The following is a 288358-nucleotide window of genomic DNA, read 5'->3' on the forward strand; positions in this document are numbered from 1 at the left end:
TCACCCCAACTTCTTCCTAGTCGGCTTTTCCCACGTTTTCACAGCAGTTTTATCAAGAACATACTTGCTCTTCGTTGAGTGAAGCGGGCCAAAGAGCCGAGGAGGAGAGGAGAAAAGTTGAATCGGTAAAGTACTTGATAGGACTCGCAACGGAGGCAGGTATCTAACCTATTCTAATGTGTGCGCGCGCTATGAGTCTAGAATACGTAAACACTTTTTAATAAAACATGAATTCTTCCCCCGCGATTTTTTGGCCAAGTCAAGTGTGTTCAGAGGTTTCCATGGTCCATTGCGAATAAAGCTAGATTTAAATAAAAAAGACACTAAAAAAGATATTGTCGGACCTGACATTTTATTCTTTTCCAAAACAAGATATGAGTCTGATACATAGGCTGTGATACATACAATACCAGTCAAAAAAGTTTGAACAGTAAGAATGATCCAACCGAAAGATCCAAAGATCAGCATTTATCTGAAATAAAAAGCTTTTGTAACATTATACATATACTATTCAAAAGCTTGGAATCAGTATAATTTTTATTTTATTTATTTATTTTGGGGGGATGGGGGGGTATAAATAAATAAAATAAAAATTAGCAAGGATGCTTTAAACTGATCAAAAGTTACGGTAAAGACATTTATAATGTTACAAAAAAAATCTGATAAATGCTGTTCTTCTGAACTTTCTATCCATCAAAGAAACCTGAAAAATTCTACTCAGCTGTTTTCACCATAATAATAATAATAAATGTTTTTTTGAGCAGCAAATCAGAATATTTGAATGATTTCTGAAGGATCATGTGACTGGAGTAATGAAAAAAAAATTATGCTAAAAATTCAGCTTTGAAATCGCATGAATAAATTGATTTTTTAAATATGTTATGATGATGGGAGAGCTGTTTTAAATTATAAAAATATTTCACAATATTACTGATTTTGCTGTATTTTGGATCAAATAAATGCAGGCTTGGTGAACAGAAGAGAATTAAAAAAAAAAAAAAAAAATAAAAGTCTTCCTGTTCAAAAACTTTTGACTGGTATGTGTGTATATATATATATATTATCTGTATATATATATATATATATATATGCATATATATATATATATATATATATATATATATATATATATATATATATATATATATATATATATATATGCATATATATATATATGTATATATATATATATATATATATATATGCATATATATACTGTATATATATTATATATATATATATATATATATATATATATATATATATATACACACACACACACACACACACACACATATATATATAGTGGTGGGCCGACCTGGACCAAAAAAATGCCAGGGCCAATTTTTTTGTCCCAGTCCAGGCCTGCATTTATCCCACGCCGAATTGAGGCAGTAATTAAAGCAAAAGGAGCCCCTTCCAAGTACTGAGTACATGTACAGTAAATGAACATACTTTCCAGAAGGCCAACAATTCACTAAAATATATATATATATATATATATATATATATATATATATATATATATATATATATATATATATATATATATATATATATATATATATTATTGGTCTTATGAAGTATTCTAATTTGTTGAGATATGTTGGGTTTTTGTTAAATGTGAGCCAAAATCATCACAATTAAAAGAACCAAAGACTTAAACTACTTCAGTCTGTGTGCATTGAATTTAATACACAAGTTTCACAGTTTGAGTTGAATTACTGAAATAAATGAACTTTTCCACGACATTCTAATTTATTGAGATGCACCTGTAATATGTCTCAAAACACACTTCATGAAACCATTTAATTGTTTTAATGGTTAAAAGTTTATCGTTTGTACTCTTTGTAATAGTATTTAGAGTGGAAATCATTAGAATTTCTGTGATGGTTTCTTTTATTTTTGTCAGCAGGGTCACCATGGGTTTTGTGATGTTATTTGCCATAAATGCAATACATTGATTGCTGTAATATTGTGAGATAGTAATAGCGACTGTTTGTAGTTGTGGTAGGCCTATTTGGGAGAAATTCCAGGGCCATTCTTTACTCCCAGTCCATCAATGCCACCATCTTATATACCCGTATGTACGGAGAGAGGCTTCCCATGCAAATTGTACTCACCAATAGTCATTGGCCATTTTCTTGTAATACTCCAGGTGTTTGGGGCTCCCAAGTGAGGTGTCGACATAACATCTCAGTTCCCTCCTTCAAACGAGGGTTACATAATGTAAGCAAGACAAGCCTCATGGAATCATAGATTTCAACCTTTACTTTTAACAGCGGAGCATTTCAAGAATTTGTTACATCACGCCTGGTTTGGTCACAATGCAACTTTTCTTCCTTTCATAATACATATTTACATTTATCTCTACATTATTGCAGAAGCTGTTACTGCACTGTGATTAGACTTTACATTAATACATCTGCACCACATTTTTCAGTCCAGCATTACTGTCCAGAGTATAGGTGACAGTATAACACCAGCCTCTCAACCTGAAGTCCTGCCCAAATTGGAGGGGTCAGAGGTCACACTGTGCGTTTCTGCACAGATGGAGAACTGCACAAGCAGCTTTGGGACACTGGGATCGATGGTGGGGGCACTGCAGGGGGAGCAGGAGACGGAGGAACGTCCACACGACCAACAGAACGATAAAACTTCTCTGCTTCCTGGCGCAGTGTCACACAGCTGATCTGCACTGTCCAATGAACAAAATAATGCGCACAATATATTTCTAGGGATTTTGTATGAAGGTGTATGAGTGTGCAGTGTGCTATGTGGCCCTTCGTTATATATTTCAAATATACTTTGTTTTATATTTCCCCTTAAAAACTGTATTTGTATTTTTTCAGTGGTTTAATACAAAAATTAAATAAATAAATACTAAATCAATAAGGAAATTACATTGGTCATATATATTTTAATATATGTTTATCTAAATGTATTGTTAAGATATTTTAGGCATTTACTAATAGCCATATTTGAAGCTACCTGTTTTCAAAACAAATTAGATTTTCTTGCTCCTGGAGAACATTTTTTAAAACGTTTTGAAACAGCAAGGTTTTAATCTGGAGAAAAAAATCTGTGTGGTTTCACCGTTACAATTTGCCATGATATTTCATCTCCTCCTGTCAAAATAATGCTGCTTATTATGAAAGCTCACATAATTTATTAAATGTTTAGGTGAGAGACAGCTATTTGCTTTTCTTTCAATATTTTATTTGTAAGGTGAGGACAGTTATCAAGTATGTTCAAAGTTACCTGTCTCAACTCTGTGTTATTAATGTTTCTGTTATATTTCAGTTATTGATTTCATTTAGCCACTGTTCAGTTTTCTTGTTTTCTTTCTTTCTTTCTTTGTAACCTTGCTATTTTGTTATACTGAGTTTTTCCATTTCACAGAATTTCATAGACTGTTTTGTTTTGTTTTCATGGATACTGTGTTCTTGGTCACAATTTTTTTTATATGTATGTCTTTTTTTTTTTATGACAATCAATTTTAAAGTGAGTTACACTGGTTTTAAATACTACAAATAAACAGGTGTCAGCCCCTGAACCCCCCGTATTGGTCTATGACTGAGTTCTGCAGTGTTTTACAACAGAGCAAAATGTCCTAATCAGAGCCTAGGTATCAGCTTTCTACTGCAGCTGGAAATCACTGTAGGTGAAATGCAATAACCTAAAGCCGTGATTTCCCCTTAATTTCAGCCTATAGTATTTGACGGCCCTCAGCCAGATCCTCAAAGAACACTGAGCAAATCATCTTCATTAGCAGAAGTGGCAGATAATGAGAGAGAAATCCAGCGCACATGATGAATGATTAAGGATGGAAAAGCCCTTATTCAGAGACTTTAAATGACAAAGGCCTGCGCCCAGAGCTATTGTGTTCCAGTTAAATGAAGGTTGCGGGTAATTACTTTGGCTGAGGGACAAGCCACTCAAGGTACAATATATAACACACACATAAACACACACACACACACACACACACACACACACACACACACAAGGCCCAAAGCAAAAGCAATGCCAAGACAGCAAAGAAAATAAAATCTAAATTCATTTTATATGAATTATTTATTTATTACTCACACATTTTGCTATGAGGTCAACTCATGAAACGTTATCTCAACTGTATAAGGAATGACTGTATGTCTATCGCTTAATAAAAAAAAAAAAAAAAAATGTATCCCACTTTTAGACTTTAATTTTACAATTTTTAATCAGCCAAGTGCAACCAACATCAGACTTCGTTTCACATTTAAGAGTCTGACCACTGGGAGGAGACATTATACCATATTTCGCACACACAAACACACTGGGAATAGTACATTCCTATCATTCACACCTTTCAGAATGCGCAGAATATACTGCACATAAATACTATATCCCACAACGCAATGCAGTTTTGACCATCCACATCCAGTGTGGAAAAATAAACCAGAATATAAGCTGTGATGCATATTTTAGAAAAAAAAAAAAAAAAAATCTAAATAACTATATGCAGTTAATGGTCTCTTTAATTTATCTATCTATTTATTTATTTACAGTATATGGCAATATGCTGTTAAGTATTCTGTTCTGAACACAGACCAAAACTTCTCAAAAAATAAATAAATAAAAGCAAATTCAAATGCAAGTAATTTCAAATGTTTCTTAAGCTGATCTGACTGAAAGTTCAAGGTTCAAAAAAATAAAAAAGCTTCAAATATAAATAAAGATTTTACCTCCAAAACGTATCTCATAAAAATTTAAAAATTGCAAATATAAAATTAACTGGAACTAGACATTGCAGATACGTAGCCTGCAGCTTACTGTAAATAGAACTACAATTTAAAACAATGATTTTAAAAGCTTTAACTTTAATTTGAACTTTTTACTTTAATCTACACTTGAAAAAAAAAAAACAAGCTGATAATTCAACTGTAGTTTGTAATTGTTAAGTATAAGTTTAATTACAAGTCAAATTTACACTCTGCCTAGTTGAATTTTGTATAAGTTGAAATGGTCATGACAATGAAATATGATTCTGTAAGAATTTTTTTTTTTAAATAAACAAGTGGAAAACAAAGAAGAAGAAAATGGCCTCAGACGCTAAGAGCTCATGGTTGTGACTGATGTTCTCAACCTCAACCAGATCAATCCAGTCAACACCAGACCTCGGAAAACAATGCAAATGTGCCAACAGGTGCGTTCCTCAAGCAACCATTCGGCCTCTATTTCTGTACTCTAGTGGCACAGTGTTACGTAATGTCAATCTGGATCTGCTGGATCTCGACAGCAGGAAACATTTGTTATGCTTGTGAATGGGCAAACATGTTGCTACATTAGCAGGCTTTTTTTTTTTCGCAACTGTAATAATACAAAACTTTGTTGATTAATTGAACAGCCCCACATGAAAACTTCAGCAGATGAAGCAGCCAGTTGAACCTGCTTCTTTATTGCACTTGACTCTTCACACAAAAGTGGAAGCTAGTTGCAGTGGTATTTGTCAAGTATTTCAAGCACTATACAGTTGATGAGTTTGGACTGAATCAATATTGAGGGCAAGACCTTGAAATTGAGAGTGAAATGCATTTTGGAGAAAGAAGTGCGTCTGTGACTTTATATAGCACTAGAACACACATATGTAACAAATGGGATAGCAAGGGAAGAAAACATATTGTATTGCTGCATATGTTGCTTTTGGTTATGTTGTTATGTCAGAATGGATACTATATACTGATTATTGTTAAAATATACTAATAGTATGCAGTACATATTGCTGTCTTAAAAGTAGACGTTACTTTATGATAAACTTTTCAATGATACAATAATAAATCTGTTGTTTTCACATAACCCCATCACTCATGAGTGCCTTACATTTATCATCTTAGATGAAAATAATGGCTATTTCACATTTTTAAGTCAGCTTTGTGTAAAATGTGTTAACTTCCCTTGTGAAAAAGAGCTCTAATTTAACAGCATACAGTAAGGTTTGAACTGAATGAAATGCTTTTGGACACCTAACTGCATGTTAATTGCAATTAATCAAAATGTATGGTAACACTTTACTTAAATCCTTTATGTATAATGCATTATAAAAGTAATTTTAATGCATTAATTTTGCCTTGCAGTGCAGCTTATAAGGCAGTGGATGATCTCATGAATAATTGTAGCCACAGTTAATACATTATAACACTTAATCAGTTCATTGTTACATTATGCATTATACATTAAGGCTTTAGGTATAATAGTGTATTATAGTTTATAGTAGTATTAGTGTATTACAGTTTAAATTTATATTAAATGCAATAACTTGAACTTAAGAGAGTTTTTTGACCAACTTAAGTAGGACTTCAGTACGTCTTTATACTTAGTTTACATCTATCTTTAAAATATAATGCATGTATGAATGTACGGACAAGCATTTATGGTAAACTAATCTATACTTTAACGTCATTTCTATTGAAACGTGTATGTAATATATTTGTAATTACACATTAGTCATGATGAAGTTGCATTTTACCATATTTAAAAATATATTAACTTCAAATGTAATATGAAACACCCTACAGTTAAAATTATAATCAAGTACTTTACATGTGCTTTAGTATGCTATTCAACACATCAAAATAAGTGTACAAATTTAAAAGGTTATTAAAACAAAATGATGTACAGTAAAATGTACTTAAACTTTTTGACATTATTACAAAGTGCACTTTTTAAAAGCCTACTTAAGTGTTAAGAACGTGTAAGGGCCATAAAAGAAGTCATGAAAGTAAACTCTATAGTGGTCTATTATTTCATCATTGCAACATTAAGTACAAAATTTGAAGTACACTACAAGTGCACATTCAGTAGAATTAGCACACTTCCTACCAATGAGATGGTTAAGTAAAACATATTTGTTGTCTACAGATAAAACCAGCACAAGATGGGATTCATCAGATGCTCCCCGCTCTTATTTACTGACGTCAGAGGCAACAGCATTAACACTTATTACACAGCTCCACAATTAACCTCTGCATCACATTACAGTGAACGAGGGGCTTGGAAGTCAAGCTGACAAGCATCTCAAGCTCCCTCCCTCGGCAGCCTCATGTCACCCACACTCACTTGTCTGGAGGTGTGGAAGCTGGCAGAATCATTATTGGAAATGACTGGGCTCACATTCCAGCAGATAATGTGCTGGTCACGGGGGCAGACCTGCCACCTCTCAGATGGAAGAGAGAGCCTCTTCTCTCCCCTGCATGCTCACGTATGATCCACAGCCCACACCGAGCAGCTGCATCGCCTGTTATGAGCTAAAGTTATGAAGATGTGCGAGCCCTGGTGGAAAGTTGAAGAATGCTGCATGGAATATTCAGCTTTGGCTTGCATATATATAGTTTGGCTATTGAATGTAAATCCCATTTGTAGAACTTCACATTGGTAAACATTTGAATGTAATATACATTCAGGCATTGCAGTGCTGTTTGGTTGCCAAAGCCCTACTCAGACCAGTGCAATAAATCAGGCATATGTCTAGGTATATGAAGCAGTGTCACCATGGAAACCGCTCAGAGAATGTGCTGTTTAGTACCTCTGTCCAAATAATGCTTTGGAAGCAATTGAATGTTTAGTAAATATAAGTTCATCTGTCCATGTGTGCCTTTGATCCACTGGAGAAGTTATTTCAAATTATACTTCAGCCATTTATCTTTGGTTGGTCAATAGGCCATAACTTCATAACCGTTTAATTGTTCTGCCTACAGAAAAATGATAAGCACTGCTCTACTTTTTAAGAACATAAGGAAAGCAGTCTTAGAGTGCATACACTGAAAAGAAGAGAAAAAAAATCCAGTTTCAACCTTTAGTTGGTTTTATAAAAAAATTATACATTTATATAAACTTTTATTACATCAAAACTTGTCATGACTTACTTATCATATTATTTATAGTGTAGGAATATACCATTATAAAAAATAAAATAAAATAAAATAAAATGCAAAATAAAAATAAATAAATAAATAAAATAAATAAAATAAATAAATAATAAAATAAAATAATAAAATAAAATATAAAAAAAAAATAAAATAAAATAAAATAAAATAAAATAAAATAAAATAAATAAAATAAAATAAAATAAAATAAAATAAAATAAAATAAAATAAAATAAAATAATGCTATTCAAACCTGCCCTGAACCCTTAATTATGTTCAGTGCTCTAAACTAATGTAGTCCAATGTCAAGCCAATTAAATCTTATTTTGTCCTAAGGGGTCAAAGATGACAAATATAATGTAATATAACACATTTAATTTAGGCCTGATAAAAATTTAAAAGCATCAAAGGAGAGATAATTTTCCATATTTTATTATATGATTCCAGTATATCTGGTATTCGAAACCAGACAGAAAAATTGAGATCTGTCAGAAAAACAACCTCTGATCAGATTTCATATTTAGTCCATGGCCCATAATTTTGTGCTTTATATCCATGGTTTTCGCAGGTATCTGGGGGTTGTGGCTGCCTAGGGGCCCGACACATTCCACCCCAAAAAAGGCACTGCCATGGGGCAGATAAAGCCAGCAGCTCCAGCGTGAGTTGACAACACAACAAGCAAATATGCAGATCACTTCTTACAACTCTGGCTGGTGTTAATGAGATTCGGTGGCTTTCCAGGTCTGAATGGCACAGCCAGTGCTTTTGGGTATTTGGTTGGCTTTCAAAGGTAGTCATACTTCATACATTCACTGAATAACAATGGCGCTGTGACTGATTAGGGTTTCACCAGCATGTTGCTCTATGAAATCCTTCAAATCTGTTCATTAAAAAAAAGAATTAAATATAAGACTAATTACGCATGGCTATTATGTAGCTGCTGGTTATGGACTTGGCAAAAGAGTAACGAGTGACACAGAAAAAAAAGAACAGTCTCAGACCAGCTGAATTTCTCCCAACTGTCCCTGAGATACAATCATCCAAAAAACAACCTTGTAAAATGTCAATGTATCTTTTACCCTGGCTAGAACTGCTTAATTTTTTCTTTTACTCTTGTTGTTTGGCCACCAGTAGCCTCCAGGGAACCCAAGCCCTACAGACAGTCATTGATATCTGTCAGTAAGTTAGCAAAGTAGCAAAGACAGTTTAATGAAGCTGAAAGGGCGGCTAATGGAGGCACACTGGGATAGAATCTGTGTCTGGAAGGGCTAATGTGACACATATTAATAATTAAAAAAGGAACTGAAGCTGTATTATTAAGTCTGTACTTCATTCATTTGAATGAAGTGCAAGACAGTGGGAGAAATTACTCATTTCTACTATTTTTCCCCCCTCTTTTACTGAAGACATAATTTTATCTAAATGTATCCCATATTTAAATAAAGGTCATTACAGCTGTTGTTCTGGTTTTGCTTTAGGATTTTGGACATTAAAGCAACACTATATAAATTTTGGTGCTCTAGGAGTTAATAAACATTTCTGCATGCATCCCGCGGAAGAACATTCTAGAGCTACTTCTCCAAGTTTATGTCTGTGGGGATTCACGTAGGTATGTATTACTCCGCAGCGGTGAAGACCAGAACAGGCTACAATAGTCGAAAAATAATCACTTATTATAAATGTACCAAAGTGATTTGGAATAAGATAAAAAGGTGGTTTGGTAGATGAATTTATGATGTACTCGTTCATTATATACATTTTCCAAATTTTGAACACAGAAAAAGTTACACGGTGTTGCTTTAAGGGGTGACCCAACATAATTAAAATAAATAAATAAATATAAAAAAATAAAATTAAATTTAATTTAATTTAATTTAATTTAATTTTATTTTATTAAATTAAATTAAATTAAATTAAATTAAATTAAATTAAATTAAATTAAATTGTTTACTAACATTAGCATGATCTGCCCATCAATTTCCAAAATCAATCAATTTGCCCATGTATGCCCATTAATTTGTCTTAAAATTAAATTAAATTAAATAATTATAAAATTCAATTATTTTTAATTAAATTAAACATTGCCCATCAATTTACACAATTTTTAAAAATGACATATAGGAAAACTGACAATTTTTGTTTTATTCTCATAAATGTTTCTAAGAGGTAAAACAAATAACCAAACTAAACTAAACCAAACTGTATTGTTATGTGAAAGAATCATGTGATTTTACTATCTCTATAATCTATGGTGAAATTTTCCAAAACACACTCAGACACTATTACCCATTAAAGGCCAATAAGTAACGCGCTTGTTCCAGCTTCAGGGCAGAATATTTCCCACATTACTGTGGTAGTCTGTGTGAAAATGGAAACAGTTGATTCCCACTGGAATTCATTATAGTAAGCTAAAGCAAGGTAAGAGAGAGATATAGGATGTATGCCTTACCCATTCGTTTGTTGTGTTTGCTAAAGCACAGGTTCTCAACCTTTTGCAACTCATGGCCCACCAATGACTTTAAAAACATGCCGAGGACCACCTTTTGCAAATATGATATATAGATCAGTGTGATGAACACAGAATAACAGAAAATTCAAAAAGTACAATGATGTACTCTGCTGTTATTTATGCCCCTGTAGCATCCTAGGTCAAGTCAGCTATATAGACTATGAAAACTGTCCTTGTATAAAAAAGACTTGACAGGTTTACTCAGTAATCATTTATTCCTGTAACAATGACAGGCAAGTCAGACCAATGACTGGGTCATACACACAAGGGGAACACTCTTTTAACAAATTAATTAACAATACTTCCCCACATCCAGGCTAACATGCCTGTAACATCAGGAAATACACACAAGAGGGGAACATTCTCTCAAATTATTAGCAGAAATGTTCAACAAAGTTCATTCACTGCAATTTACATACTGTAAGTGTAATTTATCGAATACAATTGGCAATATGAATGTGTTTAAAACAATCTTGCATACTAAACAAACTTGAAGCATTACGTAAATGTTACATGTATTATGTGTGTGTGTGTATATTTTTTTTTTTTTTTTTTTTTTTTTTTTTTACAATTCATCTGGAGAAAAAACTGGACAAGTTACTTATACTCCTTGACCCACCCTGAGCAGTATTTCCAATCAAGAGCTTTTTCAGTGAAGTACTCATTAAGTACTTTTTTTTCGTTGGAAGTTCTTTGCAAAATAGCAGATTTTCACAAAGATTACTGTCCATGCAGTATCGGACAAAAACTAACATTAACGCGGAGTTGCTTATGTCCGTCGACTCGTCCAGCTGTATGGCAAAATAAGGGCTTGCCTTTATTCGTTCCACGAGTTGGCACTCAATGTCATCGCTCATATCAACAATTCGCCTAGCCACGGTGTCATCGGAAAGTGGTATTGACTGAATTTTGGTTGCAGCTGCATCACCCAGTAACTCTCGACACATATCCACAGCACTTGGCTAAAATAAGTTCCTCAGCGATAGTAAAGGCTTTCTTACTGCGAGCAACACGAGCGGCAACCATATAGCTAGCTTTCAGTGTGACTTTTGATTGAGTTGATAACGATGTTATGACTTTTGTTGAGCCTGAAGCCCATCTTTTTTCCTTAAAAAATATTTTTGGCTTCTCAACACAGCCCGGGTGTTTTGAGTTCAAATGTCTCTGCAGCTTTGATGGTTTTTAGCGCCTCATTTGACAAAATTTCTCCACATTCAAACACACATTCATTACAGTACACTGCCCTTCGGATTAGTCCCTCATGTAGTTTCGCTGCCCTTATAAAACCAAATTTAACATTTCAAAGCGTCACACTTTCTCCCACCACACACTTTTCAGAAAGCCTTTGCTTGCACAGTAACTGTCTCCCACATCTGCTGAACGAACGTTCAATCTGACGTTGTGACGTGATTGGTGTTGCGACATTAAAACATAAATTAGGCTTTTAGATAATGCATCTTGACTTGACTTGAGTGTGTTTTTTGATCAAATAAATTCATAAGAACAATTAGATAATTAGAAAATAACAAGATTTGTCAATTAAAAAAAATAATAAAAATTTATTTGTGCGTAGGGTCTACCACTGCCTATACGGCCCACCAGATGGCGCTTCGAGGCCCACTAGTGGGCCGCGGCCCACCGGGTTGAGAATCACTGTGCCCATTCGTTTGTTGTGTTTCCATTCGTTTGTTGTTTTTGCTAAGGAATTGAATTAAGCACTCAACCTGTTCCTGTACCATTTGTGGATTCTGCTTCAAATCATGTGACTTGAAGAGAGGTGTGTTATCACTAACTGTATACTGAATGAAAGACCGGAGTGATAAATAACGCTTCCAAAAGAATATTTTCACAGAAGAACCATTTGGAGTTCCAAAAAAAGAACATTTTGGTATACAGTTCTTAAAAGAACCTTTAGTGTGAACATCAAAGAACCTTTTTCCACTACACTCTTTTGTGGAATGGAAAGAATCCATGAATGTTAAAGGTTCTTCGTGGAACCACAGATGCCAAAAAATACCTTTATTTTTTAAGAGTGTGGGACCAGAAAATGTCATAGAGACATGTGGTGAACTCTTCTGATTTGGCATAGTAAGCAAAAACCTGGCAACCCCAAGAATACCGTATTTCCCGACAACCATTGAAAACATCCTTGGAACTGTAAAGCAACACTTAAAACACAGAATACCTGTCTGAACAGATAATGGGAAGGGTGACAAGATATTTCCTTCTTGTTTTGACTTGATAACGTTGTCAAGCAAAACTTTGGTCCTATTTGCATGGAAAGCTAAATATAGCAGAGGGCAAGGCTAAATTTATCCAATTAGGTCCAAGCTTGGTCTTATCTTTACTAAAATAGCAGCGTAGCTGATGGTGTAGTGTGGAGTGCTGTCAGTCATCTGGAATGCTGTGGGATGGACAAACTGTGATGTCATTTAGGGGAAGTGGGAGAAATGCTGGGAAGGAGGCAACAATCCAGGTAAAACGGACGATTGTTAGGTGTTAATGAACTTGAAAGTGAATGGACTGAAAATCCAAGTTCCTTCCAAACATAAAGACTCGGAGTAGATTCACAGAACTTGAAATACATTTCCATACATTTCAATGATTACTGTCCATTATATAGTGACAACAAAAATATGGCGAAGAAGAATATTTAATCATTGCATTAGCTAAACACCAAAGCAAGTGGAATTTATATTACAGAAATGATGGTCAAAGTGAAGACAATGGGTATTTTTAGATACCTTGAGGCTGTCAAATGTTAGTGGAACATGTCGTTAGTTAATGTGAGGAACTACACCGGGGGTTGCTCTGTGTGGGACGCCTGTGAACTTGAGGAGAACTGATTGTGTTTGCATATTATGCAGTTTTAATCAAACTGACCCCTTTGCCATATGACTTAATTTTATTACAAGAAATGGCATGATTGCTGAGTGTTCATTTACGGTAATACACTTGCTTTGTTGCCACTAGGTCCCATGATAAAACTCAAGAGTGCCGTTCCAGTGAGATTGAGGATGCTGCTGACAGGCTGAATGTCCAACAGACCGTCCTGTGTTTTATCATCTGTGAGATGTGTGACTACAAAGAGTGTCAGAGATCTTAACTCTATGATCCCTTCACATGGTCACATTGCTTGGATAAGAGATTGTTCAAACCTAACTAAGAATATTAAATATTAATTACTGAAGAAATTCCCAAAGGTAAAAAAAAAAAAAAAAAAAAAAAGATTTAAAAGTCATCTTTATTTATATAGCGCTTTAAACAAAAAAGATTGCGTCAAAGCAACTGAACAACAATAATTAGGAAAACAGTGTCAATAATGCAAAATTTTATTGTGTGTGTGTGTGTGTGTGAGAGAGAGAGAGAGAGAGAGAGAGAGAGAGAGTGCACGTGTTTTTTTTTTTTTTTTTTTCAAAATGAAAATTTTGTCATTAATCACTTACCCCCATGTCGTTCTAAACCCTATCTATCTATCTATCTATCTATCTATCTATCTATCTATCTATCTATCTATCTATCTATCTATCTATCTATCTATCTATCTATCTATCTATCTATCTATCTATCTATCTATCTATCTATCAGAATGGGGTATTTCTGTTTTATTACCCCCAGGGTTCAAAACCTATGTCAGATCACCATGACATAAGTGCTCACATCATTCATGTTCTTAGCATGTTGCAAATTAATAATAGCTAGATTTAATGTTAGGAGTTTGCTGAAATCAATAACCCTATGAAAAATAGTAATGCTCCGAGCTAACGCCACTAAAAATACTTCACAGGAGAAACAACTACAGTCTTTGTCTGAAAAAAAAAAAGTCCTCTTTTACTTGTTTTGGTCCTTTAGCTAAACTGCTTTTGTGAAGAGTGATGTCAAACATGCAGCCTGTGAGCAGCTAAAGCCTCTAAACATTTCCACTTGAGACTCATGGCAAAATCAAGGGAGGGAGAGGTAGAAACTTTAAGATGAATGCATCTCAAGGCCACTGGCTATACTTGAACATCACGAGAGGCCTGGCTCAAACCAATAGAGGCCCGAGGGTGGTTTCCACCCAGCATGAGGAGGACAGGTGGCCAGGGCTTGACTGATGATCTCTTGCTAGCTTTCCACTGGAGCACAGTATAAAGGCAAACAGGGACTGATTAGCATTTTAGCAGCCATCGGCATCTAGCGCAGCTATTAGGAAAACAGGTCGGAGGCCATCTGGAAGATATCCTTCCCTCTGCAAGCCTAATGACATGTGGCTATAAAATTGTTAAAGACTAATTGTGATGTTGAAATGGCTTATATAGGAATTAGACGTTTTTAAAAGGATGACAAAATAAAGTAATTCTAAATACTGAATTATTACGATTTTGCTGATCATTTTCTTTGTAACACAGTTGTTATACATTATGAATATGATCTCTTTAGCAAATAAATGACATTTGGAACAGACTGCAGTGCAGCCTGTCATTAAAATCTTAATTAGCCCCATTGGCTTCTCATCAGGGAAAGAGCAGTGCTCAGTGAACTGTGCTCGAAGTTAAGAGCTGCCCGAATGAAATATGAGAGAATGTAATAAACGCAGCCGGCAGACAATGTGAAAGTAATGAGGGACAACGATGGGTTAAAGCTGAAGTGTGTCATTTCTGAGCCACTGGCGTCGCCAAAGCAAATGTGAAAACAATGCTTGTTTCAAACAGGTTTCCTAAATGATTTGCCGTTGGTCGCATGGTCTCACCACAAACTCTCACTATTGGCTGAGACAATGTTGCAGTGCCAGTCCCAGGATCAAAGACAGTGTTTTGATAGAGTCATGGTGCTGTTTACACTTTTTGAGAAAATTAGAAAGCATTTTCTCATTGAAAAATTAATAAGATTTGTGTTGTACATTTTTGTGGTTGGTCGTATCACTGTGTTTCAAACATTTGAGGAAATTTTTGAGTATTTTCTTATTGATAAATTTGTTGTGTTTTTGCATCACCTTGAGAACAAGCGAGGGATCTCTTTTGAGAAGACTTTCCCAGACTGTGAGTTAACCATGAAATCCAGCAAACTGAACTGACAGACAATGGCTTTACCTCCTAAGGAAACTCAGGCAGGCTTCCAAGGCATCAAGGGGTCACCTCTAATGATCTAGAACAAATTCAACTACAATTATTATTTCTCTGTAGAAATCAAACAATTTGGGGGAAAAGTAAACATTGCAGGACTGCGTGATGTCATATGTACCCCAAAACCTTCATATACTGCCTGCGAAAGCAGTGTTTTTCAGAGTTAATGAAACAGTCTCTTCTTAAGTCAAATGAGGTTCTAGCTAGCCAGAGGGATGGTTTGTTTCATGCCTCATTTTAAGACCAAGAAAACAGACAGAAACTCACCTTCCTTCAGAGGTGCATAGACCAAAAAAAACTATCCCAAAAAGTAAAATACTAGAGAAAAAAGGCTGCACACTTTATCAAAAATAACAGACAAAAGTTTACTTTAAAAAAAAAGGCAACAAGGCACACGTTTCAGTCACATGTTGACTTTTTCAATGCTGAGTGATTGAACAGAAATATTGTGAATGAAAATATCCAAAAACTTGGCAGCTTCTGTCCAGATAAAGCATTCTATTTCTTAATCTTAAGGTAGCCTGCTTTGGCAATGTGTGTAAGCCTTGAACTAAATGCACAAAGTGTTGTAAAAAATGCTGTACACTGATTTGGACAGAGCTTTATGTAAGAAACACTGAATGAGACAAGTGTAAGTGCGCACTGAGGCTATGGACTGTACCTCCACGACAAAACACGAGATGATGTTCTGCGCACTTGGAATCTAATGTTCTGACAATTAGAAGGAGCCTCCTGCACGTCACCATTGTTGTGGTCGATCCTGATGAAAATGAAGAGCCCTCCCCGTAGGGTTTGCTGGATTTTCTTGGCGAAATAAAAGCGCGCACCTGGACACGGTGCTTGGGTACGAGCGAAGAGTCAAGGCAGCCGCGCACAGCCACCACCTCCAGACAACTTCAGCAACGATGATCGCCAACAACATCTCTATTTTCTGCGTGTCTTCACTTCTACTTTTAAACTTGGTCGGTGCCAAACCAGTCACCAGTTTACAGGTGAGTCTTTCTGTCTTAGCTCACTCTGAAACGTTTATTAAACTCTGACTAATCATACATGTATGCATATTTTTATCGCAGAGTCTTAAGCAGTTGTTAGATGAAGAAGTGAACACGCCGTTTGTGGAGTCGGGGGAGTCGGTGATGGAGCAGAAAGATGCGAGATCCGAGAAGAGCGCGCTGGATGAGCAAATGTGGGATTCAGATGCGCGCAACTCAGCGCTGGATGGAAAAGATAGCGCCATCGAGCGTCTTCTACGCGACTTACTGTCCACTTCCAAGCGCTCCTGGAGTCGATTCAAGAAAGGCGGGCTGAGGAGCTGCTTTGGGGTCAGACTCGAAAGAATCGGGTCTTTTAGCGGACTCGGGTGTTAAGTGGAGGTATGTTAGGAGATGTTGGCAAGATAGAAACGTGGAACATTGCTCAACGCGTATTACAAAATAAAATTAGTCATGTCTTAAGTACTTCATGTCATGTCACTTCTTGCAGGTTGGGACTTTGAAATACTTGACACACTTTGGGAGGCACTTCTTCGATTAAAAAAATAAAATAAAAATGAAGAAGAAGAAGTGTTGACTGAAAGTTTACCGTAGATTTATGTTCGGGTGATGCTGTATGTGTTGGTCATTATGTATTTAAGATTTAGACATGTTAATAGTTTGTATTCGAAGAATGCTTTGTACTGTTGCATCTATTTATTTATTTATGTATTTATTTATGTCCTCTATAAATCCAATCGTGTTATAGATCATGTATATTGCTGCAAAATAAATATTTTGCATAACGTGTGTGTCAATGTGGTCTAAAACTGAAGTGAGTAAATTTGACAATGAACTTACAAGGTAAATGAATGCATATGCTAATGATGCATATGTTAATATTTTAGGGTTTTTTCCCCCGTTAAAATAGACATAAAGAAATACATTCAGGCAAAAATCTAAAAATTATTTGAAAAGATTTTTAAAAAAGTTTTGCTCCTTTCAAAAGTAAATAGTTACATTAGATATTTTAGTATTAACTTTTACCTTGAACCAATGATCCAAAGTGCAAAGATGGCCATAAGGGTCTATTTCTACCTGAGCTAACATAATGTAAGTATATTTTTGACGAATGAAACTTTTATTCAGATTTCCATGAAAAAAAATGGCCAAGCATTTTACAGTGTATGCTGGAGCTATAGTCCAATAGCCTATAGTTTGTCTGTATAGGCTCTAACAGGTTCTCACTCCCATCTCGTGACACATGGACTCTTTCAGGACCCATTGGCGTCAGTTTTTGCGCACTGGGTGTCACTTTAGCGTCATGTGTAGGGAACCCCACTGCACTCATCTGTTTGCTCTGTGCGTCATGTCCAGACGTATTTAATTCTTTAAATGGGTTTGTAAAAGTAGAAATTATTGAAAAGTTTTTCACAAGTTGGGAGTGAGATCGTGTACAGAACAACCTGAAAAGCAACAGACGATTTGAGCACAAAAACCATTCAATGAGGCATCAAGAGAAGAGAACTCAGGCATTGTGTTCTTAAGAGGCTAAACGGGACCATTTTGGATTCCCCAAAGAACTTTTCAGTGAGCAGTTCTTAAAATAACTGTTTTAGTCTTAGTGTGAAGAATATTTTAATTATCTCAATAACCTTTTTTCACTATAATGAACCTTTTGTGCAATGGAAATGTTACATGGATGTTAAAGGTTGTTTATGAGACCACCGATGCCAATAAAGAAACCTTATTTTTTAAGAGTGAGGCCTGCATCTAATCATTTTCTATAACTAAATCATTACCCTACGTTTATACAAATAGAACATACATCGCACCCATAGTGTCTTAATAAACATGAATTGCTTTCCTCCCCTTTCCTACTTTCATATGCTTTACCGATGTCTCAATTATCAATTAGATCTTTCTAGACAGTACGTCAGCAACAGCTGGTCCAAATGTGCACAAATTTATTTAAATTTAAAAAGTCAACACGATCTCATGAAACTATTTTACAAACTGGCGATTTCGTATAAAAATCGTAAGATTTGTACAAATATGCACGAAGCTCCGTCTGTAAACCTGAGTGAAATCGTATGAATTATCGGTAACACTTCTCATTATCGGACCAATTCTCACTATTAACTAGTTCCTTATTAGCATGCATATTACTAGCATAACTATTGGCTGTTTATTAGTGCTTATATGAAGCACATTCTGCTTGATATTCTACATCCCTAATCATACCTAAACTTAAAAACTACCTTACTATTAATAAGCAGCGAATTAGGAGTTTATTGAGGCAAAAGTAATAGTTATAGCAAGACTTGGATATTAAAATAAAGTGTGACTAAATCTTGAGACCTTTGATTAATGTTCACAGTAAATACTTATTAATGTATTTTAATATATTTTCAGCCTATAAACCACTCACTCTAACATTATGCAGTGTTTGTTAGTGACATTATTCTTAAATTATTATTAAATTATTATTCATTTAGATAAAGCCTACTGTAACTTGCCTTAAAGTGCCATGTAAAACACTTGATGTGAATGATTTCAGGGAACAGGGGTATAATGAAATCATGAAGGTGTTCCCGTCACTGTCTGGCCCATTTGGACTCATGTATAAGCTTTAAAGGACTGATTTCCGACAGCAGCCTTTATCAGACTGAGGTGTCGGAATGCACCGCCATTCTTCACATTACTGGCATGTCAAACTTTAAAGTATAAAAGAGCTCGAGGCTCCGCTGAGAGAGTAGGCCTATACAGACAACGACAAACGAGACAGAAGAGCAGCAAAAACATCAGGAAACATGAAATCGATTGACATTTCTCTAGTCGGCCTTCTCTTGCTCTTCAGCGTTCAGCTCATGCGCGCGTTCCCGCTGCAAAACACAGCCTTAACCACCGAGGACAGGGATGTCTTAAAGGTAAGACGAACATCTCATGAAAATGCGTATAAATAGTACGCGTTGACTTTGGCGTGCATATGATACGCATTTACCTCACAACGCTAATCCTACCCATTGCGTATCATATGCAATTTGATCAATTTCTGCGTATAAACAGTACGCCAAATCGAAACATAAACTCGTGCTATTGATACGCACTTTCATGAGATCGGGTTGGAATGAGACAGGAAAACTTGCTTATAATGCTCACCCAACAGGGCAAACTAATGAGCCACATGCGGCCCTTTCAGCTCCTTCTACAGCGACTGGAGGAGTCCATTCCCGCTTCTTCTCAAGAGCAAACAGTGATGAAAGTGAAAGAAGAGGAGGATAATCCTGAAGAAACCCGCGTTGAACCTCAACCCAAGACTGACATGAGGGACTATCTGTCTGCTCGGGACTTGAGGACAGTCCGGCAGGACTCCAAGAGATATTCCGGGTGTTTCGGGCGCAAACTGGACAGAATCGGCTCCATGTCGTCCCTGGGCTGCAACACCGCCGGACGCTCAGGTAACTACTTCATTTATGTGTCGCACGGTTAAAATGGACTTTGAATAAAAAAATAAAGAACTTTCTGGACAACAATTTATAATACTTTGTTCTCTCGACCCGTTAATTTACAGATATAATATTAACATACATGTTTATGGTTCACTAACTTACACATTCTCTTTTTTTCTCTTTTTTTCAGGTTCTAAGAAGTGGTGAAGTCTTAATGTTTAGGAGCTTCTACACTGCAACAAATGCTAACTTTTAGTGCTGGTGTTACTTTAAAGAGTTATGTCTACTTGATCTGACCTTATTATGACTTCTGTTGGTGTAACCTAATGTATTCAGGTTGATGTAGTCATATTAAATTATATTTCTGACATCAACAAAAAACAAGATGTTACTATCAAAGCACATTTTTAGGTTACCTTTTTTTTTTTTACATTTATTATCTATGACTCGAGAAATTGTTCTTAACCATGCATATTTATTTAGATATTTATTAAATTGTTTAAATAGTCATATATTTATATGCATATTTAATTTAATTGTCATTCAGATCAGTTTTAATAAATGTTTACACATGCCTTTGTTTCAGAAATCTTTTTCTCATTTTTTTTTTTTTTTTTTTTTTTTTTTTATTTACCTGAACGTGTGCACCATGAGTTTTCACTGAATACATAATAAGCTGTTTTAAATTATAATGTGATGAGGTTATATTGAACTCTGGAATATTGAAGTATAGTTTAGGACGAAGAATAAAGTTCTTGCACTGTTTGCCAGACAACAACAACCACACTGTTGCATTGATCAAACTGTCCCTTGGAGATCCTTGGTGCCTCCTCAGGGCATAATTTTCAGTTGAACCTGTTTCAGCACCATGGAGAGCAGCAGTGGTTCACATTACTCAAGGGAACTCAAGGTCACTATCCCGAGTTAGATACAACATTTCAGTAACATTCAGTATAATTTAGGCCTATGTTATCACAAGGTTTGGTGGTGACATTTAGAACAAAATGCTTTTTAATGAATAGGGGAAACCAGAGGTAGTTAATTAGCTCCAAACTAAAATTGACAAGTTGTCACATGTTTGCCACATGTTTTATATATAAATTATAATAAAATAGTAAACATTATAAATAAAATAGTTTTATTATTATTATTATTATTATTTTTATTATTTTTATTTTTTTTGGCCAAAACAGTTTAATATTTTCCTTTTATATTATTACTGCTGTCAAACAATTAATCGTGATTAATCGCATCCAAAATAAAAGTTATAGTTTACATAGTATATGTGTGTTTAATGTGTATATTTATTATGTATATGTAAATACAAACACATGCATGTATATATTTAAGAAAAATGTGTTATGTTTATATATTAAATATATTTATATATATTATAAAATATAATCATTTAAATAAATTTGTATGCATGTACATATTTCCAAAATATTTACTGTATGCGCGTGTATTTATATATACATAATAAATAAACACAGTACACATAAATATATTATGTAAACAAAAACTTTTATTTTGGATGTGATTAATCGTGATTAATCGCTTGACAGCAGTAATTATTATTATTTTAGTATAATTGAGACATTAGACAGATATTGTAGTTTTTATTAATACTTAGTACTACTTCTACTACTACTAATAATAATAGGGTGGATAGCGTAATGTGGGGCAATTTTTGCCATTTTGAATTGTGTCTTATATTTCCATATGAAGCCAAAACGATAAATCAAAAACTTTTATCATTATAAAATCCCCAAGATGTTCCCGTATTATATCAGAAGAAATGTTTCAGATATTTTACTTAAAGGGGAAATTGCACATATATCATATGTATATATGGCTCCTTGTGCCAAAAGAATTTGTGTATTTTCTGCTAAATGCATAAATGTAATGTAAATGTGTATTTTCTAATGTGGGACAGCTCATGCTCAAATCTGGGACACTATTTTTGCGTTAGAAATAGTAAAATTTTTACCAAGCAAACTTTACATTCAACACTCCTGGTTAAATGTGCATAACTATGTTTGCTTAATTCATTTAGTAGGCCTACAGTGTGTTTGCTGTCTTCATCAGTTTATCTTAAAAACTAGTAGCCTAGATGTTCACATGTGGATTGTTAAATACAACTATATAACAGAAATTAAACTAAAATAATTTATTACAAAAAAGTCCGATTTCTGGCAGCAACAAAAATAATAACCATGTAATGAAGTTAAAAATGTAAAATTGGACTTAATAATAATAGCAAAATAATTTCATAAACAATTAAAAAAGATTTAAACTTTAGAACATGGAATGTCTTTAAAACTGTTAAACTTAAAAAATAAATAAATAAACTTCTGTACTCTGCACATGGTAAGAATATGGAATATGTATTTTCAAAAGCATGTGCTAAGCAAATTGTGATGATAAAAACACTTCATAACAAAAATTAGTAGACCTTGTTGCCTCGGATCTATCATGGTCCAGAAACCCATTGCCTTCTAGTCTCTAATTTTTTAATCTGGATATTAAAACAAATAATATTTGTGCATTATAAGCCCAAATATTTAACAAAAATACATGTATGGCATTTAACTTTCTTAATGCACATTTTATCAATTGAATAACAGCATATTTGACTGTCCCACATTAGTCAAAACATACTGTCCCACTTCTGAAACATACTTTTCTAAAGTGGGATGACAAAGATTATTTCAAATAGAAATATTCTTAGCACATTTAAAAAATATCATTGCACATTTTGATGAACAACAATAATAATAATAAAGTTTAGTTAAAGTTTAGTAAATTTTCGGTCTGTACTTGTCATTTTTATTCATTTTTTTATTTTGTTTTCTATATATATATTTTTTTTATTACCTTTTCAGTTCTTTTATTTACTAAAGTTTTAGTTATTTTAGCACATTAAGTTAAACTAGAAGAAAATGAGAAATTCTGGTTTGGGCACTAGCTAAAATAAATAAATTCTTTAAGCAGAAATAAAAATAAAAAATCACACACCCACCCACCCACACAAACATAGTTAAGTATAATATCCCTGATATTATAACAAGTTTTTTAACTTTTAACAAGTTTCATTCTCCCCTACCAGCTACATCATATTCTGCAACCAAACATTAACCACATTGTTTTAGATTTAGCCATTTGACAGACAAATAACTACACTTAACTCATTTTCTTCACCAAAGAAACATAATTTTAAGATTTTCGATTGGTATTAAAATGTCTATTAACGAGTTTACAGAAATGAGTTCAGTTATCATTAACATGCACATGGGTAAAGGTTCTGGTTTGTTACCTTTATTATTTTTCCATAAAGTCATCATTCCCGGCCTATATATAGACCATCATCTGTTTTAACCCCTTATGGTATAGTTAGTTGTAGTTTGTATCAGTTGTGAGGTGATGCTGCAACCATGTGCGCCACTCGTGCAGCGGATGCCTGAGGTCACTGTTTGTGTCCGAGTTACAGACCCAGCGCCGCACATCACTGCCCCAAACAGACTCTTAAAAGGAAATCTGCTCCAGGAGCGTTATCACAGACGAGGTGTCGGAATGCACTTCACACAGTTTACTGAGGATGAGCTCCTGACAGTCAACTGTCCCTATATAAGAGCCAAGCAGGCAGACGGCCAGCTCAGAAAGAAAGAGCACGCAGCCAGAGATGATCAGAGGACTAATTCTCACAGGACTGCTGGTCCTGCTTTGCCACCAGATGGATGTACAAGCGCACATGTTGAGCAGACACAGTCCCGTCAGCAACATGGCCAAGCTGAAGGTATTACTTAACTTGCAGTTAAACTAGAACCTTTGGATCTGTTTACTCTAGTCACTATGATAAAAAGTGGTAACTTGCACGCCTTTTCTAACTCATTTAACGCAGAAAAGTACGTTTTTTTTGGTATTAATGGATGTATGTAGGTTGGTTGACTGAACGTTAAAGAGACGGTCTACCCATAAATGCAAATTTAAGTTGTTCCAAACCTATACAAGCTTCTATCTTCTGCTGAACACAAAAGGAGATATTTCGAAGAATGTGGGTAGCCAAACACTTGCTGGCACCCATTGACTTCCATAGTAATTTTATTTTTATTTTTTTCTCCATATAGGGACCAGAAACTTTATGGTTACCCACATTCTTCAAAATGCATTTTTATTTTCAACAGAAGAAAGAAAATCATTCAGGTTTGGAACAACTTGATGGCGAGCAAATGCTAAAAGAATTTCCATTTTTGGGTGAACTTTCCCTTTAAATAATATTTTTAGACTTGAATAAAACCATTTGTTTTAGATGTTACTGTTTTTGGTCATTTTTCACAGTGCTAGTTTCATCGAGGCCTTAAACTGAATGAGCTTTAATGTGATCCAAACAGAAAAAAAAAACAAAAAAAAACAAAAAAAAAAAAACATTAATATCATCTTGAGCATTCAAAGACTACTACAAGCATAGTACGTTAGAGTTCAATATTAGAAAACATTTCAGCAGAATGGCTAGGTTGACTCTGTTCTGCTCTCCAGAGCTTGCTGCAGCAGTTTGAGGAGGCCCTGGCCACAGAAGAGGCTCCTGAGAGCGCCGTCGATTATGAGGACAGCAACACGGAGCTGGAGCAGAGCCCGGCTTCTGCGTCCTGGGACAGAGACAGAGAGGAGGAAGCAGCTCCGGCGGATGGATTTGAGACACAGAGAAGGCGCCTCATAGATCTCCTCATGTCAACCCGGAGCAAAAGCCTGTCTGGTTGTTTTGGGGGACGACTGGATCGCATAGGGTCCTCCAGCACCCTTGGGTGCAACTCTAAAAAAGGTTAGCTATGATGAGTGATACAGTGACATTGAGATTGCAATATAAATTATTTTACATGTGGGCAGTTATCCATTAACTTTTGGGTTAATATTTACGTGCATTTAAGAGAGGGAAAAATCTCAGCTAAATCTAAGCTAAGGTCCTGTAACTTTCACCACTTTTTCCTCCCATTTTTAATTACCTTCGTCTTTAAGAAGTAATTTAACATAGTCCTGTGTGTCAAATGAACTTAAAAGTGAAAAATCTCATGTTAACTGGGAGGGGAAAAAAAATGAAAAAAATGTAGAAAATGTAAAAGATACTGGTGATTTTCTGTCAGGATATTATCTACAAAAGTCTCATTAGTTAATGCAAGAACTAACCTTGACTAACAATGAGTGATGCATTTATTACAGTATTTATTCATCTTTTTTTAAGTTAGTTAATAAAAATACAACTGTTCATTGTTAGTTCATGTTGGCTTAGGTTCATTAGATTATATTAACAGACACAACTTTTGATTTTAATAATAAAAAATTAACATTGATATCATGTTAACGGAATCTTATTTTAAAGTGCTGCCTATAAAACACAATACAATCTGTAATATGTGGGGGAAAAAACACCTGTGAAAAATAAGAAAATGTCTTTATGTTAACATTAACAGCACACTGGGCTTTCATATGTTATAATATAATAATATTGGGCCTTTTATAGTATAAATATCAGTGTATGAGTTCATAAAAACTGCATGTATTGTCATTACAGTCAACACAGAAAATAAATTTCCAGATTAGAAAATGAAGATGAAATTAAAATGCTACAAAATGCATGTTAAACTGTGTGGATATTTTTGTTCAAGTCTTGAAACATGGAAACGAATGTAACCAGCAAGACTTTGTCTATATTTTGCAATGCCTGTTGTGCTTTATGTTATCTGATGGTTCATATTTGTTTGATATTTATTATGTACAAGTATTTGAGTGCTAATAAGTCTGTTGAAATACATGGCAAAAATCACGTGCATGAATAATGCTTTACATATTCTGCATTCATTTAAGAGGTTCATGAGATTGCAGCACTCCTGTCTGTTGTGCAATTCTGCTTTTAATGTAGAATAACAGACCCTGATAAACATGAATTGCTATTTGTTTGTGCTGTTATTCCTCTTGTCACATTTCTACAGCTGAAACTGTACTTAGAAATAAAATGTAAAATACCAGTTTGTTTCAAGAACAGTATGAACAGATTTTAAGGGATTTAGATTTTCTCATAAGCTCACCATTGAGCCCTTATTCCCATTCACGAGGAATCTACTCATTTACCACCCACACCATCTCTCCTAATGGCCATTATCAGACTCATTACAGGACACATCAGCACTGAGTCCAACAGCTGCAGGTGCTTATCAACACCTTAAAAAAGTCAGCCTTAATCCTATTACACAAGCTCAGCGGGCTGGCTCCTGATTGCATGAATAATGCCTCCGCTCAGACCGCTGCTCTCATTAGAAACTTCAGCTCTCTGCTCCGTGACTGTTAGAGACTGATGTCTTGGGTCTGGTGTGAATCCAGTGAGAATTAGACGAGCAGCCTGCAAGCGTGTCAGAGCTGAAGGTGAGGACTGCTGTTAGTCTGAGGCTTCATTCACACTGCACTGAGAGATGAAGTGGCAGGTTTGATGTATGACCACAGGCAAAACGCCCTCCAGGTGGCAGACAGTCGTTCTTAGACTTTCTTACACTCTCACTGGGTACATCTGTCATATATACTGTATATATATGTGTGTGTATTTAGCTCATCATGGTTTAAACATTTTTTTATAGTGTAAGACTGAAGGTTTGGATCTGGTATACAATAAAAAGTTTAAAGTAGCAAAATAAATGACAACTTTTTTTGAATATGTATTTGCATTTGGAATCTAGAGAAAGCAGCTGCTGTAATATAAGACCAAATGGAGTGAAATTTGCACTTATGAACTAGTGTTACACCACAGAGCTTGTTATCAAGAGTCTTGTCGAGAAAGGCCTGTGTCAGTGAGTGACAGTCAATGAATCTGATGGGAGACCTGTAATAGTCTATGAACATATTGACTTTCTCATTTACTATGATGTGCAAAACCACAGATGAACTGAAATGAAAATAATAATAATAATAAATTGACAGCGTCTTAATTTGCCATTGAGGAATGCCACGATTAGCTCTCAACATTTTACGAGCCTTGTTTCCTCGTGGAAATCGGATCTGTGCTGGTCCATGTCCGACACATCAGCCTACATTAGGAGGTCTGTATGCATGTGTCAGAGCGAGTTTACCTCCACGCACTCGGACGTGAAGAGCTTAATGAATCAGCCTCAGAGCTCTGCTGTGAATATGACTGACTGAGCAGCAGGTGCACACACTCTTTATTCATCATACATGACTCAGTACTCCTGTACGACCAGATCTCTCTTAATAGTGCATAAATATGTATGTATTTGGCGTACTATTTTTACGCACTTTTACGAGATCGTGGATTGGTGATCAAATAAAATAGTAGAATGATTTCTGGGATCATGTGACATTGAAGACTGTAGTAATGCTGAAAAGTCAACGTTTGCATTACAGGAATAAACTGACATTTTACACACACACACAAAAAATAAAAAATAAAAAATAAAAATCACATAAAACCAAGGCATTTAAGGAGGAGTTTAAAAAAAAAAAAACACTGTTATTGGTACATACACTGTTATTGGCATTGATTTTGGGTATTGTGTTTGATGTAAATATGTTGTGATTTTTTTCCCTCTCTTATTTGACCAGTTAGGTCTGACTAATTGTTTGGATTATAAAGTACTTGTTTTTTGTTGTTGTTGTTGTTTTTTACACCCTGATGAAGGCCTGTTAGCCACATGTTTGTGTGCACCGATACGTTTTTAACATTATAGCCATGAGCAAATAAAATGTTTTATTTTTTTACTGCATTAAATTAATCAGCTGAAAAACCATAATGAGAGAGTCTGATATCACAATGGAATACTGAGATCACAGAAGATTTTCACATAACATTTGCATATCGTTTATGAAGCTTTTATAACAAGCGGATAGTGTTTAGTCGGCCCTCCAAACCTGCAGCACATTTTTAGTCAAGAAACTCAACAGTGTGTTCTAAAACATACATTAAAAAAAACACATCAAATAAAACTGTGATAGTTCCACATTACAATAAAAAAAACTGCAGTAGATAAACATTTTAAAGCATAAATTAAAACATTTTTGCAGCATATGTGACAAAATATCCTTCATCTTAAATAAATCAAATAAAAAAAAGAAAATTACAGTAAACAAAAATATGTCAGGAATGTATAGTATACAAATGTGCCATCATTTCTTCTAATACTATTCAGTCTGCTCTTATAAGTCCCTTGAAATCTAACCACAGTCAAATTATGATATACTAATATCATGACTGTATGTTACGTTATGAAAACAAGCACATGTATTACAGAAATCCCTGTTATTCAGTGACGTGGTGGTTTGATTAGCTCATTATTACAAACACACCCTGAGAACTTTCTTCCCTGACAAAACAACGTCAAGAATGGCAGGTCATTTCAATGGAATGGGAAAAAAATATATATTATTAATGCCACAATTACAATTAAAAAATTCTTCACTTGGAATAAATGCCAAAACAATGGAATTGAATAACTTTACATTGCATTTCGAAATCGAGTAAATGTGTCACTAGAAAAAGACATTACTGAAATAATGGCATGACTATATGAGATGAAAAGCCATATACATCTGATTGTTGAGTCCTAGAAAGGGTCTATTAATATTTCTTCAATGCCACAGGCTTAATTATTTTCTTTTTCTTAATTGCATGGAAGATCTTATAAAAATAGGTCACTTCTATGCAAGTCTGTTTCTGCCACTGAATAAAGTCACAATTATCTTATTTTTTTTAATTATAGTTTTTTCTCTTGCAATTGAGAGTTTACATCTTGTAATTTCTGACTTCTTTCCTCAGAATTATGATATAAACTCGCAATCGCATGTTATAAAGTCTGAATTGCAAGATATAAACTTGTAAAATAAAAAATAAAAAAAATGCAGAATTGCGAGGAAAACCCAGAATTGTGAGATGAAAAGTCGCAATTACATTTTGTATTTTTGTTTAGTGGCGTAAACAGGCTTCCATATATTTCACCCCAAATCAAATCAAAGAAAAGAAAAAATATTCTGTTTGTTTTTGTTTAATAAATGAAACCTAATTTAACAAAACATTTTATTGCCTTTTAGCATAAACTCCAAAAAATCTAATTACAGTTACGCCCCATAATACAAATGATATATATTGGTGACTTTCTTTACATTGATTACTCTGAGGTAATTATTTTTAAACATTCAAAATTAAATTATTTGTATTACAGTAATGCACTGATTTGATTTAAATCGGCATTAATTATGGCAATACAATTTTCATTTATTTTTGGCAGCACAGTGATTTGGAGGAAATGTTTAACTTAGTCAAAATGATGACATGCACACAATCTTAATGGTCCTAAAAATGCACTTTCTTCAAGCAAAAATAAACAACAATATTTCTTCCTTTTGATTTTAGGGTGATGGCCCAGGCATGTTCTTGACAGTTTTGATGACATTTACCCTTTCAACCAGGGACTGTGGTCAGTGGTTTGCATTAGTCTTTGTGCAAAAGCAAACGTTCAGAAATACACAGAAATGGTAAGCACTATTAAAACATTCAGAACTCAGAGAGACTAAATGAAAAGTGCTACAGTGATGTCAGTAAAGCACATGAACAGGACCTCACCTGCATTAGTGCTAGCATGAGGCGTGTGTGTGTGTGTGTGTGTGTGGGGACGGGTCAGGTACCGAACTCTAGCGGTCCACGCAGATACTAGGAATGGCTTTAGGGTGCGAGCTGAAGCAGGGGTTCAGGCTCTTCTCACCTCGAGGACAACATTACTCAAGCTCGGCTGCTTGATTGCAGACGGAGTCTTAGATTGTGATGTAATGCTGTTGGAGTTTAGCAACTAAAAATTCATGGGTAAGATTGTGTCTGGTGATAATTCCCACGATCTGAGAGAGAGACACAGATGACAAAACAACACTTTATGAAACAATTCTTGCACAACCTGCAGTGGATGTGATGGATGGATGCATGTGATGGACGGATGGATGTGATGAATGCATGTGATGGACGCATGTGATGGATGGATGCATGTGATGGATGTGATGGATGTGATTGATGGATGGATGTGATGGATGCATGTGATGGATGCATGTGATGGATGTGATGGATGTGATTGATGGATGGATGTGATGGATGCATGTGATGGATGCATGTGATGGATGCATGTGATGGATGGATGGACGGATGTGATGGACGGATGTGATGCATGTGATGGATGTGATGGATGGATAGATGTGATGGATGCATGTGATGGATGGATGCATGTGATGGACGTGATGGACGGATGTGATGCATGTGATGGATGTGATGCATGTGATGAATGCATGTGATGGATACATGTGATGGATGGATGCATGTGATGGATGTGATGAATGCATGTGATGGATGCATGTGATGGATGGAAGCATGTGATGGATGTATGTGATGCATGTGATGGATGGATGGATGGATGGATGGACGGATGTGTTGGATGGGTGGATGGATGAGAAGGATGGATGGATGTGATTGTAGATGTGATGGATGGATGGATGGATGGATGGATGCATGTGATGGATGCATGTGATGGATGGATGCATGTGAATCGATGCATGTGATGGATGGATGCATGTGATGGATGGACAGATGTGATGGATGCATGTGATGGATGGATGGATGCATGTGATGGATGGATGCATGTGATGGATGTGATGGATGGATGGATGTGATGGACGGATGGACGGATGTGATGCATGTGATGGATGTGATGAATGCATGTGATGGATGCATGTGATGGATGGATGCATGTGATGGATGCATGTGATGCATGTGATGGATGGATGGACAGATGTGTTGGATGGGTGGATGGATGAGAAGGATGGATGGATGTGATGATGCATGTGATGGATGGATGGATGTGATGGATCGACAGATGTGATGGATGGATGCATGTGAATCGATGCATGTGATGGATGGATGCATGTGATGGATGGATGCATGTGATGGAAGGATGCATGTGATGGATGCATGTGATGGATGGATGGATGTGATGAATGCATGTGATGGATGCATGTGATGCATGTGATGGATGGATGGATGGACGGATGTGTTGGATGGGTGGATGGATGAGAAGGATGGATGGATGTGATGATGCATGTGATGGATGGATGCATGTGATGGATGGATGCATGTGATGGATGGATGCATGTGATGGATGCATGTGATGGATGGATGCATGTGATGGATGGATGCATGTGATGGACGGATGCATGTGATGGACGGATGGACGCATGTGATGGATGTGATGGATGGATGGATGTGATGTGATGGATGGATGGATGTGATGGATAGATGTGATGGATGGATGGATGTGATGGATGGATGTGATGATGCATGTGATGGATGGATGCATGTGATGGATGCATGTGATGGATGGATGCATGTGATGGATGCATGTGATGGATGGACAGATGTGATGGATGGATGCATGTGAATCGATGCATGTGATGGATGGATGTATGTGATGGATGGATGGATGCATGTGAAGGATGGATGTGATGGATGTATGGGTCAATTACAAATCCTGCCAATGCATATGCCTCAATCTTCAAACATGGATTTTTGTATCATGAATGGTTTGTTTCAGTTAAGAATGTAGTGCTAAAAAATGAATTGCAATTTTGTAAAATGTCAGTTAATATTTTAACATTAAATTGCTTGCATAAACAAAGCAGGGTTACTTTAGTATCACTGAGATACAATTCAAGTTTTTATTAATATTCTGAATTATTTTATTTAATTTTTTTCCATTTTATTTCAAGTTTTTTATTTTTTTTATTTAATGCATCCCAGTTTTTATATATTGTTTTATTGTGTTGTTGGAGGAAAAGTTTTTATTATTATTATTATTATTATTATTATTACTTTTACTTTTATTTTAGGTAAAGTTTATTTTAAGTAACTTTTTTTTCTTTTTTATTTCAAGGTTTTAGTTTTAAGTTTTAGTTAACTGCAATAAAACTGTACATTAGAAAAAGCATTTACATTTTACAAATGCATTTTGAAATACAAAAATCAAATCATTAATTGAAATCAAATCAGATTTCATTGTAAATAAGAATCAGATCATTCTGAATTTGCAAAAACTGTTCCCAAAATTAACTGAAAACCTAACTGCTTCCTTGTCTACCCAAAAAAATCACAGCCCTAAGTAATAAGAGATGACAGAATTGTTATTTTTGGGTGACCTTTTCCTTAAAAATATAAATGAAGAAAGAAAAATTTGAAGACACAGAAAGTTGTTTCTGTATTTCTTTGTCAGTGTGCTTCTAACATGTTTAGATGTTTGTGTTTTAGACATACCTCTCCCACCGCATTGACCACAGGTAAGTGTCGAAGTCCCATGGTCCTGAACAGATTGAATACTTGGGAGACGCGTGTATTTGGAGAGACTGTATATGGACAGGGGTTCATGTAAGGAGTCACATCCTGTTTAAGAAAAAAAAAAAAAAAAGAAGACAAACGAGTCTAATTATGTCTGAGAGAGACCGCTAGACAAACTGTCATCACTGCAAGGCTCACTTTACAACAAGAGCACTTACACACTTACAATTATCACCAATTAACAGCCATTACACACCAACAACACACATCCCAGATAAATGGATACAGAGCACTAGTTTATGAACTGCTGTGAGCAGTCTGATAGGTCAGAGGACTTTACCACAATCATGCGTGGATTGAGAAGGGCCAGATCGAGATCGTGGATGTCAGGGAATCGTGGGTAATCCTCAGTCATCTCTGAATGAGAGAGCCGTGGCTGTGAGGCGCTCTACAGAGGCAGAGGAGAGAGAGGACGCTCTCAAATGGCTCAAATGCACTCTAATTACCGCCAAACAGACCCCTCGTGAAAAAAATACTATAGCAGAATGTACTGACAAGCATTCATGGTAAATAAAATTGCTACTGAAACGTACAGTACAGGTCAAAAGTTTGGAAACATTACTATTTTTAATGTTTTTGAAAGAAGCCTCTTCTGCTCATCAAGCCTGCATTTATTTGATCAAAAATACAGAAAAAAACAGTAATATTGTGAAATATTGAACTTAAAATAATAGTTTTCTATTTGAATATACTTTTAAAAAAATAATTTATTCCTGTGATGCAAAGCTGAATTTTCAGCATCATTACTCCAGCCTTCAGTGTCACATGTAACATCCAGTCTATCACATGATCATTTAGAAATCATTCTAATATTCTGATTTATTATGAGTGTTGGAAACAGTTCTGCTGTCTAATATATTTGATGAATAAAAGGTTAAAAAGAACTGCATTTATTCAAAATAAAAAGAAAAATCTAATAATATATATTCTAATAATATATTTTCTTTACTATCACTTTTTATCAATTTAACACATTCTTGCTGAATGAAAGTATTGATTTTATTAAAAAAAAAAAAGAAAAAAAATTACTGACCCCAAATTACTGACCAGTAGTGTATATTGTTATTACAAAATATTTATATTTTAAAAACATAGCTTCTTTTTTTTTTTTTTTTTTTTTACTTTTTATTCAAAGTATCCTAAAAAAAGTATCACATGTTCTGAAAAAATATTAAGCAGCAGAACTGTTTCCAACTTTGATAATGAATCATCATATTAGAATGATTTCTAAAGGATCATGTGATAATGATCCTAAAAATTCAGCTTTGCATCACAGAAATAAATGATAATTTAAAGTATAATAAATTTAAAAACAATTATTTTAAATTGTAATAATATATCACAATATTAATTTTTTTTTCTGTATTTTTGATCAAATAAATGCAGGCTTGATGAGCAGAAGAAACGTCTTTCAAAAACATTAAAAATAGTAATGTTTCCAAACTTTTGACCTGTACTGTATATGCCATGTCATTTTTAATAGGATTAAGTGATATAGTGCAAAATGAAAATATATTAATTGTAATATTGAACAACAGGAGATTACATTTTAATAAAATACTCTGAAACACATAAAACAAGACACAGTTTTTAATAAAGCAAACTGAATCAGTGTAATGTTATATTCACTTTCAAGTAATAGTGAGAAAGTATAGGGCATAACCATAAGAGAAAAGAATAACAGAGTAAGATTAGGAAAATCGAGGTGGGAAATAAAGAAAAGAGAAAGAAGGAAGAGGTCTGACTGTCACTGACCGACTGGTTTTCGGCGTAGCAGACGCCGCGGATCAGCAGGTTGACGAGCTGCGAGCGCAGGATGAGCCCGTGAAAGGTGAGCGGCCGAAACCTCTCCTCCATGGTCCACTCCTCACTGGGAGACTGGTCCGGGTACAGGTTTGGGTACGGCACGTGTCTGCCAACATCAACAACAGATAGCAGACACTCATTTAAAAATAATAAAAATCAGCGTGTTAACATATGCTCTAGATTTACAATATTCGGTTAACTGGTCTGTGTGGAGGAAACTTCATTTTTATCTTAATTATTATTATCAGCTTTATTTGCTTCACTCTACCAAGGATGCTTTATTAACATGCTTAAGTTTTCGATGAGTTGAGAGATAACAGGAATCTATTTGATGTGTGTGTGCGTGCAAGACAACTGTGAAAGGTTATTTTGAACCTGGCTTCTTAGAGAATAATTTGTATCAAATATTTAGGTATGCATCTAGGGGACATAGTTAGGTACCATAAATGGACACATCTGTTGAATATGCAGCATGATTGGATGAGATAGAAGCATCTGGATTTGATTAGGGTATAAGTGCTGAGTCAACGTATCTCTATTTGTCACGCTCTGCAGCCAACCTGTATGACTGTTGACCATTTCTTGCAAGAAAATAAATCTTTAAAAGACTTTGTCTCATGGCCAGGACGGTCTGCCTTGGATTATATATATGTGACCCTGGAGCACAAAACTAGTCTTAAGTAGCACCAGTATATTTGTAGCAAAAATTTTAATTTTAAAATATGTCTATTATTCAAATCTACTGATTGTTCTTTAATGTCAAAAATCATTAGAATATTAAGTAAATGTTTCATCACGTTCCATGAAAATATTTTGTAAATTTCCTACCGTAAATATATCAAAACTTAATTTAGATTTTATTTGCACCCTCAGATTCCAGATTTTCAAATAGTTTTAATCTCTGCCAAATATTGTCCTATTATTCTAATAAACCATACATCAATGGAAAGCTTATTTATTCATCTTTTAGATTTCTAAAAATTGGCCCTCATGACTGTGGTCCTGGGTCACATATGAAAATCTTAAAGGAGCTAAAAGCCTATAAATTTCGAAAGTGTGTCACTCAGCACTGTTTTTGTTGTAAGATACTTTGAATAAAATGATAAGTGGACTTCCAGGAGCTATAAATGCTACAGAAGTACGGAATATGGAGTAAAGATTTGTGTGATAATATACACTACACACAAATCCATCTTGTGTGATATCAGACGGTCGATGCTTTTCAGCGGGACCAGGGAGCTAACGGCTGACCTCCTCTCCAGCATCTGCTGAAGGATGTCCTGCCCTTCCTCCGCCGGCTCCACAGCAGTCTGCTCGTCACACACGTTGCGCAGCTCACTTGACGGGTATGATTTCATGGACTGACACCTCCGCCTCTGCTCGCCGGCACGCGTCAACACGCTGCTTTTCTGAAGGAGAGGAAAAACTTTTATTTTTTTCACTACACAGAAACAAAAAGACATACTATAAAGTTCAAACAAACATAAATGAACACACGGAGGGTTTAATAAATCTATTTGTCATTTAATCTGTGATTTTCTAGTCATTTTAAAGACAACATGAAACTAAATATTCACACTAAAATAATGTAATCAACCAATTGGATTTTGAAAGAGGTAGAGAAAGTTATTACGTATTAATGAAAATTTATTATATATTCTCTTTTTTTGCACAGTAACTCCAGTGACATTTATTAAGTCCACTTCTGAAGTCAAACTCAGGGCCATTATTAAAACTGTCAGTCAAATCACGCAAATTTCAGAAAGAGGGAGGAACAAGGAAAACAAACTTTCTAGCAAAGCTCTAATGGTGATTTTGTGCTTTTGCAATCATTGTCATCAAAACTGTAGCCATACTTTACACCAGGAAACACTGTTAAAAGCACTGTTATACTGACAACAATAAAATTAAATAGATACTTTTGATAGACGAACAAAGGATTTTGAACAAGTTACAAGCTTTTGCAAGTAATACATTGTTTGGTGCTGTTTGTACAATTCGTTTAATGTGAAAAACTGCATTAGTTCAAGTTAAAACAGCCACCCTCTAATTTTCCATAATAATCTGATCTCTAATTATGGCTCAGTTCCTTACTTTAGCGTAGTCCTTTTTATCATCCACCATACACACACACACACACACACACACACACACACAAACACACAAAAGTTTGATCACGCAGGAGTGATATTACACCTCTCCTTAAAGTATATGATCTGAGTATCAAATAAAGCTAATAAAATTATTTCTGCACTCCCGAGTGAGATGTTTAAAAACAGAAAGGCATCTGCACCATCTTGTGGTCAAACCGCTGTAGTTCAATACTGCTACAACTGGTGACATGCTGTACCTTAAATTTGATATTGTTGCTTATCAGGATGTTGCCCTTCATAAACTCCTTCTCATTATCTCTGTTCTCGGTGACGACGGGGAAAGCGTGATAGACTGTGGTCCTCAGGATGCTGACCAGAGACTGGATACGGGTGTGAGGATACACGTACGTCAGGTTGGGCTCCATGATGTCACTGGCCGTTAATCTGACAGAGAGATCAAGAGAAATGAGTGGTAAAAAAATACAAGAACTACAGTATTAAAGTATGGATATCATTGCATTATATATCAAAATATTTTTTGTTTTTCAAAGAACTTGCATTAGATGACAAATAATGCTATGAAACGGAGACATTTTAAGTATAACTTAATATTCAAACACCTGTGGGCCACAAACTGTGGCACATATAATCAAATGGTCTCACTTGTCCATCTCGACCTCTGTTTCCCACTCCAGCAGCGGGACTCCCTTCAGGTGAATATGAATATCATATATTCCCTTATTAAAGAAATCTCCTGTCCACTTGGCCACCTGACAAACAACACAATGCCAGTAAGTAGTGTACATTGAAATTTTATTTTTTTACATCATTAAATTATAATTATGCTATATTAGGAGGACATTCATAAAGGATGTAGTCTGATCTAATTAAAATTAGTGCTGGACAATGATTAATCGCACCCAAAATAAAAGTTTTTGTTTATATAATATGTGTATGTGTGTGTACTGTGTATATTTATTATGTATATATAAAGACACACACATGCAGTATATATTTAGACAATATTTACACAAATATACATACATATATACATACATATATATAGTGCTGTCAAACGATTAATCGGAACCAAAATAAGTTTGTTTACATAACATGTGTACTGTGTATATTCATTATGCATAAATACACATGCATACACCTATATATTTTGAAAAAAAAAGACATGTATATATTTAGATTCATATAATTTATTTTATATATAAATATATTTTGTATACAAACGTAACATTTTTTTTAAATATATACATTCATGTGTGTGTATTTCTATATACATAATAAATATACACAGTACACACTCATAGAATATGTACACATTTTTTTTTTTTTTTTGGATGCGATTAATCGTGATTATTCGTTGCCCAGCACTAATTAAAATAATTGTAGTCATTATTGCACAAGCATCCTCCTGTAGATGATGATTTCCCATACAAAAAAACAAACAGATATCAGAACTTGATTTGTGAATTTGTTTTCCTACCATCAGTGTTATCATAATGGGAAGGCCGTATGTGATCTCATTGGTGGATTCAATTAAGATGACTGTCAGGCTGATGGTCATTCTGACCACACCTCCTAGAAAGGCAGCTGCTCCAATCAAGGCAAAGGTCCCCGAATATATTTGCATGTGGAAGTTACTGCAATTGCACACATGAAAAACAACAGAAGTGTAGGCTAAAATGATGATGCATAAGACACAGTAAATATGTGTGTCCTGTTTCAACGGATGCCCTTGGTACTTCTTAAGGGATTGTAAACAGGAATAAATCTTACATCTTGAGGACATTGGCCACTAGGCGCCCAAGTGAAGCTCCACAGAGAAGAGACGGGACGAACAGACCACTGGGGACCGACACACCGTATGTCCAACAGCTCAGAACAAAATACAGCACAAAGAACAGCGAGAGGGTGATGGGACTGAAGGTAGCTGTCGACAAAACCAGACAAACGAGGGAGAAAGAGACAGAAAAAGATTAGAAAATAAAGAGATACAGTGATATGCACTTCTACAGAGAACAACACCATAGAGGTACAGGCATGCGGTTTAATCAAACTTTATTTTAACTGTAGGGCACTGCGGTTGATCTTTAATTAAGTGTGTGTTTTACCTAAATTTTTAATATTTTGTTTGTTTTCTTTTTAAGTTGAACTACATTGTTGTTCAAAAGTTTGGGATCAGTACGGTTTTTACAGGGGTTTTTTTAGTCTCTTATGCTCATCAAGAATGATTTCTGAATGATCATGTGACACTGAAGACTGGAGCAATGATGCTGAAAATTCAGCTTTGCATCACAGGAATAAATTATATTTTACAATACATAAAAATAGAAAACCGTTATTTTAAACTCCACAATTATTTCACAATATAACCATTTTTTTTGATCAAATGAATGCAGCCTTGATGAGAGAGAGACTTCTTGAGAGCTTTCTTTAAGACATTCAAAATCTTACAGATCCCAAACTTTTGAACAGCAGAGTACATCTGAAGTTCAAAGAAAATCCACTGTTAAACAAAATAATGCATGCATGATGTTTCCAGACTCATGTGATCTCAATACTGACCACATGATTTCTGGAACAATCAAGAGGCTCTAACACAGACTAAAGTGGAGAAAATGACAATTTCGGTTTTTGGGGTAAATGTATGGAGAACCTAAGTTGCAGCAGAAAAGAGAGCAGTACAATCAACAAAAGCAAAATAAGCCGTCATGTGTGAATCAGCACAAACAGTCATTATTTTACCGTTCTGGTGGAAGAGCTGGTGGATTGCCACCTCTTGAGGGTTGAAGAACAGGGTTGCCATGTCATTATAAGTGTTGTTGTAGCAGAAGAAGCGTCGTATAGTTGAGTTCACCTCCTCATTTACAGACCCCTACACAACAATTCATTACTGCACTTATGAACTCTGACTGTCTGATGCAAAAGTAAAGTTTTCTCGGGATAGCAAGTTCTTATTTTATGAGAATAAGCTGCAGTGCGGTCCAGGATTCATCTCTTATATACCTATACAGCAAACTATTTACATACGTGTATATCCTATATATCAGCTTGCTACTGTTATTTCATCTCAGCAAGTTATATTTACTTACAATGATGTCTTCATCTGTACTTAACGTTTGTGAAACTTAAATCAGTATCACTGCTACCCAATGACAGGTAACCCACCTTTAAATGACATATAAAAGAAACTGACTATGATCGAATCAAATGGTCTTTTTCCTATAACGGAGCTGTTCTTGGCCATATTGCGCTACGAAGAGGACCAGACTGAACTGCTGTAGTCTCACACAGTCAAACTCCTGACTATCAGCACACACAAATCATACACAGCATAGAGAGAAACAGAGAAATACAGAGGTAAAGGAAAGAAGTTAAACGCGAGAAAGGAAGCTGGTCTGAGACTGACCTGTGTTGATGTGTTGTTACTGGTGGAGACTAAATCTCGACACTCCCCCAGAGCCACGGACGCCACGAAGATCACGAGTGTGGTCACCATACACACCAGCAGACTCTCCAGCACCCTGCCAGTCAAACAAACACAGCGTCAGACAGCTACTCTCCTCTTATCGGAGCAGTTCGAGTTGTTTTGAGTAGTGTTAATCCATAACTGAGCTCTCTCTCAGGTACCTGATGAATCTTGCTTTGGGGTGAACGTTTCTCATGCGGTATTTTGCGAGGCGTTTGTTGATGCAGTTGAAGAGAGCGCCGAGCAAACCTCCTGCCACCCCCATCAACACAAAAAACGCCAAATCTACTGCCGTCCACAAGTGACACGTCTTATCTCCGTCTACACACTGCAGAAAGCAAAGAAAAAGAAGTTAACACCACACACCTGACTGATTTGTTTTTCCCAGTAATTCCTGGATTACTCACAAAATCCATTCACAAGTGACCGAAGTCAAGTTCACATCAAGATCATGTTCATTTACCCCAGTACAGTAGTTTTCATTCATTTTTATTATCAGTGTAATGTTTATCACATTAATAACTTTATATTACTGCTTTAACTAATTATTTTTAAAAAGTTGGATTACCTATAATAAAAATAATGATGAATAAAATGCATTTTGGCCTAGTTGACATCAGAAGAGAAAATATATATATATATAAAATTTCATACAATTTGATTAACAATTAAGATTTTTTTTTTTTTTAAGAATATCATGCATTGATAATGAATCATTCACAATTAGAGTAGACAATATAGTATTTAAATATTTAAGTGTAGAAGAGAACTAATGCTAGCACTTTCTTTTCCAACTTTATTCTATTTTTTATTTTATTAAAAAAAAAAATCCATGTATACTGTGTTTGACTAACTAGGGCTTGTCAGCACTTGCATATTGTTGTCCTTCCACTGGTTTAATTGCTTCTATTTTCATCATTTGTAAGTTGCTCTGGATAAAAGCATCTGCTAAAAGTAAACGATTAAATGAAAAATGAAGAGGTCATGAAATGAAATGATGTAAAAGAGGACAGAACATTTACATATCAATGCAACGTGAATGCATATTATAAAGGGCTTTGATGTACTGTATTTCTGTAGCTTTTTTACCTTAAACTCTCCAAAGTTGAGCAGGCCAGGCAGCTGGAATGATCCCCATTTATTGAAGTTGATCCCAGAACGAAAGAAGTTGAGTGTAAAAGTGGCAGACATGGAGCAGAACAACTTTAAGACAGAAGAGAGACAGAGAGAGAGAGAGAAAATTATAGACTGAACTTTCGGCAGCACAGACTAAAATTACATGAGCAAAACCCTACATAATATATCCACATACCACTTTCCATGTGAGGGCCTGGTTCCAGAAGGACGACCCCTCCTCCAGACTGAAGAGGGTGCCCCCTATGGGTGCCCCGAAGGCAGCCGCAACTCCAGCCGCTGCACCCGCCGACACGAAATCCCTCTTGTCCCTGAACACAGAAACAAAATAAACAAAATCCCAACTGACCATGTTTAGTTTATTAAATATAGCACCTCTAAGACTGATAACATGAGCTGTTCTGGCAGCACTGTGTCATGTATATGCCATAGCGGTGCACAAAGTGTTTGAGTCTCAGCTCAAGGTTCAGGCTTATTTGTGCATTAATGATGTCATCAGTGACTAGTCGACGCCGACTCGACTTTCATAACATAAATATCAATCTACAGAATACTACACATTACGAAAGTAAAACAGGTTTGACAGCCACTTGATGCTTAACATTTGTTTTGTGCGGTGTAATGAAAGATTCAGGGCTGGCAGCGCTCACCTGTCACTGCGGAAATAGGGAAAGTGAAAGCGGATCTTCTTGAAGGTGATGCTCTGAAACTAACCAGAGAGACAAGCATGCATTCATAAGTGTATGACCGTGACAAGAAAGAAAGCATGAATGAATCGCCCGGTTACATCCAGAACACAAAATCACCGGAAGTATTCTCACCCTCAACGATTTTGAATAGAAGAACGATTAAAGATTGGTCAAAGCTGTGCTTAGTTTATTAGTCGGTTCAAGCTGGATACATGAGAGCATGTGGAGGAGTACCTGAGGAAGTCCTGCTCCTATTATCGCTCCACTGTGAATCATGGGTCCCTCTTTACCCACAAACAGTCCTGAAACACAAACAATACTGAATCAGCATGAGACAACGTCAGAAAGACACACCACGGTCATCTGGCTGCATGGCTCTTATCAACGTTACCGAAATAAGGCCAGTTTACACATATTTGTCTTCAACATCTGAATCGAAAAGCGGCAATCATCTAATACAGCACAGAGCCAGATTTGATTATCATCTGTGTCTGTGCTGATATGGACTGTTTTCCTCATCCTTACCTGCAGCAACAGCGAACAGGACTCCTGTGACCTTACATATGAAGGTCCGCAGCCGCACAATGCCAGGAATCTTCACTCCGTTCAGGTAACTTTTAATTTCTGGGATACCAGACCCAGCTGCAACGGGCTATTACACAGAAGAAACAGATTATATACCACACACACACACAAACCACTGTACAATGAATAATTTGGCTTTGTTTTTTTAAAGTATAACATTCATTTTTGATTCTGTGTTAAATTATGTCATAAATACACTACCGGTCAAAAGTTTGGGTTCAGGAAGACTAGTAATGTTTTTTAAAGAAGTCTCATCTTATGCTCATCAAGGCAGCATTTATTTGTTCAAAAATGCAGAAAAAAAAAAAAAAAAAAAAAACGTAATCTTGCAAAATTTTATTACAATATAAAATAAAGGTTTCTATTTTAATATCCTTTAAAATATAATTTATTTCTGTGATGCAAAGCTGAGTTTCCATCAGCCATGACTCCAGTATAAAGTGTCACATGATCCTTCAGAAATCATTCTAATATGCTGATTTATTATTAGAATTATCAACAGTTGTGCTGCCAAATATTTCTTTGGGAAACTGCGATACTTTTTTCAGGATTCTTGATGAATAAAAGGTTAAAAAGGACAGCATTTATTCAAAATTTAAATCTTTTCTAACAATATAAATCTTTGCTATCACTTGCTGAATAAAAGTTTTAATTTCTTCCAAAAAATATATATCTATATATAGAAACAATAAAAATGTACTGACCCCAAACTTTTGAACTGTAGTGTATATTGTTAGAAAAAGATTTCTATTTTAAATAACTGCTCTTCTTTTTTAACTTTTTATTAATCGAAGAATCTTGAAAAAAAAGTATCTCAGGTTCCAAAAAAAAAATAAATAAATTATTATATATATATATATATATATATATATATATATATATATATATATATATTATATATATATATATATATATATATATATATATATATATATATATATTAAGCAGCACAACAGTTTCAAGACTGATGATAATTCAGTATATTAGAATGATTTCTGAAGATCATGTGACACTAAAGACTGGAGTAATGATACTGAAAATACAGCTTTGCATCACAGGAATAAATTAGATTTTAATGTATATTATGATAATATTATGATTCACAATATTACATGTTTTCCTGTATTTTTGATCAAATAAATGCAGCCTTGATGAGCAGAAGAACTCCTGTAAAAAACTTTTGACCGGTAATGTACATACACATATATATTTTACATATACTGGCAGTGTGGCATAATAATCAAGATTTCTTGATGTTTTTCTTCACAATTTAAATTTAAAAATAACTGCTTGAATATATATTAAGATGTAATGTATTTCTGTGATCAAAGCTGTATTTCCAGCATCATTACGCCACTCTTCAGTGTCACATGATCTTCAGACATCACTCTAATATGTTGATTTGCTGCTTGAGAAACATTTTTATATTATTAAAATGTAATATTATTACTGTATTTGTATTAAATATATGCTGCATTGGTGTGCATAAGAGACCAAAAAAAAAAGCTTATTTTTGAAAATAATAAAATATTTTTGAACATGTTAGCCTGAGATGTTCTTACCTCGATGAGCACCAGAACGCTGGAGATGAATACGAACATCATATTGAGAGCCAGCAGCTCCAGTAAAGAGAGAGCTAGACAGCCATTCTCACTGCATTCCTCCACAGCTGAAGCACACGTCAGGGACTCCACTCAGCAAATAGTGCACAACTACACAAACCATAACACAACGCAGAACTCAGCAGAAAGGATACATTGTCCAACCAAGCTGAACTTCATCTGAGTGAAGAGCCGCACGAAGAAATCAACAAACAGGCCAGTCTGAAAAGAAAAAAAAAGAAATTAAATAATTTGTGTATAAATCATTAAACCACAGAAACTGTAGGGAGGTGAAACTCATAAACAAATAACCAGTATTTTACCTTAAAAAAATTTAAATATAAATAAAAAATACTGATGTTCCTAAAAAGGCTTAATTTTCTATAATGATATTTACATCATTTAATATAATTATTTAATTATTTTTTTTTTTTTTGGGGGGGGGGGGGTGAAATATGTTTGAATTGTAAATATATTTAAAAACAAAATTAAAATATATCTGAAGGCATATGCATGTACTAAATAAAATCAAAGAACACCAATGTTAATGGGTCAAAGACGAAAAAGTGTTTAAGCATAAAAAAAAAAAAAGTGTAATACTGCATTTTTCCCCCAAAAAATGCAAAAAGTTCTGTTTTATTTGATTGCAATTCTGTTTTTGTTTTTCTGAGCAAAAAATAAATATCATACATTTTCCCCTGATTTACAGAAGACACCCAGTAAAATATCATTCAGTGTAACAATCTTGTCAGGCATATTTAGAACAAAAATCAATTTATCACATATTAAAAGACTAATTACTTTCACCCCAAATACTAATGAGTTGTAATTTTACATTTTTAACATTTGCCACTATCCTAGGTTTGCCCATTTGTCAGTAAGAATTTTTTACTAATTTAAAACACAATAAAATTTAGTATGCTCCATTATTCTTTTAGATATTTTAATAATGTACACGTCAGGATAAGCATGTTGTTTGAATTTTTGCATAAATATTGTGTTACACTGAATGACAATGTAACATTACTTCAACCAAATTTTGACATTTTATTCTCCAAAAACTTATTTGAAACCTTAAAATTTTAGACATTTTACTTACACTGAGAATTGATATATGTGACTTCGATCTTGCATCTGAAGACACTGTTCATGTTTTCTCATATTGTTCTTTTATTGTATCCCAGTGACATTTGATTTCAGCCAAATCAAGTAGTGAGCTATCTCTATCGTTTTCTATAGCTCTCATTCTCCAGTCGGGTATAAACCACCCCAAAACTTACCAGTCCTGTTGATACTCCAATCGCAAAAACCAAAATCCACTTTATCGCTTCATACTTTCTGGCTTTCTTTAAGAGAAATGAGATAACACACTTGGTAAACAGGGACTTGACAACATATGAATATAATAAATCAAGACATTACACATTTACCTTATTATCCAACCCCTCCAAAACATCCAGGAACGGCTCGTTAATGCACCGGTCATAATCCAAACTCTGAAATGCCAAACACAAATAAAAGACATATCCGTCAGAGACAAACAATCGTGCTGCTTTTATTGGAAGCACAATCTGTGGTGTCCGTTATTCACTAACCTCATAGTCTTTTCTCGGCAATATTTCGTCCTCGTCTTCTCTGGTTTCACCAAGTATTGTCTAACAAGCAAAAGGAAGCGATAAAATCGGGTTAACATGTTCAGAAAAAAGTGAGGCCCTAATCTAATGGTCTCTTTAGGTTTCTCAGGCTGGGACCTCAGTCCTGGATCGACTCTAAACAATGGAAAGACTGTTTCTGAGCACATTTCACTGTATTATACCTAGAATCATGACTGATGCAAAATATTTGTCTGCAATATTAGCATTACTTCACAGCCATACAGAACACATTAACAGTATTAAATCAGGTTGAGCATAATTTTAAGGATTACAGCTCGTGTCTCTCATAACCGGGTGAGCTCTAGACAATGATTTAGTGATATAACGCCCACATTGTCCAAAGCTGCTTCACTGGCCAAAGATGACCAACAGTGTCGCCTAGATAGGGAGCACACTAGATTCAGAAACTGTTACAGTGTCATGTTCATTGAAAATGCACATGAATTCAGTGGTTTGTTGAGTTGTACTGCTCTCAGCACGCTTGGTTTGATCGCTAAACTCGTTGTTAATGTACACTAGATTCACATCAGGCTGTTTGGGTGGAGAGCAGCAGATGAAGCAGAGTTTACAGCTTCAGAATGAACTCACGTTTCATTCAACAGGGCGTTTTGCGTTAGGAAACAGATAAGACGAATAAAATAGTTTATACCAGCTCCTCTGGTGTTCTCGTTTCGCCTTCATTGCAGCAGCACTGACAACACAAACAGCCTCCACAGCACGCCATCTTCAGCAACACGCCTGATCACATGACCATCACGCAGGCCAGCTGGGGTATTCAAGCGCGCACCAGCTGCGCAGCTTTAACGCAGACGCGCTGGATTCAAACCATAGACAAACGCGCACCAGCTGCGCAGTTCTAACGCAAAATGTGTATGCACCAGTAGGCTATGCAACCACAAAGAAGCCCATATCAAGGGAATATTTCTGTAGTCTTTATATGGGGGAGAAAGAAATCTGCTTCAGTAAATCAATAAAACATAAAACGTCTAAACTCTGAAATACTAAAGACATAATTATGACATAATATGACATAAATGTACACAGTAGACACTAAATCATAATTAGTTGGTATGCTAACTCATCTTATTTTTATCTCGACTTTATCTCATTATTTTGACATTTTGTCATAATTTGTCCGAACTATGACTTTTATTTCATGAGTGGGTATCTCATACTGTTTTATTATTATGTATTTACAATGAGCCATTGTGGGGGATGGGGGTGGGTTTGTGTTGGGGGTGCTTAGAGTCCCCAGATATGTGCATTTCAAATATATCATGTGAGATTAAACTAAAGGCGGCAAATGAAAGAGAACAGCTTGGATAAATCACTTTTCTTTTCTTTTCTTTTCTTTTCTTTTCTTTTCTTTTCTTTTCTTTTCTTTTCTTTTCTTTTCTTTTCTTTTCTTTTCTTTTCTTTTCTGTGTGGACGTGCGCGTATCAGCGCGTGTAGCTCATTAATTATTTATAACTGCATGTGTTGTGTTTAGATCACACACGAGACAGACGCTGCATCCAATGGGAAGGTCCTTTGGTCGAGATGGGGCGTGGCCCGCGTGAAGTGGGCGTGGTCTCTCTCCACTAGACTCTTTATTGTCTTCCATTCTGGCCGCACACACTGTTCAGCAGAGCTCAGGTACAGCTCCGTCCTGGGACTGCACTCTCCTGTTATAACTCCTGGAGGATTGGGAAGAGGTTGAAGGTAATGGAGGAAAGGCGTTTTTATGTTATTACAGGTTCGGCGTGACTGTCTCGGTTTTGCTTAGGCTAACGTTAATTAAAGGGACCGGTGCAGTCGCGTGGAACAAGCTATGAACAAAATCAGCAGATGCACAAATCAAAGCGAGTTATCATGTCATATAAACTTGTTTCACTGTTTGTTGCTTGCATTGATTTTCTTTAATTGATTTAAAAGCAACGTTCATTTGAATGAACGTGTCTTCTTTATGTGAAGTAACGTTAGGCACTGTATAAACTCTTCAGCCTTAATGCATTCAGCAAATATGATCGTCGTGATAATAAAAAACATTATTTTATTCATAAAGCGCTTTTTAGGGTTCTGTAAGACACTTTACAACATTTTCATTCCAAACCTGTAAGACCTTTGTTCATATTCAAAACACAAATTAAGATATTTCTGATGAAAGCCAAGAGCTTTCTGACCTCCTGTATAGACAGCAACGCAACTGAAATGTTCCCAGGCCCAGAAACGTAGCAAGGGCATCGTTAAAATAGTCCATGTGACATCACTGGTTCAGCCGTATTTTTATGAAGCTATGAGAATTCTTTTTGTGTGCAAAGAAAACAAAAATAACAACTTTATTCAACAATTCTTCTCCTCATCACCCCATCTGCTGCCATTGTGGAGAGTATCATGACGCATGTGCATAAGTAATTGACATAATTTTAATTCTATCCCTAAATTTTAAAACTATCCCTTTGATGTAATTTGTTTACAAAAGATTAAAAGAAAACTGCCCCTAGTTTCCTATACAGAGTAGTCTGGTAACATTAAAAAAGTCAGTCTAGCTTCATGTGTTCATATTGCCTAATATTTTGTGGGGTGATTTTCAACCCTGGGCACAGGAAACATGGTGAACCAAAGAGCAGACATAGGCTGGCAGTCCTCTAAGAGCGACTCCAGCGGGGTCAGTAACAGCGGAGAGAGCTCCAAAGAGAGCTCCAGGTGCTCGACCCCGGTACTGGACGCCGACCGCACCGACCGGCTGCGGGACAAGATGAAGCGGCGGATTGAGTCTGGGGACCGCTGGTTCTCCCTCGAGTTCTTCCCACCTCGCACAGCGCCTGGAGCCGTCAATCTTATCTCTAGGTAGGAAACCAAAAATTGCTTTAGTGTTTTTGTAATTTGGTGAAGCTCACATAAAGCACGTCTGGGTCATAGTTCATATTATGCTGTATTATATAGAGAGATGTATTGCTAAATCTTTAATCACAAGCATCAATGCTAAAATGCAAAAAAAGATGGTGTCATGATTATAAAACATGGATGGTTGGAGCACCAAGATGAAGAGCAGCATCAGACTGATTTGAATATTATCAAACCACGATGGGGCCATTACAGAGAGTGAGAAACTGATCCTCCAACATTTCTAAAGAATCTGGCACATGTTCTGGAGACTATTTAAAGGCAGAGTAGGTGATTTGATTCAAAGGCATTTTTTGTTATGCTGGTTGAATGTCTCTTCACATCCCGATAGCAATCACTAACTTAATGGGTCTAAATGTATTTATAGGTATTTATTTCGTCTGTGGAAGGTGTAGGAGCATAAAATGTTCATCCAATCATATCCCTCGGTCTGAGTATTACGATAGGCTGTCCTACCTGCCAGTCACTGTATCTATTTGCATACCTCTGCATGCCGTGTTCACGCGGACACGATACATCATCAGCGCGTTCATTATGCTATTGCAGAATGAGCAAGAATGGAAGGTGCTATTATTGTTATATTATGTGCTTTTTGACTGTAATGTTTTCTCACTGGTGAATGAGACATGAGGTAATCTGACATCGTTGACGCCGTCTCTCATCGTGTCGCAGGTTAGTCTCTGGTCTGCCGGTGCGCGGTCATGGGTTTTGGAGAGTGATTTCCAAGGAGGATGGGATCTTATGCTTTCAAAGCTAGCTTGTTATTGCTAGCCTCTCCAAAATCACCTACCCTACCTTTAAAAGTTGTATGAATCCTTTCTAAGAAGGTTGGAAGCTGAATTAAAGGCAAATGGAAGTACAGTGCATCTGGAAATTATTCATAGCGCTTCACTTTTTCCACGTTTTGTTATGTTACAGCCTTATTCCAAAATGGATTAAATTCATTATTTTCCTCTACAAACAATACCCCATAATGACAATGTGAAAGAAGTTTGTTTGATATCTTTGCAAATTTATTAAAAATAAAAAGTGAAAAAAAAAATCACATGTACATAAGTATTCACAGCCTTTCCATGACACTCAAAATTGAGCTCAGGTGCATCATGTTTCCACTGATCATCCTTGAGATGGTTCTACAACTTGTTTGCAGTTCACTTGTGGTAAATTCAGTTAACTGGACATGATTTGGAAAGGCACACACCTGTCTATATAAGGTCCCACAGTTAACAGTGCATATCAGAGCACAAACCAAGCCATGAAGTCCAAGGAATTGTCTGTAGACCTGTGAGACAGTATTGTATCGAGGCACAGATCGGGGAAAGCGTACAGAACAATTTCTGCAGCATTGAAGGGTCACAGAAGCATGTAGTCTCTGTTACCCTTAACGGAAGAAGTTTGGAACAACCAGGACTCTTCCTAGAGCTGGCCTCCTGGCCAAACTGAGCAACTGATGGAGAAGGGCTTTGGATAGAGTGGTGACCAAGAAGCTGATGGTCACTTTAGTTGAGCTCCATGATCATATGTGGAGATAGGAGAAACCTACAGAAGGGGCAGCTGTGGCCTATTGGTTAGAGAAATGGACTTGTAACCAGAAGGTCACAGGTTTGAGTCTCGGTGCTAGCAGGAGTTGTAGGTGGGTGGAGAATGAATGAACAGCGCTCTCTTCCACCCTCAATACCCATGGCTGAAGTGCCCTTGAGCAAGCACTGAACCCCCAGTTGCTCCCCGGGAGCTGGATATACAGCTGCTCCAGGTGTGTGTTCACGGTGTGTTCACTTCTCACTGCTGTGTGTGTGCACTTGGATGGGTTAAATGCAGAGCACCAATTCTGAGTATGGGTTACCATACTTGGCAAATGTCACAACTTTACTTACTTTACTTTATAAGGACAAACATCACTCCAACACTCCACCGATCTGGGCTTTATGGCAGTGTGGCCAGACTCAGTCCTCTCTCTTTAGTGAAGACACATGAAAACACACTTGGTATTTGCAAGAAACAAGACTCTCTGGTCTGATGAATCTCAATTCCAAGCATCATGTTTGAAGTAAACCAGATCTGCTCATCACCTGCAGAGAAGCATCCCAAAAGTAAAGTGTGTTGGTAGCAGCTTCATGCTATGGGGCTGTTTTTCAGCGGCAGGGTCTTAGGGACATATCAGAGTAGAAGAAAAGCTCAATGCACCAAAATATTGAGAAAGCCTTAATGAAAACCTAGTCCAGAGCATTGAGAGGCTCAGACTGGGCAGAAGGTTCACCTTCTAACAGGACAATGACCCTAAACACACAGCAAGAGTGGCTTATAGACAACTCTGTGAATGTCCTTGAGTGGCCCAGACACAGGCTGAGCTTGAACGCAATCTAATATTTCTGGAGAAACCTGAAAATGTGCATCTGCCACCATCCAACCTGACAGAGCTTGAGGTGAAGAGGCGAGGAGAAGAATGGCAGATAGTTGATAACGGCTGATGATCAAAGTTTGCAGCATCATACCCAAAAATATTTGAGGCTGTAATTAATTAGTGCTTCAACAAACTTCTTTCACGTTGTCATTATGGGGTATTGTTTGTAGAATTTTGAGAAAAATAATGAATTGAATCCATTTTGGAATAAGTCTGTAACATAACAAAATGTGGAAAAGGTGAAGCACTGTGAATAATTTCCGGATGCACTGTAAAATACCTTAAACAAGTAACATTGCCTATTTCTCAGGTGTTCACGTTATTTTGTCCAACCTCTGTATATTCATTTTGCCTTGTGATACATTTGAAAATTAGGTGAATTCTCATTACTGCTGTGCAAAAATGAACAGTATTTGTTTTTTGAATGAATGGACTTTTTGTTCTTTGTGTGTTAGATTTGACCGGATGGGTTCTGGAGGTCCTCTCTTCATCGACGTCACTTGGCATCCGGCTGGAGATCCGGGCTCCGATAAAGAAACGTCCTCCATGATGATAGCAAGCACAGCGGTCAATTACTGCGGCCTGGAGAGCGTCCTGCACTTGACATGCTGCAATCAGACAAAGGAGAAAATAACAGCCCATTTAAATAAAGCCAAGCGGCTCGGCCTGAAGAATATCATGGCCTTGAGAGGAGGTATGAACAGTGACTGATCTGAAATCTGTTACTTTGGTCCAAACCACACATTTTCCAAAAACAAATAAGCTCCATTTCAAACCCTTGTAAGGCAGCATCCTAATAGTCAAGGTTCCTCATAAGTGCTGACTTTAAACACTTGTGAATGGCAGCTAGAGTTTTACTGTAATACATGTACAATAGTCTGTTTTTAAATAGATTGAATTTCAAACTACATTTGAACTGTTGATACTTTTGATACTAAATAAAATATAAAAAAATCCATCCGCTATCATCGTGCGTCATGAGCGAATCTAATTGTCCTTTTTTCTGCAGATCCTATTGGGAAAGATTGGGTGGAGGAAGATGGTGGTTTTAACTATGCTACAGATCTGGTCAAGCACATTCGCTGTGAATTCGATGACTACTTTGATATCTGTGTTGCAGGTGAGCATTAAAAAGACAAGTAGTTAATGGTGTTTGCTAAATTGCTGTTTCCTGCTGGATGATAAAGTTGAAAAAAAAAAAAACATAGACTTGCATTAAAGTAGAATCTGTTTGTTCATGGTAATCTTTGCATGCAAATCTTAAGTTCACCAGTTCAAACCCATCACACATGTAATGATAGGTTACCCCACGGGCCACCCAGAGGCGGAGAGCTACGAAGATGACCTCAGGCACCTGAAGGAGAAGGTTGATGCTGGTGCGCACTTCATCATCACCCAGCTCTTCTTCAGGGCAGAAACCTTCCTCAAATTTGTCAAAGACTGTCGGGCTATTGGCATCACCTGCCCAATTCTCCCGGGAATCTTCCCTATTCAGGTACATGAACACACACACACACACAGCTCCCTGAAAAACTATGCACAAGTGCACCGAGGGCAAAAGCTGCTTTAAACGCAAAGGATGCTCACACAAAATGTTGATTTTTAATATAGTTAATAGAAGTTAATTGATAAAGAAAATCTATTTATGACATTATTTTTGACAGCATCCTCATTTTACACAAGTACTTAAAACTTTTAACAGCACTGTAGCTTTGCAGGAAGGTTTCTTGAAGCATCTTGGAGACGTTGCCACAGTTCTTCTGGATTGAGTCTGTCTCAGTTTGCTCTGTTTCTTCATGTCACTCCAGACAGACTGATGATGATCAGATCAGATCTCTGTGTGGAGCACTGGCTGCTGTCAGACAAAAATCTCACTGGATTATTACAATTAATAGCAAAATGAATGTTTGGAAATATAAACTGATATTTCCTACTAACACACTACAGAAAAAGAGAAATAACTGCTTAAAACCATGTTTTAGCTGCTGAACACTGAATACTAGTGTTTTAATCATTTTGGCCACCACTGTACAAAAACATTTTAGAAAATATTATGGAGGAAGTTTAGATTTCAGTGAATTCTTCTGATTTCAGTGTACTGTACAGAAAACTTCATATTGATTTTCTTTCTTTTTTTTTTTTATTCTTCAAAGTTTGAATCTCCGTTGTTTGCGCAGGGATATCACTCACTCCGTCAGCTGGTCAAACTCTCCAAACTGGAAGTGCCGGAGGAGATCATGCAGGTGATTGAGCCCATTAAGGATAATGACGCTGCCATTCGCAACTACGGCATCCAGCAGGCGGTGGAGATGTGTAAGGTTCTTCTGGCCAGCGGAGAGGTCCCGGGCCTGCACTTTTACACGCTCAACAGAGAGGTGGCCACCATGGAAGTGCTCAGACAGCTGGGCTTATGGGCAGAGGATCCCCGGTGAGTGACTTCATTCTGAGAAAGCGATAAACTGCTCCTGTTCTTTCTAACAGGAAATACATTCACTACTTCCTGATGCACATTGGAGATAAATCAGCACATGCCCACATGAAAAATGAATTGTATTTTAATGCCCTTGATTAATAAAGGAATACCCTAAGAGACTGTGCATTGCATTGATTTTACCATGGCAGGACATGAGGCCTGTAACTGAGGCTTCGAGTTCAAGTTCAAAAAGTAGCACTGTACCATATATCTCAATATGGACAAATGTCTGTGAATAATAAATCACAAAAAGACTGCTATTTAAACATGAATATTTATAGGGCCATACAAAAATATTTTGATTAAGTTAAACAGATGCTTTTTAATGACAAAAAAATTTATTTAACCTTTTAAACCGAAAACAAGTACAAATGGAAAAAAATGGAATTGAATGAATGAATGAATAAATAATTGAAAAGTATTTGGGGGGAGGGAATCATATGGCTCTAATATAGTAGGATCAGCAAGTTATATATTATACGACACTAATATAAAAAAAAAAAATCTCTCTTTGTCGAATTTGAATCACAATATTTTTTTTATTTATTTTTGTCAAGTAATGTAGTTTATTAGTGTAATTGTAGATTATATTGTGGGCATGTAGGATGTAGTTTTGTTTGTGTTTATTAATAAGTTATTTTTTTTTATTTGTGTTTCATTATCCTTACTCAGCGATCTGTATTACAGTAATGTAATGCAATATTTATCAGGTTTTTTTTTTATTTATTATTTAAAATGCTGGCATTATTGTAAGGGCAATTTGGGGGAAAATGTGCTTAATTTTGCTGAAAACTGTCATATATATTTTAGTGCTGTCAAATAATTAATTGTGATTAATCACATCCAAAATAAACATCTTTATGTAATATGTATGTATAATGTGTATATATATATTTATATTTATTTTTATATATATATATATATATATATATATATATATATATATATATATATATATATATATATATATACATACACACAGTATACATTTTGAAAATATTTACATATATATCCCTGCCTCTCTCAAACGAAAGGCTAACAGAGTCACATGTCAGACACAGTGATGAAGCTCATATGTGTTTGCAGTACACAAGCCACGGACGGTTAAGACAGCTGACTCCACTGTTTGACCGTCTCTCTCTCTCTCTCTCTCTCTCACACACACACACGACGCGCAAAACTCTGCATTTGAACAGTCTATAGCAAATACATAAACTAATAACAAACATACTTACAGTAGTAGCTGAATCAGAAGCGCTAGATTGTTGTAGCAAAGTCAGTATTACCTCCTCTCCTGGGTTCATGCAACGGTCGTCCTTTAAATGCGTTGCTGTTCTGTTGTAAGTAATCTTAAAGATTCCTAAATGCTTCTATTTTCGGAAGACCAAATAAAGTCTAGATACACACAGCATCTCCCTGACATGACTGCTTCAACACTAACTGTGGTTATGTAAACCACGCCTTCTTTCTTTGCATGAACATTTGGGCGGCATTATGCAGATATTTCCACATAGTGACGTAGAGATGTGGGGGCGTGTTTGAACGAGCCGTTTCAGGGGGGTGTGGCAGAGTCTTAACTTTGATAAAGAATATCTCCCTGGATTTGAGACTTTAGTCTTTGCAACTTTACAGATCTTCTTCATGCACCAAGAGCACTCCAAAGAGAAAGAAAAAATTTAAATCGCATCATATTACCCCTTTAATAAATAGATATATTTAATATACAAATATAACATATCTTTCTTAAATATATACACGCGTGTGTGTATTTATATATACATAATAAATATACACAGTACACACATTATGTAAACAAAAACCTTTATTTTGGATGCGATTAATCGCTTGACAGCACTAATGTATGTGTGTGTATATATATATATATATATCTTCTGATTTTTGGGGTAAAATATGGCCTGGAAGTGCTTTTGACAGGCTCCATGAGTGACCTCTTTGCATTAATCTTGTTACCTTTAGGCGACCTCTGCCCTGGGCTGTCAGCGCTCATCCGAAGCGTAAGGTAGAAGACGTCAGGCCGATCTTCTGGGCTTCCCGACCCAAAAGCTACATCTACAGAACGCAAGACTGGGATGACTTTCCCAACGGAAGATGGTACATGCATTGAAATGTTTCTTTTCTGACCTTTTGTGTGCGTGGTTCAAGATGTAGAGGCCAAAAAAGTTAATTAACATGTCTGCCATCTTATCAGGGGTAACTCCTCGTCTCCAGCCTTCGGCGAGCTGACAGACTACTATCTGTTCTACCTGAAGAGTAAATCTCCCAAAGAGGCCCTCCTGCAGATGTGGGGTGAGGAACTAATGAACGAGGAGAGTGTTTATGAAGTCTTCACCAACTACATCACCAGCCAAACCAACCGCAATGGACACAAGGTAGAGTCGTACAGCCAGTTGCAATTTGTAACATTCAAAGGGACAATTCACCCAAAGATAAACATTTTGTGATCATTTATTCACCCTTAAGTTGTACCAAACCTGTATTAGTTCTTTCCTCTGTTAAACACGAGAAGATATTTTGAAGAATGTTGGTAACCAAACAGTTGCTGGTAGCCATTGACTTCCACAGTATGAGGGGAAAAGGGGACCAGAAACAGTTTGGTTACAAAACATTCTTCAGAATTTCTTGTTTTGTGCTCAACAGAGAAAAGAAACTCATACAAGTTTAGAACTTGAGGGTGAGTAAATCATAAAAAAAAAAATTGTTCAATTTTGGAAGAACTGTCCCTTTAATACAAAAAAAAGCATTTCCACATGGTTATTCTATATATAAACCACTTTTTTTTTTTTCATCATACTGCCCCATTTATGTCAACATTGGAGTAGTGACACGTACAGAACTCGGGTTTTGCATGTATGATTGCTATCCTTCTGCTTTCTTTAGGTCATGTGTCTGCCGTGGAACGACGATCCTCTGGCTCCGGAGACAAACCTGCTGAAGGATGAGTTGGAGAAGGTGAACCGCAGAGGGGTTCTGACCATCAACTCTCAACCCAACATTAACGGCAAACCCTCATCCGACCCCATTGTGGGCTGGGGCCCTGCAGGGGGATACGTCTTTCAAAAGGTCAGCACAAACATGTCCAATGGCACTGTAACTCGAAAATGAAATTACAGTAAATGACTTGTTAATTAATTATAAAACTATAACTACAAAAAATTGGATTTTAAATTTTGGGTAAATGTGTTGTTAGTTGATTATATAATTATAATAATTAAATTTAAATTATTAATAATTATTTTAAAGGTATATTAACGATACTAAATGAACTGTCACTCCTGTGACATAAAAGGAGCAAAGATGTTTGTCACTGATCAAACATGCACTGTACCAGGTTTGAATGTGCATTCGTTTCGTTTGATTCCTCACAGAAAGCCATCATGTGACTTCAGTGGACTCTGAATGGAGCAGAGAAATCATATGAATTAGTTTTATTTGAATGTGCATTCGTTTCGTTTGATTCCTCACAGAAAAAAACATGCTATTATTATGACATATTTTTTTTTACAGTAGAACTTTAGATTATTAATCATAGATTTTGAAATATTTTTTTTTGAATTTTGGTTAATTAGTTGTAATAATTTGGAAGTAAGAATATGAAATAATTAATTGAAATTCTTTAATTTAAGTAATTTTATTTTTTAAATATAACAGAAAATATACTATTATAGTTTTTGCATATTAATGATTTTTAGATTTTTATTTCTTAGTAATTTTTTTAGTTTTTGTTGTTATTGTGTTAGTGTGTGTGCTGTTGGTTTTTCTGGTTTATGTTGGTGTTTATTATCACTTATTTTCATTGGGAATTGGCTTACTTTTGGAAATTATTCCTTCAGCATCTTTATTTTTACCTTTTCAAATCGACAGGCTTACCTGGAGTTTTTCACGTCCAGCGAAAATGTTACTGCACTTCTGCAAGTGCTGAAGAAATATGAACCTCGTGTGAACTACCATATAGTCAACGTTCAGGTAAACACCATCTTAAGAGCAAGATTACGTCACGTAATCTTCAGTTTTTTTATTGACATTATGAAATAATTTATTTTTAGGGCAGGAATACTACAAATGCCCATGATATGCAGCCCAATGCTGTGACATGGGGCATATTCCCCGGCAGAGAGATCATTCAGCCCACCGTCGTGGACCCAGTCAGCTTTATGTACTGGAAGGTGATGCTTTTTCCACTTAGTAACCACCTTAAACACCCTAGCAACCACTAAGCAATGCAAACGTATTAGGTTGTGTTTAGACAGCTTGCACATCCACGTGTGACACTTCCAAAGTCCTTATTGACCTCACATTTGTACTGAAATTTGGCGTTTTCATTACTCCTTTGTCATGCGATACTTCAAAATGCGCATTAAAATAGGGGGATGGAAACATAGCTAGTGATAGTAAAAGATGAACAATACTTCAGACTTAGCTCAGTTTCTGTCTGTTCCCACAGGACGAGGCGTTCGCGCTGTGGATTGAACAGTGGGCGAAGCTGTACGAGGACGAGTCGCCATCGCGCATGATCATTCAGTACATCCACGACAACTACTTCCTCGTCAACCTGGTGGACAACGACTTCCCGCTCGACAGCTGCCTGTGGCAGGTGATCGAAGACATGTTCACGCTCCTGGACTCCCCTCCAGAAACTCAAGAGGACTGAAGTGAATCTTAGCCTCACAGAACTCGCAAAGTTTGCCTGCGCTGCTATTACGACGTCTGGACACACGCACATACTGAGTACTTTACTGTAACGACTTATTTTTCAGTTTCAGTTTTGGGTGCAATTTTCTTATATTTTTATCCTTAATTTTTAACTATTTATAGACTGTATTTCGGATATTGCATATGTTCAATATATGATCAAAGCAAGGAACTCATGTACAGTAAGCAGGTCAAACGTGTGGACACAAAATACAGTATATGGCAACTGTATTTCATTCAGACTTTATAGGTGAATCCTATAAAAACGTCACATCCTATGTCAAACAAGTCATATTTTCCTCCAAAATCAAGAAAAAAAAAAAATTGTTTAAAGGTATAGTTCACCCAGAAATTAAAATGTTCATTGTTCCAACCCATATGCCTTATCTTTATTTTTAATGTTCTCTCATTTTTGTCAAACTATTGAAATTCCATGCAACCAAAATTTTAATCTTCCAAAAGTACATGAAGACATTGTAACAAAAAAAGTGCAATGCAAGTCTTCTGCGGTATGATGAACAGATTTAATTTCTGCTTTTTTAATGTAATTTACACTGATGTATGCACATAAACAAGTAGGTAAACAGAAGCTCAAACATGCATGTTTAATGTGCTGAAACATGCATGATTAAATTGCTTGATTCATGAAGATTTTTAATGTACTTTTTGAAGTTTGAAAGGTTTGCATGCATCGACATTCAACTGATGCACAAGAATGCACAAAATGCACAAGTTTTATGGATTTGAAACAATATGAGGCGAGTTAATGCTGCCGATTCATTTTTGGGTGAACTGTCCCTTTAACGATTTTAAAACATTTCCCATTTTTCTGACAATTAAGAAAATTTTCACTCTAAATTCTCATTATCTTAATGCATCTCTGTGTTTTACTTCTGATGATTATTACGGTGTGTTATTACTGTAAAAATACATAAATACTACCGTAAGTAAATAATTTACAATTTAAATTTTTTTCATGTTACAGTAATGTGAATTGGGAGTGAAAGTGTTTATATATAATGAAAAAAAAAATCATCCTAAACCCAGAGAGGTTTGTGAGATGTCATCTTATAGTTTTCTACAGTCACGTGTGAATTGATACTTGAGGAGGAATTGGTTTATAGCGGTAATGAATTGTGATTACAGTTGTAATCAGTGGCAAAGTGGTGAAACATTTGAATATTTTTTTTTTTTTTTAAGTGGTCTGACCATTTTTGTTCTGCTGGCAATGGAAAGCTGAATAAACATGCGCTCATCCCCCTGAGCTAACATGTCCACATTCTACATCATTATTTGTTTGCTTGTGACTCACATAACATTTATATTTGGAGTTCACCTAAATCTCAAAGTCCATGCCTCTGTTGGATGTGCTGCGGTTGATAATGGTGAAGGATTGATGATGTTACGTTAAACCCGAAGGGCTGAAGTTACTTCAACAGCTGCACACATGAAACATCACACTTGTTGGAAGGAAGCCAACACTGTGGATTTGACCTCGTTTTTGCTTGAACAGTCACGTGTTTAAGCATGGTCATTAAACATGTTCATATATATGTGATTTTTTTTTTTTTTTCTCTTTAGCATTACATGTTGGTGCAGTTTGCTTTTTAAAAAGGAGTATCTTGTTTTCTCTATGTATGTGTAAGAATCCATTACATGCAGTATCTGGGTGTTTTTTTGCAATAAATATTTTCAATAAAATGTGCTCTTAAAACTTTAGAGCATTTTGAAATTAACAAATAATGATGAGTCACGAGTAATTACAATCTTTGAGAGCCTTGGGTTATTTTTAAGCTCTGATTTCCAGGCATGTAAATAATATGGAAAGTAAATGGAAAAAAAAAAAATCTATAGCAAATACTTTATTTTAAGGTGTACTTGTTACATTACACAATTAAGTACTGAGTTATATTAATTAACAACATGTACTTACAATGGGGTTAGGTTTAATTGTTTGTAATTATGCATAATTTAACTACAGTAAGTACATGTAGCATGTATAAGAAGGACACATATATATAATATCTAGAATTTGTAAAAACTTATTGGAAACTGAAAATAAAAAGTAGATTTTCATTAATCAAAACGTTTTGCACATATTTAAAAATATTTTTTGGACAAAGAATACTTAATATAAATACATATAGTATATACAAATTGCTTAGTACCTTGGTAAACTAAATGCAAAAAAAAAGAAAAAATCATTCTCCATGAGAGGAGGAGGAGGAGGAGTCAGTAACCCGACACACTCATCCTAAACTCACTATAGGGCCGTTACATAAGTGAACCCTCTGAACCGCTGGCATTTCTCAAGGAAGTTCAGGGAATTCTGTTTCTTCTGGAACTGCTGCATCTATCAGCACCTGTGCACTAATATCAGAGTGAGGCGGACTGACCAGACAGAATGTCAAAGTACTTGAAAATCTCTAGTAGAAAATGAGAACGTTAGTGAACTGTTTCATAAGTACTTAACATTAACCTGTACCCTCTGCTCACTTACAGCCCTGAATGGCTTACAGTTAAGACACAAATTAGAATGTTCTAGATTAAGGGGTCTTTGCCCTGAAAAACATTGAAGACCCCCTTTTTTCTTTATTTATACAGTTTCTTGCAGTCAATTAGTAGTCGCTAAAACTAGTTTGAACATTTTTATACAATAAAAGATATCTGAAATCATGCAACTAATTAAATCAATAGTTCACCAAAAATGAAAACTGAATCATCATCTCCTCACCCTCAAGTTGTTCCAAACCTGTATGAGATTCTTTGTTCTGCTGCACACAAAAATAAGACATTTTGAAGAATACGTTTAACCAAACAGCTGATGAACCCCATTGGCTTCCATAGTACGGGAGATAAAAAAAAATATTGTGGAAGTCAATGAGGACCATCAGCTGTTTTGGTTAGGTTTGGAAAACTTGAGGGTGAGTAAATGATGATACAATTTACATTTTTAGTGAACTATCCCTTTAAGGAGACGTGTGCTGTGACTTTTTTCCACACTATGGGCTTGGCTGACTATAAACCCCATCACACCTCATACTACTACAGCTTGGTTCTCACTGCTGTTTAGCTCTAGATAAAAGTCCATGTCTGAAACATTGATCAATACAATAAAACTGCTAAAGGGAGATGTTGCACACACACACACGCACGCACGCACGCACGCACACACACACACACACACACACACACACACACACATATCAATCACAATGGCAAGCCCTTTGGGTTCATTTAGCTCCGTTTGGCTGTAAGTGTTCATATTAGACCTGATAAACACTGTTCCAATACTGCAAACAATGTTGAAACAAAGTTGAAAAAGAAAAAAGTCAAAAAGGCCCACCTTTAAGTCATTGTGATGGGCTCCTTCCTTCATTGTAAATATAGTTTTGTTTGTTTATTTGTTTGTTTTTTCCTCGTTATGAAGAACAGAATTTGACATGACAGAATGGAATGTAGGGAACGTGTGTAACTGTGTTGAACTGTTGCTGAACACTGGATAGTGGAGAAGTGATGATTGTTTTAGAGGTGCTGTGGTGATGTGTGGAGATTGTGCAGTCGGCTCTGATCAACACTCTGCTTGTAAACAGACAGAACTGTTAGGGCTCAAAGTCTGCCGTATGGGCTCGCTGCCACCACACTCGCAACACCTGCCAATAAAAACAATTTAAATAAATAAAAAGATAAAAAATCATTATTATCAATCTGTACACAGTTGTTTGTGTGGGTTAATCTTAGGGAATGGTGCTGTGCCATGTGACCCCATGACTCATATATTTAACACAATACCGAACTTAGTCATGTTATTATGCCAAAGCTATATTTTCAAATCTTTGTTTTTCATCACCCAATTTTATATTGTGAAATTAATGCAACATTTTCAGACACCTATTAAATGTTATTTGCAATTAAATGAAAATATATTAGCTTAAATTTATCTTAAATGCAATTAATTTTTTGACGCACTTAAGTATGACATAAGTATATCTGTATATGTAATTTTGGTCACACTTTACTTTAGGGACCAATTCTCAATATTAACTAGCTATTTACTACAACTTTTGCCTCAATAAACTCCTAATTTGCAGCCTCCTAATAAACTCCTAAATAGCAACTGGTTCACAGTGAGAATTGTGTCTTAAGATAAAGTTAAATGTTACAATTACTTCTACTGTCTCATGGTTAAAGTGTACTGCCGAATGTACTAATAAGCATTTATGGAAAACTAAAATATACTTTAATGTTTAACATTATTACAAAGTGCACTTTTTTAAAGTGTACTGAAGTGTGTTCAGAAACTAAGGATGCTCTCTTTAAGTACACTTAAGTGGCCTTTAATTTCAGTAATATTATATTATCTGCAAGCATAGTTATATAGTTATATATATATGTATATATCTCACAAGGTAGCCTTTGATGACAGCTTCTGAATTATAACTATCTTGGACTTGTTCATCTGCTGAAAATTCATGCAAATGTTGTAGTAATCTAGAATATGTTCCACATTGCCTAACACTGATCAGACAGTGTGAACAATAAAGGTGAAAGTCAATGTTTATGCGTTTATTCACAGGCACACTGGTTTGATTGAGCACAGACCAGACTGCCGTGACCTACAGTTATTAGAGATAGTAAGTGCACGATGACCCTGTTTATCTTTTGTTAACATGGCATGAGATTTCAAAGAGTGCCGGACTGCCTCTGATTTATCCGAGCCAATAGTGTTCAGTTAAAGGTGGCTGAGTAATCAGTGTCCTGATGTGTCTCTTTCTCCAGGTGAGCCAGGCTCATACTGCACCAGAAACATAAGGATAAGGTTAACAAAGTCAAATTACAGTATAGTTATCAGCACCTTGCTGGGTGGTTGCTAGCATGCTCTGGCTTCTTTCTTGCAGGAGTTTTAGACCCTAGACTTTGAAAAAAATGTTCAAAAGCTGTCACTGGAGCACTACCAATATATACTCTTTAGATACCAATATGTACCTTTAAGGTTCCAATAGGAACCCTTTCGGGGTAAATAAGGTACAAAGGTATACCTTTTGATAATATGTACCTTTAAGGTAGCAATATGCACTTTTTTTAATATATATATAGATATATATATATATATATATATATATAATATATATATATATATATATATATATATATATATATATACTTTTCTGTATATATATATCAAGAAAATGCAGTGATGTTTGTCCTTTCTCCTATCTCCACATATGATCAACTAGAGTGACCATCAGCTTCTTAGTCACCACTCTATCCAAAGCCCTTCTCCATCAGTTTCTCAGTTTGGTCAGGAGGCCAGCTCTAGGAAGAGTCCTGGTTGTTCCAAACTTCTTCCATTAAGGCTAACAGAGACTACATGCTTCTGTGACCCTTCAAAGAAGCATAATTTTTTCCTGAACTCTTTCACAGATGTGTGGCTTGACACAAACCTGTTTCTGAGCTCTACAGGCAGTTATTTTGACCTCAGTGCTTGGTTTTTGCTCTGATATGCATTATTAGCTGTTAGACCTTTTATTAAGAACACTGTGTGCCGTCCCAGATCATACCCATTCAATTGAATTTGAAACAGGTTAACTTCACTTGAAGTGCTGTAACATCTACAAGCAAAATGAAAGCTCCTGAGCTAAATTTCAACTGTCCCAGATAAGGGTTGGAATACTTATGCAATGGAATAATTTAAGTTTTTTATTTTTAATAAATTAGCAAAGATGTTAAAAACATTTTTTTTTTTTTTTTTTTTTTGCTTTACCATTATGGTGTATGGAGTTTAGATTAATGTGGGGGCAAAAAAGTAATTTAAAGCAGTTTAACATAAGATTTTTTTTTTTTGGTTAACTTTTATTCTATTTCAAGTAATGGGATTTTTTATGGTTTTAACTTTAGTTAACAATAATAACCCTGCTTTATGCAATATTTACAGAAAATTCATTTTGGTTAAACTTTATTTTGATAGTCCACTTCAGACATTCTACTAACTATAAGTAACTTTGCAACTACATGTCAATTAACTCTCATTACAATATTTGTAGATTGTTCGATAAGGGTTAGTAGAATAAGATGACATGTACTTGCAAAGTTACGCATATTAATGTTAAGTAACATAATCGTAATGTTAAGTGTTACCAAAAATGACTTGCAGCTCTGTGTGGTGCAGACAGTGGTGAATAAATTAAACATGACAGCTTTAAAACATGTCAACATCTGATATACTGTACACCATAAAACAGCCAAAAATACAAGCCAGTGCTCTTCAGGCTGTGATAGATTTGATGTGTACCTCTTCTGTAGAGTGCGATTATAAAAGGCGCTGGTGGTCTGCTGGTGGCGTACACACGTAACCCACGTGGAGAAACTCACATTCAGTCTGTTCTGCTCACACTCCTGCCATTCGGCCTAAAACACATATGATACACACTTTGTTGGCATGCATATAATAAGCACATACCTCACAAAAATCATAACATCTGCTCTCCATATTTACCAGTCTGGTCCATGTAGAGAAGCAGTGTGTAAGTAGACTGGTGTCAAAATATAAACAGCTAACAATCAACAAAATAACCTTTTTTCCCCGAGTCAATCAAACTACAAAATGAAGTTTTGTTCCAGACCCATATGACTCTCTCACTTCAGCACAACATTTTTTGTTGTATGATACCAATACAATGAAAACGGATGAAAACCGAGCTGTTAAGCTTCAGAAATAACAACAACGACAACAAAACTTCACAGTGTGATGAAAGTAGGCCATATGACCCATATGCTATATTCCAGAGGTGGGAGACTTGATTCAACTTGACTTGGCTCAAGTTGCAAATTTAAGGACCCGTGACTTGATTCACTGAACAAAATAACTTGACTTTGACTTGAGATCCAGTGACTCGAGGTTTGACTTGAACTGTGTGACTCGAAAATGACTTTTTTAAAGGGGTCATAAGATGTGATTTCAAGTTTTCTCTTTGGAGTGTTACAAGCTGTTCGTGAATAGATCAGATCCCTAAAGTTGCAAAGACTAAAGTCTCAAACCCAAAGAGATATTCTTCATAAAAAATTAAGACTCGTCCTAAAACGCCTCGTTTAAACATGCCCCTACATGTCTACATCACTGTGTGGGAGGATTTGCATAACACCGCCCAAATGTTCACGCAAAGAAAGAAGGCATAACTTTGATTCGCACTGTAGTATTGCTGCCGCCGCTGCCATGTTGCGAAGACGCCGTGTGTTTCGTTGTGAAAGCGAATATACTTTGTTTGGTCTTCCAAAAGAGGACACAACTAAAAATCAGTGGTTAAGTTATATTTACAAAACTGTTCCAAATATTCAGATGTGTGCAGTGCATTTTACAGAGGACTGTTTCCTGATCCTGGGAGAGTAGAAAAATCAGTGGTTAAGTTATATTTACATTGGGCCCGGTGTGGCCTACACAAAGGCTGTTTCTATAAGTGAGTGCGGCAATCCAATAACCAGCCCAACTTTGCACGGGACAGCTTTCTACCCCACCAGCAAGTGATCCAATGAAATGAAATGACGTTGGGGACGTCATTCATTCAAGACAAGTACAGTTTTGGCCATATATTTAATTCAGCAAGAAATGCTCCGAGGAACAGCAGGAGGAAACTCCTGCAAATTTATGCCATCCTGCTGCCCTCTCCCCATCAAGTCCTCCCGATTCACACCACAAGGCGCTAAAGTAAAAGTTAGTAACGATATCGTTAGTGTCTGGCCTTCTATATGCACATTTTTCTGGAGGGAAAAATAAATATTTGAGGCAGCGTTTGATGTGGTATAGGAGGAGATAGGGGTTCAGTAGAGCTAAGAAATAAGCTACAGGAGAGTATCGTTTTCCCTGCTGTTTGTGTTTTTGTCGTCAGTCTCCGTGCCACATAGTGCAGAGAAACAATTGGTTATGGACAGTTCCCTGCCCGCCGTGTTGTAAATGCAGTGCAATATTCCGTTTCAAGTCGTGTATTGAACGTTCATAAAGACAGAATTTAGCTTAAGCCAACAATTATTATCCGCTTGCCTTCAGCACTGAGCGGATCCCCACTGGATGTCCTCCTCAAGAAAATGGCTCGGAGATTTGTAATGGGGGGGGGGGGGGGGGGTCCTTTTTATTGGTTTTGCCCACCTACAATAAAAATCATGGCGCCGCTACTGGCTGTCTTGCAGGTTTATAAAAAAGGGCTTTTTTTTTTAAGTTGGGGAATTTCAAATTTTGAAGGGAAGTTTTTGCCAGCTGTACACAAAGGCTGTTTCTATAAAGTGCGGCAATTCCAACTGAGGATTGTCGTGTCTCCGATCAATCACATGTTTATGCAGTGGCAATACACAACGCGGATAGACTGGCCAAGTCAGGATGCAAAAACAAACACCGCGCTTTTCGGACCGAGGAGAGCTCACAGTTGTAAGAAAATCGTCACATGAGGCGTTTCACACACAGGATAGCTGGCCAATAGAGGACCGCGCTTTTCGGGACCGATGAGCTGTTTGTAAAAATCGATGCGTTTCAGAATAGAGGAGAGAACAAAACAATAATGAACAGTATGTGGAAAATAATGTTTTTTTTTAACCTTAAACCACATAAACACATTTCATTACAACAAATACACAAAATAATGTTCTACTTAGCAACGTCATATGACCCCTTTAACAACTGTAAACAAATTATTTTTCAAAAGAAATTATTATAGAATCTTTTGGAAAGAAAAAAAAAACAAGTGCTGAATTGAAATATAGCTTAGTCCTGTCTTATTAATAATATGACAAGAGAGGCAAAGATGACCCTGGGTCAGTACTGTTACACTATGAGGTTTTAAATGATTCACCACAAGACTTATTATGGAATCAAATTTGGTGGAAAGTGTCATCACAAAGAATAGAGTCATAGATAGACAAGAGTCATGCATAAAAAGGTAACGCTTTACAATAAGGTTCCATTTGTTTATAATATTTAATGCATTTAATCTAACATTACAGTATTTATTTATCTTTGTCAACATTAGTTAATAAAAACCCACTTGTTTATTTTTTGTCCATGTTAGCTCAGGTCCATTAAATAACATTAACAGATACAACTTTTGATTTTAATAATGTATTGGAATAAAGTAAGATTAATAAACGCTTTAGAAGTTTCATTTTCAGCCCTTGTTAACAAATTGAACCTTATTACAAAAGGAAAGCAAGAAAAACAAATCCTAATATGAAAAGCTTATTTTTCATATATTAACTTGTTAATACATAAATAGGTTTTTAAAGATATTAAATAGCTTTCCTGGAAAATAGCTGAACGAACAGGAAAACTGGAGAAAAAAAGCAAAACGACAGACAGACAGACAGATTTGTTTTAAAATTATTGTGATGATATAATTAATTTTAGTCATATGTAGCCAACCTGTTAAATTTCACAGGTAATGAGTGTGATTACATTGAGTTTGATGACTCTGAATATATAGCCTGTGGCAGTTATTACACTAATGATTATTTTGAATGGCACAGAAAATCAAAAGATAAGGTGATTAATACGTTTGGTCGCTGTCTTTTAGATATGTGCCGCAATTTAAATATTCATTTAGTTAACGGAAGAGTTGGTAAAGATATTGATGGAGAATTCACATTTATATCAGCTGCAGGATGCAGTGTGATCGATTATTTTATTATCTCTAGTGATCTCTTTACACATGTTAAAGATTTTGAGATCTTACACGTGGATATTTCTGATCACTTCCCATTACTGTATACTATGAGGATAAATAGCGTTGAATCAAGAATAAAAATGAAGACAGATGGTAATGTAAAACCCTGGATAAGATTTAAATGGGGAATAGATAGTGAAAGGGAGTTTGTACAAAGGTTATCTTATCTATTTAATAATAATTTTATATGTGAGTTTGGGAAAGCAGTGGAAGAAAACACTGATATAGCAACTAAAATCCTGACAGATTGTCTTCATGAGGCCAGGCAAATTTTTGATTAAAAAATCTACACTTAAAAGGAACCAACCACAATGGTGGGACGAAGATTGTTCATGCCAGAAATATGCTAAATATACTGCACTAAATCTTTTTAGAAGAATAAGTAATGAGAGAAATCTGAAGAGTTATATTGTTGAGAGAAGTATATTTAAAAAATTATGTGATAGAAAGAAAAAACAGTACAATTACAATACCTTAGGTAATATGTTGCAGGGTGACATGAAAACACAACAACTGTGGAAGAAAATTAAGAGCTTTAGAGGGGCCAGCAAACAATCTAATAACATTGAACACTTTAAGTGGTTAGAATATTTTATGCAGTTGTTATCTGAGTCAAAATGTAACTTAGATGTTGATTTTGAAATCTTTGTTACAGACTGTGTAAATAATCATGATACTACAGTTTTTAATCGAGATGAAATTTTGGATAGTAATATTATGTATAATGAGGTCTTTAAAGCTATTATGTCAATGAGTAATGGAAAAGCCCCTGGACTGGATGTTATTATAATTTAAATGATAAAAGTAGCTCTACATATGCTATGTCCCATAATGCTTTCTTTATATAACAAAATATTAGAAACAGGAGATTTCCCAGAGTCCTGGTGTGAAGCTGTGATTTGTCCTCTATATAAGAATAGTGATAAAAATGATGTGGAGAACTATAGAGGAATCTCACTGCTTAAGGTACTAGGTAAAATTTTTACAAAGATCCTGAATACGAGGTTAGTGCACTATGCAGAAATGAATAATATACTCTTTGAAGAACAAGCAGGGTACAGGTCTGGTTATTCCACCATAGATAATATTTTTATTTTACAGTCAATGGTTCAGAAATATATTACAAAGCAAAAAGGAAAGATGTATTGTATATTTATTGATTTCTCTAAAGCTTTCGATAGTGTTCAACATACTCTTTTTGTATTTTTATTCTCATTAAGAATGGTATTGGTGGGAAAGTATTTAATGTATTAAAATCTATGTATTCCAAAACTTAAGTCATGTGTGAAAGGAAATGAAGGTTTAACAGAATATTTTGATTGTACCATTGGGGTGAGACAGGGTTGCACGGTGAGCCCTTTTTTGTTTGTTCTTTTTCTAAATGAATACATAACAATGCTAAAGAAAAATTGTAAAGGTATTCAGATTGAAATGATGATAGAAGTGCAAACATTGTTGTATGCTGATGATATGGCCACTGTAGCAGATACAATTGGAGGGTTACAGAGACAGATTGAACAGTTGGAAAAATTCTGTAAGTTTTATGGTATGAGAGTGAACTTGAGTAAAACAAAAATTATGGTCTTTAGAAGAGGGGGACATTTGAACAAAAATGAAAAATGGTATTTTGCTGAAGAACAGATCGAAGTAGTTAATTGTATCTTGGTATGTGGTTTACACCAAAATTGTCATGGTGGAAAACCCGTCAGCATTTAGCAAGCCAAGGCAAGAAAGCAATGTTTTCCTTGCTAAAGTTTTATCCGTAAACAAAAAATTAGCTACACGCAAGCTCTGTTTTTGTTTGATCGCATGGTTGCACCTATACTGTATTATGGTTGTGAAATATGGGGCTTCGAACCAGTTGAATGTATTGAGAATGTTCAAGTGTCTTTTTTTAATGAAAACTTCTGTGTGTCAGCACAAGTGCAAGTAATGTAGCGGTTTTGGGTGACCTGGGAAGATTTGCATTGTCGACCTCCTATATGAAAAGATGTATTATGTATTGGATAAAATTAGTGTCAATGCCTGATCATCGCTATCCAAGAAAATGCTACAATATGCTTTTAGAATTAGATAAAGTAGGCAGAAAAACTTGGGTTACGAATATTAGAGTATTATTGAATTTTTATGGCTTTTCAGCTACTTGGGAGGCTCAAAGTGTAGGTGATATAAGAACATTTACAGCTGTTCTAAATCAAAGATTGAAAGAAAAAGCACATGAGGCATGGTATGCATCAGTTTTAGAAAATAACAAACTAAACATATACTCACAATGCAAGTCTTTGTTAATACAAGAGAGCTACATTACGTCTGTGTATAATAGGCAACTGGTACGATCATTATTCTTGTTCCGATGTTCAAGCCATCAGTTAGCTATAGAAATGGGTAGATGGAGTAATACACCAGTTGCAGAAAGAATCTGTCATTATTGTAATTTAACAAATATTTCTGTGATTGAAGATGAGATGCACTTTTTGTATGTTTGTCCTTTGTATAGAGATTTACGCAATAAATATTTTAGTGAACTTGTCCTTGTAGGTGATGTCTACAGAGATGTGTCAAGGATTTGTGATTCTGAGAATGCATGGCAATTAGCACTGTATATATATCAAGGAACGAAAAAGAGACTATCTGCCATATGACATTTGTGGAACTATGGGACGAGAGGCCATATATTCCTGAAATAAATGAAACTTGAAACTTGAAACTGTTAAATTTCAGCAGAGATCTGCATGCATGTAATGTGGCTGTGCTGTGATCCTGCAGTCAGTAGAGGGCAGTGCAGTCAACACACTTCCTCCAAACTACTCTTCTTCTAATAACAGCATAGTCCTTGGAAATTACTCCCCTTAAGAGAAGACAACTGGACAATCAAATCACTCCCTAATTGTGTCAATACCACAATATTAGTAGTACTGAGGAGCTTTTAAGACTTGCGAACTGATTTAAAACCTAAAGTTCAGGTCTTAAGTGGCCTGAGTCTTGTGCCTGAGGCACATCAGAGGATCAGATGGGGATGAGCCAGTCTGTCTGTGAAGAGTGTGCACTACTCCAGAAGAACAGCTGATCTGTGAGATCTCAAAGAGAAAGGGAAGAACTGAGGCACAGGGAGAAATATAGTTACAGAGAAAAAGAGGAAGAGAAGGTCAATCTGTAGTACTATATAGAAACATATTATAATATTGTTTTATAAGAGAGACCAAGCATGCATGCATAAATAGCTCACAACAGCTCAACTTCAAACTGTTGCTTAAATGAAAGAACAGCATATTCAAAGGCTCTGATGCAATAAGGATGTAATTATATCAGCTGTTATTAATGTAACACTTCAGAGGCATGTAAAAAACAAGTCAAGATTATTTAAAAGCATTGCTAAACTGATAAAGGAAAGCTTCAGTATAGCAATCAATCAAGTTAAGACCTTCAGTAGTCTATAAAAAAATGTGTGAGAATCATTAGAGCTTCATTCTCCACTCTGAGACATTGTGTGGTTTGCCACGTACGCATATAATCTCAAATTCTCACCTCATTTACAAAAGCGTACATGGTAAAACTCACTGATATAAGATAATCATGAAGTGAATGTTTAATGAACATGAATAATAAATAAATGCTGTAGAAGAATAAAGGGGAGATGTATGGTTCACATCAGTACAAAAACTGTAGACAGCCAACAAGCCGTAACACATACTTCATAAAGATTATTAGGCTTCTTATATATTTCTGTCCAATTCAGGCCAAGAAGAGCAAATGTTTGGTTTTTGGATCAGTAAGCAGTTCAAGGTTATTAAAAAACACAAGACTGAATAATTATTTAAATGAGTGCAAATGTAACATTTAGCTGTGTGTTTTCCATTCAAATGTTAACACATGATTTCCTACCCATCATAAAAAATAGTTTTTTTTTTTTTTGAAAGTGCAATGTTGACTATTAGACAAGCTTATCCATTTAACCCATACGTTTTAATTTTATAGAAAATGTTATTCAAAATAAACAAATTATGACTTTTTATTGTAATGTTCGTCTTTATGATTATATGTTTGTAGTTTTGTTTTGAATTAGGGGCATTTTCTATATATATATATATATATGTGTGTGTGTGTGTGTGTGTGTGTGTGTGTGTAAGTAAATCTGCTAACCATCAATTCTAGAATAAAAATTAATATATATATATATATATATATATATATATATATATATATTAGTATATATAATATATATATATATATATATATATATATATATATACATATATATACAGTATTATATATATATATATATATATATATATATATATACATATATATATATATATATATATATATATATATATATATATATATATATATATATATATATATATATATATAATATATATATATATATATATATATAAAATGCCAATTTTGGGTTACAGTATTCTAAAACATTTCAGACCTCATATAACGTGAATAAAAATCAACAATTAGTTCAACCTTCTAATGTTGTTGAACACCATTTTTACTAATGCTTTTTGGGAAAATAAATAAAATAGTTGAAATCATTTGAGAAAAAAAAAGTTTTAGTACTTTATTTGCATATAACATCTAATTTGAGTGTAACAGCCTCAATGCAAACGAAGCAAAGGAAACCAAGCTGACATACTGAGAGTTGAGCTCTTTGTGAATTCTCCTGGATTCTCCAAAATGGCAAACGCAGCCTGCATTCTACCCTTCTCCTGCAGGAGGCGCACTCTCTCCAGACATCTCCTCGTGTCCTGCGTCCTGTCTGAGACATCTCTCCCCTTCCTGAAGGTTACCGCACTGCAGCCATCACTTCCAGTCTCTCACCTCAGAAGATTCCCCTCACATCAGCCGTGAATGAGCCTCCGGCGCAGAGCTGTCTGTGTAGGGGCCATTCCTGTCTGAAACAGGCTTGTTTTTTGCTTGACCTCCATCTACCTGCTAACATTCGCCTGGAATGCATCCATTGGGCTTGGGCACTCAATCATGTTATCTTTTTCTTCTGAACATAGCAGTTTCAGGAGTTCAGGGTGCATCTGTGCAGAGAGGTGTACAGGAATCAAATAATGTGGTATAAGTATATACTGCATCCTACTGGTAATCTCCAATTTGCATTCTCACTTGCTAAAAACTAGATTTTTAAACCACATTTCTGCACAAAAATCACTTTCACAATCTAAGGCTGTTCTGGAGGGTTGCTTTAGCCTTGTAATGCATTTACTAGGGTATTGTGGACAGTTTTTATTATCTCTAATATGTGATTGGTAGTGTGTTCTGGGTGTTTGCCTTTATAGCCCAAATCAAATCAGCCCAACCTCTAATGACGATACTGGTGTCTACAAATTTAAACTCGCCATGGCTGTGTTTCCCAAAAACATCATAAGACTAAATAGATCATAGAAACCATTAACGCTCAGAAAAAAAAAAAAAAAAAAAAATATATATATATATATATATATATATATATATATATATATATATATATATATATATATATATATATATATATATATATATATATATATTATACATAAATAATAACAATAATTGATCCCTTTACAGGTGCTACATCTTGACACTGGTGCGGTACCCTTCACCCCATTCCGACTGTGGACACCCATATGTTACTCCACTCTCATATGTTTGCTATGAATGGGAATTGACTACAAAAGCAAAAGCTGTTTTGAATCACTTTTATGCTTTTCTGAGGTCAAAAAGTCTTGTGTGGGGGCCCTGAAGGGGGGCCTTGGGGGCAAAAAGGTTGAGAACCGTTATCTTCAGGAAATACACTGTATTTTTCTGTATGTTTTTAAATCCTTTCCATAACTAAACTAAGATAAACTTATATATATAATTTTATATTTATGAAATTATTTCACCTCAAGAAATACAATTTGATTCATCCTTTTTTTCTAGATTAGATTTTTGTGTTTTGTGGAATTTTCAATCTAGGCTCATTGGGAAAAAGGTAAGGCTTGCTCTACTATCTTTTGCAAATCTCCAAAAACATACCTATTATTAACTATGAGGAAATTGCAAAGTGGGTTTTTCAATGTTCATTAATCATTTTATGTCTGTTAGAAACTTGTTTAAACAGTCTAGTTTTTATTTGTTCAAATACTTACGGAAATTCCTATTTGGACTGGTTGATTTTGGATTTATTTACTATGGGATTTTGGAAGTCAACATACCTGAGCTTCTGTTGCAGTCATGGCTTTACACTTCACACAAGGTGAGAATGTTGTTGATGAGACAAAGTATTGCCCATTAATACACACTTGTTGAATTCTACTTCCCGCCAGTCCCAAGAGAAACTCTTTGTGTTGTTTGCATGTGGTCAGTGTAAATCTCTGGAGGCCTGTTAAAAGCCCATTTGTTGCCATCAGGCCTCATGTCTCTGACAAAATCTTAATTTTCCCCCGATTCATTTGATGATTTGCTGTGTATAGAAATGTTGGGGATGTAACTAGAGCCCAATCTTGTATTACAGCACCGAAACGGCTCTTTTCTTGGTTGTCTTTTGATACCTCTTGGAAAGTAGCTGCTGTACCTTTCGCCTTCAGAAACAACAGGTACAGCGAGAGAGGAAACCTGAGGTGGATACAGATGCGTTGGGAGTCTGAAGCTCAACAAAAGAGACAACATGTTCATTTGTGTTAAAGTGTAGCATCGAGCTGTGCAAGTTTGCAGACTTCCACGAGGACTCGAGAAGCTCATGAAAGGTAGAGGACGAAAGCCTTTCATCTTGCGAGTGCTTCCTGTGGGCTTTCTAAGCAATGTCTGCAGAATTAAAGCAGGTCGGCTGGCTGTCTCTCTTTGAAATTGAGGATAATGAGGAATCCTCAGTAAAATGCCTCTCTGGGGTTTTCCATTGCACACACTTGCGCTCGGCGGCCGTATTACAAGATCTGAGGGCTGTAGCATCACTTGGTCTCGTATCTCTCTTGGCATTTGTTGAGCCACTTGCAGTGTCTGAAGCAGAATAAATGCTCTTGTTCCACATGGTGTGGTGGGTAAGATCAAAAGTGTAGTCTGTTTCTCTCTTGAAGATTGTTTGCTGAATGAAGGGCTCAGAAACAAACGCAAGCATGCAGGGAAGTCTGCTCAGCGGGGAGCTCTTGTATGAGGTTGTACTGTTTTTTTTGGAGCATATGGAGGCTTGTCTGTGTTTTCCTCAGGCTACAACATGTTGCTTGTTAGTCATATTTTGCCGTCTCAATACGAACCTCTTAGGTATCATTTAAAAAATAAAAAAAACAGGTCTCATTCTATCAGCTTAATAAAATATAAAGCATGCATGCAAATGCCCAATTATCCACCGCAAATGATTCAATTGAAGATATAATAATTTAAATGTCAAGTGAAAAAAAACATTTGTATTCCTACATTTAGATAATGCAGTGTCAATTATGATGATCGTTACTTTTTAACTGTGATCAGACTTAAAGGGATACTCCACCCCAAAATGAAAATTTGTCATCAGTCACTTACCCCCATTTTGTTCCAAACCCGTAAAAGCTTTGTTCATCTTCGGAACACAATTTAAGATATTTTGGATGAAAACCGGGAGGCCTGTGAGTGTCCCATAGACTGCCAAGTAAATAACAGTGTCAAGGTCCAGAAAAAGTATGAAAGTCATCGTCAGAATACTCCATCTGCCATCAGATGTGCAATCTGGGTTATATGAAGTGATGGGAACACTTTTTGTAAGCGAAGAAAACAAAAATAACGACTTTATTCAACAATTCCTTTGTCAACGGTCTCCTCTGTGTCTCTCATTATTACCGTATGCTGCATATGCTCTTCTGTATCATCCGCGCCACAAGGATGTGCTGTTTCTACGTGTATTTAGCTTTGATTTGAAAGAAAACAGCAGTGCTTTGCTTACAAAATGTGTTCCTGTTGCTTCAACATTTTCATTTTGGGGTGGAGTATCCCTTTAAGATTTTGGTAACACTTTATTTTAAGGACCGATTCTCACTATTAAGTAGCAGCTTATTAGCATGCATATCACTAGCATATTGGCTGCTTATTAGTATTACAAAGCATATATTAATGCCTTATTCCGCATGAGCATATTGTAGTTCCCTTACACTACCCCATACCCAAACTCAACAACTGCCCTATTAACTATTAAGCAGCAAATTATGTTTATGAAGGGAAAACTTAATAATGAGTATGTGTTTCCTATTCTAAAGTCTCTATGGTGTATTCACACCAAACGCGAATTCAATTATTTGTGCGAGTAGATTACATACAAAGTCAATGCAAAGACGTGAATAGAGGTGAATTTGCACCTGGTGACGTTAATGGCACGAAATGCGCGACACGTTTCCTGTCATACGCGAGATATTCGAAAATTGAGGAGCGCATTATTGTAGCTGTTTTCAGGCACCCAGAAATCTATGATACAACTTCACAGAGTTGTGCGCCTCTGTAATTAGTTTGTTGTAATTACTTGTAATTACTTTCCGGCGTTTTTTAGACTTCCTCAACAGGTACAAAGCAGCGATTGTATTTATCCTCACCATGGTTATACTCGCGGATGTTTTTCGCCTCACTTGCGTGAATAAAAACATAGCGCGAGTGACGTAAAAAACATCCCGTGAGTAATCTAGAGCGAGGGACGCGGTGGGCATCGCGTCGTGTTTGGTGTGAACACACCAAGATTTTTACCTAAAAATATGATAAAACAAAACAATACAGACTTACATTCAAGGAGACTAGAGACAATATTATAGAGATGTGTGAAGCAATACAAACACCAATTTATGTAAAAATAAAACAATCTTACTTTATTTGATTAATGTTACTATTACCATTAAATAATCTGCATAATCAACAAATTAAATTACAAAACCAATTACAGGAAGAAATTTGTATTGTCATGCGATCGTTAAACATTAACGCAAACAGAGATCAGTTCTGCCACGGTCTACTTGTAGTTTCTCAGGTAAACCAATCTGTGAGGCTGGAACTTCTCTCGACACAGCGGGCATTCGGTCTACAATAAGAGCAACAAAGAAAACGACTGATCAGACATCAGTACTGCTGAACTTTACACCACTGCATCAGGTTTTATGAAAGTCTTGCCTTGGTATTGCACCACTCAGTAATGCACTCCCAGCAGAAGAGATGACCACAGGGAGTGCTGCTGGTGTTCCTGCGCTCCTCCAAACACAAGATACAGCGCGAGGAACGAGACGACGACTGACTGGCCTGATGACTGAAAGGAAAAAACAGAGAACGCTGAATAATAGACGATAAATCCAGAGGATTATGAAACCTCCCCTCATAATGATGTCACAAGTATTGCCACAAAACTAATCCAAAAAAAAAAGAAGAAAACTTTCTCAACATATTTATACCTTTTTTCTACAAATAATTATACAATTTGTACTTTAATAACTCAAAATTTTGACAAAGTACTTGAGCTACAGGAGCACATTATATATATATATATATATATATATATATATATATATATATATATATATATATATATATATATATATATATATATATATATATATATATACATACACACACACACACACCACACACATATATATATATATATATATATATATATATATATATATATATATATATATAAGGTTATATATAAATAAAAGGTTGCAATATATTTTTGTTTATAAACCTACTTATGACACAGTAATTAAGGGTCCTCTCTCTGATTTTTTTTTTTTTTGTCCCACAAAAATGAATAAATATACATATAAATAAAAGCAGTGGCAAATTGTGTGAAAAGTGTGAATTGCACAAGATGCCATATACACTAAGTGCAAATAGTGCTATATTCTATTTACACTATGTAAAAATACCACTATTTTCTGCCATTTATACTACTTATTGCAAATAGTGGCAATTATCTGCACCTCAATATTGTAGTATGCAATAATAATGTATTGAGTGTAAATTATCATTTTTATTATAATTACTAAATGGATGCCTCATTGGGAAAATAAAGCCTACCCTAACTAGGGCTGTCAAAATGTTCTTTTCGAATGTTCGTTGAATTTACAATAAAAATCCAAATTCAAATGCAAAAACATTGCATTTGAATCTTAGATGTGCGTCAGGCTGCTTTATCAGTGGCACACAAGATGTGATGACGATGTAAATGTCATTGCATTGTAATGCTTTTCTTATCCTGTCCAGCTGAACCCACTAGATGTGGCGCTGCTACACTGTTAATTCAAAATATTGCGGAAAAAGAGAACATCGATGCAGAGATGATGCTGTTTACGTCAAAACTGAAACCAAGCCATTCACAAAGAACGCATATTTATCGCATTCTCTAGAGAGGGATATCTATCCCCGTTGCACTCGTGTCTCGCACAAGAGACCCGCGTGTTTAGAAGGCCATGTAAAATGAATCTAAGTTCAACTTTCAAAAAACATATCTTGAGACTTAATAGTGATTTGTCCCAATCCCACTGCTTCTCATGTTTTAAATGAAAAAAGTACTCTTTGTGATTGTTTTTCGGGCCTTTGCATTAAACTATACATACATACACAATGCTGTTTTGTTTTTAATTGTTTAAGCAACTAAATTAATTATATATGGTTTATAAACATTCATTTAAACATTATGCACTTTTTTCAAAGATAGTTGTATTTTACTGCTTTGAAGAAACGTGCATTAGTAATATTTTGCTCGATGTGCCCTCTTGTGGCCTCAGGAGAGAAGCCAAAAGCTTCTGCAGCCCTAACCCTAACACTACCCGATATTTTATTTTCAACTTTTGATTATTTTCTAAATTTTTATTGAAAATATATGCCTTTCCCATGTGGTAAGAGATGCAAAAAGGGAGAAGAATGAGTTCGGCACAAGGCAGATTCTAACTCGGGTCGCTCATGTCAGAATACAGTATGCACTTTATAATCTACGCCCCTAAAGCCATCGATCAGCAGCCTTCTTTTGTAATGTTGTCCAGTCCAACCACACGCTCGTGGGTGGAGTTAGTGTAAATAACTCTCTTCCACTAATTTCTCTCCCTCAATTCTTTCCGTCTCAAAAACAGTATCACGTTTTATACTTATTTTCATGACACTTTATAACAGTACAAGTTTTCTGCAAAAAAAAAGCATCAGAAAATAGTTTATAATATAATTATTGCATTTAAGAACACTGAAAATTATTTAAAAAATGATACAAAGGAGTTAAACAAATCTTATTTAATTATTTAAAATGCTTCTTAAAGAGACCTTGTCCTGTGGTGTGACAGTACAGGGTCACACCGGTGGACATTATCTGTCACACTACAGGACGTTTCAGCCTTTTGAGTCAATTAACGGAGTGTCTATTTACACTAAGTGCAAACTGGCAGAGGCTATTTACACTAACTCCACCCACAAACGTGCTATAGGGCTAGTCAACACTATAACAAACGGCTATTAGACGTCAGCTTCAGTGGCGTAGATGGATGCGTAAAGCATGTAGAGTAGTGTTTTTGATGCGATTGACTCGGGTTCGAATCCACCTTTTACCAAACTTTTTTTCCCTCCTTTTCAAATCTCATATCTCATCGTAAAGGCATTTATTTTCAATAAAAAATAAGGAAATAATCAAAAAGTTGAAAATAAAGTATCGGGTAGGGTTAGGGAAGGTGTAGGGAGGGTTTTATTGTCCTAAGTAGGTGGCATCCATTTAATAATTTGAATTAAAATTATAACCTACACTCAATACGTTGATATTGCATACTGTTTTATAATGTACTACAATACTGAGGTACAGATAATTGCCACTATTTGCAATAAGTAGTATAAATAGCAGAAAATCCTGCTATTTTAACAGTGTAAATAGAATCTATCGCTATTTGCACTTAGTGTAAATAGCCTCTGCCGTCAATGAATGAGCTTGCTATTCAGAGCTAACCTGTCATTAGTGGTTAGCAAGACACAGTTGCATATATTTCCATGATTAAGTTGTTTAACATACAGTTTTTAATTAAAAATATATATAATTTAGGGGTGTCACACCAAAGGACAAGACAACATACTTCTGTAGCGGTTCCAAAAAAGTTAAATATTTGAAACTAAAATCTTTGAAACTTCACAGGGGGCTTCAGTAACATGATCATGAATGGAGTCCTTCAACTAACTGTTTTCTCTGGAATTGGCCGAATTAAAATCAGGATTTGGTGTCACACCAGAGGACCTGGCTTTCAGAGACAAAATGTATACATTTCCTACGCTTTCAGAAATACATGGATGAAAAAAAAATTATTTGTCATTTACTAAAACAGACACTTGTACAATTATGCTGGAGGTATTTATTAACATTATTTCGCTTTTCTTTTTAGTTTATAAAAGTTGCAATTTATTGAACCATGCCTGAGACAACAGGACAATTTTGAGATTTGGCTCCAAAAAAAAAAAAAAAAATAAATCAAATAACAATGCAGCAGGTCCATGTGAGACAAACAAATGTTTAAAGATTTACAGCATTTTAAATAATGACAATATTAATTATATTCATTTTTATCTTGTGGGACTAATATATATATATATATATATATATATATATATATATACTTATATATAAATTTATACAGCTGAATGTTCAATTACGAAAAAGTTAAATTACTGGACCCACAAGAAAACTGAGAGAAATCGCAGTGGAAGGAACGAGCCTAAGGGCACTATCTTTTTCTATTAAAAAGTGTGTTTTTGGAAAGCTTTGTCAAATGTAGGCCCTGACTGTATAGAGCAGTACCTGGGGAGCAGGTTTCTGTGCTGCTTCCACTGGTGTCGAGCTCTCTGTCTCTGCCTGAGGTTGTTAAACTGCAGTGTGAGAGTGATGCCCAGCTGCAGCAGGGACAGGGCCCCCAGCAGACGGTAACTGTTACTGATCCGCGGGTCATCGCCAGACACATTTCCCACTCTCAGCTAAAGAAAACACAGTAGCTCACACAGTAATGTCATGTACACTATTGTTCAAAAGTTTGGGGTCAGTATTTTTTTTTTCCCCAGAGAAACATGCATACGTTTATTCAGCAAGGATGCATTAAATGGTTCAAAAGTGACAGTAAAGACATGTATAATATTACAAAAAATCTGTATACTTTAGTACCATGGTACTTTGCTTTCATACAATACTTTTTTTTTTTTTTTTTGTAAGGGATGTAACATAAACCCCTACTGTACTACCGTGCTTTATTAATACAACATTAAGGATTTTATTCCCACAATATTGACTTTATAATAATTACAGAACAAATACTTACATAACTAACACCTGCAGCTCTTTTGCCGATGTGGTAAAAGGCTCCGGTGATGTAAAAGACAGCCACATGTAGTCTGTTCAGCAGTGTGATCCCCTGCTGCAGGGCAAATACGAGCGGAACCAGAGCCTTCCTCTGAGACTCCGTCAGCATCCCTACTGCTCTCTGAATCCACAGCCGCACATGTGACACCGGCCCCCAGGTCCTGCTCGTCTGAGGTGCTTCTGCTTCCAGCTCATTCTCAATGCAGATCAAGACCTTGTCTAAAAGATAAGGCACAAACGTGTGGAAGAAGATGAGCGCGGTTCTGCGCATCCGCGAGGGGATTCTTCTCTTGCTGGGGTCCACCTGAATGATGCTGACATACTCCTCGCCCAGCGTCTGATAGCCTGAATGAAACGGACCACAGAACAGGGCTCTCAAATTCAGCAAACACTCATAAGAGGAACACATCAGCAGTGCTGCAATGCAAGAGAATAACTCACCAGATAAAGTGGTTAAGACATAATATGTCAGATCAGACAGTAATTCAATTTCCTTTCTCCACTGAAGCCAGCGTCTGGAACCTCAAGAAAAAAATAAAAACAGCACAAATCTTTGAACAAACAGCTCTATTAAAGATTTCCCTTTTTAAAATAAAAATACAGAATAGGATACTACTCTTGCAGTATGTAGTATGTATACTGTGTGGATTCAAAATATATAAATATTAGGGATGCACCGATGTATATTTATCGGCAGATTTTTTTTTTTTATTTTAAAGCCATCGGCATATCGGAAATAGTATGAAAAGGGCCGATACCGATGGTTTATTAATTAATGCATGGAGACAACGAGTTACAATGGCAGTGTTAGAGTTTATCTGAGGATATGTCACGAACTGCCAAGCATTAGGCCTACATTTAAGTGAAAATGAATGGCAGGTAATTTGCAGCTTTTCGTTTGAAACCAGTGTAGAACCTAGATTCACACAAGGCCACATCACGCACCTGCAGCGTTTCTGTGAACGGAGAAAACAGAATAAAACAATATAGGCTACACAGAATGGAACATATTGGCCTATACACAAAATATATTGCACTTAATTCATTAACAGATTACGACATTATCGAAATCATTAACAAAACGAAAGAAAAAAAATTGTGCTGAGTTTTGGATAATTGTAACACGCTCCTAAGTTCATGAAAAAAAAAAAAAAAAAACTTTTTCTTTATTTTACAAAAGCTTTACAGTTTTGAATGATGTTTCGCTACAAACCAGCGTTGGTATGGCCATAAATTAGAGTAACAGTTGCAGTGATCGCATCGCTGCCTCACACACACATACAACAATTTTTTGCTAATTTGACATCACCACCTGTTAGAAACATAAAAAACTACACTGCTTAATTTAAAAAGTACCCCGTAGTACCTCACTGCTGATATAGCCTGTATCTGTGAAGGACGATGGTTTACGTCGATAATGCGAGTGAAGAACAAAGCCTAAAGCTTACATAATAAATAATAGGTTAGCATCCAGATACTTTGCGAATATGCAAACATTTGGATTCACGCAGAATGAGAGAGGTAGGCTTCAGTTTAGTTTTAAAATTAATTTGTTTTGGCTTGATGCTTATATTTAGCCTAAATACAGCTTTAGAGGATTTGTTGTGGAGAGAAGGGAACTAAAATAGCATAATTGTTTTTGTAATTTTGCTTTTATTTATCATTATTTAAGCCTACATTATTTCTGAATGTAATAATAAAATGCATCGTACAGTCTGCTAATTTAGGATGGTTTTTCCTCTCAAAACGCTTATAGGAGTAGCATTTCTTTTTATCCATGCTGAAAAGTTTGTAAATATATTGAAAAAAAAAATTATGTTTTTATTGGAATTTTATTTTATTTTTTTCCTTTTGTTTAATACATTTGGTCTTTGGTAAATCTACCAGTTTTTTTTTTTTTTTTGAGTAAATTAAATGCTGTATTTTATTATTATTATTGGCAAAGAAAAAGTTTTAAAAATAACATTATTAACCGGTATGTTTTTCTACTCAAACTGGTTTCACAGAGGAACACAGGAACAGAAACATTCAAATAATATAATTTTTATAAAAATATTTTTGTTTCATTCATATATATATATTATGAATTTATTATTTTTAGAGAAAAACCTTTCTAATATTCATTTACAAATTTCCAAGTTAAGGGTTTTCATTGTGAATGTTACATATTATAATTGCTATTAGTTATAATATATATATATATATATATATATATATATATATATATATATATATATATATAATCATATTTTCAATTCATATATATATATTCAATTTTAGTAATTAGTTTAATGTAATTTTATTATATGTCACATCATATCAGTATAATTTCCCAATATATATATGTTACTCTGTCTATGTGCAAATGACACAGCTACTTAAATGTAATTTCCATGAACGGTAGCAAAACACGACGTTTAGTTGAAAATGATGGGAAAGCGTCGTTTAAAAATGAAATAATACATTTTAAAAGTACTAAATACTAAATTACGACTGTTTTGGTGCAAGACATGTTGACTGTTATAAGTAGTTTTTTAGGCAAGAATATATAGGGGAAAAAATGTAAGCAAAATATAAATGTGTAGAATATGCATTTTAAATAAGTCAAACTCCTGCTTTCACGTGTGTTTGTGGGTGATTTACCCGCGAGTGTGTGGAAGAGCTCATTGGCGTTGTTCGTCAGGTTGTTCTGGTAGAACTCATCCTTCTGACTCGAGCGCATCAGCTGCGGCTGGTTCGCCGGAACTAGAGGCATTGCTCTGCTCGGTGTATTTACTAGCAACCCATCTATCTCATGTGACAAAAACGGGGATCTGTTACGTTTATTATTCTGTTTACTGGTCTAGCTCAGTCTCCCAACTGTGCATGCTTCTAACACTTCCGTGTTTAGTCACGTGATGCTCATACGAGCCCTCCATTGGCCGGTTGGAAACAGCCGCTCTGCTGATTTGAGATCAGTTTTGCTGTTGCAGTCAGTAGCAAGTCTACACTACTTACGACTTGAGGACGCAAGCGAATAATTACATTTGGAAAATGATTTACTAACGTTCAAACGGTGAGAAAAATGTAGTTACGATCCTAAATGAAAATACTATCTAAAACTTTGGCGAGGTTGAAAACATACGTCTTCAGTAATTCCATTTAGTCAATTTTTAAATTAATTTTACTTTATTCATTTCTTTTACAATATAAATCGTGTGGTTATGTGACTGGTTCCTAATATGTAGTAGCTAACGTTACTGTTATTATTTATTTCGCCATCCTGCTTTTCAAATAATACATTACTATTAAATATGAGCAAAATTTGAACTCACTAGAGGTCAAAAACTTGATTAAACCCATCTGAAGCTTTGAACTTTTTAAAGCTGACCATACTTTCGACACGTTTGTCAGTCACGAGCGAATAGGAATAGGGCTATTAGTAAAAACTGCTGTATGCTATGCAGCAAAAACTATATGTGACCCTAGATCACAAAACCAGTCATAAGGGACTTTTTTTAATCGAGAAGCTGAATAAATAAGCGTTCCACTAATTTATGGTTTGTTTGGATTTGACAATATTTGAGCGAGATACAACTATTTGAAAATCTGCAATCTGAGGACAAATAAATAAATAAAAAAAACACCTTTAAAGTTGTCCAAATTAAGTTCTTAACAATCTATATTACTAATCAAAAATTAAATTTTGATATATTCAGGATAGGTAATTTACAAAGTATCTTCAAGGAACATGATCTTTACTTAATATCCTAATGATTTTTGGCATAAAAAAAAAAAAAAAAAAAAAAAAAATATATATATATATATATATATATATATATATAATATATATATATATATATATATATATATAATATATATATATATTTATAATTTTGACCCATACAATGTGTTGTTGGCTATTGCTACAAATATACTTGTGCAACTTAAGACTGTTTTTGTGGTCCAGGGTCACATATGCTGTAATAAATCCATAAGAGCCTTATTCCAGTGAAACGTTGTCTTGTCCGAATCAGGAGCGAAATGTATCCACAGACTGAGAACTGTTTACAAGTGAAAACAGTTCTAAACAAATATGTTGTGGATTTTGATGTTAGAGAACAACAGAAGATGTTTTCTTTTTTCACTGGAGGAAGCATAATTATGGATTATCGGCTTGTATTTTAGCCAGAAGCTAAAAAGTTACATAATGTCTTAATTATTAAATTAAATTTATGCATTTAGCAGACGCTTTTATCCAAAGCGACTTACAGTGCATTCAGGCTATCAATTTTTACCTATCATGTGTTCCCAGGGAATCGAACCCCCAACCTTGCGCTTGTTAATGCAATGCTCTACCACTTTAGCTACAAGAACACTATTATGAAAATTATGAAACAATTATAACAATAATAACAATTATGAAATTGTTTCTTACAAACATGCAGCTTTTCACTTCAAAAGACGTTAACTGATGGACTGGAGTGCTGTGGATTACTTGTGGATTATTGTGATGTTTTTATCAGCAGTTTGGACTCTCATTCTGACGGCACCCATTCACTGCAGAGCATCCGTTGGTAAACAAGTGATGCAATGCTATTTCTCCAAATCCATTCCCACAAAGAAACAAATTCATCTACTTCTTGGATGAAATTTTGTTTTAGCACAGTAAGCTCACGCAGAGCACATACATTATTTCTCATAAAAAAAATATATTTTATTATTTTATTAGGATTTTGTGTTACAATTTCCGCAGTGTGATAATATAATGAGTTGCATTGCAGTTTCACTTTGCATTGCAGCTTCAAACTGCACTGTCAGTACAAAAATATGCAAAAATGGTACCTTTAGAAGGTACAGAGAGCACTGCCCAGTTGTACCCCTAAAGCCTTTAATACAGTTGTATGAGTGATGTGGTTTTAGCTATTCACCGCCATTGTCAACAATAAATATGGCTATTGTCAATGAGCCATTACAAAATTAAACCCATTTATGAATCCATATATTTTAGTTGCATTATTCTTCTTTATCCACTTTACTCTCATTTGTTCTCTCTGTTTAGCTGTTCACAAGTCATCTCCTTTTACAAAGCTGTAAAACCTGTTTTTTTGTTACTCTAATGCACTGAGATCAACCCAAACCATTAAAATTCAAAACACACACACACACTAAACATCTTTATTCAGCCCTTTCCTAAGGCCATAATAAGGTCAGACAGCAGTTTTTGTAAATGCTTGTGGAAGGCTGTGTACTCACAGTGGCAGTCAAGGAAGCACTCCTATGTTTACACTTGAGCATAGGAAGGCTTTCTTTCTCATTCAGACGCTCATGTGACTTCTTGCAGGCAGAGGCGAGATTGTGCAGAGGGCAGCTGAGGAGACCTGAGTGCAGATGAAGCTGCAGTACAGCCATCTGAGGTAGGATGAAATGAATAATTTAATTAAGAGTCTGCTTGGTAAATACCAATGCACCATGGTTTTTTAGTAATGCATAGATGTTGTGGTAGCAGAGAACTCACTTTATAGTTTTCAGCCAGGATTTGCATCTGGAGCTCTAGTATGAAAATATTGCATTTTTCAAAATGTGGTTAACTAGTATATTAACTTTATATAGTATGCAGATGAAGTGTAACTAATTGTATTGAATACGCACTTGTTGGGTTTTTCAACTCTTTAAAGTATGTTTTTTTAAAAACTCCACTTGTAGATAATATAATATTAATTAAATAAAAAAGGCCACTTAAGTGCACTTAAAGAGAGACACTTGAATGTTTCATGTTTCTTAACACGCTAAAGTACATTTTTAACAAGTGCACTTTGTAATAATTACAATTATTGAATGACTTTAAATTACATTTTAAATCATGTTTATTTTGATGCTGACTAACATACTAAAGTGCACATGCGCTAAGTGTGTTATTCAATGTTGCATTGTTAATATATTTTAAATTTACTAAATTGTATCTTCATCATAACAGATGTGTAATTACAAATATGTTTAAATACATGAGTACACATTTCAATAGAAATTACATTAAAAAGTATATTTTAGTGCTTGTCAGTACATATGGAAATACACTTTTACCATTTTTCAAAGACAATAATATTACTGTACATATAAAGATGTACATAAGTCCTACTTAAGTAGGTCAGAAAGCATTCTAAAGTCGCAGCTTATTGCATTTAATAGAAATTTAAACTAGAATACTTTTTTATTGAATTGCAAATTAGATAAAGTTTGTGTCATTACATTCAGTTCATACTAAAGTGCATGTTTTTAAAGTATATTATAAGCATTCTTTTTATAATACAGTGACGCAAGCAATTCATGACTTAAAAGTGGTTATTTGAACTAGGATGACAATGTGATTTAATATTAATGGCGTTTGTGGAAAATATTGTATGCGATTACACATAGAAACACTTAAATGTGGATAAGTGACGCAATCGTTCCAACTTCGAACAGGATGTCTTTTGCAACTCACAGTATTGAAGCTGAAATCAATTTCAAGGGAAGTCAAGCATATGATTTAGGTCCTATGATGATAGGTGGCACAAGAAGTAGACATTCTGTTGTGGATGTAAACTCAAGTTATTTCAAGGCATAGGCACACTTTGCTCATTCAGTGGTGGGGCAATAAAATATCAAATGGTTTTATGGAAAGGACTTTGAACCCTTTTTGTGTTGATTTATGAATGCACAGGAGAAAGCGTGAAACATCAAGACACCGAAGAACAGTTGCTCCGTTGTGCACTGCCCATTTAGTTGCTTCTATTAAAGAATCCCAGAGAGCGAGATTAGTCATTAAATTCATATTACCATGGTTGCATAACAGCATTTAATCTGTTAATGTGTGTAATGGGTAACTGATTTGCCTTTAACTTATTTACCTGACGTATTTGAAACACATCTCTACACACAAAATGACGGGATTTTAAACGTTGCATCACTGTTCTGCTCTATCATTATGCCATTGTGTATGAAGACAGAGTTCAAAAACCTAAATGTAAAGGACTGAAATACTACTCAAAGCATTTCAATCTCAATTTAAACTGATTTAAACAACAAAATAACTAAAGTTCCTTTAACAATCCTAATACTTGCAGACAATACGGGCCATTTCCTATACGCTCTAGCCATATCCCGCCCACCTGTGCAAAGACTCCTCTGCCCTTACTTGTCCTATTTCGACGCAGGGAGAACTGTTGCTCCATAAAGGAACACCCACTGTGTGCAAAGAGCTTTCAAATGACAACTTCCTTTACCTTCAGTGTGGAGCTGTGTGCCTGAAGCTTTTGCCTGCAATGAAAAAAGGCATGTTCTTTGTACGAAAGTGGATCGGAGCTGTAAAACTGGTGCCTGGAGAAGTGTTTTACTCGCTCTCACATCATCTCCAGATCACACTCTGAACTACCTGCTTCTGTTCCCTCAACACCCCCGTTCACAAAGGTAACGTGAGACTTCACAATACTTTTTCTTTTTAACATTTAATGAGGACGTGAAGGAGATTTCAGTCGTCTGGCACATTTAACATGCCTGCACAGACATGAAACTGGATTAAAGATTGGGAAGTTAGTTTCAGAGTTTCACTTGGGCTTTTTTTCTCTGAGAGTTTTGTATTCTGAAACCCAACACTTCTCTTTTGGGTGCTCAGGTAGAAAGAATGAGGAGAAGAAAGACAGGATGAAGTTTTGAGGGGTTGTTGTTGTTGTCTTTCTGTGATTGGATGTGACATTGTGTGGGTTAATCTCATCAAAACATGTCCAGGTCACATTTCACCCCAAAATAGAAAAGAAATATGAAATTGTATTAAGAATTCAAGCTTACTTACGCTTTATTAAGAATTTATTTATTTATTAGGGCCTTTATTTTTTGCATTATGAAATAATTTTCATGACATGTTTTGATATGTTGACTAGCATAATAAAATGCACGTTAAACATTAATCATATTTCAGGGACAATAGAGTAATTATGTCCTACATATGTGGGTCAAAAAACACTTTAAAGTTCAGCTAACTGCATTTAATATAAATTTAAATTATAGTACTCTTTCATTTTAATTCAATTAACATGCAGTTAAGTGTCTGAAAACATTACATTCAGTTTTTTAAAGTATATTATTTTCATAATACATTTAATTTTTTTTAAAGTATGTTAAAGTATACCTCTTTTTACAAGGTTTGGTTGATTGTAAACAAGTTGACATTTCATCACATTTCCCCTCACAAATTTTCAGGAAAATAATGCATTTGTAAGTTATGCTTTAGATTTTTTTAAAATAATTTATGTTATTATTATTATTATTATTATTATTATATGAATATTCTTATTAGATTCTCGTTACTGTAATGCATATGCTTATTATATTTTTGTTGCATTTCTTTTTTCACATTACTGTACAATGAGATTTTTTATATATTTATAGAAAATTTGTTGAAGAGCTCTTTTTCATGTTTTGATATGTTGACTAACACACTAAAATGCATCTAAAATATCCCAATTTCAAAGATGATAGGAGGAATTATGAAATTAATAATAAAGATGTATTTAATGTGAGTCAAAAGATGCTTTACACTTCAGTTAATTTGATTGAATATAAATGTAAACTATAATACATTTTCATTTAATTGCAATTAACAAGCAGCTAAATGACTGAGAACATTACATTCAGTGGACACTTTTAAAGTATATTATTTCCATAATAAGTTTTTTTTTTTTAATTATGCTTAAGTATACTTCTTTTCACAATGTGTATTTTCTGATGAAAATAATGCATTTTGTTTTACTTGAGTTTTTGATCATTTCTATAAATATCACTGATTATTCTCATTGGATTCTCAGTACGGTAATGCACTGGTTTTTCTTGCATATTCATTGCAAGTAACGTAACTGTGTCCTGATTTTATTTTATTTTATTAGTTAGGTAATATAATCACAGGTGTCCTCTATATAAACATCCAAACGGTGTTCTCTGCTTACTCACAGGAGAAACCTGATTTAATCTGCATCTGTTAAACTGACCCGTGCCTCAGGCTAAACATGAATCAGACAGCCATAAATTAAAACCTAACCAGTGTATTAAGGCAGGGAACACCCTGCTATCTGTGTCATTTCAGATGTTTATGTGCAATGGTTATAATTCAAAGGAGTTGCTTTGGTTCCATTTAAAGTAGATTTTGTTTGTCAGTGTGGGCGACACAGTCATGCTCCTGTTTCCTTTGGAAATCTCAGCCCAAACACTGTGTGATGTAGGACGTCTTGCGGGTTGCAATGCGAACCGGTCGGTTGAAACTGAAATAAAAGCTCTATTGTGTCATGCTCTCTGTGTAGTGCTGAGCAACTCTGAGCGATCGGCGGTCACCGAGCTGGTATTAGCTTACACATCTGCTGTTCGCCCTGCATCATCTACACAACAGTTAAGAGAAACAAGTATGAGCCAGGGTCTTTTGGCTGTCTGATACTGGAATGTTGTGTGTGTTTGGTTCAGCCAGATTGGCCAGATCTCATGTTACATTGCGTATTGAGAGCATTGTGTTGTGTGCAGGCTTGTTCTCGGGGGATGTTCACATCAACCATGTGTCTTTGTTATTGCTTCATAAAAAATGGCTTAACGTAGCTGAAAGCAAATAATCTGCACCTTTGATCGATGGTGACACTCTTTTTGTCTTATATTAGTTGAAGGGAAGGAAATTAAGGACAAACATTTGCATACTCACACTGTGCTTCTTGTCAGCGCTGTGCACACAATGGCTTTTGTGTGTCTTTCAGTAGCAGATTTAAAGAGGTGCCGGGGTCCGAACGGACGTTTTGTGAGGCCATGCATCTTCCTTACTTCCTGTAAAACTGAGGTTCAATTGTCTGTGCCTCTGCTTTGAACCTGAAGTGAATGAGAGTCAGTCTGTTCTGATTCATACTGAAATCTCTGACCTATTTCAGTCACTGAGCTTCAGATACCTTTGATGTCACATAAATATTGAAGATACAAGTGAACCTCATGAAAAAAGTTAGATTTCACCCCAAAAGGAACAAATTTCATTGCACATTTCACCCCTAAATACAAGTATATTCATTGTGACATTGATTTTTACTGATTGATTTGATTCTTACTGTATTGCATCCATAAGGTAGATTCATATGCTGTACTTTACTGTAATATTTTGTGTTTTTAATGCAGCATAAATTACAGGTAGTACAACAAATTCTTGATATGTAATAAATTGACAGTTAATGAAATGTAACTATTATTCTTATTATTGAAGAAAAAAATCACAACCAATATCTAAAAAGGTTTACTGAAAACATAAATCAAATATACCTAGTGAAACACAAAACAGACCACAAGTAAAAACATTTCATTCTTGACTTTCTTGTTTTGAATCAATGTACCTGATAATTTTTGACATGCTGTATATGGCTTGGGATGGTTTTAATGATTCCCCTCATACTATATCACATTACTTGAAGCATGTTTATATAATGCATTTACTGTAAAGGTATTCCTAATGCATTCATAATGCCATAATATATATATTGTATTATGTTTCTAGTGAGTAATTATTGTCACAGTTATTGCATGAATAGAATACATGAAGATACTCAGGGTAGGCCCTTAAAGAGTATAATACATTCACTATAACGATTACAGTAAATTGTTGATGTGTTAATAACGCATTACTCATTTAATGTTAAGCCATGAATAGTTAAGCATTGTAGACTATTATAGCTATTTTAATGCAGTACAGTTTTCATTATGAAACAATGCATAAAACCTTAACTGCTTCAATGCTGTTGATCGGACAAGCCTTGTGAAGTGTGCTTAATTGTTTTGAATGTGCACTTCTAGTGTGCTTCAAGTCTTAAAAGAATAAAACTGTACTTGCAAATAATATATTAATAAAATAAAAGGCCACCTAAAGAGAGTATACTTTCATGATACGTTTAGAAAGTTCTCTTTGTAATGATGTCAAATTGAAAGTTTCATTTTAAAGTACATTTCAAAACTTTGTTTTAATCGTCTTTTGTCATGCAGAAGTGCACTTATTTTGATGTGTTGACTTACATGCTAAAGGGTGTTATTTGATATCACAATTAAATGCGGAGCCCCGTACATGGCATGCAGGAAAAATAGTAGGCTAAATCGTGTGCACGATATACTATTTCATTCCCTCGATTTATAAATTGTGCGCACGATTTACAAATTTGTTCCCTCAATTTGCTAAAGCGTGCACATGACTTATAAATCGAGAGAACGAATTTGTAAATTGTGTGCACAATTTAGAAAATCGAGGGAACGAAATAGTAATCGTGTGCATGTTTTAGTACATCGAGGGAACGAATTAGTAAATCATGCGCAAGATTTATTTATTTTTTCTTGCATGTCGTGCAGGGCTCCGTACATCTTAAATGTACTAAATTGTAACTTAATCATTAAGTTCCAAATCAATTTAAATGCATGACATTAAAGAATATGTTAGCTAGCATAAATTCTTATCAGTACAAGACAACAGAAGTTGAAATAAAGATAAAGACTTACTGAAAAGTGGGTCAAAAAACACTCTTAAGTTCATCTAATGGCATTTAAAAATACATTTAAACTATAATACATTTTCTTTTAATTGTGTAATTTAAATGACATGCAATTAAGAGTTTGAAAACATTAAAGTTACTTCACACTTAAGTCATTGTATCATTGTAAAGTGTTTTATTTCTGTAATAAGTACACTTTTTAAAAGCTTGCGTTCCAATGTGTGCTTCTTTTCACAACATTAAAAAGGCCTGTATTGCTTTAAGCATACATTTACAATGCATTAAATATACAGGCATCAAGTGAAGTGTTTCCAAATAGACCGCCATTGTTTTGTCTACTGAGGAATGTAGTGGATCCTAAGCCAGACAGATTTGTTTCAGCTGAGAGCGAGGGTCGTGTTTTAGAGGGAGGGGATCGTGTCATCGCCTGGTCTGTTACCTGAGGGCCAGGTGTTACATGGCTGACACGTCCAGTCCTGCATCCTCAGGTATCAACATGTCACGTCAAACACAACGAACACTCAAAGTGAACATTACAGCCATTGTTGACACGTCTCCAGCACAGCTCCCACTGAAGTCCCACTCCTGACAGAATGGAGAAAGACGTCCTGTAAGAGATCAGCGCTGATTATAATGGGAGTGTTCAGCTGTTCACTGCTCTCTAGATCTGACAGGCAGCCATGCAAAAATAAAAAAAATAAAAGATGAGACTTTAGGGGTTGCATCATTTGTTTGGAATCTCTACTGTAATATGAAAGTTTCCATTCATTCCTATGTTTATGTGATACACTTCACTGTGTGTTGCTGTGACATGTTACCATGGTAATACTATATTATATTGGACTTGGTTCCAAGAGAATACCATGTTTTTTGAAAATGCACCATGGCAACAGATTTTGTTTTGGTTTTGTCACTACGATAATATCATGATCTTTAGGATATAGTACCATGATAATATCATGTTTTTCTGGATATTGCACATGTTTTTTGGACCTGTACGATAGCATTTTCCGTGGCCATTTTTCAGGGGGTGTGTTTTAAAACTGACATTAATGAGAAAAATAGAAGTATTAGAGAGTTTAGACTCAGTTACATTTAAAATCTTTATATTTTATTTGGAAACTGGAAATAGATAGAAACAAGTGTGCATTTGTGCACAGATAGATTTATATCGAAGTACCACAGTATTGCCTTCTTTTACTGCCATTGTAGACCTGCTTTCTGTGAAGCACATCAGGAGTTTATATGGTTTAGTCCAGCCTTATTTGTCAACCTTAACCAGGAACCAGCATTATTACTTTATGCTAAACTACTTTTTACCTATTTTTAATTCCTTACCACAGATCACAGTCAGTCTTTAAAAAGTCATATAACTTTTAGTAAATGACAAATTAACTACTTTTCAATACTAATTTGAAAATATCCAATGCATTTTGCATATAATGCATTTTAATACACACACATACGCACACATTTAATAGTATATATTTAATGGAATTTCTCTTTAGATGATTTTCTGTGTTTGTGGTCAATCAATTATTTCTTAGTTTATTACATTTTTGGATGATGTCTTTAAAATGTAAAATTCTAGTATAAGTAAATTTGTGTTTGTGTGAAAGTCTTGTGCTCTGTGTTCACAGGTGTGCTTCCCTCTGCAGGTGTGGTTTTGCTGCAGGTCATTGGCACACTGATCTCGTGTCTACAGGTCAATTACTGGCTGTGGAGCTCCGTCAGACGGTTGTAGCACACCTCCAACCACAATCACTCCCAAACCCAGACGCTGAACATCTGCTGAACGTCCTGCTGTACACTAGAAACCAGAGGAGCTTTCTTTTTTATCAAGAGCATCAACAGATAACTTTGTCAGGAATCTGTAGAACCGGAGTCACACATGACTGTTTCTGGGGCTGCTGATTGCATTTGCATGTGAATTTCTTTTGAATGAAAACAAGCTAAGCAATATGGATACAGTCTCTCTGAACACCTCCCTGTTCTCTGGCAGTCAGAGCATCAGTGCGGATTCTCCCAGTTTGTCCATGAGATCTGTAAGCTTCATCAATGACACGGATTCGTCCCGCAGCAGCAGCACACTCTTACACTGGAACTTCTTCCTGGCCACCAACTACATCAGTGTGGGTGAGTCAAACTTGTTTTTATAAAGAAGAAAAAAAATTGTCTGAGGTCAATGTCACTATTAACTAGTCGCTTATTAGCATGCATATTAGCAGCACACATGTTGTTTATTCTGCATGACCATATTGTGCATCTCTTAGTCCTGCCTCATACCTAAACTTAACAACTAAACTATTAATAAGCAGTAAATTAGGAGTTTATTGAGGCAGAATTCATAGTTAATAGTGAGAACTGGTTCCCAACTATTGTATGATCAAAAAAGAGAAGTTAGCTGGACGTCTTTACAGGTTGTTTTAAACCCATTTTGTCAGAGGAACACAAAAGTAGAATCGTTTAATTCTTTACAAAGCTTATTTTATACAGCATTAGATAATAGGGACCACATCTGTCATAAAACACACAAACACACACAAGCTAAATAAATTAATCCCTTCCTTCAAATCTTGGGTCTCCATATTTATATTCATTTACACTAAATTTAATAATTCAGTAATGACATAACTTTTTTGATGAACGATTCCGATTCCTGGCTACTTTCTTCGCTCTTCCCATATAGCAATATATATATATAAATATTTTCAATATATTTTTAAATATATACAAAAAATGTGCGTAATTTTATATTTGCGTAAATATATTTTCTACCAAAAAGATAAAATATATAATATATTTTTATATATAATATATTATATAAATATAATATATATTTTAAAATACATATTTTGCTCTATATATTTCAGTAGAAGCAAATACATATGCATGTCACATATGAAGAAAAACTTTGACTAAAACTTGTCTATAACGCCTATGAACATATAACAAATTTGACAAAACGTCAGTAAGGAACATAAGTTTAAAATGCTCCAAAAAATGCAATATATATAAATATATATATATATATATATATATAATATATATATATATATATATATATATATATATATATATATATATATATATATATATATATATATATATATATATATATATATATATATATATATATATGAAATATTATAAATTTGATCTCTAGTAGGCCATCTGCATGTTGTATCTGGTCTAAATGTAGGCTACTGTAAACTGGAAATGTATACTCTTGTCCCTGAAATATATTTTGACATGAAACTTAATATATTTTCTATTTCATAAATATATTTCATTGAGGTTTATCGATTTGCAATATTTCAAATATAATTTGGTTTAAATATATATATATATGTGCGTGTGTGTGTGTGTGTGTGTTTTAATTTTTTTTTATTTTTATTATATATATATATATATATATATATATATATATATATATATATATATATATATATAAAACTTTATATATAGGGATGAATATTTGTATGAAGGAATGCTTTCAAACTCCAGGCATATTTTGGAATGAGATTTGTGTTCCATAATATCTGTAGCTAAAGTCATCAAATATTTCTAGAGACTGAACATTCAATCACAGAGCTCTGCCGCCCAGATTCTTCTCAAACATGTTGTACTCTCTTTTTTTTTTCTGCTGGTAAAAGATGTCGAACATCTCCTGAATCACCACGTGTGATCCCCTTAATGAATCACTCATTATTCACGAAGCTCTTGAAGTGTATGTTTATGATTACTGTCTGTGGTGCAGTGATCAGTTCATTAGCTGTGTCTGACTCACTGGTGTATGTGAGGTTATCTCTCAGATCAGCTAATCGCATAGTACAGAGTCTCAATCAGATAAACAGCTTCTGCTGACAATCCTCAGACTTTCAGTTTGCTGCAGGAACCAAGGATTTGTGTTTTGTGGTTTGTGTAAAGCCCCCATAGCATTAAAAAGTGATGATTGCATAAGTGAACGATGAGAAAACAGTGGAAGGGCTCTTTAGGACACAGTGTTAGCATTAGTAATGTTGCGCATAGGAAATTAGTGTTTGTTGTATACATCCATTTATTTGGGCTTAAAAAGCTGAGTTATAATATACACAGTTTATGATACAAATTGTAATAATATTCTGGGTTCAGAGTAAGCAACAGATTTTAATCATTTTCAATGTAAGTCTATGGAGAAAGATACTGCACCAGGATGAATGTTACTATTCACAGTATTTGAGTTATTTCTGGTCAAGCGTTTCATACTCTTGAGTCTTGATAAGTTCTAAACTGCCATGACACATCTCTTGTAATGCTCATTTCTGCATCACAGACATGTAAATGTTAGAAAGTTAATCACCGTGAACAGTTCTCTTGGATTTATTAAGCTTAAATGTGCTTGCTGTCTCAATTACTGCTAATTACTTTTAGATTTTGACTCACAAATGAAAACGATTTGCAGCATCATCAGGATTCCATAACACTGACAGAGTGACACATTTCACTTAAAGGTCAGTTAAAAGCTGTCATATGAAATCAGGCACACTTGATTTATTTTGACAACTTGTAAATGAATTTAACCTCATTTGTTCCAAGTGGGCAGATTGTTTAACGAATCACTGGCGGCTGTGTGAGCATTAGATATTTGTGTTCATTTAGAACTGAACTGAGAATTAGATGTCAGTTTAATTCCAGAATTGCTATTTGTGTAATATAAATGTGAACTTTAAGCAATATTAATGTATAATTATAATGTAATGTTATCTTTTGTTTTATGGGTTATGGTGGAATAATTATTTACATTAATTTACCCTGCAGAAAACAACATGAAGCATTATTAATTATGTATTTATTTATGTTTTCTTGCTAAACTTGTGTTGGAATAATGAAAATCCTCTTTAATAATGGATTTCTGTAGATTGTCATTCAGCAAATTTAGTAACACTTTAGGAACCAATTCTCACTGACTAACTAGCTGCTTATTAACATGCATTTTACAAGCATATTGGCTGTTTATTACTTATAAAGCACATATTATTTCCTTATTCTGCATTAGCACAACCCCATGCACTTACTATTATAATAACAATTAATTATGCATAATTACATGCAAGTAACCCTAACCATATAGTAAGTACATGTAGTTAATTAATATGACTCAGTAGTTAAATGTATAATTACATCGTAACTAGACAACTTCAAATAAAGTGTAACCATATACTGTCATAAGATCGTCTGAAACTTGACCAGGCTTTCTGGATAAAAGTCTTGTTACATTTATCAATGAAAACTTGCCTCTGCATGTTCTGTGTGAAGGATAATGCAAGTAACAAAGGTTTCCGTGCATTGAAGCTCCTTATCTTTGTTCAAAAGCACCTTAAATTCTTTGATCTTGGTTTAATTGTGAGTTCATGGGCGAACACATCACTTCACATCCAAACTGTGTCAAACTTTCCACTTCTGATTCCACCGGTAACTTGTCCCAACAGGCTATTGTCAGAGACAAGCACAAAAGCAAACAAAACCATAGGCCGCATTCATCATCATTATCATCTGCTGACAGAACATCTCAGACTCCCGTCGGGCGTTCATGCATTGATTACTCACCGGGCTCCATGACACTTCCTGTTAGAACATATTTTTGTCATACTTTCAGATTTTGATGCATATTGAATATCACACACCTTTGCACACAGCATATTATTAACAGTGAAAGCAAAGCTTCTTTCACGGATTTGGAAGTTGGAAGAAACAGTCTTGGTGAGATGTTTTCAGATCTCAAGATTCTGATTGGATCGTTCAGATGCCTTCTCTTATTATCCAATAGAGGGCAGAATTAGTCCTTTTGTGGTCTTACAGTAGATCTAATATTAATGACTGTGTTCAGAACAGCCCACTATCATTATCACTCTTATTATTTCTGCAGGATTAAGCATATACTATATAATGCACATTTTATGTGAATTTTGTGTATGCATATAAAATATGACCTACTGCATTTGACCAAATGTACAGCATACAACAAAGCACTGCTTAGGATACTGTTCCCCACAATGCAATGTGCTCAATCTGACCGTCCATTGCAGTGTAATGAATGAATTGAGTATAATATCAGCCACAAGTCCTTCTGGACTCTTTATTCAAACCTTAAAAATGTAAAACAAGTATTTAAATAATCCGATATGACAGGCTCGCTGAAGTACACATGCAAGTCATGCACAGTGTTGCACAATACAGTTTCACACAGTGTTTTTTAAACCTTTGTTGGACAATTGACCATTAAAATGAAAAAAAAAAAAAAAAAAAAAAAAAATGATCTTACAATGATCTCACTGAAAAAAAGAAGAAAAAAAAAGAGAAGGAAACGGTTTTCATTCAGTAATGGCTGATACATTTCACAAATACTTGCAAAGAAATGGCAAGAAACACACTGAACTAAACCTGAAATTTTGAAGTAGCAAGACTAATATTTTCTTTGAATTATTTTTTTTTCTGCATCGTTGGACTGCTGAGAAATCTCAAGTGACTCACCATTAATTTAATTAGTAGTCACATTTCATTATTCTAGCTACAATATTTTGCCTTAAATTCCAATAAAAAGTCTAAAACTAATAGTATAGTGTCTGTAGCGATCAGCAGCCAAATGCATCACTTGTTACTGAATCTTTCATTCTGATTGACAGCTACAGCTGTTCTGTGCCTTCAAGCCACATTCACATACACGAGTCCCAGCGTAAATCATTTCTATTTCAGCGGCACTGTGAAGAGATGGAAGAGCATATCCCTGGGTGTTCAATTGCAATCCACTCTGAAAATCATTAATAAACAATTACCTAAGAGCATTTGCTTTGATATTCAAATGTTGTAGAAAACAATACATACCAAAATACATCATAGCCTATCACTATCCAAGCCATTTGTGACTCTGATTTCACAGCTGAAAACATTCTAGCAGGTGTTTCACGGGAGAGGAAGGGTTTTGTCTCTGAAAAAAAAAGGCAGGTTTTACATGTTAAATAATTTGATGCTATCCCTCATTTGACATCCTTCTTCAAGAAGCAGCAGCTGTGGAACAGTTTACACACATCCCTCATGGATCGGTATAATCAGGTGCACCTTGTTATTTCTTTGCCTCTCTGGGATTCTGCCTGGGTTTGTTTTTTTTTACGAAAGACCATCTTCATATTGATGGGCTTGATTACACAGGAAACAATTTAGCTGGCTTCCATAATCAAAAAATCAGAAAAAGGCTTTGATGGTTATTTATGTAGTGTACAGCCCGAATAATCACAAAGCTGAAGTAGGCCAGTGATTTTCCCGACTCATGTGTCCTCGACGAGAACACCTCCCCTCCCCCCACAGTATTATAAAAATAAAACACTGGAACAACACCTTTTAATATCAGATAAGAATGCTCACCAAGGCTTCGATGATTTAATTAAAAATACAGTAAGAACAGTAAAATTGTGAAATATTATTACAATTTAAAATAACTGGTTTCTATTTGAATATATTGTAAAAGGTAATTTATTCCTGTGATGTAAAGCTGAATTTTCAGCATCATTACTCCAGTCTTAGTGTCACATGATCCTTCAGAAATCATTCTAATATGCTGATTTGCTGCTCGAGAAACATTTTTATTATTCAGCAGCTAACTATAGAAATATTGACAGTTTAACTAACTAACAATATTTTAATTGTTGCTTTGTTATGACAGTAGATCACTTGAAAGAGAAAATGTCTAACTTCTAATGTCTTTATGGCATTGTTAAGAATGCTTGCTTAGATTTAATTATGAATTTTTGCTCATGTTGGAACACGATAATGTGATTTTGTGTATTTTTTGAATTTTCCATTTTCATTTTCATTTTTGCTTGTGTTTTAGTAATTTTGTTGTTTGTTTTTATCTTTTTGTTTTAGATCTCTTTATGTTTTTGTCTCTATTTTTTTTTATGAAATTTCATTTCAGTTTTAGTACATCAAGTTAAACTAAAGCACATGAGAGATGTTGCTTTGGCTGAAACTAGCTGAAATAAAATTGAAGTAGTTTTATAGAAATATTTTTTGTACTTCCGTATGTATCTGGCCTTTGTCTTTGCACTGACATCAGCATTAATATAATGGAAATGAAATAATTTTACTGTCGACTGCTCACTAGAGTAATGACAGCTCATCTGACTCTGTTCAGCTCAGTTGTCCTTTAGAGAAGCTATTTCAGGATAAAGCACTGAAAACACAAATTGAATTTTCTGAAAAACACCAACTTCACAGTTTAGTTTTGCACATCTGTGGCAAAGATCTCCTCATTTATCTGTTGTTCGGATCCGCTTCACTGACTCTCTTCTCTAAACCCACCATGCTCATCATTAAATTGTTTTTGTTTGTTTCACATCTTCAGAGCATGCAGATGTTAAGCTGGACTCTGCTAGAAGATTTTTGAGCTGCATTCCTCTTAATACCACGAAAGAAAACAGCAAAGCATCAAATACAGTAATTGGGCTTATTTGCATATGGCTGAATCATTGGGAGTGTTAGGGAAGTCAACTTTTAAAGGTTCTTACGTGATATTATAAGGCTTCAAGACAATTTCATTTTCAAGTGAACTGCAACTTTTAAATCCAGTAATGCATAAATTTCATTTTAAATTACACAGTATTAAGATGATATAGGCTAATGATCAACATTATAATGTCAACAGAACATACAAATTCTATTTGCAACTTAAAAAGTTGAATTAAATCAATAAATTAGATTTGTTTTTATCTTGCAAACATGCATTTATTTAAGTTGTGGTAATGGTTCCCCTGAATTTCTTTTTAGTGTGTGTGTGTGTGTGTGCGCTAATGCAATTGTGCATGTATACACAGTTGTGTTGCTGCTGCTCAGAAGAGCTTCAGCAATGGAATAATTGTCCCGTTGCTTATCAGCGAGCGCACATGCGGTGTAAGTTATCACCACCCATGCACTTATAGTTGTGCTGAGCAAGAGAATCAACAGGCTTCAATAGCCCTCTTAAGGAAGCCATCAGGGCTAATCAGGATGATGAGAAAGGCCATCAGTGTAAATCCACAGCCATTTTCCCCCCACAAATAGCTGCGTTTTATGTGTTTATGTGCTGCACTAAAGCGCACATTAAGGCAGAAATGTACTCCTGTAAGACAGGGATATGTTGGCTTAATGGCTTACTTCTGTCATGATGTTTTAAGCAAGCACTTCAGGGAGAGTTCTCTGATGTTCAGCCTTTGATTTTCTACTCAGTCTCTGACCACTGTGAAATGCTGCTTTGCAGAACGCTTTTCTTTTTGGAAGATTTGGGCTCTGTGACTGAGAAAACCATTTAATAAAAACCAAATGAGTTGCGCATTCAATTGTCCATTGTAGCATTTTTCATAAATCTCAACAATACATTATCGATGTGAGAACTTACTGTTTACGAGCTTAATTTGACGAGCGCAAACGTTAGTAAATCTCGTTGCACAATTAATTTGAATACTCTCCTCCTATAAATTTTGCATCTGAAAGGGAAAGCCTAGAAATTCGTCACTGCGCACTTTATTAAATCCTGATGGTTGTAACGGGGCGAACAAGACGAGAGCCATGTGGATTCATATGCAAAGCTTTATTTTTAGACATGGTCAAAACAGGCAAGGGTCGGGCAATGGCAAACAGGCATTCAGAGGGCAAGACAGAAGAGTACTCAGATAAACAGCTGTAGGTCGATCGATGGCGAACATAATCCAACAGGGCAAGGCAAGAGACAATCTAGGTTAATAGCAATAGTCCAGGCAGGGGCAAACAGAGTCCGAAACAGCAAGACGAAAGGGTAATCCGAAAACACATGCAAGAATCTGAACACAGGAAAACAGGCAAGGCTAGACTATGACTAAACTAGGAAAAACAAGAACTGGCTCCGTAGAGTAGCTATCGCTTGGGTGAGTAAAAACAATACTCAGCATTGAATGGTGGTGTGAGACTGATTTTTATAGTGTGTGTTATTGGTAGCAGCTGTGTGTGATTGGTTTCAGGTGAGCTTGTGATTAGTGCAATGAAGCATGGGAAATGTAGTCCAGGGTGATGTGTAACAGTCTGTGTGATGTGAGAGTCACTATAATGGGAGGGCGACCTCTGGTGGAAGTTTATGGACAGGATTCATGACAACGGTACTATTTTGACCCCAAAAGATGGTTTGTGCTGGTACAAGCTGTTAGTAAAACTGGTCCTTAATATCTTGAGTCATTTTGCTTCTTATATAAATGCATCTTTATTCAAGAATATTTATACTTTTTTCAATGTAATAACATTATTATTATAATTATTATTACATGTAACATTTTACCTCAATACAAAATTAATATGCATATTTCTGTAATCTTTTCATGTGGCATTGCTTGATGGTAAATCAAAGCCTTTATTGCAACAGGACACCGAAGGAAAATGGTACCTTCTGTTGGAAATGATTAAAATTCTTCTCATCTTGCAAAATGCTGTAAACTTCTTAAGTATATTTTTTTTAATTACGCAATACTCCGAACACCTTCAGAAAAGTTGACAATTAGAATAAAGCTTTGTCTTTTTTTTTGAGCTTTTACCATTTTTGTGTGCAAAAAGCATCAGAAAACATACACACTAGCAGCAATTTGCAGTGAAAAGCGACCTGAAGGCGTTCATTTTCAGTATAGCTGGCAATTTTATGCAACAAGACTTACAGAGACAGTTGGAATTCATCTTTATGTGAATATGCAGGAAAATTATGAGTCTGTTAGATTTTTTTTCTCCTGATTCATCAGTGGAGTAAGAGTGCTCACTAGCACCAGCAGTACAGCAGCTGGCCGACCTGCAGCCATTTAGTCGCTGTCAGTGTGAACGGCCCTTCAGGCGCTCTGAGGACGACGCACGAGCTTTCCGTTTGAGGAAATCACGTAAATCATGCTTCTGTTCAAGAGCCCATTTAAAATACAATGCATTTTTATTCACACCAAATTGGAGTTTCTTCCCATTCACTGCTTGTAAATCCTGTTACTTTATAAATGAGATAGTTAATGTGTGTTTGTAGTTCGAGAAAAGCTCTTGGTTTCATGTGCCCAGAGTCAGCACAGGAGACGTTATGAGCTGCAGATGATGGATAACACCGCTGAGAATATGACTTATCTCTTTCTTCCCTGGGGAAAGTGATTTAGCTCCATTTTTGCTCTTTTATCCCCAATTGTTTTGAAGAGCGTGAAACTCAGAGGATGGGGGATAATGCACGGTTGAATCGAAACCTCGTGCCGGGGGATGAGATCTCACTGCAGGTCTTTCTTGTGTGGTTTAAATGCTGTAGGAGCAGGTGAACGTTCTGATGCGAGCGACATCTTTCATGACAACACCTGAACCATATGTTTCATTAGCAGAGATGCTGTAAGCAAGTGCGGAAGATGCTGAGGAAACTAGACGAACTAGACCCTTTCCCAATATTGAGTGAGCCGCATTGCTATCTATAGACCTTAGCAGTGTTGGGGGCAACACATTATAAGTAACGCGAGTTATGTAATCAGGTTACTTTTTGTAACACATTACAAGAAAGAGAGAGATAAAGACAGAGGTTCTTCCTTCAGTCTGAGGCTTTCATTTCACTTTTTGTGTGAAAGGGCTTTTACATTTGCCAAAAATATAACCGTTTTGGGTTTTTTGTTAGAAATAAATAAGCAAGCCCAGATCAGGAGACAAAAAGTAACTCAAAAGTAACGTAATGCATTACTGGCCACAAGTAAAGCAATATTGTAATGCAAAAAGTAACTTTCCCCAACATTGGACATTAGGCAAAGCAGTGCCATATTTAAGCACCATCTAACCTGACTGAGATCTGTTGCCTACATGGACCTTTTGAAGCAGTAACACAGTGTGCCAGCGGACAGGGATACAGCTGTAAAACAGAAACACCTATTAGTGACCAACACAGAGCACAGAGACTCTGCAGCCTTATTTTAATTGACCAAATTTAAGTGAATGCCCCTTAAGGCAGCATGCTGGAAAACATCCAGGCCCACACTGAACCTGCTCCCGCAGAAACCCAATTTAAAGAGTTAGCATTCTCAAAGCTCTACAAAGCCCCTGTCCCTGGTGTGTTCACTTTGTAAATATTTTAGTTAGTTTAATAATGCTTTTGGCTACCAATACTCTCTGCTCAGCATAGAAAAAGTCTGAACATTCTGTCTGGTCATGATTTGTGATGTGCTTTTTACTACTCCTGTAGTTATATTGCAGAAAAAAATATATGCATCTTTTTATTGAGCCTTGATGGAGCAGTACATTTTGTGGGAAAGGAATCATAAAATTATTTGTTTTGTTTAACTCCTTTCCCTCCAGCATTTTTTTCCCCATCACTGCCAACATTTTTGAACATTTTTACAAAACTTTCATAGCCCCCAGAATATTCATTTTGAATATTTGAACATGCAATATGACAGAAGAAAGAACAGAGACTCTCAAGTTCAAGTTTTATTCTAGCTTCATGCACTTTTTAAAAATATATATATATTTTTTTTTATCAGCACTCAAGTGTGCATGTTCCATAAAAATGTCAATCAGAGAAAATCAGCTTTTAGTCTTTTACACCACATAAGACTCATATGCATGGGGCAAAAGGCATTCAGTACTTATACAAATATTTTAGCTAAAGTAATATGTTTTTTATAATATCTGAGTCAAGTCTTGTTCAAAATAATAATAATAATTAAATAATAATAATAATTTTATTAATGAAGTACACTGTCATTAAAATTAGTTAATTAAAAAAAAAAAAAAAAAAAAAACAGAACAATTTAATAACAGAGAAGATTTCGATAGCTTCTGCCTGAAGGAGATCATAATAATTGAATATGGCTTTACAGTGAATGTATTTTACATGATTAATATATTTTAAAGTATGATAATGTATGCATGTATACATGTATGCATATACTTTTCTTACAACACACAGCAAAAACAGTATGGCACAAGCATAAATTGGGTAAAATATTACATTTTCGATTATATTGAACTGTTTTTATAAATAATTTTTTAATATTGAGTCATTTCTAAATGTTCCTATGTCTTTGCCGCCGTATTGGATGGATTTTCAACCCTTTGGATCACTTTCGTTTTTAGTATTGATGGTTCTTGTTTTGTATTGATGTCTCTAATTTTTTGAATTAAGATGATGAATTTTTGGGTTGTCCAAATTAACGGCTTCATACAGAAACCAAATTGTTAACCTAAGAGACAAACCATTCGCCTGCAAAGCACACTCATTATGCCTTGATGATGTGATAACATATGATATAAATGTTAATGGCTGTCGCTAGGCTAAGAGTCATGTATTAGACAGCATTAGTGACTGTCATATCGGAGAACCTTTTGATCTATGCCTAATAGCATTATGCTAATTGCTGGAATAGTACCGCTGGAGCAATCTTAGCACGCAGAAGATTCTTCGCTTTTTCAAGCCATATATCAGGACCTTGACTACCCCCACAACCGACACGTCATATCTCACACATCACTGACATTGCCACTGTACCCTGTAGTTGGATCTTTTGAATTGATTTGTGTTCATTTGCAGTGTAACAGTAGTCTGTGAATGTAAACAGATACAGGAAGATGTGCTGTAAAATCACAATACAAACAAGATCTTTAGGGTGGTTGCCAGGGTACTTGCTTGTTTATGAAGGCTTAAGAGTCCACTCAAATCTACTGGATTTTCTTTCTCCTCATTTTGTCATCGACCAAGTGAGAATCATAAGTCTGCCTGCATAGAAAAATGAAAGCACACCTCTCCTCAACAAACCGCGCAAATTTCTGAAACAGAGATAGCGTAATATATTTTCTTCCGTAATAAATCTTATACATCCTAATTAAATGGATTACAGATGAAGAAAAATGTCGAGTGGGGACCGTGGTCCTTGGTGATTCATAAAATGCAAGTCAGTGGCTGCCCCTGTTTGAGAGTCCAAAAGCATATCAGGGAACACAAAATTAATCCCTGTGGCTCTTGATGATAAATTGAGGTCTTATGAAGTAAAATGATCAGTCTGTGCAAGAAACTAAACATTATTTACAACATTGATACTGTAATCCAGAGCCTCAGTCAGTGTGCAGATCTTAGCTGTTTTACAATGGATTCAAATGAATTATATTCCATTATTCAATAACTCCATAATAAGTAGTCTTTTTTTCGTTTAAAAAAGTTATTTTCTTTTATAGTGTGCTAAATCGTAAAGAAAGCCTCTTGTTCCAGTGAGAATGTGAGAGTGATGTTGTTCCAGCAGATGCTGTGTCTCTAAAGTTGTTGACTTTATGAATCCTCTCACAGTGGATATAAAAGATGAGAAACAGTCTGCTACCCGGATAAAACAACAGTCACATTAGATCGCATAATGAAAGATAGGCCAGGCAGGAAATGCAATTTAGCCACGGATCAGGTAATTCATGCCACACATGACCCATATACACAAATACACATGCATTCTCAAACCGAACGCGGATTCATGGGTGTGTTGGGGAGCTTTTGACCAGCAGCTCTGGACCTCATCATACATAAAGTTGCATTTAAATGCATTCAAGTTGCTGCCTGCAGAATCACTTTCTCACCAGCAATATGTACCACCCTCATAGGGAGCTTCAGGAATGATTTTTAATCTGGTGAGGTTTGCCAGAAGTCCTATCCAATCTAATTGCCTTGAACACTTAATGAGCACAAGCAAACATGATCCTTGAGCTGCAAACAGGGCTGGTCCGGCCCAGCTGAATAGCTCACCATCGGGGTGCACCGTATTGTCCATTGAGATCAATTGAAGGCTGGCTTTTTTTCCAGCCAAGCATACGTGCATTGTGCCGCCACAATGGTGGCTGCTGCCTTTTGTGGTTTTGCAAGGTCTGAGGGAACGGAATAAGAGGGGAAGGCATTGTGTGCAGATGCAATTAGCTACACTGGAGTGAGCGGCTGACGTCCTGCTACACAAGTCATGCTGGGTGATGCTTGTGTGCAACTCAAGTACATCGCAGAGGTTGATAAATAAAACCTTAAATGAGCCGTTCAACCGAAAATTTGAATTCTGTCTTCTTTTACTTGCCCACATGTGTTTTGATAGCTGACTTTTGTTCTTCTGCCTATTAATACAAAAGGAGTTATTTATAGCAGGATGTCCAGGCTGCTTTTTCCATACAATGAAAGTGAATTGTAGCCATGGCTGTCAAGTGAGATTTTCAAGACAAGATTTTCAGTGATTAAGGAGTCCAATTTTAGCCAATTTTAACACGCACACACACACACACACACACACACACACACACACACACACACACACACACACACACACACACACACACACACCACACACACACACACACACACACACACACACACACACACAAACACAAAAGCTTTCTATAACTGTACAGACTCAGTTCTCGTTCATTTTGTTGTATGGAAGACAGAGGCACAGACATCATTCTAAATGTTTTGCAAACTATGAATGAATGAATGAATAGCAGATGAGGTTGCCAGAACTTTACTGCTAACAAAAAAAAAATTAATAAAAAAAATTGATTAAACTTAAATTTACAAAACAAATAAACAAACAAACAAATAAATAAGTAGCAACTGAAAAAGCAGCTGGGGTTGCCAGAAAATTACTGTACAAAAAAATACATACAAACGAACAATCAATCAAACAAACAAACAAATAAATAAATAAATAAATAACAGCTGAACAGGCACTTAACTGAAAATTTGGAGATGGTCTGGGATGGAGTTTTACTCAATTGAATGAATAAACAGGAAATGGTGTTACTGTTGTAAAATCCATCACTTATGAAGCAAATTCAATTTCAGCTGTAAAAGCAGCTCTACAGAAAATAATAGTGTCATTGTTCAGCTCGAAAAGTGTTCAAAGTTGATTCAGTTCAATTCAGTAACAGTGTGAATGTTGTAAAGTTTGTGTTACTATCCAGCTCTAATTGTATTTCCATTTGATAGTGTCAGTGCAGTTAAACTGATAATATAACTGAATATTAATTGCTTTTTCTTGCCTAAGTGAGTAAGCCAAAGAGGACAGTAGCAAAGAACTAAACCTTCATCAGTTGACAAATCAACAAAAATAACACTACACTTATAACAGATTTACGTTAATAATATGCAATATGTCAAAATATGTCAGTTAACACACACAACCTCTCATGTAATATGCAAGTGGTGTTTTGCATTATGCATGAATCTCTCTTCGAGATGCACTGGAATAAAGGTGTAAATGCAAAAAATAAAAAATCCATCCAAATGGTGCAAGATAGTGAATGAAGCACATACACACAATTGATTATAAATATACTTAATTCTAAGAAGTATCAGTAAGATCGAGACTTTTGCCCAAGCAACCATCAACAATACCCTAGCATTGTGAAGGCATCTTTTGTACAAGCAAAAGCACCACTCCTTTTTCTTTAGAAAATGTAAAAATCTAGTTTTATGATACATGCACAAATCAATTTCAAGCATTTGAACAATTGCACTTTTAGTTACGCAGTCATGCTCCCATATTGACTTCAATGATCTGATAGCACGAGTGCTTGACTGGGCCGTTTCTCATTGTATTTCGCTCCTTTTATTCCCTTCTATTTTTATTGCAAAATCTCATCTCACCTCTTAGATCAACAACAACACAGCAGCTTTGACCCAAAATCTCATCCATCTAAATTCATTACTGCTCATTTAAAATGAAAGATGAATACTTGATCCGTGCTGTCTGCCGACACGAGCGAGATCAAGGCGAATCTGAACGAATATATGAATACTGAATGAATGATGGCAATGAGGATCTTGGGAAAACAGCCCATGGCCACTTCATTCACAATTCAGAGGGATGCATGGCTGCTGCATGCGTGTGCTGTTCTGTGTGTTTGCACCATGTAATTACCAGCATGTTACAGGATCTGACCTTGCTTTCCACTGAATTCTAAAGAGTGTGGCGATTGAATGTGCAGATACTGACTGCTGGGTGTTTGTGGAAACACAATGGGACAGAAAGTAATGACATGTATTGAGAGCAGTCTTCATGCCGATCCCCGGAGAGTCAGTGGAAAACTCAAGGCGCGGAGAAGTTCAGTGGCGGCAAACCTCATATTCTGCAATTCTAAATCGGTCCTGAGGGATGGGCACAGGAGAAGAGAGGGATGCTTTCTGCTTTCACGCAGAATATCACTATACAGGGACTGCAAAACCAGTAGAACAGAGAGAACAGAATTTAGCTTTCTCATTTCTTCCTCTGTGGTGCTGTTCCAACTTCCTCGTCCTGGTCTTCAAACCGTCCACCGTGTCAATGGGATATTTTCCCAGATGGATTGTTTTCCTCACCCCACAACCTTTTGAGGACACAGAGACTCTGTTCCACAACCTACTAAGCTGCCTTTCCAGACAGCATTCTTCATGCTGATGGGCATCATAGTCAAGCTCCTGAAAGAGTTTTGGTCACAGTCGAAGGCAGCATTGCATATGTTTTTCACAGATAAGTCAATCCCAGAATACTGCGACAAGTTCAGTAGAAGAATTCATAAATGGTGACTGTACATATCAGCCTATATATATATATATATATATATATATATATATATATATATATATATATATATATATATATATATATATATATATATATATTTAATTCAGCTGAAAGGTATGAATAGAAAGTAAATTTCGGACTTTGTTCAGGAGTGTAGTGAGCTGTCTGCATTTTGAGACAACATCATCGATGTGAAGGCGGCATTACACTGTATTTTTTTTTTAAAGTTATTAGATGAAACAAAGATTACTATAGTATGTCTTACAAGAAAATGCTATTTCAGTCTTTATCATCAAAATGAATCACTCTTTTAATTGATCCATCAGACAGGTTTGCAAAATGATCTGAAACTGTTCACTTGTAGCTTCATTCAGATTAATTCAACTGTAGCTTGTGAATGAATCTCTACTGCAAGTAACAGTGATTTAAATCCAAAACAGTTTTAAAAAAAAAGTGTATTGATACATATGAAGAGCTAGAGGTGGATACCCTGATTCCCACCATTTTTTGCAAATTGTGATTTTGTCCACACTTTTTAAGCTTGTGCAACCGTGTACAACACACAGAAAGCAACACCAGTACCTCAGTCTTCATAATTTAATTCATACATGTAATTCGAAATACATTTGTGTTGGACTCATTCGGTGGTGGGACGGTTTATTATGAGATCCGATGACACAGTAAGTCAGTTATGAGGTTGGGTTAGGATTCCGCCTTAGGCAGTAAAGAGCAAGGCAGCTCACTAGGTTTTGGAACAGAGCTACTGAATATATTTCAAATTCATGTCCTGCTTTCTAGGGTCACTGGTACATTAGCTTGCGCAGTAACACCCCACGGTCTCTTTATTCGGCTGTCACTATGGAAATGAGACTCCTGTAGTTTTACTCTTTCCTGAGCCACTCGGTCTGGCAGGAAATCTTTCGGGAGCGCTGGGATGAGATGCTGAATGTTTATTTAACTCTCACTGTTGCATTACCACTTGATAAGGGTGTGTCACAAAAAAATATCAACAGAGCCGAGATAGAGACCGCATGACTCCAGATACCTGATGGACGGTATTGCTGTGGAAGGATCATGATTTTGAAGAGCAGATTGCTCCTGTGGGTGAAGCAATATGAGCACCTGCAATTTAATACATGAGCAAAACCAGATAAAAAAAATTACAGTGTGATGCCAGAAAGAAGCTTTTTGAGCTCCACAAAGAACATTTATATTCTAATTCTTTGGAAAACCATCAATGCACTGGTGCTTTAATGATACCAGAAACCAACATTATTAATTTGAAGAAACTTCAAGAACATCTTAATCTCTAAATAACCACAAAGTCAAGAAAAATCACTCTTGATAAGACAGACAGTGATATCTGCATTAGTGAAAAAAAATAAAAATACTCTTGTTTTGAAATAAAAGGAATCATTATGATTATGCATTATGATTATAAATGTATTAGGAATAAAGACTGCATTAAATATGCAGTTGATATCTTAACGATTGATTTATACCTGATCTGACCCTTGAAATGACTTTTAGCAGTGTAATCTATCATAATCTCATTGATTTACTGATTTTTACCTGACAGAATTTTCCTTTTCGGTGCACAGGACTGAAGGATTATTCCTGATGGCTGAAACGGAGTGTAAGCTGAATGAAGTCAGGCTTGATGTTAGGAATGATGGCTGCTGTGGTATTAAGAGAATCAAAGATTTACTGTGGAACACTTATCTTTTGAGCTCGGTATAAAAAATAAAATAAACGGTTTTGGATCAAAAATGCTAAAGAACCACATAGTCAAGAAAAATCGCTCTTGATAAGACAGACTTCTTTGAACTTGAAGGGTTTCAGATGAATGCAGGGTGAGACTTTATTTTATCCATTGAGAATTAATGGGATTGTGACATGGTCTATTTGTGAGAGGTGTTTACAGAGGAGGGGTTGAAAAATACGAAAAGGAGATTTTTTTTTTTTTTTTGTCATTCGAGCCTAAATTAAAACTCTGTGTTTAGTTATGTAATCATGTACATGTTCAGCATGTAAAATAGCAACAGTAAAAAAAAAAATGCAGCAGCTTTGGAATGAAATGAGGTTGAGGTCGCTGTAAAGAAGTGTTGAAGAATCTGTGTTTGAGAAGCATGATGCTTTGCCCAAACCAGTAAAGTGCAAACCGCACCCCACAGCCTATTTCATGCTTGAACTCAGACTCAAATCCAGACTTCCCGGATTCAGTTAATAGTTGAGTAATATCTTAGATTGATCTGTAATGCTATCTGTCAGGTTTAGTGCTATCAGCGCTATATTAAGGTTACTGTAAGGCATTAGTATTTCTTTCAGTGTTGTGCAGGTCAGCCCTGGGAGTCACATGATCAATGAAATCTTTAGAATCGTCTGTGAAGCGGGGTTTGCGCTTAACTGGTTTTGGTAAAAAATCAATCATTCGAAAATGAAGGCAAAAAGGAAATGTGATCTAGCATTTTCCAATTAAATATGGAAGATGGCTTTTCTAGGACTTGCATTTATTAGCAATATGTTTCACATTTCCAGTTGCATGATTTTCCCTGCAATCTCAATAACTCTCACTTGTCTTTCACCCTCTCTCTGGATGTCAGCCTCTTCTCTTGATCTCAGCACCCTGGCATTGATTTTTCTGTGTATCTGCTCTTGCTTTATTGTTTAATGCAGTAATATTTTTCCCCGTCTCCCTCCCTTTCTCTGCTTATCTCTCCTCCTCTCTCTCTTTCTTTCTCTCGCTCTATCTTGTAACATCATAACCCCTTCCCCTTGTCACCACACCGTCACTATTGGTGTGAACATTACAGCACACAGAGAGGGGAAGGTCGTTCTTTCTCTCTCATTCATTCACTCACTCGCTCACTCACACACATGTGCACTGAACTCACAGAAGAGCATGGAGAACATTGGAGCGCTGCCTCAGAAACACAGTACGTACCTTTCAACAATGTCTCATTTTATCTCCTCTTTTAATTGCTCTTTCAGTGGATGTTGGATCATATTCTCCTGATGTCTCTGTACTTTTTAATTAGTGCATTCCTGGTTTTGCCTCTGAGTCCCTTGTGGAACTGTTGCTTCTGGCATTTCTCTGCATGCTTGACATCAATGCGAGAAAAATCACAAGTCTGTAAATGACTATTTGAGACATATAAGCTGTGGTAAAGTTTTAGAGTGTGTGTGTTATAATTGAGCTCTCTCAGTACATGATCTCATCTTCATATTGCATGTCAGTGATATCTGGATTAGTGAAAAAAAAGGGTGCAATATTTAAAACGATTAGACGGATCTTTCAAAAAAAAAAAAGACGAAGTACTGTAAAAGAAACATTAAGATGCATGCATCAGATTGTTAATGATCATGCATTATGATTATAAATATATTGGGAATAAAGACTGTTAAATATGCAGCTGATTTATTAAGGATTGATTTCTACCTGATCTGACCCTTGAAATGACTTTTATCTATAGCAGCGTTATTTATCATAATCTCATTGATTGACTGATTTTAAATTAAATTCTTGACTTTAACCGGTTAATTTAGACACTTAAACATGAAGCACATTTCTTCGGTTACCTGACAGATTTTTTTTCTGTGCTCAGGACTGAAGGATGTCTTCCCATTATTCCTAATACCTGAAACGGATAAGGCAGGGAATGTCACACAAATGCGCAAATGCTCTTGTTGCCAAAGTGTTTCAGATGTAATTACAGTGTAGTGATGGTGGTTTTAATATCTACTAACAAGCCCCAATGGCCACAGATTTTGTCTTTATGAGGAACAGGGAGAAACAGACACAATATCTGCGCATCTGTTCTGTTGAGCGACGCTATATTTCAGTGCTACAGCCATATGTGCATTTTTCCTGTTTACCTGTGTAAGTTATAATCACATTGTGCTAATTTTATGCTAGAATTAACTCAAATAGAGCAAGATCAATGTGTTACATAAATTAGTTCAGCCTGGTGACTGTGTGCAAAAGAACAATTCAGGAATAATTCAACCAAAAATGAAAATGCTTAACCTAATGTTGTTCAAAACTGTGGACAGGATGAATATATAATATATATTTTTCACTTGATGACTAATCAAGTGAATTACTTATCTTACAGTTGAAAGGTACTTTATCTTATTTCATTGTTCCACTTGAAATAAAAAGGCAAATGAACTTTAATTAATTTGCAATATTAAATGAAATTAAATGGAATTAAATGAAAATATATGATGCATGACAAATCTGGCATCAGTTCAAAAACAGCTGTTGTACAGTGTTGTACATTATGTAACACTTGCATTAAAAATGACACATTTAAGGCTGTAATTCATTATTATGCATGGATGAGCCATGTTCAAACACCTGTGACTGCACATCAGTTCATCTGAAATCCTTACTTTATATTCACTGAAGTTGGCTACACTTAAAGTGCCCATCTGATGCAGTTTGCAGAGTCGCTCTAACTGCTGAAGAGCAGATGCAGATATAGTTTGCGTGTTGTCTGATTTGAAAGTCATATTGCTTCCTTTTTTCTGTAAAACATATATATTGAATTATGGAATTTTTGCATGATGTCAAAGCTGCTCTTTTCTATACAATATACAAAGTAACATCTGAGAAACAGACAAAAATTTAAGTTGTTATTCACTGAAAACCTTCCTCTCTGCTGTGTTTCTCAAATCTAATTGCCATTCATGTGCATTCATTTTTTTTATGTTTTTTTTTTTTTTAGCAAAACATTCCTTCCATTCATCATCTTTTGTGTTCAAGAAAGAAAACCATTCAGATTTGCAATGACATGAGGGTAAATAAATTATATGAATGCCTACTGTACACTTTATTGGACAAATTTCTCTTTTTGTAAAGTGGTGTAATTTTGTTTCAGCAGCTGCAGAGGCCCGTGAGCTAGAGAATATGCTAATATTGTTTCCAATGAAAACTTTTCTAGTGTAGCCAAATAATTCTACATACATTTATCTTAATACAAATGGCTTGGGTGTTGACAGTAAGCTTTTGATGCTGTAGTGCTTTATTGTTATTGCACTGCCAAACATTTGCATTATTTATAATTCATGGATGCACACCGTTTTCTGCAGTCCACCGTCAACATAATTGGTACAAGTCTCGTATAGAAATGATATAGTGCTTATTATAATCATCATATGTTTATGTCAAGCTGTAAATACTAAACTATGCACTACAAAGTAGCCTGGTTATGCAGTTAAATCATTAGATAATTTGTAGATTCCTTCTAGCAGCAGCAGTGGATATACTGTGCTTCTTGCGAGTACTGTGTGTTCTGTTGTTTCATGAGCTGTTTCAGCACTCGATGTGTGGACAGCTCCTTACAACAGAATCTTCATCTGAGCATTTGTTATGACTTTACATGATAAATTGTTTTCTTAAAACTCTTTTGCCATGATGCATAGTGCACAAATGCAAAATATTAAATTATACTGTGTAACTCTTTTGTGCTACAGGTATGAATGGTACTTCAAATCATGCAGAGTTCTGCTATTGCTTTTCTAAGAGATCAGACTTTTTCACATTTGTTACTTTTAAATGGCTTGAAAAAATCCTATAGACTTACACTGAAAGGAGCTGAACCATATCTAGAGACTCGACTATCATAGAGACTTGTGCTCTTTTTATTTGGACCAATAAGCAACAATCTCACAACAAAACACCCAAGCAAACCACATAGCAACCCACATATAACACCTTAGCAACCATATAGTCCACCTACAGAACCTAAATATTGTGGCAGCAAGCTTTGCTCCTGACAACATCACTCCCATTTGACACTCACACCGTAATAAGTGATTATAATATATATTGTAAACAACTGCAAAAATGCAATGGTTAAAACCTGTAAATTGGTTATTAATAAATTTCCTTACAATATATACAATATATTCCTTATAATATATACTGTGAAAAACTGCTGCAAATCCAATGGGAAATTTCATGTAATATTTTAAAGTAAAATCTGTTAAATTTTTTGTAAGTAAAAAATAACAAGTCACCTTACTGAGAATTCCCTGTGTGATACTTCACATTTGATATAGTTTTTCTTTAAAATTATTTCGTTTTTCTTTAACAATTTGTTTTTATATTAATGTGTCAATGTGTCAATACTAATCATTTTAAGATGATCCAATCTATGACCTTCGAAAAGGGAGATGTATTTAAAAAAAAATGTATTATACTAATTTAAATAAATAAATAAAATAAATAATACAATTTATCTAATTTTATTATTCATGTGTTTAAGTAGTTTAGTTCAGTGTTTGCCGTCAGCTGGACCTGCAGCATGCAGCACATCAGATTTCCTCTGAAATCCCCCACCTCCCCCAGCTCCACCTGTCTAGATCTGCTATAGGTAATATCAGAATTCAGCTCACAACAGCTTGTCTGTGTATGTATAGGCAGTAACAAGTGTCCGCTCTGCTGTTACTCTGCTCAGAGAGTTGTCATGTTAGCAATCAATAAATAAATAAATAAATAAACCTGTGAGATGTAAATCAGATGTAAATCTATGACCTTTTCCCATTAAAACCTTGTTTGGACATTTATATCCTGACACAATCCATCTAAAAAAAAATGCATAAAATGTGTCATTAGCATTAGATCTGTAGTATTTGATCTGCCTTCGGTCCACTTTTTCTAATATAAAGCCATTCATATAAATGCAGTTGCCTCTTCCTGGTGTATTTCAGGTATACATAATTTGCTCTTAATGTTCAAATGAGCATGTCAAATGTTTAGCATGCAGCCGTGCTTAATCACTGTCTTGCATGAGAGCACATGAACCACATTATTATTCAAAGATACATATTATCATTTAATAACACACCTCTAGCTTGCAACATATCATGCAACTTTTTCTCTGTTTGTGCATTAATCACCACTTATTTAATTAGAAAATTTGCTTACAGTTGCTCTTGCAACCTTCTCCACTGGTGCAGTGGTTATTAAAAAAAGTTTAAAAGTATCATCAAATCCACCAAAAACAAAGAAGCAATTAAAACGATAAAGCTATGAGCAAGATTCCACAAGAGTGGGTCGTCTGTCATCATTTCAATTTAGAGCTTTTTAAAAAGGGATTGCTTCCTCTAAGTATTGAGAAGTAAATTAAGCATGCTGTCAGACTCTCTTTGCTCCTGAAACAGCCTTAAAGAGAAGATGTTTCTTGAGCTCACACAGCCATGAAATACAGAAGACACTGGGATTTTACCCGAAGCCAACTGAAATAGTAATTAAACGGTGTGTTTTAGCAGTTTCTGACAGTAGCATAATCTAATATATGTGTGTTTGTGCTTGTAAAGGAGAAAGCCAGGTGGGAATAATTATTTATCTCTCTCTCAGAACTTTCATAAACAGGATACAACATGACTCGTCTTTCTTAACGCAGGTGCCGACTGATTAAACTGAGATGTTTTGTACCTCGGGGCATTTCCTGTGCTGGATTGATAAGATGTTTCATTCTCTGGATGAAATTGATTGTAGCAGGTTTTGACCTCAAACGACAAATGAAATAATAAGACATGAAAAGTTTTTGGAGACCTCAAGAAAACTTTGAAAATTGATCAGAGACTGTTTCACCTTGTTGTTGAAGAAACGTCGCTCTCTTTCTTTATCTGTATAATAAAAGTATCTCATTAGTTTTCATAGGCAACCTTATGTAAAGTGTACATGTATTATATATATATTTTTGAATACACAATAATTGTATTTATTTCTTTTTTATTTTATGACATTTTATAACATTTTATTTTATGACATTTTATGACAATTACACACATTTCCACCTAAAATGCACACTAGTGTAATTGGAAAGAGCTGTAATTATTATAATACTGTAATGAATAACATCTTGACCATACATGTTTAAAGATATTTTTATAGTAATGAGAAACTGGGAAAGAAATATGCTTAATATCTAGAAACAAACAAACCAATTATTTCTGATTTAAATAATTGTGAGACTCACCAATATAAAAATATTTTATTTTATTTTATTAAGCCTTTATTAAATAGTATGTAATTCATAAATGTGGTTATAATCTTGAAGATTTTTTAATTATATTATAAATAACTAGATTATTCTCCCTCACTGCCCTCCCATATATATATATATATATATATATATATATATATATATATATATATATATATATATATATATCTTGTTTTTATTTTAATAACGTTTATTAAATAAAAATATGTTTGTGTTTTGTCTTTCATCTATTCAGCACCTGTGATCAGTCTATAAATAACAGTGCTGACTATAATGCTTTCGCTCTATTCATCCTAGTTCCAGCATTCCCGCTTGGATTGCAAAATTGTGCAAATTTTTCCCATTCATTACTCATTTGTTAAGCATTCACACTTCCTCATAGGCTCCTTTTGTCTAAAATAAAAGAACATATTAAGTATAAGATAAAGACACCAACAAATAATAATTAATTAGAATTATTATTAATACTAAATAATAATAAAACATGAAAACACATAATAATGTATTGTTTAAGACTGTAATAATAAATACTGTAGGACTGTATTGAGCATTCAAATGGAGCTTCATAGCATTTGAAATGTATACCTTACTATATAGTGACCTTCTTAGATTTAATTTCAATGGGACAAAACTCAAGTGGAGATACACAATAGCATGTTATCAATTCTCAGAAACTCAAATATAGCCAACTCTGATCAAATCATATTGATGTTGATAGATTCCCGCTCAACATACCATTTCACATTGTCTATATTTGGCAGCTTAAGTATATTATGTGGGTAATGGTGGAGGTAGGTTATTCAATTGATATGTCTCTGAAATTATATATATATATATATATATATATATATATATATATATATATATATATATATATATATATATATATATATATATATATATATATTGATATATTGATATATATTGATATGCATCAATTGATTGATTGATTTTGATATCGTCTATTTACAGTACTACACAGCTCTCTGAAATACTTGATTGTGATTGGTTAATGTATGCATTTTAAATCAATCTGCACTGTCTTTACACATTATTAAAAAAATTCTACTCAAATTAATATATTATTTTCATTTATTAATTTATTTAGTGAGCTGCCATGTAATAAGCAGGTTAATGTCAGCTTACATTTCATTAATAGTTAATGAAATCTGTTTGCCCCCTGCTTTTGTTTATAACATAAAACCACAAAGCTACTCATCAGTTTTCACTCAGCGCTTGACTGAACTGATGTGAGATGAGTTTATTCGGCTGTACTGATGACACTGTTCAATTAAAGCCAGCTCAGATGAGTCAGTACATTTATTCTCCATAAAGAATTTATGAAGTTAAGGTTAATAAGGTTTTAGAGAGCATCTTCATGGCCTTTAGCCTTTCCATCGGAGTTGGTTTGCGTCTCTTATGTTAACCCACACTCAGTGTACAGAAAGGTCAAGGCCTGTATTAATGCAGAAAGGTCAGTGAGCTCTTTGAAGGTTAAAGCTTTGAGTTAGCATCAACAAGGATGTAACACACGAGGGCATGCAACAGAAGTCTGAAAATGTGAAACAGTAGTACTGTAGATTGAAAACCCAAAAGCTGGGTCTGAAATTTCCTTAGAAGTACTGAAAGAATCATTAATGGTGGAACATTTCCCCTAAAAAAAAAAAATAAAGAAATTCTGTCATTTTTTACTCACTGTTGTGTAGTTGTTGTTGTTTTTTTCAGTTTTGTTAGAAGCTGTTCACACACCGGCAATAAAAAGGGATCAATACATGTAAATTCTTACATACAGAGCCTTTTTTATTTATGTATTTATTTATTTACTTCAGCTTATATCGGGATCCTTCTGCTGAAATAATTTGTAAAAAATCTAATTCTCCCTCATTTGAAAGTTTGACTTTTACACATTACTACCACATCATTCAGGGAGATCGTATCAGTGAAGCTCACTCTTCCACTGCGCTTCCAGCAGTATGTCCATACCTGAAATTGCCTTCAGTGTTGATATTTCATATAATCAAAGTTCTTCAGCCAGCCATAATATTTTAAAATGTTAACCACAGATTGCTTCAGTTCAGCCTGAAGTCTTTTCACAGTTATGCTAATGGATGCAACAGCAAAGACCTTTAAATGTGAGCCTCCAAACACTCCACAATTGCTAGGATTTGTGCGATTGCTTCAGTCTGCAGCAACCACAAGGGTTCATCTCTAGAAACTTAAAAATAAAGGTTCCAAAAAGGAGTTATATATATATATGTGCGTGTGTGTGTACAGATCAATGCACTGCAAAGATCTTTGATCTTGCAACTATAGATGGCTAACAATGCTTTTGGGAAACGCAACTGTGGTCTGTCATTATAGAATATTTCAGAAGTTCTGAAAATAGACAGTAATTTATGAATTCTCACTCTCAAAGAATATTGTGCTGTCAGTCAATAGGGCCATGTCTAGATCCTCTACTAATATGTTCTGATATTTTCATAATCTCATTGAGATGGTTTGACCTATTGAAAAAGCTGAACTGGAGGAAATGACCTTAGCTGTGCACAAATTTCAGGAACACCTCCGTGTTTTGATGTCCAGCAGACTGCAAATAGTCAGTAGGGAAGGATAGAAAAGATTAAATATAATGCACTTCCTGTCACAAATAATACATCTGTGAAATATTCTGGTGCTGAAAGATATCTTTGAATCCTAGTCCTAGATTTTCTTCAAGAGAATTGCATTAGGTGATCTCTGTGGATTAGAAGATGAATAGAATAGGCTAATGTTTGTTGGCGGTTTCTCTGCAAATTTTGGCTGTTCAAACACATGCTCTCTGCAGTGGTGCTATATTTGAGGTTGATATTTCTGCCGGTTAAAGTGAAAGCTCATGTTGTGTAATATATTAAGCCTCTGCCTGGTTTGTAGAGAGGTGAGAAAGCCACCTTTAAAGACGCCATAGCTGCCTCCAATCCTGCACCGGAATGGATTTGAAATTGACTCTCAGTGGCAATGCTAATAAGTCCTTGAATAAGAAGAATAATACGTTCCCCTTCCCATGATGATGGAAATTTAGCCGAAATATGGCTTGCTTATTTGTGTCGCCTTAAGTATGTGCCATGTATTTTGCTTACTGATGCATAGCTCATTTGCAATGGATATTCTATATTAACTGTAATTGAGGTATATATATGTTCTGATATTCATTTGCATGATATACTTCTGGATATGTATGCCCACATCATATAAGGTTGCTGACACTCTTGTTGCAAGAAATTGACAATGCTCATTGAAAATATCATGATAATTTTTCGCTGTATGTTTGAGTGTTCCGATGTAAATTTTCACCTGCCAGACTGAAAAAAAAATGGTGGAAATAAAGAACAGACTTAGAAAGAAGGAAGGACTAGAATATCATAGAAAACTGAATATGGTCTCTTTTGATTTGGGCCAGTAATGGCAACCTCCTAGCAACCAGCCTGAACACCTTAGCAACTCTAAAGCAACATCCACAATACTCTAGAAACCGCATAGCAGCATGTTAATTCTGAACATTCAGAACACCTTAGAAAAATTTAGAGAGCAATGCCCTGGCAGCCACTGGTTGTGAATTTTGCAAGGGAAAGCACAGCTCACATTTTCTTCATTAATGCAAAATCTAGTTTTCTTCGCTTTGCAGTTATATTAGCATTAAAACCTCATTTTGTGTTCTTTATGCACTTATGCCTGATCACTAGGGAGGAAATGTGAGAAAATTAACTGTATGTTTGTATGTGTTCGTTTATCTCGGTAGTGTTACATCTCATTCCTACACAATGCTGATGTACGCTGTCATGTTTGGTGTTATCTTAAAATATGTGCTGTTTTTAGTGTGTATGTGTGTGTAGGATGTGCTGTATCAACACGCAGTGTTCTCTCCAAACCTCCCTCTCTGCACCCTCTTTTCATTTGCCTGTCCTCTCTCAAGAGAGCGCTTTGAAAACTCAAGAAGAAGTGTGTATTTTGGGGATCGCTGATGAATAAATTACAGCTCCAGCTGAACTTCAGGGCTCAATAAATGATTCACGTTCAGCATTAAATGCTAAAAGACTGAAAGCTCAGTGGTGCAGATGTTGACATTGTATGTACACATGTTCAACTGAAGTCAAACACACACACCCAGCATCAGTCTGTGTATATTCTAGAGCTGCCAGCTTTGATTAGTACTTTTCCTCTAAGCGTTAAACCACAGCTTTTCTTTATTCTTTTGCTTTACTTCTTAGTTTTGCAGTAATAGGAAGTATTGATTTGTAGATTAAATGCTTTTTAATTTGTCAGAGCTGTGGCCTAGCAGTCACCCTCACCTACTATTCATAATGGGCCAAAGTGGGGAAGGCCTCTGGTGGCACAATATTAGACGTGCACGATATTAATAATAAAGCTTTGTGGAAAGGTTAGCCATTATAGGGATTTGAACACGTCAATTCCTCCAGTGTTGTGTTAACACAGAGATCCCGTCCAAATCTTACTACTGACTCCTACCTGCGTTTTGTGATTACAAGAGTTCCATTACCATATGAGTGTTCAAATATTAATATTCATGAGTAAATTATTAATGCATATTAACAATGCAAAACAGTGATCATGAATATATGTTTAATTTATGTATTATTTAAATGCTGCTTTGGTGTGCTATCTGTCTATCTATCTATCTATCTATCTATCTATCTATCTATCTATCTATCTGTCTGTCTGTCTGTCTGTCTGTCTATTTATCTATCTATCCATCTTGCCAGTTATTGCTTAAATCTCTTGTTGTGACTACATAATAAACTGTGGCGACTTGATAGAGCTACTTACACTGTTTCACATATTCATTGATAGTAACTATCTAATAACTATGTAATAACAAGGATACATAGCTTTGATGTGTTAGCAAATAGTTACCATAGTATAGTTTCTTTTTCCAGGTTGGTTGCTCCAGGATCTGTTCTTCACGTAAATCTTGATCATATACTCAGTTGCAATTAATGTGTATAGCACAATACATATTTCAAAGCAGCGTTGTCCCAGAAAACCTATTCAGCACTATATTTACATTTCCCAAAGGACACAGCAGTGGTATGACCAATCAAAGCTATCACAATAATGTTACCACTGTCTGACAGTCTTAACAATAGTAAGTAAATGAGATATTTACAAACAAAAAAAAGAGTGTTTAAAATCAGTTGTGAAGAAATTATACACTTGAGCTTTAGAGACATTTATTCAAACTAAAATAAATTGCAAACCTAAATGGAGTCTGTATGTTAAAGGGATAGTTCACTGAAAAAATGAAAATTGATTGATGATTACTCACTCTCATGTCGTTTAAAACGTGTAAGACCTTCGTTGATCTTCAGAACACAAATTAAGATATTTTTGATGCATTCCGAGAGCTCTCTGACCCTCCTTAGACAGCAAGGGTCCTAACACGATCAAGGCTCAGAAACAAGGTTAAATAATTCATGTGACATCAGTAGTTTAACCATAATTTTACAAAGCTACGAGATTACTTTTTGTGCAAAGAAAAACAAAAATAACAACTTTATTCAACAATTTGTCTCTCCGCGTCAACCCTTTAAGAGAGTATCACATACTCCCAGGAATTGAGTTGAATTAATTGCAGGAAGTTTTAAACAAGAGCAAAAGGAAATTCAGTGCAGTGCTGCAATATAATGACATGTTCACAGACACACACATACACACACAGAGTGAAAACGAACCATTCATTCCACATTCTCTCATCTGTCTTTGGTCAGGTCTTTAGTTATATGGGTGACGAGTAACAGACTCTATAGTTTCACATAATTGCTTTCATTCAGTAAAGCGGAGCATAGCAGCACTGCAGATGAATTATACAACCCTGCCTGAAATATCTTCTCTCTAGAAACCCTGTTCTCCCACCACAGCACTAATGAGACATCCTCTCGTTTCCACTGGTCATCTGTGTAGCGGTTTTGGCATAATGCAGTGGTAATGTGTTGCTGCATGTCAAGTCTTTGCGCTTGCAAATGTTTAGGGGCTGCTGAAAGTTTGCCTTTACATTGTGTCCTCAATATTCTTGAATTAAAATTTCCACTTTAAGTTCACTTCAGTCAAGCTCTCTTGCCCTAAAAAAGTGCTGATCTAGTTATTCAGGCCCATTTTAAAACCTCTCTCCAACCCTTACAACAACCAGATGTGATAAGATTCCAGCAACAAGCAATGTTTCTGCCCGTACCAGATGCAAAACGGCTACAAGGCACAACAAAATTCAACATCGGCACCAACAACTAAATGGATAAGTGCATGTTCAAATTATTAAAACTTAAAACAATTCAACATTTAAAAATGCATACTCACTGACTGATACAACATTTTTCATGGAATATAATTTGTTTACAAGGGTTTAAAGTTTGAACATTCTTGTTTGCTTTGAAGATCTGAGGTCAATTATTTATAGTCTCCTACATGAAGTCACACAAAATGATACTCAATCTCAAATAAAACCAATTTCATACTGTATTATACCAAGCACAATTACCTGAGCTGTCATCCGCAACATCGCAGAAACTGAAAGTGTCGCAGCTATTTAGCACAAAAACATAGAAACGATGCCTTGTTATGATTGGCTAAATACTTTACATGTGAAATGAATTCCAATTCTCACAGTTTGTGGGTTTGCTGTTGGGTCCATCAGTTGTCTACATCAGGGGTAGTCAAGCCTGCTCCTGAAGAGCCACTGTCCTGCAGGGTTTACACTCTTAAAAGTACAGGTTCCAAAAGGGTGTTTTTGCAGTGATGCTGTAGAAGAACCTTTTTTGGTTCCCAAAAGAACCTTTCAGTGAACAATTTCCTAAAAGAACCATTTTGAAGAACATTTTAAAGATCTAAAGAAACTTTTTCGACTATAAAGAACCTTTTCTGCATTTGAAAGGTTCCATGGATGTTCAAGGTTCTTCACAGAACCATTGTTGGCAATAAACAACCTTTATTTTTAAGAGTGTGGCTTCAACCCCAATCAAACACGCCTGAGGCAAATTCATAAAAACAACAGGCTGGTGTGTTGAAGTTGGCTGGAAGGCACTGTAGCTCTCGAGGAGCATGGTCAGTTACCTCTGGTCCACAGTTTCTTTGCAAAGCATGACATATCCACCAGTTGTCACTAAATTGTTGAGCTAAGGCTGAAATCATCAGGGAGCTTGTTAAAAACTTCATTTCTAAAGTAAGGATCCTTCAGATGGATTTATGGAGCTGAATGTGTCCTGTTCCCCATGAATCCTTTTGTTCATAGTATGACCCTTAATCTTCGAGAACAACAAAGTTTCTTCAACTTTGTTCTTCAACTTCAGCAAGATGGTAGAACACAGTTTAAGAGTTTTTTAATTATAGTGTTATTATTTTGTAATTGCATTTTTTGATTGTTTTTTTTTCTATTTAATACAGGTTCAACATAGAACCCATGGACAATCCCAATATGGCCCTACTATCAATGCTGGCTGTTAAAACCTATGCATCATGATGCCACTGGGTAAAGCTTGCCAATCAGAGCTTTCGATTTTCTAGCCATTTTGTGTGTGAAAAATGCATCTGATAATCAGTGAAGGATTGTCGGTCATTTGTAACACATTTTCAAATATAGTATGCACTTGCTTTCATCATACGCAAAATGCTTTTTGCCCCCCTTGAAACCATGTCTTTATAAGCACGACATGAAAAAGGAGAACTGACAGTTATTTGAAAGAACCTTCTCATGCTCTGGCGATTTGCGCAGGGTTATTAGATATCAGATTTCGTACGTTCCTCTCTCAGCAGGCGGAGGTCTGTAGGGATGTTTCACAGTCCATTAGTGTTACTGGACAGTGGAGTATGTCCGATCTGACAGCTCATCACCTCATATTAAAGCAGCTATTGAGTTGGCCATTTCTGAGATGTCAGCTAATGAGCTGCGTCTCTGTTCTCATGCAGTCCGTATGTGCTCGGCCCCAGAGGACACTGGTGTTCACAAACCTCCACACAGGTCCATTTTTAATGGCATTATTGCTTCACTCTCTTTTTTTTTCTCTCACTCTGCCCACCTCCATTTTTAACTTTTCCATATGTCTTGCAGATAAACAATCATTCCCCTAAATAAGGTTCGGAATTGCACTGACCGTGTGATTTTCTGTATTGGCCCCTCTCTCTGGAGAATAGAAGTGGCCCAAGGCGAGTAGACAGAAAGGAAACAACAAAAGCAAAGGAAGCAGATGAAGAAATCTCTCCTCTGCCTTCATGTCGGCCTCTCTCTTTCTTAAATCACCATCAGTTCTCCTGTAATGAGTTGACTGTTGACACAAGATCTGTTTCAAACCATGCTGAGCTGCCTTGCTGTTTAATAGTGATAGATCGGTATATCTTCTTAAATTGACCATTTTGGGATTATTGCATGGTTCAAAAACTATGCCCGCTTGGCCAATTAACCGAAAATTTAACTCTCTCTTGTGTCAGTTCCAAAACCTACTTCAGCCTAGTCAGAGGATAATGAAAACTCTGAGAACAAAACGCCCTCAAATAAAATACGATTTGGTAGGGTACTGTATAAACCTTAAAAATCTAAATTAGCAAATAGATATTTCGCTATAGCCTAAAATGCTGTCTAGGTGGGCTTGGTTTTGGATCAAAGTTTGTTTTTGTTAGTGTCTAACCTGCTGCCTGTAAACTGCAATCCTCATTAATGTTCATTTTAGATGAATGCAGGTAATAAAAGTGAATATGCAGCCCCAAAGCCTTTCCAGAAATCTCATTTACAGTAAGTCAGCTTTATTGCAATGTCATATATGCCTAAAGTGTTTAAAATGCAATTGAGCCCTAACTAATGAGCTTTAAATGGTTGCATTCATATCGCAGTGCTACTAAAGTAATAGAGCTGCTGTTTAGACATCAACATGGGTTGTGTTCCCATCAGAATCTTCTCAGAAAACAAGCTTATTCAACTCTGTGCAGTAGACTTTAAAGTAATAGTTCACCCAGAATCATAATCCTGTCATTATTTAGTCACTTTCATGTCATTCCAAACCTGTACTTCTTTTTTTCTTTAAAAGGAGATGTTTTGAAGAATGTTCCGGCTGCTCTTTTCTGTACAATGAAAGCATATAGTGGCCAAAAATAACAACGTGCAATGTTCTGAAGCTATACAAATAATACAGAATTTTATAGGAGACAGAACTATACACTCACTGGTCACTTTATTTGGTACATCTGTTCAACTGCTTGTTAATGCACATATCTAATCAGCCAGTCACATAGCAGCATCTCAGTGCATTTAGGCAAGTAGTCATGGTCAAGATGATCTGCTGAAGTTCAAACTGAGAATCAGAATAGGGTAGAAAGGTGATCTACATGACTTTGAACATGGAATGGTTGTTGGTGCCATATGGGCTGGTCTGAGTATATCAAAAACTGCTGATCTACTGGGTTTTTCACACACAACCATCTCTAGGGTTTACAGAGAATGGTCCGAAAAAGAGAAAATATCCATTGAGCAGCTGAGGGAGAAAATGCCCTGTTGATACCAGAGGTCTTCATTTGATAACTCAAATAACCATTTGTTACAACCAAGGTATGCAGAAGAGCATCAATGGACATGTCAAACCTTAAATCAGATGGGCTACAGCATCAAAAGAACACACCCGGTGCCACTTCTGTCAACTAAGAACAGAAAACTGAGACTACATTTCGCACAGGCTCACCAAAACTGGAAAATAGAAGATTGGAAAAGGGTTGCCTGATCCGATGAGTCTCGACTTCTGCTGCGACATTTGGATGGTAGGGTCAGAATTTGGTCTAAACAACATGAAAGCATGGATCCATCCTGCCTTGTCTCAATGGTTCAAGCTGGTGGTGGTGGGGGGATATTTTCTTGGTATACTTTGGCCCCTTAATACCAATTGAGCATCATTTAAATGTGGCAAATTACTATACACAGTCACTGGATCTCAATCCAAAAAATGGGGTTACAAACAGGTACTAGCAAAGTGGCCAATAGCTGCGTTTCCATTACCAATGTTATGTGGATAAAACATAATTTTTCCTCTTGCAAGAAGTCATGGCAACGGATTTTGGTAGTCTTATGTATATCACAACCACTTCACTAGCCATTATATTTAATCGAAGGAGATGTAAGCTTGTATCCTTATAGAAGCAGCAAAGACAGCGGATAGATTAGCGTAATATTCCTTTTTCGAATTGCCTGAAAAACCACCTCATGCAAACGCAAGAAGCTTTTTGCGATATATGGGCATTTTTTTGCGTAATTGACGCGTTTCCATTTTTTTTTCAATTCGTGATTTTTTCCCTCAGTGTAACTGTTTGGTGTGCATCTTTTTAAACACATTACTGTGATGTTTCCATGCCAGTATATTATTGTGCTATGATAACTTGGCCCTAAATGACACATAAAAACAAAATCAGCTGGTTGTTTAATAAATTGGTTGGTGGAACATGTCAGTCAGACTTTTCCTGGTTAGTGGGCGTTTCTTGGCCACAATAAACAGCACTCAGTACGCAAGTCAAAAGTCTAGATACACAAGACTAACAATTCATTAATAACCCCCTACTTACATGTATACCACTGAATAAATTACTACTCAAGCTAGTGTATATCAAAGAGTCTGTTGTGATCATGTGACTTCAAAAGCACTCAGCTGCAGTTAGACGTCTTCTTACATAATATCAATGTCTAGGGCTTTGTTTGGTTGGTTTTTTTTAATAAGCATATTGAGGCATAGAAACCTTATTTTTCTTTGAGGGTTAGGGTTTGGGTTATGTTCTATTATAAATAATTTGAAAACAATATTGTATGTCCCCATTTAGCTACATAAATGTGTGTATGTGTTGTTGTAAGACTGAATGAATAATCATTCATCATTCATTATTCCTTGATTTTATGCCAGTCGTGGATCTTTATCACAGTCCAGTTCTGCTGAATGCTGTAGTCCCATCACGTCCCATGCTTCACTGATAATCTTTTCTGAATTAGCAACATGAATGATTTTTCTCAGCTTAACATGCTTTTAAATTTAAATTTAGACTTGAACTGAAGAAAATGGAAGAAACTGAGTGTATATTTGTCTCTGTACTTTGGCCATGAATATGAAAAACAAATACTTAAATGCCTTATGGTTATTTTACTGCATAATATCAGTGTTCCCAGTTCAAAATAAGCCAATGTTCCCAGAACACTGTTGAAAAAGAAATCAAATTCATAAATCACTGCGCGGTTGTTGTCTTGAAGGAATTCTTGCAGTGTTACTTTGATCCATTTCAGAATCATACTTATTGGACATAGATAGTACAGATCGAGCTCAGAACTGAAGGAATGTAATCAAGAAGCAGCTAGCGACCCTCTATCCTAGCATTTATTTATCTAGAGACACATCTGTAACGGCCTGTGTTTGGTGGCTGGGGAGGTAAATACACTCTTGAAGGTTCAAATCAATACATTGTGTGGATGCTGCATGTTGCTTGTGTGTGTGAATTAATTATGAATTAATTAATTTTTTTTAGGTAATTATTGTTTTTTTATAAAAAATTGTTGTCTTGTTGTTGTTGTGTGATTTTACATTTGAAGGTTTTCAGGCACTCAGTTTCATTTTCTGCCCAAGAAGACCCTTAAATCATACTTTGGCTCATTGCTTTATAAAATACTATTCCTTTGGGTTGTAATTTTATTGTCATTTTCCCATAAAACTAAAGGTTTCTTGGTCTCATGGTCTGCTCACTGACAGGAAACCTTGCCATTTGAAACGTGCACATGCAGTACAATGCACTACACAGACTGCATGTTTTTGTGGTGTAAAATGAAACACACAGTACTTCAGATCATACACTGCCATCTTAATGGGCTGCGGGCAAACAAGGATCCTTCTCCCTCGAGAAATGCTGCTTTAAAATAGACTCTAGCGCGAGGATTTGCTCGAGATACAACCTGCTTGTCATGCTGAGGAAAGACAATGTGTTAAAAAAGAGCTGATAATGAGCTGTTGATGTATTCCACACAGCAGACACCTTTAACACCAATAAAATTAGCCCTTTTGACACCATAATACAGCTTGCGAAAGGGATTTGATAATTCAGTTTTTTATTATTATTATTATTTATTAATACAATTATTTATCCACTCAATTGCTTGTATGATAAAAAGAAATCAAACCTGTTAAACATTTGACTTTTACTCACTATACTGTATCAGTCAGATTGTCCAGATGCTTTTCTGCAGTGTTTACAGTATATTGAGTAGAAAGTTCCAGCTGCCAACATAACTAATGCAAATGTGCTGTACATCTTTGCAAAGCAGCGTTTTGTGCTTTGTTATGCCTGAACACCCATGAGACTCACTCTCTCTCTTATGTAATGTTCGGCTTCTGTGCACATATGCTAACATATTAACAATAACATATGGAGTACATAAAATATAAAATAAAATACAAATGTGCAGAAAGTCACCTGGATAAACAAATATTTCTCTTATACATAAAACTGAATGAATAAGATGCTTTATAAAAATGCGATTAAAGACATTAAATCACCAAATGCATGACACAACTACTGTAAATTAAATTTTTTTTACAGAAATGTCACTGCTGATATGGGCATTATAGGCAGGGTGAAATAACACAGTAACTTACAGCTGCTTCATGAAAATAACATTCTGCTTACTTTCAGTGTTTGTTGAATAATATGGCTGTAATGACTCTGTATAATTGCTGGACATGTTCTCTGCTGTTTTATTATTCCAGCGGCATGTAAATGCTCATACACACGGTGTGATGCTGAATAATGGTTGAACAGAGCATAGCTGTCTTCCTTAAACATCCTGTGTGTTGCGTGTACACTATAGAAGAATAGGAATAGGAGGCCTAGTTTCTTTTCAGATATCCAGTTTATACACATTGCATTCTTATTATGCATGTACATATGTGTATCGGACAAAATATTAACATTTTTCCAAAAGATTAAATTAAATTTTATTCACAATTTATTAAATTAATATTGTCAACAATATTAATTTTGTCTTACTTTTAAAAATTTCACTTTGTTAGATAAATTTGCAGAAAACTACATATTATAAACTTTTTAAATGATATTTAAAGAAAATAAAAATTAATCTTTTAGTTGACAACCTCCTGCAAAATAAATGTTAGTGCCTTACTAAACAATAGTCCTAATTAATAAAGCTGAACTTGACCAGAGCATATTTACGAATGTCTTGTGTACATTTTTCTTTATTTTATTTTATTTTATTTTATTTTATTTTATTTTATTTTATTTTATTTTATTTTATTTTATTTTATTTTTTTTTTATTTTTTTTAATTATTTTATTTTTTTTTTTTTTTATTATTTTATTTTATTTTTTTTATTTTATATTTTTTTGGCAGTTTAAACAGTGCATAACTTAATTGACCTTATTATTCATATCAAATACTCATTTGTTTACATATTTATTTTGTGGACGTTTATGGGATTTGTGATTTGCCCTTGAGGTTTTTATATTATCTGGACTTCTGCAGCTTTCTTGTCTGCTCCAACATATCGCACTATGTTGCTATAATAATAACCATCTAACCCATGTTCATTTCTTTTTCAAAATTAAATTAAATTTTAAAATTAAATTAACATAGTTTGTGTAAATGTTTAATTTTTTGCATAGTTTAGGCAAAAAAATGAGTTCACAAACATAATCACATCTTTGTCAGAACAAGTATTTTTGGCTCTTATTTTCAAAATAAATTGATATCTTGCAGTAACTCCAGTAAATTCCCCATCAAAGTCACATAGAGCGGGAACATTTTTGATTAAGGGTTAAATTGAAGTCATACTGTATATATTTTAGGAAATGTGTGAATACTTTGCTTTTAATTCAATTTTAAATGCGGCCTGTAATACTGTGTAATACAGAAATGTGTAATACTGCAATGTCGCGGAAGGTGCTATACTTTTTAAAAACGATAATTACATTTATTGATTTTGCAGACACTTCTAAAGCAATTACAACCTGGCTATATTTTATCATGCGAGTTCCAGGAAAATCAAATCAATGACCTTGGCATGGCTAGCAATGCTGTACCAGCGCAGCTACAATTACTATAGTTCATGTTTTATATATACTTAGCATTCGTATATATATTCAAATGAGATGAACGTTGACAAAATGTCAATTAAATGTCATCCTTTAAACAAATACAACTAATAAGAATATTATTAAGAGTTGTGTAGATGTTTTAGATGTCTTAGAATCAAAATAGGTAAGTAAATAAATAAATTAATAAATAGTGTCTTTTATTTATTTATTTTGTTTACTTAAAGCAGGGTTGTGACTACAATTTTATTCTGGACTCTGTGAATTCAAGCTACAGCTCTGGTCGAATAACTGACTCTCCTTAAAGGGACTGTGATAGAGCCACTGTCAAGTTATTGCCATACAGTACCTCACCAAATTAGTTCAACAAGGCAAGCAAAAACTTAAATGTCTTTGTAATCCATAATATTGATTATATGAATTAGAGAACTAATGAGCATGAAACAACGGCTCGGCAGAACACAATCAATCTGATGAGCCGTGGCATTGAGCATTGAGCTCTGCCATATCTGCTGAACGTAACAGCATCACATCACTTTGAGACTCGCTGGAGCCGCGGGCTTGATCCGCTCGCTAGGGATGTGTGCAAACCCTATTACCCTGACACACTGACTGTGTGTGGCACCATCCTGAATTAGCCTGTTCTCTCTGAGAGCGAGCAATTACAGTAAACGCCCATAGGACTTGTGCTAGAGGAAGGCCAAAGGGACCTAATTCAAACCTGAAGCACTATTGCACTCTTCGTATAGCCAGTCTTTGCATTTGCATCACTGTATATACAGTAGCATTACTCATAAACGACTGGAAATATTAAAAGCGATTAAGACCGGTGGATTCACTCACCCGCAAATCAACAAAGTCCCTAATCTAATTACAGGATATAAGGGCAGAGCTTTGTACATCAGAAATTGATTGGATCAAGTGGGTGTTACATACAGAATGGAGCCTTGTGACAAATTAAAAAAATAAGACATAAGTCACAAAACAAAGTAGCTCCAGCAGTGGATAATTTTGATTAAAGGCTATAAAGATGTGCCTTGTTTCTTGGAAAAATGTGCATCAATAAGTCATTCATAATGAGATTGGGAACGTGTATTAGGATTCAAATTTCATGTTGCCTTTAATAGTTAAAGACTTAGATTCTTGGGGCACTTAGACTAACGCTCCCGCTTATTTTATTGCCTCCTTCCTGGTTTCCACTGAGAAAACAGGCCACAGATTAAATTAAAGCAGGAAGAACACGTTCCATTTCGTGCATTTGTGCACCATGTGGAATAGAATGAGCGCACATGTTGTTCCTGTGAAAAATGAGACCAGGACCATTGTCTTGTGTTCAGATTGAGGGTTAAGATCGCAATCTCTTGAAATGGAGAATTGAGACGGCTTCTAGGTCACACTGCTCTGTTTAATGAGTGTGTGGCTGAGAAAGTCAGGTTGTAAGGAAGTCTTAGTGACGTATTTGACTCATCATGTGCAAACTCCCATGGTGACCCAAACTCAACCTAGGTTCACTGTAAATATATTCCTTTGCCTACACACATTTCTCTGCAGTTTCCAGGTGAAATGAACAGTAGATGCAATAAAATACCAACAACTTTTATCCCTTTCCACACAAATTATGATTAAAGAGGCAGATTATCGATGATTAAAGGTTTATTTTGTGCCATGCCTTGCACAATACTGCGTTATGACCTTGAAACACTTTTACAATTGTGAATTTGTGAACTAATACATTTTAATGATTGCATCACAATCCGTTTTATATGTATTGCTATTCTGACAGAGTTTGCTCTGTAACTTACCTGGTAAAATGAAACAAGTTTTGACACTCCACAAAAGAGCTCAAAGCCTCATTTAAGAAAGCTAAAGAGGCTTGGTTGCTTCAGCAAATACAATTTAATCTCACGTTTGCTTTTGTTAACATTATAAGTTTTAGATTTAGTGTTGGTGGTACAATCATTTTAAATGCGAGCATTAACCTTTCAGCGCCACATGCTGGAAATTTCATTTCTGAACTACTGTGATACATACAACAAACTCTGCACCATTGCCACAATCACATTTTGGAGAAAACTAAACACAGTGTTTTAGCACAGGACACTGGACTGTTGACTGCAGTGAAATTTGTTACAAGCAATGCAATACCATTTTTTGTCCAAACCAATATGACTCAGACTCTTTCCTCAACAGTAAATGTTTCGAAGAACGTTCATGCTGCTCTTTTCCAAACATAGGCACATCAGAAAAACATGCATCTAGTAAAGTAGTGTGCTTTGCGATTTCCCCCCTCACCTTTTCTTTTGTTATTAGACTGTTATTCTTTGTTATATTATTGTTATATTATTCTTGAAAAAAGAAAACCCAAATATTTTCTTGCATTTGCTACTTTAATATTTTATATACTGGTCTTTAAATGCAATAAAGTATAGATTAATGCTCTATTTTTGACCCCCGCTCTGATTCATTTTGTTTCTCAGTGCAACATTGACCTTTCGGAAGTAGAGGTCACAGAAATGTGGGTGTAAATCATTGTTGCTCATAAATCTTCTCTCGTTCTTCCTCCCCTGAAAAGTGCTGTTGCAGTAGCAGTGTCGTGTGTGTTTGTGTGTGTTTTGTAATTGTCCTGGTCTTCCCCTGAGTGCCCATTAGCATTTATATCGGTGAAGCAGGTATGACCCAGTGGTTCGACAAAACTGATGATGGTGAAGAGACCAAACTGGCTGCTGTATGCAACAAATCCTACTAGTGTTATCAGTACAACCCATGACAGCTCGGTAGCACATTTTAAAATCATGTTGGAGAGAACAATATCCTCGACATCCATGTAGTCTGTGCTGTTGATTTATTCATCTTGTGAAGAGACACAATATGTGAATCTCTCTCTCAGATGTGTACATTTTGTAATGCTGTGAATACTCATCAACAGAAAGTATTTGCACATCTGCAGTGTGAAGGTGACAGTGAAGCTGGAATAAGAAACTAGTTAAGCTACACTGAAAAGATGGCTCCAAACAGCACTGAAAAAATAACAAGATTACATTTTCTGAAGAAAATTACTGTAAAAGTACTGTTTGGTAAAAACATTCCAAAAATGTTGGTTACCAAAAAATTATTCTTTTGTGTTCTGCAGAAAAAATAAATGTCTACAGGTTTGGAATGACATGAGGGACATTCTGTCAACAGTTAACTTCAATTAACTAATGAATATAACTCAAACTTGAGATGCATTTAGAGTCACGTCCAAAAATCTCTTTTCTTTCTCTGTCCATATTTCCATTTTTACCTTCTGATCCTCCATGTCTTTCTTGTTTTCGGTCCTTGCTCACAGGAATATTACCTTATTCTGTCAGTGCAGATCTTCACAGGTCTGCTAGCTGATCCCAGCTCTGTGGCCGTAACTATTCAAGCCCAAGAGGACTTTTCTCTCTGAGCTCTTGTCCATCAAAGGAAGTGCTCAGGCAGAGCAGCGCTGACCGGCCAAGCCTCGTTTTCTTACATGTGATGCAGTCTCAAGACCAGACCCTTGCCCTTCAGTGTGTGACTGTTGTCTCTGATCATCCATCCATCCATCCATCTAGGGTTAATGTGTATTCATGTGTGTGTGTATAAAATATTTACATTTTAATGATTTTATTATTTAAAAAATAAAAATAAAAGAAGATGCTGCTGCTTTGGCAATTTAGTTTTAACCCTCAAAATTAAATAATAAAAATATTAATAAATACTGTGCATAAATCACACGAGTTAATATTACATTAAATAACTTTTACAAAATAATTAATTCATTTTAAATAAATAAATAAATTTAGAATAAGAGTACATGAAATACAGTAAAGTTCCTTTCTTTGACTTGCAGTCCAAGACAAAGAATAAAGCATGAACCGTGTGGAGTTTATCCAACTGCTAAGACTCCAACTCTAGATCCAAATGAAGTGAAAAGTAAATCAATAATTGCTAAACAGGTTCATATCTTTCCATTATTCATATCTTGTTTCCTTTGTTGTGCAGTATATATGCATGACAAGCATATAAAAAGAACTGAGATGAATATGAATCTAAAGAACCCGTCTAAATTAACCCCAGTGCCTGGGGATAAGCACTGGGTTATATTGGATCATTTTTATTTATCCCGAACACTGAGCGTATTTTGTCTTCGTCTGTAGTTTATCAGCTGTATCAGCTTCTATGGAACTCATATAAATATTTCAACATAGCCAGCCAGAGGCACTTTAACTGCTCATTATGCGATCATGCACCTTCGAAAAACAATGATCAGCTTTTCTGCATTGGGGGAAAATACGGGTCAGGCTGTGTCTCATTTTTGTGGTTCTGGAAAAGAAGTGGGTTGACCCCCTTCCTACAGAAACTGAATCTAAGCTTAGGATAAAATCGACCTGGTGAAAGACGCCATTGTTCTCTTCTTATCTGTTCTTTTCACTTTTCTTCATCCCTTATCTTCCTGTACCAGAGGCTGTGAACCTATAGGATCCAACAGTGACGACTTTAGCACACACTCATGTCTATCACAGATAGATTCAAACGCATGGAGGAGGTAACACCCAATTCAGATTCAAAGGATTTAGAAATGGCCTCTGAAATGAGATGAGGATTACGGGAACTTAACCACATTTGTTAACAGTTTTTGATACAGTAGGTAATGTTTTAGGAAACTAGATTTTTCTTGCTAAGGTTTAAAAGTTACTAAGGTTAAAAAGCCAACCACAAGACTCTATGACATTTTGATTTACCAAACAGAGCAAATTGGCATGAGAGCGCAATCCCATAAATGCACGGTGGAAGTCATGCAGGTGATTTACTGAAAATGCACACATTTAAGAACACAGAAGCCATCCACACATTTCTATAATGACCAAAGCAATCCACCAAGAGCAGCGCAAACAAGCAGAGTGGACAATATGTGCATGTAATCTGCTAACGACACGAGTAAAAGAAAAATGAGTTAAAACTAGTGCTGTCAAATGATTAATCACAATTAATTGCATCCAAAATAAAAGTTTTTGTTTACATAATATATGTGTGTGTGTGTACTGTGTTTATTTATTATTTATATACTGTATAAATACACACACATACAGTATATATTTTAAAAATATTTATATATATTTATAATATAATTTATATTATATATAAATCTAGTTAATATATAAACATAACATATTTTTCTTAAATATATACAAGCATGTGTGTGTATTTATACACACATATATTATGTAAACAAAAACTTTTTATTTTGGAAGTGATTAATCGTGATTAACTGTTTGACAGCACTAGTTAAAACATGAGGAGTTTAGCCATTACAAATGGCACAAATACCAGTAAATTCACATCCATTAGTAAATCATGTTACGTGATTCATTTAAATACTCTCCTCCCATGATTTTGAAAAGGAAACTTGTACAAATGCATATGCAATAACATTGCAATCACACACACACAATATATATATATATATATATATATATATATATATATATATATATATATATATTGTGTGCATTTAGTAAATCCTGACAGTAGATTTTTAGCGCTATAAACAAGGGTTTGCGCTGGCTGTTAGTAAATCTGGCAATCACTTTGAAAGTAATATCACTTCTCAACACACCACACAACTTCAGGTATCGTTCATGACTGCTGCATGCCAGTGGTTATCGTTACTGCTAATCCAAAGTTTGAGCAATAATAATAGTAATTTTTAACCACTTAGAATATTTACCTTTAAAATCCATGTAAAGCTAAAGCTATTCTAGTCAGTGTTGTTTCAAGTGCAGCCAGCCACATTGAAGATACGTGAAAATATGTGCTTGTGGCAACACCATTATTACGTACCTTACTGCTCGTTTAGCAGTTTCGAAGTGAAAGGTTCAGTGAGTTGTATTAAAATGCATGTTCAATACGTGTTTATTACATTGCTTCAGGTATGCTTCAGGTGAGTGTTGCTAAAAGGATAAAAATGACATTCCCCTTCACCAATCCCAACCCTAAACCTTCCTGATAGTGTTAATGAATGCAAAATGATATAAAAACACATCCGCTGATGCAACCATGCTATTTTTACTTTTTCATACATGGGTTTGAGCTGTTTCACCGTATTAGTATTGGAGCGCTTCACCTTTCAAATGCAACGCGTATCGTGTGAGATACCGAACAAACTGAGTTAGAAAACCTGGTAACACTTTACAATAGGGACCAATTCTTAACTAGCTGCTTATTAACATGCCTTTCATTAACATAGGCTATTGACTGTTTATTAGTGCTTATAAAGCACATATTCTCCATATCATACCAAATCCTACCCAATGGGATTGTTCACCCAAAAATGAAAATTCTGTCATTAATTGCATTGCATTAACAGCACAAGGGTCTATGGAGGGTCAGAGAGCTCTCGGATTTCATCAAAAATATCTTAATTTGTGTTCCGAAGATGAACAAAGGTCTTACAGGTTTGGAACGACACAAGGGTGAGTAATTAATGACAGAATTTTCATTTTAACCCTTCAACAACTACCTTACTATCTATTAATAAGCAGCAAATTGGTGGTTTATTGAGGCAAAAGTCATATAATGGTGTGTTAATAGCAAGGATTGGACCTTAAAACAAAGCGTGACCGAAAACTCATAGTGTACATACATATGAAGCTGTATGTGTGACACTAACATTCAAAAGTATAAGTTTTCAAATTGCACAGCATGTTAAAATTGTTTTGAAGTCATAACATACTTAATATTGTGCAAGGAATTGTGCAAAAATTTGCCATTTTTAATTGAAACTCTGGCACAGTAAATCATACTTTGTGTGGAAAAGAATAAACATTGTCAGATTTGTACTGCCTCTAGTGTTCCTTTGAAGCAATTCGTACATATAAGCATGTTTTATCACACATATTTCCAATGGGAAATGAAATGAAATTTAACACATTCATTTTGTATAGTGCATTTAGTCGAAAGTGTTTGTCATCAGTTGAGTTAACTAAGAGCCATGCAAAGAGGTGTTTTCAATGCACAGATGGTCTAGTTCAGTACGGCATGCCTGTTCCTTTTCTGTTGGTCTCTTCTGACCTACTTTCTTTGAGCTAAGGGTGATTCCCATAGGCGGACTGCTGGAGCTGTCAGAACCACGGACAGCTCCTGAACGCACTTCTCCTGGGCTTTGCTTTCCATCTTTAGCGCAAACGCATCCGAGCCTTCTGGGTTCGTTTAAAAGCAGCAGCAGTCAAAAATACATTTGCTCTGTTCTTGTAATTAATTGCAACTTGGGGATTTCTGAGTCAATGGCTTTTTCCTGACACCATCCAATGTCATGCTTTAAATCCTTTTTGTACCCTGTTCTAGTTAACCAGCCACATGTAACATATTGGATCAGTCTTCTGTTTGTGCTTCATGCTGGATAAAGCTTTGGTGATAACATCTCAGATGGAGGCAAAATGATTGCCTTAGACAAGATCTAAGTGCTGTTTGTTAGGAGGTCTTTTTCACTATATAGTTGTCATGACAGGACAAAAGGTGTCAGTGCTATTTCTTGGCTGCCATGCCAGATTTCTGTGGCATGTAGATAATTACATGTTTTATAAAAACACAATTGTACTTGGAAAGAACAAAAGCTACTTCTGTCAATGCTGTAGTATAGTACATTCTAGAGCTATATGTCTTAAACTGAACTTTGTAATACATAAAATATCTTCAGAAATAATTATATTCATAATTATAGAACATTATTATAGTTTAGTAGTATTATTTAGTAAAATATTATTATAGTATCTAATCATGGTTACACCTTTAAATTAATACAACACAAGATATATCCCATAATTAATTTATATTTAATGCAATTTTTATTGATATTTTACTAGAACACACATCTTAATAGTGTGTATTATAAATAATTATGAATGCATTAAAAAGTAAATTATTCTGTAATGCATTAAATATACATGCTTCAAGTGTTCAAAAAAAAGTGCTATTTTATTCCTAACTTTTAAGCTGCAGAATATGTGGCTCCAATAACAGTTATATATAAATACAGAATCAAATTTTCAATCTGCGTTTAAGTTTCTGGCATTTTAAAAAATGCTCATGACATCTGATGCAATAAATGTCACCCCCCAAAAAAGATTCATGTTCTTAACCACTTTAATAATGACACACAATTGAATTAAAAATCAGTTTGTCTCCATCTTCTGTAAGGGAGAGACAAACAACTGGCAGCTTTTATTGTATTGTTCAATCAAATGTGATGGATTGTGCAAAACCGTACAAGTGATTTGTTTCTTGATGCCCTCTGTATCACGCATCATTGCATCATAAGTGCACTGATGTTTCGAATATTGAAAGTGAGTTTTTTTCTCTATTGTCTGAAAAGCTTTTATATGTTGCTTCCAGCCCATGTTTAGCAGACAAAAAAAAAAAGCATTATCAACTCCTAAAGTACTTAAGAGACAATGAGACCCATTGTCATGCCTTTCAGGGATAACTTCTCTGATGTGCTTTAAAGAACTCCATCCTTACATACTTTTGTCATTTCATGAAGTTTTGCCAAGTTTTATGCAGTTGTTTCTTTTACTCTAAGCAAGATTGATAATTCTGTCCTGAGTTATTTGTCATTTCAAACCTGTTAAACTGTTTTTCTTCCGTGAACAAAAGATAATTTTTTTTATTTAAAAATGTAAATTTTTTCCTGTTTGATGACAGTTCACCATGTCTTAATGAAAGTAAAAGCATCAAAGTACCACTAAATGTTTATCTTGTCTTTAGTTGTTTATACTGTATATATATACAGTATATATAAATATATATATATAATGTTGTCTTGGCAGTTATCTTAAATAAAAAAAAATGTTTTATATTTTATATATATTTTATTTCAGTTAATGTTTATTTTATTTCAAGTACATTTTTAATGGTTTTAAATTTAGTTTTAGTTTTAGTTAAAATAACCCTGTTTTGAAGAGAGAGAAAAAAAGAAAAGATGAAAAAAGAAAAGGTTTAGAACCACATGAGGATGATGGAATTTTCCTAAAATTCCCTTTCTGTTCCTTCAGTCTTCACTTCTTTGTCCCTGGTTTCCCTTCACCTCAGTGTTTCCGAAGCTTTCTTTCACTCTCCCTGAGCAGAGCACTCCTGAATAAAATATGAGATGAAGACAGAGACACTCCGCTTCTGCAAAGCACCATCACCTCTTGCTACTCCGTCTCTCTTTTCTTTCTTTCTCTTGCATTTAAGTTTACCAGCCCTTCCTTGGTCCTCTATCTTAAATTACTCAGTTGTTTCCAAGCATCTTTTTTAAGGTGATAAGGCAGCACTGAAGCGGCCGCACACGTGGCTCTTCTCTCTGAGCGGGCTCTTCTCATACTCAGATGCGAGTGGAGGGAAAGAGCACTGGATGAGAGGGAGGAGGAGGCAGAGAGAGATAAAGGAAGGGAGGGAATCAAAGCTGAGAGACAGGAGCAGGTGCTTTGGTTCCCCATCTTTAGGATGAGACACAAGAATCTGAGTATTCAGCCGTTCTCATCTGGAAAATCAGCTCATGTGATTGTTCTCCTGAAGAGCGGCACACATCTCGCCACCTACTGTATTGTTAGCACATGGAGGCTTCTCAATTTGAATTATGGAGGATTTTAGCAATATTAGGCGTCTTAGTCCGGAGAAAGGTAAGATTTCACACTCTGTTATTTCTTCTGAGAACAAAAAGAGTGATTTAAATTAAACAAGGCAAATAAGAAATGGAAGAATGGTGGATGTTTTTAAGTAGGAGTTCTTGTGTACACCTCTCTCTTTCTCATGGGAGGATTTTTATCTTCAGTGTAATTTCTCTATTTTTATCTCATAATGTCCCTGTGGTTCAAGCCATAAAGCCTCTGTAAATATACCATTGCATGTATGATTCTATTTGCACTATTTAATTGCCAAAAACATTCAGTGGCTCTAAATGTTCTGTAGGTGCACTGTAAAAAGTGAACATGCGCAGCCTTAAAGAGCTATTTTACCTGCTTTTGTTATTGAAGCATGATTCATGCATATTAAATAATTTCTGACTTGAAATAAACCATATTCCATAGGAATATGTAAACCAAAAGCATCCGCAAACAAGCAAAAATCGGTTTGAGAGAAATAAAAGAACTGATTCCATTCAGGGCTTTTCAGAGATAAGTTTAACAAAGCAAGCAGTTTCCTAGACAAGCTGAGTTTGCAGTTATTGTACGTCACAGACATACATCTGTGTGCAACATCTCAGAAGGCACTGTGAGGTCTTGATTGTTAATTGAAAACATAATTAGAATAAACATAATAGCAATTATAAGCATAAGCGTAATTATTTACAGTACTAATCAAAAGCATAATTGCAAATATAAACATAAGAATGATCAAAATTTTTATTATAAGCATAATCATAATCAAAAATGTAATCAGAATTGTTACTGTAATAGCAATTGTAATTGCAATATAAATCATAAGTGTAATCGTTAACATCATAGGAAAAACATAACCGCAAAAATAATTGTAATCAAAATTGAAAACAATCATACACAATACAGTAATTATAAGCATTGGTGTAATTGTTATCGTAATTTGAATTGTTAATATAATAACAATTGCAATCAAACTTAATCAGAATTAATCAGGGAAGTGCAACCATATTTTTTATTATAATTGTAATAATTAGGCCTTGTTTTAAATTACCTCAAGAACAAACTAGTTCAAGACCAATGTGAGAAAACCTCAGAAGGAAAGAGGCAAACTAAATAAAATCACTCTGGGTTGCATAGTTGACAACAGAGTGTTGATAATACTGGGTTTTTCTCGTTTTTACCGCACTGTTGCGACTGCAGTGTTTCACGGTTGCCTACCTGTGATGCTCTAATGGTGCACACTATGAACACTAACATAAAGAATACTGCAAGCATCATCGCCTTCCACAAAGCAATGTAAAATAGAAGTGCTCTGACATCCTGAAGTTTTGAGCACCCTTCATCTTGTCAACGCAAAACCCACTGCTTCATATCCGACTGTCACGCTTTCTCAAGATTCCTTAGCGTGTTCCTGCGTCCCTTGCCAGCTTCCTGTCAGCTACATCTGCACACTGTGTTTATGGCGTGACATGGCTTTTCAACCACAGTTGTGTTTTCCTTTGGAGGGTCTATAAAACCAAACTTTAACATGCAAAACTTTACAGTACATCTCACTGTGATGGCACACGCAGTATTCTGTTTATCTGTTTTCATATAAAATCTGTAGACATCTTTTTTTTTCAAGTAACTGATCACATGGGATTATAGTACTGTCATGGTGTTTCCACACTAGCAGCTTTTGTTGTGCGCTCGAGTTAGTTTGGTGTCAGAGCTTGGCTCGTTTGGTTGGTGTGAGAGCTGTTTTTGAAACTTGGGTAAGCACTATTGAATTATTTCCTTGAAAAGGTGGTCTAGAGTAGCTTCACATGGACACCTTTTCACAGTTCACTATTGGTGAAAAAATTATCTAGCCTAGCAAGCAGAAGTGAACTTCTACTGATGACATACAGTTTGCCTGTTTAATGAATTTCGTATGGTTGCATGACTAAGCAGAAACTTCCTTTTATAGAGCAGTTTGAATCCTGAATCTCTTGCCATTCATTTTTGATCAAGTTTAGGTAGTAATAACAAAGGGACAAAAACATCACAAACACTGAGTCATGTCTAAAGTGATAAACAGCTCCCTCAAGTATGCACAGTTGTATTGAAGTTGGTGACAGATATATATATATATATATATATATATATATATATATATATATATATATATATATAAATCCACATCTCAAAAACCCTTCAACATTTGTCTATACTGATACAGCACATTAATACTAAAGATACAACATTTTTTAGATCCCAGGGTCTAAAGGCTAAGCTTACCTAATACTAGTTTTATTGTTTATTGGACATACTATGAGAGGATCATAGTTTATAATGTTGCTGGATTGTCTTCATTTTTGAGAGCATCATCACCATGAGAAGGTATGGAGAGTAAAGTTACCTGTTATACAATAGAGATAGCTCAGCTTTAGATTCGCCCACGGACCATCTACGGACTGCCTGATACATATTGCACTCAAAATGGCAAATACTTTCTCTAGGTGGCAAAATACAAATTGATTGAGTGACTTTAAGCTATTTTTAGGGGTCAAACTTGGCATATTTTTACCAGCTTAAAAAAAAAGCGACATGACGTGACATACAGCCAAGTATGGTGACCCATACTCAGAATTCGTGCTCTGCATTTAACCCATTCAAAGTGCACACACACAGCAGTGAACACACACACACAGCAGTGGGCAGCCACTTATGCTGCTGTGCCCGGGGAGCAGTTGGGGGTTCAGTGCCTTGCTCAAGGGCACCTCAGTCGTGGTATTGCCGGCCCAAGACTCAAACCCACAACCTTAGGGTTAGGATTCAAACTCTCTAACCACTAGGCCATGACTTCCCCCTTGCCAGGAAACAAAGTTCTGTTTTCAAGGTACTATAGGCCTCTTCTGAATGGACTTGTCAGTGGATTTGCCAGTATTTGCAAGGTCCATGGCACTGGATCTCTGAAAGATATCCAATAGTTTTGGGATACTCACTGTAATCGCAAGTAAAGAAGATATCCTTAAACACATTTCTTTGTACCTTCCCCTAAATGTTCAAAGTTAAAAGGGCTTGGCAAGGATGTGTAGTCAATGTTTTTACCCAGAGTCTCCCTAAGCTATAACATTAGTTGTTTAGCATGTACAATGTTGAAGAAATATTCCATGCTCGAAATTAAAGACCTAAGTGCTGTGAAAGTTCAAGCTGGTTTCACGTCATTTTCCAGATGAGAGATGTGGTTCTTCTGCAATATGAAAATTAAAGTTCTTAGTATAAATGGGATCTGAGCAAATGTATAAAGGTTTAAAGTCAAATCCTAATTCAAGACCATTGTGACACCAAGGTTTAAATTAGATCGAAAGCAGCACATAAAGTCTAGAAAACAACTCTCTCTCTCTCATAGCATACTGCTTCCATTTATTTGTTTGCCTATCCTGAGATACAGCTTTTGAAGACCTCACACAAGTATTTCATTAGAATGTCTCTGAGAGAAATTCCTCAGTGGAGAGGATGTCATGCACTGGCATCTGAAAACCACTTCAGGCATCTATAGCCTGCAAATACCCAGCTGAAAAGATGTTAGAGGTGAGAAGCATCACTTAACCAAAAGACTACTCAACTTTTGAGAACTCTGACACTTTCTTAGATGGTGCTTTGAGCTTTTTCCTTGATTACTTCACACTGAACTGCCTCTTCTGTTATGCTTTGAGGAGATCAAGCTCTATTCAGCATATCATGCCTAACATGATGTCTCTCTCTGGTAGGGAAGAGGAAGAAAGGGCTGTTTTGTACCTGAGCAATGGTGTCATAACATTTTTGAAGATTTTACCTCTAAATTCTAGTCAATCAAATAGTTCATCTTCTTCAATTGTATTTGAAGCTCCTGTGCTGCCATTATTGTTAAATGCAGAGTTACTGCTATTTTATTTGAAAGGCTCTGCTCAAACTTCTGTTCAGCTACATGTGTAGATTTATTCTATTTTGTCTTTGAAACCAAGGTACATGGAATTGCACAGGCCATTTAAAGAGAAATGTCGCCCCTTCTTATATGTTGAAATTACAGTATGAAATGTTGGAACATAATGAATACTAAAAACCTTTCGTGCTTTGCTGATATGGTGAGATTTTATTTGTGCTTTTTCTAAAATATGGCAGAAAAGATTGCTCTTGCAGAGACAAAGCTAGCTGCATGTGGGAGGTGTGCTTTTATGCTGAAGACAGTGAAACATGCTGGTGTTTGTACCAGTTTTTTACTGTGTTAGTTCAGTAGTCACAGGTAGACATGTAAAGCGTGGCGTCTTGATTTAATGTGACAACGCAAACTCACACTCTCACAAACACAGGCCTGCACACATTCAGTAAGATCATAATCCACAAACAGACATCTATGTGTAAGTGAGCATTGCAATTTTTTATTTTTTTTTTTCTTTCCTGAAGAGGTCCCTAAATAAAGCCAGTCATAATTTTGCCAGCCAGGACATGAATGTTCTACTTCGTAAAATCACAGTTAGCCAAATTTCTAAATGCAAGTACTTTAGGGAATAATGCATGTATATTTATTTATCTAGGATACCATTCATAGATTACACATGAAATCCCAGAGATGTTTAATGGGTGGGAGTGAGACATGGCACATGTTGAGTCATGGGACCTGAATCTGAATCTCTCAGGGAATGTCTGTGCATTTATTTATTTATTTATTTACATCCAATGAAAGAGCATATCAACAATTCTAATCCTCCCCCATTCATTTCTGTCAAATGGCACTACTCTGAGTGAAGTCTGATAGTGTAACATTTCTTCAGCCCAATTTGTTTTAATAAGCTAGGTTAGTTTTTGGATACAGACACATGGCAAAATCATGGTCATCCCTCACTGTCCAACATATACTTTATACTTTAGCGGTTGATTCTATGCTTTGCTCAAAAAGATAAGTGCTACCTGTAACAATATAAAGAGAACTGCCTTTCTTCATTAGCAGAATAAATGCAACAGGGGTTAGCAGTTAACACAGAACACATTTAACAGGTTTAGTTATTTCAGTAAGAGCCGTCAGTGTCGTCCATAGGCACAGGATTAGCTAAACCAGAATATTTGAGCCCCCTCCCAACCCAAGCCTTCGCCCGGGGAAAGTTTACCAGCAGGGCACCGTATCCTTTCCCCTGTGTCGCCATCTGTTCATTCAGACTCCCTTTCTCTCCACACTGGAGGCTGCCCTCTCTGTGCCGTGTTTGACGCTTGTGATCCAACAGGAGTGTTTCCTGTGTGGGGTGTGTGAGTGTGTGTGTGTAAGGGGAAGAGCTATGTGATTTCACTTTCATCTGAGATACAATTAGTTATAATCAAAACAGGCCTGCTTGCTTTTGAAAAGGACAGAGCACAAGCTTAATACATGAAAATTGAAGGAGAGTTAAACTTCTAACAAAGCATATATATATATATATATATATATATATATATATATATATATATATATATATATATATATATATATATATATATATATATATATATATATATATATATATATATATATATATATATATATATATATATATATATATATATATATATATATATATATATATATATATATATACAGTATATATAATACGAAGACCGAGGCTAGTTGTCACACAATGAAGTTGTCACAGGGGTTAGTGTATATAATTATAAGTACCTTATAAGGTTTTGAGTCAAAACTCCAACTATGCAAGCAGTGGTTTTATACAATGTCTTAAATACCTAATTCAGAATCCTCTAAATTGATTTTTTTAATGAATTCTAATAATACATATATAGAGATAAGTAAACTATAGTAAAATAATGCCAGTGTGTTACACATCTTAGGCTCTATAGATTTTGACCCTGTATTTTGACTTGATATAGAAAAATCTCTTTCAATATTATGAATATTTAAACAACTTGAAATACACTGTTCAAACATACAGTACATGGCTGATAATGGGTAATTATGTAATCCATTAGCACTGGGTTTCTTTCCAAAACATAAGTACGCAAAGTACGTTTCATTTCTCTAAATAAATTAAATATAAACGTATGGGAAAAACCTACTTACAGTATATTTACATGTATACCTATGTATCATTTACTGCAGTTTCCAGCTGAAATATAAAATTATTGGCATTAAAACACCAACAACTTTTTATTCCATTTCACATATTTATTTTTTTATTTTTTAAGATAAAAAGCATAATACTATATTATGAACTCAAAACATTTTTTTGTGCATGATTTGTACAGATTGACATTTGGATCATGTTTGGATCATATAGCCAACTCCATATTTATGGCTTTTCTGACATGGTAAATTTGCTCAGTAGCACACCTGGTACTGCATTGCACTTGTGATGAGAAGCGCTTGGGTATGATTTCCTAGAAATATGTGCCACGGTAAAAGCTCAGACTTGTAGAAGCATCCGAAAATAATTTTAATTATTATGTTTAAGAAAGTGGTTCTATCTGAAACCTAATTAGTTATCTTGAGACCAAAAAAAAATAAAAATAAAATAAAAATAATAATATTGACTGTCTGAATGCTGTTAAGATGACCACTAATGGCTTTCACTGGTTAGTCAGTGGCAATTTGTGTCATAATTATACAGTGTGTATAGATGCTGTAGTCATTGTTCTCAGTAGGTTATTATTGCTATAAATGCATTGCAATGATGTGCATGATAAATTTAAAGGGTTAATACTTCCAAAAAGGAAAATGTTGTGATTATTTGCTTTGCTATTTTTTTTTCTTCTTTTCTTTTCTTTTGAGCATAAATATCAAAAAGCAAATAAACGTTATATATTTTGGAAGAATCTTCATGGAGCTTCATCTATACAACAATAGTTCTTTGTGATCACGTCTATCAAAGGACAAAAATATAACCAAAAACCATCATGAAAGTGTCATAAAAGCAGCTCAAAGTAGACTTGCACTATGTTCCAAGTCTAAAGCAATTTGATAGGCTGTCAATGGACTGGCATTTTTATCCATATTTAATTTAAAGTAAACATTTCACAATAAAGTGACCAAAGTCAATACAATAACAATAAACAAAGTTATTTACATGTAAATAAGTCACTCTGGCATGCAATTTGTTGTTTAACTATCTAGTTGCTTCAGAGTTTTAGAGCAATGTGCAACTTTGGCATCTCTAGTACTTTGTGATGTTGTATAATAGTTATACCACGAATGTCAAATTCTGCTCCTGGAGGGCCACTGTCCTGCAGAGTTTAACTCCAACCCTTGTTAATCCCACGTAATCCAGTTAATCAGGATCTTCAGACCCACTAGAAACATTCAAGCAAGTGTGTTGGAGCTGTTTGGCTGGAGACTCTGCAGGACAGTGATCCTCCAAGAGCATGTTTGGACACCCCTGGGTTATACATTAGCCATAGAATGTAACCACACATTCAGAAACGATTATCCCAACCTGTCCTACATCTTATATTAATATCCTCTGGCATCAGAATGAAAAGGAAGTTGATAGCCCAATAATAATCCTCCATTCTGGCCCATAGAACAGTGTTTCTCAGTTCTGCTCCTGGGGGCGTCTCAGCCCTGCTCATTTGAGGTGTTTTCCTAATCTGACATGGCCCGTTCAGGCCATAAAGAACTCTACTAATGAGCTCATGAGTTGCAATAGGTGTGTTAGACAGGAATGTGCTGTGCTGCGGGGCAGACCCAGGAGCAAGATTGTGAAATACTGCACTAAAACATCATACAAAGATAATGCTGGCTTCAAGTCATGTCAGAACGATCACATTTACGAGATGAATGCTTCATAAACCACAATGTCATAATTACCAGTGGAAAAGACAGGAGTGTTCATAAGCTGCAACTGTTTGAATTGGGGACATGCCGATTAGAGATGTATGCCAAAATATTTATACAGTATGTGGTAGGAATAGTTTGGATGAATTTTTTTTTTGTTTTTTGTTTTTTTGTACTGTTGCTTGCCAAGAAACAAAAGTAATTTCCCATTATTTTCTGGAGGTATAACAATAATGAAATACATACTGCATGTGATTCTAGTCACACGTTATATTAGGTGACCTTAACTACTATGTAATAATTTGATACAATATAATTATTATGTACAGTACATACATGTTGATGCATTGTAATTACATCACATTTAATTAACATTTGTATTTACACAGTTAACCCTTACTCTAATACTAATCTTAACCCCAACCTTACCATTACTCCTAAACCTAACTCTAACCCTTATAATCCTAACCCTAACCCTTCCCTTACTATTAAACCTAACCATACCTTAAACTCATTAACAGTAAATGCGAGAATTTTCTAGAACAACATGTATGTACACTGTAAATACATAGTCTTGTAGGTGTTTAATGTTAGTACAAACTAGTAGGGCCAACATAAATGCTTTTACATTTTGTTGCACAAGGGCTTTCTGTCATTGTAAGTGAAATATGAAACTGACCAACCACTTTGTTATCATACTAACATCATATAAACACCTCACATTTCTAGGCTCATAAGTATTTTTTTCCCAGAATAACATGAAGGGATGAGACAGAAGCAGACAAAATGTCTCATTAGCTTGCTGGTGAGTGAATATTTCTGGAGAAGAACACAAGACCCACCTAAGCCAGATATTCGCTGATGAGGGCTTTCTTCTTCTTTTCACACATTCACTTTAGACAATGTGTGCAGTTGGATCTTGCACTCAGAATAGAGTAATGGGCGAAGGCGGCATGGCATTAGCCACGGCATATGTTGGCAAACAGCATTTATTGTTTAACTAGACAACCATATGCCTAATTTGTTGAAGGTGAGTTTCCAAAAGACTAATTCCTTCAAGAGTCCTGCAGAACCCTGCATCCTGATCCTGGACTTTCCATTGGCCACGTAATGCCAGCATGCATCTATGAGGTCACAATGGCCCCTTCACATCTGTTCACCTTGCTAATGTTGTTCAGCAATATGCCAGCTTGAATCTGCAGAGGCATCTAAGCTACTCCTCTACTCTGTCAGCTCTGCCTGTCTTACAAAATTGTACCTAAACATTTACCTTTTTAAGAAGAAATTGTTTCACAGACATTGTCGCCATAGAATGACAGACTTTTTGTAGGGTGAAAAATCCACTGGAGCATCCTAGAGTTGAGTGTCTTGCTGGAGATGGCTCATGGCTTTCTTCTTGTGGAATCAAACAAGGAGCCTCATGGCTAGCAGCCCTGGGCTTTACCACTACACCACACCACCTCTGTGTTGAACATCCCTTACATGTTGAATGACACCCCGTTTAACATCAAGTACCTGTATACACATCAGAAAGAAACATCTCGTCTTACTGAAGGACAGGAAAATCTAGCAAAGGAACTGTGAGAACTTGGATCTGGGATTAAGTTGTGGGAACTCCTGCTGGAATTTAAAAGAAACTTTGCTAAAAGGGATGTTGGACAGATGTGTCCAGTGCAGCATGACATTCACACTGGGGATTCTGCAGAAAGGATACAAAAACCTAACCATGAGAGCTAAAGCTACCCAGCAGCAGTTCAGTAGTTTGCTTAAGCTATACTGTAGCTTTATATTATCAGATGTCTGTATGTGCATGACAGATTCACTTTTTTACACCACTGTAACAATCAGGACTAACATATCAAAACCCTGTACTGTCTTCAAAAAAAAAAAAAAAAAAAAAAGCACTGACTGAGGCCCCAGTTGTTTAAATTTGTGTCTTTATTGCAAAATGAAACCTTAAATGTCATTCATATTAACAGGATAATAGGTATTTTCTCTAGGAGTATACAATGAGCTATGAAATTTGAGAGAATTTCTTAATTAGAAATACTCAATAGAAATAATTAGAAATACTCAATAGAAGATGAGTATTTATATATGCATTCTTTATAACAACTTGCAAACAACATTCTTCATTCTTTACAGCAGACATATTTATTTGTATAAATTAAACACATTAATCCTTATTAAAGCCACTAAAGTGATTCAGTGATGAGCAGTAAGTGATTTTCTGTTTTTGTTGTTTTATTCACATTAAGAACACAGATAGTAGTATATTAGGATGCTGTCACTTTAAGACCTAATGCACAGATCCAGTATACTGATACACATCCGATATTCTCACAGCTGTTTACGCTCACTTAAGACATAAGCAACTATGTTCACATGAATGCTCACCAAAATTTATATTTTGATGTGTATTTGTCTAATCAGTACTCAGTACTCATACACTGTCAGAGATGCAGCTTTCTGTGTGTGCGGTTCAGGTGTGTATGCACAGAAAACATTACCAAAGTTATTCAAATTCATCCAAATGTCTGCTTTTCTCTTCTTATTTTTTTTTTTTTTTTTCGCCCAGACATTACATTAACATTTCTGAGTGTTTTTAAGACATGCAGTAAGTGTATGCTAACTTATGTCCTGCCAGGTAGATTAGTATGTTACAATTCAAATGTTCGTATCTAACCTTCCTACCACGCAGGTGTCAGGATTATGGACCTGTCTGTCTGTGTGTGTTTTGCTCCCTGTGACCCAGTTTCTCCCCTCATCTTGATTGTTAATTTGATTCCAGGTGTGTCTCCTTAGTCCCTTGTTATCCTGTCTTTAAAAGCCCCAGTCCATTCAGTTAGTGTTTGTTGGGTCTACTCGTTGTGTTCCTGCCATTTCCATTGTGGATTATCCCCTGTGTTTCCTGGATTAAAAACTATTGTTGTACTCCACGTTTCTTTCTCGTTCCTCCCAGCACAGTTTGTGATAGAAGACCAGACCAAAACAGTAACATCATGTCTACCCTCTGTTTTTTTTTTTTTTTCAAACTGTTTCCCTAATGGATCCCCTCCTTCGCCCCAAATTTATGCTCCTCCTACTGGAGCAGGGGGAAAAATCACTCAAGTGTCATACCAGACTGTTTCTGGCTATTGCCTATCTCTCCACCTACTCAGACTACGCGAACATGGCCCTCGGAATTCGCCGCCTTTGTGGAGTAGGCACTGTCGAGAATTGGATCTCCGTTCACTGCCGGTTCCCAGGAGTATATCACCAGTGCCACTCCCAGCCCAACTTCTCCCCAATGCGCGGAGTGCATGCCCAAGCCCACCGTGAGTGATGAGCCATTGCCACATGGAGCGACAGTGCTGAGGATCGCCCCAGAGCCGCTGATGACGTCAGTCATGGTGTGTGAACAGGCAACAATGCCTGCCACAAGGGAGAAAGCCACGGACGTTATCATCATGGAGAGGAGCTCCGCCCCCTGCACCGTGGCTGAGTGTGAGCTGAGTATGGTGCAGCAAAAGTGCCAAATTGAAGAGGAGATGGCACCAGCCCCCGAATCCAGTCCAAAGCGCCCTCCAGTGTTCAGCCTAGAGGGGGCTCTTGATCCACAGTTTAGCCTGAAGGGTCTCCGTCTCTGCCTCGGGCTCCTCCACCACCGTTGGTTGGCCCCCTGGAGTCCGCAGCCACTCCTCCTCCATGGCTCCTCCCTCCGTTGGCTCCACCATGGGTCGACATTATGGCTGTGACCTGGGTCCAGCTGGAATCCTCCTGCTCCAAGTCTCCTCCCTGGCTCCTCCCTCCTTTGTCTCCTCCTTGGATTCTGTCTGCCGGCCCCCTGCCGGATGTCTGTCCTCCTCCTGAGCCTCCTCCTTAGTTCCCACCCATCCCTGTTGGATTATGGACCTGTGTGTGTATTTTTCTTCCTGTGGCCCAGTTTCTCTCCTGCCCTATTTTAACGATCTAAACGCAAAGTGTAAAGCGCACAGCGCTGGTTCCAAATCAACTTTTGCTGTTTTAACGACGGAAAAATGGTTGGCGCGCCCGGGCGCATGGTTTAAACGGGTTGTCCCTATTCTCTTAATGAGTAATGGGTGTTTTTTGTTTGTAACGTGTAATAAACCAATCAGAGTCTCATCTTCCATTCCCTTTAAGAGCCAGTTGCGCTCGTGCCAAGACTGATTTGCTAGAAACTAGCCAGATAATGATAACGGCGCCAGACTGAAACTAGCAAACACACTTGCGCTGCGCCTTGTGTCGCATTGCGCCGGGTGTATGATAGGGCCCATTATGTTGATTGTTAATTTGATTCCAGGTGTGTCTCCTAAGGCCCTCGTTATTGTGTTTAAAAGCCCCAGTCCATTCAGTTAGTGTTTGTTGGGTATACTCGTTGTGTTTGTGTTCTGGCCATTTCCATTGTGGATTATCCGCTGTGTTTCCTGGATTAAAGACTATTGTTTGTACTCCCCTTTTTTTTTTTTTTTTTATTGCTGCTACATGACAACCATGTACAACCTGTTTGCACATTCATCTCTTGTACTGTGTATCTTAAGTCTACAGTATACTTTCATGCACATTTTATTTGATATTTTATTCTTATATTTGTATTGTTTACTTTTATTTAATTCTTTCATACCTAGGGTGACCAATCGTGCCATTTTCCCAGGAAACGTCCTGGCCAGGATTTCTATATTGCCTAAAATATCCACGTTTTGGCTTTGGTTTCCTGTTTTCATACTTAATGAAGGTAATGATCGTTTGACCAATAACATGCAGACATTGTACGTAATCAACCAATTGTGGTGCATGAGAAGGCGGGATGTACAGAGAACGGTCAAAGTGATACAAATACGTGTACATATTAGTGTTGGACTTGAAGCAGCACTGAGCATACCGATCGGTGTATGACATCAAAGTACCGTGAGAGCGATTCAAAAGCACAAGAAGCCGTCTGTTCTCTAGAGCTCTCACAGTACTATGTCATACAACAATTGGTCTGCACAGCACAAACAAAGCCAAAACGTGGATATTTTAGGCAATATAGAAATCCTGGCCAGGATGTGTCCTGGGAAAATGGCACGTTTGGTCACCCTAGGTATGAAAGAATTAAATAAAAGTAAACAATACAAATATAAGAATAAAATATCAAATAAAATGTGCATGAAAGATATACTGTAGACTTAAGTATGAACACAGGTACAAGCCATGAATGTGCAAACAGGTTGTACATGGTTGTTTTAGGCAATATAGAAATCCTGGCCAGGACGTTTCCTGGGAAAATGGCACATTTGGTCACCCTATTCATACCTATATTTATGTATATTTTCCTGTCCATGGAGCGGACCTGACTTACATTTCACTGCTGGTTATATATTCTCTATATAATTGTGTATGTGACAAATAAAAATCTTAAATCTTCTCTCTCGTTCCTCCCAGCACAGTTCGTGACAACAGGAGACTAGTTCTGATTGAGTCTGGGAGAAGTATGTTCAAGTACAAACAATGAATTCTCAAGTCTTGCGGTTACACTTTATTTTGATAATCCACTTTAGACATTCTACTAACTATAAGTAACTTTGCAACAACATGTCAACTAGTTCTCATTAATTTGCAACTACATGTCTACTAACTTTCAGAGTAGACTGTAAGGTTAGGTTTAGGGTTAGTAGAATAAGACATATACTTGCAAAGATTTTCATATAAGTATGTTGTATGTTGTGGATCCATCAAAATAAAGTGTTAGCAAACAGTCTACTAATACTCTAATGACTGCTAGTTGAGTTGCAAAGTTACTTACTATTAGTGGAATGTCTAAAGTGGACTATCGAAATAAAGTGTTACCAGTCTTGCATTTGAAGACCTTTGCTGACCCCATCCTGCCCTTCATATTGAACGCAGTAGGCAGCTGTGTGCTTGTGGGTGTAAAGGTTTTTCAGGTGCAGTCTGGGGCCGAGCATTTAGTACATAGCAGGAAATTCAGGCAGACAGAGCACTGACGCTGTTCTTTACACCAGGCATTTGCTATCACAGCATGACCTCTGCTTTTCCTTTGACCAGCAACCTGTCAATGGAAATTTGTACATGCAGGACCATTATGCAGTGACTTTTTCAACCAGCAATTTTCATCCTTAAAATGTATTTTCTAATTATCTTTTAGCATTTTCCCTGGCACACATAATGAATTCAAATCATTTTGCTTCCGAGCTTTTTTAAAATGCAAGGCAATCAGTGTCGCGGTATAATTTCCTCTGCCTGAGGAAATCAGTAAGGCTTCTTTCTCCTTTTCAGCTATCAGAAAAGCTTACTGTAGAACATTTCCTTAAATGTGTTCTTTGTTTTCATTGTAGACAGTACAGATCCTTCAAAAAAAAAAAAACCTAATTAACCTTTAGGTGACGGAGCACACTTTCGTCCTGTACTGTTGTTCCAAACACAGAGCCAGGAAAAACAAAACCCCCATCTCGCTAACACATGCGTTACCTGAGCTACCTACACTACCTGGCTCTAAATCAATGCTGGTGATGTAAAGTTGTGTTAGACTGAGGAGGTAACCATAGCAACAGCACTCAGCTTGAGCAGTTTCCATTAGGATCAGTATAGGACGGTACATTGGCACATACTGTACAGTAGGTACTGTTATTATTTATCACTTTATTACAGATTTATACATCATATATAAAAAAACACAAAAAAATACATTAAGTAGATATTATAATTATCCTTTAAAAGATGACTGAAAGTATATGTGCACTGCTCATGAAACAACAATGTGCTGCATTGAACCGAACAAGCTTTTAACCCATTTAGCATTTAATGTAATGTAGCTACAGTATAAAAGGTTATGATACAATTTCTTGAGTCTTCTTAGTTGTCTCTCAGTTCAGGAGGTGGTTTACTTGTAATAGATTATTTTATGACCACATGGTTTTAATGGCCAAGGCTCACTGACACATGGTTAATAAAATTGAGTTTTAATGACAAGTAAGTCATGTATATTGCACTGTACAACAGTGCTCTCCTTGCTTGTTGGGTTTCCTTGTCATTATTTCTTTATAAAACATGGATTTTTTATAAAAGGGTTTTCATTGAACTCCCTCTGTCTGTAGATAAAGGGTCTTTCTGAGCTTTTTACACTTTCATTTTAAGGTTCATGTTTTGTCAGGTTTTACAGAATATCGAACTAAAATCCACCAAGAAAATGTATAAATGCTTGGGTCAATGTTCTCAGTGCCTCGTCATAAAACTGGATGAGAAAAATAAAAGGTGTCTTGTGGGATTGGTGGGGAGGTAATTGAAAGGTGCGTAGCAAGTAGTAATTAACCTGTCTAAATATAAGATTTTTATATTTTAATTGCTTGTAGAAAATTCCCTCCATTTAGATTACACAGTAATAATCTAAATGTGATGCATATTTGACTGTGATACATGAATGAATCAGGTAAGAAACTGGTAAAATAGCTAGTTAAAAAAAATGGAACAGGTTATTATTAACTATATGCATCTATTTTATTCAAATAGTCATATTTTGTATTTGCTCACATTTGTTTCCAAATCAGCATAAAAGTGTTAATTGTGAAAACATTTTCATTAAAAAGTATGAACATGGTTAAAATGTGACTAAGTGTGGAACAAACAATACATTTTATATGTTATATGTATGTAGTTTTGGACTGTTATAATTATAGTTTCCTGTTGGATTGATTGATAATAAATATATAATCCTGTTTATTGTGTATTTAAAAGAAATATCACCCATTTCATTTATGTTTAACTGACAAATATGCATCACCTTAAATCGTTTCACTTTATATTAGATGTCTTTAATTAATATATGCATGTCAAATATAATGAATTTTTGGTTAAGTTTACTTACTGTGCTTATGTTGATTTGCAAAAAAAAAAAAAAAAAAAAAAAAAAACACTTTTGCTGCTATTAAGGTGGGATACAATTAAGGTTAGAGGCAGGTTTGGTGGTCTGCTTAAGTTTAGATGTGGGTTAAGAGGTAGAGTAATTATAAATAACAACAAAAATGAATAATTACAGATAACTACAAGAAGGTATTTTTAAGTGCAATGTAAAAACATGTATGTAAACAATAAATGCACTGTAGCAAATTATTAACTTAAATGTAACTAGTTAAATACACTTAATACAAAGTGGGTCTAATTAAGTTTATTAGTTTATGTAAAACTGCAGTCCAAATGGATGGAAATCAAATTCATACTACATAAATTCACAAACATAAATCTTAAATTTAGGCCTACATACAGTATGAGCAAATGCAATTGCATTACACCATTACTTTAAAGTTCCGGGGTTAGAAAACAATCATGGAGATGCTTTTATGATTATAGGAAGAGCTGATAAATGGAATGAACTCTCTCTCTCTCTCTTCCTCTGTGTCTGTGCTGTGGTTCTGTGCGCAATAAGCTACCTAAATCCCCCAGGCCTGGATTACAGTTCTGAGGGGATTTAAGTGTCGGCTTGACAGGTGCTACACAGTCAATAAGTTAGCATCTTTACTAGTATGAGATCTCACAGCATGCCATCAGAAAGACAGCTCCAGCCTGTACTGAAGATACTAAAACTGTTCTGATGTCTGGAAAACTATCCCTCAAATCCTGCAGGTTTGGACGTATTGTTTTTGTTTTACGTTCTTGCCATTAGACTTTCTCATGAAACAGTGCTGGATGGAGGTTTGCCTAGAGCTTTGTTTGACAGAGTGATTGTAAAGGCAGGAATCAGAGGAAGCAAAGTGCAAGAAAGAAATCAAGGACTCTACTAGTAAGTTAAACAACAGTTAAAACAACAGAGCGATGTGCGCTGCCGTGCTGCCTGCCATGATGCCCCCAACATTAGCGCCTCCGATGAAGCCTGCGCTTGCTACAAAGCCAGCAACACCTCCAGCCCGAGCACCGACCACAGCGGTGGCCGCCGCCTGCTCTAAAGCTCTCCACAAACTGACCCTGTCACGACTCCTGGCCGGATTCTTTTGGACAGGGGATAATTCTGTGTACGGATCCAAATGGAAGCTAGGCTTATTTGGTAAGAGTCAAAGAAAACAGGATAAATTGATTCATTCTTTGTTTTTAAATAGGCTAAACTTATTGAATTATTTCAGTTTAGTGGATTGCAAAAATCATTTTGTGAAGCGGCATGTCTATGAAGGATTATTTAAAAGGGAAAAAAAAATATTTGTACAGTATATGGCTATCAATTTTCCAAGGTAAATAATTTATAAAAAGCTATTATATCAACCCTCTGGCCCATACATCAAGGCAGGTGATAGGCTTATGTTCAATTCATTGCTTTTTAAAGCAATTGTATGATTTTGTCACTGATCTGGTCCGATGTCGATGTACTGTAGCCTGTCCCATAACCCCTCTTGCATACTTTGTACTTGACCACTTGTCTGTTTGTATGACCCATTTCTTGCATTCAGCCCAAGTGTGCGGTGAGCATAAGGCTATAAGTGTGTGCAGAACTTTTGATCACCTGATGGGACACACTTACGACATTGTGTTGTAAAGCTGTAAGTAAAGTTTGTAATACTTTGCACTAAGACTTCTAACTGTCCCTGTGGAACGAACAAAACAATTCAATTGTGGTGCGTCTAGCGTTTTACAAATTAAACATATTCATCTCTGCATCACTGAAATGTGCAACAGCATGATGGGATACGCTTAGCTTTAACCACTGCTCAAAAGTAGTATTAGAAATAGTGTGGATATAGTGTGCATTAAGGGCGCTGAACTTTGGCATTTTGCAGACCTCGCACAGTCGTACACACTTAATTCCTGTTTTGTGCACTTGCTTTCAAGTGGCCAAGACCGTACGTATGGGTATCAGATGGGGTTAAACAGATCACAAAACTCACAACTGAGATTTCTGAGTGAGGATCCGGTCATTTTTCAGATCAGTAAAACGAATCATGGTTTGAGACAAACACTATATGTACTTCTATGATACCACAGCAAAAACTACAAGCCTAACTAAAAAAAAAAAAAAAAAATTATTATTGACAAGTGAACAGTTAGTACTAAAATAAGAAAAGTATATACAAATTCCAAGCAAAAATAAACAGAATAGAACAGAACAGAAGTTTAAATAAAATAAGGTCTAACAGTACAGAAATATACTAATTAAGTGTAAAAAAAATTGCATAGTGTTCAATGTTAAATTAAATATATATATATATATATATATATATATATATTTATATATATATATATATATATATATTAATCTTTGTTACAGCTATGTTTGTTTTAAGACCAACTGCACAGATCCAATATAATGATATTTATATTCACTTCACTTAAGACCAGCGTTGGGCAAGTTACTCTGAAAATGTAATCAGATTACTGATTACTGATTACTCCTTTTAAAAGTAATCACATTACTGTTCTGATTACTTTATTTCAAAAGTAATTAGTAGTTAGTTACATTAATAGTTACATTACTTTTTCTCTCCATGAAATTTATGAAATTGCATTGCATTGCTCAACACTGCAAACACGTGTTATAACCTAAATAGAAACTCTGCATACGATTTTTATTGTTGATCCTGTATATTTTATATTAGTTCATGTTGCTTTTGTGCAATAGATGAATAACAGTTTATTTGTTTTAGATATTTTATGTTTAGATATGTCTATTTTGTGGGTGTCCCGTGAATCATTTTATTTTCCCGCATCCCGCACCCGTCTTCTCCCGCGCTGCACTCTGTTGCATCGGACTCGGGTCTCGCGGGAGCAGCTACATCCTTTTTACACTCTCTAGATTATAAAACACTGCATTCTGTCAGCAATGTAACGTGGCAGTAACATATATAGAGACCTCAGCTTGTAACTATACTCTAATTACAATTTTGAAAATTAGAATGTTTTAAATTACTCTTACTAAAAAAGTAATCAAATTACAGTAACACGTTACTAAGTAATGCGTTACTGCCCAACACTGCTTAAGACATAACCCACTGTGCTTATTAAAATACTTGATGAAATGGTTGAGATCATTTTGTGTGTGTGTGTGGATTGTTTAAGCGCAAGGAGATATGAAAGAGAACTGAATTCTGTGTTTGCACGCTTTCTGAAATGCTACTCTTTGAGTGTGTGAGCACAGAAAACCAAATTGAATTCTCTTTCGCCTATTCTTGTGATTAAATGGTTCAAAATCACTTTAATGTTTCAGTGGCAAGACTTAGAAACATGCATCAGTCTATGATGGGTAAACTTTGCAACTATTCCACAAATGCAGAACCATGGGGCCTGGTCCGTACGGATCATTGATCAGCTACAATCTGTTGAACCCCTAGTATTGGGACAGGCCCATACTGTTGCTGGTGTACATTACACAGCAAAAGTTCAAATATTCAAATTTTTTAGTACAACTTCTTAAAAAAAAAAAAAAATTATATATTTATTATATATTTAAGTTTTCCTCTAAAATCACTTATTAATGTCTAAATTTGATCAGTCCGATGGAGTCACACATTCGTCAGGAGCATCTTTTAAACTGACATTTCTACCATCCTCATGTTGTTCAAAACTTACATGATCATTTCTGTTGAGCACACAACACAGTAATGAACTGTTTTTTTGTTGTTGTTTTGTTTTTTTTAAATGCATGCTGATCGCAAGCTGTGAAGTTCAGTTGCAATTTATTTTGGTTTATTAATAAAAAAAAATGGCAATATGCTATATTAGGTTGAAATTTGAACCTGCGTTTCCTTGCTAAATCAAAAGTTCTACTGCCAGACTAGGAAGCTGACAGATGCTTGTCAATAAAAAATAGCAACTGAACATCAGTATATATTTTAACTTGCCCTTCAAAACTCAGCTGTTTACAGGGTACCGGTGTGACATTTGGCTTCATCAGTGCATTGAGACATCAAGAAGACTGATTTCTTTAGTTTGTCATGATGGAAAGGCACCTGTTTGTACAGGGGCTGACATATGGTGCAATCCCTTTAAGCTTTAATTCCCTGATGGATGTTGCGTGAGAGGTTTACCTTACTTCTGTCTGACACACATCCTGCAGACGAGCCCCTTTGACCTGCTACATGGCAGCGTTAGAGGATAACCTCTGGTAAACAGGCTTAAACGCCACCAATCACTGCAGCTTCTTTTGACTCTTCTGTGTTGTCTTGTTGCCAACAGCACTCTTGAGCCAACTAGATTATGTGAGAATTCAAGCTGGTCAGTGAGCAACACGACTAGTCATTTTGTTTTAAATTTCCATTCAGGTTTCTCGAACGCTTTAACCATGAACCTGGTTTCCATAGCAACCATTCCAGACCCACTAGAAGAGTGTTTTTGATCAGGTACCACATGGGAAATGCTTGCGTTAGACTGCTTTTGCACAACATGGGACACATTCAGTAAAGCTTTTTTTTTTTTATTGGTGTCCACTGTTCAAGCAATCAAAAAGCGGTTCGGCTTAACCCCTGTTGATTCTAAACGTCCTGCTGTGTATTCAGCAATAGGGATCAGATCACTGCTCTTGCGAGCATATCAAGGAAAAACTGCTGAATTTACAGCGCATTAAGCTGGCACTGCATCGCAGAAGTTTTGTTAACCCTGGCTGTAATTCTAGTTAAAGGTTTAACTGGCAAATCAACCACGAAGGTTGCAGGTTCCATTTCCATAGAAGAAATGTTCTTTATCGCCTAATGTTAAGCAAAGAACCCTCTTCATATCATGAACTATTTTCTGTTACTCTTGAGTGTATTCTTTTTTTATGGGTGCCTTAAAGTCAACATGAAATCCAAAATGACTCCATTTACTGGTCTTATTGTGAATGATTAATCGGTGCATGTTATTACAAAGAAAAGAAAGGGTTGTCTTTGTTTTCTTTCTTCAAAATGTAATAACTTGCTCAACCTCTGAATGAGCCAAGGCCAAAAACAGTGTCAAAAAAGCTGTTTGGGCATTCTTTAAGGCTGCCATTTAGAAATGTTGCCTTTAAAAAAAAAAAAAAACTATGCCACTATTTCAGTATTATTGAATAAGAGTACTATTATGGAAATGCTAATGTATAGTACTGTAATATACTGTATATGCTCTTATACATTTTGTTAATATTTTGAGTTTTCATATTTTTCATTTTAAGTTTAGCTAAAAGTTTAGTAATTAGTTTTTATTAAGTTTCAGCTTTCAGTTTTAGTTTATTTAGCTTTAGTTATTTTACTTCTGCTTAAACTGAATGAAATTAGAAATAAGCAACATTTTTGCATTTTTTTACATTGTATTTCAGTTAACATTTATTATTTATTTATTTATTTATTTATTTATTTATTTATTCATTGTTATAATTTTTTACATTACATTTTTCATCAGCATGACAGTAATACTATTATTAATATTATTTATTTATTTTTATTTTATTTTATTGATTTACTTTTTTTATGCATTCAGCTCAGTTCTGTTATGGAGCGTATTTCAAAATGAAAAAAAAAGTACCACTCTTCATTTTTGTTTCATAAATGTCCTGTTTTACTCAGAAACATGTCACATTTTAAAGTAAAATGGGCTGGGAATGCCGTTTTATACATCCACCCATTTTCCAAACTGCTTGATTTCTGTGGAGCTTATACTTCAAAGTCTCAGGCAATAGGCAAGAAAATACCCTGAATGGATAGCCAGTTCATTCCAGTGTTGACTATAAAGAGATAAACACCCCAAATTTTCTGTCATTATCATGTCTCACCTTCATGTTGTTCCAAAACTGTATATATTTCTGTCTTATTTGGAACACAAAAGTTTTGTGGGGGTGAACAATCATTTTCAAGCATCTGTATACAGTATAGATGGTTTTCTACAAAACTAGAACTTCTCGGGATCTGGCTGTAAAACCCTTTGGTTCTAACTGAAACAATAAATAGTGTATTTTTAGAAGTTACAAGTACTGATGACCCTGGGATCACTATTCCATCGCCGCTTGGCCTTGAACAAGGCACTTTAGCCATGCAATCAGTGTACCGTCACTTTGAATAACACATAAGCGTATACACCAATCACTCAAACCTGGATTTAGTGATCCGCTAAAACCTTCTTATATTACATCCTGTCTGTCGATGCTCCCGGCATAATTATCAAATAAAGAGCCACCTCAGATGAGCTCTGCCAATATTAATACCACATTAATACTAAGAGATGGAAACAGCAGACGCAGAGCAATGGCACACTATTGTGAACTCATCACTGATTATTATATAATCGTCTCTCAGCTCATCTGCTGTTTATATAACAGCGGTCTGTTCTCTGAAGAAACTTCTTTACCAAAGCTGGATCTACTGTTGTCTTAAGTGTTAATTCACTCTTTCTGTTCATAAGTGCATGAATAATGGAAAAACAAAAATCTTGCAGTCATCTCGGTTCCTGAAGGCAATTTAGTGGAGTAAATCACAGTCTGCTAAAGTATTTTATTTATTTATTTTTGTCCGTGCACCATGTTTCTCAGCATGTACCACAGTACTGCCATGTATATATCAAATCATCACTTGCCATGCTCCTGCTACAGTTTTTTTTTTCTTTTCTGTTTTTTTAAGAATAAGAGTAAATTGGAAATGTTGTTAATGTTGAAACATTGCTTGGTAATTTTCATGGCAATTTTCCTCACAGTGTTGAAACATTATAGACAGGTTCAGCATTTTACAACCATGTGTCAATTGTGAAATGAGCCGTTTAGAGGAAATTTAAGAGTAATTGTGCCAGTTATTTAAAATCCATGATTGCTTCCAACGAGCATTTGCTCGTGGGCAGCATGAAGAGAGAAACACTCAATCTTGCCAAACAAAAGTTGTGTTGTGAGGGGCGAGGGACGTTTGAAACTGAAACATATTGGATTTCGATCAGGTTCATAAAGGTCACAGTAATGATTGCTGGCCGCTTTGAGCTCAGGGCTGATTCAGGAGCATGTCAGATATTTTGATGGATGGTTAGTCCTCTGGGTTATGCACACGAACACAGAAAAATACCTTAGTGGGGTTGACCAATAATATTCTGTGGAGCAGACAACTTAACCTTGGCCATCTGAAAAGATAAAAGTAACTTTTGTGTATTTTCGCTGTCAGTGAGAGTTGGATCTGGGCAAGAGTTTTCTTTCTTTTCACACACAACAAATAATAGAGCATTATCATGTTTTATTTATAATTTGGGGTGGAGAGTTTGTGTGATATTCAGCCATCTAATGTTGTGTCTCTGTTGTGTTAGTGGAGAAATGCATGAGCTCCATGCAGACGGGCACTCAGATGGTGAAACTGCGTGGAGGATCCAAAGGCCTGGTGCGCTTTTTCTACTTGGACGAACACAAGTCCTGCATCCGCTGGCGGCCCTCTAGGAAGAATGAGAAAGCCAAAAGTAAGTGTCATTCTTAAAGATACGCCTTGGCCTTGAACGCATTGATTTTTTATTAGTCATTTCTATCGATTTATTCTGACCCTGATGAAAATTTAATTACTCAGATGTTGTTCTTTTATAGCTAAGGATACTCAAATCTTTCTCCTACGCTATTAAAGATAAAGGTTATGGGGGGGGGGGGGGTCTCACAGTGATGCTGTTTAAGAAACAATTTGGGATCCCCAAAGAACCTTGCATAAAGAACACATTTTTTTATAATTAAGTGTAAATTTGTCCCCCACACTTTTTTCGGGCAAGTGTGTGCACTTTAAGGTATTCAAGGGCCAGTGTGAATAAATGTTGATTCAAAAGCAAAGAGACAAGATGACCTGACATTTTAATCATGTCCAAAACTAGAGAACATTACGTAGTGCTAAACACTCTCATGCAGTGTATGTTTTATTTGTAACAGAAGCCAGAGGGCGCTCTCACGCAGAAAGTCCAAAACGGACTCATAAAAGTAAAAACTTACAATGTTCAAGGAAATCCTCAATATGGACAAAGGCATAGCAGGAATGTTTTGACTGATGAAATGTGAAGATAATAAACACACGATTGAGACAATATATTGTTTATATGTGTTTTTCAAGTAATTTCCAGATAATGAATAATAATGATAATGTACAGAAAGTGTATGAAGAATGCAGTGCTAATTAGCTTAGCATTTATTACAGTATAGAAACTATTCTGCCGTATTCTGTTTTAAAAATGGAAAAATATAAACCATAAAACTGTCATTCTGAAAATATAGGGGACAGATTTAGAATACAACATTTTTGGTTATTGTCCAGCAGTCTATTTCATTTCTTAGCCAATTAAAACTAAGAGAATAGTCAAAGAAAATGGTATTACATGTGACATTTCTGTCCCCCTCGCTTCTGAAATGATGGCTACTATTCAAATTTCATTTGTGATTTTTCTGTCTTATGAGGAGCATTCAAAAAAGGAATACTTCTGCATGTCTGTTGTGGTTGATGATTTAAATATAATTTGATGGCTCTGACTGTCATGCATATGACTAGAATAGATTACAGCGACCTGCCTCACTTGCCTTTTCTATTTCCTGAGGGTGTCCTCGACTCGCATGAGTTATTGACATCACGCCTCACAGGGGAACGTTACTTCAGTAGCACAGCCGATGATTCATGTCTAAATGACAGCGCTCATTGTGTCTCGCGAGGGGGGATAAAGTTCAGAGTCCCGACATTCCACCGCAGCCCAGGGAATTAATCAGCTTCTTAAGTTGACTCAATTATTCATCAGTCTTAACCGGAAAGATTGCAGTCGCCTCATTGAGCGCAAACATGCACCAGTTGATTCATGCTCAAAAAAACTGCCCGTGAGGCTCATTAGAGAACTTTGAGTCTATAAGGATTCATAGAGACTCCAAATGATACCAAATATGTTGACAGTGTGCAACAATAAGATTATCTTAAGAGTGTTTGCTACCACCTTCATCTTCATTATTAAGTAGCCTGGATGTCTTCTACTGAAAATCACACACTAATTGCACTTTTTATGCTTTTTACAGAAAGTTTCACTTTAGTTTTGGGTATTTAAACCACAATTAAGCAATCTTTTTGAAATGCAGAAAATAGTTGCATAACAGCATATAGACAAAAAGATGAACAGCTGCATTTAATATTTCGATTTAAAAAGAACGCTACTAAAAATGTAATGTCAACATCAGATTAAACAAGCTGTGAAGTGTGGTCTGGGCTTGTAGATGAGTATACTGTAAAACTTTTGGCTACTTTTCAAAAAGCTCCAGCTTGTCCTGCTCCAATTTCCTGATTCAGGTGGAAATATGTCAACACAAGAAAATGATATTTGTAAAATGACTCCATATGGTCTTCCTTCTATCTTATCTTTCTTTAATGCACTTTGTTGTTTATCTTTCTTTCTTAAAGGGATACTCCACCCCAAAATGAAAATTTTGTCATTAATCACTTACCCCCATGTCGTTCCGAACCCATAAAAGCTTAGTTCGTCTTTGGAACACAATTTAAGATATTTTGGATGAAAACCGGGAGGGCTGTGACTGTCCCATAGACTGGCAAATAAATAACAGTGTCAAGGTCCATAAAAGATATGAAAGTCATCGTCAGAATACTTCATCTGCCATCAGACGTGCAATCTGGGTTATATGAAGCGACGGGAACACTTTGTGTAAGCGAAGAAAACTAAAATAACGACTTTATTCAATAATTCTTTTGTCAGCAGTCTCCTCTGTGTCTCTCCATATCACCGTATGCTGTGTATGCTCTTCCTTGTGGCGAGGATGATACAGAAGAGCATACACAGCATACGGTGATACGGACAGACACAGAGGAGACCGTTGACAAAGAATTGTTGAATAAAGTCGTTATTTTTGTTTTCTTCACTTACAAAAAGTGTTCCCGTCGCTTCATATAACCCAGATTGCACGTCTGATGGCAGATGGAGTATTCTGATGATGACTTTCATACTTTTTAATGGACCTTGACACTGTTATTTACTTGGCAGTCTATGGGACAGTCACAGGCCTCCCGGATTTCATACAAAATATCTTAAATTATGTTCCAAAGACGAACGGAGCTTTTACAGATTTGGAACGAAATGGGGGTAAGTGATTAATGACAAAATTTTCATTTTGGGGTGGAGTATCCCTTTAACTGCTTTCTTAGTTTGCAGTTTAGCATCATTATACAAGAATATTTGAATGAAATATGCAGAAAGCCATGGCTGACCAATCAGAATCAAGTATTTTAAAGATTAATTAACAGATATGTTGTATTTATTTGTCTAAAATCCCATCTTGATATGGTTATATACTTCAAAAATGGGTGTTAGACGAGGGGCATGTGTTGAATCAGATGTCACTCCAGTAGTTATCTGGACTTGTTTTTATGGAATGTGCTACTATAGCATGCTGTTCAGATGTGGCTACTCTTGGCAGACAAGTCTAAATGAGCACAAATTGATGAATTAAATGTTTCTAGATGGTCTACATTGGCGTTACAGAGTGTTTAATTTGAGGTAGCCATCTGCTCTTCTCATTTACATAATCTGTTCTTGAGAGACTTCATTACACACATTTGTAGCATTGGGATCTTGATGCGAGAGGATGTTTCTTTAAGAATTTTGCAGCTTGGAGGAGAGTAGAATGTTAATGAACACCTCAGGATTACAGTGTAAATGTCATCTCTTTAACTTCCCAGTGCCTATTGCAGTGTTTCTTCTCCTCACAGTCTCAATCGACTCCATTCGGGAAGTGTGTGAGGGGAAGCAGTCGGAGATCTTCCAGCGGTATGCCGACGGTAGCTTTGATCCCAACTGCTGCTTCAGCATCTACTATGGTGAGCACATGGCGTCTCTTGACCTGGTGTCAGGTACAGGAGAAGAAGCTCGCACCTGGATTACTGGCCTTAAGTACCTTATGGCCGGCATCAGCGATGAAGACAGTCTGGCCAAGCGACAACGCACTCGTGACCAATATCCTTCCTGATGGAGCTCGCATTCCAGAAACTCAATAAAGTTGACACTATCTGTCATACTATTACTCAAATTTTTATTAGATTAGGAAACATGAGCACATTGGAACTGTCAGAAGAGTCTGATTTCCTGCAGGGGTGTGTGATATTGACAAAAAAATGATATCTCAATATTTTTGTGCTTTTTTTGGAAATCGATAATTAAACAATATTTTTGTTTAATTAAACAATATTTTTTTATGACAGTACCTTGGCTGGTTTAGACCTGTCATGGATAAACAAATATGGCACTAAAACTGCCAGTAGGTGGCAGCAAGCCTCTGTCTTAATGAGTGATTAATGAGTAATTTATTGAAGCAACTAAACGGCTTCATTCAGGAACAAAACACTGTTGCTCTGGGACATGCAAATGTTCTACTTTGTCTTTGATTTGAAATATTTTCAGTGGCAAAACAGAATAAAAAAAAAAAAAACAGTATTGTGTCTTAAATGTAACTCACTCAATATTAAATTCATGCTTTTTGAACTGTTGTATAAATTTAATATCACTTGCGCTCACATGCTAATATTCAGGAAAACAGCTGGCACTCTTGCTGAAGTGATATTACTTAACTTTATTATATCTTATAAATATGTGAACTTGGACCACAAAACCCATCGTAAGTGTAAGTGAATTTTTCTGAATAAAGAAGCTTTCCACTGATGTATTGTATGTTAGGAGATACAACTATTTGTAAATCTGGAATCTGAGGGTGCAAAAAAAAAAATCGAAATATTGAGAAAATTGCCTTTAAAGTTGTCGAAATGAAGTCTTTAGCAATGCATATTACTAATCAAAAATTAAGTTTTGATAAATTTACAGTAGGGTTTTTTAGGATTTTATAATTTTTAATTTATTTTTGGTTAGTTTGTTAGTGTTTTTTGGTATTTAATAAAAATCAATAATTTTGACCCATACAGTGTATTTTTGGCTACTGCTACAAATATACCCCAGCGACTTAAGACTGGTTTTGTAGTCCAGGGTCACATATATATATATAAAAAAAAAAAAAAAAAAAACCCATACAGGGATATTTTTTATTTTTTATTTTATTTTTTATATTATGGGGTCATTCTAACTGAACTATTATAATAAGCTTCATAATGCATTAAATGCTTTTGGACTCTCAGGACATGTTTTTTTTTTTTTTTTTTTTGTAAAGTGAGTGACATACTTGATAATGTCAGCTTGCATATCGTTAAAACAACAATTACAATATTATCATAGACAATAAATATTGCACACACCTAATTCCCTGTTAGGGACGCTACTTTGAAACTGCTAAACTACAAGCTCCTTCAATTTTAGCAGTTATGAAGTAGTCCCTTACCGTCAAACTGGCTTTTTATAAATGTAGTTAGCTACAGTCAAGCTACCTTTCATAAAAATTCACTACTGTCAAGTTATTGAATCTTCTTCCCTTGGAATTAAGTGAATAGTGATTTAGCTCTTTATGCTAAACCACTGCTTTTTTGTAAAACGTTGATTGTTACTACGCAGTATTCAGAGCATCTGAGCTATTGTCACACTACTGGACATTTTTAGTAAACCTGCAACTTCACTTTTAGCAGTTGAAATGCTTGTCGTGATGAAGTGGCGTCTGACATGTTTGTTGTTAGTGCAGGTGTTTTACCATTCTGTGCTCTCAGACCCTTAACTCTAACCATCACATGGCTGAAGCAGACCTTCACAGAGGCCGATAAGAACGGAGACGGCTGCCTGAGCATCAGTGAAGTGCTGCAGCTCCTGCACAAGCTCAATGTCAACCTGCCCAGACAGAAAGTCAAACAGATGTTTAAGGTGAACCATTATGATCTGCTTCTCTCTTTTAGGAACATTAGTATTGGTTGATACTAGCCACTTGCCAAATCAACTTTTAAAAGTACAACATTTGGAAAGATACCACAAACTGTTTGATGACTGATGACTGTTTAATGAGTGTCTTTACCTTATGCATGCCATCAGTACATTGTGTGGCTTTTCTTAGACTGGTCACATTGTGGATTATTCTTGTCAAAAACTGCCCACTTAGACAGGAAGTCACCCAATTAGTCTGACTGACATGTGAAGTGACCTACCAGTTTACTTTTTACATTGTTAGATCCTGTCAAAAACAGCAGAAAGATTTGATGCTGACTACAACAAAATGTTTAGATCTTTCCAAAATCTCTTCACCAGATGCAATTAGAAGCTAAAAATTAATTCCAAAAAGATGTTTAACCATTAACAACCTATGCATCCTAACACCTGTAACTCAGATTAGAGCTTGGCATTTTTGAAAAAGCCCTTGCCATTTTTTGGTTTGCATGCATGTGCATGAGACAGTTGACTTGTATCATCTACAGCTGTGTTCCTCTGAATATGATTATACTGCTGTCTGACCAGGTAACTGGTCAGCATTGAAGATCTTTGCAGAAAGCTTTGAGTTTTTTTTTTTTCTGGGCCACACCATGGCCTTCTTATAGTGTGTATGGCTCCACTTTGCTCCATTTTTCCAGGCCGTCTGGATCACTGTGTGTGAGTATGTGGTTGAGACCTCACATCAGCTGTTTGCAGGTCGCTAAGCTTCACACTTCATCAGCGTCCACCCCATCTGCTGTAAATGGACACAGATGGCCTTTAGTGTAAGACACAGTAAACCACAGGGGGGCAATCTGGCCCTGCTATCCAACAACAGAGTGTGATGTTGAGTGTGTTTTTCACCTGAAGTCTTTGGCCCTGATTTCTCTGGCTTCACCTCACAATTAACCTGTGGGATTCTCAGCACACTGTGTTCTGGGATTTTATTTATTTTTCTTCATCTTTACTGAAAACCACTTTGTTTATTAATTAAAATTAAAATCAAATACAATTTAAATAATAATTTAATTTTTTTATTTATTTTGTTGTTGTTGTTTTTAATAAAAAAATAGTATTCTTATTTTTTTTTTCAATAAAAGTGATATTATATTCACTTTGAATATATATATATATAATATATATATATATATATATATATATATATATATATATATATATATATAAACAAATCAGCATATTAGAATGATTTCTGAAGGATCATGTTTGACACAGAAGACTGGAGTAATGATGCTGAAAATTGTAAAATAATATAAAACTGTTAATAATAAATAATATAAAACTGTAATTGTAAAAATATTTCATAATATTAATGTCTTACTGTATTTGAAATGAAATCAATAATTTTCTTTCAAAAACATACATACAAATCTTATTGATCCCAAACCTTAAAATGTCAGTGTATAAAATGTATTATATAATATTTTAATTATATTTTATCATTATTAGTAGTAGTAATAGTCAGGCATCAATTATTATATTTATGGTTAGTAATTTGAAAAATCCCTAAACCTACATATTAAACCTGCACATTTTGTGTTGTTAATGTGAATGTGTGCTGTCTTTGTGTTTGGACTTGTGATCTTTACCTGGCGAGCAATAAAATAAGAGAATAAATCCCATAGACTTACACTGATTTATATCTAGAGACCAGCATATCAGAGAGGCATGGCTTTTAACATCAGTCAGTTATTAACCTAGCAACCACTCAGAATACATTAGCAACTGCATAGCAACACCCTTACAGCACTCTTCTTTTTTCTTATTTAGTAATAAATGTTTATTGTATAAAAAGTTCCCTTTTAGATTTTTTTTATGTATTTGATTAAATTTAATTAGATTCAAAAGGAGCATAGTTTAGATATACTCAGAGGAAGTGATGTCAGCTCCTCGGAGGGAGCGCTGTGAATACGGCTCTCCTGAGCTGCTTCAGTGTTTGTGACCTGTTTTCACGCTTCTCTCCATAAAGCAGCAATTCTCAGGCGCTTAGCTCCGGGTTTATTACATCCTCCACGCCTCGGCTCACCGCAAGCCTTTATGTGTGTGTTTGACTCAGCAGCTCTCCGGATCAGCGCCGGCGTCTGAGCCCGGGATTCACTGAGCTGAGAAAACACTTTTGGGCTCTTATGAGCTGAGAGCTGCAGGAGATGTGGAGGCGCTGTTGTTTTCTAGGGTTTGGTTTCTCAGCGTGGCGGGGGTTTAATTGTGACAGTGGGCTGCTGCTGTTGAATGAGCCATTTCTGCAGTTGATTGAAGACCTGCTGGTTCATCTTCTGTCATAACCAGTGATCAGTGCCTGAAATCCGGCATTAGCGAGCAAACCTACCCATAGCTGTGCACTACTGTTTTACAGAAGTTCAAATGTTAACAAAAATGGTTACAGTTCATAACCCCTCCGGACTACAGGCATTTTATAGAAAGAACATAGAAAGGAATGGTAAAATATGCAGAATGTGTATTAGAATATGTACTGAAAGTGATCTTTACAAAAAGCATGGCAGTGTCTTTGTTGAGGCCTATAACACAATGGAGTCAAAGTCTGACTATATTCTGTTTCAGGTATGAGGAGGATCATTTGGTCACACTTTACTGTAAGGTCCAATTCTCACTATAACTTAACTAGGTAACACTTTAGAATAGGGAACACTTATTCACTATTAACTACGACGTTTCCCCTCAATAAATTCCTAATTTGCTGCTTATTAAAGGTTAGTAAGGTAGTTGTTAAGTTTAGCTATTGGGTAGGATTAGGGGTGTAGAATAAGGTCATGTAGAATAAGGCATTAATATGTGATTAATACTACTAATAAATAGCTAATATTCTAGTAATATGCATGCTAATAAGCAACTAGTTAAGAGACCCTAAAATAAAGTGTTACCATTAACAATGACTTTTGCTTTAATAAACTTAAAAATGTTCTTCTTATTAATAGTTATTGAGGAAGTTGCTGTGTTTAGGTTTTGGGTAGGATTAAGGGGCCTAAAATATGGTCATGCAGAATTAGGCATTAATATGTCCTTTATAAGTGCTAATAAACAACCAATACGCTAGTAATATGCATGCTAGTTATTAGTGAGAATTGGTCCTTAAAAATAATCTTCCCAATTTTTTAAACCAAAATAAAACGCAATTAAACAGTCATCCAAAGTGATACTTATCACAGAACAGGTTTTACAGGTTCAATCTTCCTGAGTGACTATGGTGTATAGTTCATCTAAAAATGTCATCTTTTATGAGGAGTTTGCGTCACTGATCTATAAATAATGATTTAAACTGCTCATGACTTCAGAAGACCTGGCCTGGAATATCACACATGAGTCATATAGGCTACTTTTCTTTTTGTAACTGATAGCTCTTGGACTTTTGTTGTATGGAAAAGTACAGCATGGACATTCTGCAAAACTTCTTGTTTTGTCTCTTTAAATGTCTACCTCAATGACACGGTGTTATGACCCGATAAATCTAGCCTTCACCCAATTAATGACTTTCATGTAAAGGCAAATTATTTGCTTCACCTTCATTTTCATGTTATTTATTTATTTTTTGACAAATGCTTAATTGATAATTTAAGGACCTAATAACACTCTCTGGAGTTTTCCATCTCACTGATCTCAATCTCAGTCTTTCTCCACCACTGATCTTTAGGAGGCAGACACTGATGACAACCAGGGCACTTTGGGATTTGAAGAGTTCTGCTCTTTTTATAAGATGATGTCAACACGGCGAGATCTGTACCTGCTGATGCTCACCTACAGCAACCATAAAGACCACCTGGACACAGACGACCTCAAACGCTTCCTCGAGACCGAGCAAAAGGTGAGGTGTGTTTTGTGGATAAAATCAATTGTATGATAAATTGGCGGCAGATACTGTTGTGCATGTTGTTTTCGTGTCCTCCTTTTTAACTCGGGCACTTGATGAAAATATGATGTGTCCTTTCCATGCTACTGTGACAATAGGGCACTTTCCCCAACATTTTGGAAGACTGTCCTCAGACACTCTCAGATCCCCTCTTTCATGGTTTTGAAGAACAGCAGAGAATTCAATAAAGCTTTGCTAAGGGCGGCAGCTTGAGCTTTATTTGAATTTTTATTAGTCGTCTGAAACACTAAGATTACAACAGATCATTGACACTGAAAAATGAAATATACACTTGCAGTGTTTATGAATTTCATGAATGAGTGACCTTAATATTGACACATAAATATTTAGACATCTTTTTGGAATAAATTTGGACCTTCGGGAAATGGTGTGCAACTACATGTTGTCAACTGAGGAATCAAGTTATTATTAATGGTTAAAATATAAAGACTGGGTTGACCGCACATTAAGCATGAGTCGTTTTTTCACATACAGTATACTTTACATTCGTTCTCAGCTCCTCCATAATTGCCGACATTGAAGGACTACATGGAAAGTTTGTACTTTTAATAAAAATTCACACCACAGCAGTGCAGGTGAAGAGGTGATAAAAATGCTCATGGAAATGTCATGCATCAACTACCCATTAACATTTTTCAGTTTTATAAATTATTTATAAAAAACAACTAGGAAATTACTGCATGTTAACATTTATTGTGATTATATGCACATATTTCGAAAGATGCCTCTGGACTCTAAACTGATTTGTAATTTAAAATGAAATCACAATGAACTTGCAGTCGTCTTAAGTGAATTGATCTGTTAACAAGTGTGAATGTTATACTGCTGTTCATTAACCTATGTAACTTCATTTGCAAAATCACCTCTAGTGGTAAATTTTCATATTACAAATCCACATGATGTTTGATTCAAGTGGTGTTTCAAGTAAGTGGTTGACAGAATACTGATATAATGTTTCAGGCGGTCATTAAAATCTCATTACAGGTTGCAATGCAGCATTATAAAACACTAGCATGCAGTCGAATTGAAATTAAAAACACAAAAAGCCCACCACGAACTATACAGAATGAGAAAATAAGCATTTCAAGCAAATGGTAGCACTCAGAGTGTCCTTTTCTTCATGATAACACTTCAGTCTCATTTGTCTCAAGTAGTTACCAGCAGAAAAAAGTGGCTCTCATCAAACGCCGTCGTTACTTTCTTAATGGACTGAGAAAAACAGAGCTGAGAACAAAGTAGAGCAATCCATTTAAGTTCCACCAGCAGCTAATCATCAATGAGTGTGTTGATGTACCGTGCGGTTTACTGCGATCCGGTATCCGCAGCTGGCAGGATCCCGCTGCATTAGCTGGAGGAAAGATCTGACTCTGATTGGCATGGATGGGAATCTCATTGACTTAATCAGTCCATTTAAACGGCAGCTGTCGGGCGTCACAGAGCGGAGATGGGCTAGCTGTGTGAGCATGGCTCCCCGTGGTCTTATTTATCACATATTTTGTATGTAATATGAATAAAAATGTAGCTTTGATTTAATTAGATGGCTGTATAGTAGCTGTTTTGAATGCATTGTAGGTGTTTAATCTCTTTACTGTATGTTTGTGTTTCAGATGACAAATGTCTCAAAGGAGCACTGCCTCGAAATTGTGGCCAAGTTTGAGCCTTGTCCTGAAAACCAGACACTGGGTGTCCTGGGTATCGACGGTATGCACTTTTTTATTTCTAAAATGTATTCGCTGAAAGTTTCCTTCAGGGACTTCACATGTGCGATCACTTTTACTGTCAGTAGAAATCCATGCAACGGATCCTTTTCATGGACTGTGATGGCACGTTTCCACAGTTATTAACATCATAAATCTAGCAAAGTTTTTAATATCTTCATCTTTACAAACATTAATGTACATTTATTACACTATATGTTGTGTTTTATTACTTTGGCATTGAGTTACAGAAAACTGGTTAACTCTGTGTGTGAGTGATACAATGGCTGAAGGAGTGACGGCAAATTTGATATTTTTCTCTCCTCTGACTAATGTCAGAGATTCACTGTCATGGATTTTTTTTTATTTTGCAGTTAGGGCAAATGAGAACAAGAAAATTACATTTGTTGTTGTTTGTGTTCACCACTATAGAACTTTACCCAACTGTGATGACTTGCGCTTCTGAGAAATGTGAAAAAGATCCATTAGATGAAGTTAGATGTCATATTGAACTGATGGATGAAAACAAGGCTGAAATAGAATTAGCATGTACTCTATAAAGAATTTTCATCAACTTTCAATAATGTTCAAAACTGTTCTATAGAGTTTTTGTCTTTTTTTTTTCAGAAGGACTTTTCATTAGAAGCATACAGCTCACAGCCTTGTTTTCTGTCCTGTCTAAAATTAAATATGGCACTTACTCTGATGAAGGTCTATTTGTCTAAGTTTTTAAAGTATAAATCAGTTGTTGCTGAAATAATTTGTGGATGAGTAATTTGTACAAAATATCTTGAATACAGAGCTATAACATGTGAATACACAAAAAAATTCTGACTTAAAAACAACACAACTTGGGTTATTTGGCAACCCTGCGCTGGGTAAATATTGGTCAAAACACATGCTGGGTTATTATGACCCAGCTTGTTGGGTTAAATGTTTTTTTTTACCCAACATGCTGGGTTATTTTATTTAAGTCAACTTTTGTTTAAAAATTATTATATTGCTGGCTTAAAATGGACTGGAAATTAAAAACACACACATAGAATTACTAGAGGCAACCGCAATAATCAAAAGATGAACATTTATTATTGAGCAAGAACATGTGGACAAAATACAAAACAAATTTAATTTATTGTGGTAAATGCAGCATAGTTTACAATATTACATACATTTAAACTCATTTAACAAGCATTTTAGACATAAAAAAATTTAACATTTAAAAGTAGCATTTTAATTTAAGTGTATTTAACTCTTCTCTGTAGTCACTTTTTACAGAAATAGTGCTAATTCTCGTATCAGTGTGTTGCCGAAATTTGAGCCTGTGAAGGGCTGTTGTACGCTGAGGAACTGCAAACTTCTGACCACGGCCTCGTGTTTGACTCATAGCTGAGAGATGCCATGACTGACTCCAAAACCTGCCCATAAACAAACAATACTGAGATGAGAGAACAAATTTTAACATCAAATTTACTTAAACTCAGTACTATGACGAATAAAATCCATTTACATTATGCAAGGCAAAAGTCGTTTCTATCATGCTGACGCAGCTGAGTGATATCTCATCCTTTTATGTTGCGTTGCATAAAATAATACAATTTACAGCACAGTAAACACTTAATAAATTAAATAAAATGTATACAATCCTTTATTTCACTGAAGAAGTGCACCAAATCGGCGACGGCAGCACTGAGAACCGCTCTCTCAAAAAGCCTGCACTCTGTAACTCAACAGCTGTGTTGTTTGTTTCATCGGAGACGAGCTCAACCCAGCGGTTGGGTAGAAAAAAAAAACAGCATTAAACATGACCCAGCAACTCAGTTACAGGAAAATTACCCAGCACATGAATAAAAATATTAAAAGCAACCTAATGAAATGACCCAGCAGGCTGAACCCAGCATTTGGGTGAAAAATGCTCGTCTAGATAGCAGAGGATTCCTAGTATTATGGGTTTCTTTCAGGGTCTAAGTCTTATTATGGGATTTGTAGTCAAAGTTTTTAACCCCCATGTCAAAAAAAAAAACAACAACTGACACTGCAACTTCAGTTTATTTGCAATCCCACTGGCAATTATAAGCTGATTGATTTTTATTAACCACTTTGTATTTAGTTACTGGTGATGAAAATCAAGCTAAAACTCTTTGACGAGTTCGCAATCACTTCTCACTGTACCGCACAGGTTTTACGAATTACATGCGCAGTCCTGCTGGGGACATCTTCAACCCTGAGCATTACGAGGTGAACCAGGACATGACGCAGCCTCTCAGTAACTACTTCATCGCTTCCTCCCACAACACCTACCTGATGGGCGACCAGCTCATGTCCCAGTCTCGGGTGGATATGTACGCCTGGGTGCTGCAGGCGGGCTGCAGATGTGTGGAAGGTGAGATTGGCCTGATTTCCCAGAGTCTTTTAATGCTTCTTCCTGTACAGTAAGTGAGTCCGTGCTTGTGGATTTCATAGTTCTTTGCATGATTTTTAAAATATGCTTTAGCTTTGTTTAAAAATGCAATGAAAAAATATGATTAATTAAAAATTGTATTTTAATTATAAAATATGAATTAATTTTAAATGTATTTTATAAATTAAAAATAAACTTTTTTGTTGTTGTTGTTTTTTATCATCATCCTTCAGTGGATTGCTGGGATGGACAGGATGGAGAACCAATCGTACATCATGGCTACACCCTGACTTCCAAAATCCTCTTTAAAGATGTTATCGAAACCATCAACAAATATGCATTCATCAAAACCCAGTAAGAGCCACCGGCTGCACCAGATATGAATTGATTCAGCACAGTAGATATTAGTCGACTGAGATATAAACAGCTGATTAGTGTTGTAAACCAGACTTCTGACTTTTTTCAAGCTAAGAGTCTCAGATTAGAATTGGCCAACCAATGAGTATAACAACCATTCATTTTTTGATTATTATTTTTATTTTTACAATTATACAAATTTTAATTAATAATAATAATTACTATTATTATTATTTTAGAAAGTGTATTTAATATGATTGAGAAAATAATAATAATTATTATTATTATTAACTACAAATACAGGACTGTGCAAGGTTGTTGAAGTTGTTTTTTTTTAATACAATTTAAATAATTGAACAATTTCTGTATCTGTGAACAAATTACATTAAGGAGATGATTTTAAGAGCTGATGCAGTAATAGGCTAAAAGACAACAAAATTGTTATTTATTTTACTGTTTAGTAAAATAAAATAAAAAAATACTATTTTAGTTCTGCTTTTTTACAAAGTTATGTTTTTAGTGAATTCCTCCACTATCTTGCATTATATTTAGCTTTGAGAACCATGCTTTCAAGGTATTATTTTCACAGTTATCTATATCATTGGATATTTTGACATTACAGAGAATCTGATACAGTATATCATAGTGGTGCAAATTATTATATTTTTTTGTAATTCTTCAAAGAGTTACTTCAACTAATACTTGGCAGTCTATCTGAGCTTCCCTTCAAGTTTCAATCCTGAAGGTTTATGCGTCTGACTGCTGGTGGTGAAGGACAGTTAATTCTTTGTAATATTCCATTCTCTGAGCCTGAACTCAGCGCTGTTGAGCAGTGGAGGTCCAGGAGTGTGTGAACGTGTGCGTCCGCATGAACATTTCACACTGACAGCATGTTTCCTCCATCGCTATGACTCTGAGGTGTTGTTGTTTCTTAAGGTGATAATCTGGTTATCAGCCGTCAGTGGTTCTTGAGGGTCGCAGTAAGCTATTTTAGACAATGTCTCACACAAATGTCGGATGTGATGAGTGTCTATCATGTGTCTGTTTGGCTTGCCACTTGAGCTTGTTTAGGTTTATAAACTGCAATGACAGTAAAAGTGCTCATTTACAGCAGCATTCAGATCTGTTTTTCACTTATGGATTATGTATCAAGGTTTCTTGTACCAAAAATAGTCTGTGCTTTCCACAAATAGAGTATGAAATAAGACCTGAAATCACTGAAAATACTGTAATTATTGCTTAACCTCCGGAATTATTGTTTGACAGGAAACAGCTAAATATGGGTTCTTTTATTTTATATTTGACAGAATAATATGCTCTGAAGATTTCTGAATAAGCCACTTTAACCACTTCTTAATTGGAAGCTGACAGTTTAATGGCATTTTAAGTCTTTAGACTCACTATTATCGTAGATCTGTAAATGTGTCTTGTGGATGATCTTTCCTCAGGTTTCCAGTGATTCTGTCCATTGAGAATCACTGCAGCGTCCCTCAGCAGAAGAAGATGGCTCAGTATCTGACTGAAGTGTTTGGTGATAAACTGGATATGTCCTCCATCCCTGCCGACCCGTCTGGACTTCTGCCTTCACCTGAAGCCCTAAAAGGCAAAATACTCATCAAGGTAACCATCCAAACATTTTTACATCAACACTATGGAGCAAATCAATGTTCAATTTATTTATTTATATATATATATTTTTTGGATGATGGTCAGATGTATTCATTATGTAAATCAGCTTGCATGATGTAATTGTGTGTGCAGTGCATGCATTGATTTATGAAAGATTATGAGAATTATTTGTATTAGTGCTGTCAAACGATTAATCACATTCAAAATAAAAGTTTTTGTTTACATAATATATGAGTGTGTATATTTATATATATATATATATATATATATATATATATATATATATATATACAAAAACATGCATGTAAATATTTAAGAAAAACATGTTTATATATTAAATATATTAATATATAATATAAAATATAAGAAAATATATGTGTATACATGTAAATATTTTTTAAATATATATATATATACTCTTTGTGTGTTTTTCTGTATACATAATAAATACACATAGTACATATACATAATGTAAACAAAAACTTTTATTTTGGATGCGATTAATCGTGATTAACCATTTGACAAAACTAATTTGAAGCATTATATTTTTGTTAAAGATATCATAAACCTCTAGGTAAGCAAAGTCAATTCAATTGTAATTATAAACATACAGTATACTGTATATTCAACTAAAAAATCATAGAAGTTCTAGAATAGAATATCGAAAAATAAGCTTTAAATTTATTTAATGCAAATTAAAAATATTTTTCAAATAGTTACAATGTAGTACTATGCTCTCAAATCTATAGGTTATTTTATTCGTTATGCATTTTAATTTCTTCTATGGTTGTTTTACTGTTTTGGTGCTTGGTGTATTACTTATTTTTCTCTGAAAATTGTGCTCAGTTTTTGTGTAATTTGTAACTTTTACCAAAGGGTGAGTGAAATTAATTCACAAAATTACAAATCAATGAAGATATCATGATCAAGATAACATTTACGATTCACAAATAATTTAGTAATAATATCATAATAAATGCATAACTATTTGATATTTAGTAGCATTGCATTTAGATTAGTGTCCTTTTTTTTGCACAGTTGCTGGTCTTTTTCAATCAGAAAACCTTTAAGAGCAGCAAAACAGTAGAGTCTTAATGATATAAAATCTATTTGCTGAAGTGTAGCCCTCTCCTGTGCTTTTAATAAAGTGTGAGGGTTGAAAATTGGGCCGTAGATGGAGCAGCTCGGCAAGCGAGTTGGCGCTATAATTGGAAGACAGACTGACGTTCCCACCAGAGAGTGAATTCTGAACTGCAAACTGGGCCGGCCATGGTATTGACAAATTGCTCGGCACAGGCTGTGGATCATGGAGCACATGGCTACCGGGAGTCCAGCGAACAGACTGCGTGTTTGAAAATACACTCGCATCGAAGCTCAGTCACAGAATTTGACTGGACCGCTGCTTTGTTACTAAACAAGACTATAATTCAACTCAGTACATTTGAAATGCAGTCATAGGTTCTGAACACTTTTTCAAATACTTTAAATTGAATCACTGATAAAGAAAAATTACTCAAAATTGCTTAGACATTTATTTTACGCTGTCTGCTAATGCAGCTGATAATAGTATAAAACGACAGCACATGCTAAAACGAATTACTTGTTGGGGTCAGACATTGTTTGATTGATTAACCGCTATTGATTAACCCATTTCTGTCATCTATCTACTGCTGGCCTCTTTCTGTTAATGTCCCTGTCGATGTCAGTGCTGTATTTCTGCAGACAGGACATCAGAGTGCTGTTCTGTGCCAGTCAATCATAGCATTTACTGATAAAGTGGCGATGGGTCCCCTGGGTTGTAATTGTCTTGTAAGATGCTGTTAGTGCCAGAAACATTGCCTATTCAAGTATGCAAAAGATGCATTTAGCAAATCTGGTATTGACATGTTTTCTGTATGTTTGCTCATAGGGTAAAAAACTGCCCCCAAATATAGATGAGAATGCAGAGGAGGGGGACGTGTCTGATGAAGACAGCGCCGATGAGATGGAGGACGACTGTAAGCTGATGAATGGAGATGTAAGTATTGTTAGATGGTGTGGTGCGGTTTTATTTTTATTTATTTATTTTGCTTTTTTTTTTTTTTTGGAAACAGAAGATGAAATCAAGTGCATTGCATTAAAAAAGTAAGAGTAGTATGTTAGAACTTTGAACAGCTCAAGAGATTTAATATGTTTAATTGTCATGAAAATAAGGTTGCAAATGCAATACCTTTAATGGTGCTAGAGTTAGCCTTCATTTCCTTAATGCGAAATATATTTGTTTTTTACTTTCTTTTCATTAGAGGCTGAAATATCACCTGGTCAAGTTATTGAAAGTTTAATGAGATGCACGCTAATCTTCAATTCTTCAGGTTGTTCTACATCTGTTAGGACGTTTCAATTGTACTTTATGCAAAAGGCGCTCAGTGCAACCTCAAAGACTCATGCATTTTGAATGAAAGCTCCTCTCTCTTAAGTGCCTTAATGTAAAAAGAAAAGATGGCATTTCTGCGTAAATTTTTCTCTGTGTGTAAAATTAAACCAACCTAGATATTTTGACGAATGGTTTTGACCTTCATGATCCCCGCAGATGCTTTTACAATGCTGATTTTAAGTCCATTCGAATTCACTTCTCTCTCCGTCTCCATTTCCAGACATCTATGAACAGGAAGCAGGCGGAAAATGTTGCAAAGAAAAAATTAGATAACCTCATGAAGGAGTCAAAGATTCGTGACCGGGAAGATCCGGACAGTTTTACCATCGCAGCCCTGCCGCCGACGGGAAAACATGACAAATCACCGCTGAAGGTTAATATGCTGTACTTCACCCGCAGCACCTGTACATACATGTCACTCCTTCCTTTCCAGGAGAGGAAATGTTACCACATTTACAGGCAAATTTACCACATTCACTTCTGCTTGCGATACGTTAATGCATTTAGATCAGTGTACTGTAGCTTGTTTACTGTTGACTTAATCACTATTAGTTACACTTTTTATTTAGATAGACAGACAGAAAGTAATCATAACCTGAATGATGGACCTATAACAAACTGATGATTTTTAATTTACCATGATAATCATAGTACAAAACAGTCTTACCTGTTCACTTACATTCCACTGATTTAAACTATTCAGCAAGTGTGTTAATTAGCTTAGTTTTGTCCTTGTACAGATGTGTGCTGTGTGGTTATTTAAAGACTGACTCGAGGCTTAGCCAAATAAGACACGGGATTGCTCACAGAGGTTTTTTTTCTCACCACCATCGTCCTTGATGGCCCACAGAGATACAGGCGAGCATGCTTAAACTGGCCATATGCTATTCATTTATAAAAATAAAAAAAAATCCCCTGAAGTCAAACCTGTAGTGATGGGATTTATGGCTCTTTGGGGGGATCCGGATCTTCGCGATCCGTTCCTTTCAAAGAGCCGTTCAAAAAGAACGGCTCTTTTGGCTCTTTTTAAAATATTTTTTTTTTTTCGTCAGTTTTAAGAAGCCCAGCTTGGGGGCATCTCAGTTTATCCTGGAAATAATCACTGGGAGGAATGATGAGGTGAGATTTGTAGTCAAATAATTAAAACTCATATCACACACCAAGTATCTGAGTTTTAACTTATTCTGAAATATTGATTATTACCTCATTTGTCATGTGTGGACTATATTCCATAGGGTTGCACAAAATCCCTCTGCTTAGACAGTGACATTACTATGTTTGGATTTACCTTTAGTACAAGTGAGTGTGTGTGTGTGTGGTGTGTGTGTGTGTGTGTGTGTGTGTGTGTGTGTGTGTGTGTGTGTGTGTGTGTGTGTGTGTGTGTGTGTGTAAAGCTACGTTGAATTATGTTATTCATACAATACCTACTCACAAATAAACATCAAAAACAAAGCCGGCTGCAATGAATTTCTGTGCAAAACAGCTTTTACTACAAAAAATATTTAAAGTAGAATAGAATATTAGAAAATATTAGAAAACAAAAAATATTTAAAGTAGATAAAATTAGAATAAATAAAATGGAAATGTCTACATACTACATACTATTACTACTGTAAACTTTGCAAAATAGGACATAAGCCCCTTCAAGTCAATGAACAATAACAAAGTGGGCTGCAATGAATGTCTGTGCAAAAACAGCTTTTAGTGAAAAAATTTCTATACAAGAGTACTCACGTGAAGGATACGTTCACCAACTAATTAACTAATATCATCACGCTATAAAGGTTTGGCCTGCGCTGGGTGCGCCCCTCCCAAATAAACTGTTCTGTCTCGCGGAGGGGCGCCATTTGTGTGCATCTGTGTGAAACACTCATAGGAAAAAAAGAACGACAGAAAGACCGGCTCCCCTCCAGCCGCGACTCGGCTCCCATCGTTCATGTTTATGAGCCGTTCAAAAGAATCGGTTCGTTCGCGAACGTCACAACTCTACAAACCTCTCCTTGACACCTAGAATATAACAGTCTGTTTCATGTACCCTTAAAACTAAAAATGTAATAGCGAATAATTGTAGGAGCAAGAAAAATCCTGCTCTCCATGAGAAGTAACATTTACTGTATATTTTGAATGAATAGGTTTCTGTCGCCACCTAGTGGTTTTTGTCAAAGAATACGTCTGCTGCCTATCTGCTGCAGAATTGTATCTCTCGTAACTGTTACACAAAAACATTGCTGAAAAACCTATTGTACACAATCTACAACATGCCTTGTGTCATCTGCTTTATAGTTGATTCTATATATTTGAAAAAAATATTTTAAAATGTGAATATATCATACATCAGGCTTTTGAGAAATGTTTATTTGTTCTCTCAATCATGATTTCATTGTGTTATACCGCAGCATAAACTACAGAGCTTTGATCATAAAACTAGCATTTAAACTGAATCGTTGTTATTAGCAGATATAGAGTGACAACTGATATTTGTGTTTTATTTGAAGTATCTGCTGTACTGTTATAAAGCTCTCATTGATTTACATTCCAGGCTATCAGAATTTCATCTTAGTTTTTCAGCCGTATAAATATCAACTGCAACAAATTGCATACTTTTGCTCAGTTTTAGACCTCTAAATAAAATGTAAGTTTTTTTTTTTTTTTTACTCACTCCTCCACTCGAGTCTGAACAACAAGAGCCTGAAAAAACAAAAAACACAAACATTTTTTTTCAGAATACTTAATGTAATATTATAATATCATATTTAATATTTTATTTATTTATTTATTTATTTATTTATTTGTTTTTTCTGTTCCATTTTAAAATGGAGATTTGATGAATATCAATTTTTAAATTTACTGTCATGATAATGTTATACCAAATAATATGTGGTATATTTATGTATATATTCCTGTCCATATTTTCACTGCAATGCATCTTTGTTATAATACAGGGAAAAGCAGAAGACAGCACTGACACTGGAGACGAGGCCAACGTTGGTGGCAACAAACGTCTGGGTAGATCTTTCATGGGGAGCTTCTCCAAACGCAAGGTAGTCATATACATATCTATCATTATGCATACGGACCCATACTAAACCCAACAATGTTTCCTCCCATAACAACATACTGCACACACTGAAAAATACATCTAGGTCTTCTGCCTATATCAATTATTCATACAGAATGAAATAATAACATGTGTATATGGCTCCCTGGAATACTACATTCAGCTGTGTAATAAATTCAGAGTTTGTTTTCTGCTAATGACCGGCTGACTGTATGTTATATGTGACTTAATTAACACCATCTGTTCACTGTAGAAAAAGACAAGTAAACTGAGGAAGTCCTCTAGTTTTGAGGACACGGACACGGATCAGGAGAGCTCGAGTGGGGCGTCTAAAGCAGCAGCGCATCACAGCAGGTACTGTTAGAATCACTCGTGGTGTGTGGGTTTAGATATAGTCATAAATGTGGTTAAATATTTTATGTCTGTGACTGTTATCTGTTTTAACAGAAAGAAAAAAACTATGAAGTTATCAAGAGCACTTTCTGATCTGGTATACACGAAATCTGTGGGCACACCAGACTTTGAGGCACAAGGTGAGAAAAAAATAAAACAAAAAAAACTGAAAATACATGTGAAAATCTCAAACTTCCTGTGAAATTCAGAATTATGAAGTTGATGAAAAATGTATCCTAGGCCCTATTTATTTAGGCTCTTCATGGAGGGCCACTTACACAATGAAGTCAGGTCAAGTCACCTTTATTTATATACCGCTTTATACAATACAGATTGTGTCAAAGCAGCTTTACAGTATTAAAAATAGGAAAATAGTTTCTCAATGACTCAAGAGGACAATACCAAAGAGTATTTTTCAGTTAAAGCCAATACATTGATCATTCAATGATGTCATCGTCCAGTTCAGCTCTCTGTCCAATCAGTCACACTCACAGAATCAATTAGAAATGTTTCATTTATTTTATTATCAAGGGTTGTATATTAAAATTCAGTTTAAAGTACATTACACTTAAAAATATTAAGATACAATTTTCACACAGAAATTGCTATTAAATTTCACAAATCATTACAAAAAAACAGCAAGTAACACATTAAATTAAACATTACATTTTAGAGTGGAAATACTGAAATAGAATTTTATTTTGTTTTATTTACAACTAAAAAAAAAATAAAGTGTAGTTTTCATGTGATTTGGTGATTTGCAATTATGTTGTGATCAGGTTAATTGAATTGAAATTACATTTAAAGAAAAATTTCATATTCCACCGGGTCTGTTTCATTGTTTTTATTTGTAAAGTTATACTTTATTTCTGTACAATTTATATTTTTCAAATGAATAAACTGATCCTTCATTATTTTTTAATGGCACTCATCCTCCATATGGCTCCATCTGATCATCTCTGATCAGTTCAAATGGTTGCAGTCCAGTGAATATGTGCCTGTGTATGTCTTCACGTCTGATGCGTGTGTGTTGGGTGTGTTGCAGGGGGCAGCAGTGGTCGGCAGGTATCATCGATGAGTGAGACCAAAGCCCATCAGTTAATGCAGCAGAAGCCGGTGCAGTTCATGCAATTCAACCAGAGCCAGCTCTCGCGTATCTACCCCTCCCCTTACCGCGTGGACTCCAGCAACTTCAACCCACAGCCCTTCTGGAACGCCGGCTGCCATCTGGGTACGCCAGTCCACCCACAAACAAATATTTCTGTTTAATGGAGAAACCAAGAATAAACAGTATGTCTGAAACATACTGGAAACATGCTGCTCACTACACTCTAGTATTTTAATTTAATATGAAAATGGTTCAATTCTTGGACACTACTGGATTTACAAGGAAATACTAATAATGAAAAGGGTACATTCAATTGCTGAAATGGACCCTAAATATTAATCGTAATAGTCATTGAATTTTGATGGCTTTTATGCAGTGGCTTTGAACTACCAGACAGAGGGCAGAGTGCTGCAGCTCAACAGAGCCAAGTTTTATTGCAACGGCAACTGTGGTTACATCCTGAAACCTGCCTGTATGTGTGAAGGTGAGTGCCTACATTTGCTAGTTTGCTTGTTTTTTTGGTCACTGATGTTGTATGTCTGTCTGTATTAATGTCTTCCTGCTTCAGATTTTGGTAACACTTAAAGTCTCTATATATAATGCATTATAAAATTTGTTTGCTCTGTAATGAATCTTATAATGCATTGTATGATCTCATGAACAATTGTAACCAAAATTATAATACATTATAATACTTATCTATTTCATTGTTACACTTTTAAAAAATATAACGCATTAAAACACAACATACAAACTTTCGAATATTATAATGCATTTCATCTTGGGTTACAATTATTTATGAAAAGATTTAATGCATTATAATGTACATTATGAAGACTTTTATAATGCATTATGCATGAAGGCTTTACAGTAAGTGAAGTGTTACCCAGATTTTGTTATGTTTCACAGTAGTGTAGATGCACAAGGAGCATATTGCTAAGCTGTTATTGTCATTTTTTAAACATTATATTATATTAATTTAACATACCAAAATCATTATAATACAATGTTTATATCAACAAATTACATTCGTTATAAAAGAAAATTCCATTATCAAAGAAATATTAAAAGAAATTACAGTGGACAACAGTTAATTTAGGAAACATTCAATAGATCAAGTTAAATAATATAAGTCAGTGTTTGTGAATCTACTGTAAGTGTATTAGCAAAGCAAACTAGGAATTTTGCAAAGAGTTGTTGATGTTATGATATGATTATGCAACTGTAAGTACAGAATTCTGTCTTTTCTTTGTTCTTGCAGGTTCATTTAATCCAGTGGCTGAGGATCCTTTACCAGGACGCTTGAAAAAACAATTGGTTCTTAAGATCATCAGCGGTCAGCAGTTACCCAAGCCTAAAGACTCCATGCTGGGTGACCGAGGAGAGGTAAGTCAAGACAACAACAAGACTGGTGTCCAAATTGTACATAGAAAATGAGCAGCGTGACAATAGTAGAACATTTTCAATCCCATTATAATCACTAAAGCTGTCACTCACTGTGGGTTTACTCTGCTTCGTGGGATTTCATTGAGCCTGTGGATCAGATCAGCCTGCCAACATGATTGATTTCCACCACAATTTCATCTATCTATCACATCTGTCATTGCAAGAGAGCAACACAAATCACAAGTCCAGAATAATTCTGAATCAACCTGCCTTTCATTTTAGTTTTAGAGCTTATTTTGAGTGCCAGGTTTCTTTAGCACACACTACTGAAGTGAAACATAAAACACACATCGGATTCCTTAAAGTTTTCTCATTATGACTGATACTGATAGGCCAAATTTAAATGCCTCTGAGACACCCGTGCAGTTCATGCATGCCATGGAAACATTTATAATTAGGTTACAATGCATTTAACTTCCATATTGTAAAGTATTTCTGAGTGACACTGAATGAGGAATAATGAGAGGGACCTAATTTTATCAATTGTATTCATTTTATTTAGGGTTTGAAAGGATTGTGAAAAGTAAACTATGATATCCAAAAATATATATGTTTGATTTTTTTTTCTCATTACAATAATGTGCTCTGATGATTCATGCAAAATGAGACTATAGCGAGATTTATTGAGACAGTAAATGCAGTCTGTTTTTTTAAACAACCTGCTTGTAATCAGACTTTCTCACATCTGATAATAAAGCATGAAATAATTTCCTGAAAATTATACAATAATTGGACCATAGCAAATCATCATAAATCCAAATTAATAGCAGTATACAAATCACTACTTATGAAGGACAACAGGTATCCATTTAGATTATACAACAAATTATATTTATTGTAAAAAAAATTATTTTGAGATGTTTAAAAAGGTATTGTGACCACAATTGCATGGTTTGATTTTGTATTATTTCAAAGCGTTTTTTTCTTCTTTTTTTTTTCTTTTTTAGATAATCGACCCATTTGTGGAAGTGGAGATTATCGGTCTACCAGTGGATTGCTGCAAAGAGCAAACCAGGGTGGTTGATGACAACGGTGAGAGAGCAATATCTCATGATAGATTTTATATTACACACACAAACAACAACACAGCTTGCCATTTAACCTGTAATTGTTGGGGGATTGGTCATTAAAGTATCATTAAACTGTGAGACCAATATTTGGAGTGTTCTTTGTTATGTGTGTTTGTTTGGAAGAGGTGTGATAAATTTATGCATGATACTTGCACCAGATATAATCTTAACCTGCATCTCCTGACCACTAAACAATTTAATAATTCATGAACTCGATTTACGTTTACATTTGCATTTATTTTCTTGCAGGCATTTTCTTACTAAAGCAACTCACAGGTGCATGTAGAGTGGTATTGAGATACCAAAGATTAAAAAAAGGAAAGTGACATTTGATGTTGACATTTTAAGTGTCATCAAATGTTTTTTTGAAAAGTGGAGGCTAGAGTTAGTCAGGAGGGGTGGTCAGACTGTTGAGGAATGTGTAGATGCATCTCGTAAAGAGATAACCCTGAGAAATTGGCTAGGTGAATAGAGGTTTGGAAATGGGCTCGTTTTCTGTATGTTTTAAGACATGAAATGGCAGTAATGGAGATAATTTTGGAGAGGATTTCTGAGGAACCGCTAACCACTCAGTATGGGTTGATTTCAATAGCAGGTGATAAGAGAACAGCATTGGCCCAAGGAGAGAGCCCTGTGGGACCTCAGATGCTATTGGTGTACAGGATAAAGAAACTGATATTTGTCAACGTGTATGTTAGAACTTTTGTCCAAGAAGTACTATAGATCTGCTGTCAAATACAATGGACAAGTCCAAGAGAATATTATTTAAGTGTAAAAATACTCTGGCAGGTTTAAGTAATTCAGTCACTCTAAGGCAAGCAATTTCAGTTAAGTGGCCTATTTTGCCTGGATTGTGAAGGTCAAGCAGGTAATTTTGTTGGAGTGAAAAAGGCAGGTGAATATGAACTTTCTGACACCTCCAATCCTTTCTTCCTTTTATTATAGCTGCATAAATTCACTCTATTTTATATTCCCCCTCCTTTATCTTTCTCTCTCAGGGTTCAATCCTATGTGGGAGGAGACGCTCGTCTTTACTCTTCACATGCCAGAGATTGCTCTTATACGCTTCCTGGTTTGGGACCATGACCCAATTGGCCAAGATTTTATTGGCCAGAGGACCATTGCCTTTAACAGCATGATTCCCGGTACCAACTTTTGTTTACATATTACACTTCTTTTTATATAAGAAAAAGTATCCGTGACATATCAGGCATTTGGAATATATGTTTTTCCAATGTTTAGTGCATCCTTAATTTATGTATATTTGATTGTCAGGTTACCGACATGTGTATTTGGAAGGCATGGAGGAAGCTTCCATCTTTGTTCATGTTGCAGTGAATGACATCACCAGTAAGGTGAGCACTTCTTGGGGTTTGCAGGCAAAAACAAAAATGTTGGTGCTATTGTCTGCCGAGAGCTGTAACTGGCATTGTTAATCTGCAAGTTTAAAAAGATAATATTCTTGTCATGTGCTAAAAGACTGTAGAAAAAAATTCTCAAAATCCTAATATTGATTCCAGCCATTAGGCACGGCTTACAGTAAAAATATGACGTTTATTTGTTTTAGACTGCTACAGTAGGCTCTTAACACAGCTAGTGTACAAAATTACACTTAGAAATTGTTAAATGTTAAATATATCCTCCTTACTAATTCTTGCCTACTAATTTTATCAAAGTAGTCTGATTTATTTATTTATTTATTTATTAGATATTTATAGTCATTTTGTAACACTTAACGTACAAAATAGAACATGAAGTCAGTGTTTTTTTATTTATTTGTTTTTTCATTTTCAGTGGATGGACAAATACTTTACTTGTTGATTATCATCTTCCAGAAGTCAAAATAAATATTATATGAGCTGTTTTATTTTAAATGTTTTTATATTTGGTTTCCAATTCCGTAACTCAAATCTGATACAGATCTGAATAAAATCTTGATTTATGTGATTTTATTCTGTTTTAGATGAATATTAAAAGCAGAAGCATAAAATTTGTACATTTATAAAATTAAAAAATTACGTTATCTTTTGCAAAATGGGTAACATGATTGTAGATTCACTTCAATTGAATATACAATCATAAGATTCACTTCAATAGATTCAGTTATAACATTTATGTATGATTGTACTTGTTAATAAGCATAGTCATTTTTAAAACATATTAATGGAAGTGGTAGACCTGTATCTACCTGTTTTCCAAGCTACATTAATTTTATGTTATCAATTTTATTTGTCAAAATATCTAATAAAATCTTTTCTTTTCTTTTTTATTTTTATTTGTGCCACTAATGCTATGGAAATAAAAATGAATAGGACAGTCTGTAAAAAAGTGCCACATGATGTTATGTTTGCTCACTGCTTAATTACATCATGCTTTTGTCCATAATTTGTGCCCTAAACATTCAGCGTCAACAACAAATGTTATTTGTGTAGTTTGTCTGTTTTTCCCCTTCTCCCTCTTTCTCTTTTTTCTTACTTCTCTTTCTCTTATGTTTGTGATTTCAGTGCACCCATCTTAGTCCAAACGCTGTCTATAGAGGCAGGAAATTGTTAGGATCCTCGTTCAAAACTCAGGTGTAGTGAGACCCAATCAGCACCCTGCATGCTCCCTACAAAACCCCGCCCCCAGTGAGCGGTTAAGCCCTGATTCATTTGCTAGCCTTCACCATGCCAACTCATACAAAATGAGTTGTGACATAACTGTGACTTCCTTCCTTGGCTGCATTCTCATTGACCCCTAAAGCAGATCCAGTGTCAATGTCCCTATAGCAGGCGACAGCGTTCACTCCTATTTCACTTAACTCAGGGCATTTAAGGGCCATGATAGGGTTTTAGCTGGCTGGTTTGCAGTAACACAGCACTCAAGCGGTAGAGTCCATGAGAGAGATGCGTTTATCTTGGTTTGTGAAGTGTGTTACGTCCTCTCTATTCCTATCCATGATTATGAGTGTCTACTATGAGAGCTGGAGTTTAGCAGGTACTTTTTTACATCCTTTTTCCAAGCCAAAGAAATATCTTGTTCTTGTTGCTGTAATTCTGTGCATTAGCATAAATGCATTAAAATTACAAACAAATGCATGAACGTATTTGATGCGATATTAGTAAGAATATCAGATGGCTGGCAGTACTATGAAGTCTCACATGGATCTACTTGAACATGGTTCATGAAATGACACTGGGTGTTGTGAAGCTGTTGGGAAAAACTGCATTAATTTACTTATTGATTTATTGGACTAAACAAACCTTAACTATATTTTATTACTTAATTGTTAACATTATATAATAAAGATTTCAATACCTTGCGGTTAATTTCCAGGCAAGTTAGGCATCCCCTACATTGTTTTAGCATGAATCAAAATAGATCACCCAGAGTCATTTTTTTAATCAGAGATGGTTGGGCATTAATGTCCTGTCACCTTTCACTTGACATTTATTCCCATTTCATAGTTATTAACACTACCACCACAAATTCCCAACACTGTCCGCATCTTCATGTTTAAAGGTCTGTGTTAATAACCCAAAATTTATCTGTTGATTCCAAATTGTTCTACATATGTGATAACATTTTTCATTTAAATTGTCACTGATTTCTAATGGTAACACTGTTTAAGTTGTTGCATTAGATTATGCTATGCTGAAAATCTTAAACCACTCCAGTGAGATTAGATGGCCACTAAGCTTGACTGCATTTTCCAAAAGTGTCATAAACTTCTGTAGATTGTAGAAATCGTTGGCTTACAATGCTTTTGGGAAAAGCAGCTCTTGTCAGGCTATTCTGGTTTTATGGTTTTAAACTACCCAGGTTCATTGGAAATATGTTCCTCTACATTTCTGCAAAACTCAAAAAAACATTCCTATTTGATTAAGAACACCTAATATTTGCACAATTCCTTGCACAATATTATGTTTTGACTTGACAGTTTTAACATGCTGCGAGATTTGAAAACTGATCCTTTTGAACATTATCGTCACATATACTGCATGCTTCATATGTATGAGTTTTCTAATACAGTAGGCTTGCTCGGTAGCTCACCCGATACAGCACTGTGAAGCGCTCCAGTATAAATCCTGTGAAAATGCAGTTTGACAAAACAGGTCAAACTCCCGTAAGTTAAAATAGCATGGTTGCATCAACGAATTCATTTTTATATCACTTTTACATTCATTAACCTTTTAGTGACACTTACCAAGATTTTAATTCTGAACCGCCGCAATATGTACCTGAAGAAACATTCTAAAAACGTGGCCATGGTCACAAATTGATTGCTCATTTTAGCGCCACTCACTGGACATTTCACTTTGAAACTGCCACAAAATGTGCAATAAGGTACATAATATCAATATTGCAGAAACCTCGCAACAAACATGTATTTCCAATGAGCCTGGCTTGGTTTTAAAGGGACACTTTAAGTTGATTTAAGTTATTTTTCCAGCTGGGCACAAGATATCAGAGTGGTTTGGTAGGCAGTTTTTTTCTTGGTTAATTGTTTCGATGAAGAATTTATGAAAGCCGATTTAACCTAGTTTAGGTTCTACACTACATCTTGTTTAGATGATTCAATTTGTCTTAGATTCATATTGCCTACTGATTTTTCCAATGTCCCATTGCAGGTTCGAGCAGTCAGTGGTATAAAAGGACTCTTTCACAGAAACCCAAAGCAGGCATCTCTCGACAGCCATGCTGCTGCTCTGCTCAACCGTAAGAGCACCTTCGGTGCTCACCTTCTGCGCCGCACAGCCAGTGCCCCCACCAAGGGCCAACCCAAAGTCAAGAGGGGCTTCCCTGAGATCTCCATTGACACAAAAGATTGCAGCTCGGAGGGTGCCAGTGAGGAGCGGGAATCGGAAGAGGGGCCACCTGTCCACCACAACGGAGATACTGCATCTGCAAAATCATGGGGTCACGGCACCAACGGGCAGCTTCACCCTGACGACAGTAAAGGTAAGAGTACTTTCTTTTATCCTGAGCCCCGTGCTACACAATACCGAAACAGGGGCTCAATGAGCGAACCGCTGAAGCGAGCCAACAAGCTGCGACTCCAGGATCCATTGGATGAGAAGCCAGGAGTATTTGCCCGTGTTGCTATCAACAGCTCTGGGCGGGTTGGGATGACTTCCAATTGCATAAAGTGTATAATTGGCTCCAAGGAGAGTCCAGACTTGGAGAGGAAGGATTCCCAGTGCAAACCTGCTCCCAGACCTGAAAGGGTGTCTCGGTCTCCAACACTTTCCAGACAAGTTCAGCCAGAGCCCATTCTCAAACCACAAGCCTTGGCCCAAACTGACTCAAAACCCAAACCAGATCCTCAGTCTCTATCCAAGCCTGTACCTTTACCTAGATCGAGGGTCAAGGCCAGACAAACACTGGCTGCACAATCCCTCAACCCCACTGAGAACCCCACTATCAGAAATGATCGCTCATGTAGCGTACCGCGCCAACTCTTTCGGTCCCCATCCACACCACCTCCTCCAATTCCAGACAGTAAAACTAACCTTTGTCGCCAATGCCCTGCCCCACCCAACTATGGCAGCAACTACAACGAGACTAGATCTGTGAATGACATCAAAAGATTGTCTGATAGCGACTCTAGTAGCTGTGACAGTCTGGCCAGTCTTGATCTACCCACCATATTCCCAACGCGAGGAATGGAGAACCGAAAGCGGGCCGCAGGGACACTGCAGCGCGAGATGAATGCTCTGTTCGCTCAGAAAATGGAGGAGATCCGCAGTAAATCCCCCTTGTTTTTCACTGGTAAGGTGTTTGTAGTTAGATGGATTTTAATTGTTAGAATGTCCCAGTGCCTCAGTAGGATAGTTTTCAGTAGGTTGTGATGGAACCCAACAAATACCCTTCAAAGACCCTGTGGATGGTGTGCATCTCAATGAAGGTGGATCCACACTAGAACTGGGCAATGACATAAATGGGATCCTGTCACAGAAACAAGAATTCTACATATTAAGCATTACTGTTTGATATTGACTGGTTTTAATGTGCACCATTTCCTCTTAGTTTCTGTGTCCTTAAATCATTATCCTGAAACCAGATTTTAAATGCAAATGTAGCCGCATTGTGACAGAGGGGCATCATTAACTGACACAATGAGGGCATCCCATTAATGCTTCTTTGTGATTTTGAAGTAATTGTTTTAGGAAATGATCATAGAGAAAGGTTGTGCCAACACGTATATTAATTACTATGATAAATGATCTGTAATTTCCTTAGGAAAACCTAATTAACTTTTAAGAATACTGAAGAAGAAAAAACAGCCTTCCATTAAAAAGAAAATTTATTTCCATTAAATGGACAGAGATTACTGTTGGAGATCTCAACAATGTTTTAAATTGTTGTGTAAAGTCTGCAATTAGTTTCTATGGGTTCTAAGGAATAGGGCAAACATCTGAAACGAAGATACTTTGATACTTAAAAGAAAAGTCCACTAAATATATCTAAATATATAGATTCAACCTTTGAGCAATGAAAATCTCTTTTTGGGGGCTATTACTGGGTCCTCTGGAAACTAATAAAATGTTATAATAATGGTGAATATAATATAGTAAATATAACTCATACTGTATATAAACATACATACTATATTAAAAAATAAAAATAAAAAATCCAATAATCATGAATGAAAGGAAAGGTCATTGAAATTCATTGATCAAAATTTGTGGGTTTGGGGACACTCCTACCAAAACTATGCATGTTTTGTATGTTTTTATCTGTTTAATGCAGCAATGTAACTGATTTTAGTGCTGTCACAAGACTGTGAGAGTCACAAGACTCTTCTGTAAGGAGTGAGGATGTGTTTCTGCCCCACGCACTTGAGTAAATACAAACCAGATGCTCAGCTTTTACCACTGGGGCAGGTCTTGAAATCACGGGATTTCTACATGGGGAATATTGGCTAACTACATTCTTGCATGTTGATTTAAGGGTTGGGAGTTGGGAGTTGGGGGGTTATCATATGACTTATGAATGAGTGTGTGCAGCTGCATTTTCCTATTCCTAAAGGTATCATCCACATCGTAGGTTCTCAGCTCCTAATGAGGATGGTGCTAAACCCTCTTAATACTCATAATTATTTTGATCTTTAAACACTACCTTCCCATGCACCCATTCTTTATCGTGTATCTATAAATCCATATTAGAACAAAGCATATATGTTTTGTACCAATCTCCCTCCCTTTTGCACTGTCCTTCTGTTTCAATCTGCACTTAACCTGTTAAAACACCTATTTGTTCCTTCCTTCTTGCATGCTTTCTATCCTTAGTGCAAAACTGAGGGGCTGACCAATTACCAGGTAAAAAGATTTTCAGCATTTTATTTTAATCAAGCTCTTTGTTTGTTCTGTGAGATTATGTAATGTTTTTTTCATCATGATGTGTGTTGTGTTTTATTCAACATCATACACTTTCCTGAACATGTTCAAATAAACAGCATTTGTTGATCTAAAGTGTAAATATTTATATTTCTGCCATTTATTAGTACTCACAAAGCACATATTAATGCCTTATTCTGCATGACCATATTTTAGATCCCCTAATCCAATCCTATACCTAAAAGCAGCAAATAAGTTGCTTGTTGAGGCAAAAGTTGTAGATAATAGTTAGTTACTTAGTTAGTTAGTTACTTAGTTAGTTAGTTAAAGTGAGAACTGGTTCACTGGTTCAAGTCTGACCATTTAAGTCTGATCAAATCATGCTACTTGAGGAAAGGTGTGTTATTTTCTTTAAAAAAGATCAGACTTATGATATTTGTTTTGCAGATGACAAAATGAGAACAAAAATATATATTTGCATTTGGACTTGAATTCCATTGGATTATTAATCTCCCGTCAATGAGAGAGGGATTTCCATCACAAGAAAAAAAAATGTAATAAAGCCTTAAAGCATTTCTGTTTACACAATACTAATGCACAGTACAGAACAGGAGAACAGTGGAAGTAACATAGGAATGACGAAAATGTGATGTTGAAAAGATATGGAGCGTTGTTTTCCTGAATCCCCAGCCTTTGTGCTCACCTTATGTTTTGTTTACTTGCATTTACTTTTTCACCTTTGATGGATCCTGCTGTATATACCAAATATAATTTATATCTTTAATTAATACATGCATTTTTGTCTCTTTATTTTTTTTATAATATTGTATTATGTTATTATTTAAATGCAACACACGGAACCAATTATAGCAAAAAGCATGTTATATGTTTCCAAATATGTGGTTTTGTTGAATTGTGCTTTAAGCTGAAGTGTGTACTTTTCATCATACAAACTCCTATCCAAGTTTAATATGCAGAGACAACTTTAAGGCATTTGTAGATTGATTTCACCCAAAAGTATAAATACCATGTCAGTGTGGGTCAATCCAAATATTGTTTTGACAACAGCAACAGCAGACAATAATTAGTTAAACAAGTGGTAGCCAACATAAAATACACACTTCACCTTTATTTTTCATTTTGTTTTGCTGTAAATGTGCTATGCAAAAAGGCATTATTTCATTCATGTGCAAAAAATATTGCTGTATATTGTTGGTCTTGTTGGCATTCATGATACATTTTATGTAGTCGTGTGTGTGTGTGTGTGTGTGTGTGTGTGTGTGTGTGTGTGTGTGTGCTTAATTGTCATTATACTATACCTAATTGTATTTTTTTACTGTTTTGTTTAATGTATAACTCACTTTTTCTGCTTCACATGTGCTTTCAGAAAATTCTGAAGTGCAGAGTCCAACTCCATCCTTGAACACCTCATGTCCGGGATCCACTACTGAGGAATTTCAGGAGAACAGTCCTTTGTCCTCCACACAAACCCCTCTGGATACCTCACCACATTGTCCCTCCACTACATTGTCTTCACCATCCACAGCAATAACAACATCTTCCAATGGGGAAAATCTCAGCCCTGTGAAAAATAATGAGGACATTCGGAAATCATTTGCACTAACCCAGTGTATTGGTCCATATAGCACCAGTGGCAAGGATTCTGGGAACAGCCACATCATCTCTTCACTTTCCACCAATTACCTTGACATCGGATGTGATACGCCCCCATTGCCAGACCAGGAGGATGTGCAAAAAGCAGTCACTGATCCCAACAATCCTGAAATAAAAACACGACAGACAGAGACAGATGCCGTAAAGGAAACAACCGCCACTCAGAGCTCTCAAATGATGCAGGAGTTGAAGGGCGTGTTTGACAGAGACATTGGACGAAGCATGCAAACGGGACTGAGGACCCCAGTCAGAAGGACCAAAAGTGAAGGACAAATGAAGGCAGTGATAAAAACAGACGGCCCATCAGTGGTCCCCGAAGTCTCTATCGACGCCACTTTAAACGACAGGCTCTGGAGCAAACTCGACCCCAGCAGCCATCGGGATAGCGTGTCATCGTCTTCCAGCATATCGTCCAATGACACTGTGATTGATTTGTCCTTGCCCAACCTTTCCAGAAAGAGCCTAACCTGTCTTAGTGCAGCCCGGGACTTCTCGGACAACCAAGTATCGTTGGCGAACAGGACCAGTCAGCCTCGGTCGGCCATTGTAGCGCGCAACGTCTCACTCGTCAGCAAGAGCAAGTCCAACCCCAACCTGCGGGATGGTGAGATGTGCGAGCCAGAGGATGAGTTACAACCCAGGCCTTTGGCTGCAGAGAAAGACCCCATCCGGCCCATGCAGAGGCGCCACACGTGGAGCAGGTTATACATGGAGGGCTTAAAGCAGTCTTCCACTCTTGCAGCTTCTGCTGGCTCTAAGAGGTCAACCATCCCCTCGGCAAAAGACATGGACAGCAGCTCCAAATCCAAGAGTCTTGGAGATCTCACTTCAGACGACATTGTCTGTCATTTTGAGAGCAAGTATCGCAGCATTAGCCGTAGTTTCATTGTGAGGCCAAGCCGTCAACTAGGGAAAACTCTTAGAAAGCCCCAGAATGACCTAACGGAGCAGCTCAAGAGGCTCACCGATGTGGAGCCCCTCACTAGCAAAGACTTTGCTCAGTGCAGGAACGATTCCGAAGCGGGACAGGAAGAGGAGGAGATGCCCCCTTTGCAGAGGAGTTCCTCACGGAGCCAGAGCCGGGTGAGATACATCGCTAACCGAGCCAGGCAGGCCCAAGAGAGGCAGCGGCTGCAAAGCTTGACTAGGACGTCTGGGGGCCCCATTGAAGAGCGTGGCAATCCTGAAGGAGCTTGTAGTGTAGCCCACAGTCCCTGTGTTAGCTTGGATCTTTTGAGCCAGCTTCCACCAGGACCACCCCAACAAAGCCCTCTGAGCCCGGACAATGAGATCTTCTTTATGCTCCGGCTGTAAAAGGACGAAAGAGTGTTGAGTTTTTTTTGTTTTTGTTTTTTTGGGGAGCAAGAGGACACAAGGTGACCAGCCTCTACCTATCACTCATTAAGATACTCCAAACATGTTGAGCAGTCAAACATTTCTTATCTGCACCTACTGTAATACACCTTACATTCTGGCTTGATGGTAAAAGTTGGAAAGCACACAGTCTTTTTTTTTTAATGCCCATTGTTGACCTGCTCCCAACCCTGAATAATGAGCCGTTAAAGGGGATGAGATGCTAAGCTTTAATCTTTAAATTGGATGCAACGGTTTGCTAGTTTGTACAAATTATTTGTAAATGTGCATGCATGTTAAAAAAAAAAAAAAAAAAAAAAAGCCAAAGGTGCAAAGCCAGAGGATTTTTTAAAAACGTGTGTTAAAATCTACAAGATTGCATGTAGAAATTATTACAAACATTCTTAAATTAGATTATGCCTGTGGCATTTGTAGTACTGTATTTTTTTTTTTTTTTTAAGATGCAGCTTATTGCAGCAATAGATAAAAATGTAAGCACTACTGATTCACCACAGTGATTCCCTGGACTGAGATGTTTATTAGTCTGCAGCCAAAATACAAATGCATTTGTTTGTGTTGTTAATGGTATGAGAGCAAATTTTGTAACCAAGCATGGGATGTATTTGTCACAATAATTTATTGTCCCTTGAAACTATTTTTAAAAAGTAATATCAATGACTGCTATGTTCTGTTGTTTTAGTTTTTAATTTAGTAAAATTACAACTTACAGTATGTTCTTTAGTTGAGTTAGTGACTAATGAAGTGTAGCGCTAAAAATACGGTAATTCATATACAAATTGCATATCTTCACTTTATGTACAGTAGCTTACCTTTTGAAATTGTATTGTTTGTCACTTGATTTCAATATTTCTCCTGTGGTCTACTGTATTTTTATGTTTCAAAGATTTTATGATTTAAAAATGTACAGTCTATTAGAGTCTAGGTAAGCAGTTATGTAGATGTTGTTCAATGTCATTGTCAAGTATACTAATACCTTTTATTACCTTTGGGTTTTTTTTTTTTTTCCTTTTTTTTTTTTTTTTTTTTTTTAAGAATGCTACTCAGTAACAGGGGAATAAATTTTTACCAATTACATACTTCTTTTTTACTGTATTCTTGTATCTAAAGTTAACAAACACAAGTCTTTCACTTTCCAAGCCGTGAAGATATATCATCTTTCTTAATATTCTTCTATTTGACTGTATGGGACATGGTGAAATCAAAGTCAAAGAATCAAAGACAATCATGACTTTAGGACCATCCTATTAAATTCCAGTTTCAAGTATGCTTTATGAAATGCAGATTTCTTCTAAGCTAAATTCTTAGTTTTTATTTGAGTTATAGTTAAATTTTTAGGTTTGTTTTAATTTTTTTTGTGATGTGTTAAGTTCAATTATTCTAGTATCAGTCTAAATCAATAGTTTTTGTTTAATTTTATAGGTTTTTATGAATATACTGAGCAAGTTAAAATTGACAGTGGCAGTAGAGCATGACTGATGATTTAAAGTTACAGCACAAGTTGATATTTTTCATAATTGGTAGCGTTTTAATTTAAAGCAGCCCCTTCTTAGAGACTGATGTGGGCGTGAGATAATTGAGGTAGAGATTGCAGTAAAACCAGCAGAAGAGGAGCTCATTGATGAGTGTCTGTATGATAATATTGCTAGGTGTTTAAATCTGCGTTCTTGGCTATTCTTATGTAAAATTACTGGTCGTTTTCAGGGGTGTACAAAGTGAGTTGTACTTAAGTTATACAACTCACTGAGTTATACTTAAGTTGAAATCTGGGTAATGTGTTTTAATCTAAGTTTCTATATTTATTTAACCACAAAACTGGATGATAAGTAGTGCAAAGAAAAGACCATCCTAGTATGTTAAGAGCAGTTCATTATTTTAGTACTTGTCAGAGATGTAAAAAAAAAAAAATACAGGCCAGTTGGCAGTCCAGACTCAACAAGAAGTATCACAGTCTCTAGTTTGCAAGACTCACCAAACACCAGCTTCATCTGCGACACTGAGAAGAGGAGTCTGGGATACTGCTGGCTTTTAGGCACAGGTTCATACTGATAAATAATAAGAAAGAAGTAGAATGAACAAAAGAACATAGTTTGGAGGGTAAGACATTGTTATAGATGGCAAACAGGTGAAAAAGCTTCAATAATGCAAGAGAAACGAGAAATATTAGCATGCAAACAGATGCAAGAGCATATTCAAAAGTATAAATAAGCATTATGTAGTGATATGCTATAAATAAATTATTAATACTCTGTGTTTGTTGTTATATTTCTGTATTTGCTTTAGAAAAGGAAATTGATGGTAAGACTAGTATAGGGACCAATTCTCACTATTAACTTGCTTATTAGCATGCCTATTATTAACATTTTGGCTGTTTATTAGTACTTATAAAACACATATTCGGCATGACCATATTCTACATCCCTAATCCTACCCAACACCTACACTTAATAACAAACTTACTAACTATTAATAAGCAGGAAATTGGGAGTTTACTGATGCAAAAGTCAAAGTTAATGGTTTGTAAATGGCGAGAATTGTAACTTAAAATAAAGTGTGACCAAACTGATTCATTTTAGCTGTATAAAATGGAAAAGGACTATACACCAAGCTCATAAGACTAACTTTTCATATAGCACGAAAGAAAGCCATGCTGCAGAGGTTGAAATTTACCATGTACCACGTCAGGGTCCGTTCTGTTGGGTTATAAAACAGGATTAGGCCTTTTTAGAGATTATTAAAGTACTCAAACAGTTAAATCCAGCTATTCACTGACTTTTCTTTGAGCGTCTGCAGAGAATATATGCCTGTATTGCATGGCTCCCAGATCCATGCATTTCCTTGTCATGCAGAGAAAGTGTCACAAGGACTGTATCTAAGTATACTCAAAGCTCAAGCAGGGTCACGGGAGTGCTGGAAAACACACATCCAGAAATAAGAGCAATTCAGGGTCACCATTTTACCTGTCCCGCATGTCTTTGGATCGTGGGGGAGGGGGAGCACATTTGCAATCCTTCTAGTGCAATCACATTTACATGTGTTACGTGTTACGTAATTGTCAAGATATAGCCACTGTAAATATCAGTAATATAATAACCCTGACTAGATTCAGTTTAGTATCAGAGCATGACTGGTGATGTCTGAGCGATTGCAAATTGCGTCTTTAAAGCTGACATCGAGATAAAGAAAATGCAGGGGAGCTCTGTTCAAAGATGTTGCCCCCTGTGCTTTAATTCTGGCCCATTCTGAGAAGAATGGCTTCACCCTTTCCAGCCCCTTAGCCCTGCACAGAGAACTCCTGCTGAGAAAAAATGTCACAGAATAAAGCCTTGCCCCGCACTAGATGTCCAATTACTTCTCAGACCAAAAGATCTTCTGTTCATTTTTTTTCATTCATTTTCACAGTGCCAGTTTTGACTGGAAATTGTTATCGCCAAGACCCAGGATGTTTTGAGGATTGCCACCTTTTTAACCCTTGATGAGTTCAAAAACACCACGACCTATTCATCGTCTCTTATGACAGACGTGTTGGATAAAAGCTCAGGCATGCCGAGGGGCCATGGTTACCAAGACTACGATGGCTGTTGAGACGGACCACAGTCGAATCCTTCTGTGAGGCTAAAAGAACGCCTTGGGATTTACATGACTCTTTGAGTGACAGAGATTGCAGGCTGTTGTCTTTCTACAAAAGTTCACTTCATTAGGATTCGAGCGGCAGAGCGTGTATTTATCACGGTGCTTCAGTTTCACTTCAGTTTTCAAGTTGCGGCTTTAGCTTGCCATGATGCAGAGGTTGAAACCCCCCTATGTTCACGCCAGATCCATTCTATGGGGTTATAAATTAGGATTAGGCCATTTTAGAGAGGCAAAAGAAGTCTAGCAATAAAACCCAGCTCTCCACTGAATTTTCTATGAGCATCTGTAGAGAATCACTTCTGCACGCCCTGTGTACTGCAAGGCCCTCGGATCCGTTGTTTTCAGGATCACATGCATGTTATTCTTTGCCCAAGTTTCAGTCTCCCACAAATCCTTGTGGATTTGTTGTGGTCAGACACAACCACCCCTTTCCCCCCACTCAAGACCATCCCCTGTTCTCTTATTGGCTATTGTTAGTCTCTTGGGTGTGCGCGTAAGCTTTATATAGTGTGCTTCCTCATGCATTGAGCAATAATAAGGGAGTGACTACAGTTTAGGGTAAGATTGTTTTTGCCCATTTACTGTTTTGTTTAAGCATTTTGATCTTGGTTTTGTCTGTGCTGTACTAATGTAATATTTAAAATGCTTAAAAGGGAACAATGACAGATCTTTAAAGAGATCAGCTGACTTTCAAATGAAAAGTTAAATGCATATATTTGAATTTTGAATTCTTGAATGAATGCTGTTTTGATAACACCATGTATATCATTCCAGTGCAGGTTACTGGCAGTAAAAATGACTCCATTAGGACTCGTCTTGGTCTCATCAGCACTGCTGGCTGGGCTCTGCGCTGCAGGTAACATCATACTGTAATATCAAACACTGTAAGACAAGCTTTAGATGAATGTATAGCTGTGTTTTTAAAATCAAGCTTTTTGCTTAGCCTTGAGAATAAACTTTGTGAAGCTCAGACACTGTTTGTATGCATTTTTATCTGGGCCTGATATTTTGCTGCAAACAGAAATTTGACTTATCACTTGCATGAAAACAGAAGTAGTTTGTGAAATGATCCTTTGTTTTGGCTTTAGCTTAAAAACCTTTTCTGCTTGCCATATTGAGATCACATGGCCATCAATGTCTTATAATTCATCCAAATTAAACCAAAGAATTTTCCAGTAAATGTCAACACTCTGGAGCTGGTGGGGGCAACAGAGAGGTTAATATGTTTTATTGACTGTGGCTATAGGGGTTATGGGTTAAGACTAGAAAGGAGACAGCAAAAACTACTGGGTATGTGCAGTTTTTTCCGGATTTTGCTGCATCCCTTCTAGCCACAAACGAGATTATGGTTTGGCTGGCTTACATAGATTCATTAGCCCCTGCTGGTAGATGTGGAAACACCAACCTAAACGCCTAAAACGCTAAATTTTGAAGTGGTCATGTTTATATTTACTTTTACATTTAGTAATTTAGCAGATGCTTTTATCCAAAGCGACTTTCAAATGATAACAAAAGAAGCAATTAAATCCACAAAAGGGCAATAAAATGCAAGTGATATGACAAGTCTCAGTAAGCCTAATGCAATACACGTAAGTTTTTTGTTTGTTTGTTTTATAAAAAAGAATACAAATTTAAAAAAAAAAAATAGAATAGAGAGTGTTTGAGTTTGAGGGTTAAATAAATATGGAGGATAAAATGTATACATTGTATACATTTTGTATGCAGTCAACAAAATACATATTAATGTATATTTAAAATATATATATTATTTTAATAAGCAACTACATTAGAACGTTTGGGGTGTGAGTGTGTGCAGTTTACTTTGTACAACAATATGTCTAAATATTGTCAAACTAGGTTCACCACAGACCTTATTTTACTCATGAATTGAGAAAAAAAGAAGAAAATCATTATAGGCCTAAATACTATTCTTATATCCAAAGTCGCATTTATTATAAATTTTCTACTATCCAACCAATTGGACAAAATAAAGTCCCGCCTTACATCATGTAATCAACAACATTTTGTTTTGCCTAATATCTTTTTCTTGTTCAAGAAGCAATTTCACTCGCATATACTTCACAACAAGGACAAAAAAAAAATTTTTTCACATTTTGTTTTGCCTAATATCTTTTTCTTGTTAAAGAAGTTGTTTGCCTAAATTGTACTGGTAAATTGGACTGACCACTGATGCCAATGGAAATACTATAGATTAGTGCTTGTTATTTCCAGAAAACTCTTGCCCTTCTCATTTGTAATATGTTACAATATAGTCTAGTAGTTTTATTGTTCCCACTTTATATTAGGTGGTCTTAACTACTATGTACTTACATTGAAATTAATCATTTGATACAATGCACTTATTGTGTACATACTGTACATGTTTTTACATCGTACTTATATTTTTAAAAAAATACCTATCTGTAATTAATTTCTGTAATTACATCTATAATTACACTGTTGACCCATCCGTTACACCTTAACCCACCCTTAACCAACCCAAACCACCAAATCTGTTCCTAATCTTACCCATACCCCACCTCAGTAGCAGCAAACGTGTTTTGCCATGCAATATGAACACAATAAATATATTGTACCCTGTTCCTAATCTTACCCTTACCACCTTTGTCCGTTTCATTTACAAAAGTGTGACCGTTTCATTTATCAATGCAATGTTTAGTCTTATTCCACCTTTTCCCAGTACAACAGGTCACAAATTATTTGTGTGTTTTTTGTTAATGTTTTCTTCCTCTACTGAAAATGAGTTGACGGCCCTATCATACAGCTGGCATAATGCGGTGGCAGGCGCGAAGCAAGTGTTTTTTGTTTTTGAGTTTTGATTTGTGTTTTGTTTGTTTGTTTATTGACGTGCAGCAGCACACAAACATGCCAAATTACAATTGTGTAGGCTACATAAATCTTAAAATGCCTACATGTCATAACGGATAGTCATTGCATGTTTCAGAATTAGGCTATCTATTTGCTCGTGCACGAGCAGCTCCGTTTCATCTCTGGAGACGCGCTCAGTCTTTGCACTTGCAAATTCCACCATCTAGAGATTCTGCCATGGCGCGAGCGCAACTGGCTCTTAAAGGGAATGGGAGATGAGACTCTGATTGGTTTATTGCACATTATGCCCAAAACACACCCATTACTCATTAAGAGACTAGGGACAATCCTTTTAGACCATGCGCTGGGTGCCCAAACCATTTTTCCCCATAGTTAAACTAGCAAAAGTGGATTCGGACATGCTCTAAGTGCATCTGCACCGTGCGCTTATATCATTAAAATAGGGCCCATCATGATTTATTTACCCTTTATGTAAATTTTGAGGTGTTTCCAAGATTTTTCAGGGATTTGCCCCTTTTTTAACCCTTAATGAGTTCATGAGCACCATGAGCTATTCATCATCAGGACAACTGAAATCATTTCATCAGTGCTTGTGTGTCATCACAGCAAGGATTTCAGGGGTCTGAGATTTAACATCACCTATAACCAGACGGTCCACGTAGATAAAGCCAATATGAGTCTGACACGACATGTTTGAGTCTGAGGCACTGCACTGCGCTGGCACTGTCTCATGACGTCCCGCCAGGCCTGGAGCAGTCAGCATTCAGACCGGAGAACACTGCTGCTATTCACTACAATGAGTGTGATTAATCAATTAGCCACCGCTAACCAAGCAGTCACTAATGCGAGGCAGCCCATGACATGACTTCAGTTTTGATGGCATGTACGTTTTTCATGGTTTGAATGGGAGGATGAGAGTGTCAGTGATATGCTGTGACACTGATGGAGGCCTGCTGGGTGTCACACGGATGAAACTCAGACAACAACAACACATTCTCACCAGAAACTGGCCGGGCTTATTCAACACTGATCAACTTTAACCTAGAAAACTAGAATAGATACAAAGACTTTTGTATAATTTTGTATAATTTTAAATGCAATATGTAATTCAGTCAAAAATATCTATTTTAAAACTATTGTTATCACTTTACTATTATATTACCACCATGTCAAAATAATAAAAAATAATAATCATATTGTTTTGCATATTATTACAGTGGACAGGGACTAAAGATTTAAAAAACAACATAAAAATTTCATAAACATGGGCCATACAACTTGTGCACTGAAGTCATTCAATACTCTTTGGCTTTTTCTATTTTGTGTTTTTTATTCTTTTCAGATACTTAGAATTGAAAAAGTGAATAAGGTGTCAGTGGGTTTTTAAATTTTAAAATTTTGTACTTTTTTGGTTTTTATATGTACACTTAAGGTATTAATATGTATCTGTACCTTTAAGGTACCGTTATTCACTCTTTAGGTACAAAGGTGTGCCTTTTGAAAAGGTACCGCCCCAGTGACAACTTTTGTACCTTTAAGTCAGTTTTGACTGAAACCGAATCAGTGAGTTTGTGAATTCGTGAATGAACAATCTGAACTTGAGAATAAAGAACAAATCATTCAGACCAGTTTTGTGAACCAGTTTAAGTAATTTATTTAAAAAGATGTATTATGTTCATGGATTGGTTGCGGTTTTGACTACTTTATAATTCGTTTATGGTGTCTTTACATCTTTTCGGATCTAAAGTCCCAGTTTTTTGTAATTGCTTGGAAAAGAGCATGGGCCAGTCTTGAAATATCATGTGGGTTGGGAATGATATAAGGTTGAGCAAATAACAACTGAATTTACAAATTTGGGTGTATTCTGAACATAATATCACCAAAATGTCTTTTAAGTATTATAATTCCTTGAAATTATCCTTTGCTTTTTTAGTAATGACAATAGCTGTGAAAGCCACAAATCAGTGTAACTTCAACTTAATTATTTTTATTTTTTTTTTAAATCATGTTTAATATGTATATGACATGTTTTAAAGGTCCACCAATCAGAGAAGTCGCTGTGCAAAAAGAGTGCCGCAATTGAGTAATCCTCTTAGATGAAATTACATTTGATTAAAAACCCTTAACACTTGAAATACATCCAAAAATGTATGCTATATTTGACCCACACTGTATATAACCTCAAGCAACAACACTTTGATTTATGATTATAGACTGACATACACATTCATGCATCTTTCAGCATTTCTGCTGGTTAATGTGAACTGGTCTACATAAAAAAACAAGATCAAAACAATAAAGAGAGCAACTTCCAAGTGCACTCAGATGCTGCAGCCAGACGAGTGGGGCACTTTCCCATCATTTTGTAAGCGCTTTCTTTAGAGAGTCACTGGAACGCTTTCAAACTCTCACCGCATCCGTTCCACTGCAGGAGGCAATGCACACTCAAAAGCAAGCTTTTGTTTATTTCCAGCTATCTCCTTTTAAGTCTCATTTTGTCAAAGCAAGATTAGTGGCCATGAGGCGACCGTTTCAACATTGCGCTGTAGCACAAGTGGGACATTGTCTGCATCCTCTAAATTTGGGAATATTAGTGGTTGTTTGAAGAAGAGTGCAAAGTACATCCCAGCGTGACAGAATGCTTCATTAGCAACCAGGAATGCCGTCCAAGTGCTCTGCCCTTGTCAAATTGAGACAAGCAGTGTTTTTTCCCTGGTTCTTTTTCTACTCACTGATTTAAAAATTGGATTAGCTCACACAAAAAAAACAAAGCAAAAAAAAAAAAAAACCTAACATCTAACAGCCAATTAGAGACGAGAAGAAAATCATATTGCATCATAAAAAATGTAGAATAATTAGTGAGGTTTACTAAGTCAAGCATCACTTTTACAACCACTTTTACTTAGAGTCTCTGTTTTGAACAAAAAGCATTAAAGGGAAAGAAAATCCCGTAATGATTCACTTAAAGGGATATTCCACCCCAAAATCATTAATCACTTAGCCCCATATCATTCCAAACCCGTAAAAGCTCCGTTTGTCTTCAGAACACAATTTAAGATATTTTGGATGAAAATCTGAAGGCTTGTGAGTGTCCCATAGACTGCCAAATAAATAACAGTGTCAAGGTCCATAAAAGGTATGAAAGTCATCGTCAGAATACTCCATCTGCCATCAGATGTGCAATCTGGGTTATATAAAGCGACGGGAACACTTTTTGTGAGCGAAGAAAACAAAAATTGACTTTATTCAACAATTCCTTTGTCAACAGTCTCCTCTGTGTCTCTCCATATCACCGAATAAGGCATAAGCTTTTCTGTATCTGCCACAAGGATGCACTGTTTTCTTTCAAATCAAAGCTAAATACACGTAGAAACAGTGCATTCTTGTGACGCGGATGATACAGAAGAGCATACACAGCATACAGTGATATGGAGAGACACAGAGGAGCCTGTTGACAAAGGAATTGTTAAATAAAGTTGTTATTTTTGTTTTCTTCGCTTACAAAAAGTGTTCCAGTCGCTTCATATAACCCAGATTGCACATCTGATGGCAGATGGAGTATTCTGACGATGACTTTCATACCTTTTATGGACCTTGACACTGTTATTTACTTGGCAGTCTATGGGACAGTCACAGGCCTCCTGGTTTTCATCCAAAATATCCTAAATTGTGTTCCGAAGATGAACGGGGCTTTTACGGGTTTGGAACAACATGGGGGTAAGTGATTAATGACAAGATTTTCGTTTTGGTGTGGAGTATCCCTTTAACCTCAAGTTGTTTCAAACCTGTATGAGATTCTGTCTTCTGCTGAACATATAATAGGATATTTTAAAGAATGTTGGTAACCAAACAGTTTTTCGTCCCCATTGGCTTCCATTGTATTTTTGTCCATACTGGGACCAGCAACTGTTTGGTTACCCACATTATTCAAAAGACAGAGCCAAGCATTCAGTCTGATCTCTGTAGTAATGAAGAATTAGTGGAGGATTCTTATGGATTTGTACCTAGCTGAATTAAATTTTGTTTTATATTTTAGGACCACAAGTATTAAGAGTTACAACCATCAAGGTACGTTAAGTTAGTTACTGTACATCTGAGATGCTCATTTGTGTCTGTAATGATAACTAAATCATGTTTTCGGTTGTTATTACTCTCAATCTCACGCAGGAGGAGCCATATGCAATGTCCAAAGGCTCTGAACTGGAGGGCTTCTGCATTGACCTGCTATCAGCTATCTCAAAGAAATTAGATTTTAAGTATGATATTAAGCTGGTGAAGGATGGCCGGTATGGCACAACGGATGACAGTGGCAACTGGAACGGCATGATTGGAGAAGTTGTCAGAGGGGTGAGTATCTTTCATTTTTGGAGTTAAGTAGTTGCATATCAGTGTTTAACCATTCAAACAGCTACAGTAATATTTTGTTTGCCAACGATTTGAATATAAATGAAGCATAAAAAGAATATTACAAAATAAATGATATAATGAATACATAAATTAATTAGAATCTTTAACAATTAAATATAATAAATGATGTCAGTATCTTTGAATTTTAATACAGTCCTGAAGATTTAATTTTCTATGAAATATTATTTTTGCTTATATTTTTCTGCACATTTTTTTAAGTAATGCTTTTATTCAGCAAGGGTGCATTAAATTGATCAAAAGTGACAGAAAAGAAATGTACTTCTGTGTTCGTCTTGAACACATGAAAATGCAAAGGTATGCCTTTCACATTCAACCATCTGTTTCTAATAAATCTCGCCTGGATGTATTGTATTACATGCAAAAGTATCAAAAGAAACCATATTTGTGTGTTATGTGTTGCTCATTTCTACAGGAAGCAGACATCGCTGTGGCGCCTCTAACTCTTACAGCTAAACGTGAGACAGCTGTGGACATGACCAAACCCTTCATGCAGACGGGTCTTAGTTTCATCCTGAGGAAAGACTTGGCCTCTGATGACTCGCAGTTCCTCAGCCTTCTGACCCTGTTCTCCACTGAGATGTGGATGGGTGTGCTGGTTGCCTACCTGCTGACCTCCATCTGCATCTTCTTAGTGTCGCGGTAAGGGTGGGATGATAAAACCATAGCACTTTGAAATGTAGGATAATATTGAATTTTTTTTTTTTTTTTTTTTTTTTTTTTTTAGGATTAGTCCCAGTGAATGGGAGCAACCAGAGAAAGAAAAGAATTTCTTCACGCTCTCACACAGTTTTTGGTATACCGTGGGAGCAATGACTCTTCAAGGTAGTGCAGGATGAACATGGTTACAAGTATTTACACCCACACGGACTTCACAATGAAAGGAACAATACATCAAAACAATTTGGCTCAGACTGCTTTCTTTTCAGAAGGATTTACTTGGATTTGGATTACTTGTATAATTTTAAATGGTTCAGAACCAGTTTATGAATAACATTGCGGCATACAAGCAACACAGGCTCATATTGTTTTGCAAAAATTCCAAAAATGTACCTCTATATACAATTCACTTCATTTTCCAATTGAAATGCAGTAGAACACCTCCTTTTTACACAAATTTATGATTGCAGTGGCTTATTTGTGGTCACTTGCTTGAACAAATCAATCCAAAACAAACCTCAAAACACTTCTACACTGCATTGCATTTTAATGTTTACATTATCAGCTGCATATGACTTTTCAGACATAGTAAACTTGCTCAGATGCAAGAAGCAATGTAATATGATTTTGCGGAAATGTTGGCACAGGCATGTTCTTCCAATGAACCTGATTTGCTGAATTACCTAAAAACAAATCTGCAGTGACTTGTAGTTCATTAAAAATGAGAAGTTCATTATACATTTTTCTGTAGGTGCTGGTCCTCACCCCAAGGCTCTTTCGGGGCGGGTCATTACCTCTATCTGGTGGCTGTTTTCATTAGTGCTGCTTGCATGTTACTTCGCCAACCTCAGTTTGTGGCTGCATTCAGACAACCAGCAACTGTCAATTAAAAGCTTTGAAGACCTCGCTAATCAAAACTTGATTGAGTACGGCACCATTAAAGATTCTTCCTCTTTTAACTTCTTCAAGGTAAGACACGGTATTTACAATCAACAGAATAAGAAATATATAATATTAATAAAACTATATAATAAACTATTATTAAAACTATATATATATATATATATAGTTTCTTCAAGAATTTCTTTGAAGGGTTTGTTCTCTACAAAGTGAACTTTCTGTAATCATTTTCTTGCATAGTTTCAAACCCATAACACTTTCGTTTATCTTCTTAACACAAATGAAAATACCATTTTTGTCCAAAGTCTTGGTAATCAGCATTTAAACTTTAAAAGAGACATGATCACTTTATATGATGAACTTATCTAAATAAGGGTTATTTTCACACATAAACAATGATCAATGCACATACATAGACAACATTAAATATAGTCTGTGGCAGCTCATCTTACTAGATGCATCTGTTCATAATATAAAATGAATGTGTCTTTTCAGAAGACTTTGATATGAAGTACTTTTATGATATCTTTATCTCTAATCATGTAGACTTCTCTGATGAGAGAATGTTAAAGGCATCTGTATCTTTGTTCTAAAGTCTTATGGGTTTTGAAACAAATTGAGGGTGAAGTAAATGATGGCAGATTTTTAATTTCTGGATGAATCATCTCTTTAATCTGTGTTTAATTCAATTTACATTCAACAGTATTGATGGATGACTGACAATAATTGGAAAAAAAGTCATATTCTATCTATTAACATATATGGAATGCAACTCTTGCAATGCACTCTTAAAAATAAAGGTGCTTCAGGATGCCATAGAAGAAACATTTAATCTAAATGGTTCCATAAAGAACCTTTCACATTTCTTTTTCACAAAAGGTTCTTTGTGGCGAAAGAAGGTTCTTCAGATTATAACAAGGTAAGAAAGAGATGGTTCTTTAAAGAACCTTTGATTGAATGGTTCTTTGTGGAACCAAAAATGGTTCTTTTATGGCATCTCTGTGAAGTCTACATTTTGTGCAAACTGATCTGAATTGTGAATCATTTAATGCCAGTTGGTTATGCACCCATATGACAGCAGCTCTCAACTATGTTTTATAATTATCTGCCTTTGACCAGAACTCAAACAACCCCACATACCACAGGATCTATGAGCACATCAAGAAAGCCCAGAGCTATTCACTCAATGCAGAAGAAGGTTTCCGCAAGGCTCAGAAAGGCAATTATGCTTTCATCGGTGAATCTGTGTCCCTCGACCTGGCAGTGGCACGATACTGTAACCTCACACGCGCTCCAGAAATCATCGGCATGAGGGGGTACAGCATCGCCGCGCCTTTAGGTAAATCTCAAAATTCTCATTTTTAGACACAGTACAATGATGATTTATGATTTTAAATACCATTTTTATTATACTGACTACAACCGATGAACCATGTAAATACTGTGGTACATGAATATTGCAATCAGTCAGTATTAGCAGTGCTTCCTGAAAGGTCTCACTGTGTATGTGTTTGTTAATGTCCTCAGGCTCTCCTTTGGTGAAAAACCTAAGTGTTGCCATTCTGCGTCTGAGTGAGTCTGGTGAGCTGGATTATTTCCGCAGTAAGTGGTGGGCTAGCAGTTGTGTGGCAAAAAATGGCAAGAGTGCTCCCCTGAAGCCCACCAGTCTGAAGGGAATCTTCTTGTTACTGGCACTTGGTCTTGGACTGGGACTTTTCTTGGCTCTGATGGAACTGGCCGCCAAATCACGCAAAACTGCTAACACTCAGCAGGTGGGTCCAATATATTGACTTAGGGTCCATTTCCCATCTACAGTATGTGACAGGTCAAACGTTTGGAATAATTACATTTGGTAACACTTTATTTTAAGGTGTCCTTGTTACAATGTAATTATACATTTAAGTACTGAGTAATATTAATTAGTTACATGTACTTACTATATTGTAAGGGTTAGGATTAGGGTTTGGCTCAGGGTATGTAATTATGCATAATTTATTGTTATTGTAATAGTAAGTGCATGTAACGTGTAACAAGGACACCTTTAAAATAAAGTGTTACCTTAAATTTACAATAACAATTAAATAATTATTTTTAAAATGTAATTTATTTCTGTGATCATAGCTGAATTTTCAGCATCATTGTCACATGATCCTGGCTGCTTAAGAAACATTTTTTTGCACTTTAATATTTTGTGGAAACTGTTACTCAACCATACATATGTTTTGGGTCAGTATAAAAAAAATTAGTGATGAATAAATCATACTTTCATTCAGCAAGGATGGAAAAAAAAACACAAAAAATATTAAGCTGCAAAAATTGTTTTTGTTTTGTGTTGGGTTTTTTTGTGTGTTGTGTTGTTTTTTTGTTGTATTGTTTTGTTATTTGTTGTGTTGTGTTGTGTTGGTTTTTGTTTTGTTTTGTTTTGTTTTGTTTTGTTTTGTTTTGTTTTGTTTTGTTTTGTTTTGTTTTGTGTTGTGTTGCGTTGTGTTGTTTTTTGTTTTCTTTTGTTTTCTTTTGTTTTGTGTGTTGTTTTTTGTTTTCTTTTGTTTTATGGTATTAAATTGGCCTGAGGCTATGGTACACAGGCAGGTTCTGAAAGTGAAAATGATCTTGTTTCTTACAGAAATCCTGCTGCTCTGTGATGTCTGCTGAACTCAGTCAGCGCTTCAGAGGTGGAGAGGCGATGACACCGGAGTCCTCTGAGAAAAGCAAAGCCTAAAAAGCAAAGCCCCAACAAAGCACTGACACACATGCATTTAATCATTTAATGTTTATTACATCCACAACAAATGTTACTCACTACTAACCAAACTGACTGGGCGAAACTCATGAAAGCATTTCATTTGTTGTGCACACTTCAAAATCAAAAAATTCTATTTTGCTTAAAGAGAATTAATCAAAATATAAGGACTATTACAATTTTTAATTTTTATTTGTTTAATTCGAGAACACTTTAATGTCAAATTACAATACATTGTAATATAATTTCTCATGGCAGTCATTTCTGGGTGTAATATGACCCGTGTTTCATGAGATTCAACCAGGTAACAATCCAGCATTTTATCTATAGACAAAATGTGGCTCTATTAATTTTATTAAGCATGTCTAAGAATTATTTTTATTTAAGTAAAGATTCATCGTTAATAATATACTGTAGCTCATTACAGTTACATAGCTATAGCGTAGTAGACACCCCAAAAGTTTGAAAACACCCAAAATTCTGACCGAACATCATCATCCAGATTACTGAGATCAGCCCTATTGCTGTTTTAAGAGCAGAACAATGTTTGCCATGATGAGTAAAACTGTGATATTACTAAAAATGTAATCGCATACACATACGGTTGCATTTTCTTTTATTTCTATTATAATAAAATGATGCATGAAAAGTATATACACAGTACCCAGAAAATATTCAATTTCTTATTATATGTTAAGAGAATTTTCTTAACAAAAATAAAAATCTGAAATATGCTGCTTGTATATTTAATTCTTGTTATCAGTATTAATTTTCTGTGTATTAATAATTGCATTTTTTTTTTTTACCAATGTTTTGGACTAAGTATTCTATGTACGTCTATCTGTTCTGCTCCAGGTTTTCTAGGTTAGGAAGAGCACACTTCAAAACATGCCACAGATTCTCTGTGAGATCAGATTTTGACCTGACCGTTGCTTTTCACCTTGATGTTCATCTGTTTTGTTTTTGAGCCACTATAGTATTTGGGATCAACTTCTTTGCAAGTTTCAGTTCTGTATTTAATTAAACAGGCTCTCTTGCAGTATTTCACTACATTTTCATCACCCTTCCTTCATTTCTAAGAAGAAAGTTCGGTCACTAAAGAAGAACAGCATGATGTTTTAGTACTGTGCAGCGTTATTGACCTGTGGCCACTGGGCTGCAAGATCCACGGCACACACAACGCTTTCAATTTGAAGTAAAAAGTTCTATCTTGGTCTCATCCGACTGCAAAATCATTTCCCACACTGAACTAAATCACTGTTTTCTTGGCAAATTCTCAGGGTTGTTTTTGAGTAATGGCATCTTTGTGCCAGCCTCTGCTGTTTACAGCTCTTCGTTAGGTCGAGTGTGTCACCTTTACTCTGTTCTTAACTATTGAGTCCTGCAGCTCTTTCAAGTGAACGATGGCCTCTCTGTGGCTTCTCCCACAAATCTCTTTGTTCAAGCAGAGAGAGAGAGAGCTGAGAGACACCGCTTTTAGGCCAACAGTGCCCACACAAGGACATCACAGCTCTTAGATACTGTGCTGTATCAAATTTATGTATCCGTTTCATGTTAACGCTAACTCTTGGAAAGCTCTTCGGTCCTTATCTGCATGACTTGCATGGCAGTTTGTTTAGTTGTTTTTTCACAGAGGCCTGCTATATGCTTGATAAGGGTTTTCACTATACAACAGCTTCTGTTATGATGGGATTATACACCAGAACTACAACATAATCTACCCTTTTGGATAAGAATAATTTGAAGTTACATTATTAAATTGTTTATTTTTTATTTATTTTAAAGATTTTGAGAAATACTATAATTATAATTATAATTTTAATGAGAGATTTATTTATTTATTTATTTTTTAAAAGATTTAAAAGTAAAATAATGTTTGTTTAAATGATTTAAATTATTATTTTCAAGCAGGGGTGATTAATTATTTTAAAATGTAATAAAGGTTGGTAACTGAAAATGGAGCTGAATGAATTTAATTTAAAGAACAACAGACACATATTACTCTTTTTATCTATATTATTTTAATTGCTTAATTTATTTAAACATTTTATTTAAACAACAAATGCATTTTGTGAGAAATTTGGCGAGAAGCGCTATTTTATAGGACTTTTAAATATATTACGATTTATATATTGTTGTTGTTTATAAATATTCTATAGATATAAGTTATATAACATAATCAAAGCTGTAACTTACTATAATTTGATTAACTCTACGTGTATGTTTAAAACAAATTAAAGCGCTTATATTTTATAACTTGTTTTATATTTGGAGTGAACGCGGCTAGACGGAAAGCGGAAGCAGGAGCTCGTCAGCGCTTCCGGTGTAGCTGATGGTGTTCGGTTGGTTTTCCTCAGCACTCATGACTGTCGCTTTGTGCAGTTCTCATGCTTATGGACTGTGTTTTTACCTGCAAATACGTTTAGGAAATCGAAAGGTCACAGATGAGAGTTTTCTTTGAGGGTCTACCTGTAAGTACCGGCGCGCGATGTTGCGCGATCAAGAATTTAAATGATAATGTTCATAACAATGCGGTTTGCTGTGAGCGGCCCGTCAACAGAGGCCGAGCAGACGTGAAATCAGCTGATGATCTCCGACAATCATCCGCACATAACGTTACTCATCATCGTCTCTAATAATGCGACAAGGAGCCGAGGAAGGCGCTTCAGTGTTTGACAATATAAAGCTCAGCTGATTGAGCTGGAAGACGCAGATAGATAATGTGCTAGCATGATGATATCACCTGATATTAGTATTAATAATATCACTAGTGCTATTAACTGCTCAACCTACATGAGATCTGTTATGTAGAAGGCGTGTTTCTTAAGTAATAATACAGTTATAACTAATGAGTGTAATGTTGTCATTGACTTTACTTCCCGTCATTCGGGTTCAGTAGCATCTCGGCTAACTGTTAGCACTGACAAAACACAATTAACCGGCCAAACATGTCACTCCTTCATCAGCTGATTCGGTCTCCAGTCATCCAAAGCGAAAGATGACAACCCACACAAAGCACGTAAAGATCGGGTTAAACACGCCATTCCGCAGTAAATATGTATTAGCCGGTAGTGAAGGCTGTTTATCTGTGCAAAAGAGGAAAAAACGAGAATGTGTGAGTGAGTGTCGTCATAAGGGCGTGCAATCAACCCTCTACATTGCGAGTAAATCACTCGCATATGCGACTAAATGATGTCTAATATTAGCCAATGGCTAATAAATTCTCAGATTTTACTCGCAAGTGTGTGAGTTTAGCACAGATCTATTTTCACTCTGAATGAGCGCCTCAGAGTTTCACTCTCAGTCAAGCGATCTGTGCTGTTTCTCAGTTCATCTCAATGGATGCGCAGCGCACCTGCGTTTGACGCACCGTGAACGCACAACGCGCCGTCGCTTTGGTGAGAGCGAGAGCATGCATGCAGTATTGACGCGCTACATGTAAACGACATTCTTTGTTGTATTTTACTGTCAAAATAACGGCGTTCCTTTGGATTTTTTTCAGCTTTTAAGACCCGCAGGGTATTCCGGTAGTGGGCGGAACTAATGCGCAAACGGCAATCTCATTGGCTGGTGCTTACCTATTATCGTCCCTGTTTTGATTTCAGCGAATCAGTTTGAGCGAATGCAAGCAACCTGATTAATATTCATGAATCCAGCATCTCGTTAAAGGGTTATTCCACCCCAAAATGAAAATTTTGTCATTAATCTCTTACCCCCATGTCGTTCCAAACCCGTAAAAGCCCCGTACGTCTTCGGAACACAATTTAAGATATTTTGGATGAAAACCGGGAGGCCTGTCACTGTCCCATAGACTGCCAAGTAAATAACAGTGTCAAGGTCCATAAAAGGTATGAAAAACAGTCCCTCTGTGTCTCTCCATATCACTGCATGCTGTGTATGCTCTTTTGTGTCATCCACGCCACAAGGATGTGCTGTTTCTACATGTATTTAACTTTGATTTGAAATAAAACAGCGCATCCGTGTGGCGCGGATGATACAGAAGAGCATATACAGCACACGGTGATATGGAGAGACACAGAGGAGACTGTTGACAAAGGAATTGTTGAATAAAGTCATTATTTTTGTTTTCTTTGCTTACAAAAAGTGTTCCTGTCACTTCATATAACCCAGATTGCACGTCTGATGGCAGATGGAGTATTTCATAACTTTTAATGGACCTTGACACTGTTATTCACTTGGCAGTCTATGAGACAGTCTCAAGCCTCCAGGTTTTCATCCAAAATATCTTAAATTGTGTTCCGAAGACAAACAGAGCTTTTACAGGTTTGGAACGACATGGGGGTAAGTGATGACAAAATTTTCATTTGGGGTGGAGTATTCCTTTAATCCTTAGTGCGTTTTATATTGTTCTTATCAGTAGAATTCATATTATCATCTTATTAATATTATTGTTAATTTTTCCAGTTTTTTTTACAGAAGCGCTGATAGACCAAAACAGCACCACCACCAGTCCTATATTCAGTGAAAATGTCTATGCATTCATACATGGTTACCAAGTTTTATTTCTAATAACTAAAGTTCATTCATTAAATAATACGTGATTATCCTAATATCGTATTATAATGCTTGACTGACTGATGTTAAGAGTGTACTATCAGATCTTTAAAAAAATGTGTATTACAAACAGTATTGTACAGTGTATGTATGTATATATATACAGAGTTTCCCACACACTGATTTATTTGTGGCGAGCCGCCACAATATCAAAACTGACCGCCACAAATAGATTTTGCAAAAGGCATTGACTTAATTGAATAAACATGAGCACTGCACGTGTCAAAATCAAAAACCGATGCGGGGTTTTTATATCACTGTATTTCAGAAGGAAACCGACTGTATTTAGAAAATTTTCAATTTCATTTTCATTTCATTTTGCATGTAATGCTTGATAAGGCAGCGTTTGTGAGCTCAGCGCTGCTTCACAGTCGTTACCGGAGAATCCTGTATCTCTCTCGCTCTTAAAGCGCCTCCTGCTGGCAGAAAATTAATTTGCATATACATATTTATATATGAGGGCAGGGAAGTCCCGCCACAAATAGAGTGCAAGGCTGTGGGAAACACTGATATATATATATATATATATATATATATATATATATATATATATATATATATATATATATATATATATATATATATATATATATATATATCAGTCTGGCGAGTAAATTAAAACATTTACTAGCCAATAGCAATTCATTTGCCAAGGGTTGGAAATATTTATGGCAATCAAAGAAACGTTCAGAACGCCTGTTACTATCGAATAGAAAACATTTGTGACCCTGGACCACAAAACCAGTCATCATAAGGGTCAGTTTTTTTAAATTGAGATTTACACATCATCTGAAAGCTGAATAAATAAGTGTATACTGATGTATGGTTTGTTAGGATAATAGGACAATATTTGGCACAGATACAAGTTTGAAAATCTGGAATCTGAGGGTGAAGAAAACTGCCTTTAAAGTTGTCCAAATGAAGTTCTTAGCCATGCATATTACTAATCAAAAATTTAATTTTTATATATTCATGGTAGGAGCTTTACAAAATATCTTCATGGAACATGATCTTTACTTAATATCCTTATGATTTTTGCCATAAAAGAAAAATCGATAATTGTGACCCATACAAAGTGTATATGGATGCTGGGTTGGCTATTGCTACAAATATACACGTGCTACTAAGACTGGTTTTGTGGTCCAGGGTCACATTTGATGGCCAAATGAATTTGATGTAAGGAACGTGATTCCCAAAGTGAATGAATCATCATTGAATTGAAAAATGAACTACCCCCTCATATTTTAGGTTTGATATTTCAATGTTTCAACGGCACATTTGCATGATCATGGTTTTCTGATGTTGGTTAATGGTCACATGAGATACAGGCAAACAGATAAAATATGTAATGTTTCATTATCTTATAAGCGTTTTAATTTTGATTTGGTTTTTTGTTTGATTTGATTTGGTATTGCAGATAGCATTTCACTTTTAAAGAGTGTTTTCTCAACATTGCATATCTAATCTAATCAAACGCATTTTAATTATTCGATTTATCAGTCAGGTTTTTGTCATTCAAACACATTAAATTTCACATATTGTAATTTCTTATTTACATGTAATGCGGAAATTCCCAAAATCTTTTGTCAGCCAAATCTCTTTTAATTATTATATTTAACTGAAGCATTCCCTAAAATTTTAAGTTAATAAGTCAATAGTTCAACAACACATTTGCATGTTTGCAGTTCTGTGATATCAATTAATAGTCTGATCTTTTTATTTTATTTTTATGTTGAAGTGTTTTATGTTGATTTGTTTTTATTTTAAAATTATTTAATTTAATTGTACTTTTTCATTTAATTATTAGCTATTATCAACCTATAATCATGTTTCATGCACGTTGTATAATTGTTTTAATAAGGTTATGATTATCCTATTCAAATCAGGGTGATAAACTACAAGAAAATACAATTAATCAAAAATAGTCTAATTATACAATTTAAAATATGTAATTGTTACTAATTACGATTTTTGTCTTGTAATTTGAAATCAGTAACAAACTACGGTTTCTAAGTAATCTACCCAATTATTATTATTTTTTTTAAATCGATTGCCAAATTGCTTGTATTAAGCCTGTGAGTTTTAATTAAGATTACGACATGCAGTTAACCAAAAACATAGCTTATCAGTTTTTGTTTTTTCCTCTGAGAAACACCCCCAACGCAGATCATTTAAAGACATTACCTTATTGTAAATCATGGGATAAATGCATGTTTTGACATTTTTCTTCTTTTTCCTGCAGGTTGCCAGATCTTGTTAAGGGTTGTGTGCTGGTTAATGTATAGAGGAAAAAGGGTGAAACTTGAAGACGAAACTGAAGGTAGTTGGAAAAGGTATAGGAACGTTTTCCTGACATCATTCCATTTGTTCTAAATCCAACGCCTCTCAAATGTTAGGCTGATGAATCGCTCCTGTGTTCAGTTTTGCAGCTGTCAGAATGACTGCAGTAGATGACATCTCAGACAGCACGGAGGTGGTGGAAATGGATGACATCCCTTCCCAGTTTTTCGTGGAGAAGCACTCATGGGATGGCTTGCGTGACATCATTCACGGCAGCCGGAAGTACTCTGGAATGATCATTAACAAGGCGCCCCATGACTTCCAGTTCGTTCAGAAGCATGATGAGTCCGGCCCTCACTCGCACCGGCTCTACTACCTTGGTACCATTTTCTCTTCAATGTGAACACAGTCAACCATGAGCTTGAATTAACAAATGCATAATTTACTCATTTTGTTTTTAAAATAATCATGTTTTCAAGCTGGTACATTTTGAAATGATAATGTAAAGGTTCTAAGACATATAAAGTGCCCTTGGTAAAGAAAATGAAAACTCTGTCTTTGAAATCCATGGCAATAGATTGCCCTTGGTAAAGAAAATTGAAAATTTGTGTTTTTGATATATGTGAAGTTGTTGTGTGTTGAGGGTGTATTTATGGTTTAAATTTTTGTTTTGTTTTGTCCCCCTCACGTTTCTTAATGTTTGTTTTTCTGGTTGTATTTCTTGACCATATACACTACAGAGTCTGTACGATTTTTTTAAATGTATTTAAGAGTTATATTCGCCAAAGCTACGTTATTTGATCAAAAATTCAGTCAAAAAGGCATATTCTGAATCTGAAATATTACAAATTAAAACGACTGTTTTCAGTTTTAATATATTTTAAAAGTCTAATTTATTTCTGTGTTGGCAAAGCTTGTGTGTTACATGATCCTTTAGAAATCACTCATTTCTTATCAATATAGATATTTTGATACATTCCTGTTGAAAGAAAGGTTTTTTTATTTTTTTTTAAGAAACTTACTTATCCCAAACTATTAATTGGTAGTGTATCTTACAATAATAAGATGATGATGATTATGGTGAACAACGTTCAAGAATTCAATATTTTTCAGTGAGACTTTTTCCCCCTTTATTATAATATTAAGTGATTTGTATGAGCCAGGTTTTTTTGCGTTTCTGTTCAAATTGTACCAAGTTTTTATCATTTGTGGGTTTCTCTAATTTCTGTCGTTTTCCTCGTACTCAAATAGGAATGCCCTATGGGAGCAGAGAAAACTCATTATTGTACTCTGAAATCCCAAAGAAAATACGGAAAGAAGCCCTTCTGGTGTTATCATGGAAACAGATGTTAGATCACTTCCAGGTATTTTTTTAATCTTTTGTTCTGTTGCATTAACAGCAGCAAAAACACACATATGAGGGATTATAACATATTAATAACATTATACTAATCTGTGTTCATCCTATAGGCGACTCCGCATCATGGCGTATACTCTCGTGAGGAGGAGCTTCTCCGTGAGAGGAAGCGTCTGGGGGTCTTCGGCATCACGTCCTATGATTATCACGCACCAAGTGGCCTTTTCCTCTTCCAAGCAAGCAACAGCCTTTTCTATTGCCGTGATGGCGGCCATAACGGCTTCGTTGTGAGTCTAGCTGATTGTTTTTCTGCTGCGCTTTGTTTGATATTTCTGGGAAAGCTGTGTGTGCCCATGCCTGAAAGTCATGTGATGTTTAGCAGGCTGCCCCAATGAAGCCAGTGGAAATTAAGACTCAGTGCTCAGGGATTCGCATGGACCCCAAGATCTCGCCTGGTGATCCCAGTTTCATTGCCTTCATAAATAATAACGACCTGTGGGTGACGAATATCGAAACTGGAGAGGAGCGAAGACTTACTTTCTGTCATAAAGGTCTGTTGATCTGTTAGTGTACAGAAGCAGTTATAGTGTTGACAGTTCTGGGTTATTTTCAACTTAAAAGGGTAAGTTCACCCAAAAATGAAAATTTACTGTTAATATACTCGCCCTCAGACAATCCAAGATATAGGTGAAGGTTTTTTTCTTCAGTACAGCTGTAAAGAAGATTTTAGCTGAAACTGTGGTCCTTGGTGGATTCATAAAATGCAAGTCAGCGGCAAAATTAATACCCATTATTCCTGATGATACATTGAGGTCTTATGAAGCAAAACAATCAGAGTGTGCAAGAAACTGGACACGATTTACACCATTACCCCCAAGGACCACGGATTCAGCTAAAAATCTTTTTTACTGTTCTACTGAAGAAAAATGTCCCCTACATCTTTGATGGCCTGAGGGTGAGTCAGTTAACAGCAAACTTTATTTTTGGCAAATATCCCTTTAATGTCTTTGGAAGTGAGGGTTGAATCAAAGTTAGTCTGAAAATTGGCAACAGGTGCAACACAAAGACAATTCGCTGAAAATGCCTGGAAGCTCTGCGTATATGAACATTATTCATGCCTTTGTGGTTAATGTATGTACGTCACAGTCAGATTCTTATAAATGGTTTGCAACATTGTTGCTATTACTACTACTCTAGAATTTTTCCAAATAGAAAATATTGAACTTTGGTGAATTAGTAGTCTCAAGCCCCCCCAAGCATTGATGCAGATAGAAAACACGGTGAATTAGACTTTTCTGAAATCGAATATTTCTACTACCCTTGGACAGGATTGAATAACGTCAAGGAAGACCCGAAGTCTGCTGGTGTCGCAACCTTTGTGATCCAGGAGGAGTTTGATCGCTTCACAGGATACTGGTGGTCTCCAGCTGCTCCTGAAGGTTTGTGGGACACCTAAAGCAGTAGTTGTCTGTCTTTTTGACTTGAAGGCCCCCACTGGGACTTTTTTTTGTATTCATTTGCCCTTTTATACACAAAATGCCTTAGCCACCGGTTCTTGTTTGCTTGCAGACGCAGATGGAGGCAGGACGCTCCAGCTGCTGTACGAGGAGGTTGACGAGTCAGAAGTAGAGATTATTCATGTGCCCTCGCCAGCTTTGGAGGAGCGGAAGGCAGATGTGTACAGATATCCTCGCACCGGTAATCACAAACAGCACAAACATGCATATATGCAAATGAATTACCACACTGTAATATAGATAGTGTTTTAGCACAATCGTGAGCTTGCCATCTGAACTGGATGTGATGAGACTGCCTTGTGCTAAAGCCAGTAGTTCTAGACATATTGCATTTATATTGCAGTGACCTCTCCGGTTAAACAAAACAGCATACAGTGGAAGTAGGGGGTGGATTGTGGTTCTTGTTTGTGGTTTTTGAAGTATATGGGTTCCCCGTGGATGTTTTGCTAGGTTATAGGGCTTTTGACTGGAGTAAATTAATAAATCAAACGGGACAAACAAATAATGATAGATATTACTGAATTCACATCAAATGCAACAAACATATTAATGCATTTTTGTCACGTAGAAATACACTTGACGTTAAAGCATTGATTTTGAGCTGGAATGCAGGAAATGTGTTGCTAATCAGTTCTGTCATCATTTCCTCACCCTCGTGTCATTCCAAACCTGCATGACGTACTTTTTTCCGTGGAACACAAAAGATATTTATTTTATGTCTCATGAATGGCTAATAAGTTATTAGGTTGAATCAAACTAACTGAAGCAATCAAAGAGGCTGTTGACTTACCCATAATGTCTATCTCCCCTCAACTTCCTTAGTCATTACCAGAATCAGGAAGTGTAACTCAAACTAGAAATCATGGCATAAATACATGTGGAAACACAATTCATAAGTGTATTCTTAAGATTACAGTTCATTCTTTGCATCATTTTGTATATTAGCAATATTTTGTCAATGGAGTTGTGCTAATTGTTATGCTTATCCCCTCTCGGTGCTTGTAGGAAGTAAGAACCCTCAAATTAGCCTGAAACTAGCAGAGATTCGGACCGACCAACACGGCAAGGTAGGTGCCTGTGCCAGGCTCATTTTTTCTTTCTTTTAAGCCGAGTTGATAGGCTTTATAATGATCTCTTATCTTTTTGTAGATGATTAGTGCACAAAACAAAGAGCTTGTTCTCCCATTCACCACGCTCTTTCCTGGGGTTGAGTACATTGCAAGAGCTGGATGGACAAAAGATGGTAAATTGTAAGTAACAAGTTCTTTGCTTTTAAGAAATTTACTCTCAGGTCTTTCCTGTGTAATCTTTCTGTCTTCATATGAAAGGAATACTATGCAACAGAAAAAAAAAGAGTTCTGTTTCTATGCAACACAGATGTTTAGTGATCAGGAGCTGTAAAGCTTCTCAGAGATTAAATAAATAAAATAAAATATTACAGCCTTAGCTAGGTTTAAAGGGGTCATCGAATGTCCATTTTCCACAAGCTGGTATGATTCTTTAAACCCTTTTTACCCTGTCAAAAACGAGCCGTTTTGGTGCATGTCTCTTTAAATGCTAATGAGCTCTGCTGACCCCGCCCCTCTCTTCCGTGGGGTGACGAGCCGTTCTCATGAGACTGTAAACATTAGCTGCATTAATCGTGGAACTTGCTAATTAGCACATTATTAGGAAAGGCGATTTGCAAAGATTCATACCAAAAAAGCCTCACGTCTTCTGTTGGTGAAGCTGGATCTCAAATGTTTCACACAAACATAGACGCATTTAGGTAGATCAGGGCTCATTCAGTTCAGAAACAAATGTAATCCACTGCGTCTTCAGTAGCTCAGATGTCAGGAGTAAATGACAGCTGCTATGTTCATTATAACATCCAACAACAAAACACCTCAATCGCTTAGGAGTCATTTTTTGTCTGCATCCGCATCCAAACAATGGAAGACTGATGACGGCTCACTCAGGGCGGGTCTAAGGTAAAACGCCAGTGTCACTCAACAATCGTGGGAGGGGCCTGGGTCTGTGTGATGTCAACTCTGCCAAGAATCTGTGAACAGCTTTATTTTAGAAAGCACTTATTTTTGGGGATTTAAAAAATACCACTGGGTGTATTTTTGTCATTGTAGGGTGGTTGTGTACACACACCGCCAACACACATTTATGTTCAAACACCATGTAAAAGTGAAACAAAAATGACTGTGAAGCGTGTTTTATTAGATTGTACTGTTTTTAATGTAAATAGACAACGGTTTTATTCATAGGTGTGTTTAACTGATTAATTTCAGAATGTATCACCTGAATGTAGTTCAGAATTTTTGTCTAGTGTAGATTTGAAACGCCTTTTATAACTTTTGTTAATTGTATACCATGTGTAATTTATTCTGAGATTGGCATGAAAATAGCCTTGATGCTGGCATAGCGTTGAAAAGTGAATAAATAAATAAACCATGTAAAAGTGAATTTTGCATTGGATGATCCCTTTAAGCAGTAGTTCTAATTACTGAAAAGTTTCTGCTCAACTGTAGCATTCAAACCTCATTTGCACATTCAGACTTGGTGTCATGATTTTCAAAACCGATGCATTTTCATGTGCCAAGTTATTAGTTTGACAATTTGATTTGTTTGTTGTTTTAAATACCATAGGTAACTGAAACTAAAACTAAAACCACCTAATTTTTTTTTTTTACTTAAATGAGGGCAGATCTATTGTACATTCAAAGGAAAGCTGAACGCAATTTTGCATAGCTTGTCAGAGAACTATGGCTCTGCGTAATAAATGCTGCTCCACCTGAAAGCAGGTGATGGAGATTTACTGCTAATCACAGAACCGGCTTTACAGACTAAATGCGCATTACAATCATGATTAATCATGTGTGATTAATCGTGCAGCCCTACAAGACAACAAAATTACTACAACTTTAAATGAAAAAGGAGAATATAAAAATCAAAACAAATTAAAACCTTTAATAGTATCTCAATGTTTGTCTCTTCGCAGTGCTTGGGCGGTGCTGCTAGACCGCAGTCAACAGAAGCTGCAGTTAGTGCTGTTACCGCCTGCGCTCTTCATAGCCGCGAGCATAGATGATCCGCAGTGGGAGGAGCATGTGGAAGCCATGCCTGAGGGAGTCCAGCCCTTCATCATCTACGAGGAGCTCACAGACGTCTGGATCAATGTGAGTATGAAGATAACAGAGCAAAGCCAAAAGATGAACCGCAGAGCTACCAGCAGATTTCGCACATGTATGAAAGATAATAAAACCATGCCGCTAATAGAGAAAATATGTCACGTTTATGATATGTTTAGTTGTTACATCACCTTTTAAAGTTTAGGGTCAGTAAAATTGAAATAAATAATTTTTTTATTGACCTTATTCTCAAGTGAAACATGAGCGTCACCATCTTCAGAATATTGTCTTTGCACTTCCGTTTGTGCGGTAGCCCTGCATATTTCTATGGCATCGCTGTCTAAAGGCTGATTTATACTCGACGCGTCCACAAGTTCGCTTGGGTGCTGACCGAAGACAACAAATGCATTGCTAAAAAGGGGCGGGGCTACATAAGGTCAGTATGTTTGACTCCTTTATATTTATTTCTTGTCTTATTCCCAACAGGTCCATGATATCTTCTATCCCTTCATTCAAACAACTAATGACAAGATCTCCTTCCTGTGGGTGAACGAATCACAAACGGGCTTCTGCCATTTGTACAGAATAACCAGTCACTTTCAGCCGGGCTGCCATCAGTGGTCCAGAGAATACAGTCCGGCGGAAGGTCAGATTGAACGAAAACACATTCATAACACTGTATTAAACACTTCATAGCATAACTGATCAATAGTTCAATAACCTTTAAATCATTTTTTTTTTTTTTACTAATTTGCAATAATACTTCAGAATGTTATTAAGCGAGTGATTGAAACTATTATGAAGCCTGAAATGATTTATTTTAAATGTATGAACTTGCTTATGTTGTGTTGACACATTAACATTAAAAAGTGACGTTTTTGTAGTGTTGGGTTTTTAACTATGGCCTCTGCTTAAACATGGAGCCTTGTATTATTAATGGCGACCTTTTATGTTTTATTTTTTGTCCAGATGATTTCAAATGCCAGATAGAGGAGGAGGTGGCTTTAACGAATGGAGAGTGGGAAGTCTTGGCCAGACACGGCTCAAAGGTTTTATTCAATAAAATTCAAATGCAAATGTCTCCCAGAAATTCCCATGTGGTTGGTAACACTTCGCCGCCGCCTTCTTTTGCAGATCTGGGTCAATGAAGAAACCAAACTGGTGTATTTCCAGGGCACAAAAGATACTCCACTTGAGCACCATCTGTATGTTGTGAGCTATGAATCTCCTGGAGAAATCGTCAGACTCACTAAGCCGGGTTTCTCTCACAGCTGCTCTGTTAGCCAGGTGTGTATGTGTGTGTGAGACACCTGTTCACGCCAAAACCACAAAAACTGCTAATGATTTTTGACCAAAAAAAATATGATTTGTACACAGTCTCTGACTATCTGTTTCTCCGTATCTACTACTATCATTGCAGAACTTTGACATGTTCATTAGCCACTACAGTAACGTGAGCACGCCTCCGTGTGTCCATGTCTACAAACTGACGGGTTCCGACAGTGACCCCCTGCACAAAGAGCCGGAGTTCTGGGCGAGCATGATGGAGGCTACAGGTGAGAGCGGGGCCCGTGAGCTCAGGGTGATGTGAACAATAACAGATGCTCTAATAACATGTTTGTCTGTGCTGTGCAGGTTGCCCGGCTGATTATGTCCCTCCTGAGATATTCAGCTTCCCTGCCAGTTCCGGTTTCCATCTCTATGGAATGCTGTACAAACCTCACAACCTGAAACCAGGCAAAAAGCATCCCACAATCCTGTTTGTGTACGGCGGCCCACAGGTGGGTTCGGTTGAAAAGTGTCCTTATAGATTTCTGAAAAATGCCTAGAAGTAATAGTTTCACCTCAAATGAAAGTTCTTGTTGTTAAGGCCTGTTCACGCCAAATCAGAGGCAACCAAATGGCATTAAAACACAAAAATGGCTGAAGTAAATTCTGTCCGGCAAAGAATCCCTAACATGAAGAAATTCATTAACTATACATTTTCTTTCTGTCATACCTGTTGGAATGATTTTGCATCATTGGCTTGTATCTTACTGGTTGCATGGGTTCTTTCCCACTTTTGTGTTTTTAACATGTTTCAATGTTTCTTGTTTTTTAGGTGCAGTTAGTGAATAACTCTTACAAGGGTGTGAAGTATCTGCGTCTGAACACGTTGGCGTCTCTGGGTTATGCTGTGGTGGTCATTGACGGAAGAGGGTCATGCCAAAGAGGCCTCAAGTTTGAAGGGGCCCTTAAAAACAAAATGGTAACTAGAACTTACAGTCTAGTTTTATGTAACCAGACGTTTGGCAAGTCTAGTCAACATTGCAACAAATCTCAGCAAAAAAACGGAACACTTAATAGACAGTTTGACGGACATATTTGAGAATAAACTGGGATTGGTTTTTGCACGTCTGCTCAGAATTAAGCATTAGGCCTAGTATCATAATTGTAATTCTGCATTTATTCCACCTCTCACCAACATTAATGATTCACCTAAATGCCACTTCAGAAGCACTTCTGTGCCTAAATTGCAGTAGAAATCACACAGATTGGAACATGATCTGTCTGAACCTGACATTGTAAACAGTCTCACATTATAACCTGTTTTTCAAATGTCAGCCAGTGTGATTCAACAACAGGTTGCATAAATGCTTTATATAGACGCAAATATGATCATGCTGCAGTTTAATTTGTCCGAATGATCAGTTGTGAAATGTTACGGTGTTAAAGTGATTACTGAGTGACACTGACACATGATCCCATTCTCAGTGATGTATGTAACTCTCAGTCAGAGACTGAATTAGATGCCTCCAGTTCTGTCCAACTCATACTTGTATCACTGTTTACTGAAGGTCACTTTAAGTCAGTGTGTGTAATAACACTGGCACATGACTACTGCTTAATTTGATGACATTTTACATATTATGTAAATGATTATTAAAGGAGCTTTTTTTATAGTGGCTAGTTTGTACTGGATGAATACTAGGTGGTTGCTTGCTGGCAGTGACCGTATATATGCCGTTTTTCAAAAGTTTGGGGGCAGTAGACTTTATTTCTTTTTTTTTTTCAAGCAAGTTTGCTTTAAATTGAGCAAAAGTGACAGTGTGCACATTTAGAAGGCTACAGAAGAGTTCTATTTTAAATAAATGAAATCCTCAACATAATGTCAGCATTTAAGACTGATTTCTGAACCAGTGCCACTGAAAATTCAGCTTCGCCATCACAGGAATTGATAACATTTTCAAATATATTTTTCCAGCAGTTGATATTGGTATTTTTAAATGAAGCATTCAAACTGCCTCGAGTATTTCACATGGTTGGAGTGTAAGATCGTTGAATAATGTTTCAAATTGGATGTGCTGTACTCCTCTCTCTATATTGCTGTTCTTTCGTCCTCAACCTCAGGGGCAGGTGGAGATCGAAGATCAGGTGGAGGGACTTCAGTATGTAGCAGAGAAGTACAAGTTCATAGACATGAGTCGAGTTGCCATCCATGGTTGGTCTTATGGTGGATTCCTGTCTCTCATGGGCCTCATTCACAGGCCAAACATCTTCAAGGTGAGATTTACAGCTGCCCCAGTGCCGTCGTCTTAATTCATCCGAAAATAACAAGTCCTCGGTTTTTGTCAACTATCCCTCAACCCCACCCGTGCATGTCGATAAAACCTGCTTTAACCAGCAGGTGGCGTCTCAAATGCACCTTACCAGAGATCGCATTGCTGAACTTAGTAGTAACAGTCAATCAAAGGTTTTTTTTATACTTTTGGAATTACCAAAATAGAAGTGACAGCTGGATTTTGGATATAAGCCACAAACTTTGTTTATAACTTCGAGACTGAAATCAGTAGCTGTAGATTTATTCTCATCATGTGTTAAGCACGTTAGCTATTCTGTGCTCCAGGTGGCCATAGCAGGAGCTCCTGTGACGGTGTGGATGGCATACGATACCGGCTACACCGAACGCTACATGGACGTGCCTGAAAATAACCAGCAGGGGTATGAGGCGGGCTCCGTCGCCCTGCACGTCGACAAGCTCCCCAACGAGTGAGTTACTGCGGCTCAGGCCAGAGGACAAACTATGCGTGCTTCCCCCTGATTATGTGTTCTTGGCATACAACTTTGTTTAGTGACTTTCTCCTTGCCTTTGGATTATACGTATTTAACCCTGTGAAGCTTGACTTTAATAGTCATTAAAAAAAAACACATTTTACTTTAAACGGAAGTTTATTGAACCTGTTATTTTAAAAAAACAAAACTTTTTTTATATCATATTTGATACATCATGCTCATATAGTATGAGAATATGGAGTTCATATTTGGGATGAAGCACCTCGGTTTTATTTGGATGCCCAAACTGAGAAAAAACATGCAGTTTGGTGCAGATGTTATTCATATGGCCAAAAATTAAGATTGCAAATCGATCGATTCTAATTAAAGTTTGTAAATCAATGAAATCTTCATCGCAGTTTTGCAGACGACTTGCATAAAATGTAAAGCGTACAGTTGTCGCACTGTATCTGCCTGTAATGTCTTGGTAAGAAGATATTGAAATGTTTAGTTGTTTGATCGAAGCTCTGTAGTTTTTGTGTGCACTAGCAAAACATATAATGCAATGCAATGATAATTGAGAAATTAACTAATAGTTCCTCAAAAGCCTGATGATCATGTTTGATACTCATGAGTTTTCTAAAGATTGTATGGATGCCAAGTAAACCCAAGTTGCTTCAGTCCAGTAAGTGTTCATCTTGAAAATTATTCTAACATTTGCTTTATAAAAATAAAAAATAAAAAACTAATGGATGTTTTTAGAATTACACTGAAAGGCCTTCTACTTGCTAAAAAAACTCTCAATCAGATGACAGAAGGCATGTAGTAGATTCTGTAGAACAGGTCCCACTCAAGTCCCACTCAAGTCTCCCCCTTTTGAATCAAGATATATTAGGTTCTTAAGTTCAATCAAACTCCCAGGATGCATTATTAGAGCATTCTTAGTAGTATTTTCTCTGCGATAACTATTTTTTTACCTTTTTTTTTTTTTCTCCAGCCAAACCGATTACTTATTTTACATGGGTTCCTTGATGAAAACGTGCACTTTTTCCACACCAACTTCCTGGTGTCTCAACTCATCCGTGCAGGAAAGCCATATCAGCTACAGGTTTGAAAACTGAGAGTTAAAAATATACTAACACTTTCCTTGAAGCTTTCATGTATAATGCATTATAAAAGTAGTTTTAATGCATCAATTATCTCTTGTAATGCACCTTATAATGCATTGTACAATCTCATGAATAATTGTAACCGCAGTTAATACATTATAACTTATCAATTAATTGTTGCACTATACATTTTAAATTTGGTTAACCAACCACATGATTAATTTGCATTCTCTGTAGATCTACCCCAATGAGAGGCACAGCATCCGCTGTCCTGAGTCCGGAGAGCACTACGAGATCATGCTACTGTACTTCCTCCAGCAGCACCTCTGATGAGCGCCTTCTCCTTCCCCAGCCTCCTCTACTTCCTCCAGCAGCAGTGACAGAATACGGCCCTCACCGGTTCCCCGACCCGCCTTTGCTTTCTCGCACTCTTTCTGGAAGGAGTGTCTTCGCAGCCGCCACAAACAGACTTGTCCCCAAACTTCATGTAATTTTGCGCATGTCTGCACACTTTTAACAGAAAGGACACATCCGAGAACGGAGAAGAACCCAGTAGCTCATTAACCTCATTAAACAAGGTTTGGATTATGTGCCACATCTAGATAATGTTTCCTTTCCGGCTCCCTTTGAAACACTGATTATGATAACTGCCAAATGTGTCTTTATTTTTTAAATTTGTAGTTAGTGGCTTATCAGAATACAGAGACTGGATTTCTACACACACGTACGTACAGAAATGCTCTTTCCGCCCCCTCTGCTCATTTAACTTAAGCTTTTTCAGTTCTGTGAATGCAGTCGTGTTTCGGTCCAACATGAATTCCAGCGTCACTGTTAGCCGCAGTCCTGTGGCTCTCACGTAAGGACACCTCACACTACTACCTGCAGTTCATATTTTAAGTGTGTATTATTAAAGGAACATATTTTTTATGAAGGTGTGGTCATTTGTTGGTTCAAGTGTACTTAAGACGGCATGAAATAAGCCATCTGTTTTAATTCTGTGATATGACGCACTCAAAATTGCAATTTAATGAGGAAAAATGTCGGGTGGGGTTTGAGTTTATCCACTGGGAATTGATTGGATCGTGAAAGGTGAGTCATGTCACGTTTATTTATATAGTGCAATACAGATTCAAACCAGCTTATGGAAGCCTGTTCCGCCACTGAATAAAAAATAAAACGAGGTAATTGCGTAAACAATTCTGACTTTACTATAACTCGCAATTTTGACTTTATAACCATAGACTGTAAAAAAAAAAAAAAAAAAAAAAGTTGCAATTACCATGTTTCATTTTTTATTTAGTGGCGGAAACGGGCTTCCATAGTATGGACTTCCATAGCAGCTTCACTTTAATAAACAAAAATAACTTAATGTTGGAAAATTCATCTGTTATGAAAAATTCAGTTTCTGCAGAAGTGTCATTATTCAACTCACTTTAGTTCAATGTTGTTTTAACGCCATTCAAAAGCTGTCGAAGTGGTAAACTTAATGAATTATGAAGCCGTACCATCAGCATAAACTGTATTGTGCTGTACTGTAAGACTGACTTGGAAGACAATGTCACTGTTGCAAAGTTAGTGTTGTTATCCAGTACAAATTTTGTTCTTGTCAGATAGTGCGGATAAATCTGTCATTTATTGAAAATCTTGTCTTTACACATTGTGTAATAAACTTTGAGTGCAAACCTCAATTAATTAAATAATATAGCAGAAGCATAAGTCAGGTAAATATAAAAATCACTGAATATTGTACTTGCTATTATAGACAGACAAAGATGGTGCCGAGTTCAGTTCTCTGGTCGTGCTTGGATAAAAACTAGAAAGGAGTCTAGAAGTACGCAGTGTTGCCAACTTAGCAATTCTGTTGCTAGATTTAGCAACTTTTTAGACTACCCTAGCAACCTCAAAAATCAACAAATTAAAAAAATTAACAAATCAACTTTTAGCAACTGTGACTCAAATGATAAATTAAATATCTAAATTACACAAAAAAAAAGGAAATCAAAGGTGTCCAGCAGTACACATATCATGTAAATTAGATTGCTAGTTGCAGTTGTTCAGTAATAATTGTTCATTTATGATAACACCTTATTAGATTGTACCTGCACTTGTTGCTCAGTTTAAAATTAAATATTGTAGAAAAATGGAAAACTCGTGAAAAATCAACACAGAAAATTTCTTCAAATGATCACAGTACATTGTGCCCTATTTTACAGACTTTTCTTGCAGTGTAGCATAATAACTATCAATACACTGCTAAAAAATATAATTGTTCAGAATGTGTAGTTTTTCTAGTCAATAAAAAATAAAATGTGTAAAAGTTCAATAATTCAATGTGTTAAAAATATATTTGTTTTCGTTTTACTAACAAATCTAAATTAACATTTCAAATCCTATTCATAATCATTTTTATTCTGCTGAGATTTGAGTGATCTGATTATATATCTATGTAGTTTTGCGTTGGGATTGCATAATGATGCATTTGCTCAATGGCATAACAATGTCTTTTAGCAATAATTTGTCCTGCCTTTAGCAACTTCCTCTGAAAATTAGTTGGCAACACTGGAAGTACGGGCCTTATTAGAGCATTCAGCATCTCAGAACTGCACATTTATGGCCGACAAATTTTGGGAACCCCTTTGTTTCATACATGTTCTACTTTCTTGAGAGGTGCTTTCTTAATAAATTAAGAATCATTTACTGCCATAATGTGAATAATATGTAATCATGTGCTCCATAAAAAGTAACTAATCTGATTATGAGCATTATAAAATGTAATATACTCTAATTACAAGTACTTGATTTTTGGGTAACACTTTATTTTAATGTAGCCTTGTTACACATGCTACATGTACTTAATTTTAATGTAGCATAATTACATGCAACTAACCCTAAGCCAAACCCACATGTAAGTACATGTACTTAATTAATATTACTCAGTACTTAAATACTATTACACTGTAACAAGGCAATTAAAATAAAGTGTAACCATTTTTTGGAATCTGATTACATGCAACATTAAAAACCCTGGCAGGAAGCCAAACACATTACTACTATATCAGAGTATCAGATTACTACAAGTGTACTTTTTAATTGACAAGAAATATTACTCACGTCCTTCGTTCAAAAACAAGTTACTTTTTCACGTCCTTCAAGTGTTCAATCCCCAGTTCAACCATACTATTGAGTAAAAATAACATGTTGCACCTTCTACTGTACAGACATGAATTTACATTTTCTTCAGCCTGAGGGGGAAAAAATGGGCCTTTACATTTGCCAAAAAGATCACTTTTTTCATATAAAAAACAAACAAGCAAGCCCAGCACAGAAGACAAAAAGTAATGTGAATGTAATGCATTACTTTCCATTAGAAAAGTAACTAAGTAACGCAACTTTTACTTTTCAAAGTAACTTCCCCAACACTGCTGGCAGGTGAAGTGAATAGCATGTGTTGTTACAGTCGCAGGGTTTATGATATATTAAGCAGTAAGTGAAGTCAGTTCTCAAATTCAAAAATGTTTTGGAAAATCATCTTTGACAAAGGCCAAATAATGAAATCAGAGCATCTCCAAAACGGTGAATCTTGTGTGGTGCTTCTGGTATGCAGTGGTTTGACTTACGGGGAATGCTGCTGATGTCAGATACCACAGCACACATTCAGATGTCTTGTGGAGTCTGTGCCTTATGAAATGGGCAACACTCAGCACTATTTCCCATGTTATTTCCCCTGCAAAGGTGTTAGCCAGTCATAACAGAGCACATTAAGATACAGGAAGTGGTAAGAACAGCTTGTTTCAGGATCAGAAGGAAGAACATCAGGAAAAACTAAACACTTGGTTTGCACATTTCTAAGGCCTCTAAATTATCAACATGATCCAAAAATGATCCACAATCTACTAAATGCCTTAATCTACTAAATACTCTTAAAAATAAAGGTGCTTAAAAGGTTCTTCACAGCGATGCCAATAGAAGAATAATGTTTGGTTCCACAAAGAACCATTCAGTCAAAGCTTGTTTGAAGAACCATCTCTTTCTTACCTTTTTATAATCTGAAGAACCTTCTTTTGCCACAAAGAACCTTTTGTGTTCTTCAGATGTTAATGGTTCTTTATGGAACCATTTAGACAAAAAAAAAGGTTCTTCTATGGCATCCTGAAGCACCTTTATTTTTAAGAGTGTATCTCTTCAAATTTATAGTTAATGCTTCTTCTTTTTTTTGTAAGTAAAAGACCTTTTAGTACAACATCCTTTATGTCATTATACACCTGTCATTTTTGCTATACTCTAAACATGAGAATCAATTTATGTTGTTAATATTATTTCTATACTGTTATAAAGATCTCATTGACTTACATCAGAATTTCATCTAAATTTTCGGGGTAAATTTATATCACTAAACTGAAACCAAAATGCATATTTAACTCAGTTTGAGCCTCTGAATATATCCAGTGTGTTTTTTTCTTTCTTGAGAACAAGCTCCTTATTATCCTGTATATCACACTAGCCGTAAAAGCCTGATGCATCCAAATATGTTACTAAAAAAAATAAAATAAATAAAAAATTAATTTGTAAGGCTTTGCAGGGTTAAAAGGATACTCCACCCTAAAATGAAAATTTTGTCCTTAATCACTTACCCCCATGTCGTTCCAAACCCGTAAAAGCTATGTTCATCTTCGGAACACAATTTAAGATATTTTGGATGAAAACCGGGAGGCCTGTCACTGTCCCATAGACTGCCAAATAAATAACAGTGTCAAGGTCCATAAAAGGTATAAAAGTCGGCATGCTCTTCTGTATCATCCGTGCCACAAGGATGCGCTGTTTTATTTCAAATCAAAGCTAAATACACGTAGAAACAGTTCATCATTGTGGCACGGATGATACAGAAGAGCATACACAGCATACAGTGATATGGAGAGACACAGAGGAGACTGATTACAAAGGAATTGTTTGACTATAAAAAGTCGTTATTTTTGTTTTCTTCGCTTACAAAAAATGTTCCCGTCGCTTCATATAACACAGATTGCACGTCTGATGGCAGATGGAGTATTCTGACGACGACTTTCATACCTTTTATGGACCTTGACACTGTTATTTACTTGGCAGTCTATGGGACAGTCAAAGACCTCCCGGTTTTCATCCAAAATATACTTTAGTTTTAGTGCTGCCTTACACTTTGGAAATCCACTACAGTCTGATCTAGATGGTGCGTCATTCTGGTGCCACACTGATTTTTGCAGTGATATTGAGATCATGGTTGTGAACATCTACTATAAGTTTGAAAACAAGCCTGTGTCTCGCCAGAGGCTTTAGACTTTAGAAACGTGCATAACTCTTATTGTCTCATTGTCTTCTAAAAGATTTCGGTCTACTGAAGTTTATAGCTTCAGTCTACTCTGAGTTTGAGTCCATTGCAGCAATTTTAAAGACTGAGCCACGCTGTGCAGTGGCTCAATAAGCCATTCAGAGTGTAATGGTGATGATAGCATGCAGATTAGAGGTTGAGGTAATGATTATCTTCAGTACAGTGGAAATAGACTGTGGTCCGGCCTGAGACCAGATCCAAGGCCACGTTTAGGTGCATCATCAAGACTTCAGCTATGCCAAGAGGACACAGCATCTATCGTGAAATGTATCCTTTAGTCCTAAATAACTATTCTTCAAGTCTATAAAGCAAAAGAACCAGTTATTACCACTATATTGCTTTTTACTATTTCAGTGACCAATTATACGCAGTTTGACTGGGCTGAAGGTGGGTTCAATAGCTTGACAGAAAAGGTTATGTGCTTAAATTTCAGTTTGCCTAAAGGGAGTGTATTTAGACTTTTCCCTCAGATTTCTTATGTTTTATTATGACTTTAGGATACCTTTTAATCACAGAAATAATATACTTTATATAATAGAATATTAAGACACTTGCATGTTATTTACATTTAGTTAACTTACAAGTGCTTTGTTTTAACAACGTAAGTATGACTTAAGTAGATCTTCATATGTAATTTCATCATTTTATAATGAAATATGGTTAAAGGGCAGAATGCAGTGACAAGCATTTATGGTTAAAATAATCATATATATATATATATATATATATATATATATCTATATATATATATATATATATATATATATATATATATTTCTATTGAAACTTCTGTGTCATCTATTTGTAATTACACAATCATAATGATGTTGGAATTTACAGTATCATTATTGTTGTTGCAAATAATTTAAAATATATTACATTTAAATGCAGTATTGAATAACACTACAGTTAAAATTATAATCAGGTACTTTACATATGCTTTAGTCAACATATCAAAATAAGTGTACTTCTTTTAAAAGCACAAAAAACTTTGCAAAGTGCACTTTTTAAAAGTGTACTTCAGCGTGAAAGTGTACTCTCAAGCACACTTAAGTGTCCTTTTATTTCAGCCATATATCATTGTAAGACATTTTAATTTGGTCCGACCATTGATATATTGGTCACATTGATGTATTTACATAACCAAAATTCACTTTTGTAGGGTAGGTGCATTTTCTTAATGAGTTTCCTTTAATTGTAAAAAAAAAAATGCTAAATGAAATAGCATAAGCTGCACAGCATGATACAATCATTTAAACAAAGCATAGAAACCAAGTAAAATACACAATAAACAAAATACTGACAGACCAACACATACAAATCCATACTTGAGGCCTGGTAAAAAATAATCCAATTGAAGCATCAAAACGTTTAAAAGAGCAACTAAAGAACAACTGAAATACTCCTGTTTGAAGAGCTACTGCAGCATCTTTGAATAAAGTTAAAGATTGTCTTGTGTTTGAAATCTACAGTAAATATTCTAGTTAAGTTAAAGACTTTTACAGGTATTTAACGCATGGCTTCTTAATTTGTGTAAAGTGCAAATAATTATGGGAAATCAATCAAATAGATCTGCTTTTATGCAAGTGTCCTTCCAAGGGTACCAACAGGTGTAGATCATCACATTAACTAAACATGAACATTTTAACATTTCACAGCCACAAAGCGTCAGGATTTCAAGCTTAACAACTGAAAAGTGCTATTTTTTCTTGCAAATGCCATTTGTTTTGATTTGTCCAGATTTCGATTTGTGTTTTGGGGTCATTTCTGCCTGATTTCATTCAGTTATAGTTCTTAAGCTCAGTTCTAAAACCTTTCTGTGATCGGTCAAGATCAAATGTTTCTCTTTTCCAAAGTTAGGCAATGTCCTTTCAGTTCAAAAACTAGATAAAAAAAAAAAAAAATGGGTCACCATCAGCCCCAGACATTATAGACTGTATATTTAACGGCTGAGTTTTATCCAATTAGATCAGAGTATAAAAATTCACTGTAGAAGAAAACAAGGGTGGAGTTCATGTTTGTTGCTGGACTTCTCCAAACAGCACATAATTATAGCAGTCGCAGGTTGCCTGTGTAATGAAGCCATGATGTGTGTTTAATAATTATTGAGTTTCTCAAGCGAATATGAATGATTCACCCTTATCTGCTGCAATATTTCATGCTCATGTATGATTTGCAAATTGAGTTTTTCTGACCGCTAATCAAAACAAATGTTGTGAACCATGTAATCACAATAACATTACAGCTAAGCTGCAATTATCCCAAATACCTTATTTCCCTATTTTAAACACAGACATCATGGCAGTAAGAAACTTACTATAGTAGACACACCTGTTGAAGATTAAAAATAAGTAAAATGATTGGTCTTGCCTACATTAATGTGTTTATGTTGCATTATAGTGCATTAAATATGTGCATAAAAATGAATACAGTATAAATATATATATATATATATATAAACTTATAAGACAGAAATTGTTATAATCTTCCAGTAAAGCTAGTTAGTCATGTTTTTATTTTCATTTTGTTCTTAATGTGTCCATGTGTCACTCTGAGGGCCATGTTTTTCTAGGAGACGACGGGCTTCGGGAGATTGCTTTAGAAGATACCTGAACAAAGAACAAACACAAAAGTTATGTTACCACATTATTATATAACGCAATTTTTTCTCCAGAATGATGCAATTTAAATAATTAATTGTGAACGGTTAATCAGTGCATGAAAACATAGTAATTGTCAAACAACATGCTCTGTCTCTGAAATGACTTATTTTTATTCTGATGTGAATTAGGCTGCATGGGTTATTGGTCAAAATTAAACGGTAGCCAGACTAAGGCATTGGTCTCAAACTCAATTCCTGGAGGGCCAAATCTCCAACCCTAATCAAACACAGCTGATCCAGCTAATCAAGGTCTTCAGGATCACGAGAAACGTCCAAACAGGTGTGATTTGGAGCTGGCTGGAGCTAAACTCTGCAGAGACCACTGTAGTAATGCATCATTTCTATTCAGATTTGGCTCCATTCTGTTAACACCCGCTTGCATGACCCAAATCAATTCCAAACTGCTGTCTCTCCCTGCATTTTTCTGCATAAATATCCTATTTCACATTCATCACTTAAACAAGTCTTGTAAAGTGTAATTGAATTGCGGAAATCCATGTGTGTGTTCTGCTTGAACGAGTTAGAAATGGGATGCATGTGAGAGGACTCTTACGTCTGCCTGTGTTTTCGAGTAGTTCATGTGAGCGTACAGCAGAACAGCAATATCATTGTGAGACGCCTCCAGAGCAATGGAGAGAGCATTACTGCCATCCTGGAGGAAAGAAGTCAAAGAGCATGGATTTACCCATAATGCATTGTTGGACTGGATGCTTTAACACTGGATGCCAAGACCAGCAACATTTAGGGTGTGACCTGTTTACATCATTATCTGTAAAACAGAGTACAACTTCCTGCTACAATGGAACAAGTGACTGCACTGGATTTCAAGCATGCACTATTACTCTGGACCCCACCTATACAGGCAACAGGAAATGACTGCATTTGAACACATTCAAGATGTTAAAATACGCCATACATCTGCTTCCACCTGTTTATATATTAAATATATTTATTTATAATATAAATTATATGATTATAAATATAGACATGTAAATATATGTAAATATTTCCAAAATATATACTGTATGCGTGTGTGTGTGTGTATATATATATATATATATATATATATATATATATATATATATATATATATATATATATATATATATATATATATATATATATATACCTCATAAATAAACACAGCACACATGCATATATTATGCAAATAAAAACTTTAATTTTGGATGTGATTAATTGTGATTAATCATTTGACAGCACTAATATATATATATATATATATATATATATATACAGTACAGGTCAAAAGTTTGGAAACATTACTATTTTTAATGTTTTTGAAAGAAGTCTCTTCTGCTCATCAAGCCTGCATTTATTTGATCAAAAATACAGAAAAAACAGTAATATTGTGAAATATTATTACAACTACAAAATAATAGTTTTCTATAAGAAAATACTTTAAAAAAAATAATTTCTTCCTGTGATGCAAAGCTGAATTTTCAGCATCATTACTCCAGCCTTCAGTGTCACATGTAACATCCAGTCTATCACATGATCATTTAGAAATCATTCTAATATTCTGATTTATTATGAGTGTTGGAAACAGTTCTGCTGTCTAATATATTTGATGAATAAAAGGTTAAAAAGAACTGCATTTATTCAAAATAAAAATAAAAATCTTATAATATATATTCTAATAATATATTTTCTTTACTATCACTTTTTATCAATTTAACACATCCTTGCTGAATAAAAGTATTGATTTTATTTAAAAAAAGAAATAAAAAAAAATTACTGACCCCAAATTACTGACCAGTAGTGTATATTGTTATTACAAAATATCTATATTTTAAAAACATAGCTTTTTTTTTTTTTTTTACTTTTTATTCATCAAAGTATCCTAAAAAAGTATCACATGTTCTGAAAAAATATTAAGCAGCAGAAACTGTTTCCAACTTTGATAATGAATCATCATATTAGAATGATTTCTAAAGGATCATGTGATAATGATCCTAAAAATTCAGCTTTGCATCACAGAAATAAATGATAATTTAAAGTATAATAAATTTAAAAACAATTATTTTTAATTGTAATAATATATCACAATATTACATTTTTTTCTGTATTTTTGATCAAATAAATGCAGGCTTGATGAGCAGAAGAAACTTCTTTCAAAAACATTTAAAAATAGTAATGTTTCCAAACTTTTGACCTGTACTGTGTGTGTGTATATACATATATATATATATATATATATATATATATATATATATATATATATATATATATATATATATATATATATATATACACACACACGCATACAGTATATATTTTGGAAATATTTACATATATTTACATGTCTATATTTATAATCATATATATATATATATATATATATATATATATATATATATATATATATAGTGCCATGTACATTTTCATCATGGTTGTATGAGGGTGGTTGTGGTTGTGATGAACTCACATTGTCCACGACTGAAATGTCACACGCCGGCTGCTCCAGCAGTAAGGACACAATCTCAGCCCGACCGTGTTCACTCGCACACATCAGAGCAGTGGAGCCTTCATCATCCTGGATGTTCACATCAGCACCGCAGTCCAGCAGCGCTCGCACCATCTCCTGACGCCCGTGACTCACGGCCAGCATCAGAGCCGTCTGTCCCGCCTAACCACAGACACACCAAAACACACACGCTCAGCTGGAGCATCCATGCTGTACAGCAATCAACACTTTCATTCACTTACACTCTTATAATGCAATTATCTGTTTTTATCCAAGATTTTAGACACTCAGGCCTCATAGAAATAATTAGTGCAGTGTCTGAATTTCATTGCATTAGATACAAAATATCAAAACAAGTTTTCTAAGCCATTTTATTCAAGGTTTGCCTTGCTTAAATTTCTTTAAAATCAATGCCACATTTTTTTTTTTTTTTTTTTTTTACTAATGAATTTTTTTGGTGTGACTATAACATTACCGTTCCAAAACTTAAAATTGGTAAGATCTTTAAATGTTTTTGAAAAACGTTTCTTATGCGCAAAGATACAGTAAAATCTGTAGTATTGTAAAATATTACAATTTAAAATAATAGTTTTATATTTAATTTTATTGTAAAATTACATTTATTTCTGTGATCAAAGCTGAATTTTCAGCATCATTACTCTAGTCTTCACATGATCCTTCAGAAATCATTCTTATATGCTGATTTGGTGCTCAAGAAACATTTGTCATTACTATCAATGTTGAAAACAGTGTTGCTTTTATTTTTGTGTAAACTGTGATATATTTTTTCAGGATTCTTTGCTAAACTGAAATCTCAGGAAAAGAGCATTCATTTGAAACTGAAATCTTTGGTAACATTATAAATGTCTTTACTGTCACTTTTAATCAATACAATGCGCCTTTGTTTAATAATTTTTTTTTTTTTAATCTTATTTTCCCAGTCTTTTGATCAGTAGTGTATGTATTCTATAAATAATTCTGTAAACTTTTCAATTCTTTTAGCAAATAAAAATAAAAAATTGCACACCAAGTCAGCTTCCAAAAGAGAATTTTCAGAGGAACAATTTTAGATTTCCCAAAGAACCTTTTAGTGAACAGTTCTTGAAAGAACCCCTTTTCTTTTTAACAAGAGCCCTTTATCCACTATAAAGAACCTTTTGTGCAATGGAAGTATTCCGTGGATGTTAAAGGTTCTTCATGGAACAATAGATGCCAATAAACAACCTTTAAAAGTGTAAGCTGAAATGTCATATTCAAATTAGCAGAGGATATAATCGCAGATGAATAACTAATTAACTGGGTGACTTACTTGGCTGGCCTTGGCATTGGCGTTGCCCAGACGGAAGAGTTTCTGGACCACTGCCATGTCGTCCTCCTCCTTCACTGCTGAAAGCGCTGCCAGCATCACGGCTGTATATCCGGCTTTATTCTGCTGATCAACGTTGCACATGCCTGCGCATGAACACATCCACAACTGAGGTTTTGTAACAATGTCCCGAACTGTTGGACAACTCAGAACAGCTCATTAGCATATACATTTGCCCTTTATTTAGAGCTTGAACTTCCTTTTCAAAAGCAACAAGTGAATATCAGCACTCATGTAAACATGCAAAATAGTTAGGTCATGTGACAACCATAGTAGGCACTATATAAAAAGCTGCATTCTAAATGCAACAACAAAATATTACTTTGCTTTACCTGTGTCAAGCAGTAGGTCCACCACGGTGAAGTTGGAATGGGAGACGCTGTAGTGTAAGGCAGTGTTGCCGTTGCCATCCGTCATGTTGACTACGTGCTCCAGCAGGACGGGGGAGACCTCTGAGAAAGCCATCAGGTAATTTGACACACGTGACGGCTGGGCCATCTTTGCACTGGACACTCTGAACCACTCCAGCTGAACGCTATGAGTGCTGGACAACTGCGTTAGACATGTTAACAGAACGACATAATGGTTAAGTTTGGCTGGAATGTAATTCAAAATGATTAATTTCCTACTATATAAATAAAATGTAATTTGTGTGATTTGTTCTCACCACTTCTTTACTCTTCACTGATTTCGCTCCGTCATTAAGGTGGTTCTTCAAAATTAGACAAGCCTCACGCATTTTGGCACTTAGTTCAAACCTGTAAGATAATCTCCATTTATTGTTTGCATTCATTACATCATATCCATGAATCTTGATTTTCAAGTCATTTTTGGTCCGCAGGAGAAAGACGTGCTAAAAGTGCATTTTTAGATGTACGTTACCATATAGATGACCTCAAAGCTAAGCCACAGACTGTTTTCTGTTATGTGAAATTTTAGTCATCACCAAAATCTGCATGCACTTACTTTTCCTTCACTTCCTCTTCCTGGTCCTTTGAATCTTCGGTCCCAGCTGGCACGTTTTCATCACTGTCAGATTCTTCCACATTTATATTCATCTCTTCATCAGATGTATCCTCTAGAGCTGCCCCTTCTTCCACACTGCTGTCTGAACACGCACCAGCCTCACTTCCATCCGAGGAACTCTCTTCATCCTCTTCCTCATCCTCTTCACTAGAGGTCGACTCATAACTGAATTTAGGAGGAGAAATTCAGTTTAACTGGCAGTCTGACCTCAAGTTGAAAGATTTATATAAGAAATAATTACCAAATGGAGAGTTACAGTTCTAAAAACAGATTGAAAGAGCCATGGTTGAAGACAGTTATATTATATACAGTTGTTACATGGCAGGATAATCATTATTGTTGTCATTAACGATAATATTTTTTAATTTGTGACTCAAATTGACTTGTTTTAGCATATTACTGTTGTTACCACTTTATAAAAGCAATAAGCCATGGGATGCAGGCTGTGACAGTCTGTTACTACAGCAATGGTATTTCGTGTTGTGCCAATATGTCCTTTTTTCTTAAAAAAAAAAAAATCTGCTCTAGCAACTCACCCTCCATTTAGAATTCCAACAAACTTCAGGCTCTTTTTGCCACCGCTGGAAGCTGCGCCAGCACCACTCCCATCCTTCCTCTTCATGATAGATTTCAGAGGGCCTGCAGCTTTTGCAAAGAAATAATTTTTAAAGAGATTTTCCTATGGATAACCTTAAAAATATGTGGTTCTCTTATACAGATTGATTTAATGTCAACATGTAACAAATATATACATGGACTTAAGCCCTGTTCACACCTGCGAATGATATCATCTGTTTAATTCTAAGCACATGTGCGTCTGCCGCTTTAAATTATCGCGCTCTTTATAGCAAAATGGATTCTGATTGGGAGTCAATGTTTGTATTATTCATCAGCTGGAAAAAAATCGTTCTGAAAGTGATTCCAACGATATCGTTTCTCTGTGCCTTTATCGTTATAGTTGTGGTGTGGACTCTGCTGTTCTTTAATATTGAGAACGATTTTTAGAACTATATCTTTATCGTTATCTTTAACGGGCCTTTAGGCTTATAAATTCTGAATTGCCTGATTCATGCCGTAGTCTGTGTTACATGAATGCTAACCAGCTTTATATTACTGCATAAATGCAAGGTTCTGTCATGAAACTCTAGATGGCGCAGGCCAATAGGTTCCAACTCAATCTGATATAATTACATCATCATTAGCATGGGGCAACTGATTGGTTCTTTTGAAAAGCTCAACATTCAAATACTTGGCTAGTGTTTGCTGTAACAGTTGCAGCACACTTCAGAAACCCTCCACCTCCCCAGCTCCACCTGTATAGACCTGCTATGGGGTGATTTAATGTATGTTAAACATGGGGTTATTTCTTATATGTTATATGTGCAGCAGCAGTGTTTCTTACATGCTCACCACAGCATGGATGTGGATGTATTGATCTATTCCAGCAAGACCAAATGCATTAACATTGCCATGTATATAACCATGCTAAACTCTCCGAGAGTTGTCATGACAGAACAGCATTTAAGTACTGGCAAAATGTTAGAAAGGCTGTATTACCTACAACAGTAGCACTACCATGGCAGATTAACATTTTAATTAAAGATTAATTAAATTAATTTTAATTAAATTATTTTTTTTCTTCAAATAATTGTGCAAAGTATGACCAGGAACATGCTTTATGAAAATAACAATGCTCACCCTCTGCAGACATTGTCTGTTCTTCAGCGTCTTGTGTATCACTAAGACATTCCCACTGGATACCAACGCTTACTAGCTCCACCATTTTTTTCTTTGAAGTTTCCACAGGATCTGTTTGAATGCTTTGGTCATATTTTGAAACGTACTCCAGGTCAGTCGTATCTGGAAACAACACTCCAACTGAACAAACTTCAGGACATGTTTCCATTTGGGCATTTGCTGTCTGTGGTTTTGCTATTGTCTCTTTGTCCAGCATAATCTTGGATGCCCTTTCAATTTCTTGAGCCTTCAGAGTTTCAAGATCTTGGTTGGCTTGAGTTAATCGTGTCTCGAGAACCTTGATTGACTCCTGTTGAAATTTGACAGTGTGCTGCAGGGTGTCAATTTCTCGTTCTGTCTCACTTTGTAGCCCTAGAAATGATTCTATTACCCAGACTGCCGCATCTTCTGTAGCCACTCCAGTCTGAATTCCCTGATCATGCATAACACTAGTCTCAGTCTCAATAGCTGCGTGACAAACATCAATAGTAGCATCAACAGCAGCATCCTTGACCGCTTGGCGATTGTAGACAACCACAGTCTCAATGGGATTGTCACTGCCTACTGCTATGGATCTTTTTTCTACAGGAGTAATGGCTAGTTTCTTTATTTCCTTTTTGTCTTTTTCATCACTTTTGCAATCTGGCTTTTTATTCCAAAGTGACAGCGATGGTAGGGATCCTGGTTGGGAGGCTCCTACTGCTGCCTTAGTGGAGACCTGCAGTTTGAGCGTTGCATCAAGTTCCTCTGTTTTCTTTTGAAGTTCATTAGCCAACCTTTCTTTTTCGGCACGGAGCATGGCAACTTCTCTTTCTAGAACTGGTAGTCCTTTCACTCTCTCCTCCATCTCTCTTAGCTGCCTAAGGGCGGTGGCCATCTGTTCTCGCACTGTATGAAGCTGCACAGGAGGCAGTGTTCCTGAGTTGGAGGCTGGCGTGCTCCTTCCAGACGTCTGAGGACTTGCTTTGGTCCAGACCCCAGAAAGGGGGTTCTGAACAACAGGTGATATCTGTAGCAAGTGGCCATCTGAAGCAAGCTGGGAAGAAGCTGGAGAGAAGTCCCTATTAGATCCAACAGCTTTGGAACTCCCTTTTGAAAGGTTTGACAAATTAGAGCCTAATCCGTTGGAAAACTTATTTTGCTCCTGTTGGAGCCGAAGACTAGTTTCAAGGAGCGTTCTCTCAACCCTAGGGTTACGTGGTGGAGGTGGTGGTGGCACTTTGGAGCAAGTAGGTGGACTGGGATTGATGACTGGTAATGGGGAAAGTGGTTGTGATTTACTAGGTGGTGTGATAGGGCTCTGGAGAAAAGGTGGGTTACTTTGGCCATTCTCACTGGTTGTTGAGGAAAGGGACTCAGTGGAGGTCCAGCCACTGGCCCGACCACCAACACTTAAATTCCTCTGATACCCACGGTCACCACGGGATCCCCTCCGAGGGTTCACATTAGCCCTACGAATGTTGTGTCCACTCTCTATTTCCTCAACATACTTGAGAAAATCAAGGTCCAGCTGGAATCCGTAGGGCGTCTGTACTGAATAGGAGCCACCTTGTTCTGTTTCTTCCTCGGTAGAGCCATGAAAAGGGGCACTCAGATCTGCAATGCAAACATAGCAGATGTGTTCATCTTGAAACAGTGCTATCTACCCAAGAGTGGAAAAACAACTACTTACTTGGCAGTTTGGAGGTTATATGCACAGATTGGGTCATTTTATGGAGCCTTGTGCTGCCCCTCCAGAAGACAAATCAGCACACCTACAAGCAAAAGACAACATCTCAGTGCCATAGAGTCATTAAACAAATGAAAACATTGTATGGGAGCTGCTGGTGACCCGCAACAAACTGAACCTAAAAGCATCTCTGGACCATTCCACAACAGGTATGTGGTCACTGTGAAGGTTTTAAGGGTTGTTCTTTTGTTCAGTGGCCCATGGTAGTTCCTGAACTGTTATAATTGACATGGATTGATAGGTAATGGTGTTGCTGCATGTTGCAATGTATGTTTATTTGGACACTGCAATGTTAGCAACCAAGATTACACAGTTTCTAGTTGAAACATGCTCTGGTCTCACATCACAGAAACTGTTGTTTTTAGACTGCACAGTCTTGAGGTTTTTATAATCACCTGGGAATTGTGGTTAGCTATCCAGCAAACTTAATAGGTAATTTGAAAACAGCTTTGACTATTCTGGCTGACAAAAAAGAAATATAGCTGTAACCCTCATAATAAGTAGGTTGCATGGCTTTTTGTACTCTATGATCTCTTTGATTTGTAGTATAATGGTTTGACTGTTAGCGAACCATTCTCTGTGTTGTTTCAATGTTCACAGACATTTTTATAAACAAAAAAATTTATTTAAATCACACCTGATTTTCTCTGTTTCTCTACTGTTCTAGAATTTCACTTCTGCTCCAGCTGTGTAATATTTTGGTTTACAATTAAAACCATGGTATTGCAAGTTTATAATTTTTTTTTAAGTGTTACCTACTATGTTTTGGACAATGTTGCGTTTGCTCAGAAGTAGGCCGTAGTATATTTTAAAAGCCTTGGAGTACCATGTATGTATATGAATATGGTAATGATACAGTACAAATTATAACAATTTAAATGAAAAGCTGATTTGAAAAAATGACATGAATTTCAAAATGTCACTCGTTTTCTTTAATGACAGCACTTAAAGTCTTTTGGGTACAAAATAAACCTTTATTCTTTATTGGTAAATTATCCTCCACTTCCACATAGCTCTCTGATGAACAGTGTCTTTCTTCCTCGGAAACACTGCAGTGCTTTCAAGACACACTGTCCCACAAAAAACATCTACCCTCACATGAACAGGCATGCATTGAAATAACTTGTGAAAGTGAAGATATTTTGCATAAAGGAGTTCACTTTGCTCAGTGACTCAAATTTGCAGACCATTCAAATTTGACAACTTTTCCAGGTTTTCACTGTGTTTTTAGACCATTTATCTTCTAATATTATCACTGTGTCATGGCAACTCTACAATAAGTTTTGTATGGAGATGTTACGGTACATTCAACGGTAGAAAATACACACACATTACATTTTATTAACACTACATATCCTGCACATCCTTTATGATGCTAAATTTCAATACCAGTGGACAGAGCAGGTCATGGAAATGCAGTTAAAAAAACACACACACACACACACCCTCACAGAGGAGGGGAAGCATGTTGCACATAACTGTTTTCACAGAACCCCAGGCACATTCCACCAGACACTTCCTATTCCACACAGCACTAATGTGACCAAGCTCGGACATGTCAATCCAACACAAAGACTCCACCAGGGTGGCAAACGGCTCGAATGTAGGATATAATGAGAAGAATGTTGGGCCATGGGGAAAAAACAGAAGCACTACACTGGTTTAAGTAGTGTTGGCGAAGACTGCATCTAATTAAAAGCATACTGCGAACCGTTTGATCACATTTAACAGGCCAAAGCTGTTTTTTCCACTGACTGAGCGAAGTAATGGTACCACGTGGAGACTGAATCCAAATGCTTCAATATGTTTTGCATTGGAGAGACTGACTGTGGTGCAAAGCAGCTGACCAGGTTTCTAGTCTCTGCGACTACAGTCTAGCCTGTCAACTCACAGCGTGCTGTCTTGATTTGCGGCTTGCAGGACTTCCCCGTCCTTCCAGCTGTGAGCTGAGACGTATCACTGTGTTTGCCTGCTGGTAAAAGCCTAATTACAAGGCAAGAGGGGAAAAACACATTCCTGTCTACCTCCTGCCCCTCTAAACCAGCATGCTACAAACATACCAGGATCACAAAGACAAAAGCATGTCCACCATTTGACTAACTACAAGATGAAAGTTTGGACACACCCACCCATTCTTTATTATTACGGTGTTCCACATTTTCAAAACTACAAAATGACAAAAATGGAAATATGGGGATTATGTTTTGACTACAAAAGCCAAACAAATCAAAGCTTTTGTATATTTAAGCTTCTCCAAAATCGCCACCCTTTGTCTAGATTCCAGCTCTGGACATGGAAACCACTTCTGAGGCGCATCTTGGGATGCATTCTGAACAAAAAAGAAGTTCCCATGTTTTTTGAATACTTTCATACATTAAGACAAAATTTATATGTCGACTACACTAATTTAAATTAGAAGCTGAACAGTATAAATTCAGTAAAGTGAGTCTAAATGTTTGACTGTTACTGCATATCATCTATTTCAGAGCTTGTCAAGTTAAATGTGCTCAAACCCTGTTCGTTTAATTCAGTTCTGGTCCATAAAAGTAAAAGCTTTGTGAATCACATTCACCACTTTGAACATGGGAACAGTGACTTCTCAGAGCAGGCAAATAACTCCAACAAATCTTCCACTGTGGCGTTGTCTGAATGGGAGTCATGTTTTGAAAGTGACCTCATAGCACTCCCTCCCATTTTCCTGCAGAGGAAGCAGGAGGTCTCTATTCGCATTGTATGTTATGTGAACTCTGCAGGCTGGGCAAGGACACTTCTTATTTAAAAAAAGGGCAGTCCCATTAAAAAATGCTTTCTTCTGACGCCCACCTTACAGCACTGTCAGGAATTTGTGTGCAATCACATGACTTAAAGGAATAGTTTGCCCCCAAAACTGAACATAATGTGTCATCATTTACATACATCCATATTGTTCAAAGCCCATGTGAAATCCTTCTATACATTAAATTAGATGTTTAGCATAATGCCAAGCTTTTTCCTTTCCATAAAATGAAACTATACAGTTACCAGAAATATACAGTAACCCCCATAAAGTCAAGTCAAGTCTGCTTTATTGTCAGTTCTTCCACATGTACAGTACATACATACAGAGAATCGAAATTGCGTTACTCTCAGACCCTTTGTGCATACAAATAACACTAACAGTAGAACATTGAATATAGACAATTTAGTAATAAAATAGTCTATACAACTATGCTCTAAATCTATGCTCTCAAAACTTTTTGCGCTTGTACATATTCCAAGTTGGTGTCATTCCAGGCTTGTGGCCAGTGATAATGAAAGCCATTAGTTCTCACATCTTGGTGACCAGTTGAAATGCACCAGGCAGGTACGAGGGGAATCCCAAAAGCGTCATTAGCAAACATAATTCAACAGTTCAGTGGTGGTTACTGTGGATTAAGAAATCTAAAATATGGTCATGCATAAGGCATTAACATTAATCTGTACTTTATAAGTAGGCCTGCTATTAAACAGCCAAACATGCATGCTAATAAGCAATTAGTTAAAAGTGAGAATTGGTCCCTAAACTAAAGTGTATTTTTAAAGAAATGGGGAGGTTTCTGTGTCCCTTCATTGAAGATCCATGGAACCAAAACGTTTACAATCCAAAAAGGTCATAAAGGCATACAACTAGTCTTGTGAAGGGATACTATCACTTTAGTTGAAGTAAATATTTGATTTATTTTAGTTTTATATACTCTGTTATTTGCACTTCTGGTTAGACGCTAACTGCATTTCATTGGCTCTGTACTTGTACTCTGCACGGTGACAATAAAGTTGAATCTAATCATCTAATCTATTTGACTTTTTATGATCAACACACTCGTTATGATTGTTCTCAAGAATCATGTTGGACACAATTATTGGCATCCCTAGAAATTCTTATGAGTAAAATATCTCTGAAGTATATTCCCATTCATATTCACAATTTTAAGCACTCCATGGTGATTGTGAATATGAAATTATCCAGCCCTGGCTTCCTGTTTCACAAAAATATAAAGAGGAGGGAAAACAAAGCCCAAATCCCCTGATGTGCAGCAAAAGATTATTGAGCTTCACAAATTTGTGAAGTGGCTTTAAGAAAAGAGCTAGAACAGTGAACATTCCCATTTCCTCCATCAGGGCAATAATTAAAAATTTTCAACCAACAAAAAATATTACAAAACTGCCTGGAAGAGGATGTGTGTCTGTATCGTCCTAATGTGAGGTGAGGAGGAGAGTTTGAGTGGCTAAAGACTCTACAAGGACCACAGCTGGAGAATTGCAGAAAATAGTCTCAGGGTCAGAAAACAGCACTTACATCACTTTATGTTGTTTGGGAGAGTTTCAAGAAAAATTCTCCTCACTCATCCAGAAACAAACTCCTGCATATTCAGTTATCAGACACGACTGGAACTTCAAACGGGACTGGCTTCTATAGTCAGATGAAACTAAAAAAATAGCTTTTTAGCAGCAAATACTCAAGATGGGTTTGGTGAGCACAGGGATAAAAAATGGATAAAACGGTACAATGAAATATACTGCTGTATTTTTGATGTTGTGGGCCTATATTTCTGATGGAGGTCTGTTTAGATACATGGCATCCTGGATTCTATCAAATACCAACAGATAACAAAATCAATAAGTGACTGACTCTGTTAGAAATCTTATAATGGGCCATGTTTGGATCTTCCAACTGGACAATAATACAAACACAAACCTCAAAAACAACACAAAAATGGGTCACTGAGAACAAAACCAAGCTTCTGCTATGGCCATTCCAGTCCTCTGACCTGACCCCTGTAGAAAATGAGTGAGGTGAACTGAAGAGAAGAAGCACCAACATGGATCTGGGAATCTGAAGGGTCTGGAGAGATTCTGGATGAAGGAATGGTTTCTGATCTCTTGCTAGGTGTTCTCTAACCTCATCAGGCATTATAGGAGAAAATTTAGACCTGTTAAACTGGCAAATAAAGGTTTCAAAAAGTATTGAATAAAATGGTGCCGTTAATTGTGGCCAATGTATTAGAGAAAAACATTTATTTCATAATGATATTTCCCCCCATTTTAAATTCTTACTATCCAGTGAAAGGTTAGATTTTTTTTAAATGAAAGATCAAAAGGATTAACAATGCAGATTAATTTTCACAGCCTTCTTTGATCATATTTACCAAGGGTCCCAATATTTTTGGCCATGACTGTATGTTTATTTGATATACTCTACTGTATGTATGTCTGTCAATCATTGTTTTTCTGAATGAAAGCCTAAATTAAATCTATTCACCATATCATGCCTTAACAGAAGAAAAGAAGCCATCTTTGGAGTAACTTTGGAGTAACTTTGGAGTAACTTTTATTGTGCAAGTACTGATGACAGATTTTTCATTTTTGGTTAAACTGTTCTTTTAAACTATAGTGCGTTGCATTGTTTTTACTAGTGTCACAGCCAGTGCAGCAACACAGCTCTTTCCTGAAGGGAAGTGGGTCTGATACGGCCCTAGGGTCTCCTGGAACAGCAGCCATTGTCTTTCAGGACAGTGAGTGCTAGACAGATGATCCATGCAGCAAATGCTGTTTCCTCAAGGACCAGGCAAGGAAAAATAAACAAGGAAACCAAGCGCATGCTCCAAAAACTAAGGATACAAAAGACAATGTTTAAAGTTCTAGATGCTGCAGAAGGTATGATCACATTTTAAAGAACAAAACATGCTATCCAGTGAACATCAGTTTCTTTTATCTTGCATATGTGTAAGTCTAATAAACTTCACTCAGTATGAACTGTCTTTGAAGATGGATGGATCTCAGCTTGCCACAAAGGAATTTTTACTTTATAATGAATCATTATCCCACTTCTGTGGGACTTCTTGTGAGACGTCCTTCTACAGTATTCTCATATCAGCTCACATCTATGAAAAAGTCAAAGAATATTGATTAAATGATAAAAGGGTAACTGATTTAGTAGTCTCAGCCTCAGACGGCTCACCCACAGTCTGTACTGAACGTTTGACACAAATTGCAAACAAAACTGTCAGGAGATGGTTGAAAATGGCCAGTTCAGATTAGCTTCTACACTTTTAGAAAAAAAAGGTACAAAAGCTGTCACTGGGTGGTACCTTTTTAAAAGGCACACCTTTGTATCTAAACAGTCCATATTGGTACCTTAATGATTCATATAAGTACCTAAAGTGTACATATTAGTACCTAAACGGTACAAAAGTGTACCTTTTGTAAAGGTTCCACCCCAGTGACAGCTTTTGTACCTTTTTTCTGAGAGTGTAGGGGTCACTGCACACTAGCTTTACAAATTGAAAATGCTCACAAGCCATTTTTAAATCATAGTCATTGCTATAATGAACACTTTAGAAGAACTAATCACTTTTTAAAATTAAATTTATGACATTTGACATTAAAGCACTTCATAGCAGGGTCAGAAATATACTTTTCCATTAAGTGGCAAAATTTGCTCTCTGAGGTTGTTTTCCAGTGGCGTTGTTTGTAAGTTGTACGTTTTTTGTTTTCTTTTTTTATTACCTTATTAATTCTAATAATGAAATGTATCTGTGCTGTCTTTCATGTCAAAAACTTGTATTTATTCAATTTATTCAGTAAATCAGGATGCTATAGGCTCAAGCTGTTGCCAATAAAAATGTTATTAACATTAGCAAAAGTCATCTTTACACTGCAAAGGTGGACAAAGCGTGTTTATTTACACAGACAACTGCCATAATTGCATAATGAGGTTAATATCATTTTCTTTTTATAAAATAGGCTAAATTTGAATACCATTCATTTCTTTTCCAATAAGAGGCTTGGTCACCAAATACATTATGTAATTTTTATGTTTATTTAAATTTTAGATTTCTATTAATAAGGAGGTTACCATATATTGATATAAATAGTGAAATGAGCAATGAATCCCCCTTCATGTATAATAAAACATTTTTTTTCAAGCCACTCGTATGATTTTTTTATGAGTGTTAGTCATTTGAATTAGATTTGTCAAAAGCATTCCTTAGTTCTGTTGGTGTAAAATATAATAAATGGAAAACACCACTTAGTGCACTTAAAAAGCCTGATGGAGACCATCTGCCATGACACAGTTCAGTGAATAACAGCAACATCCTCCTATTGTTTCTAAAAGCTGCTTCAGAAAATGGACTCTTCCTGTGAAAAACATCTGATCACATTTTCAGATCCTCAAGGCCAGTCGCGGTCACTGGCAGATTCATTATTTAGTGGTGCTTTCTTGGGCAAACATCACTGTTAGTACGGCTCATGCCGAGTATGAAAGTGTGTGTAAATCACCAGCACTCTGTGTGCTACAAACATGAATAATACCTCAAATCATACAGCTTGTTGAGAAGCCTGTTATTATTTATTTTCATAAAAGGGCAGACTTGTGATTTCAGAAGAATGATAGATATTTGTCTGCACTCTTAAGAGTCCAAAAAGAATGAGGTTGGCCAGTATTAGACTACAATATGTGCTTATTAAGCAAACCCATACACATATCAATTGCTCTGATACTTTGTATACATTTTTATGTTTATATTTAGCATGACAAACCGATCAAGCTTAGCTCTGTGAATAATGAACAGAATGACCTGTTCTTCAGCTGTGTTTGTGTGTCTGGGGTCTCTGGCCTCGTCAAGCAGAAGGTTGGTCTCATAAGAGTCTATTTTCGATTATCAACTTGATCCTAGCTCTGCCATAACAGTACATGACAGTATGTTTCTTCCTCTTCATAGATAATATATCTAGTGACAAGTGGTGCGGGAGAGAACGTTTGGGTAACACTTTGCTTTATGGAACAATTCTCACTATTAATTATTTGCTTAGCATGCATATTACTAGCATATTGACTGTTTATTAGTAAGACCTTGATGTTGAATTTTTAATAGTTAATGTAATAATTTCTGTTCAGATAACTTCCTGTGGAAACTAATCAGCCTTCACTGACTTTCACTGTATTCCACTCTATGAGTGAACTTAGACTGTCTTCTTCTCAAATATCGTTAGCTCCTTGACAAATTGCTTTCGCTCCTCTTTTCTATAAAAGGCCACAGTTTGGGTTAAAAGTGTCAGCTGCGTAAAAATAAACATTCTGTCACAAGAACAGATAAAACTAAAGCTAAAACTTAAATCTGGATCCACCCAAATCAAAGCTAGATTTCACAAATTCATATTTTCTCTGCTGATTTAAACATACAGACATTAAGGCACTAACTTTGTTTGTGACGTGCTAATTGGTTTAACATTTTCAGACAGAGCTCTGTCTGCCCGTTCAGTATTATCCACATACCGACAAATAATGTGATTTAAGTCTCCAGGACATGCTGCCGTGAACACTGCAGGCTCTATTCGCCTGTAAACAACTTATACATTATCCACAGTGACGGACGAACAAACAGCTTTAGTCACGGAAGCGAGTCAAATCATGTCCCGCTATTTAACTATATTAGATGAATGTTTTAGATCACATTTAATGGTGTTACAGTGCAAAGCTGCAAAGGCCAGCTATAGTGTGGACTGGGATGGAACCATGAAAGAAGGCTGAATTACATCTAGTTTTTACTATTAATATCTTTCTGAATGTGATCTCATCACTGCATCAATATTCTACCATTTCAGACTGAACTTTGTCAGTCACAAGGCGTTGTATATACATTTCTGTCATCTGAATCTAATTCTTCGCACAAATGTATTCCTCTTTATCTATGTAGATGAGTAAGGGCGAGTGGTGGAGGGGCGACGCAGACAGGGGAATGACCCGTAAATAGAATCATGAGACCTGGAGCATGTGATTCTTTTAGCATTTCGGAGGCAAGTTCAATTTTCAAGCTACAGAGTTGTTTTGGGGCAACAACAATATAACGTATTGTTAATAGTAGTTTTCTCTGCTGAGATCAGTAGATCAGGATGATTTGATTAGTGGAAAGGTCGTGAAATGTCATATTTTGTGCTTTTCTTCCTTCGTTTATATTGCATTCATTTGTTTGATTATTTATTTATTCATTGCATGGTGGTACAAAACAGGAGGTAAAATGTCACATTTTTAAAAGTCACATTTTTGTTCTTTTCCAACAATGTATCAGTTTTAACTTTCATCATTTTTGCAAGCATGTTATCACATTTAGGGAACAATTAAATGCAACTTAAAACCCATTTATTTATTCAGCCTATATTTATTTATTCAATAAACATAAAAACGATCTCAGCTTCTAACAGGATAAAAATATTGAAGTGAAATGTAAAAGGGCTACAGGTTGAACGCTTCTTTGCTAGTTTGGTGTTTTTCAGCCTATTTTGATCAACATTTCCCATAAATTCAATGCATCTGCATACAAAAACTTTATTGGGTTATATAGCTGAGCTCGATGTAGCTACTCAGTGAACACTACAGGTAGGTTGTGTACAAAAACTGAATTGATTTTAGTTTCTATAAGATATTTTATAGTTATATCTCCCTAAGACCAAAGATGTGCGCTTACAAACAAACAAACACTTATTAGTGAAGCATAGGTACATGTACAGTAGGCTATGCACAACACACCGTATTGATTAGACACAAATATACATCTTGAATATGTTGAATATAATGCCAAGTATCAAAAAAGCTTTGTTATTCTGCAGAAATTTGCAAATGATAGCTATTACTGTTACCTAAACGCGCCACAGACATAACTGCGTTACAACACACTTGAACACAAAGTTATAGCAGAGACAGTTAAACTTCATCATTGTAACACTATGTTGTTAAACCTAAAGCTTTAGCTATCATCAAAGCAAGAACACTCTGAGTAGAAACAGCGCTCTCTATACTGATAGTCCCAACTATTTTCGGAAGTCATGAAACTTTGTCTTACCCTTAGGGTGACGAATGCGAATTTTTTTTTTTTTTTTTTTTTTTTTTTTTTTGCGTTATAATAATCCGGGTAGGCTTATGTGCTGATTTATTTTCCGCCGTAAGACGACCAGTGGTTACCGTTCATTCCGGGTCGCTAGGTTGTGAACGGTCTGTGGCGGGGTCCGGTTGAAACGATCTGCTGAAGTGTGCGGCTCGGGCTCGTGGGCGGCGCTGGCACTGCTCTGAATGGGTGGTGCTGATTTCTTCCCATGCATCCATGTAACTGCGTCGCAATCTTCCAGTTGAAGAGCTCTGCATTTAGATCCGAGTCAGGCAGAAATATTCAGTGTCCCAGACTGGAAGTCCCCAAGAAACCCAATTCTTATTAATGCAAATTCTCACATATGATCAGTGTTGGGAAGATTGCTTTGGAAAGGAAGTTACCCTGTCTAAACAGCAATAAGTAGTGTAACTATTTAAATAACTTTATTAATGTAACATTACTTTTTGATTACTTTTCTAATGTTTTCAACTGTTACTCATTTTCAAACATGTAAACTAGGCAGGGTTAACTTTACAGTAGTGCTCAACACTGATTAATATCATTTTCGAAATCCTTTATCCCTTGAATTAAGATTATAATAATTTAATTTTAAAGCACAGCGACCACAAAATCAAACTTTAATACTGATTTAATACTGAGTTAAATACTGATTTAAAACAGTAACAAGAAATAGTTTAGTAGCTATACTGGTTTTGAAATCAAATCTTTGCACAGCTATGACAGGAAACACTGGCATCTAACAATGACTTGAAAAAAATAAAATAAAAATAAAATAAAAACAGTTAGCCTAATGAATTAAAGCATAGGTACATAAACCCAAATAGGGAATAAAACAGTTATCTAATAAACATGTTTCCTATTCTGTGTCCTAAACTCCTGAAACATTGATGTCTCATATATTAATGCAGTCACTCCAATTTATGAAAGAAATCAATTCAATCTGTATGTGGGTGTGCATACAGCAGGATACAGAGACACTGTAGCAAATCTGTGGATGGTTAGTTATTGTGAAACTTACATGTATGTGCACACACACACACATACACACAAAAGAGGCTTTGATAAAAAGGTAATTCAAAAGTAATCTAAAAAGTAGTCAGAATACATTACCTAAAATGAGAAACCTGAATTACGTTATAACTACAGTTGTCATCATGTGGGCTAATCTAGCGGACTACAATTTGTAACCCACCCAGCTCTGTGACCCTGGAGCAAAAAAACAGTCTTAAGTCGCTGGGGTATATTTGTAGCATACCCAAAAATACACTGTATGGGTCAAAATTATTGATTTTTCTTTTATGCCAAAAATCATTAGGATATTAAGTAAAGATCACATTCCATGTAGATATGTGGTAAATTTATTACCATAAATATATCAAAACGTAATTTTTGATTAGTAATATGCATTGCTAAGAACTTTATTTGGACAACTTTAAAGGTGATTTTCTCAATATTTAGATTTTTTTGTACCCTTAGATTCTCAAATAGTTGGATGTCAACCAAATATTGTCCTATACTTACAAACCACACATCAATGGAAAGCTTATTTATTCAGCTTTCAAATCCTAATTTTGAAAAATTGATACTTAAGACTGGTTTTGAGGTCCAGGGTCACATATATAAATTACTACTACTATTATGATTATGATTGTTGTTGTTATGTAAAGACTTTGCGATTTTGTCTACAAAACAGTTACAAATTTCAAACATTTCAAAGTGAAAATGACAATTTGCAGCCATATTAAATTAATATAGGCTAGGTTTAATCTGTCCTATTCATATTTGATCATACAGTGCAAATACAGGCAAAAAATAAGGTCATCGTTTGAACCCTCTCCCTCTGTCTAAACGGTTTAAAGTGGTTAAAAATGGTGATAGTTTGTATGCATTCCAGATTCCAGCTAAATTTGTTTCGTTTGCGTTTGACGCGACAGATGGCGCGAGTGTGTGTAGCTGTTGCGGAGTGAACCAGAGAATAAGAAAATGACTTCCGGTCCGCTGCTGTAACTGACTCAGGATCAGCTTCAGTCATCGACACTAGCTTCAGCATAACGAGGTGTCGTTCCGTCAAAACTGATCCCGCGACAGATTCACACCGAACTGCGGTTTCTCCTTGACTCAAGTATGGCGTCGGCTACGAAAATCATCCAGAGGCTGCGGAACTTACTGTCAGGGGTGAGAGGATGACGACTTTAATCGATTATCAGTCGAGCACTGTTACAACCGATGTTATATGACAACAACGGCTAGAAAAACGTTTAATCCGTGTGTATATGCATGTATTCGCTGGCTTGTCTTTGCGTTAGTAATCAGCAGATGTTCTCATGTCTAGATAATATTTTATGTATTATAACTAAATACATTTTTCTCTTTCGTCAACAGCAAGACCTCCAGTCAAAACTACAGCTTCGCTACACTGAAATCTCAAAGAGGTAGATAATGCTCTCCTGGAAGTGTATGTTTCTCATAAATTCTAGACATTTGCTTAACTAACTGGAACCAACATTATACTTATGTATTTATTCATATTCATATTCATTTTTATTTTTATTTATTTATTTTTAAAAAATTTTAATCATTATAACATGAAACACAGAATGGCATTGGTATACTATATGCCAGGGAGCAAGAAAATAATATAACTTTTAAAAAGATTCACAGTTTTTAGAGCTTTCTTATTAGAAGAGTCAGAAATCAAATACATATACAATTCCAGAAAAAGGGTAAAAAAGGCTTACACTTACAATATTTACATTTGTGAACAAAATATTTGGTGAGAAACAAAACATTTTATTTGAGTAAACAAAACAATATCTGATTGTTCTCTTTCAAAATGTATATAACCCCAAATAACCTTTTATTTTTTTTTTGATTTTTCAGGGAAATTTTAGGAATTATAAATAATTAAATTGTTTTTATGTTTTTTCTTAGTATGCTCACAATACCAAAATAAATGAACCACAGAAGGAGCAATTTACATCAAAGTCCTCAGAAATAAACCTTTGGAAAAAACATTTTGCGGGAGAGCACCGATGTATCATTTTATACATTTATTCATTTTTATATACGGGTAGTTGACAGGTTTAGTAATTTGAACATTTGTTATTAGTTTATTCATTTATTTCTTGACAATTGTAATGCGTTTACAGTAACACAAATTAATTTCGTTTTCTGAAAAAATTTGAGGACAGTTCAATTGTATTGTCCAGCAGCATACTTCAGTATTTAGATTTAATGCAATGACCTTATTTTCAAAGCACTGTTCTGATGACATCGAATGCAATCATTAATCCATGCTTCATATTTGTTTTATTAATGTCATTGATGGTAGGACCCAGCCTCCACCTAATCTTCCCGTTGGACCGAGCCATAAATGTGCAGATAACTACTACTGTCAGAGAGATGGACGCCGGGAGTCTGTCCCACCGACCGTGGTCATGTCTTCACGGAAGGCCCTGACAGCTGGAAGGTGGACCGGCTTTGCTTAATACACATTATTTTAAAATGTTGTGCATTGTGCATTTATTTTATGCTGCTTCTTTGCACAAGTCACTTCAGTAGAAAGTTTATTTGCTGTGTTACTTGACAGTGCATTGTATTTCTTGGTTTGTTTTATGAAGATCTTGCTTCCTTGCTGTTAATAGCCTGATACATGTAATAATTCCAGTGTTATTTACAAGTTTTTCCAAGCATGCATTTTGTTCTTTTTCTGTATGCATAAAACATGAAATGCTCTGGAACAGAATTTCTTGATATATTCTGTGCTATCATGATAATGCTATATTATTGCTAAAAAAATAAAATTAAATAATGCTACATGATGCACGCATATGTAAATCTGAGTTTGAACACTATAGAATTAATAAAGTGTGCACATATAAGCCTGGGTTTTAACATAATAAAATATTAAATAAACTATAAAAAGATTCTATTAATGTTTATAATAATAATTTAATGCTACATGTTATTTCTGCATTTCAGTGGTAATTTGTTGATGAATGCTGCCTAATTGTTCCTGTTTCATGATAAAGCGGGTCATAAATCTCTGCGTTTTTCTCTTGTGTTCACAGCGAGGCTTCTGGAAAACCCAAGCGTCCTGTTATTCCCGGGACGCCACCGAAGGAACTTCCACTGAGTGTTGACTAGATTTACAGTTTAAAATAAAGAATGTGTATATACAACAAACACATTCAGTGCACTTTTTCTGTTTGTTTTATGAGAAATGTATGATCATAACAAGACCGTTTTATTTATTTATTTATTTATTTTTTTTGAGTAAGTGATTTGAGAAGAATTCTTCTAGTTATTCTTCCAAAGCATGTCAATATTTAAAATATAATCTAACTACTGTCTCTTTGGCAAAACAAACAGTAATTGTGATAAGCATTTTGTATGACAAGGTAATAAACTTTCAAAACACTGATTCGGCCAGCTGACATTAAATTGTATACATAAAATTATATATATATATATATATATATATATATAATTTTAATTTTATGTATACAATTTAATATATATGCATTTATAATATATATATATATATATTATAAATTAAAAATAAATATATATATTAAAATTTTATATATATAAAAACACATAGTACAAATTGTCCCAGCTAAAAATGCGACTTGCCTCAACCAAAAGCCTTACTGTATTTCACTGTGGATCGTTAAAGCCACAGCTCTAGCAAAATATAATGAGATTGGAATTTCACTTTCCAGTTTTGATCTAGATGTTTAAAACTAACATTAAAAAAAAAAAATCCTTTCCAATTTTTTAAGACATTGAGGAATTCATCATTGACTGAAAAAGTAAACCACAAACCCTTAAATCTGCCAATGACTTAATGGTTCTGAAACATGTAAATCCAGCTGCTTTGGACTCATGCGAGACATCGTGTCAAATTAGAAAGAGCCTGCATGTGCATTAATTTTAATAAAGGCCAAATAAATATGTGCGCTCCATCGTTTTGACCACGAGATGGCAGTGCACGGTCTAGTACAGCCTCGAGCTTCTATCACATGAGGGTTATTATACAGTCTATGTATTATACACGTCACAGGCTACTAATTTCTGGATTTTGGCCCTTTATTAAAATTAATGCACAGGCCCTTTCTCTCTGATTTGTTACGATGTCTCGCTCAGCTCGATATGTTAAATGCGACTATAAGGCATGAAGAGATCATATATTATAAACATTCACATTATTTATTCAGTAAAGCTGCTCTGAAACAATGTTACTGTTACTAACAACATCTTTTGTCAGTATTAAGTCAGTCACACTCGTTTGCGATGAGTCGAGGGCGTTGTATAAAACGCTGGAATAATTACACTTCAGAATGCTATTTTTGGAAGTAATAAACGAGCTGAGGTTCTGCGTACAAACGTGTCTTCGTGAGAATAAATCCAGAGGCCAGTTGTTCAAATATAATCCGATCGAATTTTAGCCATCGGATTGGATCAAATCTTGAAGATCTTAAAAAAAAACAAACAAAAAAAAAACATAGGATTTCCCAATTCACATCATTCTGATTCAGATTTAACTTTTTGAACAACTGGCCCCAGAGGCGCACTTGTAACCTATTTAAATTCCTTAATAATATAGAAATAATGAGCAGAGTACACTTAAAATTACATGATGTTACACACTCTTGTACAGTAGGTGGCGGTATGCAGCTAAAAGTTGTTTGCAAACCGCCGTAAAAGAAGAAGAAGCCCTTCCGGTTTCCGTAGTGACGTCAAGGGTGAGCGTTTTTGAATCGTCCTGTGAAATTCATGGTGTGAAAAGCATTCACAGCGCATATTTCTGCTGTCTGGAGTGATAAAAGCCTGAAAGCGACCATGAACGTTCAGCCCTCAAACCCTAACAACCCGATAGTGTTTTTCGACGTCACCGTTGGAGGACAAGTACGTTTAAATCCCGCTAACGTCACTGTTTTCATTAGCAGGTCAGCTAACTGGCGCTAAATCATGTGCGTTACGGACGCGCTGGTTACTTAAATAGCATCAAAGTGGATCAGAGTGCGCATGAGGTGTCTTTACACATTAATGCAGCCTGAGCAACATTAAACAGTCTGTGTATAACACCGAAATGCCTCTTCAGAAGCGCTTCTGTGCCACCTCCGCCGTCTGAATTTGGCATGTCATCTGTCAAGAAAACATCTAGTTAAAGAGAAAACAAACACGTCTGAACCATATAAGCAGGTTTAATCCCAGTGTTACTGTTGGGTTTTCGAGTGTCATTCCATCTCAAGTGCTCCAGAAATGAAGTTGGTTGCTTGAAAGTATTTATTTATTAATGTAGAGTGATTATCTCAGTGTATTGGTTTGGCAAAACCACCATTTGTTTGTACATTTATTTTAGTAGAAGTAGTATTTTACTGTACGTGATTGTACCTTTGCTTGTTATTGTGTCATTTGGGTTATGCTAAAGGAAACTCAGTATCTCAGGCTAGATTGTTAATTCAATGCAAACAAATGTTTTATTTTCAATATGTACTTGTTTACTTTTATTCTGATTATTATTTCTCGTTGAGATTTGATTTTTTATTTTTTAATGTTGTTCGTTTTTGCTTTGATTAAATACTAAAATTAAGAGTTTAGAAAAACAAAAAATAAAAGATTAGTTTTTTATAAAAGAGTATGTTTGAGCAGCTTCGTAAAGCTAATCTGATGGCATTATGTTATTTATAAATCATTCTTTGTGAATAATGATCATTTGGCTTTTGAGTGTGTTTTTATAATTCTTATCAATTAAAATCAATGTGTAACTACAGGTAACCTATTAATCCATTAAAGGAATGTTCTGGGTTCAGTACAAGTTGAGCTCAATCAATATCATATCTGAGGTAATGAAAAAAATAGTTTCAGTCGCTGCTTTTATTCAAAAATAAATAAATGGAAACAAATGAATAAATAAATAATCAAGGCAAAAATCTGTGTCATAGTGAGACCCACAGTTGAAGTAAAGGGGGCCAGTCAGTTGAAATACTTAATTCTTAATAGTATATCCTCAAGATGCAAACAATATGTGTGTAAACAATGTTATTTAAGTGTGCAACATTATATCCAATTTTACAGCATAACACCAAAAATCCTAAAATAACTGTTAAATTGACGAGACCAACAGTTCAAACAATTTATGAATACATTTTTAACTTTTAACCAATAATAATAACACTACTACTAATAATAATTTGTTAGGGGTGACCCCCAATAGTCAAAGAGTCAATGCATCTTTAGGAGGAGCCTGATTAAACTACCAATCTCACAGTCGAATATACACGGTGTGTATTAGGATAATTAATTTTGGCTATAATATAGGGGGTGTGTGTTGGGGTGGTTGGGGGGGGGGGGGGGGGGGGGGTGGGGGGGAATATACACGGTGTGTATTAGGATAATTAATTTTGGCTATTTTCTATTAATAAGTTAATATACAGCCTCTTAAAATAATGGCGCGGCCATGATTTCCACACATTTTTTAGATGTTGTGAGCAGGGTAATCTATGAAGAGCGCCTTATTGTAGTAATATATTGTAGTAAATTGTAGTATTGTATAGGGATTGAGATCGCGATCTTTAAATGATTAATTGTGCAGCTCTAATGTAAACTGCTGATTGTTTTGCGAGGATATCGTCACGTTCTCGCGAGATCCGGCTGTTCTCGCAAGAACGTGACGATGTCCTCACAAAACAATCAGCAGTTTACAGTAGAGCTGCGCAATTAATCGTTTAAAAAGCGATCTCATTTCAAATACACACGCAATCTTATTCCTGAAAGACAACGATTCAGCTATGACTATTACAACTGTTTGAGATCGCGAGTGTCAGTGGAGCACGAGAAGCATGGTTTGTCGCTACACGTGTTAATGAATATTTATTGTAACGCTTATACTCTTCCGCCAGCTGCCTGTTTAAAAAAAGTATTTGTCATTGAATTATTCATTCAGGAGAGTCCAATAGTGAAACAAGTCTTTATGAATTGAGACGCTGACTCCTTCATTTTTTTTTTTTTTTTTTTTTTTTTGTTCACATTAATATATTTTTTAAAAACTTAAGCAATTAACATTTTGTCAAAACCACTAGTAAATTATTTTATTTTGTTTAGTTTTCTAACCTTTTTTTCTTCAGAATTGTGAGATAATCGTTGATCTCCAATTTATATATAAAAAACATGATTCTCAATTTATCCAGAATCACGCAGCTCTAGTTTACATGTTGTTTATTGCTATAGATATATTGTATAATATAGATATATAATAGACATTTAATTTCATAAAGCACAAGGTGATTTCAAAATGCTCCTGCATTTTTTGCATTTTGTGTTTTTCAGTTGATCATCATTGAGGATTTCTTTTTAAAAAAAAGTCTAAAAATCTCGTCTCATCTCTTTCTCGTGAACCCAGTCTCGTCTCGTCTCGTCTTGTGATATAAGTGTGTCGTCACTCCCCTAGTAATATATTGTAGTAAAATATCGATATTTGGCGCCAGATATCGATTCTCTTATCGCATGGAGAAGGACAACGATATATCGATATATTGTCCCACCCCTACAAAATATTATTAACTATGACTAGGACTGTCCTACACATAGCATTATAATGAGAACACTATTATAATAAAATGCTGTGAATTTTTAGAGTTAAGTTGCTGTGTTTCTGTATATTGTTGCGTGAAGATTGCGTCAAGAAAAGGAGTTCATTCAGAGCCGTGCAGACACGTTCGTGCATTTTGTGCAGATCGCCTATAAGTCATAATATTAATGTTATGTTGTATAAATAATGACTGATGAGTTAAAGCAACACATGTAAATTTTGGCACTCTAGCGGTTAATAGACAGAACTGCACTCATCCCGAAGAAGAGCATTCTAACCGGAGCTACTTCTCCAAGTCTATGTCTATGGCGATTCACGCAGGTATGTGTTACTCCACAGCGGTGACGACCCGAACAGGGTCCAAAAAAAACAATTGTCTATTAAAAAAAAAAAAACAATAGTCCAAAAATACTCACTTTTTTATAAATGTACCGTAGTGATTGATTTGGGATAAGACAAAAAGGCGTTTTTTGCAAATTTTGAACACAGAAAAAGTACCATAGTGTTTCTTTAAATCCCATTGATTAAAAACCTGCTATCAAATGCTTCACTCTACTGATCATCTTCATGCGTAGATCAAAACAGAAATGCAGAACATTAATAACTGCTGTCATTCAGTCATATACGTAATGTTATAATGAGAGCACTGTTGTAAAAAATGTTGTGAATTCTTAGGGGTTTGTATCTGCGAAGCATCCGTTACACATTTTCCCTGTGTGTTAACATAATTTTGACTGTGGAATGTCTGACTTGACTCTTGGTAATGTGTTTTGCCCCGCCCCCAAAACATGATTCGACTCTCGGTCGACTATCGGCAAGACTCGAAAATTCCGATTCAACAATGACAATCCTTAGTCGGGGACACCCTTAAATTGTGTAGTAGACGCAGTGTAGTTACAAACATAAACAACACAAAGATATTAAAAATAGTCAAATGTTTATTGATGCTTTTTTCTGTAAAATTACATTTAAGTATGTAAAACATTTCTCTTGACTTCTCTGATATGTTGGATGGTTTTTATTTTCATTTTGCTTGTGGCACTTCATTCTGGGATTGCATCCTTTGTGAATTATACTTTTTTTAATGAGGTGCCTTAGAAAGTAGCACCATTAAAAAAAAAAAAAAGTAGCACCACTGTTCTGCCTACATTCTGTATGTATGTTGCATAGATCTCACTGTAAATGATCCATGTATGCATTTTGTTTTGTAAACATTTTTGACCTAGTGGTAATGTTTAATCAAAATGACTTTTCTTTGGTGACGTATGCTGGACAATCCAATCATTTGGTCTGCTTAAATCAACCCTTCCCTTATTTTTGAGTGAAATCCCACACCAAAATCCAATCATTCGATAGAAGCAAGTCTTCAACCTACATTTTTTCCCCCAATAGTTGTTACACTCAGAGGTACTCTGCTGTTCAAAAGTAGTTTCTTATGCTCATCAAGGCTGTATCTATTTGATTAAAAATACAGAATTTTTTTTTTTTAATTTCGTGAAATATTATTGCAATTTAATTTAAAAAATGTAATTTATTCCGTTGAAGCAAAGCTGTATTTTCAGCATCATAACTCCAGTCGTCAGTGTCACACGATCCTTCAGAAATCATTCTTATATGCTGATTTATTATCAATGTTGGAAACAGTTGTGCTGCTTAATATTTTCTTGGGACCTGTGATACTTTAATCAGGATTCTTTGATAAATAAAAAAGATAAAAAGAACAGTGTTTATTCAAAATATAAATTTTGTGTTACAATGTACACTACTATTCAAGAGTTTGGGGTCAGTAAATTTTCTTTCTTTTTTTTTTAACTTTTTAAATAATTTTTTTCAGCAAGGACGTGTTAAATGGATAAAAAGTGACATATTGTTAGAAAAGATTTCTATTTTGAATAAATGCAGTTCTTTTTATTCATAAAAGAATCAAAGAAAAAAGCATCACAGGTTCCCAAAAAATATCAAGCAGCACAACAGTTTCAACACTGATAATAAATCAGAATGATTTCTGAAGGATCATGTGACACCGAAGACTGGAGTAATGCCTGATGAAAATTCAGCACTACATCACAGAAATAAATTACCTTTTAAAGTATATTAAAATAGTAAACCAATATAAGAAATTGCAATAATATTTCACAATATTAGTGTTTTTCTCTGTATTTTTCATCAAATGATGAGCATAAGAAAATAAATATATATATTAAAAATCGTACTGATCCCAAATTTTTGATTGGCAGTGTATGTCACACAAAAGACATACTTATGTTTCATTGCAACTTCTACCTAAGCAGCTCACAATGTTTGTAAAAGAGTTATAGATTTGAACTCATAACATGTATGATTGCAAGACAGAGTATCATTGCCAGCCTTCAAATATTTTAGGCTAGATCTCTTGAAAAGGCACAGCAGGTTTGTGAACCATTTTATATGCTCTCATAGTAAGCTTTGCATCCACAGTTGGTGTAGTTCCTTTGCCCAAGTGCCAGTAGATGTTCCACAAACAAGTGTCATCTGGGAATTTTCTTAAAGGTCCAGTCCTAGCACTCCGAAACCAAAAAGCAATGCCAACCAGCAAACTGTTGGCACAGGCCATCCACAGAAGATTGACACTGGCATAAGCTGGCACCACAAAGCCCAGAAAGGCACACACCAAACACATTAGCAGGTAGGGTATCCAGTTCAAAGCGAAACCTAGAGTCAGACTGACAAAGAGAGGGGGGGAACTTTCCTGAGTTTCAGAATTTCCACCTTCCCCCACCTGATTGTAAGGTAACAGTTGATCTTTCTCTAGAGCAAATGCTGTGTTTTTCAGTTTATTGGCCTTTCGGATCCAACCAATAGTCGTCTTAAAATAAAACAGAAGTATGAGACCCACTGAAATAGATATCTGCATACTAAATTGAAACACTACAGTAGATCCGTGAACACGGCACACCAGGAGTCTTGCGTTGTCTTTGTAAATCTCCATAGGTTGCGTGTCTGTGTAGTTGTAAGTGTAACAGCACGCGAATGCCCACAGAAGCACAACCACAGTGCAGTAACATACAGACCTGCGCCAAGAGCTTGAGCTAACGTCTAGGTGTGGGTAACTGGTGTAGTCAAGCGCCCCAGCGATGAGTATGGGCAGTGGAAGCAGGGCGTAGACAGCCGATCCATGCGCCAGTATGAAGCACATGGAGGTAGTGGTGGGTAGGTGTTCTTTGAAGAGCCACGCGCCGGTGACCGCACTGACCAGCAGCACGTCTGCCACATACATGGAGACGCTGCAGAGCCCCAGCAGGGACTTGAGAATGCTGTGCCTCCAGAAAGACAGGACGAACGTGTTCAGAGCTACTTTGGAGCACAGAATGAGCAGGTAATGCAGGGTCTCATCATGGGGAAAGTTCTCATTGACCCCCGGTGACCAGATGATGGCCATCATGATTGCTGATGATACTTGCTAGGTCGACTTGTGGTCTCGGTTCACCCTGAAAAAACAACAAAAAAAGATTAGTCAGATCTGATAAAATACGCCACCCTCTGTCTAACAGTGGCACTAAACATGATAAATTTTTTTAATGTAAAATGCATCATATGCACAAAATGTTAGACCGTGTGAGTGTTACTTTAGTTGATTAGTTAGCAGACATGGAGTAGGGTGTGTTTGTAGTGAGCAATAATATAATAATTATTTCTTGTCTCATTAGTGTTTAGCGCAGTTGTCATTGCTAGGAAACGCTTGTTTTGTGTACTGTTTTGAGACGTGCTGAAGTAGCGTTTGGTCTCGTACTTTATCGCATACCTTGTCAGCGTTGTGCGCTTGCTTAGACCTTTGTTGTGATAAACAGTAAAGCGTGTTCTGCTGAATTAAATTTCCGTTTGTCAAACGGGTATTAAAAAAGGTTAGTATACTGCGGTAGATGTCGTGTGAAGACCGAAGAGTGACCGTGTGACTCCACCGTGCAGGGACATAAGTATCGCTTTTGATTCATCCTCTTTTCTACACCTTGCTTCACTTCTGTTTCAGTTTTAATGACCAACTCTTTCTATGTGTTTCCATATCCCTACTATTACTACCACTCGCAAACCACACCTCACACACTATAGGCAGCGCAATCCTAATAACCTGTGCACTTTACCTATGTCTGCTAATACACTGCTAATACACTACTTCCTTATTCTATTGGTATCTGGAATTGTCCGTCTGCAGTAAACAAAGCAGATTTCATTAAATCTATTGCTAGTCATTCAAGACTAAACCTCATGGCCCTGACAAAGACCTGGATCAAACCAGAGGACACTGCTACTCCTGCAGCACTCTCCAATAATTTCTCTTTCTTTTCCTCACTCTTTTGTCATCCTCCTATGCCTCCTTCATCAACTCTGACGACTTTGCCACATTCTTCATTAATAAAAGGAAAACCATCAGTGCACAATTTTCCACACCACAATCTGTCAAGAACATCTTTCAAGCAAACATATACTCGTTCACATCCTTCTCTTCACTCTCTGAGGCAGAAGTCTCCAAACTCATACTTGTCCGCTTGATCCTATTCCATCTCATCTTCATTTCTCCTGCACTCTCTCACATCAACACATCCCTTCATGCTGGTGTTTTTCCCTCAGCATTTAGACAGGTTTGTATAACTCCACTACTTAAGAAACCCACCTTTAACCTATCTCTTTTAGAGAAATACAGACCGTTTTCCCTTCTTCTTTTCATTGCAAAAACACTTGAGCGAGCTGTGTTCAACCAAGTCTCAGCCTTTCACACACAGAAAAACCTTGAAAGCAACCAGCCTGGTTTCAGAAGTGGACATTCAACCGAGACTGCCTTGCTCTCAGTTGTTGAAGCCATAAGACTGGCAAGAGCGGATTCTGTCCGCTGCTTTTGACATGGTTAACCGCCAGATCCTCCTTTCAACCCTATTGGTAAAGGGCATCTCAGGAACCACACTCCAGTGGTTTGAGACTTACCTCTCAGATAGGTCCTTCAAGGTATCTTGGAGAAGTGAGGTGTCCAAGTCGCAACATCTAACCACTGGGGTACCTCAGGGCTCAGTTTTTGGACCACTTCTCTTCTCTGTCTACTTAGCATCAATAGGTTCTGTCATGCAGAAACATGGCTTTTAATATCACTGCTATGCTGATGAAACTCAGCTGTACCTCTCATTCCATCCTGAATGATGATCCAACAATAGCTGCACACATCTCAGCTTGTCTAACAGACATTTCTTGCTGGATGAAGGACCATCCCCTTCAACTCAACCTTGCCAAGACAGAGCTGCTTGTGGTTCCATCAAACCCATGGTTTCATCACAATTTCACCATCCAGTTAGGCACATCAACCATAACTCATTCAAAAACAACCAGAAGTTATGATTGATGATCAGCTGACTTTCTCGTCACTTCCAGTCCTGCAGATTTGCTTTATTCAACATCAAGAAGATCAGGCCCTTTCTTTCAGAACATGCTTCACAGCTCCTTGTTCAAGCTCTTGTTCTGTCCAGGCTGGACTATTGCAACGCTCTCTTGGCAGGTCTTCCAGCCAGTTCTATCAAACTTTTACAATTAATTCAGAATGCAGCAGCAAGATAAATTTTTAATGAGCCAAAAAGAATGCACGTCACACCTCTGTTTATCAATTTGCACTGGCTACCAATAGCTGCTCGCATAAAATTCAAGGCATTAATGTTTGCATACAAAACCACCACTGGCTCTGCACCTCTTTACCTAAATTCATTATTTCAGACTTATGTTCGGTCTAAAAGCTTGCATTCTGCAAGTGAACATTGCTTTATCGTGCCATCCCAAAGAGGCACAAAATCACTTTCACAGACTTTTAAATTAAATGTTCCCTCCTGGTGGAATGACCTGCCCAACTCAATCCCAGCAGCTGAGTCTTTGTCCCTTTTAGACTTACACTATTCATTTACTGCTTCTCTTTTTAAAAAAAACACTAGCTTTTCTAATCTTTTTATATTCTATCTTTGTTTTCTTTTTATTTATTATATAATAAAAAAAAAAAACCTTGCTATGTGTACAGCGTTAAGCTAACTGAGACTTGTCAGTAGCACTTGTGTATCATTGCTCTTTTGGTTGATTTTGATTGCTTCCATTGTCGTCATTTGTAAGTCGCTTTGGATAAAAGTGTCTGCTAAATGACTAAATAAGTAAATTAATATATTTATATTCATATAGTTTATATTGTGTATATAAATATATTTAATATATAAAAAAAGATTTCTTAAATATATACAATAATAAATATACACAGTACACACACATTTATTATGTAAACAAAAGCTGTTATTTTGGATGCGTTGGGAATCGAAAATGGATTCCGATTCCAGAATCGGATACTTAAGATCAGGAATCAGATACTTGTTGTCAAATTAAAATTTCGATCCCGCCTTTCGATTCCTGTGCATTTTTTATTGTATTTTTTCTTCATCTGTGAGGACCGGTCCTAGCAATCTGCCAGGACCTGGCTCGCTAATCTAAGCGCTCCAAAGTTTCGTTACATTTGTGATCATAAGCCAAAAAATCTAAGTATAATTAATATCTGTGATAGCTAAACATGTTGCAAGAGAGGTGTCATCACCAACATGACAAAGCACTTTAATTTCATATATCGTAAAAAATCATGAACACCATTCAAACACCAATTTGATTCTATTCCTCCACCTTTGACATGTGCCATCAATGTTGTGATCACTTGGATCGTCTGTGCAGATTCACATCAGTGTGATTTGAGCATTTAAATCTGCGTTCACACTGCCGCTGACCTAAAGAGAGCAGCTGTCATCTGTCATAGTAGTGCATGCGACTATGAGAAAAAATATTTAGGAGCACCTGTGCGACCGACCCGATCAGCATATTTGTGCTTGCGGTGAGGGAGCTTCAAAGGTTTCTAGGTGCTTACAACGTGTTTTTGCACGTTGAGTAGAATTTATGAATTTTTAACTTTACTCATGCGACCTCTGAGCCTCATTAAACATCTGAAAATACACATATGATTCAAGCCACTTGTGCATTCATTTGTGCCATCTCTGGACAAATGTATTTCTTAAATACTGATTTAATTTGATTGGTAACTTATTACTTGTTTTTATTTTGTTGTTTTAATTAGAAATGTTAAAAAGCTTTTAAATATATATTTTTGAATTTGACATAAAAGATGACACTTTTAATAAAGTTAGAAAAATGCCATTACAAAGGCAAAAACAAAATTCCCGGTAAATCACTTTAAGGAGTCGAATGTCCCCTCGTAATGGGAAGGTTAATTTTTTTTATCAGTATTTGATTATTTATTAGAAGGTGCTCCCAAATTTTTGACGTGCTCCTAATTTTTTTTTTAATTAAACAAGAAGTAAGCATAGAGCCCTGTAATATGCATTATTTATTTATATTTGCAAAATTTAGCTTACATTCCAGTAACATCAGTAGTACCTTTTTTATTTTAGCTTTGAGCTGGAATAAGGTGGTTGCTATCAAGTCACTAAATGTGACTACAGAAGTTGTCAGGGACATTAAACATCATCATTATAAACAGAAAAACTTGTCTACTTACTAGTTTCACATTCTTGTGTTTATAATTGCTCTCTTGCAAGCGGTTCAGGTGAAATGTATTTTAAATAAAGGCTAAAAGTGTTATCTGAGGTTTAATGGGGGAGACGTTGATGGCCTTTAAGTTTATAGCCTACGTTTAGCTTTTTATCACTTCTGGCGGTTGTATTCGTTTCAAAATACAAGTCATGTTCATTTGTCCATCAAGCTTATCATGATGAACAAAATGTAAAGGAGTCATAAACTTTTGCTGGTCACAGATATTATTATCTAGCTTTCTGCAATAATCCAAAGCCAATGGTAAACTATTAGTATCCTATTGCAAAAGATGGCAGATTATAAAAGATAAACGAGGCCATTCACAAATCACTCATTGCTTTTATGAGTTCTAATCATAATTGTACACCTCTGAAACACATTTCATAAAACCTTTTTTCTTTATTCTTTGTCAGTACTCCAAAAGGCTGTTATCAAACTTTTTTTGGAAGCCATTGCTGACATTTAAACAGAAAATGGATCCATTGGGAATTTGAGTTTTTTTTTTTTTCCCCTACTGACAAATATTATCTGTTATATGTGTACAGGTCATTTGTCAAAAAAACATTCAAAAGCTTACAAAATGTGATTGAAATTTGATTCATATACTTGATTCTAAATGATTAACTGCTGTTGCTTAATGCCACCTGTAACAGAAAAAAGTAAAAGTTTTATATTAACCACAAATCTCACCATTCCAAATTAGATTTCCAGTAAGCTTAATATTAAGTCAAATTTTTCCACTGCTTTTTTTATTGCATTATAAAATTAACGTCCCTGTAGCTCAAACAACATAAATGTAGAAATGTAGCATAAATGTAAACTAGCATAATATTAAAAAAAAAATGATAATAAAACCTAACCAGTACTCCTAGTCAAATGTTAATCTAGCACCCTGCTGATAAGAGTCTCTTGTACAAACCTGACGAGCAGGTTTTGTGGTCAGCCACTTTAGTTGCATTCATTGCTAGTCACAAATGTAGTTGAACAGAGGTGCTGCTTCAAAAGAAACTCACAATAACCTTGCTTGATGCAATATTTGTTTCTTTTAAGCTTTCCAAATAGGTCTATCCCAGTCATAGAAAGATGTTCACATGACAGCAATATAATAACATGATAAAAACCAATGAGATACCTTATGAAATTGTAGACATTGTGATCCTGGCACACAGTCATGAGCTCCATCGGTGTGATGAGTGTCTCTTAGCAAGTCGTGTCTGGTGAGGGAATGAGCACATTCTTGAAACCACACCTATTTACCTGTAAACATTCTTTTCCTGGACAATAATAGGCGGTCCTGACTTCTGTGGACTCTGCCCATGAGACCCTCTTTTTAAAACCAGACAGAATTTATTACAAGCTGTGTAGCCTTTTTTTTTTTTGCCTCACTCATGCTTTTGCTATTTACATGAGGATTAGATATTGGTTTATGGTTTTCTTAATGCTCTAAATCATGAAATAACAACCGGTATTTAGATAATTACAGTGTGTGATTCAACTAGTAACACACCTTATAATGCGACTTGATGTCTTTGTATTTTTGTTCAGAGTCCCTTCAGCTGTGGGTGGAGACCGCAGAATATTGTTAGGACATATCATATCTCAACGGTTTTTAAAGCCATCTTCTGGATAGTATACCATCATGCTACATTAGGACTAATCCTGAAGCATATAGAGTTTCATAGATCAGTTGAATTTTTGGAAAATAACACACATGGCCACTTTGCAAGGCAGAGGTACACCTTCAGTGTGTGTTCATTTCCAAGATTTCAGTGATTGTCTGCAGTTCCATGTTAATAGAGAGAGGGAGAGTGTGTGTGTATAGCTTACCTGCGTCTGTCCAGCTCTCAGTTGGCACTAAACTCATTACTGAGAAATGAAAGTAGGGCAGAGCGTACACTTCTGTGCGGTCTGTATATGTGTGTGTGTAGGAGTGTTTTTTTTCCCTTTGTGGAAGTATGTAAGCAACTACTGCATTTAAATAGTTCTAATGAAAGTATTTGATCCTTTTTTTTATGCTGAACAATACAAAACCTTGTGGTCTTTATGCATTTAACTTTTTATTTGTTTTCACGCATAAATGTTTACATATGATCAGTGAATCAAATGTTTGCTGTATTTATACAAAATCGTATGTTCTTTTTGGTAAAAAAAACAAACACTTTTTGCTGACACTGGACTTGTGCGTGCGTATTATTAACCGTACTATAAATAGACATTTATATTTTAATAATGTTATAATGTTTAGTCTTTATTCCCAATATTTATCTTTAATATTAATATTTAATATCATTCTTTAATTTATTTAAAGTCAAAAATCAAGTACACTTTTCCCCCTTTTTATCATTTTTTTCATTAATATTTAATCAAACATCTTTGATATGTAAGTTTCGACATGCTTTCAAAACAATCTTTAAATCTTTCCAAGACATGTTTGACATTAAAACAAAAAGTAGATTTAAGTTTTGACAACATTTCTCCAAACTGCAGCTCACCACTGCTTCTAGTTGGTTTAGAGATTTTTTTTTCTCCAAATTGCCCAGAAGTGAGTCAAATATGAACAGTTCTAGAGATTGATCTAATCGCGGTGTGGTGCTTGGGAAAAGTATAAACATATAGCTTTAGAGCGTCTGTCAGCTTGCTTTTTTTTTTTTTTTACATGCACCAATGAATCATGCACAATACAAGCAATAGTCTATTTTAAAAGCAAACAGAGTTCAAATGTTGCCTAACAGATGATGAAATGTGTGAAAAGATTAGAATCCTGTAGATTTGCATTGAAGGAGAGATCCAGATAGTTTTACAGACACCAATATAGAGACGTGGGGAGAGGAGTTGCTCTTTTGACTTGAGACAAAAGCCCTAGCAACCATCCAAAACTCCCTACTAACCACATGGCAGCACCCTGGCAACCACCCACAACAAAACCATTGCACGCTTCATTTCTCATGTGTGCTCATGTAGGACAACAACAACCTACATTCATTTATTCCTCAAGCACACAAAAGATCATCCATCTGTGGTTAATGCCTCACATCCTTAATTTGAAATTCTGTATTTCTGTTTGTTTGCATGTTTACATTTAGTTTTACAGATGACTGAAAAGCTCATCCTGTTTGTCACTGCAGCACAGAATGCAGTAACTTTGATTTGAATATCAAATGTACATTGTCACTCTTGGTTTGTAATCAGCTTTTGTTTAATTTTTTAATTGATATTATTTAAAAAAAAAAATTTTCCAGGAAGTGGGCCGAATGAAGATAGAGCTTTTTGCAGACATTGTTCCGAAGACTGCGGAAAATTTTCGGTGAGATGATTCTATGATCCTTTCATGCATAAACCAAGAATATGCTTAGTATTTGTTTATACATGGTTAAAATATGCTTACTGTAGTGGTAACCATGGAAATCTACAAATACTATAGTTTAAGTACGGTCACTTTAGTACAACCATGTTTCATTTTCATATCATTATTCTGACAGTGTATGATTTATATTAACACATTTTCATACTTTCAGATGTGTGGAAAATAGTTCTATCCTACACAGTTATTCGCTAGCATAGGTTATTCATCCTATTTAATGCATATTGTATGCATCATTTTTTAAATAAAATCATTGTTAAATAAAACACACCAGTATAGATTTTTTTGAGTATCAATACTATTATCAGTATATTGATACTTCAGGATCGATAAGCCCATCCCTAACTCCGAGCCGTTTGAAAATCGATACAAATATGTAACGAATCAAATCGGTTGAAATGTTAAAGGAATCGCGATACAACTGGGGATAGGAGTTTATATGAATGTCTACACTGGACGTGTGTGACGCGACAAAGTACAATAGAACCCATTATAATCAGTGACGCTGTCTACACTGGATGAGTAGTGGCATTTTTAGTCAGTTACGTTGTATGCAATGAGCTGCCTCGTTTTATTTATGACTATTGACACACAGTGCAAATGATCACATCCAGTGTAGACGGTCTTTAGCTATTGCATGACACGACGACTGTGTAAGGTAAACTGACTGTATTTAGAAGAGTTTAGATGGTATTTTCTTTTCATCTTGCCTCTGTATAATGCGGTGACTGGGAGGGGACATGTTCGGTTCATGTTGTTTTGTCGTGGCCATGACATATCACGTTCGTATTAAACTCGTGGCCACACGAGAAAAATATGTTGTTCACTCAACATAAGATATTGTGGCCACGACATATTATCACATTCCCATGAATGAACTGAACATGTCCTCTGGTCAACAATGCATATTAAAGTAGTATTTATCAGAGATTGTATTATTATTGGGAGACGAGAGGATATTACTTACCATTGGAAAAAGCATAACGGCTAACTTGGATTACGTGAGGCACTTCAGCCAATCATGCAGTAGCAGTGATGTCAGTGTATGATTGTTTACGTTGCACAGTAAAAAAAAAAAAAAGGGGGGGTCGCGAATTCTGTTCGTTTAAAAAAAAAGGTTGCAGGTTTGCCTTCCCATGGCTTTGGTATTTAAGCAGCGCTGCTTTGTTTACAGCAGTAACCATCTGCTGTCAAAGAGTGAATTTGCATTATCATTTAGCCTATCTGCTGTTTTTGTTGTGCAGATGTTTCATCTAGTATCATTTCACAAAGCTAAAGTCAGACCATTCAGTTTTTTTTTTTTCAAATTTAAAAAATATACAGTCTGATTTAAATTAAAATCTGCTCATGCTGCATGTATGCAGCATCTTTGTTTGGATTGTGATTAAAACACAGTGGTTGCCTCTCAGTGGTTGCACAAGCAAACCCTTAGTTTGTTCATATGAACGGATTTTGTTTATTTGTGTTATTTACTTATTTGATTTGGGGTTTGTTTTAAAATTGTTTTGTTATTTGACATATTTCAATTTAAGATGTGCAGCATTTTGTCCAAGCAATAATAAAATGACACCTTTTCATTTATAATTTCTTAAATCTTTTGTAAAAATAAAAAAGTGAGAATCAGTATTGTGAATCGTATCGCATCATAAGTTGAGTGAATCATTACATCTCTAGTGTGCGTTATGCAAAATGTGTTCAGTACTTGCATGCTAATCTACTGTCTCTTCTAAATGTCTAGATTTTAGTGTAATTGCTGCAGGCATCATAACAGAGATGTAAATCCGTTTTTCTTTCTGTGTCTTTCAGGCAGTTCTGTACTGGTGAATTCAAGTAAGTCAGATTTCAGTGAATTTAAGGGATAGTTCACCCAAAAATGAATTTGCAGTCAATTGACGTAGGTGACTTATTTATTTATTTTTTTCTTCATTACAACAGTAAAGAAGACTTTCAACTGAAACGCTGGTCCTTGGTGATCCATAAAATTTGAGTAAAAAAGCATACATGCAACACAAAATGAATACCTGTGGCTTCTGGTGAAATATTGAGGTCTTGTGAAGTCAAAATAGTCTGTGCAAAAAGCTGAACATTATTTACAGCATTATTACATGTAATCCAGACCCACAGGCAAACAGTGAAGTCCAATTATTTTCCACAATATGGTTTAACCAATTCAGCAGTCCGAAAGTGAGTTTTGATTGAATAACTTTGTATATCTGTGCTGCTGGAGTCATGAACTGTTTCACGTGGTTCAGTCACATTTGGTTAAAGGGGTGCTAGATCCAAATGAGGTCTGCAAAGCTACAAACCTCAAAGTCCACTTCAAAAGGAGATATTTTATTTAACAGAAATACATTTTCAAAAACTACAACGAATGCCTTGTTTGGACTACAACACATATTTTCCTTGGTTTGTGATATCACAAAAACCGACGAATGGGACAAGACCTGGTTGAGCTGCACTAGAGAAGGCAACAAGTGTTATCACTATGTCGGAGACACGCTAGCCAAAGACTATAGAATACCCAAGACATGTCACTCGTATAGTTTTGAATGGGGAAAAATGCAACGCTCAATATGGCCACTTAATCGTAGGAAGCCCCGACTTTTGAATGAAGGAGCCAATCTCTAATCGGTAAAGTCAGCGCGTCACTGCAGCTGCCGTTAGAAGTGTCCCGGTTGCTATAGAAACAGTCAGCATTCTGAGACGTGATGAATAATAAGCTTTTTATAACGTTATTTGAGCAAAATAAACAACATTTGACACAGTTGTTATCAGATTTCTTTGGTGATTTCAGATATGAAATTTAATCGCAAGCCTAGTAAACAGATGTTTCCCCATTCAAAGAGATAGGAGTTGCACTTGGATGCCCGAGAGGCGTTTCAAAGATGGCCACCGAGTGACATGAATTGTCTTAAAGGGACTTTGTGTTAGCTTTGCCAAGGCAGACAAACTTAGAGTGGTTACAACCATCCAGGTTTAAATCACGATCAAATTGATTTGATTTTGAAGCAATATTTAAACTGAAGCTGGCAGGCGGCTATGGTAAGGGGCATGACATTTCCTGATCAGGCTCAGAGTGCTGCCAGTCACAACACACACTGGCCTAGCTAACCAATCACAACGCACAGTGAGCCAGCTAACCAATCACAACACACAACACACGGGCCCAGCTAACCAATCACAACGCACACTGAGCCAGCTAACCAATCACAACACACACTGGCCTAGCTAACCAATCACAACGCACACTGAGCCAGCTAACCAATCACAACACACACTGGCCTAGCTAACCAATCACAACGCACACTGAGCCAGCTAGCCAATCACAGGACACACTGAGCCAGCTAACCAATCACAACACACACTGGCCTAGCTAACCAATCACAACGCACACTGAGCCAGCTAACCAATCACAACACACACTGGCCCAGCTAACCAATCACAGCACACACTGGCCCAGCTAACCAATCACAGCACGCACTGGCCCAGCTAACCAATCACAACACGCACTGGTCCAGCTAACCAATCACAGCACACACTGAGCCAGCTAACCAATCACAACACACACGGGCCCAGCTAACCAATCACAGCACGCACGGGCCCAGCTAACCAATCACAACACGCACGGGCCCAGCTAACCAATCACAGCACGCACGGGCCCAGCTAACCAATCACAGCACGCACTGGTCCAGCTAACCAATCACAGCACACACTGAGCCTGCTAACCAATCACAACACACACGGGCCCAGCTAACCAATCACAGCACGCACTGGCCCAGCTAACCAATCACAGCACACACTGAGCCTGCTAACCAATCACAACACGCACTGGTCCAGCTAACCAATCACAGCACGCACTGGCCCAGCTAACCAATCACAACACGCACTGGCCCAGCTAACCAATCACAACACGCACTGGCCCAGCTAACCAATCACAACACGCACTGGCCCAGCTAACCAATCACAACACGCACTGGCCCAGCTAACCAATCACAACACGCAATGGCCCAGCTAACCAATCACAACACGCACTGGCCCAGCTAACCAATCACAACACGCACTGACCCAGCTAACCAATCACAACACGCACTGGCCCAGCTAACCAATCAGAGCACACACTGGCCCAGCTAACCAATCACAACACTCACTGGCCCAGCTAACCAATCAGAGCACACACTGGCCCAGCTAACCAATCAGAACACACACTGGCCCAGCTAACCAATCACAGCACATTTTGTATTTCAGAAGGCGGGCCTTCATTTGATACAGGAACTATTCAAGCCGTTCATGCAAGACTGGGGAGAGAGGTGTTGAAATAATGTAAAATATGTGAAAAATAAGGTTTTTCGAACAACCTAGTATGAGAGCCTGTTCTAATACACCCCCAAAACAAAATCAAGACCTTGTAAAAGACCTTAATAGGACCCCTTTAACTGGTTCATGTAGGTCACTAAAAAGAATGATTCATGCATGAACCGGACATCACTCCAGACTGTTTGCCTGCAGCTCTGGGTTACAGGTAACAATGGTGTAAATGATGATCAGTTTCTTACACAAACTGATTGTTTCACTTCATAAGACCTCAATATGTCATCTCAGTAGGAGCCACATGTATTCATTTTGTGTAATGCTTTTTTGAATTCCAAAGTGCTGGCAGCCACTGACTTACATTTTATCACCAGAGACCATGTTTCAGCTAAAAATCCTCTTTACAGTTCTACTGAAGAAAAGTCAGCTGCATCTTGAATGGCCTGAAGGTGATTTTTGGGTGAACTATGCCTTTAATAAAGGGCTGTGCTGCTTCAACTGCATGCATAGTTGAACCTGTAGTGCCACACACTCAAATTACATTTAATGAGTTATTGTGACTGATGTTTTTTTAAGGATGTTGAAATCAATTTGTAAGAAACATGAATAGTGGATAAGGTTACAGATTAAACACAGCTTGTATTCCATGGAAGCCTGTTGTGTGCACTTTCTTTCTGGTCTTGCTTTTATTTGCATATAATTTGTTTTTGTGCTTCCTTTATTCACTTTAGGAAGGACGGTGTTCCTGTAGGCTATAAAGGCTGCACATTTCATCGGTGAGACACTTTAGTCTGTATTGTTCACTGTTATATTGTATAACAATGATTAGTTGTGATGGCTAAATCAAGCTATTTCTGTTGCTCTTAATTAGACTAGAGGTTTGTTCAAAATTCATAATTCTAAGTATAAAACTTTTGTCTTTTATGTTTATTTCCATCAGACAGGTGTTGTAGGTTTTTCATTAATCAAACGCACCTTTGCAATTCAAAACGCACTTTAATATTGTCTATGCAAATGATGGCTTTCACTGCAAAGTTACACTGCACTGAAGTTGGTCCGAAGGCTTTATGTATATTTATAGCGACCAATAAAAATGTTGCATAGCACGATCTTATAATATAATTAAAAGAAAACCACAATTGCATATTTACAGCAATGCATGTCTTGCTGCTCATTTTACTCGCAGAAATATAAGAGGTTATTACAAAATATTTGTTTAAAAAAAAAAAAAAAAACAATAGAAGCTTGACTTTTAATTTCAACCTGCTCATGTGTGCTGTTTTCTTTTGGCAGGGTGATAAAGGACTTCATGATTCAGGGTGGTGATTTTGTCAATGTGAGTTTTGCTTTGTGATCCAGACAATGGAGCTGAATCGATCTTCCAGGTGTATGGCTTTTGACATGTTTCAGAACATTGTGTGCAAACAATGTTCGGGGTCTGTTTGCATATCGACTGCCATGCATGATATCCATCTTTTTAAACAAGGATGTGCCCTTACATATGGGCAAATAGGGCAAACAAGAATGTGCCTTTATATTTGCAGTCATTAGCTTTTGTATTAGTTTGATTAATTTACAGCAATAATATTCCCTTTCAAAGTCTTTCCCTCTCAGAAATTAGTTTAGTGCAGGGCCTTATGCAGTCTTGAAACTTCAAACTGGTTTTGCCATTGGACATTTTTAAATGTTAAAACAATTCCAGCAGTCAGTTTGATGCTTGTTTATGGGACGCTCAACTTCTTTTGTTATCAGACCACCAATAAACAACTAGAAGGACAAAAGCAAATACTGACATAGGGCCAACACAGAAATAACTAAAGTAAAAAACACAGGACAATCACAAAGTCTGTATAGATAAACACTGAGCTTATATATAAATATGATTTCTGCCCAGTGCTCTAAAGAAATTGCGTTAGGAGTAACTATGTAAATATCCTGGGGTTTTAAGTCTCTGGTGAGGCAAATAGTAATTATATTGTGGTTACATTTTTACATTATTTCCTAAATAAATAAACCAATACCACATTTCTAAACTTCATGTTTAAGCAAGGCCAAAACAATATACAGAAATTGAGTAGCTTCCCTAAATTACACTGGGGGAAAAAATGGTGTAGGATTTACTTTGAAACTGGTTTGTCTCAGAAATGGATAGTACATTTCATAAATGATTACAAAAGAAACAGCAAATAACATTTTGAATTAAACATTAAATTTTGAGGTAGAAAGACTTAAATAGTGTCTTCTTGTAAAATGTACTCCAGTAATATTTATAATACGGATAGTTCCAGTCCTTGATTCTGTTTGTTTGATCCTATGTAGCCTATGTTGTGAATTACGTTTTTGTTATAAGAATTTGTTTGTTGTTTGGAAAGAATTTTTTTGGAACGGATACTGTTTCTGATGAACTTCATTGTTTAAACAATAAGCCCTGTGAAGTGTGAATTTATTTAGTTTACAATGCCTAATTTTTTTTTTTACGGGGCATCTAAAATAGCAAAGCGAAAGGAAAAATTCTGAGAATTATAGGATAGTTCTGTATTATTCCTTTCGCTTTTCTGTCAAACAAGAAAGAGGCGTTATATACATAGACACTGTAGTTTCCCCAGAATATTGATATTTACAAATGTTTTTATGATACAGATAGTGAACACAGATTGGTATTTAGTAGACGAGTGGTTGACCCAATCCTGTCCCTGAAGCCCTCAAACCTGCACATTTTGGATGTCTCCGATACTTGACACACTCGTCTGTGTTCTTGGAGTCTCCAGTAATGAAGTTGGATCAGGTGTGTTCGATTAGGGACACATGCAAACTGTGCAGTGCTGGCACAGTACTCCACACACACTTTAAAAGGGTCATCGTTGCTACATGCAATTTTACAAGTTGGCAGTGTGTGTACACAACCACTCTATAATGATAAAAATCCACCCAGTGTTTTTTTTTTTTTAAACCTCGTTAAATCATTACACCTTTCTCAAATCGAGCCGATGTAATAATGAACATAGCAGTCATCATTTACTCCCGACATCTGAGCTGCTGAAGACGTGGATTACTTTTGTTTTTAAAGAGAATGTGCCCCCAATCTACATAAATAGTATCTGTTGCTATTTGCACTTAGTGTAAATAGCCTCTATCTCTATTTACACTAAGTGCAAATAGGCGCTGCCTAATGTTAATTACCACAAAATAATTTAAACATCCCTGATGTCTATGCTTGCGCGAATCATTCGTGATCCAGCTTCACCTACAGAAGTGGTGAGTGGAAGGTTTTTTTAATGAATCTTTGCAGATCTCCTTTCCTAATAATGTGCTAATTAGCAAGTTTCACTATGAATGCGGCTAAAGTAAAAGTCCCTCAGAGAGCAGCTCAGAAGAGAGGGGCGGGGTCAGCAGAGCTCATTAACATTTAAAGAAAAATGCCACAAAACTCCCCGCTCTGAAAAGAGCTGTTTTTGACAGGGTAAAATGGATGTTGTTTTACACTACCATTGAAAAATTTTAATCAAACTATGTTACAGACTTTTTACATTAAGCCCCTAAAGAATCATATCAACTTGTGGAAAATGGGCAGCAGATGACCCCTTTAACACAACTTACAGAACAGCAAGTCAAAATGTGCAGAGAGCTCCCGCCAGAGGCCTTGAAGCTGCCTGTAACTCTCTTCTTGCTTTTGGAAACCAGGGATGTTTAAATTATTTTGTGATAATTAACATTAGGCAGCGGCTATTTGCACTAAGTGTAAATAGAGATAGAGCCTATTTACACTGAGTGTAAATAGCAGTAGATGCTATTTACACCGTGTAAATAGCAATTAGATGATATTTACACTAAGTGAATATAGCATATTTTCTTAGCGATAGAAGCTATTTACACTAAGTACAAATAGCTGTAGGTTTTTTTTTGAATTTTGTAATTGGTTATTGTGTATAGTGGCAATTATCTGCACCTCAGTATTGTAGAGCTTTATAAAACAGTATGCAATAACTTATTGAGTGTAAATTTTAATTCAAATTATTAAATGGATGCCACCTTATTGAGACAATAAAGCCCTCCCTACACCTACCCTAACCGTAACCGATACTTTATTTTCAACTTTTTGATTATTTCCTTCATTTTCAATAAAAATAAATGCTTTTCTGATGTGATGTGATTTGAAATTTGAAAAGGGAGAAAAAAGTTCGCCAAAAGACAGATTCGAACCCGGGTTGAAACGCGTCAAAATTAGTACGGCACACGTTTTACCATCGGTAATACTGCAGCTGACGACTGTCATCTGTCTTTTGTAATCTTGACTAGCCGAATCACATGTTTGTGGGCGGAGTTTGTGTAAATAGACACTCCGTTAACATTATGCTACAAATGCTGTTGACTGCGCTTGACTTATTGATCTCTGAGTATCACTTTAAATAAAAGCTGATGGCATAATAAAGAAGTTAAACAAGCTATTGCTTCATTTCTGTTTTAATATGAAATTGATTAATAAATATATTTGTAATAGTTTAGGAAGTACCTTAATCCTTATCTTAATCCTAGAGAAGTGTTGGTAGTTCTGTTTAGGACACTTTCAATAAAGTCATGAAAACAGTGGCGTACAGCTCAAACACCAGCTCAAAAACTATGGATCCATTGATGATTATGCTTAGTACTAGTGAGAAAATCCAGTTAATCCCTTTGGCCCATTTCATTTGACTTAATTTCTGCCATTGATCCTGCCACTGGTCCTCCCTCCCCTGGTGTCTGATTTCAAATATTTTTATTGAATTGCAAGTATACTGTGTCAAATAATTTTCATGTTATTTTACAACTTTGAATTAATCATTTGTCATCTATAAATGATAATATTATTGTATATATAGGAAATTGTATTTATATTGGCCATTGACCACGCTGCAGTAAAAATATCTGCATTAGAAAAAAAATAAAAACATTGAAAAACCAATGTATTGTTGGGCTACACATGAAATGCTTAGTTACAAATATTGTAAAGAGTTCTGGTTGGTTTAAAAAA

General features: G+C 35.8%; 13 protein-coding genes across 30 annotated transcripts in view; 9 read left to right on the forward strand and 4 right to left on the reverse strand.

Moving 5' to 3' along the window:
* Positions 1-16339: 16339 nt before the first annotated feature.
* LOC109094729 (C-type natriuretic peptide 3-like) lies at positions 16340-17292 on the forward strand. Of its 2 annotated transcripts, XM_019108442.2 has the most exons (3): positions 16340-16507; positions 16589-16888; positions 16998-17292. In XM_019108442.2, the coding sequence occupies exons 1-2, from the start codon at positions 16421-16423 to the stop codon at positions 16880-16882; spliced, it is 381 nt and encodes a 126-aa protein (XP_018963987.1). In that variant the 5' UTR covers positions 16340-16420; the 3' UTR covers positions 16883-16888; positions 16998-17292. The 2 variants fall into 2 exon arrangements, with proteins under 2 accessions (XP_018963987.1, XP_018963986.1); XM_019108441.2 differs by having other exon boundaries at positions 16341-16507; positions 16589-17292.
* Positions 17293-19220: 1928 nt separating this feature from the next.
* LOC109077437 (brain natriuretic peptide-like) lies at positions 19221-20337 on the forward strand. 2 transcript variants are annotated; one of them, XM_042730304.1, is made up of 3 exons: positions 19221-19416; positions 19689-19960; positions 20129-20337. In XM_042730304.1, the coding sequence occupies exons 1-3, from the start codon at positions 19300-19302 to the stop codon at positions 20133-20135; spliced, it is 396 nt and encodes a 131-aa protein (XP_042586238.1). In that variant the 5' UTR covers positions 19221-19299; the 3' UTR covers positions 20136-20337. The 2 variants fall into 2 exon arrangements, with proteins under 2 accessions (XP_042586238.1, XP_018948555.1); XM_019093010.2 differs by having other exon boundaries at positions 19227-19416; positions 19689-19947.
* A 3264-nt stretch (positions 20338-23601) lies between these two features.
* On the forward strand, positions 23602-25958 carry LOC109094492 (natriuretic peptides A-like). Its single transcript, XM_019108199.2, has 2 exons — positions 23602-23734; positions 24475-25958. Exons 1-2 carry the CDS (start codon positions 23621-23623, stop codon positions 24760-24762), a joined length of 402 nt encoding a protein of 133 aa, XP_018963744.2. The 5' UTR covers positions 23602-23620; the 3' UTR covers positions 24763-25958.
* A 2925-nt stretch (positions 25959-28883) lies between these two features.
* On the reverse strand, positions 28884-46202 carry LOC109094491 (chloride transport protein 6-like). The gene is made up of 23 exons (XM_042730303.1): positions 46053-46202; positions 45344-45403; positions 45179-45244; positions 45029-45094; positions 43904-43970; positions 43710-43816; positions 42088-42214; positions 41797-41864; positions 41524-41582; positions 41052-41184; positions 40829-40942; positions 39901-40067; positions 39680-39794; positions 39016-39145; positions 38047-38200; positions 37754-37910; positions 36919-37025; positions 36513-36699; positions 35414-35571; positions 34112-34268; positions 32637-32744; positions 32276-32401; positions 28884-29823 (listed from the first exon to the last, which is right to left on the reverse strand). Exons 1-23 carry the CDS (start codon positions 46125-46127, stop codon positions 29743-29745), a joined length of 2589 nt encoding a protein of 862 aa, XP_042586237.1. The 5' UTR covers positions 46128-46202; the 3' UTR covers positions 28884-29742.
* A 746-nt stretch (positions 46203-46948) lies between these two features.
* Positions 46949-59146, forward strand: LOC109093262 (methylenetetrahydrofolate reductase-like). Of its 2 annotated transcripts, none has more exons than XM_042730305.1 (12): positions 46949-47104; positions 47989-48232; positions 51146-51384; positions 51700-51810; positions 51992-52185; positions 52844-53118; positions 55141-55275; positions 55373-55553; positions 56062-56244; positions 57046-57147; positions 57228-57347; positions 57626-59146. In XM_042730305.1, exons 2-12 carry the CDS (start codon positions 47994-47996, stop codon positions 57830-57832), a joined length of 1986 nt encoding a protein of 661 aa, XP_042586239.1. In that variant the 5' UTR covers positions 46949-47104; positions 47989-47993; the 3' UTR covers positions 57833-59146. The 2 variants fall into 2 exon arrangements, with proteins under 2 accessions (XP_042586239.1, XP_042586240.1); XM_042730306.1 differs by having other exon boundaries at positions 52868-53118.
* Positions 59147-76348: 17202 nt separating this feature from the next.
* LOC109099632 (peroxisome biogenesis factor 10-like) lies at positions 76349-83779 on the reverse strand. The gene is made up of 6 exons (XM_019113151.2): positions 83518-83779; positions 81316-81396; positions 80834-81219; positions 80323-80495; positions 76674-76806; positions 76349-76584 (listed from the first exon to the last, which is right to left on the reverse strand). Exons 1-6 carry the CDS (start codon positions 83627-83629, stop codon positions 76516-76518), a joined length of 954 nt encoding a protein of 317 aa, XP_018968696.1. The 5' UTR covers positions 83630-83779; the 3' UTR covers positions 76349-76515.
* Positions 83780-86246: 2467 nt separating this feature from the next.
* LOC109094638 (1-phosphatidylinositol 4,5-bisphosphate phosphodiesterase eta-2-like) lies at positions 86247-201106 on the forward strand. 7 transcript variants are annotated; one of them, XM_042730311.1, is made up of 23 exons: positions 86247-86270; positions 94022-94517; positions 164658-164804; positions 168074-168317; positions 170027-170156; positions 173860-174030; positions 175704-175797; positions 177970-178173; positions 178425-178545; positions 179997-180168; positions 182087-182194; positions 182811-182963; positions 185533-185631; positions 185902-186002; positions 186096-186181; positions 187087-187272; positions 187526-187633; positions 188411-188535; positions 189543-189627; positions 190664-190810; positions 190941-191020; positions 194276-194606; positions 198372-201106. In XM_042730311.1, exons 2-23 carry the CDS (start codon positions 94343-94345, stop codon positions 199970-199972), a joined length of 4668 nt encoding a protein of 1555 aa, XP_042586245.1. In that variant the 5' UTR covers positions 86247-86270; positions 94022-94342; the 3' UTR covers positions 199973-201106. The 7 variants fall into 7 exon arrangements, with proteins under 7 accessions (XP_042586245.1, XP_042586243.1, XP_042586244.1 ...); XM_042730309.1 differs by lacking the exon at positions 86247-86270 and adding an exon at positions 88038-88302; XM_042730310.1 differs by lacking the exon at positions 86247-86270 and adding an exon at positions 88038-88302 and having other exon boundaries at positions 94040-94517.
* A 3046-nt stretch (positions 201107-204152) lies between these two features.
* LOC109094639 (glutamate receptor U1-like) lies at positions 204153-215971 on the forward strand. 2 transcript variants are annotated; one of them, XM_042730315.1, is made up of 10 exons: positions 204153-204220; positions 204437-204518; positions 210549-210580; positions 210680-210859; positions 211353-211579; positions 211665-211762; positions 212349-212566; positions 213617-213836; positions 214025-214269; positions 215121-215971. In XM_042730315.1, exons 2-10 carry the CDS (start codon positions 204458-204460, stop codon positions 215214-215216), a joined length of 1377 nt encoding a protein of 458 aa, XP_042586249.1. In that variant the 5' UTR covers positions 204153-204220; positions 204437-204457; the 3' UTR covers positions 215217-215971. The 2 variants fall into 2 exon arrangements, with proteins under 2 accessions (XP_042586249.1, XP_042586250.1); XM_042730316.1 differs by having other exon boundaries at positions 204198-204220; positions 204442-204518.
* A 1559-nt stretch (positions 215972-217530) lies between these two features.
* On the forward strand, positions 217531-234153 carry LOC109094487 (dipeptidyl-peptidase 9). 4 transcript variants are annotated; one of them, XM_042730319.1, is made up of 21 exons: positions 217531-217708; positions 222055-222145; positions 222234-222472; positions 223344-223456; positions 223563-223736; positions 223829-224000; positions 224778-224888; positions 225019-225147; positions 225972-226033; positions 226116-226216; positions 227956-228133; positions 228572-228731; positions 229055-229134; positions 229220-229372; positions 229506-229641; positions 229721-229866; positions 230187-230333; positions 231476-231628; positions 231972-232113; positions 233113-233225; positions 233464-234153. In XM_042730319.1, exons 2-21 carry the CDS (start codon positions 222090-222092, stop codon positions 233554-233556), a joined length of 2658 nt encoding a protein of 885 aa, XP_042586253.1. In that variant the 5' UTR covers positions 217531-217708; positions 222055-222089; the 3' UTR covers positions 233557-234153. The 4 variants fall into 4 exon arrangements, with proteins under 4 accessions (XP_042586253.1, XP_042586254.1, XP_042586251.1 ...); XM_042730320.1 differs by having other exon boundaries at positions 222055-222132; XM_042730317.1 differs by having other exon boundaries at positions 217539-217579.
* Positions 234154-239646: 5493 nt separating this feature from the next.
* Positions 239647-259696, reverse strand: LOC109078696 (KN motif and ankyrin repeat domain-containing protein 3-like). 2 transcript variants are annotated; one of them, XM_042730322.1, is made up of 11 exons: positions 259573-259696; positions 249537-249618; positions 247826-249460; positions 246664-246772; positions 246068-246292; positions 245769-245859; positions 245434-245653; positions 245045-245187; positions 243697-243897; positions 241804-241902; positions 239647-241197 (listed from the first exon to the last, which is right to left on the reverse strand). In XM_042730322.1, exons 2-11 carry the CDS (start codon positions 249571-249573, stop codon positions 241135-241137), a joined length of 2823 nt encoding a protein of 940 aa, XP_042586256.1. In that variant the 5' UTR covers positions 249574-249618; positions 259573-259696; the 3' UTR covers positions 239647-241134. The 2 variants fall into 2 exon arrangements, with proteins under 2 accessions (XP_042586256.1, XP_042586255.1); XM_042730321.1 differs by having other exon boundaries at positions 239648-241197; positions 259454-259679.
* Positions 259697-261517: 1821 nt separating this feature from the next.
* LOC109052498 (NADH dehydrogenase [ubiquinone] 1 alpha subcomplex subunit 7-like) lies at positions 261518-263687 on the forward strand. 2 transcript variants are annotated; one of them, XM_042729134.1, is made up of 4 exons: positions 261518-261673; positions 261881-261930; positions 262830-262967; positions 263569-263687. In XM_042729134.1, exons 1-4 carry the CDS (start codon positions 261623-261625, stop codon positions 263642-263644), a joined length of 315 nt encoding a protein of 104 aa, XP_042585068.1. In that variant the 5' UTR covers positions 261518-261622; the 3' UTR covers positions 263645-263687. The 2 variants fall into 2 exon arrangements, with proteins under 2 accessions (XP_042585068.1, XP_042585069.1); XM_042729135.1 differs by lacking the exon at positions 261518-261673 and adding an exon at positions 261675-261799.
* Positions 263688-265202: 1515 nt separating this feature from the next.
* LOC109089071 (peptidyl-prolyl cis-trans isomerase H) overlaps positions 265203-288358 on the forward strand; it is a 25271-nt gene continuing 2115 nt past the window's right edge. The window contains exons 1-5 of one of the 2 annotated variants that reach the window (XM_042730325.1): positions 265203-265245; positions 278921-278985; positions 280849-280872; positions 284082-284126; positions 284644-284686. In XM_042730325.1, the coding sequence (XP_042586259.1) occupies positions 278933-278985; positions 280849-280872; positions 284082-284126; positions 284644-284686 (165 nt within the window). In that variant the 5' untranslated portion in view covers positions 265203-265245; positions 278921-278932. The other variant, XM_042730324.1, reaches the window with a different exon arrangement.
* LOC109046538 (probable G-protein coupled receptor 160) lies at positions 270229-277532 on the reverse strand. 2 transcript variants are annotated; one of them, XM_019064293.2, is made up of 3 exons: positions 277509-277532; positions 276814-276895; positions 270229-271561 (listed from the first exon to the last, which is right to left on the reverse strand). In XM_019064293.2, the coding sequence occupies exon 3, from the start codon at positions 271513-271515 to the stop codon at positions 270478-270480; it is 1038 nt and encodes a 345-aa protein (XP_018919838.1). In that variant the 5' UTR covers positions 271516-271561; positions 276814-276895; positions 277509-277532; the 3' UTR covers positions 270229-270477. The 2 variants fall into 2 exon arrangements, with proteins under 2 accessions (XP_018919838.1, XP_018919840.1); XM_019064295.2 differs by lacking the exon at positions 277509-277532 and adding an exon at positions 277189-277227.

This window comes from Cyprinus carpio, chromosome B8, assembly GCF_018340385.1.
Source record: "Cyprinus carpio isolate SPL01 chromosome B8, ASM1834038v1, whole genome shotgun sequence".
NCBI lineage: Eukaryota > Metazoa > Chordata > Actinopteri > Cypriniformes > Cyprinidae > Cyprinus > Cyprinus carpio.

Bases quoted from the DNA above. Each gene is read 5' to 3' on its own strand.
- LOC109094729 (XM_019108442.2), top strand. From the start codon at position 16,421: ATGATCGCCAACAACATCTCTATTTTCTGCGTGTCTTCACTTCTACTT. The intron at 16,508-16,588 runs GTGAGTCTTTCT...TTTTTATCGCAG, and splicing joins AACCAGTCACCAGTTTACAG to AGTCTTAAGCAGTTGTTAGA.
- LOC109077437 (XM_042730304.1), top strand. From the start codon at position 19,300: ATGAAATCGATTGACATTTCTCTAGTCGGCCTTCTCTTGCTCTTCAGC. The intron at 19,417-19,688 runs GTAAGACGAACA...CGGCCCTTTCAG, and splicing joins AGGACAGGGATGTCTTAAAG to CTCCTTCTACAGCGACTGGA.
- LOC109094492 (XM_019108199.2), top strand. From the start codon at position 23,621: ATGATCAGAGGACTAATTCTCACAGGACTGCTGGTCCTGCTTTGCCAC. The intron at 23,735-24,474 runs GTATTACTTAAC...TCTGCTCTCCAG, and splicing joins GCAACATGGCCAAGCTGAAG to AGCTTGCTGCAGCAGTTTGA.
- LOC109094491 (XM_042730303.1), bottom strand. From the start codon at position 46,127: ATGGCGTGCTGTGGAGGCTGTTTGTGTTGTCAGTGCTGCTGCAATGAA. The intron at 37,911-38,046 runs GTAAGATTTATT...GTGCAATTGCAG, and splicing joins GTGGCCAATGTCCTCAAGAT to TAACTTCCACATGCAAATAT. The intron at 32,402-32,636 runs GTAAAGTCCTCT...TTTCTTAAACAG, and splicing joins TCAATCCACGCATGATTGTG to GATGTGACTCCTTACATGAA.
- LOC109093262 (XM_042730305.1), top strand. From the start codon at position 47,994: ATGGTGAACCAAAGAGCAGACATAGGCTGGCAGTCCTCTAAGAGCGAC. The intron at 51,385-51,699 runs GTATGAACAGTG...TTTTTTCTGCAG, and splicing joins TATCATGGCCTTGAGAGGAG to ATCCTATTGGGAAAGATTGG. The intron at 56,245-57,045 runs GTCAGCACAAAC...TCAAATCGACAG, and splicing joins GGGGATACGTCTTTCAAAAG to GCTTACCTGGAGTTTTTCAC.
- LOC109099632 (XM_019113151.2), bottom strand. From the start codon at position 83,629: ATGCCTCTAGTTCCGGCGAACCAGCCGCAGCTGATGCGCTCGAGTCAG. The intron at 81,220-81,315 runs GTGAGTTATTCT...CGTTTCATTCAG, and splicing joins TGTCTTAACCACTTTATCTG to GCTATCAGACGCTGGGCGAG. The intron at 80,496-80,833 runs GTAAGTATTTGT...TGTTTTCTTTAG, and splicing joins GAGCTGCAGGTGTTAGTTAT to CTGAGAGTGGGAAATGTGTC.
- LOC109094638 (XM_042730307.1), top strand. From the start codon at position 158,259: ATGTGCGCTGCCGTGCTGCCTGCCATGATGCCCCCAACATTAGCGCCT. The intron at 170,157-173,859 runs GTGAACCATTAT...ACTGATCTTTAG, and splicing joins AAGTCAAACAGATGTTTAAG to GAGGCAGACACTGATGACAA. The intron at 187,634-188,410 runs GTGAGTGCCTAC...TTGTTCTTGCAG, and splicing joins ACCTGCCTGTATGTGTGAAG to GTTCATTTAATCCAGTGGCT.
- LOC109094639 (XM_042730315.1), top strand. From the start codon at position 204,458: ATGACTCCATTAGGACTCGTCTTGGTCTCATCAGCACTGCTGGCTGGG. The intron at 210,581-210,679 runs GTACGTTAAGTT...AATCTCACGCAG, and splicing joins TAAGAGTTACAACCATCAAG to GAGGAGCCATATGCAATGTC. The intron at 210,860-211,352 runs GTGAGTATCTTT...TCATTTCTACAG, and splicing joins TTGGAGAAGTTGTCAGAGGG to GAAGCAGACATCGCTGTGGC.
- LOC109094487 (XM_042730317.1), top strand. The intron at 222,146-222,233 runs GTATAGGAACGT...TCCTGTGTTCAG, and splicing joins ACTGAAGGTAGTTGGAAAAG to TTTTGCAGCTGTCAGAATGA. The intron at 223,737-223,828 runs GTGAGTCTAGCT...TGTGATGTTTAG, and splicing joins GCGGCCATAACGGCTTCGTT to CAGGCTGCCCCAATGAAGCC.
- LOC109078696 (XM_042730322.1), bottom strand. From the start codon at position 249,573: ATGACCCAATCTGTGCATATAACCTCCAAACTGCCAA. The intron at 246,293-246,663 runs GTGAGTTGCTAG...TCCTAAATTCAG, and splicing joins GTTGGAATTCTAAATGGAGG to TTATGAGTCGACCTCTAGTG. The intron at 243,898-245,044 runs GTAAGTCACCCA...GTCTGTGGTTAG, and splicing joins CCAATGCCAAGGCCAGCCAA to GCGGGACAGACGGCTCTGAT.
- LOC109052498 (XM_042729134.1), top strand. From the start codon at position 261,623: ATGGCGTCGGCTACGAAAATCATCCAGAGGCTGCGGAACTTACTGTCA. The intron at 261,674-261,880 runs GTGAGAGGATGA...TTTCGTCAACAG, and splicing joins TGCGGAACTTACTGTCAGGG to CAAGACCTCCAGTCAAAACT. The intron at 261,931-262,829 runs GTAGATAATGCT...CATTGATGGTAG, and splicing joins TACACTGAAATCTCAAAGAG to GACCCAGCCTCCACCTAATC.
- LOC109046538 (XM_019064293.2), bottom strand. From the start codon at position 271,515: ATGATGGCCATCATCTGGTCACCGGGGGTCAATGAGAACTTTCCCCAT.